The sequence below is a fragment of the Chiloscyllium plagiosum genome, unplaced genomic scaffold (genome assembly GCF_037043375.1).
Source record: "Chiloscyllium plagiosum isolate Xiang-an unplaced genomic scaffold, Cpla_swu_hap1 HiC_scaffold_23, whole genome shotgun sequence".
Lineage (NCBI taxonomy): Eukaryota > Metazoa > Chordata > Chondrichthyes > Orectolobiformes > Hemiscylliidae > Chiloscyllium > Chiloscyllium plagiosum.
The window spans coordinates 53,268,250-53,556,607 of record NW_028270161.1 but is presented as its reverse complement, the minus strand read 5'-3'; the positions used below and the strand labels follow the sequence as shown (position 1 = coordinate 53,556,607).

General features: G+C 42.1%; 1 protein-coding gene across 4 annotated transcripts; it reads left to right on the top strand.

The window, feature by feature from the left end:
* The first annotated feature begins 72,347 nt into the window (after positions 1–72,347).
* LOC122561588 (ATP-binding cassette sub-family C member 9-like) lies at positions 72,348–272,408 on the top strand. Of its 4 annotated transcripts, XM_087999685.1 has the most exons (41): positions 72,348–72,572; positions 97,227–97,368; positions 121,777–121,898; positions 122,994–123,160; positions 127,949–128,191; positions 137,272–137,457; positions 141,335–141,382; positions 143,415–143,579; positions 149,532–149,687; positions 151,987–152,121; positions 154,939–155,101; positions 156,465–156,505; positions 158,656–158,798; positions 166,854–166,962; positions 186,657–186,767; positions 189,745–189,817; positions 191,224–191,329; positions 193,909–193,947; positions 195,762–195,800; positions 200,226–200,324; positions 204,165–204,249; positions 205,269–205,349; positions 207,017–207,154; positions 209,124–209,249; positions 212,672–212,771; positions 216,495–216,727; positions 221,484–221,641; positions 225,656–225,725; positions 227,782–227,939; positions 229,876–229,968; positions 231,508–231,610; positions 236,655–236,768; positions 237,590–237,710; positions 241,328–241,458; positions 246,957–247,035; positions 247,400–247,508; positions 258,550–258,653; positions 261,871–262,004; positions 263,845–263,907; positions 265,089–265,268; positions 268,760–268,897. In XM_087999685.1, exons 1-40 carry the CDS (start codon positions 72,428–72,430, stop codon positions 265,224–265,226), a joined length of 4,770 nt encoding a protein of 1,589 aa, XP_087855811.1. In that variant the 5' UTR covers positions 72,348–72,427; the 3' UTR covers positions 265,227–265,268; positions 268,760–268,897. The 4 variants fall into 4 exon arrangements, with proteins under 4 accessions (XP_087855811.1, XP_043569362.1, XP_043569364.1 ...); XM_043713427.2 differs by lacking the exon at positions 265,089–265,268 and having other exon boundaries at positions 268,760–272,408; XM_043713429.2 differs by lacking the exons at positions 195,762–195,800; positions 265,089–265,268 and having other exon boundaries at positions 268,760–272,408.
* Positions 272,409–288,358: the final 15,950 nt, after the last annotated feature.

Sequence of the window (288,358 nt, the reverse complement as noted above, 5' to 3'; positions counted from 1 at the left end):
ACAGGTTTGTTTGGACGCACGCTAGCTTTGGAGCGCTGCTCCTTCATCAGGTGGTTGTTCAGTATAAGATTGTAAGACACAGAATTTATAGCAAAAAGTTTACAGTGTGATGCAACTGAAATTATATGTCAAAAAAGACCTAGATTGTTTGTTAAGGGTTTAATGACAATTGATTCATGGTAGTTTTTTTTTAAAACACGGAATCCATCAGGCGTGGTGGGATTGAAACACAGGTCGCTAGCTGAGTTTCTATTTTGTTTCTAATTGTTAAAGGCCATAATTTGCCTGGAAGTGCTAAAACTGATTTAATACTCACAGTGACCAGTCAGAAAATCCCGACAGTGCAGAAAGAGGTCATTGAGCCCATCGAGTGTACTGACGCTCTGAAGAGCATCTCATCCAGATTGGGGTGGCTGGGCTGTGCTTTGAGCAGGAGCCTAGAACTGAGGGAGGAACACAGTGAAACCGTCCAATTCTTTAAATGGTTGTGAAGAGGGGGATGAGGGAAATGGATGAAATCTCCAAAAAGTGTCAGGGTGTGAGGAATAGATGGACATTTGAGAAGGTCTGCAGAAAGAGAAGGGTAGGGCCAGCGTGCTTGTAGAATGTAGGTGAAGTATATCTAAACATCTCAACTCCTGAGCATATAATAGTGCTTTCTACACTGAATCCAGCAGTCTGTGGTTTTCCCCTATATCTGATTTCCTCTGCTATTTGCAATCGTATCTTTCGGTTCTCAATGGCAGGCTGCTTCCTCCGCTTGGTAGAGTGTCTTTTACTCTAGCTTCCTGCACAACATCCCGGGAGAAACCAGTGCAGCAGAAAGCAGCTTTTACGAGTTAGGGATCATAAAGTCATAGAGTCATAGATTTATACAGCATGGAAACAGAACTTTTGGTCCAACACGTCCATGCCAACCAGATATCCTAAATTAATCTGGTCTCATTTGCCAGCGTTTGGCCCATATCCCCCTAAACCTTTCCTATTCAAATACCCAGCCAGATGCCTTTTAAATGTTGTAATTGTACCAGCCTCCACCACCTCCTGTAGCAGATCATGGCATGAAAACGTTGCCCCTTACCTCCCTTTTAAATCATTTCCCTCTCACCCTAAACGTATGCCCTCTAGTTCCGGACTCCCACTACCCTATCCATGCCCCTCATGATTTTATAAAACTCTGTAAGGTCACCTCTCAGCCTCCAGTACTCCAGGGAAAACAACCCCAGCCTTGATTCCAGTTCTCCGACATCTACCTCCAACTCACACATTGAGGTATCTGTGAAAAAAGGGGTGGCACAGGTGGCTCAGTGGTTAGCACTGCTGCCTCACAGCGCTAGGGACCTGGGTGCGATTCCAACCTTGGGTGACAGTTTACGTGGGGTTTGTACATTCTCCCCACATCTGCACGGGTTTCCTCCGGGTGCTCTGGTTTCCTGCTACAATCCAAAGATGGGCAGGTTAGATAGATTGGCTGGCTAAATTGCCCATCGTGTTCAGGGATGTGTAGGTTAGGTGGATTAGCTATGGATAAATGTAGGGTTACGGGAATAGGGGAGAATGCCCTTTGGAGGGTCAGTGCAGAATAACCTCTATCTGCAATGGAGGGATTCAACAATTCAAAGTGAAGGCCAGCATTTGTAAAGACAGACAGAATGAGACAGAGTTAATGTTTCATCTGAAGGAAGGCTTTTAATCTAAAACATTTATTTTGTTCTTCTCGCCAGAGAGGCTTTTGAATCTCCTGAGGACTTCCAGGACTTCCGACTGATTTTTTACAGTATCAATGTGCATGTTTGAATTCTCTTCGTAAAGAGCCGGGAGAGGAGGTGGCAGCACATTGCTGAGGGTGTAGAGTGGAGGATCCTGAAGGAGAACGGTTTCTGGAGGTTTTGGATTTCTAGTAGCTACGGGTTGTCCTGGTCAGGTCCAAATTGTGCTGGTCTGAATGTAGTCCTGAATGTTTGAATTATCTGTTGAAATGGTGATTGAAGATTCACATTGTCACAGATACGACGAGGAACCCGAAAGGAAATGAGTATGAGGTGGCTGTGTTTAAAAGCCAGTGGCTGATACATTGATCACTGGATTTATGGTTCATGGCACTTCCTTCCCCTGGGGCATTGTGATCACTGCTAGAAGCAGCACTACAGGCACACATTGCCCTGATCCTGTCCCCATCTTCATTCTTTAAAGCATGTGGCTCTTTGGTGTAGAGGTATGATTCTCGCTTTGGGTCTTCTACTCCGTAGACCTGTGAGTGATCCTGGGTTTAAATCCTGGACGAGCCCACATTTCTTCACTTGACTTGTGCAAAAATGCCCGAATAAGTGGTTAGCACTGCTGCGTCACAGCACCAGGGTCCCAGGTTCGATTCCAGCCTCGGGCGACTGTCTGTGTGGAGTTTGCACATTCTCCCTGTGTCTGCGTTGGTTTCCTCCGGGCGCTCCGGTTTCCTCCCACTGTCCAAAGATGTGCAGGTCAGGTGAATTGGCCACGCTAAATTGCCCATAGTGTTAGGTACATTAGTTGGAAGGAAATGGATCTGGGTGAGTTACTCTTCGGAGGATCTGTGTGGACTTGTTGGGCCGAAGGGCCTGTTTCCATACTGTAGGGAATCTAACCTAATCTTCAACAGCGTGAACACATTCCATCTGAGTAAACACAGCTCACTGCTACTGCAACAAGGGATCAGGACCTCTGTACATAGCATTCTTCAAGCTGCTTCTGACAAACCCCTTTTGCCAATTAAGCTTTGAACACACAAAGATTATAAAGAACAATGTGTCAAGAGATTAAAATACTATAGAGCACGGGTTATGTGGGAGGGTTACTGATCTTGACAAATGTCTTATAAGTGTGTCTGTGCCACTGAACAGAGTAACTTGAAACATGTAATTGTGAGTGGCTCATTTTCCAGAATGTCTTATAAAGGGGCTGTTTTGTCACTGTCTCTATCCATTGACGGACTCTGGTACATCTCATACATTGAACAATAATGTTGTGTTAATCTTTTCCAACAACTGTATGGGCCAAAGGACAAGTGGCCAGCAGCCTCAGCAACTAGGCCCGACAGAACTTTGGCTAAAACGTTTCTGTGCAAGGCCTGATGGAATGCAAAGACACCAAGAGAACCAAGAGTCGGCCCAGACCTGTTTTGTATATTGAACAATGGGATAGTCATTATGATGTAAAACTCATTAAGCAGTACTCAGCCAGGATATACGGAGAGACAATATGTTTGTTTATCCCACAGTTGCAGCCAGATCCCGTGGCACTGTAGAGTAACCTTACCTTGATTAGATTAGATTACTTACAGTGTGGAAACAGGTCCTTCGGCCCAACAAGTCCACACCGACCCGCCGAAGCGTAACCCACCCATAGCCCGACATTTACCCCTTACCTAACACTACGGGCAATTTAGCACGGCCAATTCACCTGACCTGCACATCTTTTGGACAGTGGGAGGAAACTGGAGCACCCGGAGGAAACCCACGCAGACACGGGGAGAATGTGCAAACTCCACACAGTCAGTCGCCTTACCTTGTAAAGGGGATGGGCAAATCTAGGATGACCTGGGATAACCTCATTGGGTACTGTGACCTCTGCCCTGTGACTCCATTGGCTGAAGTCACAGAACATTCTGGAAGGACTCAGAAAGGAGGTTTAAAAAGGGACTCCTGGCAGCTATTCTCTCAGCGAAGACTCCGTGCAAGACCTACCTTTGTACTAAGAAGACTCTGAGGCAGAAACTGGGCTTTTGGGAGCACTCTTCCCTCTCCATTGCAGGTAAAAGCAGCTATGAGGTACTCTCTATATTATTGTATATGGTGCAGGTCAGGTCCATTCCGCAGGGACACCACGTACAAAGCTCTGGATAAAGCTGCGGGAAGAACGTATCCAACACTGATGTTATCCTGATAGCCACCAAGTGTCACTATGTTCTAAGGTTCTACCTGTCCCCAGTGTTGCAACGAATGGGACTGGCCTCAGCCCTGCAAAACGTTTCAAGTAGTTGGATCATTCCGTATTGAGAGAGAGAGAGAGAGAGAGAGTGAGTGAGAGAGAGAATAGCTTTATTTGTCATTTCTACCATATACAACTATTACAGTAAAAACGAGACAGCGTTCCTCCAGAATCGAGGGTGCTACACGGACAGTACAAAGCACCTTTGACCACTAGTCCATCAGGAAGTGGTCAGCACATAGCGTCCTCCAGACCCTGTGGGAAAAGGTGAAGGTGGATCCTGTTCCTTGAGCAGACTGTCAAAGTCATTTGGCAGAATGTTTCATCACCAGAACTTTACAACAGGCACCAAACTATCGCTTGGGCTGGTGGTAAGAAGGGCACTAACTATGAGATCCTTCATGTACGCCTGGTCGGTCTGTGCCACTGCACAGTGCCCTTGAAGCTGCTGCTGGGGTGGGTAGAAACTGTCACACATCTCCTTCTGAAATGTGCCTTTGCAAGGGAAGACTGGAGAGAGATGCAGTGGTTTTTGTTGAGGTTTGTCTCGAGTAGCTCTATGTTGCAGGACTCCGTGCTCTATGGTCTGTTCCCCGGGACGCACACCAAGACAAACATCAACTGTGCCTGGAGGATCATCAACTCAGTGAAGTACGCTCTTTGGTCTGCCTGAAACCCGTTGGTTTTCCAAAGCAAGGAGTTGACCCTGACCAAGTGTTGCAGACTGGCACATTTCAAGGTCGAGGGTTACGTGCTGATGCACGCACTATAGCTTGGGGCAGCTGCCGCCAAGGCCTCTTTGGTGTATGACTCTTCCATCTCAATTAAATGTTGTCGCAATCGCTGCAAATCCTGGTTCAAACGCTGCTCCTTATCACGTGTGTGCTGCAACTGAATTAAGAGACAAGACATTGCCATCACCATCCCCGGGTGGTTGGTAATTTTATGAATAATGCTTTCAAGGCCCATGAGAGATAGGCAATAATTAGACTGGACTGTTCGCCCAGTTAGTGATGCCCTCATCACACGAATGAATGAAAACATCATTTTTCAAGATAATAACTGACATGGAAATCACGCATTATCAATTGGAACATAATAAAATATCAGAACTCACTGACAGTGAGACTAAAGGAACTTCGACTTTTTTTTAAAAAGTGCAGGCGATAACAAGCATGTAGCTCTCTTCTTCAGATAAATGTTCCGTTTTGGTAAGAGAAACATGGAACTTCAACATAAACTAAAGACTTCAATTCTAAAAAATGTGCAGAAGCAGAACAAAGAGGTAAATGCCCCTCAGTCAATGAAGGTGACAGGGAGAGGTTGAGAGTAGTTAATAATACAAACAGTATCCTAATTTATTAATATGCGCATAGAGCACAAAAGCAGAGGTTATGTTGAATTTGCATAACCACATGGCAAAGGAAACAGAAAGGCAATGGTTTCATGGATCCTTTTGTGGCTTAATATTGAAATGTGAAAACATTTTTAACATAAAAGGGTTTTTATTCAAACTAGGTTTTAAAATGATCTAGTTTTGAAACTTAACATATGTTACAGGCCTATGAATATTAGTTTATTACTATTGAGCTTAAATTTATTATTAGGTAACAACACACAATGATCTTGTAAAAATAAACTGATGGTCCTAGAGAGCATTCAGACCTTACATACTGGGAAATTTGGCATGATGGTTCATCACTGGGAGATTAAACTATACACTGACAAGATGTGATAATTGTCCTTTGGTGTTACCTTGTCTTGGGAAAGATCTGTAGTATTGGCATGCCAAGAAAGAAAGTGAGAAAGTGAGGACTGCAAATGCTGGACATCAGAGTTGAGAGTGTGGTGCTGGAAAAGCACAGCAGGTCAGGCAACATCCGAGGTGCAGGAGAATCGACGTTTCAGGCATAAGCCCTTCATCAGGAATGAGGCTCATTCCTGATGAAGGGCTTATGCCCAAAATGTGGATTCTCCTGCTCCTTTTCCTGCTGTGCATTTCCAGCACCACACTCTCAATACTAAGAAAGACAAGTTATTATAAAAAGGGACAATCTTATAAACTAATTAGCATGTTAAGTATTAATCAGAAATCATCCTTAAGATGTCCATTACTTTTCAAGAAACTAATCAGGATTGGGGAATACAGTATGTAGCAACTCCACCAATCTTCATGTCATCGGCAAACTTACTAACCCACACTTCCACTTTCTCATCTAGGTTATTTATAAAAATCACAAAGAGATGAGGTCCCAGAACAGATCCCTGCCGATCACACTGGTCACCAATCTCCAAGCTGAATACTTTCTGTCTACTACCACCTTCTGTCTTCTATGGGCCAGCCAATTCTGTAAGCAGACAGGTTTCCCTGTATCCCATGCCTCATTACTTTCTGAATGAGTCTACCATGGGGAACCTTAAAAAAATGCATTGCTAAAATCCATGTACACTATATCCACTGCTCTACTTTCATCAATGCGTTGAATTCAATAAGGCTTGTGAAGCATGGCCTGCACCTCATAAAGCCATGCTGACTATTTCTAATCAAACTATTGTTTTCCAAGTCATCATAATTTCTGTCTCTCAGAATCCTCTCCAATAATTTGCCCACAACTGACTTAAACTGACTGGTCTAGAATTCCCACATTATCCCTATTTCCTTTCTTGAACAAGGGAATAACATTTGCCACCCTCTAATCATCTAACATTACTCCAGTGGACAGCGAGGAGCCAAAGACACAGCAATTTTTTCCCTTGCTTCCTGTCATAACCTTGGGTATATCCCATTTGGCCCAGGGGACTTATCTATCCTTATGTTTTTCAAAATTTTCAGCACATCTTCCTTCTTAAAATCAACATGTTTGAGTATATCAGCCTATTTCACACTGTCCTCACAAATGACAAGGTCCCCCTCACTAGTGAATATCGAAGCAAAGTATTCATTAAAGACCTCTCCTACCTCCTCCAACTGCAGGCACAAGTTCCTCCACTATGCCTGATCGGCCCTACCCTCACTCTGGTCATCCTTTTGTTCATCACATATGTGTAGAATGCCTTGGGATATTCCTTAATCCTACTCACTAAAGCTTTTTCATGCCCTCTTCTCACTCTCCTAAGTCCATTCTTCAGTTCCTTCCTGGCTACCTTGTAACCCTCTGGAGCCCTGCCTGATCCTTGCCTCCTCAACCTTAAGTAAACTTCCTTCTTCCTCTCGACTAGATGTTCCACATCTCTTGTCATCCAAGATTCCTTCACCTGACCATCCCTTCCTGGACTCAGTGGGACAAACCTTACCCAGCACTCACAGCAAGTGCTCCCTAAACAACCCCCATATTTCTGTCATGCGCTTCCCTGAGAATACTGTTCCCGGTTTATGCTCCAGAGTTCCTGCTTAATAGCACTGTAATTTCCCCCTCCCCCAATTAAATACTTTCCCATACTGTCTGCTCTTATCCTTGTCCATGAATATAGTAAAGGTTAGGGAGTTGTGATCACTACCACCGAGAAATCTGACACCTGACGGTGTTCATTGCCAAGCACCAAATCCCATATGGCCTCCCTTGTAGTTAGCTATTCATTCTCAGATCCATAGCTCCGGTTCCCACCCCCCATGCCAAACACTCCTGAAGAGCTCTAGCAAACCTTGTGCCCAGGATGTTGGTACCCTCCAGTTCAGGTGCAACCTATCCTTCCTGGACAAAAACTGCTCCAACCAATTGGTTTGAACTAAGTAAAGTCCAATCAATATTAAGAAAGTTAATGTCAACCATGTCAACAACTCTGTTACTTCCACACCTTTCCAAAATCTGCCTCCCAATCTGCTCCTCCATGTCTCTGTTGCTATAGGGGGGCTTATAGAAAACTCCCAATAAAGTGTCTACTCCTTTCCTTGCACCCACAATGACTCAGCAGACAAATCCTCCTTGATGACCTCCCTTTCTGCAGCTGTACCACTCCCCCACCTCTTTTATCTCCCCCCATTCCTTTTGAAACATCTAAACCCTGGAACATCCAACAACCCCTGTGATATCCAAGTCTATCTAATGGCTACAACACCATAGTTCCAAGTACTGATACACGCTCTGAGTTTGTCACCCTTATTCCTGATACTTTTTGCATTAAAATAGACACACATCACACTGACCGTACCTTTGCCCTGTCAACCGTCTATCCTTCCTCACAGACTCTGTGAACGATGTATCTGGCTGTTCATTAGCTATTCATTCTCAGATCCATAGCTCCGGTTCCCACACCCCATGCCAAACACTCCTGAAGAGCTCTAGCAAACTTCGTGCCCAGGATGTTGGTACCCTCCAGTTCAGGTGCAACCTATCCTTCTTGTAGAGGTCCCACCTTCCCCAGAAGGTATCCCAGGCATCCCACATAATTGAAGCTCTCCCACCTACACCAGCTCTGGCGCCACATGTTCATCTGCACTCGCTCTCTGTTCTTTGCCTCACTAACATGTGGTACCAGTTGCAATCCTGAGATTACTGCTCTGTTTGACCTGCCCTCTAGCTTCCAACCTAACTCCCTGTATTCACTTTTCAGCTCCTCTTCCCTTTTCCTAGCTATGTCATTGGAACCGATGTGTACGACCCCTGGCAGGGTCCGTCCTCCAATGGTATCCAAAGCGGTGTACTTATTATTGAGGGGGGCGACCACAGGGGATCCCGGCATTCTCTGCCTATTCCCTTTCCCTCTCCATGATTCAGCATCCATTTGTTCCGGTAATTCTCCTTTGAAATGTTTTGAGGCATTTTATTGCATTGAAGGTGTTATATAAATGCAAGTTGAACTTCTCTCCTGTCTTGTTCACCTACTTGGTACCACCCTGTTGAAGGCTACACAACAGAAAGATCAAAAGACACTTGGTATTTTCCAGTTTATTGCTCTTGCTGGCATATTAGATTACTTACAGTGTGGAAACAGGCCCTTCGGCCCAACAAGTCCACACTGACCCGCTGAAGCACAACCCACCTAGACTCATTCGCCTACAATTTATCCCTTCATCTATCACTACGGGCAATTTAGCATGGCCAATTCACCAAACCTGCACATTTTTGGACTGTGAGAGGAAACCGGAGCACCCGGAGGAAACCCACGCAGACATGGAGAGAATGTGCAAACTCCACACAGTCAGTCACCTGAGGTGGGAATTGAACCCGGGTCTCTGTCGCTGTGAGGCAGCAGTGCTAACCACTGTGTCACCCAATAATTTTTTTGTTTTTTAATTTTAGATATTCCATCGTTGTCATATTTGGTTTTGTTATTTTTATTGTGTTATTCAACAGACAATTTTGAACATTACTTGTAGGCGTGGTCAGCCATGGAGTCCTAGACTCTTGACTTTATCCTTTTAAGGAAGCTAGTCTCTGTCTAAAGGATTCAAACTCTAATTCAGCAGCTCAGAGTGAAATTCATGCTATCGGCCACAGGATGTCCCCACAGGATTAAATTGCTCTTAATCCTGAACCAGTTGTAGCAGCTACGCAGTGGTTCAGAGTTGTTGGGGCTTTTTTAATCAATCTATTCAGAGAACATCATTAAACACATCTGGTTTGGGGGTGGGGCTTGAACCTGGGCCTCCTATCACAGAGGCAGGGACAGTACTATTGCACCATGAGACCTTTTTGAGGTAGATCATTTTTGTGTTTTTAACAAGTTTCTCTTTCTATATCCAGAGTCGAAGAGTGTGGTGCTGGAAAAGCACAGCCGGTCAGGCAGCTTCCGAGGAGCAGGTGAATCAACGTTTCGGGCATCAGCCCTTCATCAGGTTTATGAAAGTAATCCTAATCTACTCAATTTCTCTTCATAGCTAGCACCCTCCCATACCAGTCAAAGTAATGATGTTTTATTACACACAACCGAGCGACATTCCCACCACCAAATCACCGTGACATTTTTTTGCTTGATTAAACGACAAACCATGACCAGTAAATGCCAGTCCAGTAAATTAAATATTTACAAGCAAAGCCCATTGTGGGCAGTGCCATCCATCAATGTGAGGGGTGGTAGGGCAAGAGGGAAGGGGCTAAATCAAATGGTCAGATAATGCAGCCCAACATTATTAACTGGTGTGTGCTGTTGTGGCCTTCATCGGTCAGCTGTTTTGATGAAGGTGTTAACCAGTTTAAACGTTATCACTGTGCTCTTAGTGGTGCAGTGGTATGGTCCCTACCCCTGCACTGAGAGGCCCGCATTCAAGTTCCAGAGATGTGGAGTAACATCTCTTAACAGATTGATTAGAAGAACAAGTTTAATTTTAAAAAACTTTAAACACTATCAAGGGCCTGCCTGTGGTGCTGTGGTAGTGTCCATGCCTCAAGACTGGGATGCCTGGGTTCAAGTTCACCTCCTCCAGAAGTGTGTAAGAACATCTCTGAACAGTTTGATTAGGAAAAATGTTAAAGGTTTTTAACCACAATCGAAACAGTCTAAAGCCTCCTTTGATTAGTGCAATCTTGTTAATAACACCCACCAGTAAATTATCTTTTGATAATTCACCGGGGCGGCACAATGGCTCAGTGGTTAGCACTGCTGCCTCACAGCACCAGGGACCCAGGTTTGATTCCAGCCTCGGGTGACTGCCTGTGTGGAGTTTGCAGATTCTCCTTGTGTCTGCGTGGGTTTCCTCCGGGTGCTCCGGTTTCCTCCCACAGTCCAAAGATGTGCAGGCTAGGTGAATTGGCCATGCTAAATTGCCCGTAGTGTTAGGTGCATTAGTCAGAGGGGAATGGGTCTGGGTGGGTTACTTTTTGGGGGGGTTGGTGTGGACTTGTTGGGCCGAAGTGCCTGTTTCCGCACTATAGGGAATCTAATCTAAAAAAAATTTATCCCCAACAAGTATGTGGGTAAGAAAGATTTTCTATTTTACTCACACAAGTTGTTACAATCTCCAAACTTAGTGGGGAGGTGTTGGTGTATTGGTCATGTCACTGGATTAGTAATCCAGAACTCCAGGCTACTATTCTAGGGAAAATAAAATACTGCAGATGCTGGAAATCTGAAACAAACACAGAGAATGCTGGAGAAACTCAGCAGGCCTGTGGCAAGAAAAACAGAATCAACAGTTTCAAATCTGGGATGAATGTGGATTACACTGGACTCAAAATGTTAACTCTGTTTCTCTCTCCACAATGTTGCCAGACCTGCTGAGTTTCTCTAGCCTTTTCTATATTGCAACTAATATTCTGGGGATATGGAATCAGATGATGATAGTGAAAGTTGAATTCCTTTAAAACAAACGTGTGTAATAAACTAACCTGGTGGCGATAATGTAAAATCCCATCTGGCTTCAACAAGGAAACGAAATCTGCTGTTTGTACTAGAGTTGACAGAGATAGATAATAATAAATGGATTCCCATGAAAATAAATTTTAATAGGTATACTGAAGGAATTGTAACACCTTAAAAAGGGAATTTGAAAATAAATTGCTTATGTGGGAAAGTGCATTGCTCCTTCAATAAGATAGCACAAATATAACAGGCTGAACTGCCTCCTAATGTGCAGCATGTTCAGATGAAGGGATTTCTTTTTGACAAAATCCATTCTCCCTCACTTTGCTATTGTCAATATTGAAGTTGCTGCCAGTCAGACACTTGCCTCTTTTTCCCTTTCGGAACAAGGCTGATGATAACAGATTGTGCATTTTATACACATGCCCCACTGGAGAGCTGCTAAGTGATCCAGTCATTATGGTCTGGATTTGTCATTTTCTTCAAATTCAATCTTTCCTGGTTTTCAGGGTCAACATGCGCAACTAATATGATGGCAAGCCAAGTTTTACATAATTCCACAGTTCTTTCAGAACCCCTGCCAATTTCACAATCTGACCAGGGAGAGATGAGACACTGATCATTCTGGTTCATATATGAGACTAGTCCATACATACGTCACATTCAACAGGAAGTGACTCCCTGCCATACAGCTACATCATGTTCCTATTATTGTTTAGGTTCAAATGGCAGATCAGGAACAGACGGAAATTTCCATTACCAAGAGCACATATGACCTTTCATTTAATAGTCAGCCCCTGCATTACACAAAGGAACGCATCAGTAATAAGTCAATGCGTGTATAACAACCTGCATTTACGTAACACCTTCAGCACAGTAAAACTTCACAGCAGAGCTATTAAACTAAAGAGGTCCACAAAAAGAGGTATTAGGATGGGTGACCAAAAGACTTGGACAAAAATGTAGTTTTTAAGGAGCTCTTCGAGAAGGAGAGAAGGCAAAGAGGTTTAGAAAACCAAAAAAAAGGGGACTGCGTGTAAAAAAGTTTCAAAATTCACGAGTTAGGATGGACTTCCTCATGAATGGAAGGAATTCTTTTTTAAAAAATCATATTTATAAAAGGACTTTATTTGTACTGTGCAGACAGAGACAATTCAGCTAAGCTTTCTTACTGAAAGAGGGATTCAACATATCATGTTTCCATTTTGCTTTCCCCTCTTTAAACATATATCCATTTCCCTTTTAAAGGCGTTACTATGGCAACTGGTGGAGTGCACTGGTTGATCTCCAGTCTCACAATTCCACAGGTCACAACATATTTAGATTTTTTATGTAGATAGTGATCTGGCCAATTACACACTTTATCTATATTAGCTTCAGAAACCAAAGATTTGTCAACCAGTTATGTTCAACAAACAAAATTTAGCAATTTGTTATGAAGCATGACTCATTCAACAAACATGCAAAGTTGATTAACGCACTGTTTAAAATATGAAAGTATAAATATTTACCCTTCTAAATAATCCAGCATACATCCACATGCATGCATAATCACAAATCAGGTAAAGGAAAAATAATGTAATATTCTCTGCAGGGATAAACTCTGAAAAAATACGCATTGGCCAAATATTTGTTTGTTCTCAAAGAACAAGAGAAGGTATGAAAGCTTTTGTATGAAAACGTTCAGTCTGGCGCATGTAGGCAAGTGTCATTAGACAAGTAGTTGTAACTGCAATCTTCTCAAGCAAGGTATTCAGATGATGTCGAGAGGAAACATTCCGTAAGACTTTAGGGAAGATTGGTTTTAATTCTTCAGTTCTCGCATGTCATCATTTAAAGGCTTCATCAGAAAAGTGGCAAAGATTGAGTAAGGTGTTTTATTTCTTCAAAGATTACAACCTAACTGACCTCCAAACAAAATCAGATAGACAAAAGCCTCTCACAGCCTTAAAGTCAGGAGCATGATTTCAAAAGTCAAAACAGATCCACAATCCTTCAACCTTGGCTTTTCCTTCGCTTAGTAAAGTGACTTCCAGTAAGTGATTTCATAGAAAGGTGCCCCAGAGTGACCCTGCAGTGACCTTTGTCAAAAAGGATTCATATTTTCTCAGGATTTCAAATGAGCCAATTTCCAAAATCTTATAGACATGTCTTCAACAAATAGTAATACATGCATCATAAAAATTGGTATTAAATGTCCATCCATGACCCTTTGAGGCAGTGCATTCAAGATCATAACAAAAAAAAACTAACATACTTGTGGATTAAATACCCACAAATATTTGGGACAAACAATTCTAGTGATTTTATTAAAAGCACTAGTCAGTGTGACTACCAATTCTGAGAAACCTTTAATTTCACTTTGAATGTATCAATTTAAGCAGTCTATGCCTTTGTTAAAAACAAAGCTAATAGAAGAAGTTCATTAGTGTTTCAAACTGATTACTGGTTGCAACAAACTGAAGTGAAAACATTAGCACAGAGATAGAGATGGAAAAGCCAGCCAGTACATTATGTTCAAATGTATTTCTCCAAGCCCTTTTTCATGAAACAAAAACAAACATTATTACATGCACTACCAGATGTGCACTCAGCAAACGAGAATTATCATTCATAAGCAAACTTGTGATCATTTTAGTCTGTCCCACTTTCGTTAGTCTCTACAAAGACTTTCATCTGTTATGTCTATATCATATAAATTCTCAGATGTAAAGACTGTGACTTTTTTGTGTTTCTTTTTAAGTTGTGGACTGAAAAGAGGATGAACTGTTTTCAAACCAGTATTTTAAAGGATTGCTGGATGTTTTGATGAACAAGTGACCGGATACTCAAGGCAAACACAGTATAAAGAGCTGTTTGAATTCAATTTTGAGTTGCAGATGAACTGGAACCGAGGGATTGGGCACAGGTACAGCTGGGTGGGTACAAGAAGTTGATTGGTCGAATGATTCATGATTAGCTGTCAAAGCCTTTTGTCTGCTAACAACCATGTGATTGATTCTCAGGTAACTGAACAACTTGGGACTGGGAATAAGATATAGAGTGAAGTGATTTGATCTCTACTAACTCAGGAGTGATTTCTCTGTTCTCCACTGTCAAAATCTATTTTAAAGCTGAAGAAAATCAGTTTATCTTTCCTTCAGCAGTTATAGTATGCTATGACTTTTAACTGATAAGTCAGAGACCTTTTATAAGTGATTTATATCCTTGTGTCTCTTAAAACAGTGAAAGCATCTGGAGAAAGCCATCTGACAAACAAGAACTTTGTTAAATAGTTCACAAATCCAACAAGTTGCCATATTTGCTTTCACATCGGTCGGTCTTTGCATCTCTGCTACTGTCAGTACGTGATCGACAATTCAGGCATCTTTCTCATCTTGATTTTTTATTGTATTATGTTTTCTCTTCTGCTGCTCTGTGAAGGCTGCCTCTTCTTTTTCCATTTGTTAATCCTCAGCTGCCAGCATGTCAATGAAGAACTTTCCTGACCTCCTTGCATTTCTTTCCATTATTTGAGACCTCCTGCGTCTGAGGGGCTATTGTTTTTTCCAACTTGTCTTTCAGGCTCTACTAGAGCACCCCTCAGCAATCGGTCTCACATATCTCTCACCCAGTTGGAGATGGGATTCATCAGGAAAATACACAGGACGTGTAAAAATCATCTTTGGAATCTTTCAGGATCTGCTCAGCAATCAATGGGGCCTGTGAGTTGCTGAAAATCTTTTCAGATCCATTCTAGCGTTACTGGTCCTAGCTTTGGACTAGCTTCAGTAAAGACAAGTGGAGTTTGCTTAAAGTCTACCATATAGAACTGAAAATTTTCCTTACATTGGTCCTTCAGCTTCATTTGACCTTTTGAAATGAGTATCGTTCCAGTATATAGTCTCAAATTCACCTTCGAGGGCTTCATCTTTGGGTCAGCATCTTAACCCCTTCAGACAGGACTATGATGCACCTGATGTTGCACAAATTATCAGTGTCTATGTGAGACAGCTTGTTCACTTCTGCAGTTGTTATTCAACAGTCACAAATCATGCAGCACCTTTCGACCTGATAAAGTCAACCCATTGTACAATGTAGAGTAACATGCCAGATTTATTAGGGTTGACACCTCAGCAGCAACTATCTTTATAGACTTGATTTGCTAAACACTTGTGTGTATGTGATTCAGCTTCTCGTAGTTAGAGAAGAAACTGAGAACTGCAGATGCTGGACAGTCAGAGTCAAAAAGCGTGGTGCTGGAAAAGCACAGCAGATCAGGCAGCTTCCAAAGAGCAGGAGAGTTGACACTTCAGACATTAGCCCTTCATCAGGAATGCTGCAGTCCCCACACTGGACACATTTTCTCTTCTTTTGTGTGATGTCCTTTGCAACATGGACATCCCTGACCTCTGGCATTGATCTTGCTGCTGGCTCTTTTGCAATTATTTCTCCTTTTCTTCCAACATACTGTTCCTAGTCATCCTGGAAAGTCTCTCAGTATGAAGCAAAGCATGACCTGCTCTCCTCTGGACGGCGACAGCAGCAGCAAATCTCCTCCAGTGATCGGAGAGGGTGACACTGGCAGCAGCGAACTCTTCAAGATGGTGGCGCCAACAAGGTGACATCTGCAGCTGAAGTGGGACTCATGGCCCGGTGGTGGCCTGTTTTGGCAGTGGAGCCAGGGTACTCTTGGTTACGGGCAAGTGTGTGTACAATGGTGCCAGGGAAGTGGGTCCAGCAGCGAAGAGATGGCGCCTAAAGTGGGGTGACCCCTACATTGGGTGAGTCTGACACAAACAACAATGGAGCAGTGGAGGTCTCCCTTGAGACTAGGCATGAACTGGGTCAGGAAGACTGATGTTCTGAAATTTTTGCTTCTTTGTTTTCTAATTTATTCCTATGACTTATAGTGCTGAACAAAGTATTTCTTTACTTTTCTAGATTTTTTTTGTTTCCTAAAAATTTGATCTAATTATCTGTACCCAGGTACTTTTGTACCTAAGATGGCGACCATAATGTGGCAACTGTAAAGTTTTCACTCATATAAGTACATTAATTCTATTAGTCTCTGAGAACTGTAGGGATTCTATGTGACAATAAAGCTAATTCAATTCATTAATTTGCTCTAGTTAATGGCTGACAATCTCTGAACTTCTTGGGAATAAGTTTATCTTCTCTCAGCAGCTGTGTTCTGAAGGCAGCATCTGTGTTGTCTAAGATAAGCTTATCTGGTGAGACCTTTTATGGTCAAAACTCACAGGATTCAGCGAGACATGTCAATGTAAGCTCACACTGAGAGAAAATGGGGACTGCAGATGCTGGAGATCAGAGTCGACAGTGTGGCGCTGGAAAAGCACAGCCGGTCAGGCAGCATCCGAGGAGCAGGAGAATCGTCTTGGGATGCCTGAAACGTTGATTCTCCTGCTCCTCGGATGCTGCCTAATCTCACACTGATCAATCATCTCCCTCCCTCAGATACCAGTGGGATCATGCCCAGTTAATCTGTTTCGTGATTTTGATTAAAGGATAAATATTAGCCACAATACTGAGAAGGGTTCCCTCCTCTCCTTAAAATTAATGCCATGAAATCTTTTGCTTCACTCAAGATGGCAAATGGACCTTGGTTTAATCATTACTTAGAGAAATATTATCTCCGATACAAGCAAATACAAACAGAAGGTGCTGGAGAAACTCATCAGGTCTAGCAGCATTCATAAAGACGTAGTAATGTGTTGAGTCAGGGGACCCTTCTTTAGAACGTTAGCAGTATCTCCAACAGTACAGCATTTCCTCAGTACACTGCATTAGAGCATCACCCTAGATTACAGTACTTCATAAAAACTGAAAGAACTGCAGATGCTGAAAATCAGAAACAAGAATAGAAGTTGCTGGAAAAGCTCAGCAGGTCTGGCAGTATCTCATAGAGTTTACAGAGATGTACAGCATGGAGACAGACCTTTCCATGCTGACCAGATACCCCAACCCAATCTAGTCCCACCTGCCATATCCCACCAGTTCTTTCAGTTTTTATGAAGTACTGTAATCTAGGGTGATGCTCTAATGCAGTGTACTGAGGGAATGCTGTACTGTTGGAGATACTGCTAACGTTCTAAAGAAGGGTCCCCTGACTCAACACATTACCACGTCTTTATGAATGCTTTGCATATAACCATAAATGTTGCAATTATACTAGCCTTCACCACTTCCTCTGGCAGCTCATTTCATCCCCTGCGTGAAAAAGTTGCCCCTTAGATCTCTTTTATTTCTTTCCCCTCTCACTCTAAACCTCTAGTTCTTGACTCCCCGACCCCAGGGAAAAGACTTTGTATACTTATCCTATCCATGCTACTCATGATTTTATAAACCTCCATCAGGTCACCCCTCAGCCTCAGATGGTCCAGGGAAAACAGCCCCAGCCTATTCAGCCTCTCACTATAACTCAAATCCTCCAAACCTGGCAACATTGTTATAAATCTTTTCTGAACCCTTTCGAGTTTTGGGAGGTCATATTGCAGCTGTACAGGACATTGGTTAGGCCACTATGGGAATATTGCATGCAATTCTGATCTCCTTCCTATCAGAAAGATGTTGTGAAACTTGAAAGGGTTCAGAGAAGATTTACAAGGATGTTGCCAGGGTTGGAAGATTTGAGCTACAGGGAGAGGCTGAACAGGCTGGGGTTGTTTTCCCTGAATGGTCAGAGGCTAGGGGTTCACCTTATAGAGGTTTATAAAATCATAAGGGGCATGGATAGGATAAATAGACAAGCTCTTTTCCCTGGGGTGGAGGAGTCCAGATCTAGAGGGCATGGGTTTAGGTGAGGGGGGAAAGATATAAAAGATTCCTAAAATGCAACTTTTTCACTCAGAGGGTGGTACTCAGAGGATGGTGCATGTGAGGAATGAACTGCGAGAGGAAGCGGTGGAGGCTAGTACAATTGCAACATTTAAAAGGCATCTGGATGGGTATATGAGTAGAGAGGGTTTGGTGGGATATGGGCCAGGTGCCTGCAGGTGGGACTAGGTTGGGTTGGGATATCTGGTCAGCATGGACAAGTTGGACCGAAGGATCTGTTTCTGTGCTGTACATCTCTATGACTCTATCTGTGGATAGAAATCAGTGTTAACATTTCAGGTCCAGTGACCCTTCTTCAGAACCTAGCTTGCATGAACAAATCACTGGAATGCAACTAAAAACATTCATTAATCCAGTTTTAATTAATTACATTTGCAAATTCTAAATAGTTGTTTTGTTGAGACAATGTTTCAAATATTGAATTTTAATGATTTTTACTGTTTACTTATAGTCAGTTTTCATTTACACTTAAGCTGGAATTTTGCCCTTGTGTTCATTTCCATCATGTTGTGTCGAAACTGAGTTAATCCGTTAGGGTCGCTCTGCAAAGAATAAGTAAATTCTACAACTCGATGTTGCAAATTAATTCCTGGCTAACTGTTGGCAAACCCAGCTTTAGAGTATCTATTAATAGAAATATTTAATTTAAGACAGCATTTAGTTTAATTCAAGACAGTAGTATTTATCATTAATTTAGCATGTGAGACTATTGAGTTATAGGCTTTAGTCATGGATGGATCCTAGTTATTTAACTTAACATGAGAATATGGTAGTTTCCACACACTCAAGTAAATGCAAAATACTGCGGACACTCAAAATCTGTAACAAACAGGTTATAAAATCTGTAACAAGCATGTTATGAAACAAACATGCCAAAATTGAAGAAATCAGGTTGGACCCAATGTGCTGGGTGGCATGGTGCTTCACAGTGCCAGGGACCTGGGTTTGATTTCTGCTTTGGGGGATTGTCTGTGTAGATTTGCACCATTCTCCCTGTGTCTGGGTGGGTTTTCACCCACAAACCAAAGATGTGCAGGCCAAGTGAATTGGTCATGCTAAATTGCCCATAGCATTAGGGTAAATACAGGGGAATTTGTCTAGGTGGGTTACTCTTTTGAGGGTCAGTGTGGACTTGTTGGGCCAAATGGTCTGTTGCCATACTGTAGGTAATCTAATCTAAAATGTTAACTATGTCTCTGCAGATGCTGGTCAACCTGTTGAGTTTCTGCAACATTCTCTGTCTTTCCTTTAGATGCCTAGAGTTGTTTCCCATTATGGTCTCGCAGTTTCATTTAGGTTAGGAGTCTTCTGTGTTTTGTCTTTAAAGTTGCTGCCTATTCTTCACTGCACAGAAGATACTCCATTTTTTGTCATCAAGCCCAAACATTTCAGAAATTTCAGCATTTACTTAGGTCTTATGGAGATTGCCCACTGGAGGAAAAAAAATTGCAGTCTTGGTAATAGAGTATATTTTCCATTGCATCATTGAACCAATTAACATCCTTGACATCTAGGGCAAAGGTCATTCTACTTACTGAGCAGGCCATCTTGGATTTCTCTTACATTCCAATGACAATGTCTATAAGGCAGCCAAGCGGTGCACACATTTACCAGACAGTACTGCTTGAATTTGGACAAACTCCAGGAGAGTGTACTTGGCACATCAATTTCGACAACAGGATCCGGGCCTCTCTCCTTCTAATATATTACTCAATTTGTCCTGACTCTTGCAGGATGTAAACATTACCTGAATGATGGCGAAAAAAAAGATGAGCTGCCAGAAAGCATCTTCATCATTCAAACAGCTCAAGAAACATAATCCTAACCGATGAGCAACTCAAACCCTGCTGGAGTCATTATTGTGAGGGGGCTTTTGAGAAAATCATGTCTAATGTTGTGCAACTTAAGAATGAGTGATCTATGGTACAGTGCCTGAGCTTGAATAGGGAGAGCTCAGGTGGTCACATATTCTGAATCTTAACAAAAATATAATTCTTGGGTCAATCGATATTGGGCAAATCCCTGCAGGGCAATGAGTGATTTAATTCAAACAAACGTCCCACAAAGCAGGTGGTATCACAGTCTATTTGGCACAAGTAGTTGACCATTGTCAAACAACAAGGTTCAAAAGACCATAACAAATATTAGGTTTACCCAAGGAAAATAAATTACCATGACGACAACCTGTATTCACGTAACACCTAAATGGCATAAAGTGTCCCCAGTTGTTTCACAGGAGTGGTATCAAATAAACAAAACCATGAGACATGAGGCAGATGATCAAAAACTTTGACATAGAGGTAGGTTGTATGGAATATCTTACAGAACATTAGAGAGGAAGATGTTTAGTCTAATGAGTACACTGTTCCTTACCCCAGATGTTGCAGATACTCATACTTTAATGATACAATAGAACATCCTCTTCATGGCCCGGTTTACTGTCAATATTTTTTGACTCTGATAACCAAACTCTTCTTTCCATAGACTCGAGTAGCTGCTAGGATTTCCTAAAATGTTGAGTTTGATGACACAAAAACACGTCTTCTGCAGAGCGAATTAATGGAAGCTGAAAGTATGGCTGTCAAATGTGTTAAGATTAAAATAAAAGCCTGTCAGGAAACCAGAATTGGAGGGTTCTGGCACTGGAGAAGTTGTCAGGAGTATTTGAAATGAAAATGTGTTGCTGGAAAAGCGCAGTCCTGAGGAAGGGCTCATGCCCGAAACATCGATTCTCCTGCTCCTTGGATGCTGCCTGACCCGCTGCACTTTTCCAGCAACACATTTTCAGCTCTGATCTCCAGCATCTGCAGTCCTCACTTTCTCCTAGGAGTATTTGAAACCAAGGATAAAAATTTTAAAAATTGAGGCACTGCTCAATTGACAGCTATCAAATGTCAATGAGAACAGGGGCAATAGACGAATGGAATTTGGTGTGAGATATTAATCATTACATTGTAAAATAAGTTTAATTGATCAGCGTTCTTAACAAGTGTTGCAATTGCTTGAATATTGTATGGCTGCCTGAAGATTATCAGTATAACATTTAATATGCATTCCCAGTTCATTATGCTTCAATTGACCTTTATTGATTACAGATGTCTAGATGCTGTGGGAGCAGAGCTGTCAATGGATTGATGGTCATAGGTCAGGCTGAAATTGCATCAGATTTTCCCATAAATGTTTTTCTGTCATTTTATTTTCTAAGTTCTATGTAGATATATATAAATACATATATGGAATATATATATTTAATTGAACTGTGATGTTTAGTCAGTGGTCTGGTTCCAGTTATGGGATAAGACTAGAAGAACAATTTGAGGTTGCACTGATAATCCATTGGGAAATCTAAACATACACAGCTGTAGCTCAGGACAGCTCCTTCTCCAGGACAGCATGACCAATACAACTTTCTCACGATGCGAGCCAATGATGTAAGTGACCTTAAACACACACGTACTCTTGGCTACAATTCAAATTTTAAATTGCAAGAGTTCTTACTTTGATGAGAATTGGACTGCCAGCGTTCATGAGAAACTAGCTGTTAGACTATACTCCTAAATTTTGCTGGAGTCTGGGTTAGACTGTTAGCCCAGCGAATATATTGTCAAGTACTTGTGTAATGAAAGAATCTGACAGAGAATGGGCCTCTCAAATTTCAAATCTAATGGTGATCTTGATTTTTCTGCACCTTCTTTGCAACTGTAACTTTGTATTCCTCCCTCTGTTCTATCACCCTAATGCACTTTGTATGGTATGATCTGCTTGCAAAACAATACTTTTCACTGTACTTAGGTACATGTGACAATAATAAATCAAAGACATTTGCACGTGTTGAGAAATCGTGATCACAAACTTCAACAGCATTGTCTCTTTGAAATATGTTCTCCTAATTCACATTTACTTTAAAATTTAAAAAGTGAAATTCTTCAGTGTTTGTTGAAATCCGTACAAAAAAATAAAAGTCACACAACACCAGGTTATAGTCCAACAGGTTTATTTGGAAGCACTAGCTTTCGGAGTGCTGCTCAACCGCCTGACAAAGGAGCAGCACTCCGAAAGCTAGTGCTTCCAAATAAACCTGTTGGACTATAACCTAGCGTTGTGTGATTTCCAACTATGTACACCCCAGTTCAACACCATCACCTCCAAATCATGACTACTACCCACACAGAAAATAATGGCCATCTGATATTCATTGAATTGAATTCAGGAAGACTGCAGTTGACATCAGACCTGGTTGCATGGCTGTCAAATGAAGGGATCAGAGAGAGAAAGAGAAGCAGAAATGGGGAGTCATAAGATGTAGAGGATCTGTACAAGTGACAACAGCATAATATGAGAACCAGACCATGTTTTAGACGATTGTGATCTGTATTGATGGCAGGAAGCTGGATGGGGAGAGGCCTGTGCAACTAGTCTACACTGAAACCATGAAAGAATGGGTCTAAAATAATAAAAGTAATCCAGAAGATGTCATGCTTTCCTTTATTGTTCAGAGCAATGAGTATAGGATTTGGGAGGTAACATTGTACAGGACATAGGTTAGGCCACTTTCAGAATATTGTGTGCAATTCTGGTCTCCCTGCTATTGGAAGGATTTTGTGAACTTTGAAAGGGTTCAGAAAGGATTTACAAGGATGTTGCCAAGGTTGGAGGGTTTGAGCAATTCCGAGATGCTGAGTAGGCTGAGGCTGTTTTCCCTGGAGCGTCGGAGGCTGTGGGGTGAACGTAGAGAGGTTTATAAAATCATGAGTGGTGTGGACAGGGTAAATAGATAAGGTCTTTTCCCTGGGTTGGGAGAGTCCAGATCTAGAGGGCATTGGTTTAGGTTGAGAGGGGAAAGATATAAAAGACACCTAAGGGGCAACTTTTTCACGCAGAGGATGGTACGTGTATGGAACGAGCTGCCTGAGGAAGTGGTGGAGGCTGGAACAATTACAACATTTAAAAGGCATCTGGATGGGTATATGAATAGGGAGGATTTAGAGAGATATGGGCCTAGATTAATTTAGGATATCAGGCTGGCATGGACAAGTTGGACTGAAGGATCTGTTTCTATGCTGCACATCTCTTTGACTCTATGTCAGGAAATTCTTCCCCGTCCCGGGAATAGTAAGCATAATAGCCAGAAAGTTGGGAAAATAGGGTGAGGATGATAAAATCAGTTTCTCAATATTGAGAAAAATGTTCCCAGTTTTACTTAGTTCATCAGATTTCACCAGTTTCCTCATTTCCCCTCCCCCCACCTTGTCTCAGTCAAATCCATCGAACTCAGCACTGCCTTCCTAACCTGCAATCTTCTTCCTGACTTCTCCGCCCCCACCCCAGTCTGACCTATCACCCTCACCTTGACCTTGACCTCTTTCCACCTATTGCATTTCCGACGCCCCTCCCCCAAGTCCCTCCTCCCTATCTTTTATCTTAGCTTGCTGGACAAACTTTCCTCATTCCAGAAGAAGGGCTTATGCCCGAAACGTCGATTCTCCTGTTCCCTGGATGCTGCCTGACCTGCTGCGCTTTTCCAGCAACACATTTTCACCTTAGATGGTACTTATCTTATAACCAGGTATTTGCATCTCATTAAACCCCAACTTGTCCTATTTACATCCCATTCTCAATTCTAATAAAGGAATCATGAGTTATTAGGATAATGCGGGAAGGTGGAGTTGAGGGTTATCGGATCCGCCATGATGCCATTGAATGGAGGAACAGACTCAAATGGATGGTCTACTTCTACTCCAATGTCTTATGGTATCTTCCCCAGCACCAACAAACTGGATGGCGTAAAACAAGAGTGGGCGCTGCTGTTTGCTGAGGTTTGTCCTGGGCCATCATGCAATCATTGCATGAAGTACTTATGTGCTATACGGCCACCACCTTCACCTTTATCCATACAACTTCATAAACTGGCAGACCACCAACCTCACCACCTCAGTGTGCCTACTCTTGGAACAACTCAGGAACCAAATCAGACTTTCACTTTGGAGCTTAGGGACATATATCACGTGGCATGCTTCTGCCAGGTTGCGTTGTGTTCAGGTATGCACACGTGTGCACACACACACACACACACAGACAGACACACACACACACACACACTGACTCATAGTGCCAGGGACCTGGGCTCGATGCCAGCCTCGGGTGACCATTTGCGTAAAGTTTGCACGTTCTCCCTGTGTCTGTGTGGGTTTCCCCAGGATGCTCCAGTTTCCTCCCACAGTCCGAAGATGTGTAGGTGGATTGGCCTTGCTAAATGGCCCGTAGTGAGCAAGGATGTGCAGGTTTGGGTGGATTAGTCATGGGAATGTGCAGAATTACAAGGATAAGGTGGTGAGGGTGCCAGGTCTGGATGGAATGCTTTTTGGAGGGTCGGTGCAGCTGTGCTGAATGGCCTCTTTCTGCACTGTAGGGATTCTATGATTATACTTAGAAAGCATCTTATATGAACCTATTTTCATTTTTGTACTTTCTTGGAGAGTGCCAGCCTCTGTCAACTTGACATTTCTTAGTGCACTCTCACTGACTTGCAGCTGCTGGCCTGTGTGGTTTGCTGTGTGTTTTAGCACAGCTTGTGACAACAGGGAGTACTGAACAGTCAGCCCAGCAGTCAGATAGCAGGTGGGCATGTTGCTGTGTTGTGTATGCTGCGTCAGCATCAGACCTGCAGCAAATACCAGCAGTTTACCCAGCAAGCACACTGCAGCAAGCAAACAGTGATGTGTGAAACTCAAAGTGGTGCAGCCCTTAGTGGGGATGAGGAGAGCTCTGCCAAAGTCAGTCAAGGGGCTTCTTGGATGATATTACAGTGGTTGGCTGCAGTCAGTCAGGCACATGATCCTAACAGAGACTGGGTGGCACTCCATGCCCTTTCAATTCTGCGCTTAGGCTAAAGGCCATCCTACAGCTCAAGTACAAGCAGTGGCTGGGGTCACTACTAGCTGAGAGTTTATCAGAGGGGCAGTCCTGGTGAAAATGGCCAACTCCAATTCTGGGGATGGGCCTCATTGATCTGGGTCACTGAGTGGTCGGGAGCTTGGTTAGGTGGTAGATGGAACCTCGTAATGAATGGGAGCAGATTGGGAGATCTGGAAGCCAGTCATGGTAAATCCGGGATGGAGAGAGTGGAACCAACATGGACTTGGGAATTTCCAAAGTCATGAACAAACTCATCAATAGAAAAGACTCCCACTCCCTCAAAGTTCAAGTTAAACGTGACCATCAATACCAAATTCTGGAGATCTGTGACAGATGTCCTGGGAGCCACCATTACTTTTTCAAATGAGATGTTTGGACAATATACACCGGAGTTTAGAAGAATGGGGCAGGGGGGAGTGATGTGGGGGGGAGGGAGATCTTTCAGAAACCTGATTATCCAACTCAGTTCTCACTTTCTCCCCATATCCTTTGATCCCTTTAACACTGAGATCTATATCTAACTCCTTGAAAACATTCAATGTTTTGGCCTCAAGCACTTTCTATGGCAGAGAATCCCACAGGCTCACCACTCTCTGGGAGACCAAATTTCTCCTCATCGCAGTCCCAAATGGCCTAGCCCATATCCTTAACTGGTTCTGGACTCTCAGTCATTGGAAACAGAGAGAGAATTGGATGTATAAGATGGAGAAGAATTTACACAGGTTAGGAATGAGTTAGTATTGACTTTCAGCAGGAGAGCAGTACAGCACAATGAAGTTTGATTGGTTACCCATTGACATCTTCCCATCCACACGTGACAGGTTCCCTTCTTTCTCCAGCCAGATGGTGTATTCCCCCTCGTGGTAAATATCGGGCCTGATATCCACCATCCCCTCCAGCCTCGGATATTTGGACCCAGTTGTAGACCAGTTTTTCCTACAGTGAAACAAAGGGAGGGATTGATTTCGATGGAAGTGGATGCAAGAGGCATGCTTGAGCAGGAGAGGTGCCTCAGTGAGTGAGTGAAAACTGCAGAGAGGAAGGAAGGATTACCAGTTTGGGAGGGTGAAGTGGGTGAGAGCCCTTGAATGTTCTGGTTGGGTTTTGAATATATGTCAGGGGACAGGTATTAAACCAGAAGATCCCAACAGCAGTGAGCACGTCCACCTCTCCAGCACTGTAATTCTCTGAGAAATGCACACAACAGCTCAGTTACAAATTTAGTAAGGTGGGAATTCTCATGAGAAAATCTATACCAACCCAAGAACAGATGCCATGAGATTCACTCACCACCATACTAAACTGCAAATAGGAACATTTTGCTCATCGTTGCAGAATTAGTATAGTTATAGATAGGAAGTAATATTAAACAGTGCACAATGGGTAAACAGACTGCCCCTTCTCAAAGACAGAGGGGTTAAATACCTGAGACTATAAGAATCTAATATAAAATTAGCATTGGCAGTCTTGGGCTGGCTCCTTGCTACCCAGATATTGGCACAAATTTCTATTACATTGTTCAAGCCAGTAATTTTGGCAATAGCAGTGGAAAATCAAATTAGAACATTCAGAGAAAATGGTTTGGATAAAATACAGAATTGGAGTAAATAATAGAATCTTTACATTTGTTTCTTGCTGTACTTAATATAGTGCTGAATGCTAATATTGAACAGCAAAGTTGAAATTCTCTATCTCTCTCCCAACTGATTTCATAAAGTATTACTACAGTATTTTCTTTCGAGCCATGACAAGGACAAAGGGGTTGAGGTTACAATGTGGCTGTTTTGCTGAAAACATTGAGGTTCGACTTTGATTTGCTCCTTCCCATTATCGGTCTTGCCCCTGACTCAGGGAGGCTGAAGGCGATTTCCCAAGACCTGATTTTCGGATTCCAATTTTTAAAGTAAACCCCACAGCAAAAGTCTTTCAAATGCAATCACCTGGCAGGATTCATCAGCAGGACATTTGAAAGTGCTTTGCTACTCCATTCACAAGAACTCAAGAAACTGGAAATGATAGGACAGAAGGGGAAATAGATTAATAATCACAGGTTTTGGTAAATCTAAAAAGTATATAAAAGAAATCAGTTCAAGTGCATTGCAGTTTCTCAGAGGTCAGTGTTCAATAGTTGTTTCCCTGGTGAGCTGGGCCCAGTACTTTTGCTTCTTGCAGGCAAAGTCTAGGCTTCCTTTCAGCCAACAGTTTGGAGACACTGATGGCGGGTGAAAGGCAGGTTGCCAATGTAATTTGGAATCCTGTTCTCTCTCTCTCTCTCTCTCTCTGCAGGGTTTAGGGGTGTAGTCAACTGAACTAGAATCCCAGGATTGTGTATGTAAGCAACTCAGCAACTACGTTCTTGGTCATGTGACAAGAACTGGAATTTCCGGTGCAGAAGTCCCATCTTGGTGGGTAATTGCAACATCATTAAGCTGACAGTTAGTTCTTCCACCCCCATTTGCTGTCTCCCTTGCAAGGTGATGGAGCGACTGGAAATGCATTAATGCTTTTTATAACATAATGGGTTTTCATGTTTCTCCTTTGTCCGGAGCTGGTTGGAAGCAGACAGCTCATCTCTCAGTCCTTCTTTCATCTTTAGCCAGAATGTCTTTACAATGCAGAGGATTCAGTAGCTTCTGGAAATACCATTTTTTTAAAAAAACATTCATGGGATGAGGTCTAAGCCAACATTTATTGCCATTGGGTAGTTAAGAATCAACCACATTGTTGCGGCTCTGGAATCCATGTAAACCAGACCAGGTGAAGACAGCAGATTAACTTCCCTAAAAGGCTTTAGTGAACCAGATGGGTTTTTCCCTACAATTGATTCATGGTCAAGATTAGACTCTTAATTCCAGATTATTTTTTCCTTGTATTCAAATTCCATCATCTGCAATGGCAGGATGTGAAGCCTTGTCCCCAGAACATTATCTGGGTTTCAAGGTTAATATTGCAGTGATAATAGCATTAGACCATTGCCTCACCTGCTAATTGTACTATTAGTGTAGGCAGTTTCATGAGTACAATTAAGTTTGTTCATTTTTAAAAGGAACAGAATGTAAACCTAATAATATAACAAGAATTCAGCTTCCTTTGGGAATCCTTTATTCATAACAGGATTTAATTCGGAAATATATTTCCACTTCAAAGTTTGTGCAAAGATTTGTAGCTCGGGTGCTCATTGTTGTGGTTCTGTTCGCCGAGCTGGAAGTTTTTGTTGCAAACATTTCGTCCCCTGGCTAGGCGACATCCTCAGTGCTTGGGAGCCTCCTGCGAAGTGCTTCTTTGATGTTTCCTCCGATGTTTATAGTGGTCTGTCCCTGCCGCTTCCGGTTGTCAGTTTCAGCTGTCCGCTGTAGTGGTTGGTATATTGGGTCCAGGTCGATGTGTTTGTTGATGGAGTTTGTGGATGAATGCCATGTCTCTAGGAATTCCCTGGCTGTTCTCTGTCTGGCTTGCCCTATGATAGTAGTGTTGTCCCAGTCAAATTCACACGCAGACAACAAGCAACATGAATTCGACTGGGACAACACTACTATCATAGGGCAAGCCAGACAGAGAACAGCCAGGGAATTCCTAGAGGCATGGCATTCATCCACAAACTCCATCAACAAACACATCGACCTGGACCCAATATACCAACCACTACAGCGGACAGCTGAAACTGACAACCGGAAGCGGCAGGGACAGACCACTATAAACACCGGAGGAAACATCAAAGAAGCGCTTCGCAGGAGGCTCCCAAGCACTGATGATGTCGCCTAGCTAGGGGACGAAACATTTGCAACAAAAACTTCCAGCTCGGCGAACAGAACCACAACATATTTCCACTTGATTATCATCAAAAAAATTTAACAACCAAAGGTTCCATTATAAAGACTTTGTGCAGTTAATGTACATGCAATGAAAGAGCAGGCAGCATCGATGGAGACAGAGAAATCAGCCAGCTGTTTTTTCATATCAAAGACATACCCTCACACCTTGCAGATTGCTATAATGCAGAATAAGTGGGAATCTTACAAGGATTAATAAAGGGAATTTTAAATGGAAGTGCAATGGTAAATGATGAAAAACTGAAAGGCTGGAATTAAATTAAGATTGAGAGGGTTCACAACAATTGAAGTATTGACAGTTGTACCATTAGTATGGATCTCATTGATCAATATGTACTGTTAAGTAACAAGGACTTAAGAGTATGCTACTGCTACATAGCAAGACTGCTAGAATCAGAATTTGTCTCTGCTTCTTTCAATTGCCTCAACACCAGGAGCAATATCATTAAAGTAGCAGAAAGGTGCTTACACTTTTAGCTGCAAACCACAGACATCAACCAAGAATCAAGATCTGAAACTTGCTGTTTTGGCAAGAATGCTCTGCTCAAGGATGGCAGGGCAATCCAGTCTTTAAAATGGTGACAATGCTCACTGGCTACAAGTAAGCCAGAACCCAATCGAAGTTCAGACTGTCACTGACAACTCACAGCGGACAGAGAGGTGGTGCTGGGTTCTCGCCTGGGCTCTGGGGGTGGGAGTTGGGGGGGGTTAGAACTGCTGGGGTTACCTGTGAACAGAGGCGTCCCAAACTATTGCTGAAAATCAATGGAGGCAGGAGGATGATGCTCCGCTAACCTAGATTACAGTGAGAGGTCTCCTGAATGCTATGAAGAGGATTTCCAATTTCTTTCACCAAACACACACTATCATCACACGCCTAGATTGGAGTTGTTTGCAGGCTACAACCTTTACTCAGCGTAAGTGGATTCAATGTCTCACGGTAAATGGTGTAATTAATATGCAATTTCCAATTGCCTGGGATTACTCATGATTGTCAGTCATGTGTGATCTTGCTTTGCCTGAAAATAGGTCCTTAACTGACTACGATCTGATGCTTCATCCTGGAATGTTTTCTGGCCTATTTTCTTCAAAGAAAATAATCAGCAGTGGTTTTACATTTGTTTCTACACTCAGGGTCAAGATGAGGAGACCAGCTTCAGCTGCAACAGGAAACAAACCACCCCATGCTTGGCATTGTCCTGAAGCACATGCTAACGCAGGACACAGCACTACCCTGGCTGCTATTTGTCTCCAGGCTGAATCAAACTGTCGACATGGTCTCCTTAGGTGGTCAGCACGGAAACAGACAGCACTCCACTCCACACCCTGTCCAAGAGATAGGGAAGCTGGGAGCTAACGTTCCTTCTCTTTGTGACAGTGTCTGGGTCAGGCACTGCAGTATGAGGGACCATTCCAAATTTGAACATCTGAAAGTCGTGTGCGCCTAACTGAGCTAAATGGATAGCGAAAGAACTGCAGATGCTGTAAATCAGAAACAAAACTAGAAATTGCTGGAAAAGCTTGACCCGAATCGTTCATTCTGATTTCTCTGCAAAAAGCTGCCAGACCTGCTCAATTTTTCCAGCTATTTCTGTTTGTGGGTCTAAAGGGAACCCTACTTTATGAATCATCAGGGTATATTTATTCTTGATGAAGGACTTTTGCCCAAAACGTCGATTTTCCTGCTCCGCGGCTGCTGCCTGACCTGCTGTGCTTTTCCAGCACCACTCTGATCTAAACTCTGTTTCCAGCATCTGCAGTCCTCACTTCTGCCTCGGGTATATTCATGAACAGCAATACTGGGGAGGATGAAATCAAATGACAAATTTAAATTCTGATTATTGTTTAAAGAGCTAACATAGAGAAACTTTGGAACTAGGAGCAGGAGTAGGCCATTCGGCCCTTTGAGGCCACTCTGCCGTTCAATCTGATCATGGCTGATCATCTCCTCAGGCCCTGTTCATGCTATCTCTGCAGGATTAGAAGAAGAGCGATGATTTGCTTCTCTCTAACATTTTGGCAAAGCAGTGCACATTTCAGTTATCCTTTACAATATGAGTTCTTTCACACAGCTGTGGAAAATCCGCTGTATGTAAAAGAAAAAAATATTGACGCTGATCCAAAAATTGTTCCAAGATGACATACGAATGCAAGGCACAGCAATTGTTTGAGTTGTGTTCAGGACTGGGTTCTTGCTCTCGTTTCATGGCTGTGTCTTCAGAACAACCGCTTAACAAGACACGTACTGCATCTTCAGCCTGACAGCAGAGCATTGCTGCTGAGGATGGGAATCACAGTGGGCCATGGGTAGTTCAGCTCGTACATCGTCACTCTCTGACTGTTACCACAAACTCTCAGCTGGGAAATCTTGTTGTGTTTGAGTTAATTGCCCTGAATGGGATTGGTCATGTGTCTTGCTGATGGAAAGTTCGCTTTGCTCTCGCGCCCTGTGTGAAGCAAGTGCCTTTTCACAGCGATCGATGTTTTACATCATTTTGCGAAGGTCACTGCTTGGAGACAGCTGTTCTTCCTTAATGACCAGCTTGTGACTGCTTCAGTCTGCACGTAACTCGGATATCAGAAGGAAGTCGGATACAGTGATGCTCTGTGGAAATGTTAAGGTTTTATGTCAGGGCTTTGAACCTCCCCTGGTGGGAGCAGTTGTGCGTTTCAGCATGAGTTTCACCTATTCATGTTCCCTTTGTACATCTCACAGTTTGCATTAACCGTGATGTCTCCAGTACTTTAAGAACCGCAGTTGCTAGCTGATTCTAGAGGCCCTCAATTTTAATTCCTCCTGCTCAGCAGAAACACAGGGAGGTCAACAGGTACCAATGCGAGATAATGCGTACCATTTTGCTCCAATAGAAACTCCTCCCATCACGATTTTAACTGATTTTAATGGAGGTTGGAATCCCATCAGCCAAAAGCCCGGAATCACACCTAACATGTCCAGTCAGCCTGTGCTTATAGATTGCAAAACATAATGTCCAATGTGAGATTTGATTCTGCAATTTGATAGCACATACTGAATAATCTCAAGTCCTAAGAATTGCATTAACATTAAGCTCACAAAGTAGTTCACATACACATGCCAGATGTCGCATGCATTCATATACATGTCTTTTGCAGGTAAAGGCAACACATGACAAAGGCTTTTCACCTTCTTTGAAATAAACAAAAATGGACAATGTTTTCCTGGTAAATTTCCCACGGTGCTAGCTCAACCAATCCAAAACAACTCCACGAAGGCCGGTATCCCATCATCAGGTGACCTTGCACATGGAGCTCAGGGCTAGTCCCTAGAGTGAGGAAATTCCCTGAGACTCCTATTGTTTGTTTCTGTCAGCCACGGCTCCCAGATTGCCTGGGTTAACAGCCCCAATCAGGGAGCACATACTCAATGAGATCCATCTGGCTGACCTTGTTTCAATCATTATAAAGTGAGAATCAATTTACCAACCAATCAACATCTTTACTAGTATTGTGTAAGCTGTTTTTCCCTTTGAAATTTGGCATTCTTGCATCTGTCCTGATGATTACATGATGGAACCTCTAACAGCATATCTGTTTTTCAACAATACACAAGGTTATTAAAACTTAACAGGATTGATAATCAGAAATTAGATTGCGTGACTGCTGATACTTATTAAAGGGACTTAAAATCATTTTAACAGATAGGATGTTTGTGCTTTCCTGATAATTGGATTGCGTGGGAATTCAAAATTTCTTCTTTTTTAATTTGTTTGCTTCATTCACTGCGACTAAACATGTTCGGGGCCATATTTGCTTGTTTTGTTATTCGAATCGACAAACATTCAAAGATGAGCAGTCTCAACAACATTACGGCAAATCTCAGAGGAATATTGAATCAGGAGGAACTGTGCTGCATCAGAATTCCCTCCATAACAGCTTTATGAGTGTTACACCAAATGGACTGGCTCAAGAAGGTAGTTCACCACCACCTTCTCAAGGGCAGATAGGGGTGGGCAATAAACACTGGCCCAGTCAGTGACACCCATATCCTGGAGTGAATTAAGGCAAACTGTTACAGATCTCCTCCAGCAGACTTACTGGCTATGGGATTGAGGTCACACTTTGCTACTGGATATGAAAATAAATTATACTTCAGCTTTTACATCATATGTTCCTTCCATGAGATAGGAGTCATTAACCCACATTCTTTAGTTTCCACTGCACAGATGCATTGAGGTTAAGATCCTGAAAAGGCTTTGTTAGTATCTGTTTCGTTATACTTCTGAATAAAATTGTCCTCCAATTTACATTGTTCACATCCTCAGCATGGGAGAATAGGTGTGAGTGTTACAAGTTGGTTCCGACAATAGTGAGCAGGAAGTGGATGGATAAATAAGTGGATCTTACCTAATCCTTTGTAGCATGGAAGCAACTGTTTGGAGGGGCAGGGTGGGGAGGTGGGCAGTGTCAAGATTACCTGAGTTTTATAGAATCCCTACAATATGGAAGCAGGCCATTCAGTCCATCTGCTCCACACTGACCTCTAAAGAAGATCCTGCCCAGACCCAACCACCTACTCTATCCCTGTTACCCTGGCTAATCCACCTAGCCTGTACATCTGTGGACACTACGGGCAATTCAGCCTGGCCAATCCATCTAACCAGCCCATCTTTGGACTATGGGAGGAAACTGGAGCACCCGGAGGAAACCCAAACAGACTCAGGGAGAATGTGCAAGCTCCATGCAGACAGTCACCCGAGGGTGGAATTGAACACGGGTCCCTGACCCTGTGAGGCAGCAGTGCTAACCACTGAATACTGTACCACCTGAATCATGCACATAATCCATTGAGTCCCCAGGCCAGAAAAATGCTCAACAAGCATGGAGTTGCATTCAGCACCTGCTGTAAGGAGCACTTCAGACACAACCTCGAGTTAAAATGTTGAAAGAAATGTGTATTATATTGCCAAGTATGGTATGGTAGAACAAGAACACGGCACAGTGGCACAGTGGTTAGCACTGCTGCCTCACAGCGCCAGAGACCCGGGTTCAATTCCCGCCTCAGGCGACTGACTGTGTGGAGTTTGCACGTTCTCCCCGTGTCTGCGTGGGTTTCCTCCGGGTGCTCCGGTTTCCTCCCACAGTCCAAAGATGTGCAGGTCAGGTGAATTGGTCATGCTAAATTGCCCATAGTGTTAAGTAAGGGGTAAATGTAGAGGGTATGGGTGGGTTGCGCTTCGGCGGGGCGGTGTGGACTTGTTGGGCCGAAGGGCCCGTTTCCACACTGTAAGTAATCTAATCTTAAAAAAAACAAAAGAAGAACAAAAGGGAAGTACAACCCAGGAACAGGCACTTCGACTCTCCAAGCCTGTGCTGATCATCATGCCCTAACTAACTCAAAAACAAACCTTCTGCCCTTATTCAGTCCATATCCCTCTATTCCTTCCCTAGTCACGTAACCACCCAGATGCCTCTTACATGTTGCCAATGTGCCAGCTTCCATCACCTCTTCTGGCAGTGTGTTCCAGGCTCCTACCACTCTCTACATGAAAAACTTCCCTCGCACATCTCCCTTAAACTTTCCCACTCTCATCTTGAATCAGTGTCCCCTTATAATTGAAACTTCAACCCTGGGAAAAAGCCTCTGACTATCCAACCTATCTGTGCCTCTCATAATTTTGTAGAACTCTGTCAGGTTTCCTCTCAGCCACCAGCTTTCCAGTGAAAACTGTCCTAGTCTTTTTAACCTTTCCTCATAGCCAATGCCCGGGAGATACAATACAGCCCATTCTTCCATATTGACCATCAGGCAACATCCTGGTAAACCTTTTCTGCACTCTCTCCAAAGCTGCCGCATCCTTCTGGTAGTGTGGTGACCAAAACTGCACACAATACTCCAAAAATGGTCTAACAAGGGGTTTATATCGCTGCAACACTGTTTGCCAACTCTTGTACTCTATGCTCCTGCCAGTGAAGGCAAGCATGCCATATATCTTCTTAACCATCTTGACCAACCGTGTTGTCACGTTTAGGGAACTGTGCACCTGCATTCCCAGATCCATCCGTATGTTAAGGCTCCTAAGGGTTCTGCCATTTACAGTATAATTCACACCTAAATGTGATCCTCCGAAATGCATCACCTTGCATTGGTCTGGCTTAAACTCCATCTGCCGTTTCTGATACATTCATCGCCAATCTATCTATATCCTGTTTGATACTTCTACAATCATCAGCATTATCAGCAACTCCACCAACCAGGAGTGATTCCATTTGTGACTTATTGAGATAAATTAATGGATGTCTCTTGCGTTGCTCAAATGAGTTAAGTCTTTTGACCAAGCAACATAGATTGGTGGACTATCCTTTGTGTTATCAGAGAACGTTTGTGGGCTACTCAAAGAAGCAAATGAAGAGTCTGTCAGTGACAAGTTGAGTGCTGGAGTTTGGCGTCATGGTGAGAAATGTTATCATTAATCATAACTATGTAGACAAAAAGCTACAGGTCTCTGATCTTTGAGGCAATCATCAAGTGTGTCAGAATTACACCAAAAGATATGGAAGGAATAGAAAATTAAATGTCTTTGAAAAGCCTTGATTATTGTGAGGCAGAACAGAAAATAACGAGGGAAAGAGGAACACAAAAGAGAGGAGTATATAAAACAAAAACCAAGAGTGCTGGAGAAACCCAGCAGGTCTGGCAGTATAAATACAGAGAAAATCAGACTTAATGTTTTGAGTACAGTGACCTTCATCAGAATTGAACAGAGCTGCAAGAAGGTGGCATTTGTGCTAATGATGGGGAGGAGAGGGTAGTGATTACGGTGCATGGACCCAGAGAGAGAGAGAGAGAGAGAGAGATGAAAGGTTAGGCAAATATATCACATGTAATTGGTTCTGCCCTAATTAAAACACTGAGCCCAAGGGAGGGGTTAAAGTGACAGAGTGGAATGTCATGGGTAATCTCAACACCCAAAAATGTCTTCTGAAATGTACAGGGTGCAGGTGAAGCCCTGAATATGTTTGCAGATCAATTATGGAATCTCAATCCGGCAGCCATTCCCGACCATGACTATAGTTATGATGTTATTTTTGAAGTAATACAATAGATTCAATATCTGAGTTGGGCTGGCAGGGGCATCTCTGAAGAAAATATTACATAAAGCACCAGGCAGAACTGGACATGGTGAAAGACCTTTAATAGCCTGTTTAAAGGAAATCACTGTATATTCAAGCACAATGTCCTCGGCTGGTGGGTTCACTCTCCGCAGGAGAAAGTGAGGACTGCAGATGCTGGAGATCAGAGTTGAGTGTGGTGCTGGAATGCAGGTCAGGCAGCATTTGAGGAGCAGGAGAATTGATGTTTTAAGCATAAACCCTTCATCAGGAATGGTTCACTTTCCGCAGTCAGTACTGAACACAATCAGCTTCGACCCAATGGCAGAAAACCAGAGAAGCGCATGAATACTGACCTTCAGACAGACACTGCATGTGGAGAGAAATCAAACTCCCAACCTTAGCAGAAGATTCAGAGACAGATTTGAAACCATTAGATTTTAACAAGAAAATGTGGAACAAGGCAAGAAAGAAGATATATTCAGCTTAATTGACTTGTATCACTTACATCAGCTCTGGGTTTGAACAGAGGTTTCAATGAGTAAGGCACATAGAAGTCAGCCACAAAATGACAGTAACTCTCATGATGCTGTAGGTACAGAAATTAGGCATAATCTCACAGATGAGAAGCACAGAGATTTGGAAACTCATTGTAGAATCTGAGGAAGAATTGGGAAGTGTAAACCCAGAAAGGCGAGAGAGATGATGTCCATGAAAGGCACACCTCCCAAGCAAACTTGGAATGATGCTGTGGAAAAAAATGGTCCATTCAAATAAACACTCTGGAATCTCAGGAGCTAAACCAGACAAACAGGGAAGCTCTACAACTGGACGGGAGGGGGGATCTTAGAAGAGAAAGTCAGTGCAGAACCTCTGACAGTAAGTGAAGAAAGCAAAAGAATATGTAAAGTGAAGCCAAATACCATTTGCTGTCATCAAAAATTTCTAGGTGCACATTTCTTCACTGCCTGAGTGCTTTAGTGTAGGTGACGATAGTCTCTGATTTAACTAGGAGAATATATTTTGAACAACAAATAGTTTGTTGTGTCACAAGGTTGTGTAAAGTACTCACGAAGTAGAAGGCAGGAAGCTGGAATTTATTGATAATAATGATAGTGAAAAAAGGCGTGGTCCCGTTAAGAGATAAAGTGTTTTTCAAAGTTTAGCAACATAAAACGAATGTGTCTGCAAGCAGCTGCAGATGCAGACAGTTCTAAAATGGAAACATGTATCAATTGACTATGTGATTAGATACCTTAGGCTTGTTTTGATGCTTTGGCCACTAGTTCGAATTTAGTCATTAATCACATTTTTAACTTGCGATTCCAAAATGTGTTGTTTTAAGAGAGGGCTGATACTTTAAACTAGACTCAAAATACTGAAAGCCAATTGAATTTAAATCTGATGGTGTTGACAAACTGAACACAATCATATTATAAGGATTTGATGTTTCATAGAAGGTATATAGCGAGGGGTTTTTGGAAATTTTGGAGAGAGCCAACTGCCACCTGAAGAGAGAAGAAATCTCCACGCTGTCGGAAAAAAACCCCATCTATTCATAAAGATATATCGCACATTTAGTGAATATTTCTGACCCCAGAATTCAACGGAGAAAGGCATTCAGAACAGAAGAATTACAGAGAAAATATCCCCGACAGCAGAATCAGCGGGGAGGACAAGGAGCCTTCTGGAAGATGTATTTTTGCTTAATTTTGAGAGCCTAACTTTTAACTTATTGTTTTCTTATTTCTTGGATTTGTATCAGTGAGACCTGTATTATTGAAACAGCATGCCAATAGAATTTAGTTCCGTTAGAGGCTCGGTAGTAGTTAGGGAGGAATTGTCCAGTTTGTTAATAATTTGGTTAATTTGTTCACAGTTGGAGTTAGATAAATTGCTACTTGTTAATTGTAGAGTGAGTGAAAGGATTACATTTCATTTAACCACTCCTTTACAACAGATTGGGGTGTGAGAGGTAGGTGACACACTTCTTTTATCAGATTACAAGGCCAGTGTACTTCTCTGGGTGTTTGGTTTTAATTATCAGAGGGCTGTCGACCTCCACTTTGTAACAATTGTATCTGCAATTATTTGCACATTACAAGGACATGGGATACATTATGACTCTTTTCATGTCCAGAGTTACTCTCCCCACCACACCTCATGACATTATCACAGTGGATGGTACTTATGACACTCAAAATCAACAATAATCCTTTCAGATCCAACAAAGCAAAACATAGCAGTTTAATAAAGGAAAGCGATCACAAATAGTGAGATACAATATGGAACTCTCCACTTAGATTTGAACACTCTCTTATTTTTCTCTGTTCAGTGTTCTTTGACAATCGTCTAATTATTTGCTTTGACATATAAACAAGGAGCATACTATCATTCAAGAATCAAATGAACTTTACTTACTCATGCAGGCCTTTGATGCCCCTGTGCATGGCAGGTTGTTCACATATTTAACAATATCTATAAAATTATTAGTCAATGTTATATTACTTTGTACTTTTCAAGGTTGTGGACTCAAGGTAACACAATTTAAAATAAATGAAACATTGTTTAAATCTTTAGAGGATTTTAGAATATATTTGTTATACTTAATAAAATCAGTCCCGGTTTTGAGTCATCCAGTTTACATTGATTGCATCCTGAGTCCTTGTTAAATAAGAATATGTGAATGTAGTCACACCTATAGTTTGTCTGTCACAATAGAGGAACAGGAAGTGAAAGGCTAAGTAACCAGGTCTCTCGCCTTTGTATTGTATCAACAGCCATGATATGATATAGCCTGAAAGTTTATACAAAGGAATCTGATTCTCATGTGTGATGATGAGCAGCAAGCAATGCTATGACATCTAAGAAAAAGGTTTGGTACTGTCACAATCAGGGTCAGGGCTCCACAGACTATAAACATTTTTAATTTGTGATTCCAAAATGTGTTGTTTTAAAAGAGAGCTGATACAGCCAAGCTTAGCTGCTGATGTAAGTTATGTGGTCGACTGGAGATAGAGAAAGAGCCACTCACAGAATGTCACACCTTGGGCCTTATAGGACAAGTGCAGGAAGTTGGGTGGAGCATGCCTTTAGCTGTAGTCATGTCAGCTCAGACTAGATGGGCAGAAGGGCCTTGTCTGCACTGCATGACTCTGACTCCATGAGCCTTCTCTCTCAGCTGCACCAAACAGCTCCTAGGATTTCAAAAGGCCCGCAGCTCCTCAGCGCTATCAGCGCTTTAGCAGCATCTCTGACATCCTCTCTCCCATTGACTGAAACTGACAGGTGAAATGTCTGTGAACTGGTTTTAATGTCTGATTGAAAACCTTGTAACAAGCCACACCATTGTTCCTCAGTAGGATCAGATGTAACCGCAACTGAAGCATTTTGTTCCATAAATATTCCCATCTCCGGCTAAGCAACCCTCCATGGTTGACAACTTTAACACATGGAGCACAGATTCAGAAAATTGATTATATCTGGGACTACGACACTTCCAGAGGCCAGCCCTGTTCCCTTCTAGCCTGGAGAAGCCAGATGATAGGACGTTTATTGAGAAATAAACTTCCATTTGGATTTCACACCCAAGCCTGAACCATGAGAAATTATCTCACTAATGAGAAGAAAATTCTAACATGGTTGACAGGATGGATATTCAGCAGGTATTTCCCCTGGCTGGGGAATCCGCAACACAGGCGTGCAATTTCAGGTTAAGGGGCCAATTATTTAAATATTCAAAATTTCAAATACAGAGATTCTCTTCACTGAGAGGTTTGTGCATCCTTGAAAATTTCTACTTCAGAACCGTGTGAAAGCTCCAGCAACATGGATGTTTAAAGATGTAAAGAGACAGGTTTTTTGATCTGGGGAATGAAGGGGTGGGGGGGATGGGAAGGGCAAGTGGAATTGAGATGAAAGGTCAGCCGTAGTCATATTGGATGATGGATAAGGCTGAGGGGGCCAGGTACACTTCACTTCCAGTCGGTATTTTCTGTTCAGAGATGTTATGTCACACCTCAGGAGCAGGCCTCCTGATCCTAGGTTGAGACTATGCCACAAGAACCCTCTAAAAAGGAGCTAATTAGTACAGCCTATTCAAAGTTCAATGCTGAAAATCCTTAGGCTGATGATCTCCATAATCTCTTTCCACCACTCTTGAACCATATGTTTAGGAACTCTCCAGGCTGACGAACAAACGTTGCCCATTCAAACTCATCTCTTCAACAAAAGCACTCTTCAGGGAACTTTCCAAGAATCCTACACTGTCTCCTAACCATGTCTGAGAAGCCCTAGGTTACATAGCCTTGTTCTAAGTGCCTACTTGTTAGGAAGGAGGCAGCTTGTTCATGGACCAGTCACTTCACAGCCAAACCTGTGGGAGATCGAGACCTGGGTGTGGAGATGTCCCTTTGCTCTGACTTTGGCTGTTTTTGTTTCAAACAGATACCAGGTGGATAGTTTCCTCATCAGTGGGGAGAGGTAGGTTCAGCTTTATGCGTATTCTCAGGGTATGATGGATCAGTGGTTAACACTGCTGCCTCATAGCACCAGGGACCTGGGTTCAATTCCCGCCTCAGACGACTGTCTGTGTGGAGTTTGCACATTCTTCCCGTGTCTGCGTGGGTTTCCTCCCACAGTCCTGAGATGTGCACGTCAGGTGAATTGGCCAGGCTAAATTGCCCATAGTGTTCAAGGATATGCAGGTTATGTGCATTAGTCAGGGGTAAATGTAGGGCAATAGGGTAGGGAAATGGGTCTGGGTGGGTTACTCTTCAGAGGATCGGTGTGGACCTGTTGGACCAAATGGCCTGTTGCCACACTGTAGGGATTCCATGATTCTGTTCTGATGGTGACGTAACATCAGCACCCAGACATCTTTGGCATTTAACCTCAGCAGCTTGGCAGACCCTTGAGACACATCAACTAAGGAATGTCTAAGCACATGAGTAGTTACTGGCTGTTAACGCAGGACATTGTTTCTCACATATACACCTGCTTTTCGTCTCATTAATTATGGATCTGAGTTGCTAGGCACATTTTTCAGGGGAATCATGCAGCGAGCAAGAAAGCAGTACCCGCCCCTGCTGGGATTGTCCTCCTTCGACACTACAAGACAGGAACTACCCTCAAACTGTGATGCTTGACCATGAAAATAGCTCAGAGGACAGACAAGCTCACTGCCTACTTCCAGGACAGGCATCTGCAGGTCCTTGTGGTCAGTCGGGTGGAGAGGAGGGCTCTCCATGTTTTTTGCTTTTCATTGAAGTACACCAGGCCAATGTAGCCAGCCATGAGTGTATGGTGCTGGAAAAGCACAGCAAGTCAGGCAGCATCCGAGGAGCAAGAGAATCGATGTTTCAGGCAGGAGTGGACCCAGCCAACCTGGGCAGAAGCAGGTTAGTGCCATGTTCCAAGTGAAAACACACAGCCAGCAATGCAGGAAGAAGGTCACTGATCTTCTGTGCTCTACAATGGTAAACGCCACTTCTGCTACCTCACACTTACAGGATCAATGCGCACTCTAACTCTGTCACTGCACACAACTCTCACCAAGGCTCATGGACTGCAAATCTCAGTATTGAATGCACCATGTCCACTCTGCATATGCATATTTAAGGATGCATGAAAAAGTTAGACTTTTGATCTCTCAGGGCATGAAGGGATACAGGGAAAGGAAGGGGGAGAGGAACAGAGACAAATAATCAGCCATGGTTATATTGAAGTAAGGGATCATACGGGGCTCACACCCAGGCGAAAGTGAGGACTGCAGATGCTGGAAATTAGAGTCAAGATTAGAGTGGTGCAGGTCAGGCAGCATCTGAGGAGCCGGAAAATCGACGTTTCGGGCAGGAGCCCTTCATCAGGAATTCATCACACCTACCCCATCCTTCCAAATCGGTAACCCTTCTGTCCTCTGTGCTTTCTACTCACTCACTCTCCCTCAAACCGAGGGGGCAGATATCCCAACAGTACCCTAACAGACCTACCTATAATCTCCAGGCTGTTTACACTTGACCCTCAGGACTGATTGTATCCAGTGCTCTGTAGTGTCATCAGATGAGTCCCTTGACTGACTGTAGACCTTTTTTCACTCCTCTAAGGACTGTTCCTTTTTGTATTTAACATATGTCCGTTTTTTAGAAGCACATGCTTCCATAAGCTGCTGACACAGCGCAGCTCTGAAATTGATGTAATTTGCTTGTGACATGTCCACCCCTATCTGTCTGACTGTTCAGTGCTCCTCACCATCACCAAAGTTGCCTGCCTCTCATTTCGTGCCAAAACACCAAGCTAATCCACAAAGGCCCTCAGCCTGAATCTGAGTGCTCCAGACATTGCATAATGTCACCCAGCTGAAGGGTGATTACCTCTACAGTCAGCATTAAAGTCAATAAATTCGAAGAGATTTTCATTAATTTTTGTTGTGGGATGTGGGCATCGCTGGCTGGGCCAGCATTTACTGCCTGTCCCTAGTTGCCCTTGAGAAGGTGAGGGTGAGCTGTGTTCTTGAACCCCTGCAGTCTGCATGCTGCGGGTTGACCCACAATGCCCTAGTGGAGGCAGTTCCAGGATTTTGACCCAGCGACAGTGAAAGCTGCCATTATCTTTTCCTGTGCCTATGTTGATGCAAGGTAATCCATCCGGTTTCATTTCTTTGTGACTTTGTGTTAATTAGCACAACTGAATGGCTCGCGAGAGGACAATTGAGAGTCAATCACATTGCTGTTGGTCTGGAGTCACATGTAGGCCAGACCAGGTACAGATGTCAGATTTCCTTCTCTGAAGGACACTAGAGAACCAGATGGGTTTTTCCAATAATTGACAATGGTTTCATGGTCATCAGTAGATTCTTATTTCCAGATTCTTTTATTGAATTCAAATTCTACCACCTGCCCTGGTGGGATTCGAACTTGGGTCCCCAGAAAATCAGCTGAATATCTGGATTAATAATCTATCAATAATACCATGAGGCAATCATCTAGAATCCAAGCTAATGTTCATAAGAAGCTTGCATATCTATGTCAGCGTAAATGAGTCTTACGTAGATGCATGGTTGTCCCGGTGAGAAATGCATGCAGGTCATGTGGGCTAATGACTTCCAAAATAGAGTGTTGAAGGCCTGAAGTCATGTCAGAGTTTGTCTGAGAGTGGACATGGTGTTGAAGTTAGGCTAGTGATTGGCTGATGCTCACTTGTGTGGACAGAGTGTTGAGCAGAATCGTGTCCATGACGATTGCAGGGAGGCTGGACAGAAAAACAGTTATATAATGGTCAAGATAAACTACAGCCTGCCTGTTGCCTGCCCTGTTTTTTTTCACCAGATTTATGCACCATCGTGTTTCGCGGTAGGGGAGAAATTATTTTTTCATTCACGGAATGTGGGTGCTGCTGGCTAAGCCAGCATTTATTGCCCATCCCTATTTGCCCAAAGGGGAGTTAAGAGTCAACCACATTGCTGTGGGTCTGAAGACCAGACCAGGTAAGCATGGCAGTTTCCCTTCCTATAGGGCATTAGTGAACCAGATGGGGTTTTACTGAAAATAGATATGGGATGTAAATAAGGCAAGCTGGGGTCAATTCAAATGCATGGAAGTAAGATAGACAACTTTTTGATTTGAATTGATTTATTATTGTCACATGTACCTAGATACTGTGCAAAGTTTTGTTTTGCATGCTGTACAGGAGATTACACCATACCAAAGTATATTAGGATAATAGAACAGAGCGAGGAATACAGGTCGTTCTGCTATAATGCACGGTTCGATAACACAAATTCACTGTAGCATGATTGATGAATTGGAGACACTGTTTCTAAAGCGTGAACTTTTAAAATGTATGGTGGTTGTAACACAATTACATCACCAACACTTTAAGTGCTGTTTCTAATGCATGATTTTTTCTATAATGTGGGGTTACACAAGAACACAACTATTGCATTATAGAAGAACTACCTGTATAATATTACAGCTGCAGAGAATGTGCACAAAGTCCAAAATTAACATTAAATTTGAAATTAGAGAGATCAACTCATAAGTCTAATAACAGCAGGGAAGAAGCTATTTTTTAACCTCTTGGTACATGTGTTTAAGCTTTTGTATCTCCTGCTCGATGGAAGAGGTGGGAAGAGACTATAACCGGGGTGGGAGGGGTCTTTGATTATATTGGCTGCCTTCCTGAGGCAGTATAGATGGAGTCAATGCCTTCCCGAGAAGTATAGGTGGAGTCAATGTTTGGAAAGTTGGCTTCCGTGACAGACTGGGCTATTTCCACAACTATCTGTACTTTCTTACAGTCCTGGGCAAAGCAGTTGCTGAACTAAGCCATGATACATCTGGATGTAATGCTTTCTATTGTGCGTCTATAACAGTTGGTAAGAGTCTTTAGGGGAAATGCCAAATTTCCTTAGCCTTCTGAGGAGGTAGAGACATTGTTGTGCTATTGACCGTCACATCACCTTTCAAGGGCAAGATTCTGAAGTCACCATTTAAGGCTTGAGAAGAAAATCACATGGGTCTTTCTGCATATTAAAAAGGTGGCTTTTTCATTTGTGTCCTGTTTTGGCACCACCCTCACCATTATTCACACCACACCAGGGAGAGGAAAAGTCTGCCCAAAGTATATAACATGTATAAGGAAGTGATTGGCTAGAAAACTATACTTTTTAAGTACTTTGAAGTGTCAGTGATTTTGTCTTCCAGCAAAGGCTGAAACCCATGTGAGAATTATACAGGTTCCCACATCTTCAGTGGGTTCAGTAATGCAGTTAACGGTCAGACATAGGTTCCGACATGGAGCTGTGTGAGAACACACTCCCTAAGTTACGCGCAATGAAATGGAAAATTGTTGACAATGAAAACACCCAGGAAACTAAGCTTTAGGACAATGAAAGTACTTCATTGCTTTATGTGTAAAATATCAAATACAAATAAAGCTGGATATGGTCAGAAAAGTGACCTCAAAAATTGATGTTGGAAATGGCGACTTAAACATTCTATTTTTAGCAATGCCGAAGACTGACAAGTGCAGAGCTGGCATTGACTGTTCTGGACAATTCAGACTGCAGTCTTAAAACAAATCACTTTTACAACTACCACGTGGCCCCAGTTAAAGGAGCTGATGGATTTCAGTTGCTGAAACTTTATTGCTGGAACAGCACAGCAGGTCAGGCAGCATCTAGGGAACAGAAGATTCGACGTTTCGGGCACATGCCATTCCTGAAGAAGGGCATGTGCCCGAAACGTCGAATCTTCTGTTCCCTAGATGCTGCCTGACCTGCTGTGCTGTTCCAGCAATAAAGTTTCAGCTTTGATCTCCAGGGTCTGCAGACCTCACTTTCTCCTCGATGGATTTCAGTTATCAAGCTCACATGCTTGACATAAAGTATAGCTTGAACTGTCTGGCTAAGATAAATAAAACTGAGCAGTACTGTAAGAAACATCTCCTTTAACAGATGTTGTTATAATGTATTACAAACCATTTAAAATGCAAAAGCAGACCATTCAACCCGACTTGTCTATGCTGTTGTTTATGCTTCCAACTATTTTCATCAAACCCACCAACATATTCTTCCATTATTTTACATATGAACAGAACAAGGGTAGGCCATTCAGCCCTTCAGCCCTGCTTGGCCATTGATGGCTGATCTGATCTTAATCTTAACTCAACATTCCTGCACACCTTTCCTCCCTCATATGCTCATCAAAATTTTTCTAGAATATTTATCTCAACCACCTCCTGTGGTAGCAACTTTCACATTCTATATTCACTCTGCCTAAAGGCCCCTTTTCCTGATTTCTCTTTTGGATTTAATACAGTAAAATTGATATTTTTACTGTATCAATTTTGGATTTATAGGTATTACTGTATTTATGACCCATAGTAGTATCAATTTTACTGGCAAGACATATTTAAGGCCCAGAAAGTGAATATTGTTCCCACTTGTGTTTCAAAGTCTCATCATTCAGGTGTGCTTATTGTAAATTCTAGGCCAGTGCTTTGTACAGTAAAGTTCAGACGAATCTTTACAATAAATTTCATCTTCTTGATGGCAATGAAATAACTCCCTGAAGGCTCGTACCATATCACCAACTCCCCCTTCATTTACATGGACATAAGACATGACACTAACCCAACTAGCTCAGAGCCAGCTCCTAGAGTGAGCAGAACCCCAGACATTCCTGTTTATCGTTTTTTTCCTTTTTTTCTTTTTTTTTTCTTTTCAGTGAAAGACACAAAGTGCACGAATCTTTATTCAAATTCCACCACCAGGAAGATAGGAAAACACCCGGGTGGCCAGTGACAAACACTGCCCTTCACATCAAAGGGCAGTGCTGTGTGATCAAAACAGTGAAGGGGGAGGGTAGGGACTAAATCAAAACAGAGTTGGAGGGAGAAACGATGCACTCCACTCCCTGCGGCGCCCACCTCTCCCTGAACAACTCCAGGGTGTTGGTCGACACCGCGTGCTCCTTCTCCAAGGACACCCGGGCTCTAACATAACCGCGGAAGAGGGGCAGGCAGTCGGCCCTAACGACCCCCTCCACGGCCCACTGCCTGGACCTGTTGATGGCCAGTTTGGCCGACATTCCTGTTTATATCTGTCAGCCAGGACTCCCTGATTGGATCAGATTAACAGCCCCATTCAGGGAACTCTTATTCTATGAGTTCCACCTGGCTGTCCTCATTCCAATCTCTGTCGGTAAACAGCAAAATGAAAGAGCTTCACTTCCTCGGGTTACTTCATACGTGCATCAAGGAAAATGGAGAAGTTTGGATATGCCTAGAAAGGCCTCAGAACAGCCTGTGAACAAGGCTTCCACCCCAACAGAGTGTTCAGAACAGGAGTTCAAAAAGATTAAGGACATACAGGTGGCACAATGGCTCAGTGGTCAGCACTACTACCTCACAGCACCACTACCTCACAGCACCAGGGACCCGGGTTCAATTCCAGTCTCGGGCAACTGTCTGTGTGGACTTTGCACATTCTCCCCGTGTCCGCGCGGGTTTCCGGTTTCCATCACAATCCAAAGATGTGTAGGTTGGGTGGATTGGCAAAAGTGCCCATAGTGTTCAGGGATGTGTAGGTTAGGTGCATTTGTTAGGGGTAAATGTAGAGCAATAGGGTAGGGGAATGAGTCTGAGTGGGTTACTCATCAGAGGGTTGGTGTGGACTTGTTGGGCTAAATGACCTGTTTCCACACTGTGGGGATTCTGTTCTATGAAAAGTATTGGCGTATGCTTGAATCTATCACTTACATTCAGAAGAACAAAAGAAATAGGAACAGGAGGAGACTCATCAAGCCCGCCTCACCATTCATAGCGACCATGGCTAATCATCTAGCTCTGCACCACTTTTCCAGCTCTATCTCCATTTTCCTGATGTCATTAGGTATGTAGCAGGATAGGAATCAGAAATCTCAGAAGGCTGAGGGGAGATTTGGGTAGACAGTTTCAAAATCATGAGGGGCTGCACAGAGGAGAAAGGAAGGAACTGCCATTCTTCATGAAAGGATTGAGAACCTTTGAACAGTTTGAAAGTGCTTTGCAAAATGTGAGGTGAGGCAAACTATTGTTACTCAGTGATTGATTCAGATCAGGAATACATTGCCTGAAATAACAGTAGAGGCAGGTTCAATTAAAACATTCAAGAGGGCATTGGATACTGATTTAAATAGAAACAACGCACAGGGTAGTTCGGCAGAGTCAAGATACTCAGAGAGTCAGTATCTGAGTCAAGATACTCAGAGAGTCAGTACATACGTAGTGGGCTGGATGGCCTCATTCTGCACTGAAAAATTCTGATTCTGCAAATATATCCCCAAATTACTGTTCTGAATATTTCACAAATGGTACTCCTAAACCCTCACCTCATTTACAAAGAAGCCTCACATTATGTCCTGACACAGTATGGCATGGAAGCTTTGCCAGGGCCTCTGAGTTCTGTATGTTTATCCAAATGAAAGTTGCATGGTGTTCACGACACATGGGGGAGTGGAATTCTGGCAGTAAGGCAGCATCATAGCCAGATTATTACCACACCCATTGAAAAAAGACATTCTTGAACATCACAGGCCAAGTACTTGAAGTTCAGAATTCCCTGTATGAATGTGAAAGCTCTGAAACATTGGCTTAAGGTGTAAGCTATGAAATGTGTTTCAGAAATGTCAAGTCCAGATAATACGTTTAATTTAGCATCAGATTAGAGTTGATTAGTTAGCATGACGAGAAGGCAATTAATGTGCACAAGGCAATAATCCGGATTGCTAGAGGCCATCATTTGTAGTGCACATTCTTCGGCAATGCATGACCAGCGATGAAGATGGATGGCATTCCTGAAGTATTGGATGTTTAATTAGAGCAATTGCCCCTGGAAGGGTCTCACATTTAAAGAATTTTGCTCTGCCCCTCAGAAAGGCAGAGAAAGGTAACCTACTTGCAGTGGGTACCCCGTGGCATTCATTTTGGCTCATTATTTTACACCTGAGTTTGGATCAAAGAGGGCAAGGTTTCAAGTTTGTGTCCTCAGCTCTACCTGCAAGGCAAGATGATGTCTTCAGCCATTCTTCATGTTCCCTTTTATGTTGCTGTTCCCAATGTCTCCAATGGCCTTTCAGAGGCTCCCAATCTCTTTATATAATCATTAATCTCACCAAATGTCCTCCTAAGCCCAATCCTTTATGAATTGCCATGCCCTGGTTGGTCATGCCAGTGCCTACTCATCTGCTCCAATGCTCTATGAGCTCCCACCCTTCGATTTGTAACTGCCCCATTCACTGTATTCATTCCTCAGTGACCCAGTCCAATGCAAACTGTTCCCACACTTGAGTTTTCCACTTTTTTCAGAACATCATTCACTGCCCTTTGATAAGCACCCATTTCACAATGCATTAACCCACAGCACTGACCATGACCCACTTCCAGGACTGACCTGTGAGGACAGACTTGACCAGACTGCCAGCAGCAGTGGTGGACTCTCCCTCTTTATGGGCATTTAAGCGGGCATTGGATAGGTATATGGAGGATAGTGGGTTAGTATAGGTTAGGTGGGCTTGGATCGGCGCAACATCGAGGGCCAAAGGGCCTGTACTGCGCTGTATTCTTCTATGTTCTTCTATGTTCTATGAGCACAGAGCAGCTCCTGGACTGATCAATCTGTAAGACCTGGACTGGTGACATTTGAGGGACCGACTGTGATCTAATTCCTGGACTGCCAAGATTCAGACCCCAGAGTAAGGTAGGAGAAAATATTTGATTAATTGTCACCCATGCCTTGGACTGGTATTGAACAAGCTCTTGCTTGACAGTCTGTAGACCCCTAACTCCACTAAGGATTAATCCCTTTGACCTTCACACATGGCTGTTCAGTTGGAGGGCATGCAAATCTGTTTACCAGATAAGCTGCAGGCTTGTGCTGTAGCTGTGACATTGATGTAGAATAGTGCTCTTGATGTAGCATGGTGCAACTTACGTTATACCCTTCAACACCCCACATTCACAAAAAAGACAAAAACATTCAGTTTGACTCAAGTATTGTGAGTGAAAAGGTATAGACAGGGAAAAACAAATTCTGTAATTCAAGTATCCAGACCACAAAGCTGTTCGTTTCTCGCAGTTCTTATGACTTTCTGTCATAATGGTGTCTATAGAATGGTGGCCAGGCTTTGATTCAACAGCTGATTGGGTGAACCTCAGCCTTTACTTGGATTAAAGCTTTATATTTTCAGAACCTTATCTTTTTCATTCATGGAAAGATGGTGAGATGTTTCTTCTTTATGGAGTTCAGGATGACTCTGAGTGCATTGCAACCACAAATCTGTAACAAGTTGCAGCTGGACCGAGCTGAAGGCTATTGTCGGCAAGTTTTCCTTCGCTAAAAGTGCTAATCTGTCTCATAAAATATGCACCTCAGTGCACCAACAAGTAACAGGATCTTGTGTGACAGTACGTCATACAATATCACTTGACCTTCAATTTGCAAAAACTCTCCTGGACCTTTTAGATATAAGACAGTCCAATTTGTGGAATCAAGGGTTATGGGGATAAGGCAGGAACAGGATACTGATTGAGGATGATCAGCCATGATCATAATGAATGGTGGTGCAGGCTCGAAGGGCAGAATGGCCTACTCCTGCACCTATTGTCTATAATTTCTTGTTTTCTAGTTTATAGTCCAGCGCAAAAAAAAGTGATCACATCTATTACTACTGATGAGGAATGTCCATTTCAGCCCACATTGTTAGCCTACAGAAAGACATAAGCATATTTTCAGAACTGGGACAGACCAGGTCAAAATTCATGCAAAACATTTTGCTTCTGTGTCCATTCTTGTCTGTAACAAGCCTTAACAGCAGCATAGAAGTTCAATACTTATTGTTGCGATTTTGAATTTTCAGAGAGAAATAAGAAAAACCAGCATTTCACCTCCTGGTTGGCACTATTACGGTCAGTGAAAATTAACACTAATTATGTAAAAAATACCATTAAATGAAAGTAGCTAAAATCCACATCACTCTGGACATAAATTTCAAATCCAAGCCTTGGCTTTGGGAGACTGAAGCCCTTACTTCAAAACTTTAATTGATCTTTTGAAGGGCATAAATAACAAACAATTTAACATCTGCAATTAATCACATTCATAGAATTGCTATAGCACTGAAATATTACTTCTGTGCTAGCTCTTTGAAAGTTCCATCTAGTTAGTTCCACTAAACTCCTCTTTCCCTGTAGCCCTGCAATGATGAGTTTATGTGTTTTGTGTAATACTACACTCAAATTGGGGAAGCACTGGTGGTATGTTAACTTACATACTTATCATCAACCTGAGCTACAAATCTTCTCAAAAATCACTAACTACATTCAAACCTTTGCATTGAACCTGAACAGGTTGCTGTAAGATAAAGTAGCACATTGTAAAAAGCCAAGTACTTCGAGCAATTTGTAGTGAACAGGTAGCTAGATTGTAGAATGACAGAGTGGTATATTAACAGAGCAAAATTCATTACCTATCATTACTTGAATTTTAGTGCAAGACTTGGACTCCCTGAAAGGGGATTCTAACTAAGTGTAAACTTTAGGTGAAATTGTCTCATAGGTCACCATCTATAGAATCAGGGCACACAGTTATACATCACTCTTTTTTTGAAGTCATGCATGCTTTAATTTTTAAAACAATATATTCATTGCAAGCGACACTGTCCACATTTACAATGGGGAACTATCTATATAAACCTATCACATTTAATTACAAGATGTTGCTAATGATACAAATGGATAGTTGTAGCTTGTAAAGAGTGCTTCCAATAATTAGTATTCATTCCTTTTCATGCTGTGCATGTCATTGGCTCGGCCAGCATTTGTTCTTCATCACTAATCGCCCTTCAAATGGTTAGTGAGCCATCTTGAATTGCTGCAGTTCTCATGGTGCAATCCTGTCAGGTTGGAAGCTCCAAGATTATTGTCCACCAACATTGGAATGCTGATGTAGACCCAGGTCAGGATGATGAGTGACTCAGAGGTGGAGGTCATATTTTCATGTATCTGCTGCCCTTGTCCTCTGTGGTGGTAAAAGTCCCAGGCCTTGAAGGTGCTGTTAACACAACTTTGACAAGTTGGTGCAGTGCATCTTGCATTCTATAAGTTTGTATAAAGGAATTTTCATTGAAAATACGTGCAGATGTGTGACAAAACATAGATATACATAAATTGATTAATTTTAATACAGTCAGACTTTGTTATCCACAAGGGATAGGTACACAGTCTGCTCTTGGATAACAGAAAACAGAATATTACTAACGACCTCTCTAATCTACCCAAAACTCCTTCAAAAACTTACTGAGACAGGCCACATGTGAAACAGCATGAGATAATGGGATGTGGATTCTCACACCCAGAGGTTGTGTGAATTGTGTGTGTTCCTGATCTTTTGCTAATCTTTCAAATCTTTTAGCCACGCTTCAAAGACTCTGGAAGTATTTGAGGTGTGGTTGGTGTCAGTGGACTGTGATAGATGTTTAATTTAAGCTATTGGAAGGATGCTATCAAAAGGTGCAGAAAAGATTTACAAGGATGTTACCAGGACTAGGCGGTTTGAGTTATAAGAAGGGGCTGGATAGGCTGGGAATTTTTCCCCTGGAGCATTGAAGGTTGAGAAGTGACCTTATAGAGATTTATAAAATCATGAGAGGCATAAAGGAGGTGAATAGTCAAACTCTTTTTCGTAGGGTTGAGGAGTCCAAAACTAGAGGGCATAAATTTAAGGTGAGAGGGGAAATATTTTAAAGGTACATAGAACACAGAACAGTACAGTACAGGAACAGGCCCACTGGCCCATGATGTTGTGCCAAACATGATGCCAAATTAAACAAATCTCTTCTGCCTACCTCTGGTCAATATACTTCCATTACTTGTATATTCATGTGCTTATCTAAAATTCCCCTAAATGCCCCATCATATCTGCCTCCACCACCACCCTTGGCAGCTTGGTCCAGACTCCTACTCTCTGTGAAAAAAAAACTACCCCTCACATCTCCTTCGAATTTGACTCTCTCACTTTAAATGCATTCCTCCTAGTATTAGACATTTCAACATTTTCACACAGAGGGTGGTGTTTATAGGGGACGAACTGCCAGAGGAAGTGATAGATGCAGGGACATTTAGAAGACGCACGGACAGGTAAATGAATACGTAAGGTTTAGAGGGATACAGGCAAATGAGACTAGCTTAGTTTGGGAAACCTGGTCAGCATGGACAAGTTATGCCCAAGTGTCTGTTCCATGCTGTGTGATGCCATGACTCTAAATTGATGAATACACATTTGAAATTTTTATCAACACGCATACAAAGTCATGGAAATTAGGTCATTGGAGCAATCAGACGAGTTGTGCAGCTTCATAGAGGGAGAAACAGAGTGTACAGACAGAGTCTTTCTGAGGTGTTGGGGTCTCACTGCCTGCTGGAAAACCGGCAAGAGACCCACACTGCTTTATCCAAAGACAGTCTGCTGAATCACATGCCAACTAGGCATTGGGCATATGGGTGGTCTTCTTCCAGAATCAAGTATCCAAGGGACAGAAGTCACACCCAACAAGAGCTGTTGCAGTCACCAGCAACATGTGGAGGTTGCGGTTCTGGAAGAACACCCCCAGAGACCAAGGATCATAAAGGACCCGAGACAGAGATTGTTGTTGCATGTCTTACAGTTGATATGCAACATAGCTTCAAGAAACCATGCTCATTGTATCAACACTGTATGGCAGTATGTGACTTGAAGATATAAAGGTCTCAGACTCCATCATACTAGGGCCACTTGCAGTATGACATACTGCGGGGAGCTGAGAGCAGGCTGTAACCAAATTGCTCAGTACTAGCTCAGACATGCCTGTTATTTTAATATATGTAGATATTAAGGGCTGTAATAAATGTCGATTGAATCTTTAAGTGCTACAATACCCATGTCTAGTTTATATTACAGGAGCTAACATATCTAATGCCTCAACAGGTACCCTGTTGAAAGTGAACAACCCATCACTGAATCTATGGCAGATCATGAGGACTTATCAGATTATGGTAGCAGCTCAATGCTAAATTGCAGCAACTACTTATAAAAGATATCTTACTTGCAGAGAATTGGAAACATTACTGAAGGTCAGCTAGACAATGTCCCTGGACTTCAAAGCATTTGGATGACTAGCAGCACAGGTTTATATGAATGCAGATGTACAAATTAAATAGCCAGGGAACTCTTTTCACCTTCAAGTCCTATCCAGTCAGAAGCCCTGCATTTCGTTTGCACAAAGAAGTAGCAATCTGATTGTAGGCTTAAAAGTAAACTGAGCAGCAAAAAGCTTAATCTAGAGCTCTCTTGTTAACTATTAATAGGTGATTTTTTTTAAGCTATTAGATTAGATTCCCTACAGTGTGGAAACAGCCTTCAGCCCAACCAGCCCACACCGACCCTCCGAAGAGTAACCCACCCAGACCCATTTCCCTCTGACATATGCACCTAACACTATGGGCAGTTTAGCATGGCCAATTCACCTAACCTGCACATCTTTGGACTATGGGAGGAAACCCACACAGACACGGGGTGAACGTGCAAACTCCACACAGACAGTCACCCAAGGCTGGAATCAAACCTGGGACCCTGGTGCTGTGACACAGCAGTGCTAACCACTGAGCCACCATGCCACCCCAATATTAATAGGTGCTTTTCTGGCATGAAGTTTTGTGAAACATCAGTCCTTATTTGGCATGAACACCATTTCAGGGGAGTGACCTACCACCACTTTCTTAAAGACACAGTCCCAAAGACAACATTAAAGGAGCCGCAACATTGGAAAGTGAAGTAATGGAAGAGCCAAAGAAGAAGAAATAAATGGATCAAACAACAAACCAAGTAAGAGAAAGGAAGAAACATAAACCACACACTACTTTAAGTAAAAAGATCTTCAGCAAGAAAGAGAAAGTAATCAGTTGAAGATGGATTAGGTAGCCGGAACTACCTGACAAAGGAACAGTGCTCCGAAAGCTTGTACTTCCAAATAAACCTGTTAGACTATAACCTGGTGTCATGTGATTTTTAACTGGGTAGCGAGTCACAAGATTACAGCTCTTTAAGGAACATATGCAGATTTCCCTCACAGATCAAATAATAAATACAGGCAATAAATGCTGGCCAGCCAGCTACATCACATCCCACAAAGGAATACATTTTAAAAATTATATATATTTCTGAGAGAATGATTTCATGTAATAAATACAGTTATTCTTACAGAGAATGATATTATAGATCCAGAGAAGATTAGGTGGATAGCCAACAGCTTTTCCCCCATGGTAGAGGAATCCAAAACTAGAGGATATAAGTTTAAGGTGATACAAAATGATCCAGAGGAGTAATTTTTTCAGGCGGAGGGTGATGAGTGTCTGGAAAAGGTTGCCAGAGGTGGTCGTGGTGGAAGCGAGTGCAAATTTGTTATTTAGGAAAAATTGGTTGAGTGGTATTATTACTGAACTGTTAACACAAGAGAGCCAGATAATGTTCTGGGGAACTGGGTTCGAATCCCACCATGGCAGATGGTAGAATTTGAATTTAATAAAAATCTGGAATTAACAGTCTCATGATGACCATGAATCCATTGTCAATTGTTGGAAAATCCCATCTGGTTCACGAATGTCATTGCTGGAAGGAAACTGCCATTTTTACCTGGTTTGGTCTAATGTGACTCCAGACCTACAGCAATGTGGTTGACTCTTAACTGCCCTCTGGGCAATTAGGGATGGGCAATAAATGCTGGCCTAGTCAGCAATGCCTACAACCCGTGAATAAATACAAAAAGCATGTCCTTGGATAGGATAGGTATGGAGGGATATAGACCAAACACAGGCAGATTAATATTGAAAACTGGGTGGCATGGACAAATTGGGTTGCAGGGCTAGTTTCTGTGCTGTAGAACTCTATAATTTTATGAGTCTATGACTCTAAGATCTGGAGAGTATTTGAAGAGCAGATTAAGGCATAAATTAATTTCAAGCTTAACAGACTTCCAACTCATACTTGTGATAACCTTTAACAAGGTTTTGTTGTCCTTGATTATTTTCAAAAGAGATTGGCAGAGGGGCCAAAATGGCTGACAGAAACTGCCTAATTGTAAGTTGGCTCGCTGAACTAGAATGCTTGTTTTCAGGTGTTTCATAACCATACCAGATAACATCGTCAGTGAGGCCCCCAACCCCTCCGCCCCCAACCCCTCTCCGGCCTATCACCCTCACCTTAACCTCCTTCCACCTATCGCATTCCTAACGCCCCTCCTCCAAGTCCCTCCTCCGTCCCTTTTATCTTGGCACACCCTCCTCATTCCTGAAGAAGCCAGAAACGTCGATTCTCCTGCTCCTTTGATGCTGCCTGACCTGCTGCGCTTTTCCAGCAACACATTTTTCAACATCGTCAGTGAGCCTCCAATGACACTAAGTCAACAATCAGAAGATGCCTTTAGGTTTTTTCTTAAAACAGTTGTACGATGAAAGAGCAGTAGCCACGTCTCCCAGTTCAGGCTTTTTATCTCTTGATTGGTTTAGTATCAGCAAGTAATCAAAAAAACTGGTGGGGACCCAGAGAAGCAGCTACAGTGAAAAGAGGTTTCATGCTTCTCGAGAGATCTTGCCTGAACTTTCCCTCTGAAATCTCTCCTGCCTGGAAGAACCTGTGTTTGAATTTACCTTTTGCCAAGGGGGTGTGTTTTTGGGATGTTGCGGGGATTGGTGCAGCTCCTTGTTGTGATAGAGCTACAAATACGTCAAGTTATTCTAAATTTGTTTTCTTTTGTTGTGTTTCATCCATAGTGCTTAAATAAATTATGATTTTTTTAAAGCTGAGTGCTTTTACCAGCTGCATTACTCCTGGAATATCCACTAAATATCTATCCTAAAATAAAGAATAAAGGTTCGGGTCTGGGCTACCTTTTGGAAGGGGTGGGGAGGGGGCAGGGGGGGCGGTCTGGCTTGGTCCAATAACATATCATACAAGCAGAAATGCCATTGGTTTACTGATGACTGTGTCATAGGATGCTGCTGCTGCCTTATTTCTATGACTTTGCATTAGTGTTCATAAAAATGTGTAACCATCAATTTAGAGGCATAGAGTCATACAGAATGGAAACAGACCCTTGGGTTCATGGTGTGCGTGCGTTCCCTAAATCAAAGTGGTAACCATACCTACACTGGTCAATGTCTTCAGGAAAGATCTTCTGGGTAAGGGTAATACTATTGAAGGCTTGCTTGAAGATGGACACCATCATTAAGCCATCACAACAGGCCAATGTCAATTGCATATCCATCAGCCCTTCCTGACGAAGGGCTTAGGCCCGAAACATCATTTTCTCTGCTCCTCAGATGCTGCCTGACCTGCTGTGCTTTTCTAGCACCACACTCTCGACTCTGATCGCAGTCCTTACTTTCTTTTATGCTTCAGGTGCAGCCAACGCTACTGCTGAGGTCAGCAAAATGAACCAAGCCAGCAAGATCATTCACACATGAGGTTTATCTTAGCTGAGGAGAAAGTGAGGTCTGCAGATGCTGGAGATCAGAGATGGAAATGTGTTGCTGGAAAAGCGCAGCAGGTCAGGCAGCATCCAGGGAACAGGAGAATCGACGTTTCGGGCATAAGCCCTTCTTCAGGAATGAGGAAAGTTTGTCCAGCAGGCTAAGATAAAAGGTAGGGAGGAGGGACTTGGGGGAGGGGCGTCGGAAATGTGATAGGTGGAAAGAGGTCAAGGTGAGGGTGATAGGTCAGACTGGGGTGGGGGCGGAGAGGTCGGGAAGAAGATCTCAGGTTAGGAAGGCGGTGCTGAATTTGATGGATTTGACTGAGACAGGGTGGGGGGAGGGGAAATGAGGAAACTGGTGAAATCCGAGTTCATCCCTTGTGGTTGGAGGGTTCCTAGCCGGAAGATGAGGCGTTCTTCCTCCAACCGTCGTTTTGTTGTGGTCTGACGATGGAGGAGTCCAAAGACCTGCATATCCTTGGTGGAGTGGGAGGGGGAATTGAAATGTTGAGCTACAGGGTGGTTGGGTTGGTTGGTCCGGGTGTCCCAGAGGTGTTCTCTGAAACGCTCCGCAAGTAGCCGGCCTGTCTCCCCAATATAGAGGAGGCCACATCGGGTGCAGAGGATGCAATAGATGATATGTGTGGAGGTGCAGGTGAATCTGTGGCGGATATGGAAGTTTCCTTTGGGGCCTTGGAGGGAGGTGAGGGGGGAGGTGTGGGCGCAAGTCTTGCACCTCCTGCGGTTGCAGGGGAAGGTGCCGGGAGTGGAGGTTGGGTTGGTGGGGGGTGTGGATCTGACGAGGGAGTCATGGAGGGAGTGGTCTTTATGGAATGCTGATAGGGGAGGGGAGGGAAATATATCCTTGGTGGTGGGGTCCGTTTGGAGGTAGCGGAAATGACGGCGGATGATGCGCTGTACATGGATATTGGTGGGGTGGTAGGTCGCTGTACATGGAGATTGGTGGGGTGGTAGGTCGCTGTACATGGAGATTGGTGGGGTGGTAGGTACGCTGTACATGGAGATTGGTGGGGTGGTAGGTTTATCTTAGCTGCCCAGAGGCTGTTTGATGTTCCTTTACAACTGCAAAGCGTGTCGCATCAGAGGACATTCCGCAGACACATACAGGAAGTTTGGTTTCAAAAGCCAAGCCAGACCCCGGGAGAAGATACAGGTAAACAGCAACATCCCCACCCTGTGAGAAAGGACAACCTTAAAAAGGTGCACACACAGAGGTATTTTGATATTTCAATACCCCACCGAAGGCAAAAAAGCTCCTTGCTGCCTCTCTGGCAGATCTATGGATTATTTTTATTCACTCAAGATGTGTACATGGGCAATGGGCTAGGCCACCTTTCATTGCCCATCCCTGGTTGCCCTTGAGGAGGGGTGGTGCACTCCTTTCTTGAGTCCCTGCAGTCCATGTGCTGTGGGTAGGTGTACAATACCATTAGGGAGGGACTGATGAACCCCGGAGCTAGAAGTCACTCTCAACGACAATCACTTAACTAAATACTGTAGATCCCATCAGAACCATGGAGAGGGCTGTGGCTGCTGTTGAAAGAACACCTCCAGATTCCCAGGATCAGAAGAGGAGCCAGGACTAAGGAAACTGACATGTGGTGTGGAGTTTCACATGTTCAGGGTAGTGGGAGGGCAGAGAGCAGTTGTGTTGGAAGCAAGGGGTGGGGGGGGGGGTTAGTTCCCAGAAGATATGCCCAAGGCTGAGGTCCAGTCCACAAATTAGGCACTGATTGCTTTTGACCAAAGAGCATTCCAAGGCGAGAAACTAACCCGAAGTTAGCAGTTATCAGGAATGCTGGATGGCAACAGGCCCACTTTCAGTGGCTCAACCCTAGTGGAGGTAGGCTGAAATCTTTTCCTGGTGATTAATTGACCAGTCAATGGCCTTGATTAGTGGTGGGGAGAGAAAGCCGGTCTTCCCACCGGGATCCCAATTTTGGCAGAGACAGGAAGGTATCAGGTTTTGGAATACAACAGCACTCCCACCTCTGCATCTCCAAGCTCACCAACTCTGGAAGTAAACATTGCTGCAGCATATTTAACATTGATGGCTTTTCATCAAAGCAGAAAGGGTCACCAGCCTAAAATGTTTGACACTGTTTTTCTCTCCACAGCTGCTGTCAAACCAGTTGAATATATGACTTGGAGATGCCAGTGTTGGACTGGGGTGGACAGGGGCAATAAAGGGACAGACACAAGCTGCAACAGACAAGTTACCCTTCATTGTCCAGTACTTTCAGGAGCTGAACGACTATGCCATGTTCTTCACAGCTTGCATCACATTATTGATGAGGATGAGCACCTCACCAAGACCTTCCTCATGCCTCCACTTCTCCCCTTTAAACAACCAGCAAACCTTAAAAAGATCATGATTTGTAGCCTTCAGGACAACAACACCAAACTGCCCAGCCTTCAGGGCAACAACACCATTCAACTCTGCCACAGCAGCCACTACAAGACATATCAGAATATCGACATGGGTAAGACCATTACACCTGGGGGCACCTCCCACCATGGACGTGGCGAGTACTCATGTGACTCAGCCAACGTGGTCCATCTCAAATGCTGCAGGCAAGGATGCCCTGAGGTATGGTACATTGGCAAGACCAAGCAGACGCTAAGAAAATGGATGAATGGACACCGTACAACAATCACCAGGCAGGTATGTTTCTTCCCAATAAGGAAACACGTCAGTGGTCCAGGACATTTGGCCTCAGATCTTCGGGTGACCATCCCCCAAGGCGGCTTTCAGGACAAGCAACAATGCAGAATGGCCAAGCAGAGGCTGTTTGCCAAGTTTGGCACCCATGGGAATAGGCACAACTGGGACCTTGGGTTCATATTATACCACAGGTGACCCCACTGCTCTATACACTCTCTCTTTCTCTCACAAAGACACACACACTCACCTGCATACTCACACATCCACACATACTCTCCCTCACTCACTCACAAGCTCTCTCTCATATGCACACACATACATCCCTCCACACTCACACTGACACACGTACTATCTCATACATATCCCATCATGCTCACATACACACTTAACCAAGCTTACACGCACACAGGCTATCACATGCACTTACACTCACATGTACACTCAATCTGTCGCTCCTGTATGCGCACACATATAAGCTTATGGGGTGCATTTGTTTTTGCAGAATTTCATTTATTTTGCTCAAATACTGCATGAATCCGTGTAAAACTATACAGAGGGTTTGTCAGTCTGACATAGCATTGGGACACAACAGAGTGCGGGACACCACTTGTCAGAATGGCAGTTGGTGACAAGTGGTATCCCCCAGGGTTCAGTGTTGGGGCCGCAGCTGTTCACTTTATATATTAATGATCTGGATGATGGGGGCATTCTGTCGAAGTTCACCGATGATACCAAATTAGGTGGACAAGTGAGTAGTACTGAGGAGGTGGGGAGACTGCAGAAAGATTTAGACAGTTTAGGAGAGTGGTCCAGGAAATGGCTGATGAAATTCAATGTGAGCATCTGCGAGGTCTTGCACTTTGGAAAAAAGAATACAAGCATGGACTATTTTCTAAATGGTGAGAAAATTCATAAAGCCAAAGTACAAAGGGATCTGGGAGTGCTAGTCCAGGATTCTCTAAAGGTTGACTTGCAGGTTGAGTCCATGATTAAGAAAGCAAATGTAATGTTGTTATTTATCTCAAAACGATTGGAATATAAAAGCAGCGATGTGCTACTGAGACTTTATAAAGCTCTAGTTCGGGCCCCATTTAGAATACTGTGTCCAATTTTGGGCCTAACACAGATTCACACAGATGATCCCTAGAATGGTAGGCCTAACATACAATGAATGGCTGAGGATCCTGGGATTGTATTTATTATAGTTTAGAAGGTTGGGGGGAGATCTAATAGAAACTTACAAGATAATGCATGGCTTAGAAAGGGTGGACGCTGGGAAGTTGTTTCCGTTAGGCAGGGAGACTAGGACCGGTGGACACAGCCTTAGAATTAGAGGAGGTCAATTTAGAACAGAAATGAGGAGACATTTCTTCAGCCAGAGAGTGGTGGGCCTGTGGGATTCATTGCCACAGAATGCGGTGGAGGCCGGGACGCTAAGTGGCTTCAAGGCAGAGATTGATAAATTCTTGATCTCGCAAAGAATGAAGGGCTATGGGGAGAATACGGGTAAGTAGAGCTGAAATGCCCATCAGCCATGATTAAATGGCGGAGTGGACTCAATGGGCCGAATGGCCTTACTTCCACTCCTATGTCTTATGGTCTTATGGACTTCACAACTATTGTTTAAACAGCTTTTAAATTGTAATTTAAAAGTTGTTCTGGGATTTACATATCAAAGAACAGAAACCAGCATATCCCATTATAAAAGATGACAGTTTTAACCGAAGATTGTTCACTGTATCACATCTCCATGACACTGGACTCCTTTGGCTATAAATTCTGTGAGCATGATCTTAACCTTCACATTCACCTGATGAAAGAGCGGCGCTCCGAAAGTTAGTGCTTCCAAATAAACCTGTTGGACCACAACCTGGTGTTGTGTGATTTTTAACTCTGCTGAATATATCCAGCATTTTCTGTTTTTGTTTCAAATTGCCAGCAGCCATCAGTCATTTATTTTTGTCCCTTCTGATATTTCTTTCAAAGGGCAAACCAATTAATCCCACCCTCCCCTCAATTTTCATTGCCATGCAATGTATTTTTGTTTTCTGATTTTAATATTTATCTAATTCCTTATTTACTATTGAATTTATGTCCGCTGCCATTTCTGGCAATGCATTCAAGACCAGAACAAGTGGTTGCTCATTGTCTGCTGGGTCCATGGTCAACTTTCCTAAATCTGTGTCTTTTGGTTAACAACACTCCAGCCAAAGCAAATAATTCCTCCTTATTTATTTTACCAATAGTTTCAACAATAATATGATCATTTTAATGGTGAAAATTCAGCAAGCTCCTTTTTGCAGATATAAACTGTTGTCATTGGGAAATGGTGAGGGAAGGATCATCACCTAAAGCCTTTTAGAAGATGAGAACTGAGGAACAAAATGGGAGCACTACATTGCTGGGTGCAGTCTGTAGACCGCTAATTATTGGGAAAGATGAAGAGGAACAAAATTTTCAAGAAAATTACAAAAGGCCACAACAATGCTAGAGTAGTTGCAATGGATGGCTTTAGAACTGGAATTAGAATTAGATTTTATTGTTACATGTACAGAACAACCTCGGTTATCCAAACATAAATTATCCGAATTTCGGATTTATGGGACCTTCCAAACAAGGTCCCATAAAAACGTCACATCAAAGAGGTGTTACCACCACTGGTGCGATGATCACGATCAAGAAATCTGAGTACATCAGCAAGGAGAGTGATGAGTTGATTGCAACAACATGTGGGATTTTAAATGGTCTAATGTTTATGGAGTGAGAAGTGTGGTTGGCAGGTTGGTTAGAAGAGTATTTCAGCAATCAAATAAGATTGCAAATGAATGGATGGGATTTCACCTGGTCTGAAATGGTGAGAGTGTTGTCAGAATTGCGATGAGAATTTTGAATGATCTGCTTCAATTTGAAAGCTTGCGAGTGAAATAAATGAGCATGAGTGAGGAGTTTGCATTGGGTGATGAAAAGGCTGTGTTTGGTATTTCAATTAGAGTCAAAGAGTCATAGAGATGTACAGCATGGAAACAGACCCTTCGGTCTATCCCGTCCATGCCGACCAGATATCCCAACCCAATCTAGTCCCACCTGCCAGCACCCGGCCCATATCCCTCCAAATCCTTCCTATTCATACACCCATCCAAATGCCTCTTAAATGTTGCAATTGCACCAGCCTCCACCAATTCCTCTGGCAGCTCATTCCTTACACATACCACCCTCTGTGTGAAAATGTTGTCCCTTAGGTCTCTTTTATATCTTTCCCCTCTCACCCTAAACCTATGCTCTCTAGTTCTGGACTCCCCGACCCCAGGGTAAAGACTTTGCCTATTTACCCTATCCATGCCCCTCATAATTTTGAAAACCTCTATAAGGTCACTTTAATTGCAGGAAATTATGACCAAGCCAAATTGCCAAAAATATCCATATTTACTAAGTTGCAACTAATGTTAAGATAGCAAGTGTTTAAAATTAAAAATTACTTCATGTTAGATATAATTATTTTGATTAAGAGTCAAAATGGGCATAATGTTGCATCTAAAGATATATTCATCCAAGATTGATAAAGTTGATGCCAAAATATACATTTAATAGATGCCTTATTTGAAGTGTACGCGAAGCAGTGGAACAAAGAAACACAAGCACTTCAAACAATAGTGACTAGATATTTTCTTCGAAAAGTAATAGCCTCAATGAACTTTATTTTTACAAGAGATTTTATTTGCAAATTATCTTGAATTTTTAAGCAATATTCAATGTTTGTAACACATTTTATCGATTGAATGAAATAAAAACTCTGTAAGCATGCTTTTTTATGTAATTATATTCAGTACGGCTTCCTTTGTTTATGATCAGATCGGTTATCCGAACAATCAGTTCTCCGAACAAAATATTCCCCACCCGTCTCGTTCGGATAATTGAAGTTGTTTTGTATTCAAGTACAGGGATACAGGAGTACAGTGAAAGGTTTACTGTAGGGGACGGGCACAACTGAAACGTGGAGCTTATTCAGGGAACAGCTACTGCGGGTCCTTGGTAAGTATATACCTATCAGGCAGGGAGGTAGTGGTTGAGTGAGGGAGCCATGGTTTACTCACAGCACCATCTTAGGTTCAAGGTACAAAATCTTAGGTTAAAAAGTAGACAGATAAGGAAAAATGTTCAACAATAAGGAGAAAAGTTCAAGGGTGGCACAGTGGCTCAGTGGTTAGTACTGCCTCCTCACAGTGCCAGAGACCCGAGTTTGATTCTAGCCTTGGACAATTGTCTGTGTGGAGTTTGCACGTTCTCCCTGTGTCTGTGTGGGTTTCCTCCGGGTGCTCCGGTTTCCTCCCACGATCCAAAGATGTGCAGGTGAATTGGCTATGTTAAATTGCTCATTGTGTTCAAGGATGTGTATGCTAGGTGCATTAGTTAGGGATAAATGTAAAGTAATAGGGTAGGGGATTTGGTCTGGGTGGGATACTCTTCAGAGGATCGGTGTGGACTTATTCGGCCAAATGGTCTGTTTCTACACTGTAGGGATTCTATTACAGTTCTTCTCAGTATAAAGTAGTAAATAAGAAATAAAGTTAAAACTTCAAAATTACAGCCCTTTTATCTATAGACCTGTAGTTGTTCCATGCTGGGAGGGTTACCATGAGGGTTTGATCTCTCTCTAACGCTGGGCTTGATCTCTTTCCTGTGCTGGGCTTAATCTCTCAATTCCTGCATCTCCATGCTGCTGTCTTGCTGCCGTCTTGCTGCCAACTGCCATCCCTGTCTCTCCCACACTGCGCTCGATCTCTCGGCCCCTGCATTTCCAGCACTGCTGTCTTGCTGCTGACCACCATCCGAGCCCCCAGCTGCTTCCACAAAGCCGCCAACCGCCAGATTTCTGCCCGGGCACACCAACTGCCACGTGGCCGGCGGCCAAAGTCCCCGCTCTGGGCACCCAGCCGTTGCCGTCACTGACACTGCCTCCACAACTGAGCTCCCTCCAGAAGGAGAAAAACAACTGAAAAAAACAAGAAAAAAGCAAGAAAAGAAGAAAGAGAAGTGGTCAGAGTGGACCAGCTCCAGCTCAGGAGCCCTGCTCTGCCACCATCTGCAACGTACTTTATCCTCATATTGCCTGGAATAATAGGAGTATTATGGACCAGACCAGACTCCCCTCAAAATATTTTAAGAAGGTAGCCTAGGCCCTAACCTTTCCTTATTTTAAAGGTAGATGTGAAGTGTATATTGCAGATATGATGTAACTGGTCAAACATTAGGCAAACACAATTTATTTAAATGCTATACAGTCTGTTCTTGAAGAGCGCGATAGTTATGTGCTTGTGCAACCCCACACTTATAGAAAATGTTGGAGACATTTTGGCAGTAACTGTTTTCTTAAACATTCATGCAGGAAGTACAGTTGTTTATACTTATACTTAACTGTACTTATAGAAAAATCATGCATTAGAAACAGCGCTTTAAGTGTTGTCAATGTCATTGCATAATAGCCGATATACTTTTCAAACGTTCACGCTTTCGAAACAGTGCCCTCGATTTGTCAATTGTATTGCAGCAAATTTGTGTTGACAAAACATGCATTATAGCAAAACGACCTATAGTTAAAATGCAAACAAAGGAAAGGGAAATTTTGAATAGCTTAACTATTGGCCAACTTAACCGAATGACAAATACAGTATTGATTACTAATTAACTGTTCCAATATCGTAATATCCTATAAACACACCCCTTGGCAACAAGGTAAATTCAGACACAGATTCTTTCATGCAGTTCTCCAATCCAGGAGAAAACAACATATAGAGACATTTCAGAGAATGTAGCAGCTCAGAATCATTTTACTGAAGCTCCATCTCTTCTGGGACCCAAACAGCTTCTGGCTACTATCGCTAAAAGAAAAACTGGAAAGCTTGATCTGTGAGAACTGGCCACTTCCTTTCCATTGTTAGGACTGATTTAAAATAACCTAAAGGCCTCCTCTGATTGTTGACTAAGGCTGTCTCCTGTAGCCACTTCGGCACCTCTGCCTTTACAACCTCTCCTCAAAAAAACCCAGGATAAGACATAGGAGTGGAAGTAAGGCCTTTCGGCCCATCGAGTCCACTCCACCATTTAATCATGGCTGATGGGGCATTTCAACTCCATTTACCTGCATTCTCCCCGTAGCCCTTAATTCTTTGTGACATCAAGAATTTATCAATCTCTGCCTTGAAGACATTTAGCGTCCCGGCCTCCGCTGCACTCCGCGGCAATGAATTCCACAGGCCCACCACTCTCCGGCTGAAGAAATGTCTCCGCATTCCTATTCTGAATTGACCCCCTCTAATTTTAAGGCTGTGCCCACGGGCCCTAGTCTCCTCGCCTAACGGAAACAATTTCTTAGCGTCCACCCTTTCCAAGCCATGTATTATCTTGTAAGTTTCTATTAGATCTCCCCTTAATCTTCTAAACTCCAACGAGTACAATCCCAGGATCCTCAGCCATTCCTCGTATGTTAGACCTACCATTCCAGGGATCATCTGTGTGAATCTCCGCTGGACATGCTCCAGTGCCAGTATGTCCTTCATGAGGTGTGGGGACCAAAACTGGACACAGTACTCCAAATGGGGCCTAACCAGAGCTTTATAAAGTCTCAGTAGCACATCGCTGCTTTTATATTCCAACCCTCTTGAGATAAATGACAACATTGCATTCGCTTTCTTAATCACGGACTCAACCTGCATGTTTACCTTTAGAGAATCCTCGACTAGCACTCCCAGACCCCTCTGTACTTTGGCTTTATGAATTTTCTCACTGTTTAGAAAGTAGTCCATGCTTGTATTCTTTTTTCCAAAGTGCAAGACCTCGCATTTGCTCACATTGAACTTCATCAGCCATTTCCTGGACCACTCTCCCAAACTGTCTAGATCCTTCTGCAGCCTCCCCACTTCCTCAGTACTACCTGCCTGTCCACCTATCTTCGTTTCATCGACAAACTTCGCTAGAATGCCCCTGCTCCCTTCATCCAGATCATTAATATATAATGTGAACAGTTGTGGCCCCAACACTGAACCCTGTGTGACACTGCTTGTCACCGGCTGCCATTCCGAAAAATAACCTTTTATCCTAACTCTCTGCCTTCTGTCAGACAGCCAATCTTCAATCCATGCCAGTAGCTCACCTTGAACACCATGGGCCCTTACCTTGCTCAGCAGCCTCCCGTGTGGCACCTTATCAAAGGCCTTTTGGAAGTCTAGATAGACCACATCCACTGGGTTTCCCTGGTCTAACCTACTTGTCACCTCTTCAAAGAATTCTAACAGGTTTGTCAGGCATGACCTCCCCTTACTAAATCTATGTTGACTTGTTCTAATCCGACCCTGCTCTTCCAAGAATTTAGAAATCTCATCCTTAACGTTGGATTCTAGAATTTTACCAACAATCGAGGTTAGGCTAATTCGCCTATAATTTTCCATCTTTTGTCTTGATCCTTTCTTGAACAATGGGGTTCCAACAGCGGTCTTCCAATCATCCAGGACTTTCCCTGACTCCAGTGACTTTTGAAAGATCTCAACCAACGCCTCCGCTATTTCCTCAGCTACCTCCCTCAGAACTCTAAGATGCAGCCCATCGGGGCCAGGAGATTTGTCAATTTTAAGACTTTTTAGCTTTTCTAGCACTATGTCTTTTGTAATGGCAACCATACTCAACTCAGCCCCCTGACTCCCTTTAATTGTTGGGATATTACTCATGTCTTCCACTGTGAAGACTGATGCAAAGTACTTATTAAGTTCTCCAGCTATTTCCTTATCTCCCTTCACTAGCCTTCCAGCATCAGTTTGAAGTGGCTCAATGTCTACTTTTGCCTGTCGTTTGTTTCTTATGTATTGAAAGAAACTTTTACTATCATTTCTAATATTACTGGCTAGCCTACCTTCATATTTGATCCTCTCCTTCCTTATTTCTCTCTTTGTTATCCTCTGTTTGTTTTTGTAGCCTTCCCAATCTTAAACTAACCTTTATAAAGTGACAGCATCATCACAGTAGTGAAAGGCAAAGAGGGGGAAGAGTTCCGAGACTGTGTTCAGGACAATTTTCTCCAGAAATATGAATAAATTCCAATCCAATGAAAAGGGAACGAGTCTTTGGAACTAAATGGGCCAAGTTGATCAAGAAGCATTTAGAGGACAGTGATCATTGTCTCATTAGGTTTATATTGGCTATGGAAAATGAAAATAAATTATTCAGATTGAGAATAAACAACTGTGGAGAAACCAGGAACTGGCTCAGATAAATTGGAATGAGATGCTGTCAGTCAAAACTATACTCGAACACTGAAGTAACTTTAAACAAAAGATAGATCAGGTACAGTCAAGATTTATTCCTGTAAGATAGGGCAAACAATCTAGAGATCCCTAAATGATAAAAGTGACTAGCATGAAGATAAATAAGAAAAAGTATGCTTATCATAAATGCCATATAGCTAAGTCAATCAACAACCGGGCTGAATATGGTAAGTTCAGAGGGCAATAGAAAAAGCAAAGAGATATAAGGAGAGATGATGAGAGGAAAGTGACAGCTAATATGAAAAGGAATTCAAACATCTTCTCTCAACTTCTAAAGAGTAAAAGAGTGGTAAAAGCAGGCATGGATCCAATTAGAGGCCTACAGGGATTTAGCATAAAAGCAGGGGCCAAAATTAATATTTGTTTCCGTCTTTACCAAGGAAGATAATGTTCTGTAAGTTATAATGAAAGAAGAGGGGATTTAAATGTATGGAGTGTTTAAAATAAATAAGGATGACATATTGATTGACTCTACATAAAGCTAATAAGAGACAGGATGGGACAGGACTAAGTTTAAAAATTTATTCATTTGTGGAATGTAGGCATCGCTGGCTGGGCCAGCATTTACTGCCTGTCCCGAGCTGCCCTGGAGAAAGTGGTGGTGAGCTGCCTTCTTATATGGCTACAGTCAACCTGTTGTGAGTTGACCCACAATGCCATAAAGGATGGAATTCCAGGATCTATACATTAGATTAGATTCCCTATAATATGGAAACAGGCCACTGCACCCAACAAGTCCACACTGACCCTCCAAAGAGTAATCCACCCAGATCATTTCCCTACCCTAGATTTACCCCTGACTTATACACTAACACTATGGGCAATTTAGCATGGCCAATTCACCTAATCTGCACATCTTTGGATTGTGGGAGGAAACTGGAGCACCCGGAGGAAACTCACACAGATATGAGGAGGACATGCAAACTCCACACAGACAGTTGCTTGAGGCAGGAATCAAACCCGGGTCCTTGGCACTGTGAAGTAGCAGTGCTAACCACTGAGCCCACCATACCACCCTCTATAAACCTCAATAGACTCACCCCTCAGACTCCGACGGTCCAGGGAATATAGCCCCAGCCTATTCAGCCTCTCCCTATAGCTCAAACCCTCTCCCTATAGCTCAACCCCCCAACCCTAGCAAAAACCACGCAAATCTTTTCTGAACCTTTCAAGTTTCACCACATCCTTCCTAGAGCAGGGAGGTCAGAAATGAATACAGTATTCCAAAACAGGCCTAACCAAACTCATGTAATATAGTCCAAAACTAAACCACACATTGAGTGGAAAAGCCTTTTCTTCTCTCACCACTGCTTCATTTGCTAATTCTTCTAAATCTTGTAATTCCAGCAACAGTGAAAGAAGAGTGATATTTTTCCCAGTCGGGATGCTGAATGGATTGGAGGAGAACTTGCAGATGAGGGTGTTTCCATATATTGGCTGCTATTGTCAGTTTGGAGGGCGCTTTCTAAAGATCTTTGGTGAATTTCTGCAGTGCAACTTGTAGATGGTACACACTGCTGCTACTGAGCTTTGCTGGTGGAGAGAGTTTGTGGATCTGGTGACAATCAAACGGGGGCCTGTTTTATCCTGGATGGTGTCAAACTTCTTGAGTGTTGTTGGTGTTGCATCCATCCAGGCAAGTGGGGAATATCCCATCATACTCCTGACTTGTGCTTTGTAGAGGATGGACAGGCTTAAGTGAATCAGGAGGTGAGTTACAGAATTCCTGCTCTGACCTGCTCTTATAGCCACTGTGTTTATGTGGCAAGCCCAGCTGAGTTTTTGGTCAATGGTAACGCCAAGGATGTTGATAGTGAGGGAATTCAGTGATGGTCATTGAATGTCAAGGTCCAGTGGTTAGATTGTATCCGAGAATATTGAGGGATTTGAAGGTAGAAATTGCAGAGGCGCTAGTCGTAAATAGAGTCTTCCTTGGATGTGGATGTAGTGGTAGAGAACTAGGAAACTGGAAATTAGTGAGAAAAATGTGAAACAATGAGTCTGGCAACTATGGGAGGGGACAGCCAGATTATCCTCAATGGAGGGGAAAGCTTTTAAAAATGATGATTTCAGACAATATTGTCACTCAGGCAAATGTGGGTTACTAAGGAGAGGCAGTTAAACTTAAACATATTGGTAATGTTTCTGGATGAGGTGCCAAAGAAGCTTGATGAGGGTAATATTGTTGATGTGGTGTACATGAAAGTGCAAAAGGGTGTCATACAACAGACCTGACAAGGAACAGAGAGTAATGTTTTATGGGTTTTATTTCAGAATGGAGGAAGGTTTATTCTGGAACTCCTCATTGAATGGAATCAGGATTCTTGATCTTTTTGATCCATATTAAATACCGTGGTTTTGATGGCACAATTTCACAATTTGTACACAGTGCAAAGCTTGGCAGTATTTGGAAGACTGTGAAGACAGTAGTGTGGAATTTCAAAAGGACAGATAGATTTGATGGAATAAGTGGACAAATGGAAAACACAAGCTAATGCAGAGAAGTGATTTATTTGTGATAGGAAGAATGTGGAGAAAAATAAAAAAACAAAGGGCACAATTCTAAAGGAGAGCAGGAACAGAGACATGGTTGTACATGTGCACTATTCAGTGAAGTAGTAAGACAGGTTGGGAGAATGTTTAACAAAGCTGACATGATGTCATGTGGTTTATCAGTAGGACTATGGAGCACAAAATGAAGGAAATTATGATAAACCTCTATCAGGTTCAGCCTCAAATGGAGAACAGTGTTCAGTCTTGGGCACTACACTTTCAGAAAGATGTGAAAGCATTAGAGCACTGAAGATATTCACGAGAACGATAAGGAGTCTGGACAGAGCAGCTGGGCAGAGATTGTTGTCATTGGTGGCGGGAATGAGAAATAGAGGGCACAGATTTGGAAGATTGGCAAATGAGCCAGTGGCTACAGAAGGAAAAGCTTTTGCACACAGCATGTGGTACAGGTTTAGAATGTATTAAGTGAGTTTGGTTAGGCCACTTTTGGAATACTGCATTCAATTCTGGTCTCCCTGCTCGAGGAACGATGTTGCAAAACTTGAAAGGTTCAGAAAAGATTTACAAGGTTGTTGCCAGGGTTGGAGGGTTCGAGCTATAGAGAGAGGCTGAGTGGGTTGGGGCTGTTTTCCCTGAAGCATTGGAGGCTGAGGGGTGACCTTATGGAGGTTTATAAAATCATGAGGGGAATGGGTAGGATGAATATCCAAGGTCTTTTCCCCAGGGTAGGGGAGTCCAAAACTAGAGGGCATTGGGTTAAAGTGGGGGAGGGGGGGGAGATTTAAAATGGACATAAGGGGCAACATCTTTGCACAGAGAGTGCTGTGTGTATGGAATAAGCTGCCAGAGGAAGTAGAATAGAATCCCAACAGTGTGGAAACTGGCCCTTTGGCCCAACAAGTCCACACTGACCCTCCAAAAAGTGATCCTCCCATTTCCCCTACCTTATATATACCCCTGACTAATGCATTGAACTTACACATCCCTGAACACTATGGGCAATTTAGCACAACCAGTTCACCCAACCTGCTCATTTTTGGATTGTGGGAGGAAAGCAGAGCATCCAGAGGAAACCCACACAGACACTGGGAGAATGTGCAGACTCCACACAGACAGCCGCCCGAGGCTGGAATCAAACCCGGGTCCCTAATGCTGTAGGGCAGCAGTGCTAACCACTGAGCCACCATACTGCCACAACTACAATAATTAAAAGGCATATGGATGGGTACATGAATAGGATATCTGGTCAGCATGAACAAGTTGCATAACTCTATGATTCCAAGAAATGGAGGCGGGTCGAATTGAGGTTTTCAAGAGGGAATCAGGTCAATATCAGAAAAGGAAGCATTTCCAGGGTACTGGGGGAAAAGGTGTGAAGGAATGGCACTTGCTGAACCACCCCTTCAGTGAGTCAGCACAGGCATGCAGGCTGAATGGCCTTGTAACAATCTTCTGATTCCAAGTTTAATTTAACGTAGTTGCTTGATTATTCAAAACTTTGAAAATGATTCCCCAGCTCCTTAGGGGATATTAAACTTCAATTCCTTAACTCGCACCTGAAATCTTGGGGATGAGAACCAAGAATATTATTCTGTTATCCTCTTGGACATTATTATGAACTAAATGAATTGTCATTACTGAGGTATCTTAACTCACCAGGGGAAAAGTAAAGTGCTGTTGAACCTCTTAATGAAATAGAATGACTTACAAATCCATGAATAATCAATCAGGACTGACATGTAAATATTGACTAAGGAATATTTTCTATGTTTCCAATTGACTCTGATATTTTGCACGGGACCAGTGTGTATTCAGTCCAGGAGGGGGCGGGACACACTGGCTGCTTTGCTCTGAACGTCATTTGCACTATGTATATAAATAGCAGGGCTGTGGTGCTGTGTAGTTTCTGCACTAAGGAGGAATGAATGGGTTGAAGATCGGGGCTGAGTGGAGCACGGCTTTCCCCCTTTTGCGTTACTGACGAGCTGCTGGGAGGAAGACATGGCCCTGTCCTTCTGTGGAAATGACACCGCTGAAGCTTACAACGTCGACAGGGGCGTCTTAAACAACGGCTGCTTCGTGGATGCTCTTAACCTAGTGCCTCATGTCTTCCTGCTCTTCATCACTTTCCCCATATTATTTATCGGTGAGTACACATGAACGTTGTTAACACAGCGCGATGAGCCGGGATGGCCACAGAACTGGAATCGACAAGCATCCACCCGCAGTACTGCAGGACCCTCTTGGTTTGACAGATCGGCGGCAATCTCCTGCCACTTTGTTTTGGGCTGCATTGTAACCTGGCCTTCTCTGTATAAAAACACAATGCCCCTATCTGAATAGGAACCCTGGAGAGCCTCTAACCGGAATTGGATATTTTTATTTCAAAAATATACTTTATTCATAAAAAAAAATCTGTGTATATACATAGTCACACACACAGTTCTGTTCTGTACAGTAGCATATTAAGGAAACAAACAAACATTGGAGTTTGACTCTATCCAAAAAAAACCCAAAGACCTCTCTTAACACATACAGTACTCTATTATGATTTGGACTGGGGTGTACAAAGTTAAAAATCACATAACACCAGGTTATAGTCCAACAGGTTTATTTGGAAGCACTAGCTTTCGGAGCGCTGCTCCTTCATCAGGTTGGACTATAACCTGGTGTTTTGTGATTTTTAACTGAGTACTTTATTTGTCCAGCTGGTTTACCAATATCCTCTAGGGCCACAGTTGCTTGACACCCATGCCCTTGCCAAGCCAGTAGCTAATACATGGATGACTGTTAATACACCTTCAAGTTGTTGAGTGAGTCAATTGCTTGTAGTGGCATCTATAATAAAAGAGGATGGCTCTTCTTCCTACATCAAGATGTGCAATAGGTACAATGTTGTCTATCTCAACCATAAGCTTTAAATTTAAAAAGGCTGTGTGGTCTATACATGCTCGCAGAGAATAGAAAACAGGTTCGATGGAATAAGTGTCTGTTTATACTTTTTGGACCTTTTAGCTGTGACTCAGTCAGTCACATTTGCACTTCTGAGCCGTCTTAAGAGATCAGAGTTTCAAATTCCACTTCAGAGAACTCGCTAACAAAAAATCTAAACAAATGGTCTAGTGTAGTGCTACATGGTTTCTGCTTTGAGAACAACAGCCCAATCTAACCTGTCAGTTGGGTGTAAAAAGATGCACAGAGCAAGGTTTTGCAGAAGAGTTGGAGGGAGGCAGGGATCCTGCTTGCTGTTCTGGCCAATATCTATCCCTGAGCCAACAGTAGTAGAAAAGCGTATTGAGCTGAAAATGTGTTGCTGGAAAAGCGCAGCAGGTCAGGCAGCATCCAAGGAACAGGAGAATCGACGTTTCGGGCATAAGCCCTTCTTCAGGAATGAGGAAAGTGTGTCCAGCAGGCTAAGATAAAAGGTAGGGAGGAGGGACTTGGGGGAGGGGCGTTGGAATTGCGATAGGTGGAGAGAGGTCAAGGTGAGGGTGATAGGCCGGAGTGGGGTGGGCGCGGAGAGGTCAGGAAGAAGATTGCAGGTTAGGAAGGCGGTGTTGAGTTCGAGGGATTTGACTGAGACAAGGTGGGGGGAGGGGAAATGAGGAAACTGGTGAAATCTGAGTTCATCCCTTGTGGTTGGAGGGTTCCCAGGCAGAAGATGAGGCGCTTTTCCTCCAACCGTTGTGTTGCCATGGAGGAGTCCAAGGACCTGCATGTCCTTGGTGGAGTGGGAGGGGGAATTAAAGTGTTGGGCTACGGGGTGGTTGGGTTGGTTGGTCCGGGTGTCCCAGAGGTGTTCTCTGAAAAGTTCCACAAGTAGGCAGCCTGTCTCCCCAATGTAGAGGAGGCCACATCTGGTGCAGCGGATGCAATAGATGATGTGTGTGGAGGTCCAGGTGAATTTGTGATGGATATTGAAGTGTCCCTTGGGGCCTTGGAGGGAAGTGAGGGGGGAGGTGTGGGTTCAAGTTTTGCATTTCTTGCGGTTGCAGGGGAAGGTGCCGGGAGTGGAGGTTGGGTTGGTGGGGGGTGTGGACCTGACGAGGGAGTCACGGAGGGAGTGGTCTTTTCAGAACGCTGATAGGGGAGGGGAGGGAAATATATCCCTGGGGTGGGGTCCGTTTGGAGGTGGCGGAAATGACGGTGGATGATCCGCTGTACATGGAGATTGGTGGGGTGGTAGGTGAGGACCAGTGGGGTCCTGGTGGCGGTTGGAGGGGCAGGGCTCAAGGACGGAGGAGCGGGAAGTGGAAGAGATGCGGTGGAGGGCATCGTCAATTACGTCTGGCGGGAAATTGCGGTCCTTGAAGAAGGAGGCCATCTGGGTTGTATGGTTTTGGAACTGGTCCTCCTGGGAGCAGATGCGGCAGAGACGAAGGAATTGGGAATATGGGATGGCGTTTTACAGGGGGCAGGGTGGGAGGAGGTGTAGTTTAAGTAGCTGTGGGAGTCGGTCGGTTTATAGTAAATGTCCGTGTCGATTCGGTCACCCAAGATAGAAATAGAAAGGTCTAGGAAGGGGAGGGCAGAGTCTGAGACGGTCCAGGTGAATTTGAGGTCGGGGTGGAAGATGTTGGTAAAGTGGATGAACTGTTCAACCGCCTCGTGGGAGCACGAGGCAGCGCCGATACAGTCATCGATGTAGCGGAGGAAAAGGTGGGGGGTGGTGCCAGTGTAGCTGCGGAAGATGGACTGTTCCACATATCCTACGAAGAGACAGGCATAGCTGGGGCCCATGTCTACTCCTTTGGTTTGGAGGAAGTGGGAGGATTGGAAAGAGAAGTTGTTCAGGGTGAGGACCAGTTCAGTCAGTCGAAGGAGGGTGTCGGTGGAAGGGTATTGGTTGGTACGGCGGGAAAGGAAGAAGCGGAGGGCTTTAGGTCCTTCGTGATGGGGGATGGAGGTGTACAGGGACTGGATGTCCATGGTGAAGATAAGGCGTTGGGGACCGGGAAAGCGAAAATCATGGAGGAGGTGGAGGGCGTGGGTGGTGTCCTGAACATAGGTGGGGAGTTCTTGGATATTGTCTGACCATTATCGCATTGTTGTTGGTGAGACCTTCCTGTACAGAAATGGTTACCCCTTTCCTACATTTCAGAAATAGCTCCTCATCATTGGGTGTAAAGTATTGAGGACATGAAAGAGGTTACATAAATGCAAGATGTTTTTTTTCCCAAAGCCCTCACAGTAAGTCTTAAACAATGCTTTTTAGCATGATCATGTTTAAGGAAGTGGTTATGTATGATATCATCACATACAATTTAATTTTTTTTAGGAAATGTTCCTTCAGTCTCTTTTTGTTTCACTGATTTACATGATAGAACTTTTCAAGTACAGCCACTGGATTATAATACATACAGAATTTTAAAGCATTTTGACTAAACCTTTAACTGCATCTGAAATAAATATGCATAACAAGGTGACCTGATAACTGGATCATAAAGTCATAGTGTAATACAGCACAGAAACAGATCCTTCAGTCCAACCAGTCCATGCTGAACATAATTCCAAACTGAACTAGTCCTACCTGCCTGCTCCTGGTCCATATCCCTCCAAACCTATCCTATTTGTATTCTTATCCAAATGTTCTTTTAAATGTTCTAATTGTACCAACGTCCACCACTTCCTCAGGAAGTTCATTCCACATGCAAACCACCCTCTATGTAAACAATTTGCCCCTCATGTCTTTTTTAAAATCTCTCTCCTCTCACCTTAAAAATGTAACCACTCGTCTTGAAATCTCCCATCCAAGGTGTCATTAACCCTATCTATACCCCTCATTATTTTAAAAACCTCTATAAGGTCGTATCTCAACCTCCTATGCTCCAGTGGAAAAAGTCCCAGCCTATCCAGCCTTTCTTTATAACTCAAACCTTCCATGCCCAGCAACATCTGTGTAAGATATGTCCAGCTGATCTCTTTTAATATTCCATTATGAGAAAAACAAACATTTTCTACTGTGTAAGTCACTTAAGCAACTAATAGAATGGTTTTGATAGTCAAAATTGTTCAACTCCTTTCCCCTGAACTTAGGCCATCTATAAAATTAATTATTCACTTGACTCTGGTTCACTAATAGGATTTCTCAAGAGTACATAGAATCCCAACAGTGGGAAAGCAAGAGATTTGGTCCATCGAACCAACATTAACCTTCTGAAGAGCATCCCTCCCAGACCCACCTCCCACCCTATCCCTGTAACCCAGCATTTCCCATGGCCAACCCATCTAGTCTACACATCCCTGGACACAATGGGAAATTTAGCATGGATAATCCACCCAACCTCCACATCTTTGGGGTGGCTTCTCTCAATGCAATATCTGTATTCGTGAAGCCTATTTTAATGTTCAGTATTATTCACTGATTTGAAACTTGCTATGGATTTAAAAGGAATTACACTACTGTCTATTTTCACAGCTTACTAGCAATGGTCTGCTTTGGATAGGTCAGACACTTTCTTTCAGGCTTCGAATAATGCTGACAGAATCTAACAGGGCATTTGGCCTTTGTCCTTCATGATGCCTAATCCACGGAATCTTATGAGATCAAGTTGTGAGACTTATTCTAAACAGAACTCTCACAGCACAACTGATTACAGATAGAAGATGGCTATGGTATGTTTCATAGCACTTAGATCTATTACTTCAGGGATTGTCAGGAATGTGCAGATAAAGGAAAGAGCATTTTTTTTTCTCTCAGACAAAACAGGCATTTGCTCTGTGATCAACTGCAGAGGCTATTTCAAATTTTAAAAGGCGCTCCCTGCTTCAAATAACAGCACAGAGGCCAGTATTGTCACCAAGTCATCCTTTATTTACATGTGCACAATACACTGGCTGTGGCCAGCCAGCTTGGAGTCAGTCCCTGATGTGAGGAGAATCTGAATCCCCTGTTTACACCTGTCAGCCATGGCTCCCTGATTGGCCCAGGCTAGCAAACCCAATCAAGGATCTCATAGTCAATAAAATCCACCTGGTTCCAATCACTACACTGCTACTATAGCAATTTCCCTGATAGGAATGTACCAGCATTGTATAGGTGCAAATTCCAGAAAAGATATCAGGTGTTAGATTTGTAGAGATCTACAGCATGGATACAGGCCCTTTAGCCCATCAAGCCTGTGCTAGTCAAAAACAAGCACTGGATGTAAGTTTGCTGACTGAGCTGGAAGGTCCGTTTCCCAACGTTTCGTCACTATACTAGGTAACATCATCAGTGAGCGTTTTGTGAAGCGTGGTGTTACATCCTGCTTTCTATTTGTGTTTAGGTTTCCTTGGGTTGGTGGTGTCATTTCCTGTGTTGGTGATGTAATTTCCTGTGTTGATGTAATTTCCTGTTCTTTTTTCTCAGATGATGGTAGATGGGGTCCAATTCTATGTGTTTGTTGATAGAATTCCAGTTGGTATGCCTTACTCTAGGAAATTTTGTGCGTGTCTCTGTTGGGCATGTCCTAGGATGGATGTGTTGTCCTAGTCAAAGTGGTGTCCTTCCTCATCTTTATGTGAGGAACAAGCACCTAGTGAATCAAACTCATTCTCTAGCACCTGTACGCTTTGGCATCATAACTACACATTTAAATACTTCTTAAATGTTCTGAAGGTTTCTGCCACTACCACCCTTAAAGGCAGTGAGTGCCAATGATGTAAGCCCAGCAATTTGCATTCAGTTAGCTTGCAACCATCCATATTGGGCAGGTATACTTTATGTCCTTGCCATGTCTGACTGAATGGAGAGCTGGTACAGCAAGAGTGAGCTCTTACCTAATCTCTTGCAGTAATGCCAGATAGTTTGGAAAAACCATGCCTGATATTCGTCTAATTTGGACATGGTTGCTCAATAAGAACAAATCACATTTATACAGTGCTTTTCACCTTTCAGGATTGTTGGAAGCACTCCATGGCCAACTAAGCACTTTTGGAGTGAAGTAATGTAGGAAATATGAGGTAGGGTGAAGATGGATGCAATGGTATGATAAAGCTATAGACAGTTTCATTTGAGGCTTTATAAGCTAAAATATGGACTGATCACTCATAACAGGGTAGGATAGCAAAGATTAAGGAGGAATAAATCTCTTAACTTAAACAATGCTTCAGAGATTGGAAATCTCAAAGTGGAAAAGATATGAAAACATATGATGTCTATGTCATTCAATCTGGTCTGTCGGTTAGTTTGGGTATCAATGTTCAGAGTATGGGAAAGTCTCTTCCATTCCCAATTGTTGACCTCCCAAAGGAAACCTGCACAAGCTATAGATAATACAAGTCAATGTGAATACTGTAGCAGTAGTCTGGAAACCTCTAAGATATCATTCAGCATGAAGCAGACCAAAAAAAGTATGTATATGTAATTATCAAGGTCACTATTTTCAAGCCAGGATTGTTAAACAGACCATGCAATAATCTACTTGCGAAAAAAAAGGTAACATTCCTCATTTCCTTCAGAAATATTGGCTGTTAAAGAGTAGTCTCCATCAGTTTAATGTATAGTCAGGGCCACAGTAATGCTTGATTTAACAACCTGCAAGGAATAATTCTAAATAAAGGCATTTTAACTCTCAATTTGTTTGTGCAGGCAAGGAGGAGGTGATGGGTGCAACGTAAACTTGATGGCCTAGGTTACTGTAGTTCCTCGACCTCAGTACATGCCACTGGTCAGCCGTCAACTGGTGGTCAGCCAGGAGCTACCAAGTGTGTACTCTCCTGCCCAGCAACAGAGCGCGGTTCATTCCAGGACAGATAATTGGTGGGTTGAAGATTTCTGGAGCAGCTTGTGGGAGATGAGTGGAAAGAGTCTCAAAACAGATGGCTGTAGGTATTCCTGTGAGACTTAGAGGGTATGACTTATATCATGGCCCTCTTTGTGACCCACACAATTCCCCCACTTCCAATGCTGACCTGCTTCAGAATGCCCAACAAATTATAAATGGTTAAGATCCAAGCAGAAATCTATTGCCATCCCACTGATATAACAAGAAAGCAGAATAAATAAATTTGAGGCTCCTGCTTGCTTCCAGTGGGAACGCCATCTATTTCGTAAATAGCTCCAATGGTGACCAGCAGAAGTTGAGCTGTGAGAAAATGAAATGCTTTATTTCAACGACCTCACCCCATCTTCTGACTTCTTTATCTCTGGGTGGGGTTAGGATTAAATTTTCCCCAAGGTTTAGCAGTTCTTGTGAAATTTGGGATGTGTATTAACAAAAAAAAGGGAGGTGAAACAGAGTAAATGTTAAGGTTGTCATGTCTGACTGAATGGAGAGTTGACACAACAAGAATGAGCTCTTACCTAGTCTCTTGCAGTAATGCCAGATAGTTGGACAACTACAATGGAAAAACGATGCCTGATATTCGTCTAATTTGGACATGGCTGCTCAATAAGCAGCCTCATCTTGGTGCCTTATCAGTAACAAGGTATGCTAAATAGTCACATAGCAATTCATGGAGTAACAGTTGTATTGCATCTTTCAGTTGTATTAATTCAGTTTTAATGTCATCTGTTCATTCTTGAGTTCCTTACATAGTGAACCTTAGCCTGTGTAACCATCACATGTTCAGGTAGTGGAGAAAACTTTGAATACTGGAGCTTTCTCATGGAGTCCATAAGTGTTGAACCCAGGATCGCTTCCACATCTGTGTCTTCACGAAGGAGTGTAGGCGAGGCCAATGACTGGGTGGAAGTGGAAGCTGTGAAATGAGCTTAGAGTCAGAAATTGAAATTGTTGAAGCCGACTCTTGGATACTGTTAATCAGCTACCTCCGTGCTCTGTGCAGCTCACCCAAAATCTTGATGCCTATTGTCTTTCCCACACCAAATCCTATTCGGCCATCATGTCTGTGTTTTCTAACCTCCAGTGTCTCACAGTGACTCAATATTAAAACTCTCATCCTTCTTTTCAAATTCCTCCTTGGCCTTGGCCCATCCCTATCTCTGTAATTAGTTTTTTTGAAACATTTGTTCATAAGATATGGATGTCACTGGCTGGACCATCATTTATTGCTCATCCCTGGCTACTCTGGGGATAATGAGTTGCCTTCTTGAGCGGCTGCCAACCTTAGGGTGTAGGGACACCCAAAGTGCTGTTAGGAAGCGATTTTGAGTCAGCAATAGTGAAGTGTTGGGATTAGGGCTGGGATATATTTCCAAGTCAGGACGCAGAGTGGCATGGATAGGAACTTGTGCAGGTTTCAGTGTTCCCAGTTATCTGTTGCCCTCGTCCTTCTAGATGGTAGAGATCAAGTATTCAGAAGATGTAGTTGCAGGGGCCTTAGTGAGTTATTGCAATGCATTTTGCAGATGATACATGCTGCCGTCACTGTATGCTGTTGTAATGTTGAAGGTGCTGGATGGGATATCAAGCAAGTGGACTGCAAAGTCCTGGATGGTATCATGAGTGTTATTGGAGCAGTACCCATCCAGGCAAGTGAGGAGTATTCCATCACACTCCTGATTTTTACCATGTGGATAGTGGACCGGCTTAAAAGTCAGAAAATGCATTGCTCCAGAGCGAATGCTACATGGAAGAGCCTCAGAGAATGGACTCTGGGTGGGGGGAACTGTAATGTCTGAGCTTGCCCACTCTTGAAGATTGTAACAGGAGAAAGTGAGGTCTGCAGATGCTGGAGAGTCAGAGTCAAAAGGTATGGCGCTGGAAAAGCGCAGCAGGTCAGGCAGCATCCGAGAGGCAGGAAAGTCGACGTTTCAGGCATAAGCTCTTCATCAGGAATGAAGATTGTGTCAGCAAATCGTGGGTGTGAAGAAAGCAAATCGAGGCAAAAACCTCCCTGAACCATCCTCAGCGACCTAAGTGACATGGCAAGGACAAGTGCTTGCGGCAATGATCAATGTACAGTACTTGTGGACACCGAATTCTTCACACTGAGGATACTCTCCATTGTTATAAGGTATGGCAAAAGTGATAACTGGGGTAGATTTAGATTAGATCTAACAATTCAAATCTGGGAACCCATGAGGTTACTGAGGTTACTCCACAAGAGCAGCAGAATTTTTTATTTGTTCAGAGGATGTGGACATCATTGGCAAAGCCTGTACTTATTGCCCCTCCGTAGTTGCTGTTGAGGAGCTGGAGTGAGCTGCTTTTCTGAGTCTCTGGAGCTCATGTGAGGTGGCAGCGTGGCTCAGTGGTTAGCGCTACGGTCTCACAGAAGCTGGGTTCGATTCCACGCTTGAGTGACTGTCTGTGTGAAGTTTGCACATTCTCCCTGTGTCTGCATGGGTTTCCTCCCAGTCCAAAGAGGTGCTGCTTAGGTGGATTGGCCATGCTAAATTGTCCCATAGTGTCCAGGGATGTGCAGGCTAGGTGGGTTAGCCATGGGAAATGCAGGATTATGGGGATTGGAGGGGGTAGTAGGTCTGGATGTGATGCCCTCCGGAGGGTCAATGTGAACTCAATGGGTCGAATAGCCCGAATACCTTCCACACTGTAAGGATTCAATGTGGTATAGTTATTCAAGCCCAGCTTGTAATCTTGTTGCTGAGGATATTCTTCTTTGCATTATCATTAAGCCACTTTGGTTCAATGTGGAGTACAGGATAGTATGCCATGAGCAGCATCGGGCATTCCTAAAAATGAGATACCAGCCTAGTAAATCAGAAAACATTGAGTTAGAAACATGCTAAGCAGTGGAAACACCACAGTACATATATGTTCTGAAGAAGGCTCACTGGACCCAAAATGCTAACTCTGCTTTAACACCACAGATGCTGCCAGACCTGCTGAATATCTCCAGCATTTTGTTCATTATAATACATATTTTGCCAAGTGATCCCACGACTCATGTTTCAGATTGAAGCTCTGTTGTCCTGCCCCATCCTGTCATGAATGAAGGCAGACTGTTAAAAAAACCAAGTAGAGGGGATATGTCATTGAGACCAGCACATCAGTGCTAAACATATGGCTGAACCATTTGCAACAATCTTTGATCAGGAGTGCAGTGTGGATGATCCATCTCTGTTCTCCTCTTGGAAGTCCCCAGCATCACAGATGCCAGTCTTCCTCCAATTCAATTCACTGCACATGTGATCAAGAAATGGCTAAAGGCACTGAATATTGCAATGGCTGTGGCCTTGACAGTATTCCAGCAGTTGTGCTGAAAGCTCTTACTCAAGTGTGAACCATGCTTCTAACCAAGCTGTTCCAGGACAGTCATATCACTGGCATCTACCTGACAATATGGAAAATTGCCCAGGTCTGGCCTATCCGCAAAGTGCAGAACAAATCCAATTTGGCTAATTACTACCCCTTTAGTCGATTCTCAATCATCAGCAAAGGGACAGAAAGGTTTCTCAACAGTGCCATCCGTTACATGGCAAAAACCTGCTATTTGGTTATCTACCAATATCACCTGGACCTGACCTCATTACAGCTTTAGTCCAATTATGGGAAAAGAGCTGAACTCCAGAGGTTGAATGAGAGTGACTACACTTGACATCAGGGCAACATTTGACTGAGTGGCATCAAGCAGCCTTTGATTATTAAATGAAAGGAACCTTAGTTGGATCATTTCTCATTCTGAGACTACACCAACTTTTCCATATATCTAACTATCTCTTGGGTATTAATAATAACTTCTGACTATTGCCATCATACAGACTATCCCTGTGTGCTCTGGGTGAAGTTCCTCTAGCCATCTTTCTCTCAACCTTGGCATAATTCTGCTTTTTTAAACCCCTCAGGAGATAGTCTTGTTGCACATGCAGTTCATTTCTAAGTATGAAATACTCCTGCAGTTTCTTAACATCATCACTTGTTAGGTCAATCAATCATCACATTAGTGAATACTTTACTGAGCAATGCCTCATCGAGTTTCTTCGCTAATTTCTTTGGTAGATACTGGCCTGTCATTTGTATTATTCACAGATAACTCAGGGGTGAAAAATTAAATCTTGAAACAGTGACAGCAATTGTAAGAACTCAACTTATGATATTTAATATCACAGTGAAGGTTATGTTATCTTTTTTCCTCCTTATTCAAAACCTTTTTGTGCTCTCTTAGCATTTCTACTGAGGTACTCATTCTGATCCTGACTGGTTTAACTGTGTTGTCTTAAGACAATTTCTTTCTATCAGACGAACCTTGTTCCCATTGACTATGACCAACTTCAAGTGAAGGATGCCTCATTATATCCCAGCCCAACACTAACTTCACCTGGAATATTGTTACTAGAAGAACTCATCAGTTTCACAGCAGTTTTACATAAGGAGATGACACTTAGGTACTGCTTGTACTCTTCTTCTGAGATAACAGATGCTCTAAAGCTGTATCAACAATTGAAGTTTATCGTGAACCTTTAACTTCTGTCCCTGCTGCAGGTGCAGGAATTATATCTTCAGCTCACTTAGTCTCATTTTCCATTTGCTGTTTTGATCACTGACTGACTGCTTCTCTTGACCTTCCTGATCGATAACATCAACTTCTGTTTTCACATTTATCATACATTCACTTCAGAAGTTCCAAACTCCTGAACTAGCTTTCAGGGACCACGAATTTGACGACTGAGACCTATTAAGCCCTGTTTTTCCGACTCTTGCATGCTAGCTGGATATGATTGATTTTCACACAGACAAACTGCTTGTGCAGGTATTTAAATAGTTGTTAATTAGCACAGTCATTGCATTCAAACTGTTAATGTGGCTGCTGAAGTCTAGAAGGAAGCGAACTCCCTTGCAAAGATCTCTTTCTGTATTGCCCATGGTTATAGCCTCATCACAGGCCTCCTTCCATCTCAGCTTTATATTGCATTTGATCTGAAGCTTGGCCTGGATTTTATTGTTCTTTAGGAGTAATGATACTATGGCTTTAAGAGGAGTATTTTCTCCTTTTGTTTTTGAAGAGCAGTTTCAAGACAAAAGTGGTGAGCACTCTATGCAGAGCCACTAGAGTAAACAGTTTGTGAGACCTTTTTTTAAAAAGTCAAAACAATAGATGCAGCCTGAATGGGTGGGTTCAAGCTCCTATAGAACCAGGATTTTTAGTTTTTAGTAGCAGCAGTTGTTGCTGGGGTTTTGAAGATGTGGAAGCTGTGTTTTCCTCCAGCAAAAAGCGGGGGGGCGGGGGGGTGCTTTTCCTGCTGTTGGAGTTGCATGCTCGACAATCTGTTTTTCTGAATATGCCTTTGTAAAAGAAGTGTTTATAGGATGTTACTGTATTGAATCAGTTAATTAGTAGTAGTGAGTGTATCTATTATTTGGTTAAACATTTTGATAGCGTTATAGCAAAGCCAATCTTTTCTTTATTTTTTCTTTGTTGCATTTTAACTACAAGGTAGGAATGAAGTCTGTTTTACTTTAAATCTGGTAGTTTGACCAGTCAATTTGCATCTGGATTTCAACACTTTACTCTTTGCTTTAAAATAAGAAAAGATTAAGATCTAGACTATCTTAATATATTTTGAGGAGGTTTGGTCTGGTCCATAACATAAGCCTCCTGGAAATACCTCTCGAGGGTTATGTTCTAGGTTAGTGACCTATCCTGTAAGAGTTTAATTTGAGAACATAACCTGTAGCACACTGCTTCCATTGACAAAATATGTGACTTTCAGTGCCATCTCATTCTTAGTCGTGCCATAATATCAAAATCTCACCAATGTCCTGATAGTCCAGAGTAATGGAGTCTCTAAGGCAACATTATCTAGGTACCACCTCAAAGCCATCTGGTCCCATTGTTACAACCAAGATAAGATTAGTGCACTGTTTGTCTTTGGCTCCACTACTCCACTGGCTACAACATCAATTTAAATGAAATCCTGATATACCAATCATAGAGTAGACTTAATAGGAAAAGATCGATCAACTAGTTTGTTTCAAATAATTATAAAATCAATAATTTATTATTAAACAAGTGGCTAAGCTTGCTGGAGTGCAAATTACTCAGCAGATTACAGAGCTAGATTGGATTACGGAAATAAGAGGGGTGTAGCTGTGGAGTGATTTGAACAATGAGAAACCTCAAGAAGACATCTACAAATCTGAAATTTTGGAATGAGAATGAATAGCCTTGTGGGGATTCAAGCTCAGACTATTAAACCTGTTTAGTTCCCAATGGAGGATCAAAAGAGGATGTAAAGCAGGTTTTGCTAAATGTGGAAATGTGCAGATAGTTTAGAATTGGGTGTGGTGGAAAATGATTGAGAAGCTGGAAGAGGTTGTGATATTCTTGAAGTTCCAATAGTAGGAAAGAATAATGCAGAACCTTCCTTCAGGAGATTGAATTAGTTAACAGTGCAATAAGGCAGATTGTACAATGTGTTTAGAAATTCTTTATGTATTGGGAACACTTTTTTTTTACTTGCTTTGCTCTTCTTTATTATTCTAAGTAAGAAATTTTAACAAGATTAACCAAATTGTACCTACCAGTAAAAGCGAAATACTGTGGATACTCAAAACTGGACTTGAAACTTTAAGTCTGCTTCACTCTCCATAGATTCTGCAAGACATGCTTAGCTTCTCCAGCATTTCTTGGTTTTATTTTAGCACCTGTTCATGACAATTAGCTTTGAGTATTTCTATGAATTTTACAGGTAGGGTATTTCAATCTGGGTACCAAAAATCGGCAGCATTTGAAACCAGAAAGTTTTCTAACCTACATGCATTAGTTAGAGTCATAGAGACATACAGCAAGGAAACGGACCATTTGGTCTAACTCATCTGAGTGGATATCCTAAATTAATTTAGTCCCATTTGCCAGCACTTGGCCCATATCTCTCTAAAACCTGTCTATTCATATACCCATCCAAATGCCTTTTATATGTTGGAATTGTACCAGTCTCCATTACTTCCTCAGACGGCTTATTCCATACACGCACCACCCTTTGCGTGAAAAAGTTGCCCCTTAGGTCCCTTTTAAATTTTTCCCCTCTCACCCTAAACCTAAGCTCTGTAGTTCTAGACTCCCCCGTCCCAGGGAAAAGACCATATCTATTTACCCGATCAATGCACTTCATGATTTTATGAACTTCTATAAGGTCACCCCTCAGCCCCCAAGGCTCCAAGGCAAACAACCCTAGTTATTAAGCCTCTCCCTATAGCTCAAATCCTCCAACCCTGGCAACATCCTTGTAAATCTTTTCTGAACCCTTTCACATTTCACAACATTCTTCCAAAAGGAGGGAGACCAGAATTGCAAATAATATTCCAACAGTGGCCTAACCAATGTCCTCTCAACTACTATACTCGATGCTCTGACCAATAAAGGAAAGCACACCAAACGCTTTCTTCACTATCCTACCTACCTGAGACTCCACTTTCAAGGAGCTATGAACCTGCACTCCAAGGTCTCTTTGTTCAGCAACACTCCCCAGGACCTTACCATTAAGTGTATAAGTCCTGCTCTGATTTGCCTTTCCAAAATGCAGCATCTCACATTTATGACACTCCTCGGCCCATTGGCCCATCTGATCCAGATCTCATCGTACTTTGAGGTAACCTTCTTGACTGTCCGGTACACCTAATTCTAATTGAGTAATAAAAAATCTTACCTGGACTCTGCAGCTGTGCCCTGCATTGGTACGGAGAGGCCCCCAATGAGTTTCACAAAATGCATCTCTTGACCCCCTTGCAACTTTACCTGGCTTGATCTGAACTGCCCATGGACTGATTCATCTGACCTGGAAACACCCAAATTCTGGCACAGTCAAAGGATGCTGGATTTGAGGTATTGTACCTGTAGTCATAATTTACTAAGAATTTGGTGAATATCCCGAAACACATTGTATTCTGAGTGTAATGGTCAGTTAAGAATTAACTTTTAGAATAAAATCATGTGGGAACTGAAATAACTCCACAGAGGCTGCTATCCTGTTACCAAGTCACCCTTTATTCACACACTTGACCCTGGCCCAGCTTCCTCAGAGCCAGCTCTTAAGAGTTAGCAGAATCTATGACGTTCCTGTTTACATCTGTCAGCCAGGAGTCCCTGCTTGGGCCTGTTAATCTGGTCCGATCATGGATCTCATATTCTGAGGTCCACTCGGCTGACCTCGTCACAATCACAACAGGAACAACAGATCCTGTGCAAGTATGAAGTTACCTAAAATAGTTTTTTTAAAAAATTGTGATTACTTTAGAAGAGATCATAATGTAAATCTTTGTTTCTTAATCTATCAAATTCCAGATATAAAACACTTAACAGCCATTAGTTCTGATGCAGTGTTGTCTCCTTTCGATAAAAGTAACTAAGGATGAAACATGTTGTATAGAACTGAAAGAGGATTGAGACTATTACCAGAAATCAAATATAAAAGACCATCTGGATGGATACATGAATAGGAAAGGTTTGGAGGGATATAGGCCAGGAGCAGGTGGGTGGGACTAATTTAGTTTGGGATTATGTTCGGCATGGATTGGTTGGACCAAAGAACTTGTTTCCGTGCTGTATGACTCTATGACTATGTACAAGGAAAATATCTAAACTGTCTAACTAAAACTGGGTAATCTTCTTTTCCGCAATGGTTTTCTGCAGAAGACGTATGCCACTTCTAATTGGAGTTCTTTTGCTTTCTCCTGAGTGTATTAATAATTATCCTTCGGTCTTGATCTAAGAGATTATGGAGATCGCAAAAAAAATTATACTCACAAGCAGCCTTCACAAATCCATAAAATGAATCATTTACTGTCAGAAAGTACTTAAAAATACTCCACTATTGCACCATTTCACAATTGCATCATAAAAAAACTGATTTGTTATCTTGCGATGGAGTGTGAGGAGTTGTTATTAATATTTATGTAAAGGATGGGGCTGTCTAATAAATGAATACTGCTATATTTGATGTTGATAAAGGTTATTTTTCCACAGAACAGAAAATACATTAAATATATCAGAAGCAGTATTTTTTTATGATGTTGGAATGATCAGTGACTATAATATTAACTAGTGTTGCTTTGATGTTGTTTTTCCAATGACTGTAAATGATGCTCCCATAGTGGTTGTTTACCCAGCTTTCGTATTTTGTCAACTGCTGGACTGGACTTGTGACAAGTGGTAAGACAACCACCAAGTTGGCCTGACTCTTCCCTGTTTCAGGCAGATTTGCCTATGACCGTATTAGTCAGAGTGACCATTCCACAATCCCAGCTTCACAAGGAAGATGAACTCCAGCAGTTTGCACGGCCCTGCTAGTATGCTAAATGAATAAATTAGCCACAGATTTAGTGGCTCAAAACCAGACATCCATGAAGCATTGAAGGCACCGGGAACAGAATTATGTTCTATCACAATCTGAAACTTCACAATCAACATCATGATCCTTCACTCTATCTACTATTGCCTCAGGGCAGGGGATTACCAGAGCTCAGTAAAAAGTCAAGGGCACACCACAAGCAGCAATAGTTCAAAATAGGATGCTAACTTGATAAAGCTACCTTTTTCTGAGGGGCATGAGTCTTTGAACCCTGCTTCCTGCAAAGGAAGGGGTGGCACAGTGGCTTAGTGGGTTGCAATGCTGCATCACAGCACCAGGGACCAGGTTTGATTCCAACCTCAGGTGATTGTCTGTGTGGAGTTTGCACATTCTGTCAGTGTCTGCGTGGGCTTCCTCCCACACTCTGAAGATGTGCAGGTTAGGTGGATTGGACATGCTGAATTGTCCATAGTGTCCAAAGATATGCAGACTAGATGGACTAGCCAGGAGAAATGCAGGGTTACAGGGATAAGGTATGTCTGAGTGGGATGTCCTTCAAAGGGAAACAGCTAGCTTCCACACTGTTGCTATTCTATGATCTTCTACAAGCTATGAAAATGGAAGCAATGTCCTTGAATACATTTAAGGCAGAAGTAGATGGATTCTTAACTAGCAAGGATGTAAGCCTATGGTCGACAGGAATATGGATTTGAGGTTACAATCAGATCATTGATCATTTCACTGAATGACAGAGTGGGCCTGGGGTTTTGAAAGGCACCTAACCCTGCTGTTAATTCCTGTGTTCATTTTCCCATAGTGAATAATGATAGAATCCAACCAAGTGGTAGAGGTGAGAATTAAGCATTTGCAAATGCCTTCAGGCACAAGTGCCAGATTGATGATCCACATAGGCCTCTACTTGAGATTCCTGACATCATAGATACTAATCTTCATTGAACTTCATCCACTGCCTGTGATTTTAAGAATGACTAAATGCACTGGGCACTGCAAGGGCTTTGAGCCTTACTCTGTTTTGGCTATAATGCTGAAGACTGAACTGCTCCAGAAGTAACTATCGATCTAACATAGCTGTCCCAGTACTACTACGCCTCTGGGATTCTGCATGATTACTAAGTTTATGATTGACACCAAAGTTGATGGTGTAGTGGGCAGTTTAAGAAGGTTATCTAAGAATACAATGTGATCTTGATCAACTGGGCCAGTGGGCCAAGGAATGGCAGATGGAGTTTAATTCAGATAAATGTGAGGTATTTCATTTTGGCAAGATAATCCAGGGAAGGATACAGAGTTAATGGTTGGGCCCTGGGGGATTGTGGTCGCACAGGGAGACCTAAGGAAGCAAATGCATAATTCCTTAAAAGTGGTGTCACAGGTGGACAGGATGGAGAAAAAGACATTTGGCATGCTTACCTTCATTGGTCAGAGCATTGAGTACAGGAGTCGGGTCGTCATTTTATATCTGTACAAGACATTGATATTGCCACATTTGGAGCATTGCATTACAATTCTGGTCACCCTGCTACAGGAAGGATGTTATTAAACTGGAAAGAGTGCAAAAAAGATTTACAAGGATGTTACCAAGACTGTCAAGTTTGAGTTATTAGGAGAAGCTGAATAGGCTGAGACATTTTGACCTGGAGTTTAGGAGATTGAGGGCTGACCTTATTGAGGTTTATAAAATCAAGAGGGACGTGGATAAGGTCTTTTTCTATGGGCAGAGGTGCCCAAAACTGGAGGGCATAGATTTAAAGTGAAAGGGGAAAAATTCAAAAGGAACCTGAGGGGCAACCTTTTCACATAGAAGGTAGTGCATGTATGGCCAGAGGAAGTGGTAGCTGCAGGTGCAAAGACATTTGAACAGGTACATGGATCGGAAAGGTTTGGAGGGATATGGGTCTAATGCAGACAAATGGGACTAACTTAGTTTGGGAAACTTGGTTGACGTGGATAAGTTAAGCTGTTGGGCCTGTTTCCGTGCTGTTTGGCTCTTTGACTCTTTGTGGAAGTTGAAAATTGCCCATGCGTGTTCTGTTCACAACAGGCCAGACAAATCCAATCTTGCCAACTACTGCCCCATCAGCCTATTCTCTATTATTAGCCAAATGCAGTGGTCTTGCTCATCAATATCCCGTTCAGCGATGTTCAACTTGGTTTCTTCCAGACCTCAGTAAAACAGTGGCCTTAAAAATCATTAACATTCCAAAAATGGGATGCAAATGACTCGCTTGACCTTAGGAAGTATTTGGACAATGTTCAGGCTTGGTCTGATTAGCTGGCATTTAAGGGCAAAATAATTACCATTTCAGAACAAGGAGAGACTAACCACCTCCTCTTGACACTAATGGGATCACTGGCAAACCTTTAACCATCATCATCCTGGTGGTTACAATTGACAAAAAACCTAAATGGGCCAGCCATATGAATATTACATCTATAAGAAGAAGTTGAAGACTGGAATTCTATGGCATGCCCAAATCTTTCAGCACTGATAAGACACAATTCAAGAGTGTGGTGGAATTTTCTCAATTCTTCTGGATGGGTACTATGCCAACAACCCTCAAAAGTTCAGCACCATCCAAGACAAGGCAGACTCCATGATTACGAGGAGAAAGTGAGGTCTGCAGATGCTGGAGATCAAAGTTGAAACTTTATTGCTGGAACAGCACAGCAGGTCAGGCAGCATCCAGGGAACAGGAGATTCGACGTTTCGGGCACAGGCCCTTCTCATTCCTGAAGAAGGGCCTGTGCCCGAAACGTCGAATCTCCTGTTCCCTGGATGCTGCCTGACCTGCTGTGCTGTTCCAGCAATAAAGTTTCAGACTCCATGATTACACCTACACCCACTTCAACTTCATGACATTTACCACTGGTTTACAGTGATAGCAGTGTGTACTGCCTACAGGATCTGTATAATAACAGAGAAGCCAAGGCTTCTCCACAGATCCTCCCAACCCTGGGACCTCTTAGATCAAGGGTCATAGGTGCATGGGATATCACAAACTGCAAGTCACACTGGATGGGAGAAATATAGAGAGGAAGTGTGAACTGAATTAGCATCTTTGAAAGTGATGAATTGCCACGAATGAATCATGTCTCACATTGATGAGTAAAAGGAAGGGGAAGTAGTGGGGGCCTTGACCATCTCTTTACAATACAATCTGGCTATAGATTAGGGCACTGGAAGACTGCTCTTGTTGAACCACTGCTGGAAACATTGCATCTGTTCACTAGGTGGGACAGCGATCGATTTGCACACAAGTAGCTTGATAGGATACTGCGAACTGTGGGGGAGGGAGATAAAGGTCAGCCAAGCAGAGAGGATAGGAATACATCCAACAGCAACGTGGGACATATCCAGAAGGAGGGAGGGGGAGGAGGTAGCCAGCAGAGTAGAACTTAGAACATAGAACAATACAGCACAGAACAGGCCCTTCGGCCCTCGATGTTGCGCCGACATGTGAACTAATCTAAGCCCATCCCCTACACTATCCTATCATCCATGTGTTTATCCAAGGATTGTTTAAATGTCCCTAATGTAGCTGAGTTAACGACATTGGCAGGCAGGGCATTCCATGCCCTTACCACTCTCTGAGTAAGGAACCTGCCTCGGACATCTGTCTTAAAGCTATCACCCCTCAATTTGTAGCTATGCTCCCTCGTACAAATTGATGTCATCATCCTAGGAAAAAGACTTTCACTATCAACCCTATCTAATCCTCTGATCATCTTGGATGTCTCTATCAAATCCCCTCTTAGCCTTCTTCTCTCCAATGAGAACAGACCCAAGTCTCTCAGCCTTTCCTCATTAGACCTTCCCTCCAGACCAAGCAACATCCTGGTAAATCTCCTCTACACCTTTTCCAATGCTTCCACATCCTTCCTGTAATGGGCAACCAGAACTGTACACAATACAGTTGGGGCAGGGGGTCTAGAGTCTGAAGCCTCTGTCGGGGTTGTGTAACAACATATGATGGCTGCCATCTTTACCAGGCTCCTTTTAGTAAAGCAGAGATGTGACAGTTGTGGATTATCAGATCAGCCAAGATCTCATTGAATTGCAGAGTAGATTTGATGGGTTCAATTGCATGTTTCTGCTCCTGCTACTGTGTCTCATGGCTTAATGGTCTTATTAATTAGACATAATGTGGAGTTGCCAGTGTTAGACTGGGGTGGACAAACTTAGAAGTCACATGACACCAGGTTATCATCCGTCAGGTTTATTTGAAATCACAAGCTTTTGGAGTGTAGCCCCCTCATCAGGCAAAGTGAGAGAGAAGCTCACAGATACAGAATTTATGGACAGACAGATCAAGGGCAGAGAGATGAAAAGATCATGCAAAAGGTCTAAGTGGAGTGTCAGATAATAAGTCTCTCCAGGTGATCAAGGGCATTAGACAGTGTGACACATTTGATCACCAGGAGAGACTTATTATCTGACAATCCACTTAGACCTTTCGCATGATCTTTTCATCTCTCAGCCCTTGATCTGTCCGCCCATGAATTCTGTATCTGTGAGCTTCTCTCTCACTTCACCTGATGAAGGGGCTACACTCCAAAAGCTTTTGATTTCAAATAAACCTGATGGATGATTAAACTGGTGTCATGTGACTTCTGAGTTTTAAGTAGACAGTTTAGATTGTGGATCTTATTGTGATTCAACTCATTTAGCCTTCCTAAAGAGTTCTGCTCAGCTGGGTAAGAACTCAATTTGAAATTCAGTAATACAGCACTCTTAATGCTGCCATCTGGGGAGCTTGTTGAGCAGAGGTCTTCTGGCTCAATAATTAAAGACTGCTTTACGCTATTTCTGCAGGTTTTGAGAATCATCCATTTATCAAGTGGAGAGTTTCCTCAGAAATTGTCTCCCAGAGGGTGTAAACTCACTGAAGAAGAGGTTATTTGTACAATTGGTAGACAAATAGAAAACTAAATGTAACAATAATTAATTATTAATTTGTTAATTTTACTTATTAATTAAAACAGTATTAATACTAAGTAGTCAGTAAAATGTGCGCCTTGTATGTAAATCAATAAATGAAACTGATCTGTCTGAGGGAAACTAAACGTTCTTTAAATTGCCATTTCTGTGTTGGGGCAAAGTAATTCAGTAAGGTAATAGATATTGATTCCTTTCTCTGTGAAATAAAGTAATAATGATCATGTATCCTAAGCTATCAGGGCTCTATGTAAATGGATTGTGAGACTTCCATGATGCAGCCAACTTGCATCACATGGACTATAGCCATGATGGACGACATAGAATCAAGAATCCCTACAGCGCAGAAAGAGGCTGTTCGGCCCATCGGGTCTGCACCAACCCTCCGAAGATCATCTCTCCCAAACTCAATCCCCTACACCTATAACCCCTCATTTCCAATGACTAATTCACATAGCCTGCAGAAGACAGGCAATTTAACATGGCCAATACACCTAACCTGTATATCTTTGGACAGTGGGAGGAAACTGGAGCTCCTGACAGAAACCCACACAGACACAGAACTTGCAAACTCCACACAGACTGTCATCCAAGGCTTGAAACGAATCTGGATCCCTAGCACAATGAGACAGTTGTGCTAACCACTGAGCCACTGTGCCACCCATTTTATATGTACTTAATTTTCTACTGTATGTCACTGAGGTATATGTTTGGGCATGTGCACTAGCATGCTTTTGCTGAGTTTGGGTTCTTGGAGATCTGAGTTGGAGGTGGGGTGTGTGGGAGTTGATAATTAGCTTTTTTGTAAAATAAACAAAAACTACAATACCCATAATTCCAAAGAGGCAGTTGCTCAGAGTTCCTAGGGAGAGAACTTTCCAGAGTCATGCTGGTAAGACATTCAGGAGGAAAGCATATATTAAGTTCCAAAAATGATGAGAAGCCTTTTAATTGAGTAACATGTGCCAAGTGGCATTTCTGAGAAGAGAAAGTTTAAAGTAATGAAATGATCTCAGAGCAAGAAGTTATTATTAGTCTCAGACCAAAGTGTGGGGACTCTGTCAGTGGAAAAGAATAAAGTTAAGATTTTGAGGTTTAAGTGTCAGGGATAATTTTGCACTGGAAGGAAACTAAGTCCCAAATGTAATAATAATTAGAAAAAACTTATCTACACTTCCTGCAGATGAGTTAAAATTTTAATCACTTCAAACTATCCAAGTGTAAGATCAAGCAGACAAATCTCTCTCTTAAAATGAACGGGTGCAGTACTGGATGTTCTTAGAATTGCAGCAATGTTTGTAAACAGTACCATGTTTGGGTTATTTCTGCTGTCCGTTTAAAATAATTGAGCCTGTGTATTAAGGAAATAGTGATTTTTCCTCTTATTTATTTTCATTTGAAATGTATAAATCAGGAGCAGGAGTAGATCGCTCTGTCCTTTGAGTCTGCTTCACCATTCAGTTGTGATCATGACTGATCCTCTATCTCAATGCCATATTCTTGCTTACTTCCTATACCCCTTGATGCCTTTAAAATCTAAAAAAATCAACCTGTATGTTGAATATTCAAAGGTTTAGCCTCCACTGCCTTCTGTGATAGAGACTTCAACAGGATCATTACCCTTCGAGTGAAGAAATGGTTCCTTATCTCTGTCCTAACTGTTCTATCAGAGTCTGCTTCTCTTGGTTTTACACTCCCCAGCCAGGGGAAACATCTTCCCTGCATTGTGTCTGTTAGTATTTTATACATTTCAATCAGCTCCCTACTCGTCCCTAAACTCAAGTGAATAGAAGCCCAGTTGAATTAATCTCTCCTCCTAGTACAGTCCTCCCATCTCTGGTATCAGCCTAGTGAAGCTCTGCTGCTCTCCCTCTATGGTATATCCTTTCTTAGGTAGAGAGACCAAAATTGCATGCAATACTCAAGTTGTCATCTCATCAAGGCCTGTATAACTGAAGAAAAAAATCCCAACTTCTGAACTCAAATCCTCTGACAATGAAGACCAATATCCCATTTGTCTTTCTAATTGCTGCACCTGCCTGTCTACTTTCACTGACTGGTGTACATGGACACCCAGATCCCTCAGGAAATATGCATCTCCCAATATGTCACCATTTAAATAATACCACACCTTTCCGTTTTAACATTAAAGTGTACAACTTTACATTTAGCACACATTTAAATGCATCTGCCATGTGTTTGCCCACTCACTCAATTTGTCTAAATCAGCTTGAAGCTTCTTTACATTCAACAGTCGCACCCAGTTTTGTCTTGTCTGAAAACTAGGAAATGTTGCATTTGGTTCCCTCATCCAGGTCATTTATATATAACATGAATGGCTGGTGCCCAACTGCGTGTCACTAAGAAAAAAAATCATTTATTCCATTCTCTGCTGCCTGTCTGTCAATCAATAGACTACTGCTGCACCTATTTTCTATGTTTCTCAAGCCATACCATAAATTCATTTCTTGAGCTTTCACTTTGCCCACTAACCTCTTACGAAGGACCTTTCCAAAACCTTTCTGAAAATCCAAATACATCATGTCCACTGGTTCTCCCTTGTCTATTCAATGACAAGTTGCATCCTAAAAATACTGCAGGAGATTTGTTGGGTATGATTTGCCTTTCATTAACCCAAACTGGGGTTTTGTCAAATCCCATTAATTATTCCCAAATAGTTTTTAAACACATAATTTATAATGGACTCTAGCATTTGCCCTACTACCAATGTTGGGATAATTGGTCTGAAACTCTGTTTTCTCTACCTTCCTTTTTAAATTGTGGAGTTATTTGCCCCAGGAGAAAGTGAGGACTGCAGATGCTGGAGATCAGAGCTGAAAATGTGTTGCTGGAAGAAGTCCTGAAGAAGGGCTCATGCCCGAAACGTCGATTCTCCTGCTCCTTGGATGCTGCCTGACCTGCTGCGCTTTTCCAGCAACACATTTTCAGCTTACATTTGCCCCATCCAACCTGTAGGAACTACTCTGTAGAATTTTGGAAGATGAGCACCAAAACGTTCGTTATTTCCAAAGCCATTTTCTTTACTCATGAGGAATGTAGATTATTAGACCCTGGTGATTTGTCAGTCTTTAACCCCATAATTTCCACAGTATCATTTCTACTTCAATTCTGTCCTCCCATTTCTGTTTTCATTTCTGTTGTTAATAAACTTTTGTTTTGTCTTATTGTTAAAACAAAGATTGCAACATTGTGAACTTATATTTCAGTAAAAGATCACTTCAGTAAACATTTTTTTCAGAAATGATGATATATCCGGCCACACTTCTGTTGGAAATCTGATTTGACCAATACTAACATCAACTGAACATTTCCCCATAACCATTGGGGTCTCTAGATTATAACACTAGATAATACTCTATAATCATGGACCAAAGCAAAAGCATGTTTAAGCCAATATATGTCGTGTGCAGTTTAGAGTTGATGGCAATAATTTTGATTCTGGGCACGAGAGTAAAGTGAGTGATATTGGATACCACCCATGAGTACATTCTCTCAATTTTTTTTATGTTGAAATCGATGTGATTCAAAATGAGAGATTAACAATGAGAGGCTGATCTGATATAGCTTGCTTTGTACAATCACCCAAAATCAAAATTGCTTTTTAAAGCATATTTCAATATGTTTTCTTCAGATTTGTGTTTTGTTTTCATCTATTTTCTAAAACCAAATTGCATTTTCAATTTCAGGTTGGGGAAGCCAAAGTTCAAAGGTTCAGATCCACCATAACACATGGTTGCACTTCCCTGGGCACAGTTTTCGATGGATTCTCACATTCATTCTCCTCTTTGTCCTTGTCTGTGAAATTGCAGAGGGAATGGTTTCAGATCGGTATGGTTTCAATTTATTACACATTTAAGATCTAAACGGAATGTTGTAAGTATGACAATCAGATTAAAATACATGGAGCCACTGTTTTGATGACATTAATGCCTTAGAATCAGTGCAAAGAAATGCTAAACTCTTTGCTCACATGAGAGAGAGAGTTGGCGTGGGAGTAAAAATGATAGGATGTCAGTTGAAAGTGTCTGTATCGATTCACCTCTATAGATTGACTCTGTCTTGAGAAAAATTAATGAAGTAGATAAATGTATGTAGGTCACCAGAGGTAAATCGTAACTGACAAATTTTATTTTTCAGTGAGCATGATTGACATACTCAATGGAATGTACAGCATGGTAGAACAGGAGATGAAGGGAAAATAGAATCCAGAGGACATGAGAACAGGTTGTTTGACCCTGATCTTCCACAAGGGTCATTTGACAAGAAGCAGAACATGTGCAGGCTTAGGTTCACCATGGAAACTGTGAACAATAACCTTGTTTCTATGCCAACCTACAGAGACAGTCACCCATTTGCAATTCAGAAACAGCAATAGAAAATGTTTGTCCTCCTCTTTGAATATTTCAATGACCGCCTCGCCCCCCCCTACCTCCTACGTGTGATCTTTGCAGCTATGTGTCACTGTAGGTAACCTCTCATCTTTTCAGCAACTTTTCATTGCTTTTTATGATGGACAGCCACTCATTTAGCCATCTCCCCCATGTTCCATCTCCAATTACTGTCCTCTCTCTTTCATTGTATCCTGAAAACACTTCTCATAGACTGTGTCCTTGTCCCCTCCCCCTGTTTCAAACCATCATCTTTCTTTCTCCTTCCTGTTGATGACCGCTGCCTATAATGGCACTGTCACATGTCTCAGGATAAGCATTAAGGTTGAGTTTAGCTTCGAAACCTAAGCTGCATTTACATTGGAACTGTAGCAATTTTATGAAGTGATACTGATTTTCCCACTAACAGTTTTCTCACTAACAGTAAAGATGTCTTGTGGCACAATGGGTAATGTCCCTGTCTCTAACCCAGAAGGTCTGAGTTTAAGGCTAACCCAGGACTTGATGGCCAAGAAAGGTATGTTCATAATGTGATAAAACAAAGTGATTATAAACTTATTCCAAGAATGGCAGTCAGTAGTGAGGAGAGATTCCTGTCAACCACATGATGGGAAGAAATGATAAGGTCTCACAGTGGTTCAGTGGTTAGCACTGCTGTCTCACGTCGCCAGGGACCTGGGTTCAATTCCATCCTCTGGTGACTGTCTGAGTGGAGTGCGCACACTCTCCCCGTGTCTGTGTGGGTTTCCTGACTGCTCTGGTTTCCTCCCACAGTCCAAAGATGTGCAGGTTAGGTGAATTGGCTATGCTAAATTGCTCATAGTGTCCAGGGTTATGTGGGATGGGTGAATTAGCCATGGAAAATGCAGGGTTACAGAGATGGTGTTGGGTCTGGGTGGGATGATCTTTGAGGGTTGATGTGTACTCGATGAGCCAAATGGCCTCTTTCTACACTGTAGAGATTCTATAAGTAAAGTAGAGCTGTAGGCTACAACTTGCATGTTGGCTCCATTAACTCAGATTCCCGAAGTGTGATGTAACACTACACCATCCCACATTTAGTGTAAACATTGGAACAGGAGGAGGCCATTCAGTCCATTCAAGCCTGCCTTGCCATTCAATATGTTCACCCCATCCCCATAGCCCTGCATATAGTTGATGATCAGACATCTATCAATCTTTACCTTAAACATAGGCAAAGACTAAGCTTCCACAGTGTGGTAGAGAATTCTAAAAGTTCACAACGCTCAGAGTAAAAGGAATTCTTCTCACCTTGGATTGAACTGGCATCCCAATTATTTTTAAACTGTAACTCCTGGGTCGAGACTCCCCAAAAAGCAGATTTGTCTTGCTTGTCCATCCCTTCAAGTATTTTGCAAATTTCAATGAGATCACCTCATTTCTTTTCATAGGGCAGTCTCACCATCCTGGGAACAAACCTGATGGACCTTTGCTGCACTCCCGTACGGTAATAATAACTTTCCTGAGATGAGAAATCCAAACCTGCACACACTGCTCCAGATGTGGTGTAACTATCGAATCAAGATTTCACTACCCCTGTACTCAAATCCCCTTGCAGTAAGGGTGAAAATTCTGTTAACCTTCCAAGTAACTTGCTGCACCTGCATGATAACCTCCAGTGCTTTTTGACAAAATCCTATCATATATCTCTGCTTTCCAACCTCTTAGCATTTCAGAAATACCTTCCATACCTGCTTCCCCTAATGAAGAGGATAACATCACATTTTTCCACATTAGGTTCTTAGGCAAACATAGCATAAACAGCCAAGTCTCTGGTATTGAGACTGGCTCTAATGCAACCAGGGGTTCATTGGCTTCCAAGAGATCAATTGTGTTAGGGGATTCTGTAGTCTGAGGTACAGACAGACGTTTCTGTGGCCAGCAGAGAAAAAGCAGAATGGTGTGTTGTTTCCCTGGTGCCAGAATCAAGGATGTCTCAGAGAGGGTGACGGGAGAGAGGGGCCAGCAGGAGGTCATTGTCCACATTGGAACCAACGATATGGGAAGGGAAAAGGTTGAGATTCTGAAGGGCGATTACAGAGAGTTAGGCAGAAATTTAAAAAGGAGGTCCTCAAGGATAGTAATGTCTGGATTACTCCCAGTGCTATGAGCTAGTGAGGGCAGGAATAGGAGGACAGAGCATGAATGCATGGCTGAGGAGCTGGTGTATGGGAGAAGGATTCACATTTTTGGATCATTGGAATCTCTTGGGGTAGAAGTGACCTGTACAAGAAGGACGGATTGCACCTAAGTTGGAAGGGGACTAATATACTGGCAGGAAAATTTGCTAGAACTGCTTGGGAGGATTTAAACTAGTAAGGTGGGGGGGGGGGGGGGGGGGGAGGAGAGGTAGGTGGGACCCAGGGAGATAGTGAGGGAAGAGATCAATCTGAGACGGGTACAGCTGAGAACAGAAGTGAGTCAAACAGTCAGGGACAAGGTAGGACTAATAAATTAAACTGCATTTATTTCAATGCAAGGGGCCTAACAGGGAAGGCAGATGAACTCAGGGCATGGTTAAGAACATGGGACTGGGATATCATAGCAATTACAGAAACATGACTCAGGGATGGGCAGGACTGGCAGCTTAATGTTCCAGGATACAAATGCTACAGGAAGGATAGAAAGGGAAGCAAGAGAGGAGAGGGAGTGGCATTTTTGATAAGGGATAGCATTACAGCTGTGCTGAGGGAGGATATTCCCGGAAATACATCCAAGGAAGTTATTTGGATGGAACTGAGAAATAAGAAAGGGATGTTCACCTGATTGGGATTGTATTATAGACCCCCTAATAGTCAGAGAGAAATTGAGAAACAAACTTGTAAGGAGATCTCAGCTATCTGTAAGAATAATGGGATGTTATGGTAGGGGATTTTAACTTTCCAAACATAGACTGGGACTGCCATAGTGTTAAAGGTTTAGATGGAGAGGAATTTCTTAAGTGCGTACAAGACAATTTTCTGATTCAGTAGAGAAGGTGCAAAACTTGACCTACTCTTGGGAAATAAGGCAGGGCAGGTGACTGAGGTGTCAGTGGAGAAGCACTTTGGGGCCAGCGACCATAATTCTGTTAGTTTTAAAATAGTGATGGAAAAGGATAGACCAGATCTAAAAGTTGAAGTTCTAAATTGGAGGAAGTCCAATTTTGACAGTATTAGACAAGAACTTTCAAAAGCTGGTTGGAGGCAGATGTTCGCAAGTAAAGGGACGCCTGGAAGGTGGGAAGCCTTCAGAAATGAGATAACAAGAATCCAGAGAAAGTATATTCCTGTCAGGGTGAAAGGAAAGGCTCGTAGGTATAGGGAATGCTGGATGACTAAAGAAATTGAGGGTTTGGTTAAGAAAAAGAAGGAAGCATGTGTCAGGTATAGACAGGATAGATCGAGTGAATTCTAAGAAGAGTATAAAGGCAGTAAGAGTATACTTAAGAGGGAAATCAGGAGGGCAAAAAGGGGACATGAGATAGCTTTGGCAAATAGAATTAAGGAAAATCCAAAGGGTTTTTACAAATATATTAAGGACAAAAGGGTAACTAGGGAGAGAATAGGGCCTCTCAAAGATCAGCAAGGCTGACTTTGTGTGGAGCCACAGAAAATGGGGGAGATACTAAATGAATATTTTGCATCAGTATTTACTGTGGAAAAGGATATGGAAGATATAGATTGTAGGGAAATAGATGGTGACATCTTGCAAAATGTCCAGATTACAGAGGAGGAAGTGCTGGATGTCTTGAAACGGGTAAAGGTGGATAAATTCCCAAGACCTGATCAGGTGTACCCTAGACTTCTGTGAGAAGCTAGAGAAGTGATTGCTGGGCCTCTTGCTGAGATATTTATATCATTGATAGTCACAGGTGAAGTGCCGGCAGACTGGATGTTGGCCAATGTGGTGCCACTGTTTAAGAAAGGTGGAAAGGACAAGCCAGGGAACTATAGACTGGTGAGCCTGACCTCGGTGGTGGGCAAGTTGTTGGAGGGAATCCTGAGGGACAGGATGTACATGTATTTGGAAAGGCAAGGACTGATCAGGGATAGTCAACATAGCTTTGTGCGTGGGAAATCATGTCTCACAAACTTGATTGAGTTTTTTGAAGAATTAACAAAGAGGATTGATGAGGCCAGAGCAGTAGATGTGATCTATATGGACTTCAGTGAGGTGTTTGACAAAAGGTTCCCCATGGGAGACTGATTAGCAAGGTTAAATCTCATGGAATACAGGGAGAACTAGCCATTTGGATACAGAACTGGCTCAAAGGTAGAAGACAGAGGGTGATGGTGGAGGGTTGTTTTTCAGACCAGTGGAGTGCCACAAGGATCGGTGCTGTGTCCTCTACTTTTTGTCATTTACATAAATGATTTGGATGTGAGCATAAGAGGTACAGTTAGTAAGTTTGCAGATGACACCAAAATTGGAGGTGCACTGGACTGGTAAGAGGGTTACCTCAGATTACAACAGGATCTGGACCAGATGGGCCAGTAGGTTGAGAAGTGGCAGATGGAGTTTAATTCAGATGAATGTGAGGTGTTGCATTTTGGGAAAGCAAATCTTAACATGACTTATACACTTAATGGTAAGGTCCTAGAGAGTGTTGCTGAACAAAGAGACCTTGGAGTGCAGGTTCATAGCGCCTTGAAAGTGGAGTCGCAGGCAGATAGGATAGTGAAGAAGGCGTTTGGTATGCTTTCCTTTATTGGTCAGAGTATTGAATACAGGAGTTGGGAGGTCATGTTGCAGCTGTGCAGGACATTGGTTAGGCAACTGTTGGAATATTGCGTGCAATTCTGGTCTCCTTCCTATCGGAAAGATTTTGTGAAACTTGAAAGGGTTCAGAAAAGATTTACAAGGATGTTGCCAGGGTTGGAGGATTTGAGCTACAGGGAGAGGCTGAACAGGCTGTGGCTGTTTTCCCTGGAGCATTGGAGGCTGAGGGGTGACCTTATAGAGGTTTACAAAACACAATTTTTTAAAAAAAATGCATCATTGAATACTAAAATAAAATAAAGAACTGCGGATGCTTGAGATCTGAAACTAACAAACACGGAAAATGCTGGAGAAACTCAGCGGGTCTGCAGAGAAACAGTGTTAACAATTTGGGTCCAGTGACAAAAATCGAGTGTTCTGAGGAAAGGCCACTGGATTCGAAACATTGCCATTGTTTCCATATCAGACCTGCTGAGATTCTGCAGCTATTTCTGTTTTTGTCTGTTTACATTTTACTAAGTTATTGATGGGATTTAGAGACATCGATCAATAACTGGAGCTTGCATTGATCATTGAGGCTAATTGGAGTAGTCCAAATAATGTCTCACCATGCATGTGCATAATTAACTGCACAACATATAACCAATTGTAAGGCAGTGTTCAATACATTTGGAATCCTGATATAGTTCATTGCATTCCAATATTTAATGTTAAGTGAATAATGGACATAATGCTTGGGCCTGCAGTCTTAAAATTCATAACTGTAAAGTGCAGGCATTAGTTAAAATAAACAAAAAAAGACAAAGTTTGCAAGAGGTTTTTATTCATTGCGAGAGCTTTACTTCCTTGATTACTGAATGGTGGGAAATGTTTGTTAAGCAACTCCACACTGTACCGCCCTCCCCCATATGACTTCTGTTCTGGTTTAAATATACCTTGCACAGAACTCAGAGGTCTGTGCAGGAATAACTAATGTTAGAGAGAACATTAGTGAAAATCCTTTGTCTGTGTTGTGTCTGTAAGAGATGTTCCATGAAAACTGATGCATCGGGCTAAATAGCCCTGCCTTATGTCAATGACTAGTTAGGTCAGAGTCATAGAGGGTTACAACGTGGAAACAGGACCTTTGGCCCAACGTGTCCATGCCGCCTAATTTTCACAACTAATGAATCCAACTTTGTATCCAGTTTGCCAGCTCTCCCTGGATTCCATGAGATTTAACCTTACCCAACAATCCACCATGCAGTACCTTGTCAAAGGCCTTGCTAAAGTCCATGTAGACAATGAGTTGCCCTCATCTATTTTCTTGGTCACCTCTACAAAAAAGGTGGCATGGTGGCTCAGTGGTTAGCACTGTTACCTCACAGCAACAGGGACCCGGGTTCGATCCCAGCTTCGGGCAACTGTATGTGTGGAGTCTGCACAGTGTGCGGGTTTTCTCCGGGTGCTCCAGTTTTCTCTCACAATCCAAGGATGTGCAGGTTAGGTGAAATGGCCATGCTAAATTGCCCATAGTGTTCAGGGATGTGTAGGTTAGTTGCATTAGTTAGGGGTAAGTATCGGATAATAGGGTAGGAGAATGGGTCAAGGTTCAAAGTTTTAGTGTGGACTTGTTGGCCGAAGGGCCTGTTTCCTATTCTATCCAAAAATGAAATCAAACCATGTGAGACATAATTTCCCATCCACAAAGCTGTGCTGACTATCCCAAATGAATCCTTGCCTCTCCAAACGTCTGTAGATCCTGTCTCTCAGAATCCACTCTAACAACTAACCCACCACGGATGTCAGGCACACAAGTCTGTAGTTCCCAGGCATTTCCCTGCATCCTTTCTTATATAGCAGAATACTAGCCACTCTCCAATCTTTGGACACTTCTCCCATGGTTCTCAATGATACATAATGATTTCCATTGGATATTGCATCTTCAGGGCAAAGTATTTCTGACCATAAAACTTCTGTCTTAGGGAATCGAGAGCATCTCTGTGAACAGAATATTAGTATTTCTTGAACAGTTACTTGGCAGGTGTACACTGCTGGCAATACATTCAAATCTTATTTAATGAGTCATGGTTCTGGGATAAATTGTGATGTCAGTTTTATGTGGCACTGTAGCAGTAGCCAAGGGCAATTGGAAAATTGTTTTAAAAAGCACTTGAATTTCACCATCAATTCAGAACACAAATCCAAGCATGCTTGCAAGACATTTTAAAATCACTTTAAAGTTACAGCAGTGACAAATGATAACATAATCAGTCAGATATCAAGCAGTTGCACATTAAGCATAACTTATTCCTTTGGAAATGAAATATCTCTGTACTATGTTTTCTTTTGTGGGTGCACAGAAAACATGCTGCACTGTGCTATGGTGCTTTTCTCACTAAACACTTCAAACAGTTACAACATTTGGTTATCAACATCCTTCATGAATTTGTCAAGGTGAGGGATACTAGAAAGAAAGGGCTTACATTCAGAACATAGTATTTTTAGCGAGGTCTAGATGCGCTGTGTGTTTTAGCTCATTTGTTTTCAACAAAAGTTAATGAGTATGAATGAATAAATGACCATTGTAAAGTCCATTTTTATTTTTTTGAACTGTGGACTAAATGTGGGAAAATAACTACTGCTTTTAACCAAGGAAACTGTATAAGAAGATGTTTGTCGTTTTTAAAGCAAATGATAGGAGCTTATTATCAGTATATATACAGTGTTGGAGCAATAAGGGAGAATACCTGACAGATTAGTATTGCCAGTGTGTATTCAGGGCAATTCTTCCCACAGACGTTCGATTGACTTTTCAACTGGTACCAATTGTTGTGGGCTCAGGAGAGCTCAGTGAAGTAGCCTGATTGGTTCCTGGGCAGGTGATTATAGCCGTGTATATGGACAATGCATTCAGCAAAGAAAAAGCATCTCCCTTCTTCTCTCTTCGGTGTGTGGTGAAATAGAAAAAAATCCCAGGTGGCCACCTCTTCTCCTGACCTTTTCTGGTGAACTCCTGTCTCTGCAAATCCCATACAAAAAGAAAAGAGGGGAAATCTTCAACAAGTGAGTGGAAAGCTAAGGATCAGTGCACCATAACCTCATGTCGTCAGCAAAGAGTCTGAAGTAATTGGTCCAGTTCTGTACTTCTCTGATTTTTTTGTTCTTTCTCCACATACAATAATTGTATCTCTACGTGTATGAGAATGTAAAATGGGACATCGTTTCAGTTCTGGGGAAAAGGCACGAATTTGTCACTGGGTAACAGAACCAGAGGAGGTATGGCAAGTTGACTATCCTCCTCCTACACCATAACAATTCTGTGAATCTGTATTATGTTAGCAATTCATGTTTCTTTTTTGGCATTTGATTGAAAACAGTTTAAATGCAAAAAGTAGTTACTTACCTGTTAATGAGAAAAAAAGCTCATTGTGCATTGCTTTTAACTTACATTAGATGATAATGTAGAATTGGGCAATTTACTGGTTTCAGCAAATATTCATATCTGGGAATAATGGAGCTTGATTTATAGTGCATTGCCCCAAGGAGTTGTGGCACCAGATAATTTCAATAATAACTTGACATCACCCTTAATCTCCAAGCTGCAATTTTGAGGTTGTTTCTTTGTTCTGAATTTGTCACCAGAGGAAATGGTTTCCATTTATGTTTTCAGATAAAACATTTAATCATCTTAAACACTACAAGTCGATCAATATTAATTTTTCTACACTTGAGGGAAAACAAGTCTGGTATAAGTAATCTGACCACATAAGTCAGAGAACACCTCTGGGACACCCAGACCAACCAACCCAACCACCCTGTAGCTCAACATTTCAATTCCCCCTCCCACTCCACCAAGGATATGCAGGTCTTTGGACTCCTCCATCGTCAGACCACAGCGAAACGACAGTTGGAGGAAGTACGCCTCATCTTCCGGCTAGGAACCCTCCAACCACAAGGGATGAACTCGGATTTCACCAGTTTCCTCATTTCCCCTCCCCCCAGCCTGTCTCAGTCAAATCCATCAAATTCAGCACCGCCTCCCTAACCTGCAATCTTCTTCCCGACCTCTCCGCCCCCACCCCAATCTGTCCTATCACCCTCACCTTGACCTTTTTCCACCTATCACATTTCCGACGCCCCTCCCCCAAGTCCCTCCTCCCTATCTTTTATCTTAGCCTGCTGGACAAACTTTCCTCATTCCTGAAGAAGGGCTAATGCCCGAAACGTCGATTCTCCTGTTCCCTAGATGCTGCCTGACCTGCTGTGCTTCTCCAGCAACACATTTCCATCTCTGACCACATAAGTTATCTTGTTATGCATGGCATTAGTGAGACTGAATTAGAATTAGGTTTTGTTGTTACGTGCACTCAAACATAGAGATACAGGAGTACAATGAAAAAGTTTGCAATGTCCAGTGCCATCTTAGTTCCAAAGGTACCTAGATACAAAATCTTGGGTACAAAGTGGAGTAATAAATATAGTTAAAAGTACATGTTGCAGTCCTTCGTAGGTACTTAGCCACTCCCCACAAGGGTTCAATCTCCTCTGTGCTGGTCCTGATCTCCCCACGCTTGACACCGCCACAGATGCCGGGAGATATCAGGCTGCCTGCCCTCGTCACAGATGCCAAGGGACCTTCATGGTCGCCAGTTTGGGCTCAATCTCCCCTGTGCTGTGCTCGCGCTCTCGCTCCCCTCCCACCCCCCAGCTATCTCACTGTCCCCTGCCCTGCCTGGATCTCTCCACAGAAGGTAAGTAGATTAGAGTAAGGAAGAAAATGTTGTGAAGGAAGAAAAAAAGTTAAGTAAAAGCGGAAGGAGCAGATGAGCTCTGGGCAGGAGCACTGCTACTCTGCCGCCATCTTAGAAATGTTCTATATACAGTACTGGTCACCATATTTAAAGAAGGACATTAACACATTGATTCTAGGATTCTCTTGGAAGCAGTTCAAAGAAGATTTATTTGAATAATATCTGGAATAAGCAGATACTCGGACTTTAGAAGGTTGAGGGAGGTTCGGATTGAAACTTACAGAATACTGAATGGCCTGGACAGAGTGGATGTTGGGACCATGTTTCTATTGGCAGAAGGGAAAATGACCTGGGGGCACAGCCTTAGAGTAAAGGGAAGACCCTTAAGAATGGAGATAAGGAGAAATGTCTTTAACCAGAGAGTGGGGAATCTGTGGAATTCATTGCCATTGAAGGCTGTGGAGGCCGGGTCATTGAGTATATTTAAGACAGAGATAGGTAAGTTCTTGATTGCCAAGGGGATCAAAGTTTATGGGGAGAAAGTGGGAAAATGAGGTTGAGAAGTCTATCAGTCATGATTGAATGGCAGAGCAGGCGCAATGGGCCGAATGGCCTAATTTCTGCTCCTATGGTCTTAAGGCCTTATTTCCTTATGTGAAAAGGATGGACAGGCTATGCCTATAACCTCCAGAGTTTGGAAGAATCAGCGGTGACTTCATTGAAACATAAGATCATGAAGAGTCTTGACCAGGTGAACGTTGATGGGATGTTTCTCCTTGTGGGAGAATCTGGAAGTGGGGGCACAGTTTGAAAACTTAGGGCACCCCTTTAAGAGAGGGATGAGGAAACATGTTTCTTTCTCTCAGAGGGTTGTGAGCCTTTAGAATTCCCTTCCTCAAAAGGCAGTGAATGCAGAGTCTTTAAATATTTTAAGGCAGAGTCCTGTAGATTCTTGATGACTGAGAGCATGGAAGATTGTCAGGGATATGCAGGAACGTAGAGTTAAGGTTAAAAACAAATCAGCCATGGAGGGCCAAGTGGCCTTCAGTTGTCATATTTTCATAACCATTATTACACTGGTATCCTTTTGTTCAACGTTTAGCAGAAAATCTAGGTTAGGAACTATCATAGAACACTGTTCTATACTAGAAAGTGTGAAATTGCCAAAAGGAAACCTCATTATTGAAATAAATTATGACAAGATCTCAATCCCTTCATTTTTGTAGATCAAACAGTCAGTGTATGTAGGTGATGCGATCTGTCTTAGTATAGGATGTTCAGTTCTGCTGCACCTTCTCTCTCGTCCCAGTGACCATATCGTGTTAATCAGTTGAAGATATCTAATTGCAAAAGGCCTACATATAATACTTGTAAAATGGATGGATTAAAATCTTAAGAATACAATCTTATTATAGAATGGGTTTGCAATACTTACCTTTCATCATTTAAGCTTAACCAAATACTGGCCCACTTCATTACGCAAATGTTCCTGAAAGAGAGTCACTAAACACTTTGTAGGTTTTGTATTAAACCAGGGTGAACTACAGTATCATTGTCAAAAGGTGAGACCTGTTGCCAAAGCTTTTCGTTGTGCTCCCAATCAGGGTGAGTGTGAGAATGCTGAATGTCAAACGCTGGCTACAATTCATACAAAGGCAGGAAGATCCCTGAGTCATAGATTTGAAGTAAAGATTTATATGTCACTTTAATTGGTTCCTGCGCATCTAGTAAATGTGTTTGTTGTAATTTTCTGCAGTAACAAAGGCTGCAAAAATTAGGTTTTCATAGAGCCAATGCTTCAAAGGCTGCAGAAGCTGAAAATGTCATCTGAACCTTTTCTGATTAGATCCTTCAGTCCAACTAGTCCAGGCCGACCATAATCCCCAAACTAAGGTAGTCCCACCTGCCTGTTCCTGGCCCATATCCTTCCAAACCTTTCCAATTAATGCCTTACCCAAATGTCTTTCAAATGTTGTCACCATACCCGCATACACCACTTCCTCAGCAAGTTCATTCCACTTACTAACCACCCTCTGTGTAAAAATGTTATCTCTCATTCTTTTTAAAATCTCTCTCCTCTCACCTTAAAAATGTGATCCGTACTCTTGAAATCCCCCATCACAGGGAAAAGACACCTACCATTAACTCCATCTATACCCCTCATAAACTTCTGTAAGGTTGCCTGTCAACCTCCTTAACTCCAGCAGGGACATGATGTGTGCCCTAGAAACCTTGAAGGAGAAAGTTTCCTTTCAGCAATAGGGATATTTGATAAAGTCTCTCTCAAGACGAATGACAAGACTTGGATATGGAGCCTGGGCGGATAGAGGGGAAAGCAGTGTGTAGAGGAAAGAGGAGTGGGGCTGTTGAGTATTCTGATTAGAAAATGAGATTGAACTACAGGGTGCTTCTACCACCAGCTCAATCAGGAACAGTATCTAAGGTTGTTGTATATGTTAATGGTTCTGCACGAGGTAATGTTAATCTGCATTAAACTCCTACTGACCAAGAGTCTTTGCGTGAGAAGAAGCAATCCAGCATGAGGTTCTGATGAAGATGGATGTGTCATCTCTAACTCCTGTTCCTTGTGCCTAACTAGTCAACCTTCTTGCTATCAAGCAATAAACAACAACTTGCTGCGTAAGAGAAGAGCTTCTTCTTGTGAAGACTCACTAGTAGTCTATACTCAATCTCTGCTAATAGATGGGCCCTTAGATTCAGCATTGACAATTAAATTGTATTTTCTTTACAATGCCTCACCAGTTAAAATTTAACTTTTTAAACTTATTTTAAGAGTAGGAAGGAGGATTAATGAAAGCACTCTTCCCCAGTGGTGATCAGTGATGGGATTGTTACATAAATGTCTCAAGGCAACAGCAGAGAAAAGTCCATTTAACCAAGGAGAATGAACTTTCACAAGACAAGTACGTTTATTACTTTAAGAACATTACTATTTTCAGAAAGCTGAAATAGTCAGTCAGCAGCTGAAAACACAAAAACAACTGAGCAGTCAGCAGCCCTGGTGGGAGCAGCAGCAAGGCAAGAGCAGTACCTTCAACAGAAAGCCTCTATGTTAGAGCTGGTAAGGGCTCTGTGGGCTAGGGAGAGCATAGAAAGAAGTTTTACTGTGAGGCCAGAGAGCCCACACAAGGGTTTGTTGGTTCTGGAATGAAGCTCTGTGAATAAAGTTACAAATCTTTAAAAGCAAGCAAGAACAGTGCAGAGGATCAAGCTGGGAATGACAGTAATGTAAAAGAGTACTTACCTTTAAAAACCTGGTGCTGCCACCATTGTGAACAGTAGTCCTTCTAAATCTGACTGATCGGTTCCATGTGGGGTGATACAAAATTGATATTTTGCTTCTCTCTCCAGTGTCAAACATGACGTGTATCTCTCTTTGCCAGTCAATGACAGTTCATGTTGGCATCCTATGCTTCTTAATTCCTTCTTGTTTATTTTGACTTACCTCTTCTACATCACATCCGGTTCACTCTTCTTCTCCAATTCCCATCTCCTCCTTCATAGAATCCTTACAGCATGGAAGCAGGCCATTCGGCCCCTTGAGTCACAGCAACCCTACAAAGAGCATCCCATTCAGACCCACCTCCCTACCCTATCCCGGTAACGGTGCATTTCCCATGGCGAATCCACCTAACCCACACATCCCCGGACAATTTAGCATGGCCAATCCATCTAACCTACACATCTTTGGAGTTTGGGAGGAAATCCACACAGGCACTGGGAGAACGTGCAAACTCCACACAGACCATCACCTGAGGGTTGAATTGAACCAGGCTCCCAGGTGCTGTGAGGCAGCAGTGCTGACCTCTGAGCTACCAAGCTGTCCTTACTCTAACCTAATTCTTCAATTCTTCCCTTACTTCACTTTGGCATTAAATTCCAGTTCCGCTGGCTTGCTTTTTCACAATGAGTACCCTTCCCTTTATATTTTCCCATTCTAATGACTACTGGTGCTCTGATTGACATGAAACCCTCCTACTGTTGTGAAGTAGAGTCATACTGGACTCAAAATCTTAGCTCTGTTTCTCTCTCTCTCGACAGATGCTGACAGACCTGCTGAGTTTCTCCAGCATTCTATATATTTGTTTCAGATTTCCAGCATCTAGTATGTTTTGATTCTATTTATATGAAACACTCCTATATCCCTTCAGGGAGAGAATTCATGATGTTGAGGAGATAGCACAAGGCCAGGAATTCCAATCATGTACACAGTCTCCTAGAGAAGCAGTATCAGATTGGGCTGAAGTGAGACTTATACTATTATACTGTTTGCATTCTCAATCCCAGACAGGTTCCAGACTGATAATGTAATGACTAAGGGAACACAATCTGAAATTGAGACACTTCCCATCTAATACAGAGATGAGGATGAAATATTTCTCTTTGAGTCACAGGAGTCCATGGAACACTCTTCCCTAGTGAGCAGTTATTTAAAAATCCACTTGTGGGACATGGGTGCCACTGGCTGACCAACATTTATTGCCTGTCCCCAGTTGCCCTTCAGAAGGTGATGGTGAGCTGCCTTCTTGAACCACTGCAGTCCATATGATGTAGGCAGACCCACAATGCTCTTGGAGAGGGAATTCAAGGATTTTAACCCAGCGACAGTGAAGAAACGGTGATATACTTCGAAGTCAGGATGTGAATGGCTTGGAAGGGAAGTTGCAGGTGGTAATGTTCCCATGTATCTGCTGCCATTGTCCTCCTGGATGGAAGTGGTTGTTGGTTTGGAAGGCCCTGACTAAGGAGCTTTGCGAATTTCTGCCGTGCATCTTGTAAATTGTATACACTGCTGCTACTGGTGGAGGGAGTGAATGTTTGTGGATATGGTGCCAATCAGGCAGACTGCTTTGTTCTGGATGGTATTAAGCTTCTTGAATGTTGTTGGATCTGCACCCATGCAGGCAAATGGGGAATATTCCATCACACTCCTGACTTGTGCATCGTACATTGATTTAATAGTTTTAAGTCAGATGTAGATAGTTTTTTGACTACAAGGGACTAACATAATTGAGTAAAAGTAGAGTTAAAGCTACAATCATATCCGCCATGACCTTATTGATTGACATAGCATGTTCCTAATTTGTTTGTTCACATATACAGAACAGGGCTCTGGGAGTGGACCTGTTGAACACAAATCCACTTGATTCTCAGAATTTCAAAAGTGCTGTAACACCTGAGTCACAACAATTGCTTAAACAACCCCTCTAATTGCCTTACATGTCCTTCCCAGGTGTTACTATATATTAGAACATTGTCTAAGTAAAACTACACAGCTAAACACTTCAGTTATGACCAAATTCATAGGTCTTTGGAAGAGAGATGAAGCTTTTTTTTTTAACCCAAATGGCATGGCTTGACATTGTTATGACCCACTTGATGAGACTAAAGTGGATTGCTCTTCAGTCCTTGATGCTAATGGCACTGGCTTCAATAGATAAGATCAGAAGACCATAAGAAATAGGAACTGGTGAAGGTCATTTGGCATTGCATAGAAAGAGTTGCTGGGGGGCTGAGAGGGACAGCATTCAGCCATTAGCCATACTAGTCTGAAAATGCCTAATTTCGTCTGATCTCGGACACTCAGCAGATTCGGGCCGGATTAGTACTTGGACGGGAATACCAGGTACAGTAGGCTCAGGACCCCCTTGTGGCTCAGTGTAGTGTCCCAGTCCTAGACTGAGAGGCCCAGGTTGACGTCCTACCTGCTTCAAAGGTACGTAAGAATATCTCTGGACAGGTTGATGAGAAAAATAGATGAAAACAAGTTCGGCCCATCTTGTCCATGTCGACCCAAAGACACCAGATGCCCTTTCGAATCCCACACCTCTGCACTTGGCCTGTAGACCTGCAGCTTACAGCGTTATGCAGCATATAGCAGTACATTCACTTCCTTCCTTCAAGCCATGAATATATGTCATAAACAGTTACCCTCCCAGCACTGAACTCTGTTGAACCCCACTGGTCACAGGTCACCAACCTGTAAAAGAACATTTTATCCTTGCTCACTGTTTCCTGCCTATTGGACATTTCTCTATCCACGCCAATATTCTATCTCCAATATTATGGGCTCTTATCTTCTGACTTAATGTTTTGTGATGTACCTTGTTGAATACCTTCTGGAAGTCCAAGTACAACACACTTACTAGGTCCCCTCTATCTAGTCTGATTGAGATATCCTTGAAAAACTCTCATAAAAATGATTTCCCTTTCATGAAGCCATGTTAACTTGGCTTGATCAGGATATGATTTTCCAAATGTTCTTCTCCAATAATTGAGTCCAATACTTTTCCAGCAATGGATGTCAGACTAATCATTATCCTCTTTTTGCCTCCCTCCCTTATTGAACAAGCCTGTCATATTGGCAGTTTTCCAATCTTCTGTAACTTCTCCAGAATCTAACAATTTTTGGAAAATTGCAATCAATGCACGCACTATTTCTACAGCTGCCTCTTTTAGGACCCTCCAATTCAAGCACTCAGGGCCAGGGAATTTGTCTAATATTACTTCTCTAGTGATGGTGTTGATTCTTAATTCCTCCCCGTATTCTTTAATATTAATGGAATGTTTGAAGTTTCTTTCACTGCAAAGACTGATGCAAAGTAGTGTGACTCCTCTGCCATTTCCTTGTTCCCCAAAACCATTTTCTCAGATACAATTTCCATGTTCACTTTGACCTCTCTCTTCCTTTTTATGTATTTAAAGACTCCCTTATTGTCAGTTTTTGTATTTCTCACTAGTTTGCCCTCTTAGTTTACTTTCTCTCTGTCTTCATTATCTTTTTAGGTCTCATTTGCTAGATTCTGAATTTATCCCAATCTTTGGGCTATCAATGACTTTTGCCTCCTTTATATATGTTTTTCTTTCAATTTAATATTGCCTTAACTTCCTTGGTTAGCTGTGGTTGATTTATCCCACTTTTAGAATCTTTCCTCATTACTAGGATGCATTTTTACTAAGAGTCATGAATTGCCTCCTTGTGGGCGGCACAGTGGTTAGCACTACTGCCTCACAGTGCTAGAGACCCGGGCTTGATTCCTGCCTCAGGCAACTGTCTGTGTGGAGTTTGCACATTCTCGCCATGTCTGCGTGGGTTTCTTCTGGGTGCTCCAGTTTCCTCCCACAGTCCAAAAATGTGCATGTTAGGTGAATTGGCCATGCTAAATTACCTGTAGTGTTAGGTGAAGGGGTAATTGTAGGGGAATGGGTCTGGGTGCGTTGTTCTTCGGAGGGTCGGTGTGGACTTGTTGGGCCGAAAGGCCTGTTTCCACACTGTAATTAATCTAAATGTTTGCCACTGCTTGATCACCATCATTCCTGCTAATCCATCCATCCTGTTCATTTTAGTTAACTCTATCCTCGTTTTATTGTAATTCCCTTCATTTAAGTTAGACACCACTGTTCCTGATCCAAGTTTCTCATTCTCAAACAGCACTTTAAATTCATCATGTTATGATTACTACTTCCTTTTGGGATCTTTTACTCTGAGGTCATTTATTAAATCTGGCTCATTACCCATTGCCAGATCCAAGATAGCCTGCTCTCTGGTTGGCTGTCTGGTATATTGCCGTAGAAAACTATTCTGATTGCGCTGTGAATTTATTGTCATAGTTACTCTTGCAATTCAATTAACCCCAATGAAATGAAAGATCAATCTTAGAAAGAACATAAGCATTGCCAACTCTATTAATACACACTTATAACTGAGGAATTGAATATGAATCTGTTTTTTGTGACTTCATTTACTTGTTTGTAGTCTCTATAGAATCTGGTTGATCTGTCTGATTTAGGAATTAAGCTCACTCCTGGTGAAATCCAGCTGCTTTGGCATGGTTTTGTGTTCAATTAATAAGGATGTTGTTTTATTTGTACTGACTCTCCTCTGTCTACATTTTGCATAACTAATGTTGTACATCTAGGTGTATCACTTCCTTATAGATTTCCTTTTAGATCCTATGTAACCTTACTATTCCTGACCAATATCCATCCTCTAAAAATGAGGACACAGTGTCTAACTGTCTTGGTATTTCTGTGTTGGCTGGTTGAGTTGTGGAAGAACTCCTTACTTCTCCTTTTACCTCATTGTTACTAAATTAAAAACCACACAACGCCAGGTTTATTTGGAAGTACAAGATTTCAGAGCTCTGCTCCTTCGTCAGGTAGCTAGTGGGACAGGATCATAGGACACAGAATTTATAGTAAAAGATCAAAGATTCATGTGGTTAATGTCACACTACAGGTGACCCTACTACACTATGCACTCTCAGGCACACATACATACAGACTCATACACGTGATCACACTCACACAGATTCTCTCTCATACACATACTCTCTCTCAGACAGACACACACACTCAAATGCACACCCTCTCACAGGCATGTACTCCATCACATTCACACATACATTCTATCAAGCATGCACACATACACACACTCGCTCTCTCTCTTTCTTCCTCATGTATGCGTACACACATGCGCGTGCGCACACTCACACATATACGTCTATGGGGTGAATTTGCATTTGCAGATTTGTATTTGCAAATACATTCTATTTTGTTCAAAAAGCACACAATCTGTAGGCAGTCAGTCCATGTGAAATTTTATAAATTCCTACCGTAGAAATAGAACCAGTCTGACTCAAGTTTGGGATACAGACAGGCTCTAACCTCATACTTTAAATGCAGTGTCTGAGCTGAGATGTCACTTTTTAATATAAAACTTTAAGTTATCTCGGAAATGTGACTTGAAAGAAATTCTGCGATTTATACATTAATGAATCGAAACCTACATCCCCATTCTAAATGATTAAAGACTTAACAGCAATCTAGGTTTGTTCAATACATCACATCAGTTATATGACAATTTGAAGTTTTACTATAAATTCTGTGTCCTATGATCGTGCCTCACTAGCTACCTGATGAAAGATTAGCGCTCCAAAAGCTTTTACTTTCAAATAAACCAGGTGGACTATAATCTACTGTTGTGATTCTTAACTTTGTCCGTACCAGTCCAACACCTGGACCTCCACATCATGTCTCACTGGTATTCTTACCACCACTCACACTTGCTCCTTACTATGTTCTTCTTTGTGTGTCCAAAGATGTGCGAGGTAGGTGGATTGACCATTCTAAATTACCCAGAATGTCCAGGGATGTAGGTCAGATGGATTAGCCATGGGAAATGCAGGGTTACATGGATAGTGTCGGGAGATGGGTCCCAGGTAGGATGCTCTTGGTAGGGTCAATGGAATGAATGGCCTGCTTTCACACTGTAAGGATTGTTTGATTCTATAGTTCTATGATCTTTTCAACATGTTGATTTGACATAACCGATTCTTCTTCCTATGTTTGGGAGTAGTAAACAGATAAAAGTCACTTTACTCCTAATTACTTTGTATGGATTTCTTAAATTCACTTTCAGAGGTTCACCTCAAAAAGGCATTAATATCAATACTGCTTCAAACATTCTAGATGTAGCATATTGGCTAACCATTTTTTTTTTATTTTCACCTGTGGAACTTTTAGGTTTTCCTGTGCTACCCTACATGCTCCTGTGAGTCTTTCTAGAACCACGGGCACATAATGCAACACTGAGGATTAGATTTTTTTTGTCTGATGAATTTTTCCTTAATCAATTTTAATAAAACTCTAATCTCATGGCAATGGATCAACTCAAATGGGTTAAATTCAGTAGACGCATTTGGGGAAATCTATGGTTGCAAATAGTAAGAAATCACTCCTTGTATCTCACCCTGGTCGTTATTCAAGACATTATGCCATGGTTTTGAGTGTTTGATGGGACCTCTCCAAAGTTCCCCATGTTTGCGAATGATATGCAGTTGACTTAAATTGTTTGACACCCAAACTGCTGCTGATGTCCTGGACAGATTTAAACATGATTACCTTGATCAAGTTGTATTCCAATTTGTAGACCATAACAAGAAAAAAATCGGAGTTAACTTTGCCAATACTTCCTTAACTGTAATTGCCATCAAAGGAATAAATCGGGTTGTCTATGAGTGTCTGCTTATGTCTTTGTTTAGGATGCTACACAATCTGTTACCACTTGACTAAATTTGAGTAGCCCTTGTATCCCTAACTATAGTTATGGATTTAGAGGCATCATGTGAAGATAAAAGAGTGATCTTCCTTTAAGACATAAACCCTTTCTATCTCGCATTTCCATAATCACCTCTCCTGCACTCACAGCAATGTGTATCTCCAAGCTCTTAATGTAGTCAAAGCTACAGTTCGAACCGTGGCATTCTCCATTGAGTTCCCTTTCAAACTCTCTATTATAAATCCCAGTAAGTTCAATGGGTTTCCCTTGCAACTTCCAGTATTTGGAACAAAGATGTCCCATTTCATTTCAATGGAAACAATTACGCCTTTGACTTTCACTTCAGCTCTTAGGACCTACCTTGCAGATTTGACAAGGAAACCTTGGGGTACTCTCAACTTATCTTCCTGTCAATCTCTCACTTTCTATCCCCTTCAAATTGGAAACCAATCAACAGGCTGTCTCTGGCTAATGATCCTGAATATGCACCCATAGTGCTGATAAGTTCAGCAGTTCTTCCCCACTGCTTAAACAAAGCAACATTGAATTACAGAATCATACAATACAGGAGAGGCTCCATGGCCCATTAAGTCTCCACAAAAATAAACTATTACCTGCATTAATCCCACATTTCCACACTTCAAGTGCTCACCCAAGTACTTTTTTAAAGGTTGTGAGGTTTCCCACCTCAACTCCCCTCCCAGAGAGTGCATTCCAACTCCCACCACCCTCTGAGTGAAAACATTTTTCCTCGCATCCCTTCTATGATGTGGAGCTGCCGGTGTTGGACTGGGGTGGATAACGTCAGACGTTACACAACACCAGGTTATTGTCCAAAGGTTTATTTGGCACGGTGGTTAGCACTGCTGCCTCACAGCGCCGGAGACCCGGGTTCAATTCCCGCCTCAGGCGACTGACTTTGTGGAGTTTGCACGTTCTCCCCGTATCTGTGTGGGTTTCCTCCGGGTGCTCCGGTTTCCTCCCACAGTCCAAAGATGTGCAGGTCAGGTGAATTGGCCATGCTAAATTGCCCGTAGTGTTAGGTTAGGGGTATGGGTGGGTTGCGCTTCGGTGGGGCGGTATGGACTTATTGGGCCGAAAGGCCTGTTTCCACACTGTAAGTAATCTAATCTAATCTACAAGCTTTTGGAGCACTGCTCCTTCAGTGGTCACTTCACCTGACAAAGGGGCTATGCTCCAAAAGCCTCTGATTTCAAATAAACCTGTTCGACCGTAAACTGGTGTCGTGTGACTTCTGAATACATTCCTTCTAAGCCACTTTAAAATTATGTACCCGCTTATTATTAACCCTCCAACTCAGGGGAACAGCTCCTTATCTACACTGTCCATGCATAAACTTATACTTACACACTTCTATCAGGTTCTCCCCTCAACATTCTCTGTTCCAACTAAAATAGTTCAAACTTATTGAGCCTCTTCATCACTGAAGTGCTCCATCCAGATGAATCTCCTCTGAACCCCCTTCAGTGCAATCACATCCCTCCTATCATGTTGTGATCAGAACTACACACAGTTCTCCAGTTGCAGTCTAACACACAATTCATTTTAAAGTTGCAACATCTGCTTCCACAGTTTTCTTGGTTTAAGGCAGAATCCTTTTCCCATTTTTGGTCCTCAATCCAAAAGTAAACAAAAATACAATGATACAGTCTTTACAGTGTCATCAGCTGAAGGAGCTCAAGCTCCTGATTTCAGTAGCCGGTGTTACTGCAGTGCCTCAGTGACGTTCAGAGCTTTGTTGGCAAGTCTCTGGTTATGGACAACATTCAGCTTAAGAGAATGCAGGAAAAGAGGGAATGGGTTACCACCTGGTGGTCAAAAAGGTACAGGAATCCTGAGTGCATATTCTCAAACCGCCATACAGTTTTGTATTTTAGTGAGAGTCAGGGGTATACTGAGGGAGAGCTGCAGCACTTGAAAGAATGTCTTAGATATGAGAAGTTAAATCAAAGCTTTGTCTCTCTCCTTTAAGGATGTTGTAATAATTCTATGATCAGAATAAGTGGATTTTCATGGAATCAGAACAACACCAGAACCATTTAAAAATGGTAATGGGACTTGATTTCTGAGATTCATAACCTCAATCCTAGAATACTCAGGGATATGGCTATGTGTAGTAAACCCACATTGCTGACCTTCATTGTAGGGACATCTCCGAGACCAGTTCATCCCATAGTGCTTTGCTCAGGTATCTGGCTGTGGTACTAGGGAGACCATGTTGGTCACTTTGGTAAACTCTCAGCTGAAGAGAGGGGTATAGAAACCTGGTTTAAGCTCAAAGTTCCTGCTACTTCCCACACAGTGGCATGGAAACCTTGAACTCCTTCCCCTCAAGTGTTATGGTTGGCAGGATTACTTAAAAATTTCAGGACCGTGAGTGATGTTTTTTCTGGATAAGGATATCAGGTAAATGTAGTGCAGGTATGGATGAGCCATGCTTTGTGGAACAGGCTCAAGGGTTAAGTGGCCTTTGCCAACTCCAAAGAAATGCATACAGATGTCAAGATATGTAATTAATGCCAATCACAGCTCCTCCACTGCTTCCATCTCCCCTCCTCCCCCCCACCCCTCCATTTTTCTCTGTTTGTCTGAATCTCAGACCAATGTACCTTTGTCTTTATTGGTCATGGAATATGGGAAACGCAGGCTAGACTGGAACTTATTGTCCATCCTTACTTGCCCTGATGTAGGTAGTGGTGAGCTGAAGCTTTGAGCTCATGCAGTCTCTGGGTATTCCCACAGGACTGGTAGGGAGAGTGTTCAAGGATTTTGAACCAGCAACAGTGAAGGAATGGCAATATCATTCCAAGTGAGGATTGTTTATGGATTGGAGATCAGTTTGCAAGGGATGATGTTCACAAGCATCTGCTGCATTTCCTTTCAGTTAGAAGAAATTGTGGATTTAGATGACATTGTCAAAGAAGTCTTGGCGAGTTGCTGCACACAATCTTGTAGGTAGTACAGCTTGCTGCCACTATGCGCCAGTGCTGGAGAGATTGCCCAGTTAACTCATGGTGAGGTGGTAGTTATCAATGTGGTATTGTGCCTAGTGATATTATCAATGGTCTGTTAATCTAGAGACCCAGGTAACGTTCTGGGAACTTGTGTTTGAATCCTGCCATGGCAGATGGTGGAATTTGAATTCAATAAACATCTGGAATGAAGAGTTTAATGATAACCATGAACTAATTTTTGCTTGTGGGAAAAACCCATCTGGTTCATGAATGTCCTTTAGGGAAGGAAACCACAATCCTTACCTGGTCTGGCCTACATCTGATTCCAGGCCCACATTGACTCGTAACTGCCCTTTGGGCAATGAGAGATGGGCAATAGTTGCCAACCTAGCCAGTGATGCCCACAGCCCATAAATGAATTTTAAAAAAGTTGGTGGATGAGGTACTTTCTCCTGGATGGTGTCAAGCTTCCAGAGTGTTTGAGATTTTGGAGAAGGTTTGTAGGTTAGATTGTGTGTGCTTTTTGAAGGCAAGAGTAAATGTGTACAACTCGTTGATGTCAAGTAAGTGAGTCAAGAGGTCATTTGATTTGCTGCATCAGGAATGCATCATGATTCAGGCAAGTTTCAACATCTAGACTTGGAGTTCTCATTCTAGCAGGGCTGTCTCGAGTGGAGATCAAACCTATTACCCTATCCTTCAGGGGTGAGAAAACTATGATGAATTAATGTTCACTCCAAGTATCTAGGTAGGATCCTCTAAAACTGCCATCACTCTTGACAGGATACACAAAACTTAACTTGTTGTGTGGTTGGGTCATCTGGCCTCTGTGATCTTGAACATCTCTTAACTATGGCTAATCTCACTCACTGGATCTGCAGTCAGAGCTCCTCTGAGTGTTGTCCTCACTTTACTGCGTCTCAACCTTAAAAGCATTTTACACTGGGAAAAATTGGTTCTCCTGGCAGGAGGGTCAGTCATTGGAGGCCATGGATTTAACATTGACTAAAGATCCTGTGGGGAAATGTTGAGAATTTTTAAAGCTGCATTGCGTTTGTATGACCTGCCAATAAGTCGGTGGAACTTGCTGACAAGTTGGTGGAAGCAGACCCTAAAATAGCTTTTCATAAAAAAAAGTTGAAGAAAAAAGAATTGAAAAACAAAAGGGTAAGAGTAGAAGAGTGAAATTAGTTAGACTGATCTTTTGAAGAGCTGATATAAATTTCATGGTCTTCCTCTGGAGTTTATAATTCTGTGATTTGCGTATTATGTAATTGTTGGATGTGTAATTTTATGCTGATTCACAGAAGATAACAGTCCTTTGTTTCCTGTTACAGAAAAATGGACACTCGCCACCTGCATCTATTTATGCCTGCTACCATGGGATTCATAGCTGCGATTACATCTATTGTGTACTATCATAATATTGAAACTTCCAACTTTCCAAAGTTATTATTAGGTGAGAGTGCATTTCGAATTTCAGGTGAACCAAACCAATCCATGATTTGCGATTCCCCTTCATATGTCATCACTAAATTCAGCATTCTCTTCTTGGGAAAAGTAAGAGTAACCTGACTACTGATGATGAATAGACTCACCAGGCCTGAGTGGGAATTTCTCACAATATGGTCAGGATTTAGTTAGGCAGAGACTTTTAGCTGGAGGTTTCCTGATTGCCATTGTAAAGTCTACTGTCTCCACGTGTACCCATCCATAGATGAAGGGACTACGGTTAAAGATAGGGAATCCCCACAGCCTTTCTAGCCCATTAGGTACCAACACCAAAATCTTGAGAAATAAAGCAACTTGGATCCGCAGGGTTGGGGAAAGTTAAAGTTAACATTGTATTGGCCCCTTACAGCACAAGTTCAAAGGGTAATCTCTGTAATGTAATCTGTGGGGGAGACGGTGGGAGGGTATGGGTACTCCCTTTGGTTAATATTTTTTTAAGAACATGAGACTGTTGTGTCCCAGTTAGGATGGGTGCCTGTCATTTAGGGAGTTAAAACCCTTTCTCTGGTGCCTGGGTTCCACTCTGGTGTAAGGGATTCACAGTTGGTGAGGGGGAATCCCTAGGCTTCAGTATTTGTTAAAACGCCAGTGGACATGGATGGTTTAGGAGACAGGAAGCACATTAGCAATCCTTGGTAGACCCGATGACTCCAAAAATTCAAAACAAAAACTCTTTCGCAGTGGTACAGTGAAGCTTAAAGCAAAGATTAAATTTCATGACTACATCTGTTCCCAAAGATATTTCGATGTATTAGGGTTAGGTTATGAACCCTAATTTCCTTCGCTTCACTGTTGTTGACCATGTCTCTGCAAATTTTGCAATTTTCCCCTCTAAACCTTGTAGCCTCCGCAACCCTCTCTCTCTTTTTAAGATAATTTTTTAAAAATTTGCTTCTTCGACCTAGCTGTCTTATGTACATCCTTGTGTAGCTCACTGTCAAGATGTGTTTACTCTGTGAAGCGCCTTTATTGATTTTACAATGTTTAATTAACTGTAAAAATCTAAGATCTTCTTATTGATTGAATATATTTGTTTTTACAGCTCTTTTTATATACTGGGTTCTGGCTTTTATCACAAAAACTATTAAGCTGGTGAAGTACTGTGATCACGGAGTGGACATGACCCAGCTACGATTTTGTATCACACTTATGTTGGTCTTTCTTTACGGCTCACTCATGGCTATTGAAGTAAATGTGATCATATTCCGGGTAAGTAGTGCCAATTCTGTCATGGAAACAAGTAGGATGCTCAAAGTTAATGTTCACAAAAATAAGGAGGTGGTCTTGGTCCTTGCAAATCTGGTAAATCTTGCTGCCCATCATAAACCATGTTCAAATCTGCACAGTTCACACTGATTACATTCAAGCAAAAATGACAGTGACGCGCTGGGTAAAAAGGGTGCGTGCCATGATGGCAAGGGGCTTAAGATGGCAAATGGACAGCTGATCAAGCTGATGTCAGGATTCTTGAATATTTTTGCATTTACGCACCCACTCACCATGACCCTTAATTTCTTTACTGCTCAAAAATCTATCTGGATGGTATCCAGCTCCTTGAATGTTTTGAATTCCATCCATACAAGCAAGTGGGGAGTATTCCATTACACTGCCTTGTGGATGGTGGACAGGGAGTGAAGAGGTGAATTACACGCTGCAAGATTTCTTGCCTCTAACCTACTTTTGTAGCAACTATATTTCTATGGCTGGTCAATGGTAACAACAGGATGTTGATTAGTGTGGGATTCAGTGATGGTGATGACACTGAATGTCAAGGGGTGACGGTTTGTTATGGACCAGGCCAGACCCCTTCAAACCATTTCAGGAAAGTATCCTGGACCCTAGCTTTGCTGGTTGTTTTAAGAAGGTGTAAGGTGGATATTCCAGGAGTGATGCAGCTGTCAAACCACTTAGTTTTAAACTAAATAATTTATTTGCAATACTACCAAATGAAAGACAAACAGAAGAGAACAGAATATAAAATAACAATATATCCAAAAACCCAACAGATTACACCAACTTAATGATGCTGTTCCAAATACTTGCAACAATCCCCATAAACACCCCTTGGCACAAAAGGTAAAATCAAACACAGGGTCTTACAGGAGAGAGAGAGAGCGAGACAGATGGCAGCATGGAACACCCCCCCCCCCCCCCCACCTCCCCCCCCTCTCTCTCTCTCTCTCCATGTTGCTGTTTCTTAGATCAACAGCCTCAAAACTGACTGTCTGCTTTCAGTGAACAGCCAAACTGCTAAAAACCAAATCAAACCAGCAGAAAGCTGAGCTGGGAGAATTGTCCACTCCCCTTTCGTTGGACAAGTGGTCTTCTTAAAACTGGAAAGCTTTTTTTTTCCTGAGGCAGTATCTGTTAGCTATAATCAAACTGGCCCTAAAACCCTTCAAACCCAGACCTTTTGGAATCACAGCTTTTACAACCTTTCTGAAAAAAAAGCCAAGAACAGAATAACCTTGTTAAAAGAGCAGCACGTCATAGGTTAGATTCTCTCTTGCTGGAATTGGAAAACGTTCCATCACATCCCTCATTTGAGTCTTGTACAGGATGGTGAGAATTGGGAAATTCATGAGACACTTGCAGGGGAATACCAAAGTTCGAAGCTGCTTGAGAAACTGTAACATTTAAATGGCTACTAGATCATTTTTCAGGTGCATAGTCCCAGACCCAGGAAAAATAATTGGCTTTCTTGGTCAGGTTTCTTTACCTTGAGGGTGGGGTCAGATGGGTCAGGTTCCCTGGGAGAATCAGAATTAGAATCCCTACAGTGTGGAAACAGGCCCTTCGGCCCAACAAGTCCACACTGACACTCCAAACAGTAATCCACCTAGATCCATTCTCCTACCCAATATTTAGTCCTCACTAATGCCCCTAACCTACACATTCCTAAACACTATGGGGCAATTTAGCTTGGCCAATTCACCTATTCTGTGCAACTTTGGATTATGGGAGGAAATCAGAGCAGCTGGAGGAAACCCAGGCAGACATGGGGAGAATGTGCAATCTCCACAGAGACAGTCACCTGAGGTTGGAATTGAACCCTGGGTCCCTTGCGCTGTGAGGCTGCATTGCTAACCACTCAGTTATCATGCCATCCCAAAGGGAGGTGGACTGGGTGACCCAGGAATGAGAGTAGTTGCTGTCAGGTATAGAGGTGGGTCATGTGGAAGACTTGCCTCAGTGGCCAGCACCTTGCCAAAGTTATTTGCAAAATTACCAACACAAGAAAAATCCTTCAAGTCCTTGCCCCTAATACCCCACACACTCCCTGAGCCCCATCCTTACCAACCTACTCCACCACGTACCTCCTACCCATAATCCCTTGTACTCTCCATGGCACTTCATACCTCATACACCAACCTATGCCTTTCCCTCATTACCATTATTTCTTATGATCCCTAAGCCAGTCTATTCCTCTTTACTCACCCCCATGTCCCCTCATACCTCCAACACCAACTTATGTATTTCATCCATCACATTTTGTCCTGACCAGTCCATACCAACTCACTTTGTTCCACCATTAGCAGACCTCCAGAGCTATGCTGAGATAAAAAAAAGTCATATGTTTTTGATGTCACAATTTCAAACAGACTTCTTCACTGATTTAAGAAAATAAGCGTATTGAAATTCCTTCAACTAATTTCAAAAGAAAGCAGCCATTTCATTTAAGTTTTTAACTTGTGATGAAAACAGGTATTTCAGAGCCACAAGAGATGGGGGAGATATTAAACAAGTATTTTGATCAGTGTTTACTGTGGAGAAGGACATGGAAGATACAGAATGTGGAAAAATAGATGGTGACATCTTGAAAAATGTCCATATTACAGAGGAGAAAGTGCTGGATGTTTTGAAATGCATAAAGATGGATAAATCCCCAGGACCCGACCGGGTGTACCATAGAACTCTGTGGGAAGCTAGGGAAGTGGTTGCTGGGCCCCTTGCTGAGATATTTGTATCATCAATAGTCACAGGTGAGGTGCCGGAAGACTGGAGGTTGACTAATGTGGTGCCACTGTTTAAGAAAGGTTGGTAAGAACAAGCCAAGCAATAATAGACCAGTGAGCCTGATGTCGGTGGTGGGCAAGTTGTTGGAGGGAATCCTGAGGGACAGGATTTACATGTGTTTGGAAAGGCAAGGACTGATTAGGGATAACATGGCTTTGTGCACGGGAAATTGTACCTAACGAACTTGATTGAGTTTTTTTGAAGAAGTAACAAAGAGGATTGATGAGGGCAGAGTGGTGGACATGATCTATATGGACTTCAGTAAGGCATTCGACAAGGTTCCCCATGAGAGACTGATTTCACAGAATACAGGGAGAACTAACCATTTGGGTACAGAACTGGCTCGAAGGTAGAAGACAGAGGGTAGTGGTGGAGGGTTGTTTTTCGGACTGGAGGCCTGTGACTAGTGGAGTGCCACAAGGATCAGTGCTGGCTCCACTACTTTTTGTCATTTATATAAATGATTTGGATATGAACATAGAAGGTATGGTTAGTAAGTTTGCAAATGACACTAAAATTGGAGGTATAGTGAACAGCGAAGAAGGTAAACTCAGATTACAACAGGATCTTGATCAGATGGGCCAATGGGCTGAGGAGTGGCAGATGGAGTTTAATTCAATAAATGAGAGGTGCTGCATTTTGGGAAAGCAAGTCAGGGCAGGACTTTTACACTTAATGGTAAAGTCCTCAGGAATGTAGCTGAACAAAGAGACCTTGGAATGCAGGTTCATAGCTCCTTGAAAGTGGAGTCGCAGGTAGATAGGATAGTGAAGAAGGCATTTGGTATGCTTTCATTTATTGGTCAGAGTATTGAGTACAGGAATTGGGAGGTCATGTTGCAGCTGTACTGGACATTGGTTAGGCCACTTTTGGAATATTGCATGCAATTCTGGTCTCCTTCCTATTGGAAAGATGTTGTGAAACTTGAAAGGGTTCAGAAAAGATTTGCAAAGGTGTTGCCAGGGTTGGAGGATTTGAGCTACAGGGAGAGGCTGAACAGGCTGGGGTTGTTTTCCCTGGATCGTCAGAGGTTGAGGGGTGACCTCATAGAATTTTATAAAATCATGAGGGGCATGGATAGGATAAATAGACAAAGTCTTTTCCCTGGGGTCGGGGAGTCCAGAACTAGAGGGCATAGGTTTAGGGTGAGAGGGGAAAGATATAAAAGGGACCTAAGGGGCAACATTTTCACCAGAGGGTAGTGTGTGTATGGAATGAGCTGCCAGAGGATGTGATAGAGGCTGGTACGACTGCAATATTTAAAAGGCATCTGGATGGGTATATGAACAGGAAGGGTTTAGGGGATATGGGCCAAGTGCTGGCAAATAAGACTAGATTGGGTAAGGGTATCTGATTGGCATGGACGAGTTGGACCGAAGGGTCTATTTCCATGATGTACATCTCTATGACTCTATGACTGTAAATGTAAAGCAAATTGGAACTGTCAGTCAAACTGTTCCATGAACAGCTACCCTGCTATGATAAGGTTAGATTGTAAAGTAAGTCACACAGCTCAAATCCTAGAATCTCAAGCTTACACAGATGGATAAAGTAGCAAGAACTGATTTGTTTTTGAACTCCACATTGTTTAACAATTTAAAGCCCAGCAGAGCTAAATCCCCTGACAGCTTTGATAGTTCCAAAGAAATTTGACAGATCTAGTGACATCTAGTTACTATTTTTCACAATCCCAATGTGTAGCCAATTTCTCCCAAAGTTGTCACAGGCTGTATCCAAAGGGGTACAGATGTATTTCAATTGAAACTTTACTAAAACATAAGGGAACAAGGAAAAAGGATATCCGAATAGGTTTAGATGTAGAGGGGTGGGATGCTTGTTGTGTGGAGCATAAACTACAGGTGAGACCTGTTGGGCCAAATGGCCTGTCTCTATGCTGAATAACTCTATATTCCATAGAATTGTTTCATTCTAAAACCAACAAGACACTCGTTTAAACAGCTTCCTTTTCACTCTTGCCAGAAATATGTGTTCTTTGCAAACCCCAAAAAAGTTAAACCGCCTGAAGATTTGCAAGACCTGGGTGTGAGATTCCTGCAGCCATTTGTCAATTTGCTATCAAAAGCAACGTACTGGTGGATGAACACACTCATCATTTCAGCCCACAAGAGGCCAATAGACCTAAAAACCATCGGCAAGCTCCCCATAGCCACAAGGGCTCTCACTAACTACATGCGTCTGAAAGATGCTTATGAAGATCAGAAGGTAAGAGACCCAACTGAACCCAACTGATGGATGTCTCATCCTTCTGGCTGTGACACCAAGAGATAGCTTCCATTATTCTGTCTGAACTGGTGATTATAAACTGCCACACTGATTTCTCCATGTATTTAGAACTATTTTGGTTTATTTAGCCTGTGGAAATCTTGTGGCTTTAAATCACTTTGGAAGTCCTTGGCATGAATACTCTTTAATACTTCAGAATTATAGATGTGAAATATGAGAAACACTTTCTTCCCAAAACCTTTTGCTTGGCAAAGTGTAATATTTTGGCCTCAGGAATTTAACTTGCGTGACAGACAGGATATTGAAGTGATATTATGGAAGATCATTAAAAATCATTGTCTTCAGTCAACATGTTGGATAAGGAAGTGGAAGGTTGGGTTAGCAAGTTTGCCGATGGCACGAAGGTTGGTGGAGGGCTGTTGTAGATTGCAATGGGACATTGACAGGCTGCAGAGCTGGGCTGAGAAGTGGCAGATGGAGTTCAACCTGGAAAAGTATGAAGTCATTCACTTTGGAAGGTCAAATTTGAATGCAGATTTCAGGGTTAAAGGCAGGATTCCTGGCAGTGTGGAGGAACAGAGGGATCTTGGGGTCCTTGTCCCCAGGTCCCTCAAAGTTGCCATCCAAGTTAATAAGGTGGATAAGAAGGCATATGGTGTTTTGGGTTTCATTAGCAGGGGGGATTGAGTTTAAGAGCCACTAGGTTATGCTGCAGCTCTGTAAAGCTGTGGTTAGACCACACTTGGAAAATTGTGTTCAGTTCTGGTCGCCTCATTATAGGAAAGATGTGGATGCTTTAGAGAGGAGGCAGAGGAGGTTTGCCAGGGTGCTGTCTGGACTGGAGGGCATGTCTTGTGAAAAAAGATTGAGGGAGCTAAGGCTTTTCTCATTGGAGTGAAGAAGAATGAGAGGTGACTTGATAGAGGTTTACAAGATGATGAGAGGCATAGATAGAGTGGATAGCCAGAGACTTTTTTCACAGGGTGGAAATGTCTATTATGAGTGAGCATAATTTTAAAGTGATTCGAGAAAGGTTTAGGGGAGATGTCAGAGGTAGGTTCTTTACTCAGAGTGGTGGGTGCGTGGAATGCACTCCCAGCAGTGGTAGCAGAGTCAGAGACATTAGAGGACATTTAAGTGGCTCTTGGAAAAGGACATGGAAGATAGCACAATGAAGAGTATGGAGGTTAGTCTGATCTCAGAGAAGGATAAAAAGCTGGCACAACATTGAGGGCCAAAGGGCCTTTACTGTGCGGTACTGGTTTATGTTCTATGTTGGTTGTTAGGACAGTAAGTATTGAAGTGATTTCTGTTATCATGACACTTGTGTCTTGGGGTTCTATCCTACACATTGGAGAGCTGGTAATCCTTGTCCCTTCTGGTAGTTTGAGAACTGCAAGTGTTTCCTTTACATATACATGACATGCTGCCTGACTCTGGCAAACTCTTATTTACACCATTATTACCTAATCCTGTTCTCTGAGTATGTCTCTACTGAGTACAGATTATTCCATCCTTTCTTTTTCTTCATAGCCTGTTGCACATGATCACTGATGGTCCCATGACATGATGAAAAGCATCATTGTCATATCCATTCTTATTATACTACACATACCAAAAACACAGAATACCTTCACTCTTATTGTGGTTACTGACACTCTGCTGCACAGGTATCTGACATACAAGATCCTAGACAATCAGTGATCCCACAATATGAAGCACTATACCCCAGATCTTAGGACATCAACAATCCTACACTGCAGGCTATCAGCAATAGATATATTGACGTCTGGGATATCAATATGTACACAGTAAAGAGCTTATAAACGTTTGAATTGGGAGTAGTATTCAACCACTCAACTCCTCGTACCTGCTGTCCCATTCAATAAGATCATGGATGATCTGATTATAACCTCAAATCCACATTCTAGTCTAACCATGATAACCTTTTACCCCTTTGCTTAACAAGAATATATTTGCTGGAAAAGCTCAGCAGGTCTGGCAGCACCTGTGCAGAGATATCAAAGTTAATGTTCAGGGCCGGTGACACGTCCTCAGATAGTCGCTGGACCCGAAACATTAATTCAGATTTTTCTTCACAGATGTTGCCAGACCCGCTGAGCTTTTACAGCAACTTCTGTTTTTGTTTCTGATCTACAGCATCTTCAGTTCTTTTGGTTTTTATTAAGAATATATTTGCCTTTGTCTTCAATATTCAAACAAGCATATGTCAGGTATAGACAGAATAGATCGAGTGAATCCTTAGAGTACAAAGAAAGTAGGAGTATACTTAAGAGGGAAATCAGGAGGGCAAAACGGGGACATGAGATAGCTTTGGCAAATAGAATTAAGGAGAATCCAAAGGGTTTTTACAAATACATTAAGGACAAAAGGGTAACTAAGGAGAGAATAGGGCCCCTCAAAGATCAACAAGGCGGCCTTTGTGTGGAACCACAGAAAATGGGGGAGATACTAAATGAATATTTTGCATCAGTATTTACTGTGGAAAAGGATATGGAAGATATAGACTGTAGGGAAATAGATGGTGACATCTTGAAAAATGTCCAGATTACAGAGGAGGTAGTGCTGGATGTTTTGAAACGGTTAAAAGTGGATAAATCCCCAGGACCTGATCAGGTGTACCCGAGAACTCTGTGGGAAGGTAGAGATGTGATTGCTGGGCCTCTTGCTGAGATATTTGTATCATCGTTAGTCACAGGTGAGGTGCCAGAAGACTGGAGATTGGCAAACGTGGTGCCACTGTTTAAGAAAGATGCTAAAGACAAGCCAGTGAACTATAGACTGGTGAGCCTGACGTCGGTGGTGGGCACGTTGTTGGAGGGAATCCTGAGGGACAGGATGTACATGTATTTGGAAAGGCAAGGACTGATTAGGGACAGTCAACATTCCTTTGCGCTTGGGAAACCATGTCTCACAAACTAGATTGAGTTTTTGAAGAATTAACAAAGAGGATTGATGAGGGCAGATGTGATCTATATGGACTTCAGTAAGGTGTTCGACATGGTTCCCCATGGGAGACTGGTTAGCAAGGTTAGATCTCATGGAATACAGGGAGAACTAGCCATTTGGATACAGAACTGGCTCAAAGGTAGAAGACAGAGGGTGGTAGTGGAGGGTTGTTTTTCAGACTGGAGGCCTGTGACCAGTGCAGTGCCACAAGGATCGGTGCTGGGCCCTCTACTTTTTGTCATTTACACAAATGATTTGGGTGCGAGCATAAGAGGTACAGTTAGTAAGTTTGCAGATGATACCAAATTGGAGGTGTAGTGGACAGCGAAGAGTGTTACCTCAGATTACAACAGGATCTGGACCAGATGGGCCAATGGGCTGAGAAGTGGCAGATGGAGTTTAATTCAGATAAATGTGAGATGCTGCATTTTGGGAAAGCAAATCTTAGCAGGACTTATACACTTAATGGTAAGGTTCTAGGGAGTGTTGCTGAACAAAGAGACCTTGGAGTGCAGGTTCATAGCTCCTTGAAAGTGGAGTTGCAGGTAGATAGGATAGTGAAGAAGGCATTTGGTATGCTTTCCTTTATTGGTCAGAGTATTGAGTACAGGAGTTGGGAGGTCACGTTGCGGCTGTACAGGACATTGGTTAGGTCACTGTTGGAATATTATGTGCAATTCTTGTCTCCTTCCTATCGGAAAGATGTTTTGAAACTTGAAAGGGTTCAGAAAAGATTTACAAAGATGTTGCCAGGGTTGGAGGATCTGAGCTACAGGGAGAGGCTGAATAGACTGGGGCTGTTTTCCCTGGAACGTCGGAGGCTGAGGGGTGATCTTATAAAGGTTTACAAAATTATGAGGGGCATGGATAGGATAAATAGACAAAGTCTTTTCCCTGGGGTCGGAGTCCAGAACTAGAGGGCATAGGTTTAGGGTGAGAGGGGAAAGATATAAAAGAGACCTAAGGGGCAACATTTTCTCGCAGAGGGTGATAAGTGTATGGAATGAGCTGTCAGAGGATGTGGTGGAGGCTGGTACAATTGCAACATTTAAGAGGCATTTGGATGGGTATATGAATAGAAAGTGAGGTCTGCAGATGCTGGAGATCAGAGCTGAAAATGTGTTGCTGGAAAAGCGCAGCAGGTCAGGCAGCATCCAAGGAACAGGAGAATCGACGTTTCGGGCATAAGCCCTTCTTCAGGAATGAGGAAAGTTTGTCCAGCAGGCTAAGATAAAAGGTAGGGAGGAGGGACTTGGGGGAGGGGCGTCGGAAATGCGATAGGTGGAAAGAGGTCAAGGTGAGGGTGATAGGTCAGACTGGGGTGGGGGCGGAGAGGTCAGGAAGAAGATTGCAGGTTAGGAAGGCGGTGCTGAGTTTGATGGATTTGACTGAGACAAGGTGGGGAGAGGGGAAATGAGGAAACTGGTGAAATCCGAGTTCATCCCTTGTGGTTGGAGGGTTCCTAGGCGGAAGATGAGGCGCTCTTCCTCCAACCGTCGTGTTGTTGTGGTCAGGCGATGGAGGAGTCCAAAGACCTGCATATCCTTGGTGGAGTGGGAGGGGGAGTTGAAGTGTTGAGCCACAGGGTGGTTGGGTTGGTTGGTCCGGGTGTCCCAGAGGTGTTCTCTGAAATGCTCCGTATATGAATAGGAAGGGTTTGGAGGGATATGGGCCGGGTGCTGGCAGGTGGGACTAGATTGGGTTGGGATATCTGGTCGGCGTGGACGGGTTGGACCGAATGGTCTGTTTCCATGCTGTACATCTCTACGACTCTATTCAAGGACTCTATTTCCACTATTTCCCTCCCCGACAACTCATCATTAACCTGCCAGCCTTTTCTTGGAAAGAATTCCAAAAACTGATGACCCTCCAGAAGTTTGTTTTTGCCCAATTTCTACTTTAAATAACGAGACCTAGTTCTAGATTCTGCCATAAGAAGGGTGCCATCTCCACATCTACTCTGCCAAAGACCCCTCAGGATTTTGTATGACTAATCAAGTCATCTTTCTTTCTTCTAAGCTCTATTGGATACAGGCCTGGCTTATCCAACCTCTTATAATAACTAAGCCCTGTCATTCCAAGTATTAATCTGTTAAACCTTCTCCAAAATGCCTTCATTTACATTCTTCCTTAAATTAGGTGACCAATACTACGTACAGATGTGGTCTCACTAGTGCCCTGCATAAATATGAGGTGTAGCATTTTGGAAAGGCAAATCAGGGCAGGACTTATACACTTCATGGTAGGGCCCTGTGGAGAGTTGCTGAACACCTTGGGGTGCAGGTGCGTAGTTCATTGAAAGTGGAGTCGCAGATAGACAGGGTAGTGAAGAAGGTATTTGTAACACATTGAGTCGGGGAGATGGGACATCATCTTATGGCTGTAAAGGACATTGGTGAAGCCACTTCTAGAATTCTGCATCCAATTCTGCTCTTCCTGCTATAGGAAGGATATTGTTACACTTGAAAGTGTTCATAAAAGATTTACAAGATTATTGCCAGGATTGGAGAGTTTGAGCTATAGGGAGAGGCTGAAAAGCCTGGAGCATTTTTTCCCTGGAGTGTCAGAAACTGAGAGGTGACCTTATAGAGGTTACTTTAAATCATGAGGGGTATGGATAGGGTGAATAGCCAAGATCTCTTTTTTCCCCGGGTAAGAGTCCTAGGGAGAGCATAGGTTTAAGGTGAGAGGGGAAAAATTAAAAAGGACTTAAGAGATAACATTTTCACACAGAGGGTGGTGTGTGTATGGAATGACCTGCTAGAAGAAGTGGCGGAAGCTGGTACAATTATAACATTTAAAAGGCATCTGCATGATTATATAATTAGGAAGAATTTAGAGGGATTTGGGTGAAATCTGGCAAATGGGACTAGGTCAGTTTAGAATATCTGGTGGTGCTAACGAATTGGAACAAAGGGTCTGTTTCTGTGCTGTGTAACTCTGACTTTATGAATTATAAACTCTCCACGCTTGTATTCAATTCCCCACATGAGAAATGATAACATTCAATTACTTTCTTAATTATTTGCTGTACCTTTGCCCTAACCTTTTATGATTTATGCACGAGGTCACCCAGATCTGTATGCAACTCAGAATAATGCAATCTCTCTCCATTTAGATAATATGGTTTTCTTTTGTTCTTCTGCCAAAATGAACAATATCACATTTTTTTCCACATCATTTTCCGTATCTTTGCCCACTCACTTAATCTATGCATCTTTTTGTAACCTCCTTGCTTTCTTCACAACTTACTTCTGTGTTTTCAGTAAATTTGGCCAGAATATCTTCCATCTCTTCCTCCATGTTACTTTTGTAAAATGTTAGCAGTTGATGTTCCAGCATCTTATAAAATGCCCATTTAATCTTCTATCCAAGCCTATATGCTACCTCGTCCACCATGAACTTTCATTTTCCATCACAACCTTTCACATGGAACTTTATCAAATGCCTTCTAGAAATCTAAGTGCAGTACATCCAGTGGTTTCAGTTTGTCCACAACATGTGCTACCACCTCAAAGAATTTCAATAGATTAATCAAATATGATTTCTCTTTCACCAAACAATATTGACTCTGACTGATTACCTTGAACCTGTCCAAGTGACCTGTTCTAACTTTGTTAATTATAGATTCTACAATTTCCCCGATGACAGATTTAAAACTAACTGGCCTCTAGCTTCCTACTTTCTGTCGTCTTTCATTTTCAATAAAGCAGTTGCAAATATTATCTTCTAATCTAATGACACTTTCACAAATTAAGGGACTTTTTAAAAATTAAAATCATATGTCAACTATCTGACAACTTTTAAGACCTGGGCACTTGCCAGCCCATAGCTCTAATAATTTATTCAGTACTACTTCTCTGGTGATTGTGATTTTCCTGAGTTCCTCTTTCCCTTCCACTTCCTGATCTATTGATACTTCTGGGATGTTACTCATCTCTTCTATGGAGAAGACTGATGCAATATATCTGTTCATTATTAATTGCCCATTCATATTTTATCATGTTAACTTTTCTTTTCTTTTAATATTTATAGCAGCTCTTACTATCAATTTTAATATTTCTGGTTAGCTTTCTCTCTTACTCCAATTTCATCTTTTTTTGTCATTCTTGACTGTTTTTAATTTTTTTTACCTGTGTTTGCATGATTATTTGCTTTTCCTCCAAGTCTGACACACTTCTTATAATTTGTCATTAATCATGGATGATGTGTATTTTCTTAGTCATTGGAATGTATCCGTGTATTTTAAAATATCCTCTTAAAGGTCTGCCACTGCATCTCTATTGAACTAGCATTTAACCAAATTTACTTCAGCCAGCTCTGCTTTCATGTCCTCATAAAAAAAATCTTAAGCCCACTTCTCACTCATTCAAACTGAATATAATGTTCAATCAAATTATGCTCATTGCTACTTGCCTTCAGCATTATTTGATCCTACCTCATTGTAAAATACTAGGTCTAGTATAGTCTGCTCTCCATCCAGCACTTAAACATGCTGTTCTAAAAAACTATCCAGAAAACATTCTATGAACTCCTCATCTAGGCTACCTTCACATATCTGACCTTTCCATTTCATAGATAGGTTAATATCTTCCATGATTATCATCATGTCTTTCTGACAAGCTTTCATCATTTTTATCTTTGTGCTCCACCCCACAGTAGGGGCCATGTACACCACTCTTTCTACTCAAGCTGATCCCACATCTCAGTTATCTGAACTTACATCTTTCCTTTCTATTGTGCTAATATCACCATTAACTAACAGAGCCACCCTTCCATCTTTCCCCCAGTTTCCTAAATGCCCTGCATCTTCATTTCTCAATCCATGTCATTCTACAAAGATCACATCCATTCTAGATTCCGAAGGGTTTCAAATATTTTATACAGATTGAGAATAGCACTCAGGGTCAGACATTTAGAATAGGAATGTCATATTTTGAAAACCATTTCTATATCGATCTGGAACAGCCCAGCAACAGCAGTGAAGTTCAAAGCCTAATATTTCTTTAGAAACAGTTAGACATTAAAATGGGAGCATTCGAGGATCTTGTTGGTAGGACAAAGAGGAAGACTGGACTTTTGTCAACATTTGGTTGATTTCTGAACTAGTGAATAAACTGACATTGCTACGTGCTAATCGGTTTTGCAGAATGCACTGCACCACGGATATTTTAACCTACTTTCTATTCTTGCTCCAACTTCAGGTGTAGAACTTACTGATCCTCAGGACAATTTCACTAGTAAACAAAATGATTGGAAATTATCCTCACCTCTATCCAAGGCCCTAAAGGAGCCTTCCACATCCATCAAAGTTTTACCTGCACATCCACTAATATCATTTATTGTATCCATTGCTCCCGGCGCGGTCTCCTCTACATTGTGGGGACTGGATGCCTCCTAGCAGAGCGCTTTACAGAACATCTCCGGGACACCCGCACCAATCAACCACACCGGCCCATGGTTCAACACCTCAACTCCCCCTCCCACTCTGCCGAGGACATGGAGGTCCTGGGCCTCCTTCACTGCCGCTCCCTCACTACCAGACACCTGGAGGAAGAACGCCTCATCTTCCGCCTCGGAACACTTCAACCCCAGGGCATCAATATGGACTTCAACAGTTTCTTCATTTCCCCTTCCCCCACCTCACCCTAGTTCCAAACTTCCAGCTCAGCACTGTCCCCATGACTTGTCCAGACTTGTCCTACCTGCCTATCTCCTTTTCCACCTATCCACTCCACCCTCTCCTCCCGAACCTATCACCTTCATCCCCTCCCCCACTCACCTATTGTACTCTGTGATACTTTCTCCCCACCCCCACCCTCCTCTAGCTTATCTCTCCACGCTTCAGGCTCTCTGCCTTTATTCCTGATGAAGGGCTTTTGCCCGAAACGTCGATTTCGCTGCTCCTTGGATGCTGCCTGAACTGCTGTGCTCTTCCAGCACCACTAATCCAGAATTAATATCTTGTGTCATACTTTCAAATTGTTAACAGTCTCCCTGCCCCTGCCCTGCTTGTAAACTGTTTGTTTCTTCCGTTATGCACAGTTACTTGGTTTGAATTAACCTCTTGTTTTTATTTTTCACTGCAGAAAAATGCACATTTCCCAGGCGAGCAGCCTCCGTCGATATGGCATTCCATGTACAGGGCGTACGGTCGACCAATCTTTCTTAGCAGCACTTTCCGCTACTTGGCCGACCTTCTAGGTTTTGCTGGCCCCCTCTGTATCTTTAAAATTGTCGACCACCTGAGCAAGACCAGCAAATCGAGTAGCCCTGTGAGTTTGTGATTTCGTACATTGCTTAGTTTCTGCGCTCAGCTCTTACTGATGTATTTTTGTGTTTAGCAGGTTAAGTAGTAATGGCAAGAAATGTAACTCTTCTGATTTTCAAGTACTTGTTGCATTCTTTAATAGCAGTTCTCAATGTCAAGCCAAAGACAACATCAAACCACCTAAGCAATCAATCTCATTGAAGAATTCTCACAGCTAGCCAAGCAGGAAATGAATATTGCAACTTTTTTAGATGGGATGGTGGCTCAGTGGTTAGCGTTGCTGCCTCAACCACCAGGGACCCGGTTCGATTCCAGCCTCGGGCAACTATCTAATGTGGAGTTTGCACTTTCTCCCTGTGTCTGTGTGGCTTACCTCTGGGTGCTCTAGTTTCCTCCCACAGTCTTAGATTAGGTGTACTAGTGATGCTAAATTGCCCAGTGTCCAGGGATATGTGGCTCAGGAGGATTAGCCTTGGGAAATGCAGGGTAGGGGGTAGGTGTGGGTGGGATGTTCTTCAGAGGGTCAGTGTGATCTTGATGGGCCAAAAGGCCTGCTCCCACACTGTAGGGATTCTGTGAAATGATCAAGTTAGATTAACATTTTACAGAGAGTAAAGATTGACATAAACTGTGGGTTCAAGGTGGAAGATGAACTGTCACAAATAATTTTGTTTTCAGAGATAATCTAGTTTTACCATACGCTTTAGAATAAGGACAATAACAATGTACACAAATGTAAAACAATTTTTCTTGATCAGATCAATTGATTGATGATAGTTATTCTTCTGATCGGATTAAAGCCCCTGTTACACCCACAGTAAAAAATTGCTTAGTTATTTTAATGCATTTTCTAATGGTGATCTGAGAGACAAAAAGGGAGGTTTGCTCCAGATCTGGTGATTTTTACAGAAATCTGCCTGTGCAGTGAGTGGTGGAGTAGCGGGGAGGTGCAGGGAGGAATGTCAGCCAAAAGTTTTGACTGTCTGGCAGATAGTTAGTAGAAGCTGACCACAACTTTAGCCTAATGTGGAAATCTAGAAGTTGATGCTTTGGTTAATTGAGTGCAGTGAGGGCAGGTGGCAGATTCACTCATTCAGATGGAACTCAGTCTCTAACTTGCAGTTAAACCATGCCAGCCCTTAAGGTCTTAGATATTGGGAGTAAGGAGATATAAAGAGTCGGGCAATGCTGTGCTGTGCCACTTTGCTACATTTATGTTGACTCATTTGTCGCAGAACCTGAAGCCCTTTAGGAGGACAGAGAACATTCAGTCTACTCCTAATTTCCTGTGTGAGCATTTCCAGGGCTGCATCAGGGAATTAGAGACCCTGAAGGAAATCATGACAATCACTGGTTCAGCAATTCAGTCTGTGCTATGAACTGCTTGAAAGTGCGCCTCTCCCTTAAGCTATTGCAGTCAGCCTTTTTGTAGTGGCTGCCACTTCCCTATGAATTCTTCTGCATTCGGCTAATCAGTGAGCTGCCTATTAAGGGCATGATTAACTCAGGAAGGCTCGCTAACTTGTTTTAACTGAGGCTAACCCTGAAAGTTGATCCTGGCTCAGACATGTCCTTAAAGCAAGACACTCTCCAGAATGTGGGACTAAAATCTTCAGAGTTCCACATTTTCAGGGCAAGACGTTAACTGCAAAAAACATCACGTGATTATTAAAGATTATATACTACTAAGAAGTATGTGTATCACAACCATTTTTAAAAGACTGTGTTTGGTGATAGGAAATGCACACTATGCAATTGCAGTAAGTCCACATAAGACCATAAGACATAGGAGTGGAAGTAAGGCCATTCGGCCCATTCAATCATGGCTGGTGGGCATTTCAACTCCACTTACCCTCACACTCCCCGTAGCCCTTAATTCCTTGCAAGATGAAGAATTTAGCAATCTCTGCCTTGAAGATATTTAACATCCCGGCCTCCACTGCACTCCATGGCAATGAATTCCACAGGCCCACCACTCTCTGGCTGAAGAAATGCCTCCTCATTTCTGTTCTAGATTGACCCCCTCAAATTCTAAGTCTGTGTCCATGGGTCCTAGTCTCCCTGAAACAAATTCCCAGCATCCACCCTTTCTAAGTCATGCATTCTCTTTATATCTCCTTATTGCCAATATCTAAGACCTTAAGGTGTAGCAAGGTTTAACTGCAAGTTAGAGACTGAGTTCTATTCAAGCCTACAAATAAATAAGTGAATCTGCCACCTGCCCTCACTGCACTCAAGGTCTGCTTCTACAATGGCTTAATCAAGCATTTTTCCTTCAATTTGTAGCCCCTCTGCTGTCATATATCAAACATTTGTTCAGAATGTGTTACATTAGAAAAGTACACCTGATAGAAGTATTGACTAAACTCTCTGATATTTTGTTCATGTCAACCTAAGAATTAGCCCTGCAATATGGCACACTGGGAATCAGTCACCTTTAATGCACTCCCAAATGCTGGTGATTCTAAACAACGCATTTAAAATGAAGTATTAACGCTTTAGATTAGATTACTTAGTGTGGAAACAGGCCCTTCGGCCCAACAAGTCCACACCAACTCACCCCCCTACACCTAACATTACAGGCAATTTAGCATAGCCAATTCACCTAACCTGCATATTTTTGGACTGTGGGAGGAAACCAGAGCACACCCACACAACCACAGAGAATGTGCAAACTCCACACAGACAGTCGCCTGAGGTGGGAATTGAACCCTGGCCTCTGGCACTGTGAGGCAGCAGTGCTAACCACTGTGGCACCGTGCCGCCCATCCATTCTGCAATGTTAAAAGTTAAAGGTATACAAACTTGATTAGGCTGTGGCAACCTCTCAGGCACAAAATAATGTGTGCACAGTAACTATTCCTGACACCTGGCTAATTGGCGTCAGCAGTAACAGTGTTTGTAAAACAGTCGTTTGGTATTACAGATCCTGATTAGAGTCGTAGAGTTGTACAGCATAAAAACAGACTCTTCATTCAATTTATCTGCACCAACCTCATAGCTTAAACTGACCTAGTCCCATTTGCCAACATTTGGCTCATATTCCTCTAAACCTTTCCTATTCATGTACTCAACCAGATGACTTTTAAATGTTGTAATTTTAACAGCCTCCACCTCTTTCTCTGGCAGCTAATTCAAATGCACACCATCCTCTGGGTGAAAAAAATGCCATTTAGATCCCTTTTAAATCTTTCCCTCCTCACCTTAAACCTGTGTCCTCTAATTTTAGACTCCCCTACCCAGGGAAAATGTTGGCTATTCACCCTATTCGTGCCTCTCATGATTTTATACACTTCTAAAAGGTGTATAAAATCACCTACAGTGGCTCAGCCTCCGAAACTTGGGGAAAACAGCCCCCACCTATTCAGCCTTTCTCTTTCCCTCAAACCCTCCAGCTTATATCTTTGTAAATCTTTTCTGAACCATTTCAAATTTCACAATATCTTTCCTATAGGAGGGAGACCAGAATTAGATACAATATTCCAAAAGTGTCCCCACCAATGTCCTGGACAACCATTGCTGGAAAATACTTTTTTTTTTGTCAAAATATTTTTGTCTTTCTCATCTGGACAATTTGTAGGAATGCCAATTTAAAGGAAAGCCAGCATTTATAACACATGAGAGGAGAGTGCTGATTGGTTGATTGACATGTGAACTCTAATAGAGATATTGCCATTGGACGATGCACTAATTAATGATGACTGACAGTTAGCTGAAAACTGCCTGGCTGATTACTCAACTTGTATCGAAATGGAAGTTCTTTTGACTGTTGCATTTAAAACTTGAATTTGCGTGAAAAGCTTTGGTAAAATGGGTCAATCTGTAAAAAAATTAAAACTTTCCTCGTGAAGGCTGTTTATTAAATGTACAACTTTCCTCAGGTTAACGAAACCATTACCATGGTGGGCAACACAAATCAGACGGATAAAGTAAGTAAATTAGTCGTCTATTACAGCAACTAACAATTTGAAAGATGTGGATGGAACCTGATGAATGACTCGGTTTCAACCGATTAGTAACTATAAGCCCAGCAAATTAGACACAGCTATTCTATGAAGATGTACATGCATAGTAGTTTAGTGTTTATTTCAGTGCAGTAATAATCTGGAAGGTCCTGGATGAATAATCCCAAGAAAAGTAATTGAAATATTACTACAACAGTTTGCAAATTTGAATTTAGTTTTTCTTTTAAAAGATTAACAAATGAAGCTGATATATGTAAATAAAGATTCTGAAGCAATTGGATTGTTGTGAAATTCTATTGGTAATATCCTGCAGAGAAGGAAACCTGCTATTCCTATATGGTCTGGCCTATATGGGTCCAGTTCTACATCAATGTAATTGACTGTGCTGAGTAACCTGACCTAGCCAACTGCTCCTTCAAGCTATGGCCATTGGTTTAGGCCTATCATCACCTTCTCAAAACAATTGAGGATGAATAGTAAGTTCTAGTTTTTCCAGGGACATCATATTCCAAGAATTAAACTTAAGCAGAAATATAAATGGACACCTGTACAGACATCATATTCCAAGAATGAACCTTAAGCAGAAATATAAATGGACACCTGTACAGTCCAATGTCATCAATGTCAGGTCTTTATTAAGTGTTGTGCTCTTGCAGTCTATTACATGTTAACAAACAGTTGCAGTTGAATGAAGCTAAGTCAATTGACAACCTGGCATTCAAATGTTGAACTCTTCATTTCGCTGTAACCAGAGCAGTAAATTAGCCTGCCATCATCCTCAAATTTCAACCATAGTTCAATCTGCCTTTCTCCCTGGCCAGACCCTTTCATTCCCATGTTGTGATCCGGCCACTGGTTTCATTGCCTCGTGTCCATTGGTGACTTACACTTGCAGGGAATCAATCTCTGCCGCAGAGAATAGCTCTCATATGGAAGATGCAGAATGAGCTGAACAGGGTCCCAGTGAAGCTCACTGGAGTCAGGCAGTAATCATGATTTGTGTCCATCAATAACTAAGTAGTTATATCAATGAGAAACAAGAAGATTCCATCCTATTCACACTCCCATACCTGCTCCAGCTCATCCCACTGAAAAATAATTGGAGATAAAATGATAACACTGACACTATTCAAATGATTGCGACTGGCGTGTGCATAGACAAGAGAATGAAGAGAATCTGAGTAAGAGCAGTGAGATCACACTTACTAATGATGCACACAAAAGTATGTCAGTAAAGGTGACTCTGTAAAGATCTTAGACTCGAGCCAGGTCTGTGACAAAGAATAGACACCTAACAACTTGCGAGGTCTTTCAACAGAACAATGGGAATTTTGCTCCCAGCTTTGTCCATTGCTTGATCACTCCTGTTCAGTTCCTTTATCTGTAGATCATAGATCGATGGGTATAATCAGAAAGGATGCCTTTGTCTTGCATTGAAAGCCTTAGCTTAGAAAAGGTGTGCACAGGAAAAATACAGCTCTCTGTCTGACTCCAGTGATGTAATGATGTTCTTAACTGGCAAGTGTTTAAAATACTGTCTAATTGCACCTCTAAAAGCAAGGCTTAAACAGCTGTCTCGATGTGAAGCACTGCAGTAAAATGGATTGTTATCCTTACTTGCATGTTATTACCGCATGGAAAAAGGAACTGATCCAACTGACAGCTCAATTGTTTTGTTTTAAGACCTAACTTTCAGACATTACAGAATAGCAGCGACTATAGATGAAGTGTGGAAAATGAGTTTGGGGTGAGACCAATCAAAGGCACTTTTCATCATTCATCCAGCAGTATGTAATGAAACAAGCTTTGGAAAATGTATATGACAAATACAGTTAATGTTTCCTGTTTGAAATGTTATTCTTTCTAAAATAAATCAGATGAACTTCTCTTGTGGCAGAGAGAATCCTTTTAATGCTTTGCACATGTCTGACAGACGTCAGGCTGCAAGGTAATCACGCTTTTCTCTTACTGTCAACTGAAATCTTTCCTTTTTTAGGTAATATTTATGGGCGTTTATTTCGTGTCATCAAAGGAATTTTTGGAGAATGTTCATGTTCTGGCAGTGTTGCTGTTCCTCGCCCTCATATTACAGAGAACGTTTTTACAAGCATCCTACTATGTGGCCATAGAAACGGGCATCAATTTGCGTGGAGCCTTACTGGTGTGTATGATATCAAGTCGCGCTACATTATACCCCGTTAACTGCTGCAGACTCGAACAATGTTTTACTTTTGTCAAAAGACGGTTCACTTCAGCAAATACTGCAACCTGTCTTAGAGAACCCTGTGGGACCTGTTCCAAATAATGTTGTAGCAAAATCTTAAAAGGGTTGACTAAATGTTTTAACAGTGGGTATTCACTTGTCTTTTCACAGAATTGTTACAGTGCAGGAGGAGGCCATTTGGCCCATCATGGCTGCACCAAATGTGCATCATGGCTTTGTGTCATTCTCCTGCCTTTCCCCTATACCCTTAGGCATTGAATGACTGTCAAATACACACAATGCCCTCTTGTACGCCTCAACTGATTTTGCTTCCAGGCAGTGTATTCCAGACCAACCTCTGTGTTTTGTGTCACTTCACACCTGCTACGTTTGCAAGTCACTTTAAATCTGTGCCCTCTCCTTTTCAGTCCTTTTATAAGTAAATAGTGAGCTGTACTGAGGGATTTGCTTTTACGTAGTGCCTTTCATGAGCTTAAGACTTTCCAATGTGCTTAACAACCAATCAAATACTTGTCAAATGTACTCACTTATTTGTCATGATTTTGAGACGCCGATGTTGGACTGAGGTGGACAAAGTTAAAAATCACACAACACCAGGTTATAGTCCAACAGGTTTATTTGGAAGCAATAACTTTCGGAGCGCTGCTCCTTCATCAGGTGATTGTGGAGAATAAGTTTGTAAGACACAGAATTTATAGCAAAAGTTTACAATGTGATGTTACTGAAATTATATATTGAAAAAGACCTGGATTGTTTAAGTCTCCCATCTTTTCAAATGACCATGTTGGTTTCAGTTCTTTCATAGTAAATCGCAGAACTTTTTTAAAGTTACGTTCTCAAATGAACGTTAATAATAGGTGCCATGTCGGCCCAGATAATGTATTGAAGGTGTTAGCTTTTAAAATGACCATCTTGGTTTCAGTTTTTTTATATATAAGTCTTATATATAAGAAGCTGTCAGCTTCTACACTGTGAGCACCAACAATCAGCCCTGTGATAATGAAAACTAATTCACGTTTCGGTGTGGTTTGAGGATAATTATTGGTCAGGACAGCAGGATAACCTCCTCTGTGTTCTTTGAAATAGCTCCATGGTGTATTTTACATCTCGTGGAGAGGACAAACAGTTTAATATCTAATGGAGACAACTCATACAAGTGCAGCCTTAGCACCAGCTATGCTGAGGAGCATGAGACTGGGGTTGAATGCACACCTTTTTGGTTCAAAGTACATATAAAGAGTTGTCACTGTTACAAAGTGGGAAACCCAGCCGAGGCTCACAAACAGATACGATCAGATATTCTGTTCTAACAGAGCCTGACCCTGCCCTGGCTTATAAATGGCTTGACGATTAGATCAATCTTAGCTGGCAATGTAATTGCTGTCTTAAAATAGAGGATGGAAATAAATGCTGATGACCTAGGCAGCAATACTCATTGTATAGATCTCTTTTAACAGCAGTGCCACATCAATGTGACGACCAGCTCTTTTAATCACTGGGTTCCTGAATGCAGGAAACTCTTCCTCCAGTGGGGGTGCAAGATGTGTCAAGTGTTAGATTTTTGGAACAAATAACAAGGATTCCCAGTCCTGATGGTTAACTAGTAGCTCTTGCTGGAGCATGTGTTTATGTGAATGTAGCAGTTTGTAAGATTCAATTCTGAATGTTCAGCAGAGACTTGCAAATGGACGGCAGAGACTCTCAAATCAAAGACTCTCAAAGTTACCTTAAACCCAGCTGTGTCCGGATATTTTTATAAGCTGCCATCACCTGACTTTCCTTCCTTACCAGTATCGCATGTCTAAATATATGGCTGGGAAATTCCTTTGAGCTGCTCCCAGGTCACCACCAACACTTCATCGGAATGTAGGAGGAACCCCAGGCTCATTCTTCATGAAGGGCTTATGCCCGAAATGTCGATTCTCCTGCTCCTCAGATGCTGCCTGATCTGCTGTGCTTTTCCAGCACCACACTCACCACTCTGATCTCCAGCATCTGCCATCCTCACTTTCTCCCTGTAGAAATAAGCAGACCTTTGGCCGAGCTTCTGATAAAGAAATAGCTACAGATCTCAAGTAACTCCCAACTTTGTTATCTTGGGCACGGTCCACATAATTCATCCCCAGAACTGATAGCTGTGCCTCTAACTGTCTCAGCCCTAAACTTTGAGATTTTTATCCTAAAATGATACACTTCACTTTCTTCCTTTTTAGATGGCCTTTACAATCCACTAAACCAATGCTTTAGTCACCTCACCTAATACCTATTTGGAATCAAATATTTCAAGTTGTTGTTGTTTTATAGGCCCACTTAAAGAATGACCACTTTGTTGAGGTTGAGAAAGGTCTCTGGTTCTGATGGATCTACAGAACAGCATCAGACATTCTTCTGTGTGTTTGTAATAACAAGCTATTCCCCCTGTTTGTAACTCTTAATTTCAACCCATTTGGAGGTGAGGGCTAATGAAGATGGTACTGGGAGGTGTGGAGGTGGGCTACAGAGGATTTTCCTGAAGAAGGGCTTATGCCCGAAACGTCGATTCTCCTGCTTCTTTGATGCTGCCTGACTTGCTGCGCTTTTCCAGCAACACATTTTTCAGCTACAGAGGCCACTGAGCTGGTGAAGTCTTCAGTAGTTGAAAACCACCTTAGTTAGTCCTTGCTGAATAACGCTTACAATATAATCAATGATCTAATGCTTTGTTCAGTGGGTACATCCTCAATGTGGGGGTGAGTACTCTGCTACATTGGGGTACTTCAGTGTGATGATTTCATTAAACATGTATACTGACCTTCATCTCACAAAGCTCCACTTCACAATATGTGTTGACTCTCATGCTCCTTCTCTATTTTCTGCTTCGTTTCCAATATTTAAGTCTCAAACCCTGTCAATAATGTGAAACTTTTAAGTCTACTTCTCTGACCTTTTATCGAATATATTCTTTATTACAAGGCATTGATATTTGTGAAACATTTCCTGACAAATTGAAAAGGTCCGCAGTGTATTTCTTTGACTGGATTTTACATAAATCCACAATAAGTCCCATCCTTACAACCTTCCTTCTAAGAAACACTTTTCTTTTAGGTAAGGTTTTCATTCATTTTTTTTGTGGTTGACCATAGAATTCCTACAAATCTATGCACCAGTAGGCCTTAGGCATTTCCTGAAGAAGGGCCTGTGCCCGAAACGTCGAATCTCCTGTTCCCTGGATGCTGCCTGACCTGCTGTGCTGTTCCAGCAATAAAGTTTCAACTTTGATCTCCAGCATCTGCAGACCTCACTTTCTCCTTAGGCATTTCCTTCATCCTGCCTTTAGAGCTTATGTGTTTAGGCCCTAATTTACTAGAGCTTTCCTCTTCTCCATCCTTTCTCCTTCCTTCAAGAATTAATTTGCATTTATATTGCATGTTTCATTAATAAAGTCCTTGTCAACCAATCAAGTCCTTTTGGTTAATATTTATTGTTGTAAGCTGAAAATGTGTTGCTGGAAAAGCGCAGCAGGTCAGGCAGCATCCAGGGAACAGGAGAATCGACGTTTCGGGCATAAGCCCTTCTTCAGGGCTTATGCCCGAAACGTCGATTCTCCTGTTCCCTGGATGCTACCTGACCTGCTGCGCTTTTCCAACAACACATTTTCAGCTCTGATCTCCAGCATCTGCAGACCTCATTTTCTCCTCATTTATTGTTGTAAATAAAGTAGCCAGATTTAAGGCTGCAATAAATAGATATTTAATTAGTAAGGGCATCAAAAATTATTTGGGAAAAGGCAGGAGAAGGGAATTAAGGATTATGTCCATTGAATGTTGGAGCAGACTCAGTGGACTGACTGGCCTCGTTCTGTTGCTATGCCTAGTCTTATTGCACATAGAAAGATATCACATTGCGAGAACAACCAAAGCAGTAAATTTAATAATGTTAACTAAGAGGTATATTTAGGCCAGGAGCTCATTAAAATTGACCTCATTTGACCAGGATTTTAGTCTTTTTTTTATTACCTCCTTAATTGGCTTAGCAATCAAATACTGAGTGTTTATAATACTGCAAAAGGCCTTGAGACATTTTCCATTATAGAAGATGTGGTATAAGTGTTCTGTTATTGTTATTCCTAATAGGGGACTAATTGCCAAACATCATAGTTGCCATTTTGCAGCAATCTTGTACTTACCAACAAGCAAATGGTATTCTGCATGATTTAGAGGACCCAAAATGTATTAGCCTCCAATTCTGTTATATTTCAGCATAGTGTTAGCATTGTGCTACTTGTCAGCAAAAAAAAATAGGAATTTTAATGAATGAATGTTTTACGCTATGCCTGGGCTTCCTTGTCTTCAATATTCACTATACCATTCACTGCAACTCTCTATGCTCATTAATATTTCTGCACCCATCATGAAATTTTGCATTTTGCACTAATTCTGGAAAATCTATATATGCGTATGCAGTAAAGTGGTTTCTGGCAACTTGATATTTACAAATCCTCCCGATTCTGACCTGCACTTTTTGCTCTGCTCCTTTGAATGCATCCACTGGGCCTCAAGTAAAATGGCTGGTAAAACTGAAGGCGTTACTACATTTCATATGATCCTCGTGTATGAAGAATTAAATGACTTAATAGAACACTGCCTACGTTTTGCATTTTCCTTGGACACAACTTGCTGGTGTAATTTGTTTATCTCGGTTTTGATGTTATGGAATATGAGTGTTCCTGATAGTGACTGTTGGTGCATGTAATATCAGATATGATTGCCATGGAAACTGATGTTTGTTTCGGTGTGACTTGCCGACTACACTGTTTGAGGGAATTCAAGGCCCTCAAATTTAAATGGATTGTTGTCAGGTTCAGAATGCCCACTTTTAACATAGAACATAGAAAATTTATAACACAGAATACATTGAGTCTATCTATGAACCTGACATAGATAGATATCACATTGCGAGAACAACCAAAGCAGTAAATTTGTTTCGTCCTCTGAATTTATTTTCAAAAAATTTATTCTTTCACAAAATATGGGCATCATTGGAAAGATCACAGAATCCATACAGTGTTTAGATTACTTACTTACAGTGTGGAAGCAGGCCAATCGACTCATCAAGGCTGTACTCACCATCCCACCCAGACCCACCCTATCCCTGTAACCCAGCACCTCCCATGGATAATCCACCTAATCTGAACATTCCTGGACTCTATGGGCAATTTAACTTGGCCAATCCACCTAACCTACACATCTTTGGACTGTGGGAGGAAACCAGAGCACCCAGAGGAAACCCACGCAGACGCAGGGAGTGTGTGCAAACTCCACACAGACAGTCATCCGAGGGTGGAATGGAAATTGGGTCCCTGGTGCTGTGAGGCAGCAGTGCTAACTGCTGAGCCAGCGTGCTGCTGCTTGTCATGATGTGTTCCCTTGACGGAGTGGCTTGGTAAGGCAATTTCAGAGATCACTCTGTTGTGGATGTGGACCAAATGAGGGTGACAGATTTCCTTGCTTAGTGAACATAATGGGTTTCTGTGACAATGGACATTACTTTCATGTTCTTTATTACCAAGACTAGATTTATATTACCAATTTTTTAATTGGATTCAAATTCCACCAGCCGATGTGGTGGGATTTGAACCCTTGGCACGAGAGCATTTACCTGGCTTTCGGAATTACTGATCTAGTAGCAGTACCGTTGCACTAGTGTCATCCTACCGTTGGGGCTTAAGCTCTTGTAGTCTGTTTATGAAGCTGGTGTCTAATGCAGTAGGCCCCAGGATTTTCACAAAATTTTTTTAAACACTAAGCATTGCTGCTTTGTTTAAGCAGGATTGATCAGCTCCCTTCCCTCTATATGAAATCTGTCTGTTCTCCTTGAAAATAATATCTGTTTATGCTCAATTTTCTCTAGGCGATGATCTACAACAAGATTCTCCGTCTCTCCACCTCCAATATGTCAATGGGAGAGGTGACCTTGGGCCAAATCAATAACCTTGTTGCCATCGAAACAAACCAGTTGATGTGGTTCCTATTCCTCTGTCCTAATCTGTGGGCCATGCCAGTTCAGGTAAAGTACTCACATCAGATGTTTCTAACAGCCTTGAAATGTCAAGCAGGTAACCTATGGTGGAACTGGAAAGGGCACTTTTGCATGTCAGAGTCCGAAGGTTGCTTTTCTAAACAAACATAACAAGCTTGTATACTGAGCCAGTTAGCTTGCTTAAGAGTATGTCTTGGACTTAATTGTTCTCAATGTTGGCACAGACCTGTTGCAGACTTTATTGTTTTTGGAAACCCATTGGGTACCTTGAGCAGTCAAGTAAATCTATATTAATACAGTTCCTGTAATACTTTTTGCATTGGCACCTGACTTATGTCCCTGCCTCAGGCTTTACGTGATACAAGAGGATTAATCTCACAGAACAATATTGCATCTTTATTTGGACTAATATGGCACAGAAGCCTTTGGAGGTTATGGTGCCAAGGATCTGTAACTGCACATTTTACACGCAGTCCCTAAAACTGAAGGAAAGCAAAGACTGAAAAATGTCCTTTTGGACAGCCAGCAGATCCTTTCAACAGGCCCCAGACATGCTCATGTCAAATTACCTGAACGATGGTCCTGCTTAATCATTTCAGAATCTCCAGAGTTAGTCAACCAGTTCTCCCTTAGCCATCCCTATATCTTCACTGTTTGAACCTGACAGAATATAGCTGGAAAAGAAACCCCAGAAATTGCTGGAGAAATTCAACAGATCTTGCACAGAGAAACAGAGTTAACATTTCGAGTACAGTGACCCTTCTTCAGAATGTACCAAAGGCTGAAAAGAAGGATTTGAAACATTAACTCTGCCTCCTGTCCACAGAGATTGCCAGACCTGCTGAGTTTCTTCAGCAATTTCTGTTTTACCGTTTCACATCTGCAGTTCTTCATTTTATATTTTATTTTAGAATATAACTAGACGTGTGGTGCCCTAGGAGTTCAAAACACTACCTGGTAACAGGCATTATGCACGGTATTTCTACTTCACATACCTCACCATAATGACACAATGAAACATCATAGACCTTGGCACACAGGACATAGAGCAGGAGTCTCTGGGAGTCATTTTCACCATAACCATTTGGTGCTTAATGACCCGAGTATATTGGCCACCTTTTAAAGAACCCAAACAATATACAAACGGAGTACAGTCAGATCCTAACTACCTACTAACCTCATGTGCTTGTTTGGAAAGCAGTCCCTGTTAAGCTGTATTTCAAATTGTGCAGATTAATCCTGAATATCAATGCTTAAAGAGCAACATCTAATCCTGCGCAGTTATCTGGAGATTGTAAGAGGTCATTTGTACAGGAAAATTGAGTTGTTTCTGTAACCAGTCATTCCATAACTAAATGTACACACTATGCTTTCCTTTCTAATTGGCTGAATACCGTGGTTTTGAAAAGGACAATATATTATCCATTATGCCTTGCAGAGAGGGACAAATAACAAAAGCTGGAGCTGAACAGCAGCCTATGGCCTTTTACACCATAGCTAATAACTGCAGTTCATTCCTATTAGATAGATATAGGAATCAAGATAGCAGTCAGAGACAATGGCGCAAATCTTCCGATCTAGGTAAGAATCCTTATTTCCATTCTGATCAGATAATAAGTTACCTGTTTACTATCTTACAATATTTCAGGACTAAAGTGCAAAATCTGTCTTAACTCACTGTTTGCAGCAAACAACACATGGGGAGTAATAGAGAAGGCTTAGGATGGTGGGTGGGTGAAGGGGATAGGGTGGAGGCATCGAAGAGGTGTGGTCGGTTGTCAGGGGTTTGGCGGTGTCTGTTGAGTGGGGAGGGCGGATGTTAGCAGGGATGGGTCAATTGTCAGATGAAGGGAGTTAAAGGTTGGTGGGAAAGTCATGACTGGTCAGGAGGTAGGTGGGAGATGGAATTCAGTGTGAATAACTGGCAGATCAGTATTATTGTTACCCAGAAGTTAGGACAGGTTTTAATTGTTTAACTTTTTCTGAATAGCTGCACAGGTAGGTCAGTTGGTACACTCTGAAGTCTCCAACTCATATGGAGATATTTGTGGAGGGTACTAGGTGCCAGGTAATTGCCCATCAGAAATTTAAACCTCTCAGACAATTTCTTCATAGTGAGTGCATTGGGATTCCAACACACAACTTTCAAGGTACTTTTCAGTCCCTGAGCACCTGGAAGCCAGAGGATTTGGTTCAGTAACTAATCAGGTGAGCTGTTCCGAGATAGGGAGGTGGCCACTGCTCTTAAACTGAGTGTCCTAAGCCTCAATGTTTCAATCAATATTGTTCCTTTGATCTCTCTCCATCTGTTTGTTCTTATTTACAGATTATCATGGGTGTAATCTTGTTATATTACATGCTGGGTATCAGTGCGCTGATTGGTGCTTCTGTCATAGCCCTGCTTGCTCCTTTGCAGTATTTCATAGCAACTAAGTTCACTGATGCACAGAAAAGCACTCTGGTAAGTACTGACTGTTTAAAATGGGAAATCAATCCCCAATTGCAACAGATTCTGGTTCATATCCAGCCTTGGGCTGACAAGTGGTAAGTAACATTCACGCCACGTAATTGCCAGGCAATGACTGTCTCCAATAAAAGACAATCTAACAACCGCCTCTTCATATTCAATAGTGTTATCATCACTGAATCCCCACTAACAAACATCTTTGTGGTTACCATTGACCAGTAACTCAACTGGGCTTGCCACATAAACACGGTGGCTACAAGAGCAGGTCAGGGCTAGGAATATTGTGGCAAGTAATTCACCTCCTGACTCCACAAAGCCAGCCTACCATTTACAAGGCACAAGTCACAAGTGTGATGAAATACTCACCACTTTCCTGAATGCATGCAGCTCCAGTGACACTCAATAAGCTTTTCAGTATCCGGGACAAAGCAGCCTGCTTGATTAGCATCACATCCACAAGCATCCACTTCCTCCATCACCAGCGCTCAGGAGCAACAATGTGTAGTATCTACAAGATGCACTACAGAAATTCACCAAAGATCCTAAGACAGCCTTCCAAACCTATGACCACTTCCATCTAGGACAAGATACATTCGAACACCACCACCTACAAGTTCTCCTCCAAGCCACTCACTCACCATTCTGACTTGGAAGTATATCACCATTCCTTCACTGTCACTGGAATTCTCCCGAAGGGCATCGTGGGACAACTCACAGCAGGTAGACTGTGGCAGTTCAAGAAGGCAGCTCACAAGGAGCAACCAGAGATGGACAATAAATGCTGGTCAGCCACTGGTGCCCATGTGCCATAAGTGACTAAAAGAAAAACTTCATGCCACATACACTTTACTAGTGAATCAAAGTCATTTTGTGGGTTTTGATTTACCAGTTGATTTGTGCTTAAGCTGTGGTGGCTGGCGATGCAGAGTGATAACAATAGTGTGAGTTCAATGCCCACACCGGCTGAGGTTACCATGAGGGACTTTCTTTCGCAACCTCTCCCCTCATCTGAGGCATGGTGACCCTCAGCTTAAAATGCAACCAGTTTTCTCTCTCTCTGATGAGAGAGCAAAGCTACAGTCCTCTGGGACTATGGTGACTTTACCTTTACCTTGAATCACTTTGTGATTCAAGACCTCAGTATTCAACATTCAACATTCTAAGCTTAGGAAGGACAATGCTCAATAAACCCCAAATCAATAGTTCTTAAATCAGTTGATCTTTTCCATGGTTGACCCCACAAAATCTCCATCCATTAAAATGCAAATGTACAGACATGAAACAAATGTGGCAACACTTCATTAATAACAGAACATAATACTACTGGTGACAAGCTCTGCATTCGCTGGGTCAGGAGTTGTGTATGTGCATGTGTTAATTCAGTCCTTCCTCCAGCATTGAGTTTTGACGGTACACCATATCCCCAGCCTAAGTGAAACCTGGTCTCAGAGGCCAGTGTGTAGCTGAATGACCTGTCACGCTGACATTTCCTACCCTGCTACATTCACAGCGCCTGGTCTTTCACAATCATCTCCGCTGCCTTACTGCAGTCATACCTGCTGCATATGTAACTGCTGTCTTGCCCCTACACTGACATCTCCTACCTGGTTGTCAGTTATGAGGCTCACTTAACTATTTCTGTCATAATGATATACACCTTTAGGGGAGTGGATCTTCCTTGCATCTATCACTGCATACCCTGACAGAATGTGATTAGATTAGATTAGATTACTTTACAGTGTGGAAACAGGCCCTTCGGCCCAACAAGTCCACACCGACCCGCCGAAGCGAAACCCACCCATACCCCTACATTTACCCCTTACCTAACACTACGGGCAATTTAGTATGGCCAATTCACCTAACCTGCACATCTTTGGACTGTGGGAGGAAACCGGAGCACCCGGAGGAAACCCACGCAGACACGGGGAGAACGTGCAAACTCCACACAGTCAGTCACCTGAGTCGGGAATTGAACCCGGGTCTCTGGCGCTGCGAGGCAGCAGTGCTAACCACTGTGCCACCGTGCCACCCTAATGAATCTGTGTCATGACTTGTAGGGCAGCAGTGATAGGAATGAAGTGCATTGAGCTCCCAGTATGTCCACTTGTATGTAGTCTTATCTTCAAGTAAAGAACCCCACAATATTGTCTCACCAGTCCTTATCATAGATTCCCTACAGTGCTGAAAGAGGCCATTCAACCCAGTGAGTCAGCACTGACCTGCCGAAGAATATCCTGCCCAGGCGCCTACCCTATCCCTGTAACCCCACATTTACTATAGCTAGCCCACCTAGCCTGCACAAACCTGGACACTACGGGACAATTTTTTTTAGCATGGGCAGTCCACCTAACCTGCACATCTTTGGACTGTAGGAGGAAACACACACAGACAGTTGACCTAGGTTGGAATCGAACCCATGTCCCTGGCACTGTGAGGCAGCAGTGCTAACCACTGAGCCATCGTGCCACCTTTAGTGGTGTTATGTATGTTTAGACCCAAAGGGAGAATATAACAACTGGCAGGAGCCAGACCTGGAGCTCTCCAAAGCCATTCCAGCTGCTACAGAAAACAATGAGGATTCCCCTGATGGAGGAATACAAGTTGGTTTTGTGACTCTGTTCGGAAAGTTGGAAAGCACAGTGTATTTATTGCCTATTAGGATAAACAGAGTATTCTCATCGACAAATAACTGTTACTGCTATTCCATTATTTCACTGAGTGGTGAGTATGGCTTTTGGTAGTTATGAGAAACTGCTCCAGCTCAGAATTGATCAATTTTTAAGTGTGATATTTCTATTCCTGTTTTCTAAGGACTACTCCACAGAAAGACTGAAGAATACCAATGAGATCTTAAAAGGGATTAAACTTTTGAAACTTTATGCCTGGGAACATATTTTCTGTAACAACGTGGAAAAGACTAGAATGCAGGAGTTAACCAGTCTCAAGAGTTTTGCACTTTACACATCCTTATCCAGTACGTATTCACCTTAGTTAAACTGTTGACTTAGTGATAATTAAAATGCTCTCTGTAATTTTCATAGGTGTGGAATTTCCTTGTTCATGCTTTACCTGACTCTGAACCTAAAGTGGTTTTTTGGGATCTGCAATGTAGACCATTATTGACTCCAGCAACATCATTTTCGATGTTAATGTCGTTACTTTAAAGCAAATTCTTCTTGTTACCTGCTGGGAAGAACACAGCAATTCAGTCAGCATCCTGAATTGCTGTGCTCTTCCAGCACCACTGATCCAGAATCTGGTTTCCAGCATCTGCAGTCATTGTTTTTACCTCTTCTTGTTACCTGTCTTGCGTGGAGGGTGGAGGGTCTTGATTAGATTAGATTAGATTACATTAGATTAGATTACATTACAGTGTGGAAACAGGCCCTTCGGCCCAACAAGTCCACACCGACCCGCCAAAGCGAAACCCACCCATAACCCTACATTTACCCCTTACCTAACACTACGGGCAATTTAGCATGGCCAATTCACCTGACCCTGCACATCTTTGGACTGTGGGAGGAAACCGGAGCACCCGGAGGAAACCCACGCAGACACGGGGAGAACGTGCAAACTCCACACAGTCAGTCGCCTGAGGCGGGAATTGAACCCGGGTCTCAGGCGCTGTGAGGCAGCAGTGCTAACCACTGTGCCACCGTGCCGCCCACAATTTCCTTGTTCATGCTTTACCTGACTCTGAACCTAATTTGTACCTGATTTGTACCTGACAAATTGGCCCCTTTGCAATGGCCTTCTATTCCAAGCCACATGGCAGTTTGAAGGAAATCTGTGCACCAATTGGCTGTAACTAAATAAAATTGTGATGTAGTCCTGTCATTGTGTCTAAGTTCAAATAGGTGATCGATATGCCTCTCAGTGATAGTACTCTGTTGCACCTGATGGACATTCAAGTCTCACATCAGAAAGAGTGCTATTTCTGAGGGAGGGGCCATATTTGGGATGGGACTTTGACTGAAAAGACTTGCCTGACGCCCCGTTGGGTGGGTGTAAATATTCTGTGATACCTACTTCAAAGAGATACAGGGTAGGTCTCCCGGGTTCCCTGATTAACAATGATCCCTCAACCGATGACTGAAATGAATTATTTTACCATTTGCTGCATTGAGATCACTGGGATCTGCCTGTACGTTTGCACTGTAAAAGTGCAAAAGACCATATTTGTACAAACAGATAATCCAGCCAGCCACGTTTGCGTGGGAAACCTGGTTCCAGACGCTCCTCTTCCAATATTTTGCTCCACATTGTGAGAGTTATAGTGATGATTTCAATTGTTGATTGGCGTAATTTACTCTGCCTTGTTCTCTTCGTTTTTCTAGTATTTATGAATGCAGCAATACCGATTGCAGCAGTGTTGGCGGTAAGAACATATTTCATCAAAACATTGCAGCTGCTCACTTACACAACCAGATTCAGCCTTGTCATGAGAGCTCCGACACATTACCTTCTGAACACAAATATTTATATTCTAGATGGCCTGCTATAATAATTTAGATTCAAGGTGCCTAACTTGCAGACTGATTATTGTTGGAGCATAAAGGTGAATCCTGATAGAAAATTTGACCCTTTGCAGTTAACTATGTTTCCATGCTGATCAGTTTTGGCAAAATGTTTTAATCACGCCACTGAGGCTACAAAGGAGCTAGTTATTACGAGTGTGAGGATGAAACTCAGCAAAGTGAGCAGAATGAGCCAAATTTGGCTCCAGGCCAGGTTAATAAGCTGCCTCTGTCTGCTGGGCTAAGGCCCCATTCAGAATGAGCCCCGTGCCTAGCTCACCTTCATTGAGTGAGCTGCAGTCAGAGTTCAAGCGTCTTACTAGAATCTGCCCAATTCAAGCCAGTTCCAACACTGAACTGACCTGCATTTGGGGCTGGGATTGTGGAGGACTGAGGCAACGTTGAGTTGAGGCATGGTCTGGGAAAGGCAGCATGTGATATTGAGCAATTTTGTGGAGCTATAGTGTTGTCACACTCACCTTGATTTCACCAGTTTGGCTAGTCATCTAACTCCACAAAAGTGGAGCATGGGGTAGATAGACACCCACGACTAGGCACTGCAAAACTGACTTATTTGCTCAGAAAACAGACTCAACAATAATGAATTCTAATTGATCACCAGTAACTCTCGCTGTGACCTAACAAGCAGAGAAGCAGGTAACCGGGTTATAATTTATAAATGACAAAGACTCACAGGTGGAGGTATTTTACTTTGTATCAACCTATTATTTATAATGACTAGTCAGACTTAATTTGTAGGCAAGCTGCAGTATTATAGCATAGAGGATAAATCAACTTGGATGGGTGTGCAATGTGGGTGAGTGTGAATTGCAAAGGCAAAGTATTGAGTGCAGTTTAAAACAAAGTCATTCTCTGCATAAAATGATTACCCTAATCTGAATTTACACTTCAGTGCTTTTTTTCTCCCTATAAATAGTCAAGTCAGCTTTAATAAATATATATATATATATAAGTAATTGCCAGTAATTGCTCATCAAGTCAATCTTTCTCGTAGATATGTTTGTCAAAACCCATGGGTCTTCATGATGTAGGAATTTCTAGATGAATAAAGACCAAGCTCCATCTACCAATCTGGTAATCAGAGCATAAAATGATAATAGAATTGTTGACTTATGCTAATCAATCTTTGTCAATGGAAGGAGTCTTGACTTTGTGTGGTCATGTAAAATAGCTGACAACAAATTAGTAGCCCCTTTGAAATCTCTCCAGATCTTTTGTTTCTGTTGCTGTCATCCAGTTTACACATTAAGTACAAAGCCAATTCAAATTGGTCTAAAACAGACCCAAATATGGCATGCAGAAAGAGTGAAGAGCTTTGGGAATGATGCATCTTTTCTGTCCCAAGCATGCTGCACTTACCCACATTCCATGGACTAATTTACTGAGATATTGTATCCCATAATGTCATTTTATAAGTACTGGATTTTACTTCATTTATTGGACTCCAGACTACTAGAAGTCCCCATCTTCCTTTTAGCCTTTGACTGTCACCTCTCACATCTTGGGGAAGGAAAGTATAAGACTTGTTAAATGTCATCTTCAAGCATCCCAAGTTAGCTGGTTATGGATGAATCCTGGTAAACCAGTGTGTTGCATTGCACTGCCAATGTGGACCAGCCAAGAGACCTCAAAGACAATGAGATATGTTGTTTGCTAGAAGTGAAACTGTCAGCATTGTTGCTGCTTTCAGTAATTACTTGAGCCGCAACAATCTCAAGAAATCTTTCTGTAATCACCAGGATGAAGTTTGAGAGCTTTGTAATTATGAGGCACTTCTAAAACCATCTGTCAAAGGGCATATTAGGGAAGGAAGCAAGAAAAGTCTCCAAGCATAAGTGCCGTTCAGGTCATTAAAGGGACCGCAGGCAGTCACAAGTGTTTCTTTCTTGCTTGGAACATGCAATCGTTGTTTATTGATTTAAAAATGAAGTGCTGTAGAAATGTCACATTTGATAAGATGAGTAATCAAACTTTTTCTGCTGTCCGACAGACTTTTTTGGCATACACCCACATCAATTCGGAGAAACTGTCTTCTGCTGTGGCCTTTACTTCATTGTCTCTATTCAACATCTTGGTGACCCCACTTTTTCTGCTCTCCACTGTAATCAGATTCACAGTTAAAGCCCTGGTCAGGTAAAGCAATCATTTACACCTTTCAGCACAGTCAGCTCCTGCTTGCTTTCAGTTTGCAATATACAGCAAATCTCATCCACTGATGATACTCCGTGTAATATTGAAGGGCTGACTGGAAGTTCATTGTCCTTTGAGAACTGTTCAGATAATATAAAAATAGTGCTTCCATTTGTAGTGGAATTGTGCTTAAGTAGTTCAAAATGCAAACTGCATTACTGTTTTTAATGCAACATGGAAAAAAAAATCCAAGTCAACTTGCCTTAATATTTACTTTGTAGTCATTAGTAGGTCCTGCCTTCAGCTTCTTAGGACCAAAGCTCTGGAAATGCTTCTAATAAAACATTTATCGTCAACGCCTCTCTCTTCCCCTTTTAGGCCAATCTTAAGACTCACATTTTGGCTGGCCTGTCCAAATATTTTGTTCCGGGGCTCATGTTAAATTTTGTTTGTGAAGTGAGTTAACTGTAGGTGCTTTACTACATTATAAACACAAGTTGAGTTTTGCAGTCTCTATTCAAGAGGCTTCAGTTATTTCATTTTGTCATGATTTGCTTTCCTACTTCAGTGAATAGTAGAGTTTTCAGCACTCAGGAAAAATCCTGTTAGACATTCTACCTATACAGCACAACACCTCTGAAGATTGAAGAACCTAAGGAACCTATTCAACTGACAAATAGGACCTGAAACAGATTGCTCATTGCAAGTTATTTAAGAAGGCCTCTGGCTTATGAAGGCATTTGTGTCCATTTTATTTCCTTTTGAGAGACTTTAAAGAATTGTAAAAGATGTTTCTTGTTTCTGATGAAGAATGGGCAAGTGGAGACTAAGGATTCTAGTCAGGGAAAAGAAAGATATGTCAATCATTTTTGACTTTTCTTACAATTTTCTGGAAAACCTTTTCCGTGAAAGTTAATGTGTTGACATATTCGACCAGAAGACCATATGATTTAGGAGCAATCAGCCCACCAAGTTGATTATCTTTTCCATGTCCTCTCTAACTGCGACTTTCAGTATCCTGTAAGTATCAATCTGATTCCCCCCCTCATCCTTCTAAAGAATAAGGGGGGAATCCTGTGTGGAATGCTCTGTCCCAGAGGGCAGTGGAGGCCCAGTCTATGGATTCATTTAAGAAAGAGTTGGATAGAGCTCTCAAGGATTGTGGAATCAAGGATTATGGAGATAAAGCAGGAACAGGATACTGATTAAGGATGATCAGACATGATACTATTGAATGGTGGTGCAGGCTCGAAGGGCAGAATGGCCTACTCCTGCACCTATTGTCTATTGTCTATTGTCATTGCGTATAGACTCAGACTCAGACTCCTCAATGCTCTTCACAAGACAAGCCCTTCATCCCTGGGATCATTCTTGTAAACCTCTTCTGTACTCCCTGCAATGCCAACTCATCCTTCCTTGGATATGAGTCCAAACCTGCTCATGATATTCCAAGTGCAGTCATGTCCAAAGACTTGTCAAGCCTCAGCACTACATCTCCACTCTTGTTTTCTAGCCCTCTTGAAATGAGTGCCAACATTGTATTTGCCTTCCTAATTCCTAACTGAACCTCATGTTAACCTTAAGACAATCCTAAATTACGACTCCCAAGTCCCTTTGCACCTCAGATGTCCGAAGCCTTTTCCCATTTAGAAAATAGTTTATATCTCTTCTTCCTACCCAAGTGCATAACCTCAAAATTTCCCACATTGTTACAACTGCCACTTCATTGCCCACTCTCCCAGCCTCTCTGTATCCTCAGCACTACCTGTCCCTCCATCTATCTTTGTGGCATCTGCAAACTTAACAGCACTGCTGTCAGTTCCTTCATCCAGCTTGTTAATGTATGACGTGAATATTTGTAGTCCCAACTCTTGCAGAACTCCACTCGTCACCAGCCGCCATTCTGAAAAAGGCCCCTTTATCTCTAATCTTTGCCTCCTGCCAGTCAATCAATCCTCTATCCATGTCCCCTAACACCATGGGTTTCACCATATCGAACTTGGGCTTTGTAAATTCAGCTAAATGTTTTTTACATTCCGTCCAAAGTATTTTTAAAAATATGATTTCTTACTTCATACCATGTTTTAGTTTATTCTTTGCTTCAAAGTAGGATAGCTGCAATTGTAGATCTTGATTCTGTGCGTCTGTAGGAGTTGTGATATATGTTAGTGAATGTGGGTGAGCGATTTTCCCCTGCCAGTATACAACTGACTCATTGACTAGGATGTACTCCATACCGTAAATGGAACTCAGCTCAGTTATTGCCATTTCATGTCAAGTTGTATACTTTATAGATCTGATTCTGAAGAGAAGACTGCGAACTGGTGCTTAAAACCATGACATTCAGCATGTGTTCAAAAATTGTTACACTTCTTCACCAGGCAGATGATTATTCTTAATCCTTTTTAAGAAGCTCCTTACTTTGATAATTAAACAAACATCTCAATGGCTTGTATTTGTTTGAGCAATCAGAGGTTTCTCAATATTTTCATGTTTAAAAGTAATTGGAACGGAAAATGTTTATATACATAGCTAAGTTGTAGCATTGAATGCACCTGCACATGTCAAGTTTTAGTTGAAATATGCTTTGAAGTAGGCAAGAGACTGATTTTTGAATTTAAATAAAATGGGGATTTAGTAGACAAAGTGAAAAATCTAACAGTTTAGGGTAGTCATAGCGATGTTGGACCCTTAGGTCCAACTCATCCATGCCGACCAGATATCCTAAATTAATCTAGTCCTATTTGCCAGCATTTGGCCCATATCCTTCTAACCCCTTCCTATTTATATACCCATCCAGATGCCTTCTAAATGTTGTAATTGTACCAGCTTCCACCACTTCCTCAGGCAGCTCATTCCATACATGTACCACCCTCTGGGTGATACTCCACTAATGGGTGGCACGGTGGTTAGCACTGCTGCCTCAGTGCCAGAGACCCAAGTTCAATTCCCGCCTCAGGCGGCTGACTGTGTGGAGTTTGCACATTCTCCCCGTGTCTGCGTGGGTTTCCTCTGGGTGCTCCGGGTTCCTCCCACAGACCAAAAATGTGCAGGTTAGGTGAATTGCCCGTAGTGTTAGGTGTAGGGGTAAATGTAGGGGTCTGGGTGGGTTTCTCTTTGGAGGGTCAGTGTGGATTTGTTGTGGGCGGCATGGTGGCACAGTGGTTAGCACTGCTGCCTCACAGCGCCAGAGACCCGGGTTCAGTTCCCGCCTCAGGCAACTTTCTGTGTGGAGTTTGCACATTCTCCCCGTGTCTGCGTGGGTTTCCTCCGGGTGCTCCGGGTTCCTCCCACAATCCAAAATGTGCAGGTTAGGTGAATTAGCCATGCTAAATTGCCCGTAGTGTTAGGTGTAGGGGTAAATGTAGGGGAATGGGTTGCGCTTCGGCAGGCCGGTGTGGATTTCTTGGTCCGAAGGGCCTGTTTCCACACTGTAAGTAATCTAATCTGTAAGTAATCTGCATAAAGACGTTGCTCTTTAGGTCCCTCTTAGATCTTTCCCCTCTCACCTTAAACCAATGTCTTCTAATTTTGGACTCCCCTACCTTTGGAAAAAGACCCTTGGATATTCACCTTGTGCCCCTCATGATTTTATAAACCTCTACAAAATCTCTGACGCTCCAGAGAAAACAACTCCAACCTACACAGCCTCTCCCTATAAGCTCAAATCCTCCAACCCTAGCAACATCCTTGTAAATTTTTTCTGAATCCTTTCAGGTTTTGTTTAGCAGCGAGACCAGAATTAAATGCAGTATTCTAAAAGTGACCTAACCAATGTCTGTACAGCTGCAACATGACATTCCAATTCTGATACTTAATGCACTCAATGATGGGTTAGAGGAATGGATTATTCAATTTTCTGAAGTGAGGTGACAATACATGAGTGAAGAGAGAAACACTTTGATGCTTGTAGACAGCCTAAGAGTAAAACAGCAAGTGGTATAATTTGAGGCTGCTTCAATGTAGATGTTCTACTTGATTAAAGACATAGCAAAGTGGGACTTGTCCACAGGCATCCAAATTAAATGATAGCCTGAATGATAGAGACCAGTGACAGCAGGATGAGCAAACACAGAGCTTTAAGCTGAAAGACTGCTAAAAGCATTTTATACAGATTGTTATCTATGCTGGAGAACAAAAATTGAATTTATCATGCAGTATTTTAAACACTGATTTTTTTTCAATAATTGTTGACATTTCTTGGATTTTCTCCAGACAGTAAATTTAGTTAGCTAAATTTTTGCACCTTTTAATTAAAAAAATAATTTTATGTATTTTCTATTGTAACTATCCATTGAGTTGCCATGATTAAAATATACAACCATGCACAATAGTATTTTTTCATGTATTCTGAGAGTTTTGTGTGAACAGGGGACTATTTACAGGACAACTTCAGTAGTTCTGTCCATCATTGTTTCCCAGTTTGTTCATTAAGTTGTTCTTGGGGAAAAAAACTGCTTAAATGCAACATCATTAGGAATGATAGTAACCTTTTGAAATCCAGTAAAAAAATTATTAAATATATTGCCTTTCAATGACCTCAGGATATGGTCTCCTTACTTAAGAAAAGGATTGAGAGAATTGACTTGCGAGGAGACATTGAGTAGATTGGGACTCCACTCACTGAAATATAGAAGAATGAGAGGGAATCTTTTAGAAACATATATATAATTATGAAGGGAGGAGATAAGATAGAAGCAGGGAGGTTGTTTCCACTGGTGGAAGGAGCTAGTACCGAGAGGGCATAGCCGCAAAATAAGGAGGAGCAGATTTAGGACTGAATTGAGGACGAACTTCTTCACCCAATGGGTTGCGAATCTTTGGAATTCCCTGCCCAGTGAAGCAGTTGTGGCTACTCGGTTGAATGTTTTTAAGGCAAAGATAGAGAGATTTGTGAACAGTAAAGGATTTCAGGGTTATGTTGAGCGGGTGGTAAGTGGAGCTGAGTCCACAAAAAGATTAGCCATGATCTTCTTGGATGGTGGAGCAGGCTGGATGGACTATATGACCCACTCCTGCTCCGATTTCTCATGTTCTTGTGATATCGCAAGCTGTGCTTTGAGGTGCAGGCACTATTATAACATAGGGAATGCTGCAGAAATTTACATACAGCAAGCTCCCAGACAGAAGAATGAAATTACCAGCTTTGGTGATGTTAGTTGAGAGATAAATTAACCTGGACACCATGAAACCTCACCAAGCCTCCTTCAAAATAGTGTCACGGGATATTTTAGGTCTTCCTGAGAGTGGTTTGGTTTAATACTGCATCTGAAAGGCACCACCTCTGATAGTGCAGATCTCCCTCAGTGCAGCAGTGGAGTGTCAGCTCAGAGTTTGAGCAAGTCTTTTGAGTGGGACCTGAGGCTACATCCACCTGACATTGATATGAGAATGATACTTCCACACAGTTAGCACAGTGTCAGACTGTTGTCTCAAACAGACGGAGCTGCTCTGTGACTGTCAGGCAAATAAACGCAGTGTTTATTTTTATTAATTCAAAGCATTGGGCATTATACGGGCATTACTGGCTAGGCCAGCATTTATTTCTCAGCTCTAATTGCCAGAAATCAATTCAGAGACAACTCCAATGCTCTGATCTATACTGAGTTACTTGTTCATACTTGGAGAAATGACAAGTGTTGAATAAATGGCTTAGATGTCATCAGGATAAATCCACCAGCCAGAGTTCTCGTTCTTAAGATCTGTGAAGTCAGGTATTTGGGTATTAGGTGAGGAAAGGATCAGACTCCACTGAAAATAGAAAGCTTGAACTCTCCCATTTCCCCATAAGTTATATGATGCTTCAACATGCTGCAAAGACCAACACAAGATGGCACATGTAGTCCCCTAGGAGCCTGCCAGTGTACTGTGGTGAGTACAGTGCTGGTCAGAACTTGGGTCCTCACTCTTCAAAGATGAAGATGAATATGGAAGAAGACTAATAATCTAGAGAGGGAATTCGGCCCAACCACAGAGATGAAGCCCACCTTTTTGCAGTATCTTGTTCTTCCTTGTAGTCTGCATGATTTCCCCTATTCACTCAACCACATTATTGGTTGGTTTTATTTTGGCAGCACAGTGGCTCAGGGGTGGCACAATGGTTCAGTGGTTAACACTGCTGCCTCACAGTCCTAGGGTCCTGGGTTCAATCCCTGCCTCGGGCAACTGTCTGGTGGAGCTTGCACATTCTTCCTGTGTCTGTATGGGTTTCCTCCCACAATCACAAAGATGTGCAGTTCAGGTAAATTGGTTATGTTAAATTGCCCATAGTGTTGGGTGCATTAGTCAGGGGTAAATATAGGGTAGGGAGTGGGTCTGGGTGGGTTACTCTTCAGAGGATTGGTGTGGATTCATTGGGCCAAAGGGCCTGTTTCCATACAATAGGGAATCTAATCTAATTATGCTCTTTTCCCAGACATCATAAATTCTAAAATACTCATCGAAAACATCTAGGTGCCTGCGATGTTTCTGGCTGGGAAAACATACCCATTCTGGTTTTATGTAGTAATCAAAGTGAAGAGCAATCTTTTCTGACTGAAAGTTAGAATTGTATGAATGCCAAAGAATTTGAAGCCTTGTGCCTTCTACGTATTTAGCTTAATGAGTAGCAATAAAAACTTTTAAAAGTTGAGTGCTGTCTGATTGCAGTCCTTAGAGCCCAGTGTCAGTTGCCTAGGCAGCTCATGTAAACATAGAACATAGAATAGTACAGCACAGTACAGGCCCTTCGGCCCTCGATGTAGTGCCAACCTTTTAAAATGTAAGAACATACTGGTACTGAAAGAAAAGATAAGATTGCGATACCCAGTGAAAACTTGACCTTTTCTTTCAATAAAACAACTAAATTTAATCAGCTTCTCACTGTATCCACCAATCCCTCCTTACTTTCAAAATGCCTCTAGAAACTATTTATAACACCCTTTAACATCCTTAACTATAAACTTACTCACAGTTCTGAACTACAGATTGTGTTAACCCTTAGGCAATGGAGCTGAAGTGCCTGTGGGCAGCACGGGAGAAAGACCTTATAAGTCTGGTGGAGATTAGGTTTTGTAAAAAAGGCAGAAATTATTAATGTTAGAGACTCTAAGAAAGCAAAGATAAAATGAAGACAGATGAAAGACCACTTTCAGTAGATATATTTGAGGTATATTTTTTCTGAAGTAAGTTCTAGGACTTTATCTATGAACTGAAAATGACCCATACCTGTGATGACTCTTTGAGGATGCTACCCACACAATTCCAACCCATTGTACCATAGTCTTTTAATTTTCTCACTACTTTTTCACCTTACAGCAATTGTAGAATTTGCCTTGTACCATTGCATCTTTTGGTGACAATCCGAAATTATGTTCTATCTATATAGCGAGTCAGCTAGATGAGAAAGCACTGTGTTTGCAGTTTTTATTAGCAAGTTTCTGAGTTTGGAATGTTGCGATTGGGTGCTTACTTGCAATAAAGTTGCAGCACCTCATCCTGTTTGAGGATTGAGACTGGACTTTCTGGTTTTGTGCTGTACAGGGGGTGCTGTTGATTTGCAAGCATACATTCAGATCAGAGAATCTCCTCCAGACCCAGGAGTCTTGATTGATTGGTCATGGGGGCTATCCTTGAACGACGTGGTCGAGAGTTGGTGCAGACTTTGAGCATCATGAGCCTCATGTTTGTGCAAAGCCACCTGCTTGTGTACAACATGCAAGTGGAGTAGGTTTATCTGCCAAGATTAGAGTGGTGCTGGAAAAACACGGCAAGTCAGGCAGCATCCAAGGAAGAGGAAAACCGACATTTCGGGCAAAAGCCTTTTATGAGGTTTCGGATGAAGAGTTCCTGCCCGAAACGTTGATTCTCCTGCTCCTCGAATGCTGCCTGACCTGCTGTGCTTTTCCAGCACTACTCTAATCTTGACTCTAATCTCCAGCATCTGCAGTACCCACTTTCGCCAAGGTTTACCTGTGCCTGCTTTGTTCATTTTAAATTGAGGTTAGAATCTGTGGGAATAATGCACTGGATTTCAGAAGTGATGCTGAAGCATTTTTCTTTTGTCGAATCTTCCAACAGCCAACAGAAGTTGAAAGAATTCCTGATGAGCGATGAGATTTCAGATGATGGCTTTCGGGGTGGTGAGACCTCATTGAATGTAGAGACATGCAAAAAACATTCTGGAGTGGTAAGTAATAAAACCCTCTGCAAAAGAGTAGAGATTTTCTTTTCCCAGATGCAAAAGTCAATATCCAGAAATGCAAAACTGATGTGATCAATCTTGGCTAAACTTTAACAGAAAAATTGCAAATTGAGAACCGAATAGATTTGAGGTTCCATTGCAATAATCTCTCATCATATAAACCAATACAAAGAGGCATTTAAAGTTATGGGCATGACACTAAAATCAGATTAAACAGTTATTAGCTGCAGTGTTGTGCCTTCCATAGAGAAAAATAACTTTCACAAAGAGAAATGAAGTTTTGATTATTAGCTGAAAAATGTACTTGACCCATTTTCACATTTTAAAATTTTATGTGTAACAAATGAGTAAAACCATTATTGACTAAACAGTATTTTCTTTGTGTACTTATATTTTAAACTACGGAGAGGAGCACTGCTGTTTTATTACTTGTAACATGTTACACTCCCCATGGAATTCTAGTCCTCATAATGGGCAGCCCACAAATGCTTCCGTACTCCGATGGGTTCATGTATTCCCGTTTCAGCAGGCAGTAACTTCTTGGGTCAGTCTCCAACTGCATTCTTCATTCTTCAGAAAGCTCCTTAAATCTGTCAGCAGTAGTAAAGGCTGTTGTGATGATTCCCCTATCCTCCCTCCAAATTTTCCAACTGTCCCAGGACAAATCCTGAAATTTTGAGAAACCTCAAAGATGCATATTTTCAAGTGCAGACCATTTCCTTTCTGAATCCACTATGGTAGCCTGAAGAACCAAATAGACTTTTCTGTCAGTCCAGAGACCCCTCTCTGTTTGAGACATTCATTTGGAGGAAAACGTGTAACCTAATCTCAAAAATTAGTTTATCCACTTCCCTATGGTATTGAGAAACACATTGACTTTGCTTAAAATCCAAGGAGAACTGCCAATTAAGTATCGTGACTCCAACTGACATTCATATTTAGAAGAACCACTTGAACTTGGTACTGACAAATCCCATTTTCAATGGAATGAGTGCCCAATCCTGCAGTTTGTAATTTGTATTTGTTATAGCAGACATAATTGCTCTTAAAAGGCAAATGTGGCCTGTGGAGCTATGGACTATAAATTTCCTGCCCATTCTTTTTTTTTGAAAAGCAGCATATCTATGACCTTGAGTTGAAAAATATTGATTGCAATTTGAGTCAATACTTCTGAACATAACCTTACTGGCAAATATTAGAGTATGATCATGATGGTGAGGGGGTTGTATATTCCCAGTTTGATTGACAGTGCCAAGAAGTTATTAAAGCTTTTGCTGCCTTTGATGTTGTTCTATGAATATAACTTCTTGATAAGGGATTAAGTACTTGAAGATATTTAAATATATTGAACAGGGTTATTTTTAAGGATTGTTTATTTCATATATGGTTGAATTCTGTCATAGAAACATAAAAAATGGAGCAGGGTTGGCATCATCAAGCCCACTCTGCCATTTAACATATTCAGATGGTTCCTAATCTCAACACTTTACTCTTTCTCCTCTCCTGACTCCCCTTAAGTTCTTTAGCCTCAAGACATTTTTTTTCTCAAACATATGCTGTCATGTGGCCAGCAAGCCTTCTGTGGTAGAGAATTCCACAATTTCACCACACTGAGTGGAGAAGTTTCTCATCTCAATCTGAATTGGCCAACACAGTTTCTGAGACCATGGCACCTTGTTCTGCATTCTCCCCCAGCTAGGGGGGAAACATCATCCTGCACCCACTCTGTTCTGTCCCTGTTAGAACTTTATATATTTCAGTGAGACTCTCTTGCATTCTTTGGAACTCCAATGAACACAGGCACAATCAACCTAATGTACCCTCATACGACCAATCTGCCATCCTAAAAATCAGCTTAGTGAACCTTTGCTACAGTCTCTCCATAGTAATTATATTTTCTCTTGAGTAAGGAGACCAAGACTGCACACAATACTCCACGTGTGACCTCACCAAGGTCCTGTAAAGCTGCAGTAAGATATCCCTGCTCCAGTACTCCAACCCTTTTGCAATGAAGGCCAACAATCCATGAGCCTTCCTAACTGCTCACTGCATTGTACATCTGCTTTTAGTTACCAGTGTATGGAGATAACCGGATGTCTTTGCACATCAACATTTCCCAATATCTCACTATATAAATACTACCCTGCAATTCTGTTTTTTCGACTAAAGTGGACAATTTACACTTATCCACATTAGACTGCATTTGCCATGCATTTGCCCATTCACTCAACTTGTCTAAATCATTTGAAACCTCTTCATATCCTCCTCATCACTCACTATTGCACTGGATGTGGAGGAGAGGATCAAAAAAACGATTCTGGGTAGGAGTGAAAGGAACAGGATGGTCATTATGGGAGACTTTAACTTCCCCAACATTGACTGGAAATGCTCTAACTCTAGTACATCAGATGGATCAGTTTTTGTCCAATGTGTGCAGGAGGGTTTCCTGACACAGTATGTCGAAGGGCTGACAAGAGGGGAGGCCACACTGGATCTGGTGCTTGGTAATGAATCAGGCCAGGCATTTGATTCAGTGGTAGGTGAGCACTTTGGAGACAGTGACCATAATTCAGTTATGTTTAGTTGAGCGATGGAAAGGGATAGGTATATGCCACAGGGCAAGAGTTATTGATGGGGCAAGGGCAAGTATAATGCAATTAGGCAAGACTTAAGATGCATAGAATGGGGTAGCAAAATGCAGGGGATGGGGACAATCGAAATGTGAAGCTGGTTTAAGGAACAGATATTGCGTGTCCTTAATAGACATCTCTCTGTTAGACAGGGAGGAAGTGATAAGGCAAGGGGACCATGGTTTACTACAGAAATTCTCTTGTTAAGGGGAAGAAGGAGGCTTATGTGACGATGAGACAAGATGGTTCAGATGAGGCGATGGAGAGTTACAGACTAGCTAGGAAGGATTTAAAGAGAGAGTTAAGAAGAGCAAAGAGAGGACATGAGCAGTCTTTAGCAGGTAGAATACAGGAGAACCCTAAAGCTTTCTATAGGTACTTGAAGAATAAAAGGATGACCAGGGTAGGAATAGGGCCAGTTGAAGGCAGAAGTGGGAAGTTGTGTGTGTACCCTTTGGAGATCGGAGAGGTGCCAAACAAATATTCTCATCGGTTTTCACTCAGGAAGAGGAGAATATTGTAGAGAAGAAGAATGAGATATGAGATATTCAACTATAAAGATTGAGGTTAATAAGGAAGAGGTGTTATCAATTCTAGAAGGAGTGAAAGTAGACAAGTCCCCTGGGCTGGATGGGATTTATCCAAGGATTCTCTAGGAAGCTAGGGAGGAGGTGTTGGAGCCTTTGGCTTTGATCTTTGAGTCATCATTGTCTACAGGTTTAATACCAGAGGACTGAAGGATTGCAAATGTTGTGCCCTTGTTCAAGAAGGGCAGTAGAGATGACCCAGCTAATTATAGTCCAGTTAGCCTTACGTCTGTTGTCAGAAAAGTTTTGGAAAGAATTATAAGAGATAGGATTTATAATCATCTAGCAAGCAACTATTCGATTTCAGATGGTTTCGTCAAGGGCAGGTCAGGTCTCACAAATCTCATTGAGTTTTTTGATGAGGGTGGCCAAGCATGTGGATGAGGGTAGGGCAGTTGACGTAGTATACATGGACTTCAGTAAAGCCTTTGATAAGGTTCCACATGGCAAGCTGTTGGAGCAAATGCAGAGGCATGGGATTGAGGATGATTTAGCAGTTTGGATTAGAAACTGGCTTTCTGAAAGAAGGCAACGAGTGGTGGTTGATGGAAAATGTTCAGCCTGGAGTCCAGTTACTAGTGGTGCGCCATAAGGATGTATTTTGGGACCACTGCTTGGGGTTTGTCATTTTTATAAATGACTTTGATGTAGGCATTGGTGGATGGGTTAGTAAGTTTGCAAATGACACTAAAGTCTGTGGAGTAGTGGACAGTGTGGAAGAATGTTGCAGGTTGCAGGGGGACTTGGATAAACTGCAGAATTGAGCTGAGAGGTGGAAAATGGAGTTCAATGCAGATAAATGTGAGGTGGTTCACTTTGGGAAGAATAACAGGAAGGCAGAGTACTGGGTCAATGGAAAGATTCTTGCTAGTGTGGATGTGCAGAGGGATCTTGGAGTCCATGTACATAGATCGCTGAAAGTTGCCACCCAGGTTGTTAAGAAGGCATACGATGTGTCAAGTTTTATTGGTAGAGGGATTGAGTTCCGGAGCCGTAATGTCATGCTGCAACTATACAAAATGCTAGTGCAGGCACACTTGGAATATTGCATACGGTTCTGGTGGCCCCAGTACAGGAAGGATGTGGAAGCATTGGAAAAGGTGCAGAGGAGATTTACCAGGATGTTGCCTGGTCTGGAGGGAAGGTTTTATGAGTAAAGGCTGAGAGACTTGAGTCTGTTCTCTTTGGAAAGAAGAAGGCTAAGAGGGGATTTGATAGAGACATAGAAGATGATCAGAATATTAGGTAGGTAGACAGTGAAAGTCTTTTTCCTAGGATGATGTCAGCTTGTACGAGGGGGCATAGTTACAAATTGAGGGATGATAGATTTAAGCCAGATGTCAGAGGCAGGTTCTTCACTCAGAGAGTGGTAAGGCCTTTGATAAGGTGCCACATGGGAGGCTGCTGAGCAAGGTGAGGGCCCACGGTGTTCGAGGTGAGCTACTGGTATGGATAGAGGATTGGCTGTCTGACAGAAGGCAGAGAGTTGGGATAAAGGTTCTTTTTCGGAATGGCAGCCGGTGACAAGCGGTGTCCCGCAGGGTTCAGTGTTGGGGCCGCAGCTGTTCACATTATATATTAATGATCTGGATGAAGGGACTGGGGGCATTCTAGCGAAGTTTGCTGATGATACAAAGTTAGGTGGACAGGCAGGTAGTACTGAGTGGGGAGGCTGCAGAAGGATCTAGACAGTTTGGAGGAGTGGTCCAGGAAATGGTTGATGGAATTCAATGTGAGCAAATGCGAGGTCTTGCACTTTGAGAAAAAGAATAGAAACATGGATTACTTTCTAAATGGTGAGAAAATTCGTAAAGCCAAAGTACAGAGGGATCTGGGAGTGCTAGTTGAGGATTCTCTAAAGGTAAACATGCAGGTTGAGTCCGTGATTAAGAAAGCGAATGCAATGTTGTCAATTATCTCAAGGGGGTTGGAATATAAAAGCAGCGATGTGCTACTGAGACTTTATAAAGCTCTGGTTAGGCCCCATTTGGAGTACTGTGTCCAGTTTTGGTCCCCACACCTCAGGAAGGACATACTGGCACTGGAGCATGTCCAGCGGAGATTCACACGGATGATCCCTGGAATGGTAGGTCTAACATACGAGGAACGGCTGAGGATCCTGGGATTGTATTCATTGGAGTTTAGATTAAGGGGAGATATAATAGAAACTTACAAGATAATACATGGCTTGGAGAGGGTGGATGCTAGGAAATTGTTTCCGTTAGGTGAGAAGACTAGGACCCGTGGACACAGCCTTAGAATTTGAGGGGGTCAATTCAGAACAGAAATGCGGAGACATTTCTTCAGCCAGAGAGTGGTGGGCATGTGGAATTGATTGCCACAGAGTGCAGTGGAGGCTGGGACGCTAAATGTCTTCAAGGCAGAAATTGATAAATTCTTGGTCACAAGGAATTAAGGGCTACGGGGAGAATGCAGGTAAGTGGAGTTGAAATGCCCATCAGCCATGATTGAATGGCGGAGTGGACTCGATGGGCCGAATGGCCTTACTTCCGCTCCTATGTCTTATGGTCTTATGGTCTTGTGGAATGCCCTACCTGCCAATGTAGTTAATTCAGCCACATTAGGGAGATTTAAACAGTCCTTGGATAAGCATATGGATGATGTTGGGATAGTGTAGGGGGATGGGCTTAGATTAATTCACAGGTCGGCGCAACATCGAGGGCCAAAGGGCCTGTTCTGCACTGTATTGTTCTATATTCTATCTTCTAATTTTGTGTTGTCAGGAAGCGTGGAGATACTACATTTGATTCCCTCATCAAAATCATTGACATTTTATGAATAGCTGAGACTAAATCCCTGTGATAGTTGGCTTGCCACTACTTCTCTATCTCCTGTCTGTGAGCTAATTCCCAATCTGGGCTAGTAAATTATCATCAGTCCTATATGCTTTGAATTTTCATACTGATATTTTGTATGGAACTTTATTAAAAGCTTTCTGAAAACCCAAAAGCACCATTTCCACTGATTTTCTCTCACATATTCTACTAGCTATGTTCTCAGAACACTCCAGATTGTCAAACACTATTTTCCTCTCATAAATCCATGCTGACCTTTTGTAATCCTGTTGGTATTTTCTAAGTGTCCTGTAATTATATCCTTTTCAGCAGACTCCCACATTTTCTCCAGTACTGATGTTAGGCTAATCAGTCTGTAACTCCTTTCCCTCCTCACCACCCTCGTTTTATAAGTGGTAGAGTTGGGGGTTGCTTGTAGAGACTTAAGAGCTTTATCTTATTTTATTTCAGCATTTGCTCATGAGATTTATCTTGGTGAATATTGGGTGAGTTGGCATGAAGTATAAGGGTAAATGATGGTGAATGTCATATGGGTGATTATGGGTTGGTATAAATTTTAACCAGGTTGTCATGAGTTTGAGGTCAACTCATAAAGTCATAGTGTCCTATAGTACAGAGACAGACCCATTGGCCCAAACTGGTCCCCCATTTTCCTGCACTTGAGCCATTTCCTTCTAAACCTTTCCTATCCATATATTTATCCAAATGCCTTTAAATGTTGTTAATGTACCCGCCTCTACCATTTCCACTAGCAGCTCATTCCACATGCATACCTCTGTGCAAAAGCTGTTGCCCCTCAGGTTCCCATTTATTCTTTCCCCTCTAACCTTAAACTGATACCCTCTCGTCCTCAATTCCCCAACCCTGGGAAAAAGACTGAGTGCATTCACCCTATCCAAACCTCTCATGATCTTATACACTTCTATACCCCCCTTCAGTCTCCTGCGCTCTAAAGAAAAAAGTCCTAGCTTGATCAACCTCTCCCTATAACTCAGACAGTTGAGTCCTGGGAACATCCTTGTTAGCACTACATTCTGAGTACAATGCGGCAATAATGTGATTCTGATAAGCAGTCCATGTTCAAATGCAACAAGACCTGGGCCAACCAGTGGCAAATAACATTTGTGCCTAACGAATGCCAGGTAATGACCATCACAAACAAGAGACAATCTAACCACCATCCCTTGACATTCAATGGCGTTACCATCACTGAAATCCCTACCATCAACATTTTTGGGGTTATCATTGACCGGAAACTCACTGGACTCAGCACATAAACACCATGGCTACAAGAGCAGGTCAGAGGCTAGGAATACTCCGGCAACTAACTCCTATCCTGAGGTGCAAAAGCCTGTCCATCATCTACAAGGCACAAGTCAGCAGTGTGATGGAATATTCCCCACTTGTCTGGATGAGTGCAGCTCTAGCAACACTCAAGAAGCTTGACACCCTCCGGGACAAAGCAGCCAGCTTCATTGACACTACAATCACAAGCTTCCACTCCCTCCACCACCAACACTCAGTAGCAGTAGTGTGCACTATCTACAACATGCACTGCCGAAATTCATCAAAGATCCTTAGACCTCATCTTCTGACGACCATTTCCATCGAGAAGGACAAGGGCAACAGATATATGGAAATACCACCCCCTACAAATTCCTCTCCAAGCCACTCAGTATCTGACTTGGAAATACATTGCCGTCTCTTCACTGTCGCTGGTTCCAAATCCTTGCATTGTGGGTCAACCCACAGCAGGTGGACTGCAGCGGTTCAAGAAGAAAGCTCACCACCACCTTCTCAAGGGCAACTAGGGACAGACAATAAATGCAGCTCAACCAACAAAACCCAACAAATATTATGGGGATGTGTGGATAGGCATATGTTGGCACAAAGGGTATAAGGCGTCAGCGGGGTAGGGGGTTGGTGGTGGAGGTGCATGGATGGGCCGTAGGGAGTTGGTGAAGGGGGTGTGAATTGCGAGGGCTAGAGAGTCTAGTATTGAGAAAAAAAGAGTTTCACAGAAGCTAGATGGGCCTTTTAACTTGTTGCCACTGATTATCAGCAATCTCTATATTCTCCTCCCGACTGTCTCTGGCACGATTAACAGACCTGACACTCGAGCCTACCATTCCGACCAGAATGAAGGTTTGGAAATCTAGGGACAACATTTTTTTTGTTTGAGTCGGGTACAGTAAGCTGGAAAATTTCCCACCTCGGGAGCGACAATCTGGGCCGGCATCTAATCATTGCAAACTCTGTGTCTCTGGACGCAAATACTTTGCATCTTTTTCTCAGTTATGTAGTCTGAGCTTTCCTTTCAAGAGTTTGATTGTTAAAGGTCAGCAGACCACAGAGCATGCATGCTCTCTCCGAATACCCAAAAGTGAACTTCCAATCTCAAAACTTAATATTCTTTTAAAACACATAATTGCAACAGTTTTTCAGTTAACCATAAATCCCTTCCCACTGATTTAGTTATGAGACAATCCTCTTATTCTTGGAGAAAGTGAGGACTGCAGATGCAGGAGTTCAGAGTCAAGAGTGTCGTGCTGGAAAAGAACAGCGGGTCAGGCAGCATCTGAGGAGCAGGAAAATTGATAGTTCAGTCATAAGACCTTCATCATGAAGGGCTTATGCCCAAAACATCGATCCTCCTGCTCCTTGGAAGCTACCTGACCTGCTGTACTCAATCCTTTTATTCTTGTTGAACCCTGCTACTACAGGGTTAAGTGGCTTAACAGTCCATGAAATGTTGGCCTAATGCTGAAAAATGACAAACCAGCGAGCTATAAATTCAGTTTTCACTAAACTTTGAAACAGTGAGGTCATCCAAATGTTATTTGTGGGACGTCAAAAATCTGGCACTTTGTTTGACGACCATCGTGGTTACATAGCAACCGACTGATATATGATTTTATTAAAAGCCTAATTACCAAAAAGTTATTAGGGAAAAAAAAATTGAATCCCTTGAATTTGGAAGCAACTTTTTAAGTATAGGTAGGGAATGGCTAGCTGGGAGGAGTCTCAGGGTACAGCTAAAAGTAGGTACTTTCGTGAGTGCAGTGTAATTCATTGTGTCCCACAGGGGCCTGTACTGGGGCCTCAGATTTTCACCATATTTATAAATGACTCGAATGAAAGATTGGACTTGTATTCAAGTCTGCAGTTGTTATGTTAAATACCACAATATCTCATGGAGGTGGAAACAGAGAAGAGATGCTGATGGATTAACTGAGTGGATAAAACCAGCAGACGGAGTTGAATGGGGCAAGTCCTCCTACTCTTCTTCTTACAAGGGTGAATCATGTTTCACTACATTCCATTCAATTAGAAAGGTAACAAGGAGCTAAGGGCTTTGCTTGCACATTGTGTGAAGTGTTCATCAGACACCGAAGGTCAGACTGTTGTGAGTCTGGAATTCCATTGTAAATGACCCGGGTGAGAGTACTTACCAGAAGTGGAAGGGGGTGGGGGGTAGTCAAAAGGCAAAAAAGGATATCAGTTGCAAAGGACATGGTCTGAGTTGGCTTTATTTGCATCTGAGACAGAGACCATGTAAGCTGAAACAGTCATTTTCAGGACTGTAACTAGTGAAATGCCTCAAGAATTAGTGCTTGACTTTGGGGTGGCACAATGGCTCAGTGGTTAACACTGCTACCTCACGATGCCAGGGTCCAAGGTTCAATTTCAGCCTCAGGTGACTTTCTGTGCGGTGTTTACATGTTCTCCCCCTGTCTGCTTGGCTAGGTGGATTAGCTATGGGAAATGTAGGCCAAGGTGTGGGTCTGGGTGGGATGCTCTCCAAAGGGTTGATGTAGACTCAATGGGCCAAATGACCTGCTTCCCCACTGTAGGGATTCTGGTCGAGCTATTTGCAATCTACATCGATGACTTGGATGAGGGAATTAATGAATGCAAGTTTACTGTTTTTACAAATTTATTTTGAAATAGAAGCTGTGATTACAACGTAATTAGGAGAACAGAAAATAGAGATGAAATGGGAAATAGACAGTCTAATGTTGGGATGCATGAGATTGTTGTTTTCTTGGAAAAATGACAAACCAGAGAATAAATGTTAATGTTTAGAGGGGTTTTGGGTCTGTGTACACAAATCACTGAAAATGAGCAATACACAGCTACAACAAGCAAATAGGAAAGTGAGTGGCCTTTAAGCCTTTCTTGCATGGAGCTTGGAATGTCAGAGTATGGAAATCTTGTGGAAATCATATGGAACTTTGACAGATTGTACTTTGATCTCTGAGCACAGTTGCAGTTTCATTATCTCATGGAAGGTGCACTTGCTTTACAGGGGATCCTACAAGGGCTTACAAAGTTGATTCCAGGAATGAGGTAGTTGTTCTGCAAGGAGCTTGAGTAGCATACACCTTTTATTCTCTGGAGTTTGGAAGAACGAAAGGTGCTCTTATTGAAGTATTTAAAGTTCTAGGAGGTCTTCATGGTATAGATGCTGAAATATCATTTCCCCCAACCAGGAGAGTCTGGAACATGTGAGCATATGATTCAGGAGCAGAGGTCAGCCATTCAACTCCTTGAGGCTGCTCTGCTGTTCATAAGATCATGGCAGGTCCGATTGTAACTTCCAATCCACATTTCCACCTAACGCTGATAAACTGTTCACCCTTGCTTAACAGGAACGTCTCTATCTCTGTGTTAAAAATGTTCAAGAGCTCTGCTTCCACCACCTTTTAGTTGCAAAGACTCCCGACTCTTTGAGAGAAACAAAACAGCCTGTTAGGAACGGGTGACTCCTGATTTTTAAACAGTGATTCCTAGTTCTGGGTTGTCCCAGCAGTGAAAATATCCTCTCTTCATCCACACTGTCAAGAATCCTTCAGGATTTTATATGTTTCAATCAAATCTCCACCTAATCTTTTAAACTGCAACAGACACAAGCCTAGCCTTTCAAGTGTATCTTGAACTGAATCCTGTAGCTGTCAGATTACACAAAAGCAAAATCATTTGAATGCTGAAAATCTAAAATAGAAAAGGTTGGAAATATTCTGCGTTACCTTTGCCTACACCTTCACTGTTGTCCCAATCCTGACTGTCAATGCTATCCCATTCACCATGGTCACTTCTGCATCATTATCACTGCCTCTAAGGCACGCTGGCTCAGTGGTTAGCAGTGCTGCCTCACAGCACTAGGAACGTGGGTTTGATTCCACCCTCTGGCAACTGTCTGTGTGGAGTTTGCACATTTCTCCCCATGTCTGCGTGGGTTTCCTCCAGATGCTCCAGTTTCCTCCCACAGTCCAAAGATGTGCAGGTTTGGTGGATTAGCCATAGGAAATGCAGAGTTATGGGGGTGGGTCTGGGTAGGATGCTCTTTGGAGGGTTGGTGTGGACTTGATGGGCTGAATGGACTGCTTCTGCCCTATAGGTACTTCTGTGCCACTCACCACTGCACCTGCCACCCCTTCCCAATGTCGCTGCTATCCTATGGATGGAATAGCACTAAGTGGTGTCTCAGAAGCAGGAGAGGTGGTGAGGCATCCCCAGTGAGTGAGTGGGAAGTGCAGAGGGCAGGAAGGATTTGTACAGTCACAGTGGACAAGTGAACATGATGCATGCAATAATGAGGGTTGTAATCGTGAGATGCAGTCCCATTCAGTGACACAGGTCGAGGGAGTGCTGGCCCCGTGAGTGTGAGGTAGCAGAAAGAAGATGGTGACATTTCCTTTCACAGATCATTGAGTTTCTTCCTGCAGGACTGAGGGTCTGGATTCACTCAGGACATAGGACTGACCTGAGCTGCAACCTGCTGAGGTTGGCTTGTCTGGTGGCATGGCCTCCTGTAGGCGTAAGCCGGAAGAAGCACTTCCCTCATCTCATTCAACAAAGTGCTTCAACTTATAATGGAAAAGGTCTGCCCATGTTCTCCAAATAAGGACTCAAGTCAATGAGGAGTAAGAGAAGGAGACATTCTTTTCACTCAAAAGGCTGTAAAGCGCTGGAATTCTGTACCCCCAGAGGACAGTAAATGCTTGGTCATTGAGCAGGCTCAAGTCAGAGATTGGGAGAAATTTGGACTTGCATGGAACCAAAGAATATGAAAATTGGGTGGAAAGTGCAGTGAGTGAGGATTCTTCGAGAGTACAAGAGAGATTTACCAAAATGCTTCCAGCAATGAAGGATTTTAACCACAAGCTTCATTTGGGGAAACTGGGATTATTCCCCTTGGTGTAGAGAAAATTGTGGGGAACTCTGATGGAGCTGGATGAGATTTCAACAGAATCAGAGAAAGAAATGCTATTCCTAAGAGCTGATGAAATAAGGACAAGGGGACATAAACTTACGGTTTTGGGCATGAGATGCTAGAGTCGTAGAATCATAGAGATGCACAGTATGGAAATAGATCCTTCAGTCCAACTCATCCATGCTGACCAGATATTCTAAATTACTCCAGTCCCATTTGAAACATAGAACATACAATACAGAACAGTATAGCACAGTACAGGGCCTTCGGACCTCGATGTTGTGCCAATCTTTTATTCTACTCTAAGATCAAACTAACCTACATACCGTTCATTTTATTATCATCAATGTGCCTATCCAAGAGTCACTTAAAATGTCCCTAATGTATCTGACACTACTACCACTGCTGGCAGTGCACTCCACACACCCACACTCTCTGTGTGAAGAACCCACCTCTGACATATCCCCTAAAACCTCCTCCAATCACCTTAAAATTATGCCCCCTTGAGAGCCATTTCTGCCCTGGGAAAATATCTCTGACCTGATTATTCACTCTATCCATGCCTCACATCATCTTGTACACCTTTATCAAATCGCCTCTCATCCTTCTTTACTCCAATGAGAAAAGCTCTTGCTCCCTCAACCTTTCTTCATAAGACATGCCCTCCCGTCCAGGCAGCATCCTAGTAAATCTCCTCTGCACCCTCTCTAAAGCTTCCACATCCTTCCTATAATAAGGCGACCAGAACTGAACACAATATTCCAAGTGTGGTCTCACCAGGGCTTTATAGAACTGCAGCATAACCCCTGCTAATGAAAGCCAACACACCATATGCCTTCTTAACAACCCTATCTATTTGGGTGATAACTTTGAGGGATCTATGGACACGGACCCCAAGATCTCTCTGCTCCTCCAGATTGCCAAGAATCCTACCTTTAACCTTGAAATCTGCATTCAAATTCGACCTTCCAAAGTGAATGACTTCACACTTTTCCAGGTTGAACTCCATCTGCTACTTCTCAGCTCAGCTCTACATCCTGTCAATGTTCCATTGCAAACAGCCCTCCACATGATCCACAAGTCCACCAAACTTTGTGTCATCAGCAAACTTACTAACCCACCCTTCCACTACCTTATCCTAGTCATTTATAAAAATCACAAAGAGCAGAGGTCTCAGAACAGATCCCTGCGGAATACCACTAGTCACGGAGTTCCAGGCTGAATACTTTCCATCTACTACAGGTAGAGGATCCTTTATCTGAAGTTCCAAAATCCGAAAGGTTATCTTGTGAACCTTTTTTCTCATTAACAAGGTTGTTTGGCATGCAAGGTTAATCTAAATTGCCACCCACTCAATGCATGTCACTCAGGTATGATGTGGAGGGGCGTGGCCCAGCACTGGCAGGCCTGGATTCAATCTCAAGGGCTATTTTAGTTAGTAAGTCTGCTCCTCCAATATGATTTTGAAAAAAATCATCATCAAACTGTCACTTATTCTGAAATTTGAAAAATTGCAAATTCTGAAAAACAGCTGATGCAGATGATTTTGGATAAAGGATCGTCTACCTGTACCAACCTCTATCTTTTATGGGCCAGCCAGTTCTGTATCCAGACAACCAGATTTCCCTGTATCCTATGCCTCCTTACTTTCTGAATAAGCCTACTATGGGGAACCTTATGAAACACCTTGCTAAAATCCATATACACTACATCCACTGCTTTACCTTTGTCAATGTATTTTGTCGTATCCTCAAAGAATTCAATAAGGTTTTGTGAGGCATAACCTGCCCCTCACAAAGCCATACTGACTATCTCGTATCAAACTATGCCTTTCCAAATGACCATAAATCCTGTCTCTCAGAATCCTCTCCAATAATTTCCCCACCACAGACATAAGACTGACTGGTCTGTAATTTCCAGGATTATCCCTATTCCCCTTCTTGAACAAGGGAATAACATTTTCCACCCTCCAATCATCCAGTACTACTCTAGTGGAGAGTGAGGATGCACTCACTTCCTGTAGAAATTTTGGATATATTCCATCTTGCCCAGGGGACTTGTGTACCCTCATGAATTTCAAAAATTCCAGCACATCCTCCTTCTTAATGTCAACCTGTCTGAGATATCAGTTTGTTTCATGCTGTCCTCACAAACGACAAGGTCCCTCTCACTAATTAATACTGAAGCAAAGTATTTGTTAAGGACCTCCCCTAACTCCTCCGACTCCAGGCACAAGTTCCTTCCAATATCCCTGATCGGCCCTACCCTCACTCTGGCCATCTTCTTGTTCCTGATATGAGTGTAGAATGCCTTGGGGGTTTTTATTAAGCCTACTCGCTAAAGCTTTTTCATGCTCCCTTCCAGCTCTCCTAAGTCCATTCTTCAGTTCCTTCCTGGCTACCTTGTAACCCTCTGGAGCCCTGCCTGATCCTTGCCTCCTCAACCTTAAGTAAACTTCTTTCTTCCTCTTGACTAAATGTTCCACATCTCTAGTCATCCAAGATTCCTTCACCTGACCATCCCTTCCTGGACTTAGTGGGACAAACCTATCCAACAAGTTCCATAAACAACCTACACATTTCTGTTGTGCATTTCCCTGAGAATATCTGTTCTCAATTTATGCTCTAAAGTTCCTGCCTATTAGCATTGTAATTCCCCCTCTCCCAATTAAATACTTTCCCGTACTGTCTGCTCCTATCCCTCTCCATGTCTATAGTAACGGTCATGGAGTTGTGATCACTATCACCAAAATGCTTTCCCACTGAGAAATCTGACACTGCTCTTGGTTCGTTGCCAAGTACCAAATCCAATATGGCCTCCCCTCCAGTCAGCCTATCTACACATTGAGTCAGGAGTCCTTCTTGGACACACCTGACAAAATCTGCTTCATCCACTATTTGCACTAAAAAGGTTCCAATCAATATTAGGGAAGATGAAGTCACCCATGACAACAACCCCACTACTTCTGCACCTTTCCAAAATCTGCCTCCGAATCTGTTCCTCCACGTCTCTGTTGCTATTGACCGGTCAATAGAAAACTCCCAAAAAAGTGACTGTTCCTTTCCTGTCTCTGACTTCCACCCATACTGAAACAGTAGACAATCCCTATTCGATTACCTCCCTTTCTGCAGCTGTGATACTATACCTGATTAGCAATGCCACTTCGCCACCTCTTTTACCTCCCTCCCTATTCCTTTTGAAACGTCTAAAACCCGGAATATCCAATAACCATTCCTTCCCCTGTGTTTTCCAAGTCTGCATCATGGCCACAACATCATAGCTCAGTACTGATCCATGCTCTCAGTTCATCACCTTTATACCTGACATGCGACTGGTGAAATAACTTCTCAGAGGCCGGTATTCCATCAGGGATCACCCTTCATTTACAAATGTGTAGCCTTTGACAATAGCATTGCCACTCACTGAGGCAAGCATTCAGGGAGTCAGTATCCCTGACATTTATGCTTTCTTGTCAGCCAGGGTTCCCTGATTGGACCAGATTAACAGCACTGTGAAGTCCAGCTGGCTGACCTCATCCCTAACCCTAACCTTAACCGTGACCCCCTGCCTGATAGAGGGGACACAATGATTTCAAAAGTAAATTAGATAAATATTTAAAGAAATTAATATTATGCTCCAAAGGGCAGATAGAGGAGAATGGGACTGATTGAATCACTCCACAGATGACCTCAATGGGCTGAATGTCATCGTCCTGCACAATAATTATCATATTATTTATCAAATGGCAGAGTAAGCTACTCCTGCTCCGAGTTCTTCTGCGCCAACCCAGAAAATGGGAGGCTAAATGATTGAAGTCACTTGAGTTGAAAGGTATCTCATCAGGGTCTGAGGGGAAATGAAGATGCTGTTGTGAGGAATTTGGCATGGACCTTGAGAGGGTCTGAGTGAATGAGGCTGTGAAGAGTCAGGATGAAAGGGGTGAACAAGGTGGGATGTTCAATAGGAAAAGCAGGTGGCAAAACCTTAAAGGGATAGATGGAAATGAAATATAAATTATAGCTGCCTTGGCAGTGTTTTCGCCATTGGGTTTCGCAGGAGGGTTGAGGAATTTCCATCCTTGAACCAAGTTTCCATCAAGGCGATGGTTCCATTGTAGTCCTTCACCATCAAGTTATGAATGTCAGGATCTTGTTTACAAGGATATTCTGGAGGGCGTTTGCAGTCAGGAACGTTGATTATTAATTGGCTACCAGCATCCATGTGTCCAATTGAGATCAGTCAAGGAGGTTCGCAAAATCTGTTTGCATGGGAGAGAATGATGAGAGACTGGGAAGGGAATTTGAGTGGATAAAGTGTGGAGCTGGTAAAAGCACAGCAGGTCAAGCAGCATCAGCGGAGCAGCAGAATCGACTTTTCAGATCGGGACCCTTCATCAGTCCTGATCTGAAACATTGACTTTCCTGTGGAAATCCTGAGGGACAGGAAGGATGTACATGTAATTGTAAAGGCAAGGACTGATTAGGGATAGTCAACATGGCTTTGTGCATAGGAAATCCTTTCTCACTAATTTGATTGGGATTTTTGAAGTAACAAAGAGGATTGATGAGGGCAGAGTGGTGGACGTGATCTATACGGATTTCAGTAGGGCATTCGACATGGTTCCTCATGGAAGACTGGTTCGCAAGGTTAGATCTCATGGAATACAGGGAGACCTAGCCATTTGGATACAGAACTGGCTCGAAGGTAGAAGACAGATAGTGGTGATGGAGGGTTGTTTTTCAGACTGGAGGCCTGTGACACGTAGAGCGTTACAAGGATTGGTGCTGGGTCCTGCTGCATTTTGGGAAAGCAAATGTGAGCTGCTGCATTTTGGGAAAGCAAATCCTAGCAGGATTTATACACTTAATGGTAAGGTCCTGGGGAGTGTTGCTGAACAAAGAGACCTTGGAATGCAGGTTCATTGTTCATTGAAAGTGGAGATGCAGATAGATAGGATAGTGAAGAAGATGTTTAGTATGCTTTCTTTTATTGGTCAGAGCATTGAGTATAGGAATTGGAAGGTCATGTTATGGTTGTACAGGACATTGGTTAAGCCACTGTTGGAATATTGTGTGCAATTCTGGTCTCCTTCCTATTGGAAGGATGTTGTGAAAACTTGAAAGGATTCAGACAAGATTTACAAGCATGTTGCCAGGGTTGGAGAGTTTGAGCTATAGGGAGAGGCTGAATAGGCTGGGGGTGTTTTCCCTGGAGGTTGGAGGCTTAGGGTGACTTATAGAGGTTTATAAAATCATAATGGCTGTGGATAGGGTAAATAGACAAAGTCTGTTCCCTGGAGTGGGGGAATCCAGAACTAGAGGGCGCAGGTTTAGGGTGAGAGGGGAAAGGTATAAAAGGGACCGAAGGGGCAACATTTTCACACAGAGGCTGTTACGTGTATGGAATGAGCTGCCAGAGGAAGTGGTGGAGGCTGGTACAATTACAACATTTAAAAGGCATCTGGAGGGGTATATGAATAGGAAGGGTTTAGAGGGATATGGGCCAAGTGCTGGCAAATGTTTCTAGATTAATTTAGGATATCTGGTTGGCATGGATGAGTTGGACTGACAGGTCTGTTTCCGTGCTGTATACCTCTATGCCTCTACGATGCAGCTTGACCTGCTGTGCTTTTCCCAGCTCGACACCTTTTCTCGACTCTGACTTTCTAGCATCTGCTGTCCTCACTATCTCCAAGGGAATTTGAGTTGTTATTTAGAATCATAGAGTCAGCACAGAAACAGACCTTTTCATCCAACTCATCCATGCCAACGATAATCCAAAACTAAACTAATCCTACCTGCCCACACTTGGTCCATATCCTTTCAAACATTTCTTTTTCATGTGCTTATCCAAATGTCTTTTGAACATTGCAACTCTACCCACATCCACCTCTTCCTCAGGAAATTCATTCCACATGCGGCACGGTGGCACAGTGGTTAGCACTGCTGCCTCACAGCGCCAGAGACCCGGGTTCAATTCCCGCCTCAGGCGACCGACTGTGTGGAGTTTGCACATTCTCCCCGTGTCTGCGTGGGTTTCCTCCGGGTGCTCCGGTTTCCTCCCACGCTCCAAAAATGTGCAGGTCAGGTGAATTGGCCATGCTAAATTGCCTGTAGTGTTAGGTGCAGGGGTAAATGTAGGGGAATGGGTCTGGGTGGGTTCGCTTCGGCGGGTCGGTGTGGACTTGTTGGGCCGAAGGGCCTGTTTCCACACTGTAATCTAATCTAATGCTAATCACTCTCTGTGTTAAAAGAAAATCACCCCATATGCCTTTTTTTAAAAAATCTATCTACTCCCAGCTTAAAACGTGCCCTCTAGTCTTGAAATCCCCCACCCTAGGGAAAAGACACCTGCTATTCACCTTGTCTATAGGCTTCATGATTTCATAACCCTCTATAAGGTCACCCGTCAACCTTCTACTCTTCGGTGAATGAAGTCTCAGCTTATCAAGCCTCTCATTATAACTCAAATCCTCCATTCCTGGCAACATCCTGGCAAATATCGTCTGAGCCAACTCCAGTTTATTAATATGAATGGGTGCCTTTAGCAAAGGTGGCGCAGATAGTGGTGGTGGTTTTATATAGGAGGGAGTGAAGCCTACTGACCCAGGAACATTGGAAGATGCAGGAATGGTGGAGGATGGCGATAGGGCTGCAGTGAAGTTTCAAGGGTTAATATCTGAGAGGACAGAAATAAAAGCAGGCACAACTAGGTAGCAGGAAGTGGGAGGAACTGATTAATCTAGTCACATTTGCCAGCACTTGGCCCATTTCCCTCTAAAACCTTCCTATTCATAAACCCATCCAGATGCCCCTTAAATGTTATAATTGTACCAGCCTTCACAGCTTCCTCTGGCAGCTCATTCCAAACACGCATCATCCTATGCAACAAAATGTTGCCTGTTAGGTCCCTTTTAAAGTTCCAAGGTGGGTAAAATGAAGAGATAGAAAAAAAAAGTTAGATATAGTGTGCTCAGGGTTGAACTAGCAGCTAAAATATTCAGACAAATGGATACAAGGTCAATCAGGTTTCATAGGCAAGGCAAAGCTTGGGTAAACCTGTCCTGGTTGTAAATAGAGAACAGGACGGAGTCAGCATAATAAAATCAAAATGCCACAGATACTGGAAATCTCAAACACATACAGAGAATGCTGGAGAAACTCAGCTGCTCTGTCAGTATCTGTTGAGAGAGCAACAGACTTTACTGTTCTTCAGTTCTGAACAAGTCATACTGGACTCAAAACTCTATCACGGTTTCTCTCTCCACATGCTGCCAGACCTGCTGAGTTCCTCCAGCAATCCTCTCTGTTTTAGAGACAAAAAGAGCCCAGTATTACAGTCAAAGCTGCAACGGTGGGATGAAGTCTAATCAAATGTACGCAAGGAGCTTTACATTGATGTAATTATCTATGTTTTATTCATAATGTAGCACACAAAGGCCTTCAACAGGAGACAGCCCCTGAAGGACCAGCTGGAAGGTTTTGAGCAGCCACTGAGGAGGTACATTCGGTCCAGGGAGATAGAAGATGTGTCAGTCAAGGTCAGTGACTTGTAATTGTTTCCTATTGTACAGCTGTGGTTCTCATGCGACTAATCCCTGTCTCTCTGTGCGCATGGGAACGAAAGGGAAAGAGCAGTGCTTTACACGTGACTTAGGACACATAAAATGAGATAGAACTGGCCTTTTCCCACAGCCAGCACGGAAGTCAAATTGTGTAAGAGTATTCATTTCCTGCCTTTAATCACTTCAATAAAATTATAATTCAAACAAAGTAAAATATTCCATTGGACATTAACTGGCTCTTATTTTAAAAGGCCTATTCTATACCAAGATTAATGCATTTGTCCCCAGATTTAATTGTCTGATGAGAAAGCTCTTATTTTTCATTTATTGTTCCTGCTGCTTGCACTATCCACCCTTATTCTGGATGGCCAATTTGTGCTGGGCAAGATATTTGCCATCACTGTAGGCACCAAAGAGGGCACTTAAACTGAATGAAGGATGACACCTGATTTCATTCACACAAAGAAACATATGCCAACAAAATAACAAGCGCACACAATTCCACCCTCCCTTCCCCCCTCCAAAATTACTCAGATATATCTTCGAAAGAAACTGTTCTGCTTCTCGTAATGCCAGGCAGCAGGATAAATTGTAAGACTTAAGTAACATCCTCACTGAGCTCTCTTAACACAGCACAAGCCCAGAACTAACTTCAGATTCCTCAATCTTGTCTGTTTGTAATTTTCCAATATGTCATTTCATTCCCGTAATCAGCCTTGGTGACACCAGGCCCTGAAAACTTCATCATTGATCTTTAAGTAGCACTAAACAAGCATTTAATTACTGTGTTTAATATGGTGTATTCAATACAAATAAGGAAGATGGACCAGTGCAGAGAATGTTCTTTTGTAAAAAAAAAAAGATAACCGATGCAAAAATAGAATTTGCGAAATATCAACACTTGATAGCAAACTCAAACATCTTTCTTATATAAATAAGTAGTTAAAAGACGAGTCTGAAAACAAGGGGTGGGGCTAATCACAGATTATAAAGGGAGAGTTTTTTTGGAGATGAGAAGGGGGTGGCTGACTCAACAAATGAAGTACTTTGCATTTTAGAATTAGAATTAGGTTTATTGTAACGTGTATCACAGGGGTACAGTGAAAACTTTACAATGTCATCCCTCACAGCACCATCTTAGGTACAAAGTATCCAGCTACACGTCTTAGGTACAAAATAATGAAATGAAAGAAAAGTTGCATTACCTTCCAGTGATTCATAGTATAAGTTAGAAAATAAGAAAGAAAGTTAAAAGGATAAATATTACAGTCAAATTAACAGATTACAGTTAAGCATTACATTGCAGTTGATCAGCACAGGGGGCTTCCACACGTGGTCTGACTGGGTTCAGAAGCCGCTGACCACCCGCACATTTCCTGAGTCCAACAAACATTCCCATTCCACTCCATGCCTCCTTCCCAGTCCGTCCACTCACCACATTTGACACCACAAGAAGAGAGGGTGCTAGCAACCTAACAGCGAAGATGAGATTGGATATTACAGTTGGTTCTGATATAATGTGATAGTTCTGGTCTTGTGCGATCTCATGTTCTAAAATAATTGTGCAATAGCTACACCATTTAAACTAATGAGGCTGGAACCACATTTTAGCTAATACAGGTAAGGAGAATTCATGTCATACAAATAACGGTCTAAATTCTTCAACTACATTAAAGCAAATTCACATTGAAGAAACACGCATTACCAACTGTGTATATAAAATGGGTAATTGGATAGGGCAAACAGGTAAAAGGAAAATGCTAAAAGATTTACTGTCTTCAAAATAGAAAAGTCAGATGGAGCACAGCTCAGGTTACTGAGGCACATAAGAGTGGAAACTGCAGGGACTCTAGTCACAATCTTCCACTCTGACTTGAATATATGAGGGATAGTGTCAGTGGATCCATAGAATCCCTACAGTGTGGAAACAGGCCATTAGGCCCAACAAGTCCACACCAACCCTCCGAAAACTATCCCACCCAAACACATTTCTCATTACTCTACATTTACTCCTGACTCATGCACCTAGCCTACACATCCCTGGGCAGCATGGGCAATTTCCCCTAACCTACAAATCTTTGGACTGTGGGAGGAAACCCACACAGATACAGGGAGAATGTGTAAACTCCACAAAGACAGATGCCCAAGCCTGCTATCGAACCCAGGCCCCTAGCACTGTGAGGCAGCAGTGCTAACCACTGAGCCACCGTGCTGATGCGGGATTGTAAATAATATAGCAGGATCCAAAATATGGGGAGAAAGGACAAACCTGTTATCTACAGAACAGGTGGCTTCACATGAAGGTGGGGAGACTTTCCAAGATGACAATCTGGATGAAAATAATTGCCATTTTGAAAGTAGAGTGTCAGCACAGATTTATAAAGGGAAATGCATGTTTAACTAATTGGATCGAGTCTTGAAGAAGGTAGTATGATTGTTGGGTGTATACAGCATTTCAAAAGATGTTTGACAAAGTATTACACAATAGACGTACTAGCAAAATTAAAGACCATAGAATTAATAGGACATTGGCAGCACAGTTGCAAAATTGGTTACGTGACAGAAAATAGTGAACAGTTGTTTTTCAGACTAAAGATGGGCTGAAGGGTCTTTATTCAGGACACTATCATTTCTGATTTGTATTACAGTCATGCTTTAGACTTGGTAAACGGAGCATAATTTCAAAATATGCAGATCATATTATGTCAGAAATGCAATACAAAATGACGAATAGTAACAGGAGACCGTGATTGGATTGGTGGAATGAGTAGACAAATCCAAATGAAATTTAACACTAAGCATAAAATCATATATTCAGTTTGAAGGATGGGGAAAGGCAAAGTGATTTCATTTATTTCCTAACCATTTGGAAATAAAATGCTCAGAAATAACTTGCTGATTCCAATTTGAATGAAATGCTTTCTCACTTCAGAATTTTATTTTTACATGGCAGGTTACTGATGGGTCCTTTTCTTGGGGTAGTGGCATGGCAACTCTTTCCAACATCAGCATCAGAATTCCAACAGGTAAAATATACTGACTTCTGTTGTTGAGAGGAATCTTGTTCTGTGATTTGTGCATCGAGCTATCTTTTACTAAAGCTTTATGTTTAACGCAGAGTGCTCTTAGTCAAAATAGGCAGATGTTTAATTAAAATATTATCATCAGTGGTAATGGAATGATGATGAGTATTAATGTCAGTGTCTGATTTTCAAGCATAAAGTGTGTACGTCATTTAGCTCATCATTATAAAGTACTTGTTAATAACCTGCCACTTAGTGGATTTATACCCCAGCATTATTTTGTTACAAGCTGATGAGTTTTTGCTGTTTCTTGCGCCCTCTGCTCTCCTCATCTAACTTTTGGTGAGTTCCCAATTCACCTTGTATATGGGCTAATCGAAGGCAATATTATCTGCTGTTCTCTCCTTCTTTGAGATGTTCCTTATGTCTCCTTCTTGAGCCAAGCTCATAAGCTCTTGTTTCTCCTTAATGCCAAATGTTGTTTGATAACTGTGCTGAGAAGCACCAAGACATGTTTTACCATGCCAGCTGTTACTGTATTGACGTAGAACATTTGACCTTTCCAGATTTGATGAACAAGAAATTAGCAGATCATCCTGAAAGATACAAGATATCCCCAACTCAAGAAGTACCTAAGTTTGCTGTTTAATGTCTACAAGTTAGCACTGGCAGAACTCAGATCTAAATTGATGCAAAACTTAATTTGATAAGAAAACCACATTTTCCAAAATACTAGAGAATGGAGTTCTTATGCTTTGTTGTCTGTTCTCTATTTTATGCACCTCTCATTTTACTTAAGAATAAGTGAAATGATAATGTTTGAGTCAGGATGGTGGGTCAGTGGTTAGCACTGCTGCTTCACAGTGCTAGGGACCCAGGTTCAATCCCTGTCTGTGTGGAGTTTGCACATTCTCCCCATGGGTTTGTGTGCTCTGGTTTACTCCCACAGTCCAAAGATTTGCAGGTCAGGTGAATTGGCCATTCTAAATTGCCTATAATGTTAGGTGCATTAGTGAGAGGGAAATGGATCTGGGTGGGCTACTCTTTGGAGGAGCGGTGTGGACCTTTTGGGCTGAAGGGCCTGTTTCCACACTGTAGGGAATCTAATCTAATCATCTCCTTAATTTTGTATAAATAAACTTGCAGTTGAGAATATGACCATGAAGAAGAAAGGGAATATGAATAGATTAATAACATCAAGACCGTGTTATGAACTTTGAGCAAAACTTAGTCCTTATTTACACAATCTCTTCGATTGACTTGTTTTCAATCTTATTAAAAAGCAAGCTATTTTAAGGTTTCTGCAACACTGCTCATTTTGCCTAAAGCAAAGTTCTGAAAAAGATTTTGTTGATTGATTATTCAATACAGGATTGATGAAAGATTCCTTGATTATAATTTCTTTCCAGATCAGCTGACAATGATTGTCGGTCAAGTGGGATGTGGAAAGTCTTCACTTCTCCTTGCTACTCTCGGAGAAATGTTGAAAGTTTCTGGGAAAGTTTACTGGAGCAAGTAAGTAAAATAACTGCTGGCAACAATGAAGAAGATCACCTCATTTTATCTCCTTGTTACACAATGTGGACAGATGGCCCTCACTGTGTGGTATACTCTCCATTTCGCTGATCCTTGCCTCCTCAGAATCCCCGTTTTCATTCGTAGCATAATAATTTTAAATTTGTTCTTGGGATGTGGGATTCCTCCTTGAATTGTTTCAAGGTGCTGATGCTGTAGGTGCACCCACAGTGCTTTTAGGAAGGCAGTGCCAGAATTTTGATCCTGCAGCAGTGAAGGAATATCAATATATATCCAAGTCAGGATGGGGTGTAGCTTGGAGGGAGATTTGAAAGTGGTGCTATTCCTGGCACTCTTGTCTATCCGAGGTGATAGAGGTTATTGGTTTGAAAGATGTTGTTAAAGGAGCTTTGATGAGTATTTTGTAGATATTTCACAACACTACCACCGTCTGATGGTGGTGTGGAGCTAGTGAACATTTAAGGCTAAGAATGGGGTGCCTCTCAAGTGCATTCCTTTTTTCCCTAGCTGTCAAGTTTCAATGGAAGTGGAGAGTATTCCATAATACATTTGACTTGTAGATGGTGGGCACATCAATTCTTTCATAGGATATGGGCATTACGGGCAAGACCAGCGTTTGTTGCACATTTCTTGTTCCCCTTGAGAAGGTGACAGTGAGCTGATTTCTTGATTTGCTGCAGCCCACCTCATGCAGGTCCTCCCATAGTAGCAATATGAAGGGAATAGCAGAATGTTGAACCAGTGACAACAAAGGAACAGTGATGTACTTTCAAGTCAGGAAGGTGTATACCTTGGAAAAGAATTACAAGTGGCAATGTTCCACACATTTGATGCCCCTAGCCTTCTATGTGGCAAAAATTTGGAAGGCTTTGGTGAATTATGGCAGTGCATCTCGTTGGCACTGCTGGCACTGTGCACTGGTGGTGGAGGAAGCAAATATGTAGTGTAATGATAGGTTTCTGATCAAGTGGACTGCTTTGTCCTGGATGGTGTCAACCTTTCCGAATATCAGTAGAGCTGCACTCACCCAGGCATGAGGGGAAGTATTCCATCACACTTCTTTCTTTTCCATTGCAGACAGTGGACAGGTTTTGGGGAGACAGAATGTCATTTACTCACCTCAAAAGTCCCAGTCTCTGACTGACTTTGGTAGCACTATTTATATGGCTGATGCAGTCAGTCTTTGGTCAACAATAACCCCTAATGCAGGTATTCAGTGATGGTAATATCATTGGAGATAAAGGGGCAATGGTTAGTTTCTTTCTGGTTGGGGATGGTCATTGCTTGGCATGAATGTTACTTACCACTTGTCAGCCTGGAAGTTATCCAGGTCTTGCTGCATACAGGCATCAGCTGCTTCCATATATTCTGTCAATGCACCTGAGGTCTGTACAACTATTAGTGACCATCCCCACATCCCACCTTATAATAAAGGGAAGGTCATTGATGAAGAGCCAAGTATGATTGGGAATAGGATACGACTCTGAGGAGCATCTTCAGTGATTTCCTTGGTTGAGATGATGGACCTCCAACAAATATGACCATCATCCACCATCTTATGTATGTGGACTAGGAGACAGTGAGGACTGCATGTTCAACCAGCAGATTGCTTTCTCCTTGATTCCCATTCGCTTCAATGTTAGTAAGACGTTTTGATGCGAACTTACTTGTCAGCAGTTGTGCTCTAAACCACCTAAATTCCAAGTTTGGGAATCCTGTCTCCTAATCTTCCGCCTTTCTACCTTACGTGTCTCCTCCATTTGCTCTGTGTGCCTTTTTGGCTCGCTTATCTGTAAAGTACATTGCAATATTATTTCTTTGTTAAAGATGTGGTCAAAATGTAAAAGGTCTATCTTTGACCAATGGTAACACAAGCTCAATAAAACACATCACTATAGACTTGAAGTGAATAGCATGTGCAGGTGACAGATCAAAGATGTGCAAGTTAGGTGGTTTGGCCAGGCTAAATTACCCATAGTGTTCAGGGATGTGCAGATTGGGTTTAGCCATGGGAAATGCAGGGTTGTGAGGATAGGGTGGGGGTGAGAGTCTGGGTGGGTTGCTTTTCAGAGGGTTGTGCAGACCCGATGGGCTTAATGTCCTCTACCTGCACTGTAGGGATTCTGTAATACTAGGACTTGCAAGTAGGGGTAACTGTGCACTCCTATTGAATGAGTTCTTATGGAGTTAGGGGGATTGGTGAATGACTATGTAGAGTTAACAATGAAAAAGTGGTGTGGAAGTGCTGGATATTGTAGTGCGTGTTGCCATTATTGAATGCTGTATGGTGTGCTATCAGAATCTGGATGTTTGCTTATTTCTGTTTTAGTTCTGTCAATTGAATACAACAGCTGAGGGAGAGAAAGTGTATCTTAAACTCTGTAAATGTAATTGAAGCACAGGAAACTGCTGCAGAATTTATGACCTAAATCCATAAATGATCAATCTTTTAATGTTAAGTACCATAAGTAGTGGGGACTGTTCACATGGTCATTGTATTTTCCAATGCTGCCTAATCTTGACTATGGTTATACTTTTGTTTTTGGTATAAACTACAGAGAGCCTGCATATGAAATGAACCACGATGCCACATCAAGGTATTTTGAGCTCCATTTAATTTTTATACTAACTTGCCCCAACAAAAATGTTTTTAAGTGTTCTGAATACCAGTTGGTCCAGATTGTTTGAACTATCTTATTTTGACAGATGTTGTTTTCCTCTTAACATTATGTCTGAGCACTGTTTCTGTATTTGGAATTAATTGTTCCCGCCAGGTTTCTTCTGTCCCCTTCTTTTAAGACATAGTTCGACAAGTGCCTGCCCCTTTCCTGGTACTTACTGCTCATCCTTCATGCATGAGCCTTTGCTGCATATACTTTGACACTCTCACCCAGTACAAATCTAATAATCTCAGCCTTCAAAGCTCCAAATGTACCTCAGTATCTGTAGCCTTTTGGAGGAGAGTGTTCTGAATTTGCACTGCCATTTGTGTGAAAATGTGCTTTCCAATTTCTCTCCCAAATTGCAAGATTCCCTTGATATTGAGGCTGTCCCCACAGGGACCACAGGGCCAGAGAGAGACTATTTACCCCCTCCCACGTATCTGTGCTTCCATTTGATTAAATCATTTCTGGCTTGTACTTTAACTGCAAGCTTCCATTTTCTGCCCTATACTTGCTTAACACTAAGACATTGTTGATATTTTCAGTTGAGTGTAAGAAGGCATTTAGCATGCCTGCCTTCATTGTTCAGGCCTTTGAGTATAAGAGTTAGGATGTCATGTTGAGGTTGTACAGGATGTTGATAAGGCCTCTTCTTGAGTACTGGGACCAGTTCTGGTCACCCTGTTATAGGAAGGATATCGTTAAACTCGAGATGGTTCAGAAAAGATTTACCAGTATCTTACCAGGAATGGAGAGTTTGAGTTATAGAGGAAAGGCTGGATAGACTAGGACTTTATTTTTTGCTAGCATGTAGGAGGTTGAGGGGTGACCTTAGAGATGTTTGTAAAATCACGAGGGGTATAGATTAGATGAATAGCGGGTGTCTTTTCCCTAGGGTGGGGAATTTCAAGACCAGGGGGCATACTTTTAAATTGAGAGGAGGAAGATTTGAAAAAGACATGAGGGGCAACTTTTTTTACACCGAGAGCAGTTCATGTGTGCATTGAACCTCCAGAAGAAGTTATGGTTGCAGATACAGTTACAAGACATTCAAATAAGTACAGGAATAAGAAATGTTTTGAGGGAGAAGGGGCAATCGCAGAGAAGTGGGACCAATTTAGTTTGGGAACATGGTCAACATGGACTGGTGGGACCAAAGGGTGTGTTTCCATGTTGTATAACTCTATGACTATGCCTGACTGATTTCAGACAGCCTTTTGGAGGAGAGTCTTCAGCTTCCCATTGCAGGTTAGGCAATAAAAAACTTCCTGATATCACCCTGGAATAACCTGGCTATTTTTAATTCTACTACAGCGAATGTTTTAAAATTTTTAAGTATTTTTTATTATTTTACTGTTATATCCCTTTGTTCTGGTCTACACCTGCCAGAGGAAAGGGTGTCTGTTTGTTCACACAATCAGTCTTTTCAACCATTCCAGGCTTTGATTTTGTGACGTTCTATTAAGCAGCTCAAGGGGTTGGGAAGGGAGACCTGGTACTTTCCTTGATAGTCATCTCCTAAGACTAAGAAACGTTCCAGGTCACTACCAGGGGTTTTTTTTTTGCAGTGATGCATTATGTCTCGTTCCATTTTCACTTGCGCCCTTTAAGAAGCAGTGTATCCATGTGAGTGATAAAAAAAAACAAAAGCAAAAAAGCTTCAGACTGCACTTTTTTTTTAAAAAGTAAGTCAGTTACTGCTTCAATCAAGTTTTCTTTTGCTAACTTGGATTTACCATGAATTTCAGTGCACATGAGGTTGACCCTGTGTTCGAGGTGACTGGGAGGTACTCTATCTTACTCTTTGCCAGTTCACTAATTGTGTCATGTGTTGTTTTTCTAGTGACACTTCATCCTGATAACCATCACACCAGTGGTAATGCTTTTTACACTTGTAACTAATCATTGCATTTTCTGCCATTTTCCTTTCTTCCTCCTTTTTTCATACCATTTGTTTCTCGGCAATTTGGCTACTATGGCCCTGATTCTGTCAAAGCCATTCCTGATCTTCAGCAAAAGGCCACTTCTGTCGTCACGAGTGTGTATTGGCATGTGGAGTTTGTTCATTGTAATCACATTCAGCCTAACCTGAAATTAATGCATGGCAGGCACAGTAGTTAATGTCCATCTTTGACAGTTTCAGCAATCCTTCAGGATGTAGAAAGGATGCTAGGCCAGAAGGGGGTGGTCCAGGTAAGAATGACAGACTTCAGCAAGTTTATGATTCTGTCAAATCTGAGCTAGCGAGCTGGAATACAATGTTGGTGGGTGTTGAACCGAGTGTAGATGATTCCACCACCCCCACCCTCCCTCATTCTCATTCCACAAAGAATTATGTAAAATCTGATCCATAATGCTGGTGTTCCTCAGTAAAATGTAGCCAAAGGAAATCATATTCCCATCAACAAACAGCCTGTCCGTCAGACAATGGACAATCAAGTTGGATGTCTGATGACAGATCTACAGCAGCCGCTTAAAGGGAGTGCCAGGAAAAGGGAAACCACACAACAGCTCAGAGTGTCCTTTGCAGAACAAGCAGTGGTATGTTCACACCATTAGATGCCTTCTAAGGATTGAAGTCAACCAGTGACTGCCATGGAAATGAATAGTCATACCCCACTCAACTTGGCCCGAGGGCTATTTAATTTAGATTGACATTGGCCACATTCCCCTTTATCTCTGTCCATGTTGTTGGGTGGGATTTGGGTAGAGACTGCAATGACACTGGGTAATCCTGCCTCTGGCATCAAACTCAAATTTGTATGTGTGTGGGATCCTCACATACTTCAGGTAAGATCTCTAGCCGTCAAGTGCCAAACATGTTTCCTCTTAAAACATTACTGGCAAGGACAACATTTACTGCCCATTCCAAAATTCCCTCTGGAAGGTGGTGGTGAGCCACCTCCTTGATCATTCACGGTCAATCTGGTCCACTGTGCTGTTAGGGAGGGAATTCTGTATTTTAACCCAGTGACGGTGAAGGAACATTACTATAGTTCCACGTTATGATGGTGCATGGCTTGGACTGCAACTTTGCAGGTGGTGGAGTTCCCATGTGTTTTGGTGCAATTTTCCTTTTATCTGGGCTTGGGGCTAGCACCAGTACAACTGGCTTCATTGTACCGGTCTGTCACTGCTCACCACCTGTACATGGAGCTGGGTCTCTCTTACCGGGACTTAGCTGGAGTGGAGTCTGATCTTTGTATCTACTGTTTTGCAGGCAGGAATGCTACCTCCAAGTGATAAGCTCCACTTTTATTAGCCTGTCATTTCAGTTTCTAAAGCCATTGAGTCCCCCAGGATTGTATTTGGGGATTGAAAACAAAGAGGTTTGTGCTAAAACTGTCCATGGTTAGAGACAAAAAAACTGCAGATGCTGTAATCTAAAGTACGCTTCCAGGAGCTTCCAGTCTCCTGCCTGTCAAACCACACCTCAAGATCTGTCTGAACAGCCTATAGCCTGGAGGACTCAACATTGAGTTCTCCAATTTCAAGCAACCTCCCTTCCTATCCCCCAACTCCCTTCACAGCCCCTCTCCCTCCCTTCCACCAACCAGATTAATTCCTCCCATTTACCAACCAGGTCATACCCTCTACCTGTCTTCACCTATTCCCACTTGGCCACCCTGCCCCCGCCAACCCTTTTATCTGCAACTCCCCCTACACCCACCCCAATCCTGAAGAAGGGTTACACCCGAAACGTCGACTTCCCTACCTCCTGGCTTGCTGTGTTCTTCCAGCCTCCTGTCTGTCGACACTAAAACTGTCCATAGCAAACAGTTAAAATAATGAGAAATAATTGTACTTTGGCTTTCTGCTGCAAGATTAAGGCTAGTGAATTAAACTTCAGGACAGGATTACTCATGCCTAATATCGTAGTAACTTCTCATTCAGCAATTGGACTGCCATTTACAGAAAGGGAGGCACATACATTGAATTGGACCTCTGCAGAGATAATGTTGAAAGAGATGATGGAAGAATGAATGGAAGGAAAGAAACAAAGGACTTTTTCTGGTACATTTAAAACATAGAAACACAGGCAAGGAGAGAGAAAAGACATAAGGTGCATCTAGTTTAGTTTCAAACATCCATGTAGTTGCTTGAGAGAATCCTAAAATCAGAATAATGAATTTCAAATGGCCTACCAGGACACCCGTATCATGCAAAGAATTTACTTGTCTGCACAAAAACAGGCCATTTGACCCATTCGGTCGATGCTTGTACTCCAAGAACCCCCTCCCTTATTATCTAACCTTCCCAGTAGATCTTCTGTCTTCCTTGCTGTCACACGTGCTCATCTAGTTTCCATTCGAATACATTTATGCTTTTTGCCTCAACCTCTTCCTACAGAAGCAAGTTCCACTTTCTAACTGCTCTCTGGGCAAAGAAGTTTCATCTGACTTTGGTGTTGGATTTATTAATGATTGTCTTAGATTTATGAGCACTGGTTTTGGATGCCGTACAAGTGGCATGTCCTAGTCTATGCCAAACTACTAAGCCTCTTCAGAAGCCCTCAATTAGATTGCTACTTATCCTTCCTTTAAAGAGAAAAGTGCTCCAACCAGTTCAGTCTTACATCATAGTTCTAACTTGTCAAATCTAGTATCCAGGCAATTGGTCTTGAGTATTTGCACGGTGCTCAACAATGACAGAAGGCTTCAGGGCTTCAGTGGGAGTTCTATAACTTCACTGAAGGATAATGTCATTCTGATCTGGTCAGTCCAGCGATCAGCTGTGGACCGGGGTGACATCACATGACTGGTAGATCATCATGTCCTCATAGTGCAGACAGCTCCCGCTTCTTGAGCAGCTATCTGGGATTCCTTCATCCTGCGAAAGTCCCAGGTGTACCAACTCTTTAGACCAACATCCCATGGCTGCTGGGGCATGAGTATTGCACTCTGGAGAGGTGGATCCTAATATTCAGCCAACAAACACAGAAAAACTATAGCCAAAGCCACTCGCTAACATGCACTGGGCAGGCCATTGACATTGTGAAGATGTGCTACCATTGGCTTGACCAGTCAGTGCATGTTGCCCTCCTATAGCAGCCAGCCAGGGTTTATTGTGGTCTTGGATTGTAGTTGTCTGTTGCATGCTGCACAACATGACAGTACAAAGGGATCTGGGATGGGAGGAGGTGGAAGACCAGAAACACCACTTCCTTGCAGTCGAAACTGCATCCAGAGCTAGGAGGGAAACTCTGCCAAGGTCATCTTGAGCCTCGGGGCTCTTGAGTGCCTGGCATGGCAGCAAGATCATGATTAAAGCAGCACCATTTCCCTTGCGCACCTCTTCAGCAAACAACTCTGCAATTCACCTTCTATCAGAGAGAGAAAAGTCATTCAGCACGTACTAAGGTCATCCAGAAACATTGAGAACGTGGTCTATGCTGCCGACAGTCTCCCACATGAAATAAGAACATTCAAATCTGATCAGAGGCCAAAGCAATTAAAGGAAGGGTTAGTGAAACAGGCTGGGAAAATATCACCCACTTGATCCTAAAATACATCTAGTGGTATGGCACCATGGGTTCTTATCCACTTTATCAAAGCGTCCCCCTGCAGCTGAGGATATGGTGGAGACAGTCTTCTCCGTTTCCCGTGGACGCATGCCCATGTTGGTGCTGAGGTTTCCGCTGCTCCATCGCAGCGGTGGATGGCATGGTGATCCCTGCTCTTTTCAAACGACGACCATCTTCCAACTTCAGACCCCTCCTAAGTGGCGTGACACTGAACTTTCCTCTCAGCCAGTTAAGCCTTTTGCATTTGTAAATCACGTTGTGTCATCAATGATGAGAGATAGGGGCCGAGAAATGAGCTGGACCTTGCGTTCCCCACTCCTGATTAAAAGTAATGTACCTCCGTCTGTCTAGGGCATGAGATCTGAAGCGAGAACTACGAAATAGATTGATTTGGAAAAGGGAAGACAGATCAAATTAGAACAAGGAACTTAAAAGGGAGGAAATAACAACCAAAAAAAAAGAACTGGGGGACAAAAGAACACTATATAAATGCAATGATTGGCCTTGTTTTTGTCTGTCACGCAGTGATTCCAAACGTTGCAAAATGTAAACAATGAGAGTAATAATCTGTCATGGACTGTTTTGATTCAGGGCCACTCTATCCTAGTTGCTTTGTGCGTTTTGAAAAATGTAATGAAGTTGCTGTTTCTATTGGAATGATGTAACTGTTTGCTTCAATTTTGAGCAGAAACCGAAACTCTGTTGCTTATTCTGCTCAGAAGCCTTGGCTCCTAAATACAACAGTGGAAGAAAACATCACGTTTGGGAGTCCCTTTATAAAGCAAAGGTAATTACAGCTACTTTCACTTAGGGCGAGGCGAAAAGAACAGCCTGGAAAATGCTGCAATGATGCATCCCATGGCAAGTTGATATGTATTGGAATTTTACCTTCACTGTCACTTGCACAACGTTTGCACCTCAGTTTCCAGGTCATGATGAGTAATAAATGCTGCATCCCGGATCTCGTGAACACAGTGTCCGATGGTCTTTCTCCTTGAAGAGTCAAAGAAAAAGCAACAAACTGAATGATAGCCCATAGCCACACACCATACTACCTAATTATCCGGTATTCAATTATCCGAATTTTGGATTATCCGTCAAGATTGCAAGGTCCCAATACTTGATTAAACTGTGTTATCCAAACATTCGATTATCCAACAAAATACTCCCCATCCGTGTCGTTCAGATAATAATGGTCTCCTGTTCCTTGGATGCTGCCCGACCTGCTGCGCTTTTCCAGCAACACATTTTTCAGCTCTGATCTCCAGCATCTGCAGTCCTCACTTTCTCCTAGTTCCTCTGTATAAGTCTGGTCTAAATAAGATTCAACCCAGGATTGGTGTAACTTCGACTTTTCTGTTCTATCCCTCTAGCAATAAATTGGAGTGCTCAGTTGGCTTTTTTTTTATAGACTTGCCGAGTTGTGGCACAGTTTTTAGTGAGTAGTCTATTTGTACTCTGAGATTGTTCACTACCCAACTTGACTTGTACTTTCCATGTAACAAGTCCCCTTCCTATTCTTCCCGTTCAAATGGATCACCCTATATCTCAACATCAGGGGAGGACGAGGGCTTGGAGGTAGAAAGGCAGTTTACTCAGGTAGGTTCCCAGAAACCTATTGCCTTCCCCACTCTGCCTGAAGTAAGTCATAGAGTTATACAGCTCGGAGCCAGATCCTTTGGTCCAACCAGTCCATGTCAACCATAATCTCAAACTAAAGTCCCACCTGTTGGCCCATATCCCTCCAAACAGTACTTATTCATGCATGTGTCCAAATGTCTTTTAAAAGTTGCAACTATACCCATATCCACCATTTCCTCTGGAAGTTCATTCTCACACATGAACCACTCTCTGTTTAAACAACATTGCCCCTCATGTCCTTTTTTAAAATATTCTCCTCTCACCTTAAAAATGTGCCTCCTAGTCTTGAAATCCCCTAGGGAAATGACACCTGCTATTCACTCTATCTATACCCCTCATGATTTTATAAATCTCTATATGGCCACCCCTCAATCTCCTACCGAGTCAAAACGTGTGGTGCTGGAAAGGCACAGCCAGTCAGGCTGCATCCAAGGAGTGGGACAGTCGACATTCCAAGCATAAGTTCTTCATCAGGAAGACTCCATTCCTGATGAAGAGCTTATGCTTGAAATGTTGACTCTCCCGCTCCTCGGATGCAGCCTGGCCAGCTGTGCTTTTCCAGCACCACACGTTTTGACTCTGACTTCAAACCTTCCATTCCTGGTAACATCCTGGTAAATCTTTTCTGAACGCCCCTCCAGCTTAATACTATCCTTCCTGTAGCAGGGCAACCTGAACTGTACATAGTACTCCAGAAGAGGCCTCACTGATATCCTGTTCACACCTCAACATTACATCTCAACTTCTGAGTAAGCAGGCCTCAAGGTCCACCTTTCCTGCGATAGGATTTGGGTTAAGCGCAGCTGAGGCCCTCAAACAGTTAAGTAATGACCACTTAGGGCTTATTCCCATTTTAATGGGCTGTAATGATCTCCCCTCCAGGTTAAGGGAATAGTGTCAGCCTAGCTGAGTGGTAAGCCAATGTGGCAGGTGGTCACTTAGAATCTCTATTGTGTGGAAACAGGGCCATTTGGCCCAACAAGTCCACACTGACCCTCCAAAAAGTAACCCAGCCAGATCCATTCCCCTATCCTATACTCTACATTTACCCCTGACTAATGCACCTAACCTGCACACCCCTGAACTATGGGTACTTTAGCATGGCCAATCCACCTAACCTGCACATGTTTCCACTGTGGGAGAAAACTGGAGTACTCAGAGGAAACCCACGCAGACACTTGGGAGAATGGGGGCAGTCCCTCAGTCTGTGCCAGTTTGTGCACAATCAAGGGACTAGACACAGGACAGGGGAATGTTCCCCTTGCTCTTGCTTCAGACATCCCACCCACCATCGACCCCCTAAAGCTGAAGCCACCCCGTCCATACCAAAATGCTGGGACCTTAGTCCTCAGGATGTTTGGTTTCCACCCGTCAGCTCCAGCCTTAGTCATGATAATGCTGAGTGTGAGAGCTTTTGATGCTGATGGGCTCATCATGTGAAAACCATTTCAGGAATGTATACGCTCAATCAAATCACCCCTCACTTGAAAACAAGACCAGCAGTCAAACCTGTCCTCATAAGAGAACCCTCTTATTCGGGTATCAATCCCATAACCTCCAGGTATCAATCCCATAACCTCCAGGTATCAATCCCATAACCTCCAGATATCAATCACGTAATCTCCAGGTATCAATCCCATAACCTCCAGATATCAATCCCATAACCTCCAGGTATCAATCCCGTAATCTCCAGGTATCAATCCCATAACTTCCAGGTATCAATCCTGTAATCTCCAGGTATCAATCCCTTAACCTCCAGGTATCAATCCTGTAATCTCCAGGTATCAATCCTGTAATCTCCAGGTATCAATCCCATAACCTCCAGGTATCAATCCCGTAATCTCCAGGTATCAATCCCTTAACCTCCAGGTATCAATCCTGTAATCTCCAGTGCATTCCTCCTTAAATGAGAAGATCAACACTGTTTGCAGAGTGTTTGAGATGTGGTCTCAACAATGTCCTGTATAATTGAAGCTTAACATCCTCACTTTTACATTCAATTTCTCTCTTAATGAGGAATTGCATTTCATTAGACACATTGATTAAGAGTTGTATCTACGTCTTAACTTCTGACTCATGCTCTAAAACATTTAAATTCCCCTGCACTTCGGAATTCTGAAGTCGTTCTTGATGTAATTAATACTCTGCTTTTTCATTCTTCCTAATAAAGTGAAGTACCTCATTTTTTCCCACATTATACTCCATCTGTTAGACTTTATTTAATCATTTATTCTATCTACAACTGCTCGCAATCTTCTGATGTCCTCTTTACAGTGTACTTGCTGATTCATCTTTGTGTAATTTGCAAATTTAAACATCATGCCTTTTCTCCTTTCATCTACATTCTTGGTGTAAATTGTAAAAAAAACTTGAGTTCCCAGCACAGACTGTTGCGGGTCTCCATTTGACACATTGTGTCAACGAGACTAAGACCCTTTTATGCTTACCCAGCCAGCCAGTCTACCATTTTCTATGTAAATGATCAATTATAAGTTGTTAACATTGGTTCTTCTCCTTAAACAGAATCAAACATTTATGTATCTTTCTGTGTTAACATTCTGTCTTTATGTTCTGCTGTTACCCGTTGCAATGCTCATGTTTGCAATTGGATTGGCCCCAAAGTTTATGCCCTACACTCATTCAAAAATCGTGAGTACTATTAGAGAATCAGATTTTAAAATAAACATGAGTGGCAATTGTTTTACACAGAGGGTGGCTCATATGTGGAATTAAATTTCTGAGGAAGCGGTGGATGTGAACACAATACAACATTAAAAGACATTTGGATAAGTATATGAATAGGAAAGGTTTGGAGGGATATGGGCCAGGAGCAGGCAGATGCGACAAATTTAGTTTGGGATTCTGTTCCGCATGGACTTTTTGGACTGAAGGGTCAATTTCTGTGCCATATGACTCTACGATTCTATGATTAATTTAGATGGAAGCATTCTGTGGCACTCACTGTTTTCATTTCTCACCCACTCAGGTACAAAGCTGTCATTGATGCCTGCTCCCTTCAGCCTGACATTGACCTGTTACCATTTGGAGACCAAACTGAGATTGGAGAGAGGGTAAACACTGGGAAATGTCTTATCTTTTACAAATCATTCTATCCACAAGATTAAATCATGTCTTGAATGGAGCAAAGCAAAAGTGAATGCTCCTACGTTCTTAATTTATATCAAGACTCTATTGGTGCGGCACCCATTTTGAGCAGTAGTATCCACTGATAGATATGAAGCTGCTCGTTCTGTACTACCACCAAAATTAAATCTAACCCACATGGAGTTAAGTTTGCCTTCACATGAATTACAATGCTTGGCTTTTGTGAGTAGCTCAGAAATTAATTTTAGAAAATTATCAACTGTGGAATTGGATGCAGCGGTTGAAGAAGTCAGACGAAAAGCATTTGTTTTCAGTACACAATCCTGCTGAATGTATCAGACTGTGAATGTAAAATTCTAATGAAGAGCAGAGGATCAAAATGAGTAGGAACAACTTAGATTACCAGGTAATCCTATTCCCTCTATGTGGAAATGGGATGGATTTATCAAACACAATTGTTGGATTGTTGTGTTTTAGAGTTCCATTCTTTTTGCAATTACAATGCTAAAAGATTAGCCAGCAATGGCAACGTTGTGTACACATGAGTAAGAACTATGGTTGTTGATAACTAGTTGGATCACAGACACTGTGGTTGTGTGGTACCTCGTGTTTTGTCCACTATATCCTCGTGTAAGCTTATTATGTGTTCATATCACCATCAGACCATTGACACATAACCTCTAGCTTTTACACATCAGAGATTTTGCTGGGTAATGAACATATGACCCCTTACCTGAGTATAACCTTAGGGCTCATGATTCCATTTCTGTTTCAGAATTGCCCTCTCATTACCAGTATATTAGCTCAGTGTTTTTAGTTGTCCATTTGGTATAATTCACCAAGCCTCCTTATTGGATCATGGCAGTGCTATTTCAATAATTCTATAAGTATGGAGAGAAAATGTAAAATAATGTAAAATAATATTTTTAAACATTCTGCATCAAAATATAGTTATGTTAATAATGTGATCCTTTTGCTGGCACAGGGAATTAACCTGAGTGGAGGCCAGAAGCAGAGAATCAGTGTGGCTCGAGCCCTGTATCAAAACACAAGTACAGTATTCCTGGTAATAAATCATGCTTTTTTTTATTGGGGATTCCCTGCTTTGAGTCTCTTTTAGCTATTTTGTTGATCAAATTATACAAAATCTTTGGTGTTATCCTCTTTTCACAATTTCCCAGTTGGCTGTCTGATTGTGTTATTTCGAATGGGTGTTGTACTGGAATCCTTTAAAGAAATTTAATCCTTTCATAGATTGAGAGCTTCCTGCTCCTCCTTAGATAATGGGACCTTTACCCCATCATTTGGGTCATTTTTCCCGATTTAACTTTCTCAACAGTAGTGGGAATAAAAATATATATGCAATTGTCTGTCCAGCAGATGCTGTGAGGCATTTAGTGTTATATTTCTGACTCAGCAAAAGAATCAACATGTGGTAGTCAATTAATCTTTGGAAAGTCTTCTGGGCAAGCTGTTGCTAACCAATGGATCATTGCCCTGAATGTTTGACAGCCTTTGATTTTGGAAATGCCAGAGAACCTAACAATTAGTTAACATTTACTTTGTGGCAGTCCTTCTGCATCACATTAGGGAAACAAGCAGAATATAATAATTGGCCCCAGCAGCTTTGGAAAATGCCATTTGTTTATTGATTAGAAAAGCTGTGCCAAAATTGCAAAGTTTTGATGCTTTGTTTAGCTTGGACAGTACACAATAGCATGTTTGAAAACTACACAAGGCTGGCCTTAAACTAACCAAGGAATTGGACTTGTGCAATAGTTGGAGGTTTACATAAGTGATACTAAAGTTAAAAAGATTAAATTGTGAACAATTGGTGCATATATATGATTTAATTTCTCTTGTGGCTAGATGGTTAAGGACTGATCTAATTGAGGTTTATAAATGATAAGAGGTTCTTATCAATTTGATACCTAAAAGATATTATTTCTGATGGGGAATTCCAAACTAAAGAGGCATAATTTGAAGAATAGGATTAATTAGCCAATTTGAGAGAAAAATTAGAATGGACATTTTTACCCAAAGGCTAGTGGAACTCTCAAAATCTCTCACCCCAATCCCCAAAGCAAAAGCCATTGGCTCTTGGGTAGCTTGAGCCTTTCAGATTTTTCTGAGATTAGGGTATCAAGCAATATGGATCAATGTTTCAAATGTTTGAAATTGAGTTGAGGCATAGATTGGTATAAATGGTGGAACAGACTAAAGAGCTAACTAACCATCTCCTATTCCTATGTTTGTGCTTCCCAGAAAGGGCAATAGTGTATTATGTCCTATAGGGCAGTTCTTATCTCTGATAGAATTATTGTTAACTCTCTCCCATATGCTCCTGAAGCCCTCAAGAAATACAGATTATAGTGAGAAATCTAGGATCAAAACCAATAGGGTTGGGAAAATAGATAATGGTGATGGATTAAAGAGCTGTCTGACTGGCAGTCAAGCATTGTTCTAATTGGTGGTTGGCGTAAGAAAACTACCACCATGAAGAAAGGCATGTTGGGTATCTTGTGGCAAGGGTGTGGGGGGTGGAGTAGTTAGAAGTCATGTGATCTAAACAGCTTTATCAACCTGAGATATAAGGCAATAAATGGCTTCCTACTTTATAATCTCACCAAGCGTTTTGTTAATTTCACCAAGTACAGGAAACATATTCTCTGTTTAAAGTATTTGTCTGTTTCTATGAAAGCACAACATTTCTCCTGTTTCTCTCCCCATCAGGATGATCCATTCTCTGCGTTGGATATTCACTTGAGTGATCACCTCATGCAGGAAGGAATCCTCAAATTTCTCCGTGAAGACAAGCGAACTATAGCTCTAGTAACACATAAGCTGCAGTATCTGACCCATGCTGACTGGGTAAGTGAGATGAATGAGCAACTCAGCTCTGAGCATTTTGCAACTGATGCTTCAGAGTACATCTTGAGTTTGTGCAAGGGCAAAAATGGTGCAAAAAGTGATAACAAATAGACAGCCCATTTTACTTCGAGTCATAGAATAGTTGGTCAGAACCTTGGACATTGCAGTCCCAAACCATTTCCCTACAGCCCTGCAATTGTTTTCTCTCTCCTTACCCTGAGCTAATTTCCTTTTGAAATTTGAATCTGTCTCTACCATGCACTCAGGCAGTGCATGCCAGATCCTAACTTTCTGCAAACTATCTTAAATCTGTGTTGTCATGCTCTTGATCCTTCTGCTAACCCGATGTTCTTTCTTAATCCCATCCAATTTTTCAGCATTGGGTTCATATCTCTTGAACCCTTCTTCTTAATAATCCCATCCAGGTGCCTTTTAAATATTGTAACTATTGCAGCCTCCACTACTTTGTCTGCAGATCATTCCATACACGCACCACCTTCTATGTGAAAAAAGTTGCCCCTTGGGTCTCTTTTAAATCCCCTCTCACCTTAAAAGTATTCCCTCTAGTTTTGGACTCCCCTACCCTGTTCACGCTAAATGTCTTTTAAATGTTGTAACTGTACCCACATCCACTTCCTCAGCAAGTTCATTCACACACAAACTTCGCTCAGTGTAAAAACAAAATTACCCCTCGTATCTTCTTTAAATCTTTCTCCTCTCACCTTAAACTTATGCCCCAGCCTAGGGAAAAGATACTTGCCATACATCTTATCTGTACCCCTCAACATTTTATAAACCTCGATAAGGTCACCTTTCAACCTCCTATGCTCCAGTGAAAAATGTCCCAGCCTATCCAGCCTCTCCTTATAAATCAAAACTCCATTTCTGGCAACATTCTGTTTCGTCTGAACCCTATCCCGCTTAATAATATTCTTGCTAAAACCGTGACCCTAATTCTAGATTTTGGTGATGATTCCAATAGTGTTTTACTTACATTGAGAATTAATTTTATCTTCAAACAAGCATGTTGTAAAAACAAGGTGAACATAGATGTACGACTAAATAACAGCTCTTTAGTATTAAGTTCCCTGTTTTGTACAAGAAATAGTTAAATGAAGCTTGAAGTCAGATCACATGTCACGTTACAGAAGCTGAGTCAAAATCAATTGAAAGATCATAAGAAATAGGAATAGGAGAAGGCCATTCAGCCTCCCTCATGGCTGCAGTCCTATTTAAGAAGATCATGGCTGATCTGTTTGCGGTCTTAGCTCCATTTTCCTGCCCATGCCCCATAATGTTTGAATCCTCTGTCAATCAAAAAGCTGGTTAGCTCAGTCTTAAATGTGTTCAATGACTCAGAGTCCACTGCCTTCTGGGATTAAACAAGCAAAAACTAACAGCTGTCCTAATTTCCATGTTAAAAGGCAAACCACTTATTTTTTGATGTTTGCCCATAGTTCTCGGTTCTCCCCACAAGGGGAAATGTTCTTCCAGCATCTCCCTTGTCGAGCCCTTTCAGAATCTTGTACATTTCAACTTAATCAGCCCTTATTCACCTCAACTGCAATGAACATAGGCCATCCTGCTCATAAGTCAGGAATCAGCTGAGTGAACTTTCTCTGAACATGCATCTAGCTTCAAAATGATTTTGTTAGTTAAGCACAGACTATGTGCAGCTTTACTTCAGTGTTACATGTGATTTATAAATAAATCTAATGATTTGTTTTGGTCTGTCCATGATAATTTTGGGTACTTACTGACTTAGAACAGGCAGGAGCCCTTGAAGCTCTCAGTACAATACACCATATGAAGGAATATTATATCATATTGTTATCACTCAATGGAATCATGAAATCATAGAATGATATAAAACACATAGAAAGGTGATTTGAGCCATTGTAACAGTGTCTGGGATGGTTAAAGGGTAAGTAAGAATTTTCTGTGGCTCAGTTGTTTCTCTATTTTTCAGATAATTGCTATGAAAGATGGCACCATCATAAGGGAAGGCACATTGAAGGACTTTCAGAACCATGATGTAGAGCTCTACGAGCAATGGAAGACACTCATGAATCGACAGGATCAGGAATTTGAAAAAGTAACATGCAAATCCATGAAGCTCGGTTCTGATTTCACAAATATCAGCTGTTCTCACCAACCTATAAGGCAACTTGCAAGTTTGCTGCAAGATTTTCTCTCTGTTCATTTTAACACAGAGAAAGATACAGGCTACAAGCCTATAATTTCCCAATGTATGCTACTTTCCGATCGCCTCTTCACAGTCAAAAAGGGAGGGATACGCTGATGGTGCGCCAAGGTGCTAATGCTATTGAAATGGTGGACAGTGCTAAATAGTCACTTATTGCTGTAGCTAATTGAGCTCATACGTTAAATCCCTGTGCTCTATGTGGAATAATTTTACAAAATCTGGTTCAGTCCCCTCATAGAGTCATAGAATCATTCGTAGTAAAGAGCAAGGCCTTTAGCTCATGCAAGCTGCCACAGAATAAGCCAGTCAGTCCCATACCCCTATCTGTTTACTTCTTCAAGTGCTCATACAATTTCCATTTGAAATTACTTCCATCGCCCTCACAGACAGTGAAGTCCAGACCCTTGAAAGATCAAAGTTCTTTCTTATTTCCCTCCCCTACCAACCCACCCTATAACTCTTGCCCCTAAACCCTTCAATCAGTGACCCTCAGTCCTTGTCCTATCAGCTAATGTGAACTGTTTTTCCTTCTACCATAATGAATGCTTTGACCAAACCATTGCTCAATCGCCTACTCACCAAAGAGAGCAATCCCAGATGTTCCAAACTAAAACCCCTCCCATCCTGGCAAATCTCTTTCCACTCCCTCATATTCTTTCCTAAAACATAGTGACTAGAATTGAGCCGGATACTCCAGTTAGGACCGAGCCAAAGCTTTGGGAGTGTTCAACAAAACTCCACTGCTCTTTACTCGAGGCCAGGATTTTGGTTTTTGTTTGTCATCAATACTGAGCCAATAGGATGTTCCTGCAATGTGTTTGTTTCCATTTGTTTGTGTTAATGTTACTATCATTTCCCAGTGAGCACCCAAAGGGATATCTTTGTGCTGTATGTGGTAGAATAGTGGCTACACCATTAACACTAGTTTAGGAAGTCAGAATTGATAGCGTTTATAGAGTTGCTTGAATTTTCATATTTTGGATTGAGGGATGTCTTTGGGTCAGTGTTGAAGGAGAAGGGCATTTGGCAAACAATGAAGTTGTGAAGTACACAAGGTAATATCAAATTGTGCAAACTGTCCGATTGGCTGCAATGGATTCAATAAGGACATGAAGATGGAAGGGCGTAGACTTGAACAGCTCTCTTCTCCCTTTGTCCTCATTTGAGAAACAAAGTGGTGTAATTTGGCTCTGAAGCAGTGATCATAACATGGGGTCAGAGAGTTGGTGTCATGTTCTCTCAATGAATGGTAACAGGAAAGAGAGTAACTGTCTCAGAATGGAGGTTATGACACCCCTGCTGAAGTATAAAACTCCACCCAATTTTGGCAGGATAGGTGAGCTCTGGGTGACAATGTAAAATGAGAGTCACCAGGTCAGCTATCTGTTGTACAGATCTCTCAACTTCAAGTTTCCTAGAAGGAGTCAGATGTGAGCCTAGGGTCTAAAGGGATTCAAAGGGTATGGGGAAAATAGGAGACTGAGTTGGATGACCAACCATGATCATAATGAATTGGCTGGCTGGAAGATAGGAGTTGGCTGGCTGGAAGAAGACAGAGGGTAGTAGTTGATGGCAAAGGTTCATCTTGGAGTGCCGTCACTAGTGGTGTTCCGCAAGGATCTGTTTTGGGACCATTGCTGTTCGTCATTTTTATAAATGACCTGGAGGAGGGGTTAGAAGGTTGGGTGAGCAAGTTTGCGGATGATACGAAAGTCGGAGGAGTTGTAGACAGTGAGGAAGGATATGGCAGGTTACAGCGGGATATAGATAAGAACTGGGCAGAAAGGTGGCAAATGGAGTTCAATGTAGCTAAGTGTGAGGTGATTCACTTTGGTAAGAGTAATAAAAAGATGGGGTACTGGGCTAATGGTCGGATACTTGGTAGTGTGGATGAGCAGAGGGATCTTGGTGTCCATGTACACAGATCTTTGAAAGTTGCCACCCAGGTAAATAGTGCGGTGAAGAAGGCATATGGCGTACTGGCTTTTATTGGTAGAGGAATTGAGTTCCGGAATACTGAGGTCATGTTGCAGTTGTATAAGACTCTGGTGCGGCCGCATCTGGAGTATTGTGTGCAGTTTTGGTCGCCATATTATAGGAAGGATGTGGAGGCACTGGAACGGGTGCAGAGGAGGTTTACCAGGATGTTGCCTGGTATGGTAGGAGGATCGTATGAGGAAAGGCTGAGGCACTTGGGGTTGTTTTCATTGGAGAAAAGAAGGTTTAGGGGTGACTTGATAGAGGTGTACAAGATGATTAGGGGTTTAGATAGGGTCGACAGTGAGAATCTTTTTCCACGTATGGAGTCAGCTATTACAAGGGGGCATAGCTTTAAATTAAAGGGGGGTAGGTATAGGACAGATGTTAGGGGTAGGTTCTTTACTCAGCGAGTCGTGAGTTCATGGAATGCCCTGCCAGTAGCAGTGGTGGACTCTCCCTCATTATGGGCATTTAAGCGGGCATTGGATAGGCATATGGAGGATAGTGGGCTAGTGTAGGTTAGGTGGGCTTGGATCGGCGCAACATCGAGGGCCGAAGGGCCTGTACTGCGCTGTATTCTTCTATGTTCTATGTTCTATGAATCGTGGCGCAGGCTCAAAGGGCTGAATGATTTACTCCTGCTCCTATTTTCAATGTTTGAGTTTCCGTGATAACAAAAATCTGAAGAGGTTTACAGCAGATGTCCACTTGGACAACACCACCCTACCCCACCCACCCTCCGCCTTTATCATGAACAGTCCAGGTTAGAATTTTCAAGTAATTCTAATGCTTTGGAACAGAATGGAACGTAGGTGGATCAATCAAAGAATCCCTGCAATGTAGTAGCAGGCCATTCGGTCCATCAAGTCCACACTGGACCTCCTCCCCCAGAAGAGCATCCCACCTAATCCCCCCAATTCTGCTTTTCTCACAACTAACCCACCCATCCCTGGACACTATGGGGCAATTTAGCAAGGCCAATCCAACTAACCTGCACATCTTTGAACTGTGGGAGGAAACAAGAACGCCCAGAGGAAACCCACACAGACATGGGGAGAATGTGCAAACTCCACACAGACAGTCGCTCAAGGGTGGAACTGAACCTGGGTTCCTGGCACTATGAAGTAGCAGTGCTAACCATTGATCCGCTGTGTTGCTCAGTTGCAGAATAGTTAATCTGAGCGAGCAACAGAAAGATGCCTGTAAAATATTTGTGTTCTTTAATTGTGGCAGTGTGATAAACATAGTGTGAAACCTATCTCCTTAAAACAATTACTTAAGTAATTCAGCTGTACTCAATCAAAATGTTTCTGACCTTTTTCTCTCCCCAGGAGACTGAAGGTGAAAGTCAAACAATTCTAGAAAGAAAAACCTTACGAAGGGCAATGTATTCACGGGAAGCCAAAGCTCAGTTGGATGATGAGGATGAAGGTGGGCATATCTCTCTCATTGTTCATTACATCAAGGTGCCACTTGCTTTCACCTGGGTGGGTTGGAAACAGAGCAAGAGGGTGACATGGGCTCCAGTGCCAGTCAACCAAGAACATCATGACCCCTAACGTTTTGATTTTCACTAAAGAGGTACAAACTGTCCAAGGGAAGCTGAGAACACAAGGACAATCCTGATCTAGGATGCAATGGCCACTGGTCATACAAGGTCTTCAGTGTATGTACAACAGGGACAGAAATCATAGACAGTATGTGCGTCCGGTCTGAAATCTTTTCCCTTGACCTGAGCTCAGTGACCCCTCACCATTAATTTGAGCACAGTGACTGCTCACCCTTAATCTGAGCTCAGTGACCCCTCCCCCAACCTGAGCTCAGTGACCCCTCTTTGACCAGAGTTTAGTGACTCCTCGCCTGAACCTGAGCACAGTGACCCCTCCCCTTAATCTGAGCTCAGTGACCCCTCCCCCGAACTGAGCACAGTGACTGCTCACCCTTAATCTGAGCTCAGTGACCCCTCCCTCAACCTGAGCTCAGTGACCCCTCTTTGACCAGAGTTTAGTGACGCCTCGCCTGAACCTGAGCACAGTGGCCCCTCCCCTTAATCTGAGCTCAGTGACCCCTCCCCCGAACTGAGCACAGTGACTGCTCACCCTTAATCTGAGCTCAGTGACCCCACCCTCAACCCGAGCTCAGTTACTCCTCTTTGACCAGAGTTTAGGGACGACTCCCCCTGAACCTGAGCACAGTGACCCTTCCCCTGAACTGAGCATAATGATTCCTCACCCTTAATCTGAGCTCAGTGACCCCTCACCCCTAACCTGAGCTCAGTGAGCCCTTCCCCTTAATCTGAGCTCAATGACCCATTCCCCAACCTGAGCCCAGTGATCCCTCCCCCGACCTGAGCACATGACCCCTCCCCCAACCTGAGCACAGTGACCCCTCATCCAAACTGAGCACAGTGACTGCTCGCCCATAATCTGAGCCAAATGACCCCCCTCTCCCAAACTGAGCATTGTGACCCCTCCCCCAAACTGAGGTCAGTGACTCCTCACCCTTAACCTGAGATCAGTGACCCCTCCCCCAATCTGAGCTCAGTGACCCCTCCCCCAACCTGAGCTCAGTGACTCTTCACCCTTAATCTGAGCTCAGTGACCCCTCCCCCAACCTGAGCTCAGTGACCCTCACCCTTAACCTGAGATCAGTGACTCTTCACCCTTAACCTGAGCTCAGTGATCCGTCCCCCAACCTGAGCCTAGCAACCCCAGAATAGTGAGCTCCCTACAGCCTCGGGCCCCTGTTAATTAGGACCTGATCTACCCTGCCAATCCTGGGCCCTGACTGGCAGACACATGTGACCATTTTTCCAATGTCAGCTAACGTGGTCTCAAAATAGAATCAATCCCCTGTATGAATCCAATAGATTTGACACCTTTGAATGAAAATTTTGCCTAGGCTGTCAAATAGATCCAACATGTCCTCTTGCCCACATGTTGGGTGGATGTCCTGATCACACTATGAGCAGATCATTTACCAACTATCAGAATTCAAGTTGAACCCAGTTCCTCTGAAATTCTGTTCCATCATTGCTTGCAGCCATTTTCCAATTGATGCTCAGCCTTTGTCTCTCCCCACTGTCCTAGCACTTTTTTGGGGAACACCTGTACCTGCAAGATCCTGTACTTCGTCACCACACACCCAGTCTGATCTCTCTGTTCTTGGTTTTCTATACTATTATAATCTTGATGAACAGCTTCCAACATTTATTTTTCACTTAACCTACTTTTCTCATCATCCTGTTCAGAGATATTATTACACACCTCTGGGAGCAGATGGGACTTGAACCTGGTCCTCCTGGTCCAAGGACAGAGACAGAATACTGCCCAACAAAAGGCCCCCCTATCAACAGGCTTCAATGCCTCACCTTTCAATTATGTATTTTGCAGCCTTCAGGAATCAACATTGAGTCCAGCAATTTCAGACAATGATCTCTGCACCCTTTTTTATTTATTTGGAGAGCAGTTATTGTTTATTTTCTGCATTCTTTTTTTTTGTAATTAGATTAGATTGCTTACAGTGTGGAAACAGGCCCTTCAGCCCAACAAGTCCACACTGACCCTCCGAAGAGCAACCCACCCAGACCCATTCCCCTACATTTACCCCTTCACCTAACATTACAGGCGATTTAGCATGGTCAATTCACCTGACCTGCACATTTTTTGAACGGTGGGAGGAAACTGGAGGAAACCCACACAGACACGGAGAGAATGTGCAATCTCCACACAGGCAGTTGCCTGAGGCAGGAATTGAACCTGCCTGTGAGGCAGCAGTGCTAACCACTGTGCCATCGTGCCACCCAACATCTCTAACATCTCCTCTGGATTCATCTTTTGTTTCTTGTCCCATCTCCATCTCCTTTTGCTTTCCACAATTGTCAACTTGTCTTTTAATCTCTCCATACTTCCATGCAGTCACAGATCTTATGCACTCCATGCTGCCTCTTCCCAGCATATGCACTTCCCTAAAACTTGTAACATCTCTAATGCGTTCTAATTCTGACAAGAATTGTTTCCCTTTCCACAGATGTTGACTGACCTACTGAGTATTTTAAGTATTTTATGTTTTAATTTCAAAGTTCTGTATTACTTTACCTTTGTTTAAGTGACCAGTTAGCTCCTAATTGCTAGGTTTCTAATAAAATGAGTAGCAACACATAAAATTAATTTTTGAAGAGATTATCATCTTCAATTGTAAATATGTTGATCAGCGTGTGGGTGGCACGGTGCACAGTGGTTAGCACTGCTGCCTCACAGCGCCAGAGACCTGGGTTCAATTCCTGCCTCAGGCGACTGACTGTGTGGAGTTTGCACATTCTCCCCGTGTCTGCGTGGGTGTGCTACAGTTTCCTCCCACAGTCCAAAATGTGCAGGTTAGGTGAATTGGCCATGCTAAATTGCCCGTAGTGTTAGTGAAGAGGTAAATGTAGGGGAATGGGTCTGGGTGGGTTGTGCTTCAGCGGGTCGGTGTGGACTTGTTGGGCCGAAGGGCCTGTTTCCACGCTGTAAGTAATCTAAAAAAAACTTTATGAAATGCTCCTGTTCTTTCAACACCGTCAGAAAGCTTATTTTAACATTGTCAAATAATCCTTTTTGTTTTGCAATGGTTAGCATTTCCATCTGGTAGGAGGTGGTCTTTCATTGCTGTATAATTATAACTCCAAAATGCCTACCTGATAATACAGAACATAAACAGTGCTAAAAAGAGAGAGTCATTGAGACTGCAACACAGGAAGCCAACTTTGGAAAGGAACCAACAAATTGGGCAGTATGAGTAAAGCATTGTAATTGTCAGGATTAGGGCTATGAGAAAATGAGGACTGTAGATGCTGGAGGTCAGAGTCAAAAAATGTGGTGCTGGAAAAGCACAGCGGTCAGGCAGCATCTGAGGAGCAGGAGAGTCGACATTTCGAGCATAAGCTCTTCATCAGGAATTTATGGTGAACATGAAGTCACTGTTAACTGATTAAATTGACTCTGATTGTTCAGGCCATTGCCGTAGGGAAATCTTCACCTTCAAATCTCTTTTCAGCAATGTTTAATGTCAAACTTATAAAGTGGGATGTTGGTGCTTGTATTCATGAAGACAAAATTGATTATAATTTTCGATACAGCAATTGATTTTCTTCTTTGTTTGTGTCCCTGAGCTCAGAAGAGGATGAGGAAGAAGATGATGAGGATAACATGTCAACAGTTATGAGGCTTCGAACAAAAATGCCGTGGCGAGCTTTCTGGAGATATTTGACCTCAGGAGGATTCCTTCTGCTGTTTTTGCTGATTATCTCCAAGTTGCTAAAACATTCTGTCATGGTGGCTATTGACTATTGGCTCGCACACTGGACAAGCTTAAAACAAACAAGTGAAACAAGTGCAATGACTGACATGGTAGGAACGTGAATAATGAGAACAATCAAAGGGTTGGATCAATTGAAAGTACCTAAAATGAGTGTGAATTTTTTTTATTAGATAAGGATATTAAGGGGCATGGAACGAAGGCAAGTAAGTGTATTTGAGATACAGATTGGCTATGGTGAACTGAATGGCAGTTTAGGCATAAGGGCGGCACGGTGACCCAGTGGTTAGCACTGCTGCCTCACAGCGCCAGAGACCTGGGTTCAATTCCCACCTCAGGCGACTGACTGTGTGGAGTTTGCACATTCTCCCCGTGTCTGTGTGGGTTTCCTCCAGGTGCTCCAGTTTCCTCCCACAGTCCAAAGATGTGCAGGTCCGGTGAATTGGCCATGCTAAATTGCCCGTAGTGTTAGGTGTAGGGGTGTGGGTGGGTTGCGCTTCGGCGGGTCGGTGTGGACTTGTTGGGCCGAAGGGTCTGTTTCCACACTCTAGGTAATCTAATCTAAAAAAAAACTCCTGATCTTGTGCCTCTGATAATGAAATACTCTGGAATGACTCAGTGGGTGTCGTAGAATCCCTACAGTGTGGAAACAGGCCCTTCAGCCCAACAAGTCTACACCAACCATCCGAAGAGTATCACATCCAAACCCATTCCCAATTACTCTACATTTACCCCTGACGAATGCACCTAACCTACACATCCCTGATCACTATGGGCAATTTAACATGGCCACTTCACCTAACCAACACATCTTTAGTTTCCATTGCATGTGGAATTAGAAGAGTGTATGCAGAAAGGACTGCCATGAACTCAAGTCGGCATTTGCCCAAAATAGAAATTGTCATATCACCTACTTTTATTTTTAGACCAGGATAGCTTTTTCACTAAACTCAGCATAATGCTGGTGAAATGGATTAGCTACCTGTCACAAAGAGCGTCCAAAATGAAAACCTAATTTTGAGTGATGGGAAACACCAATAAGGCACCCCGCAACAATATCAAAATCTGCCACAGTAGTCATAGTCATAGTGACAGAGTTGTACAGCACGGAAACAGACCATTCGGTCCAACCAGTCCATGCCGAACATAATCCCAAGCTAAATATGTCCCACCTGCCTGCTCCTGGCCCATGTCCCTCCTAACCTTCCCCATTCATGTACTTATCCAAATGTCTTTTAAACATTGTGACTGTGCCCACATCCACCTATTCCTCAGTTCAAAGCATTTAGCTCAGGAATGAGTAGATGGACACTTCTGATGTACCACATGCTCCAGAACCCTTCAGGAAAGAATGAGGAGATGGGTGAGCTGTAGGCATTCAGGGAGTAATTTTTCAATTTACTGTTAATATTATACATGAATATTGTCCTTTTTCTCTCCTCAAACTGGGACTGTAACATCTTGGTAAGGTTAAAATATATTATTTGGTCAGAAAAACGTGAATTTTACAGAGAGTTTAAGGAAAGAGACTCTAGTGGTGAAGTAACAGTCGTTGCCTGTGGGTCAGGAGCTCCAGGATCAAGTCCCACTTCAGGACCTGAGGGCTACAGAAGGTGCATTCATAAAACAACCAAACAAGTTCAGTATCAAACTGCAAATCCTCCACCATCTCCTCATTCCATACACGCACTACCATCTGGATGAAAAAGTTGCCCTAAAGTCCCTTTTAAATCTTTCCCCTCTCACTTTAAATCTACGCCGTCTTGTTTTGGACTCCCCTACCCTGGGGATAAGACCTTGGTTATTTACCCTATCCATGCCCCTCATGATTTTATAAACCTCTATAAGGTTACCCCTTCAGCCTCCCACATTCCAGGGAAAATAGCCCCAGCCTGTTCAGCCTCTCCCTATAGCTCAAATCCTCCTTGTAAATCTTTTCTGAACCCTTTCAAGCTTCACAACATCTTTCCTATAGCGGGGAGACCAGAATTGAAGGCAGTATTCCAAAAGTGGTCTAACGTGAGAGCCATAACATGACCTCCCAGCTCCTATACAGGTCGTTCTGCATACTGTGCATTTCGTTAATGTGATTGACAAATTGGGTACACTTTCTAAAAAGAGTGAACTGTTAAAATGTGTGTGGGCGATTGCATCAACAACACATCAAACACTGTTTCTCAAGTGCGATTTTCCTATAATGTGGGTTTGTACAAGAACACAACCAGTTATAGAATTGCTGTCTGTACTCAATGCGTTGACCAATAAAGGTAAGCATACCAAATGCCTTCTTCACTACCTTGTCTACCTGCAGTTCCATTATCAAGGAACTATGTGTTCACCAGAGGGTGTATAATACTTCAGTGATAATTCTTACTTGCTGTAACCAAGGTAGTAATGTGTACTTTATCTTAAGGAGAAAGTGAGGTCTGCAGATGCTGGAGATCAAAGTTGAAACTTTATTGCTGGAACAGCACAGCAGGTCAGGCAGCATCCAGGGAACAGGAGATTCGACGTTTCGGGCACAGGCCCTTCTTCAGGAATGAGCTCATTCCTGAAGAAGGGCCTGTGCCCGAAACGTCGAGTCTCCTGTTCCCTGGATGCTGCCTGACCTGCTGTGCTGTTCCAGCAATAAAGTTTCAACGTACTTTATCTTAAATTGAGACTCCTGTGACACAAGCAGGTATCTCAGATGTAAGGTAACTAGCGCTAAGTAACATGTACTAATCCCATTTACCTTTCATCAAGACTGAGCCTACCTCCTGCTGATGAGATCATGTGGACATTGTTCTCAACCTAGGAGAAAGTGAGGACTGCAGTTCAGAATTGAAAGTGTGGTGCTGGAAAAGCGCAGCAGGTCAGGCAGCATCTGAGGAGCAGGAGAGTCGACATTTCGGACATAAGCTCTTTGGACTTATGCCCAAAACGTCAATTCTCCTGCTCCTCGGATGCTGCCTGACCTGCTGTGCTTTTCCAGCACCACACTCTCGACACTGTTCTCTACCTGGTATCTGCAGCTTCGACTGATTTAGCAGAAAGGATTGGTGGCACAGAATCTACCAAAGGCACCACAGATGGGTCTACAGAAACCAAAGCAGCAGGAGGTTCCACTCGCATCTCAGACAATATCGCCTCCACACAACAGGGAGGATTGACTGAAAAGCCAGCTAGTGCCTTAATCTTCTAAGTTTTTCTGAATGAAGTCGAGAAGGATTTCCCTTCTATGCTAATACTTGGCTTTAATTATTCTCAGTAATGTCCTCTCTGTGCACATCCACATTTGCAACCGAAATATTGCGTCACATTGAGGGTCGAATTTCATCTCGGAAAGGTTGTGGCCTATAGACAATATTATACAGGTTACTGTTTGTGTCGCTCTGACATTTAGTTTCACTGCTGAACTGAATACTGGACAGGCGCATAGCAGTTGGCCAATGCGATACTCTCTGGCCTGGGCCACCTTTGCAAGAAGAAGTTCCAGTCTCGCGCTTTAACCTCAGAAGATTGTGCAAACAGCACACATCACATTGGGGGAACTTCCTGACACTCCAGGGCTACATATTTGCTTGAGAAAGGTAAAATAAATGGACGGGAAGATTGTGAGCCTTATACCCATCAGTTCCCTCAAAGTGCATCCCATGTGTTTGGCATCACTTGGCTACATCAAACCACCCTGGGAGTTAGCACAGCAGTAATGTGGAAGATACGTAGGTTAACTGAGGCTAATGTTTTTCAGTGGGCTGCCATCCCTTGGAACTTGTTTGGCAATCTGATGACCTTCAGATCAGAGTTGAATTTCCCAGAGGTTTTTTTTCTCGATTTAGCCTCAGATTTCCTGTTTGGCTTTTTGCCTCTCCCGAGGGATTGTGGGAGTGGGAATAGTGGGGCCTGATGATGAATGTGGGGGAACATCAATGTTCAAGTGGGCAGGACCAATGGAGCATTAGGGCTTTTCCAGGCACTTTCAATAAGCCAGGAATAATTAGACCGTTTTTTGCTGTCCTTTTAACCTCAAAAAGGCAGCAATGTTCAGATGATTTGCAGATGTTTGTGTTACTATGTGTGGGTATACATGTGGAGGAAGTTCCGAAACCAGGGGGCCATCAGAATAAGCTAGTCACGAATAAATGAAGTAGGGAGTTAAGAACACGCTATCAATTTTGTATGGTGAAAGATTGCCATCTATAACAAATTATAGTTTCTATTTTAACAGAAATATTAATCAATGCAATAGTTCAAGGAAAAGTTTGAAAAGAGAGAGCTTAGTGATGTTACATATAATCCAATCTTTTAAAATCACCTTTGGTAGATTAAGGATTTTATTGTGATGTTATCATAGAATCATAGAATCCCTACAGTGTAGAAACAGACCATTTGGCCCAACAAGTCCACACTGACCCTCTGAAGAGTAACCCACCCAGATTCATTTCCCTACCCTATTATTCCATATTTACCCCTGACTCATGCACTTAACCTACACATCCCTGGGCAATTTAGCATGGCCAATTCCCCTAACCTCCGTATCTTTGAACTGTGGATAGGAAGCTGGAACACCCGGAGGAAACCCACGCAGACATGGGGAGAATGTACAAACTCCATACAGACAGTTGCCCAAGACTGAAATTGAACCCGGGTCCCTGTCGCTGTGAGGCAGCAGTGCTAACCACTGAGCCACCATGCCGTCCCATGATGTTATGATTTGTCACCTCAGAAGTTAATTCTTCCATTGATTTATTCAGGTTGTCACATCCATTAGTCAGATTAAGTTATTGAATGGAACAAAAAAATTCTACATTTTATCTCTTTACCGTCCATGTCAATTCACAAACTCTTTCTATCTGTGTTCCTTAGAGTGACCAAAATTACTACAAAATGTGGTACAGCATCTTGTGCAGTGTTGGGATTGTACTGTGCCTCATCACATCCCTAACTGTGGAGTGGATGGGCTTAACAGCTGCTAAAAATCTTCATCATAATCTTCTCAACAAGATCATCCTAGCACCTGTGAGGTAAGCTGATAATCAGTTTTAAACTGTATCAACAAAATTTCACTCGTGGAGCTTTGACAACAATTGGTGACATTATTATGACACCTTTAACAGATGAATCCATCACCAAGGCAAATCCAAGCCAAACTTTAAGAGATTGATGCTGACTTCCAAGAATCTGTCAACTTTACAGACTCTCAGCTTCATGCAATATTTGAAAGTACATATTACATCAAAACTAGATCTCTTCAGTGGAAAACTTTTCTCTGTCCACTTTGCTTCTAAACCTGGACTTTGTTGATTTATCCACCACCCACAGTCAACCCCTAAAACCTATCAGTCAGAGTCTCTGTTCATTTACTACTTAATTAACAGAAAAAACTCAGTTAAAGGTCCTCTCAATTTCTGGCATAGGCTTTGACAGTTGTATCAAGTTTGATATCCTTAAAGCACTGGAAACACAGTGACAAGCATTGAACTCCCCATGTCATTGTTGAAAGTCTTGGGGCTGGAATTTACCAGAAATTAATGAGTTTTCCAGGGGGTGGTGTCTCCCTAGAAGGCCAAACAGGTTTGCTCGCACTATATTTCCAAATTTATCTCATTTTTATGCACCGCGCCCCCTATATGCCTCACTTGTTGTGTTATCCTACTCACCGTCAGTGTAAGTATTAGTTACTCCCACTGATACCCAGGATATCAATGCTACTATTAAAGTGCCTTGTGCAAAGTGGGAGAAAACCACAAACCAGGCACAAGGGTTACATGACTGACAATTCATTGCACGTACTGGTCATGCTAAATTGCCCAGAGTGTTCAGGAATGTATAGGTTAGGTGAATTAGCCATGGGAAATGCATGAATACAGGGATAGGGTAGGGGGATGTGTCTGGGTGGAATGCTTTTTGGAGGGTCAGCGTGGATTTATTGGGCTGAATGGCCTGTTTGCATCCTGTGGGGATTCTATGATCTGTCACTATTTAATAGCTAAACACACAGCTTGCCTATCCTTAGCCTCAGCCTGTTCATACCCCTGCCTAAATGAGGGCTTCTCTTTCCCCAATACCCAGTGTAGCCCAGTGTGACAGTCACATATATTTAATGCCTTCAAAAGCAGTGTGATCAGCCTGACCCACCCACTCCAGATGTGGTCACAGTAATTTTCCACTTGCAGTGCGCAATTATGAGCTCCATTCCGTCTAATTCTGTCTGCTTCCTCCAAGGTCTGTATGCAACGGCAACTTCTGAAAGTAGAAGTCAATGCTGGGGACTGTGTTGGAACACTGAGCGACATGCAAAGAGCCTCGGAGCAGACGTGCACTTTAAAAGGACATCTTGTCTGCGAGTCTGTTGTATGTTGTGTTGGCAGACTGAATCTGAGGCTCTGTCTTGTATCCATGGGATCTCTTTGCTCCCCTGAGCCTCCGTGCTTCTTTATTCATGGCACTCCCTGCCAAGCGCATCAGTACAGAGCCTCCACAGCTTCCCACACACTAATGTGACTTGTGTCTTCAGTTTTCAATCTCAGCCCCAGACTACTAGTTGAATTATGCCAACGCTGTGCTGCCATTGAGTCCACAACACGGATGACTGTGGATAACCCCCTACTCTCAGATAGATAGTATCTCATATCCTCCAATCACTATTTCCTCATCATCATATGTCTTGATATTTGCCTCCCTTTACAATTAGTGTCACCCCTGTATCCCAGCATGCTGCCTCCAATCCCCATAGCTGACTCTGCCAGTTCTCTACCACGTTGGTGGCTCCTGATAATGCTTTTTTACTTGCATTGAGTTGACCATCAAGACTGACTATGGCACAACCCCTGACCAACTTTGACTTACAGCCCTGACTGATGGCTGACCAGACCCATGACTGAGCCACGCGCAAGTCCCAGATTGAATTACTGCCAATCCCCACTTTGTTGCCTGCAGGACTGACTTTGGCCTGCTCCCTGGACTGTAGGGATACAGACCCCCTGACCACGACTGCACCAGGTGGCTGACTGACCTTCTCCAAACCCCTGGACTAAAATCAGAAAGGGCATTTGACTGTGCCAGTATCCCCCAACTGAAGGTTGTCTCCCTTGATTTGACTGAGGACTAGCCCTCTTAGTCTTGGAGTCATGGCCATTTGGTTGAAGTCTGTAGTGCTGAGAGGTGATGCTGATGTTATCACAGCAAGGTAGTGTATGGCAATATGTCACTCCAATTAACTGGTGACTGCTGACAACCATGACATGCCGACTGGCTTTGAATATGCACTAAACAACAAGACAAGACCAAAGGACTGTGAATGTTTAAGGTCTGGCAAAAGGGCCATAAAGCCAAGGCAATGCTGGGAAGCTGTAAGCATCTCAATAAGTGAGTAAATGTTAAGGTAGCAATTGAGCAACTCTGAGATGCAGCCTGATCATATCCGAGATGATGCCGCAGCAGCTACATTCCAGTGAAAGGTGCTACGTACACCAAAATATTATTTTTATTATTCATCAGTTTGTTTTTATGGGGAGAATATTTGCCATCTGCTGTTAGAACAAAAGGCTGAACAACTGCCCCAAATTGGCCCCAATCAGATTATTGTTATTGTGCAATTTTCTTAAATCTGCTTTTTGTGTTTACTCCAGTGCCATGTTGTCTATATTGTGATTTTATTGAACTAGTTGCAAGTTAGACACTGCCAGTCAATGTTCTCATGGTACAGATCACATGACCACACCAAGGTAGGAGACTCACCAATACAGCATCGCATTTTATCCCACCCATTCCCCTTTCAAACATTCACAGCTCATTATTTCCATCAGTCTCGACACAAGCATTACACATCCAGTCTTTAAATCGGATCAATCTCTTAATAGTACAGATGGACTTTGTCATCGGCTTTCATTTGGGTGATGTTTCTCCCCAAGGAGTGTCATTGCTATGTCATTTGTTGTAGTCACATGACCTGTTGTTGTTTCATGATGGTTGATCTTCAGTAGTCTGTGCAGATGGTGAGCTCAAATTCTCCTGACTGGCTGCCTGTGGTTAAGAAATGGCTTTTCCGGTTATTTGCATGTGCCTGCTTTTGCAGGGGTATATCTATCCATTCGCTTCTACTGTGTACGATAGAAATGATAACTGCTCCATGTAGGTCATTAGTTGCTTTTGTTGATTCTTGTTGAAAGCTTGTACCCTCTGTAGCTCTCCAACGCTTAATCGATACAAGTTGGATAGTGTAAAATTGGTGAAAGTGGATGAGCAACAAAGTTTTCATCTCACCTTTTGTCTTCAATGCAAACAAAAGTGATAGGAAAGTTAAAGCATAGCTATCAACTATCTTACATTATCGTACAAAGTCAAGGTAACCTCCTTGTGGTGGAAACTAGCAGTAGATCACCTGCCTGGGGAGAACCCACCCAACTCTCCTTTCCATCTACCTCCGCACCACCAGTTGCCCACCCAAGGTAAAAATAGTTCCCTGGTTTTAAGCTTTTTTGAATGTTCTTTCACGCAGCATGAGTGTCACTGGCTAGACAGTATTTGTCTCTAATTCTCTGAGAAGATGATGTTGGTGAACAGCTGTCTTGAACTATTGTAATCCAAAGGGAGTAGGTACACCCAGAGTACTGCAGAGTTGACCCACTGACACCAAAAGAATAGTGATCCTGTTTTAAATCAGGTTGCTGTGAGACTTGAAGGGGAACTTACAGATGGTAGTGCTCCTGTGTATCTGCTGCCCTTGTCCTTCAAGATGGTAGAGGTTGTGGGTCTGGCACTAAAATATTATTTTCTGTGGCTTAGTATGTCAATCCATTCTAATGACATGAGTGTGACTGACCACAGTAAGAATGGTTTCATTACACTTATTCGGATGCTTCTGGAACTGACATCATAGACCTAACTTTTGGAGTAGTTTGAGGGTTAATCCACTGGATGTTTCGTTTTGTAACTGTTGTTGCTGTGATTCAGGCTTCTATGTATTTTGAACTGTAAGCTAGTCAATTCATTGATGCTACTGAGCTTCACATTGTATACTGTTCTTTATTTTTTAGGTTCTTTGACTCAACACCTTTAGGTCAAATTCTCAACCGTTTCTCTGCTGACACAAATATAATAGATCAGGTATGAATGTTAAATATCCCTTCTGCTGGTGAGTATTGTGATGATTTATATCAAACGGCTTGTAGGTAGATGGTTATAGATGAATTTATAAGGTGGTCTAATTAAGTATTGTATCGTGTTAAGGATTTGATAAGGTAGATAGAGAGAAACTATTTCCTCTGATGGGAGAGAACAAGGGGCAAAGCAAAGATATTGTAAATAGTTGTGAAACAGATCAGACATGATTTTACTGAATGGTGGCAATGGTTGGAGGAACTGAGTGGTCAAATCCAGTTCCTATCAAACTACAATGGTATTTGGGAAGTCCCTATGGCCTTAGTAAAATGAACATACAGTTGAATAATGGGCAGTTCAACAAATTCCTTTTAGGAATCAGGCAAGTTGAAATCAGCTAAAATCTTCAATAATTATATGAGCATCAGTTACATCAAGATTATTTTGTATCTTGAATGTCACCTGTCTATTGATAGTATTCAAATCATCTAAACATACAGGGTAAATTCATATAATTAGGCCAAAATACTCAAGAGCTCCGTGTAAGTGAAAATATGGAGCTTGGACCTTCCCATCTATTTTTGTGCCATTCACAAACTTGCTGATAGTACATTCACTTCCATTATCCAAATCATGAATCAGTATTTTATACAATTGTAACCCCAACACTGATCCTGATGTCACTCCACTTATTACAGGTTGCCATTATGAAAATGCCCCCTTTTATCTCAACCATGTCTCCTATTAGTTCTTGATCCATTCTAATATGCTACAAACAACACCAAAGATTCTTCTCGCATTAAGTAGCCTCGTGCAGTGTTATTGAATGCTTTTTTGGAAATCCAAATATATTGCATCTTCTGGTTCCCGTTTATCTGCCCTGCTCGTCAAGAAAGTGTAATGCATTTGTCAGATGAAGTTCCTCTTTCATAAAGCCAGGCCGACTCCGTTTCATTGTATTATGTACTTTTAAATGCTCTGCTGTTCCATCTTTCATAACATTTTCCTAATGAGAAATGTTAAGTCTATAGCTAGTCTATAGCTACCTCGAGAAAAATGCTGATTTTGGGAGAGTCAAGAGAGTTTTGTGGCATCCTCTTGTTTAGCCGGAATGTTGGCCATGGGAAGGATAATCACATAGTGGTGCAACAGGCTGACTCAACAATAGATTGTCTGTACATTCTTCCAATGCACCTGACTGCAGGCAGTAAGAGTGAAGAGTTTCCTGATCAGCCACGCTGCAGAAGGTAGGGGCAAACCCACTGCAATGCTTCCCCCCCCACCCCCCCAAACATAGACCAATCCAGTTTAAATCCAAGCCCAATCTTCAATACAGCTGAAAAGACAAACTTATCAAAAGTAGATGATACAGTTTGAAATACAGCATTAGAAATGTTCAAACTCAGAGACGATTTCAACAACTGGCCTGCAATAGAACAGATATGTAGGTTAAATAAATTGTCTGCTGGTGAGCATTGTGGCAAACTGAATAGACTAGTGGAGATGCTAGGTCATAAAGGATTAAGGTGTCATCTCATTGACATCTTTGGGATGATTAAGGCTTTGATCAGGTAGAGAATGATATCTACTCATCGTTACATTGTGGGAAATGTGGCAGACCATTTGGGGACAGCCTCTCAGTCAAGTGGCTGTTGGCTGAAGTCCATTTCCAGGATTTGAACTCAGACTGATAGTCCACTGCAAAACCGAGAGAGTGATGCAGTGGTGGAAATGCTGTCCATTGGATAAGATAATGATGACAATTATCTAATCTCGGGTGGACTTAAAATATCCCACAGACACGATGATGAGAAAGAGGATGGGAGTTATTTTATGTGTTATGATCAATATTTATCCCTCAATCATCATTTAAAAAGAACAGAGTACTTCGTCTTATCACATTACTATTTTGTGCAAGCTACCCATGTGTAAATTGGATGCTGCCTTTGGTATATTGCAAAATGATTACACTACAAAAGTACTTCCGTGCTCATACAGTGCTTTGAGACTTCGGGCATGAATGAAACCGTATAAATGCAAATATTTCTTTCTTTTTTTCTAGCATATCCCACCGACACTGGAGTCCTTAACTAGATCAACCTTCCTCTGCCTGTCAGCATTAGGTGTGCTCTTGTATGTCACACCAATCTTCTTTACAGCTTTGCTGCCCTTTGTTGTTGCCTTTTACTTCATACAGAAGTACTTCCGGGTCGCCTCAAAGTAAGTAACGTCCACAGTTGGAACTCCTTATTGTTAAAGATTTATGCAATAGAATATGTGTTCTGGATCAGTTAAGGTTTTAGATGCCATGTTTGGACCCCCCCGCCCACCATTTATCTCCCCACCCTGGAGGCTTCCTGCCTCTATTCCTGATGAAGGGCTTTTGCCCGAAACATCAATTTTCCTGCTCCTCGGATGCTGCCTGACCTGCTGTGCTTTTCCAGCACCACTCTGATCTAAACTCTGGTTTCCAGCATCTGCAGTCCTCACTTTTGCCATGTTTGTAAGCAACTTCACTCTCATGTGTGTCCACTACAATCTAAATGGGAAAAAGCAGCCATTGAAAGAGTTTTTTTGAAGAAATGCAGAGTGGTTGGCAAGGTTTTAATTGTTTTGGTTTTGGTTTTAATTGTTAATTTTTCCTTTTGTATTAATGGTAATGCAACTATGTTTAATTTCATCTATCCATAAAGTATCACAGTTAAACTGTGACAGAGGCAATGTGAAATTAGCAAGAATTGAAGCTACAATTTTCAAAAATAAAAATAAATTGCCTTGTTTTTCCAGCAGTTCAAATAATCTTGATTTTATAATTTGAGGTCGGGAACTTGAGTTAACCTCACCTGAGATGAAATGCAGCTAGTGCTGGCATTGGATGTGTCTCTTTTCATAGCCATTCAGCCCATTGAGTCTGCACTGACTCTCTGAAGACCATCCCACCCCCCACCCCACCATCCCTGCATTTCTCATGGCCAATCCACCTAATCAGCACATCTTTGGACCATGGGAGAAAACCTGTGCAGACACTGGGAGTATGTGCAAACTTCACACAGTCATCTGAGGCTAGAATCAAACCTGGATCCTTAGTGCTATGAAGCAGTAGTGCTAACCACTGAAACACCTTGATCCCTCGGATCCCTCATCCAAAGCCAAGTTCCCAACCTCAAATTATAAAATCAAGATTATTCGAATTGCTGGAAGAACAAGGCTATTTATTTTTACTTTTGAAAATTGCAGCTTCAGTTCTTGCCAAATTCACACTGCCAAACTGTGACACTTTACGGATAGATGAAATTAAATATAGCTCCATTACCATTAATACAAAAGGAAAATTTAACAATTAAACCCAAAAACTAAACCATGCCAACCACTCTGCATTTCTTCAAAAGACTCTTTCAATGGCTGCTTTGCCCATTTTGATTGTAGTGGACGCATGAGAGTGAAATTGCTTACAATCATGGCATCTAAAACCTTAACTGATCCAGAACACACATTCTAGCCTTGCCATGCTATTTGATCTTTCGCCATGACCTAACTCCTCCAAGGCCTGAACCCTTACTTTGCCCTTGAGGCCACAGTGTGACATCACTTCCTATAGCACCAGTGGACTGCCCCCTGTCTGGTGCAGGGTACCAATTATTAAAAAAGTTAGTAAAGTAAAAAGCGTAACAGACTGTCATATTTTGCCTGATGGCCTTGAGCCCACAATTTACTGACACCGAGGCAAGTGTGTGACTAACCGATCACTGACAAGATCAAAATGATGTGGAGGTGCCGGTGTTGGACTGGGGTGTACAAAGTTAAAAATCACACTGGTTTAACTGGTTTACTTGGAAGCACTAGATTTCGGAGCGCCACTCCTTCATCAGGGGTTGTGCAAAGATCAAAATGTGACTTGACATGTAATGCCCTTTGTTAATTTTGGGATATATTGTTGCTGAAAACTGTTCTGGACCTATTCAAAAAGTTCACCATTTTTCCAAATGTATTGTTCGATTTATCCCAATTTTGATGAAAGTTGAAATCCTCTCTGAAAGCCACTCTGCCTTTTGCAGATGTTAGTTTAATCTTCTCAATACAAAATGACTTACCAAGATGTACAACTGTAGATGGAAAGTCTTGTTGTGCCTTAACCTTTTCTCTCCAATTTGTGAAGGGATCTTCAGGAACTCGATGACAGTACACAATTGCCTCTATTGTGCCACTTCTCTGAAACGGCAGAAGGACTTACAACAATCCGTGCATTCCGGTAAGGCAGTAATTCGGAGTTTTGGGTAATTGTCCTGTGTCACAAACTTTCTGCACTGAATGCCACATCTGTTGCAACCAATAAACACCTTGAGTGACATCCACTTCAGACATATTAGTACTCACCTTAGCAATGAACATGGGTGCTGGCTTTTGTGAATCCTCTCCCTTGTGCCTGCCTAGTAATCTCAGCAGTGGATGTCCTCCTCAGCATTGAACAAATGCAGCATCAGCAAGGTAAGTAACTCACCTCCTGAGTTAAAGTCACATGTCACTCCCCACTTGCCTGGATTGGTGTAACCCCAATAACACTCAAGCTTGACAACATTCAGAATGAAGCAATCCACTTGATTGACACTCTATCTAATACACACAACATTTGAATTCCTGAACCACTGGTACACCATTGCAGCAATATATACCATTTACAGGAACTCAGCAAAGCTCATTTGAGTCCTTCTACAACATGCAACCTCTACTACTTAGAAGCACAAGGGAAGCAGATACCGTCACCTCCAAGTTGCCCTCCCAGCCACACACACCATCCTGACTTGAAGTTATATTACCATTCCGCCACTGTCACTGGGTCAGAGTCCTGAAGTTCCCTACCTAATAGATGGTGGGAGTACCTACATCACATGCCGTGGTTCAAGAAGGTAGCCCACCACTAATTTACCATAGAATCATAGAATCCCTACAGTGCGGAAGCAGGCCATTCAGCCCAATAAGTCTACACTGACCCTCCAAAAGGTAACCCATCCAGAGCCACTGTGTGTGGTTTGGAGGGGAATGTGCAGCTGGTGACATATCCATTAATCTACTGCCCTTGTCCTTCTGGATAGGGATCACAGGTTTGTAAGGCACTGCCAAAAGAATTTGAGTGAGTTGCTGTACTGCTTCTTGAGGGCAAGTGGAGATGGCCAAAAAACATTGGCCCAGCCTGCGATGCCTACATCCTATGAACAACTAATTCAAAAAGGGCTAAATTTGGCCAATTAACAGACAACTTGAGGACTACAGCTGGAAGGGCTTCCACCCTTCACTGATGCCATCCCTGCCAACTGGAGTATCAGAGGAAAGTTGGGGGTCAGCAGGGAGGCAGACCACCTGCTTTATTTTAAGAGATGCCCCCAGACCTAATTATATATGCTAGGGTGGGGGGGCTGGGGGTTTGGAATAGAATCCATCCAACCCATAAGTCTGACTGCATCCATGGAGAGAAACAAAGGTGATGTTTTAGGTAGAAGCAGAAACATGTCAGTGTTGCCAACCACAGGGTGTGTGCCAAATAGATGATGACGCAGAGAAATTGGCTTTTATTAGTCTTTCTGTGAAAAGCAAGGGTAATTTTAAACCATGCAGGGCCCCATGTTTGGACATGGGTGAGATGAAAATGGGAGAAATGTACAACATATGTGGAAAAGCAAACTCGAGCAAGTGGAACAATGGCTGCAAACCTGTGGATGTAGTTGATATATGGAGCTTAGAGAAATAGCAGTCACAGAATGATTAGAAAGTAAGGACTCTGTTTCTATCGCAGACATGAGACCAGGTTTAAGCAGCGTATGCTGGAGCTCACAGATGCCAACAACATCGCCTACTTGTTCCTGTCAGCAGCTAACAGATGGTTGGAGGTCAGAACGGTATGACGGGAGAGATTTATACTCTTAAAATGTTTGCAATCGCAAGTAAACTAACAAATGGTGTGAGAAGCTTTAAGAATTGAAAGCCAATGTTGCAGAGTTTAAAAATAGCACAGGCTTCCTTTTATGTCTCAAGTCGATGAACATTTGCGCAGCAACCATCCATATTGTTCTCAGTTAGAAATCGTCAAGCCAGGTTTTTTTGATACAAATATCAAGTGTAACTTTACTTCAGGATGACTTGTTTTCTTGAAAGATGTTAGGACCTAGGATAATGTTTTCTCTTCATGTTGTCTGGTTCAAACATAAATTTATCAAGAGATGATGTAAAATATATGTTCTGCACCACTGAAATTTCAGATCCCAATAATATCAATCGTGACTCAATGTTACCACAAGGGAGAATTTCAAACAAAATCTTTGCTGCTCTGTCAAGTATAGCTATTCTTTTGATAATAATGAGCAGCTACAATATGTGCTTTTATTTAATCATCCTATTGAAGTATCGAGGCTTCAGATCTAGGCAGCTTAAGGAATTCTTTCTTCATGTATTAATTGTTGCAATATAGAAGGACTACATATTTGTACTGCTCTGGACTGAGCTGCCAGAGGAAGTGGTGGAGGCTGGTACAATTGTAACATTTAAAAGACATCTGGATGGGTATACGATTAGGAAAGGTTTAGTGAGGTATGGGCCAAATGCTGGCAAATGGGACTTGATTAGGTTAGGAGATCTGGTCGGCATGGATAATTTGGACCGAAGGGTCTAACGCTGGCAAATTTGGTAGAACAAGACTTGAGTTTTGGTGAAGCTTATTTCTTGCATTCATCAAGTCAATTCCAAGGATTAACAAAGTTAAAGGAAAGAACATTTATACTGTATGAGAAGAGAGTGGCTGATAGGTTAGGAAGTCAACTCTGACTTCAGAATGCACCAGTTAATGATGACTGACAGTTAACTGTCATGCTTTGTTTGAATTTTAAACCAGGTGGGTTGACTCTGGTTATTCTCTGAAAAATGGATCACAAAATGCCTATCACCTATAGCCTTTCCTTTCCAACATTTTCCTTGTTTGACAATGCATTGTATTGGCATTAGTTTAATGATGGCTACATCATGTGACCATAGAAGGCAATTAATCTGCAATTAGGGTCATATAGGTTTTAGAGTCCTGCAGTACAGAGACAGGCCCTTTGGCCCAAACTGGTCCATGTTGACAAAATGTCCATCACCACTAACCCCATTTCCCTGCATTTGGTCCAATATCCTTCTAAACCTTTCCTATCCACATATTTGTCCAAATGTCTTTTAAATGTTGTTAATGTATCCTCCTTAACCACTTCTGCTGGCAGCTCATTCCATATGTATACCATCCTCTGTGTAAAAAATGTTGGCCCTTAGGTTCCCTTCTATTCTTCCCCTTCTAACCTTAAACTGATACCTTCTAGTCCCAACCCTGGGAGAAAGACTGAGTGCATTCACATTCCCCATGCCTCTCATGATCTTATACACTTATGTAAGATCCCCGCTCAGTCTCCTAAGCTCTAAAGGAAAATGTCCTAGCTTGTCTGATCTCATTGGAGGAATACTTATTAAAGCAGTGAAATGGTATTGACAGAACTATTACTTAAGTAATGATGTGTCCTAAACATCAAATGTTACAAAGCAACACCATTCAAATAGTGGAAAATGAGGCATTAGACTGATTCCTGGAAGAGGTTGAGGAAACTGATCTATATTCTCTCGAGTTTAAAAGACTGAGAGGTGATCTCATTGAGATATACAAAATTCTTAAAAGAGTTGGACTTGCAAAAGATGTTTTCCCTGATTGGAGGTCAAGAACTAGGAGACACAGTCTCAGAATAAGGGGAACGTGATTTAGGTCTAAGATAAGGAAATGTTTCTTTACTCAGGTTAGTGAATCTTTGGAATTCTCTACCCCAGAGGACTGTGGAAGCTCAATCATTGAACAACTTCAAAATGGGGATTGATAGATTTTCTGATACGAAAGGTATCAAGGGATGGGGATAGGCTGGGAAAATGGATTTGAATTCGATCATCAGCCATGACCTAGAATGATAGGGCAGGCTGAAAGGCTGGATGGCCTCCTGTTGCTCCTGTCTTTCTATGTCTATGATTGGTCTTTGGGAAGTAGATATTTTAGACAGCAGTGGTATCCTGGGAAAAGTCTAATTATTGCTGAGGTAGTTGGTTCTCATTGGATATGAGCGACATGGTAGGGAGCTAGGCTCACTTAAAGAGATCGCATTCTCATGCACCTACTCCAATCATATTGAGTGCCGCCTGAGGATGACCTGTGATCTCCATGGGAACAAATCTTAGGAGCAATCACAAAGTTTGTAAATCTCTGTATGATAGTTGAGTCCATTTGATACCCAGCAAGTTGAAGCCAGTCCAGAGACCTAGATGGATATTGGCTTTCAAGGCTTCCTTGCTTAAGTTATGCTTGATTATGTAAGGTTGCTCTGTCATTTCTTCTTTCACAGGAGGCTTCAGTGTAACTGGAAGTCTCACTTGAGTTGTCCCAGAATCACAGAGATCTATAGATCAATTGTGCACAGATGCACATGTATTAACTACCTCTAAATCCAGCATCAGAGACAGAAAGCTTTTGTATGAATAAGTGAGGGGTTTGCCATTTTTCACAGGTAGAACATATCTCCAAGTCAACAAGTTATGGATTACTGTCTCACTCTGGAACCTTGCTCACAGATCGTAGGTTGAACAAGTGCTGAACTGCCAAAGGTGTCAGACCATGGCAACAACTTCCCTCTCCTGTTGGATCTGAAAGCCCCTAGCACTATTTGTAGAAGACCAAGAGACCTCCCCTGGTGTCCAGTGAATATCTACGCTTTTACCAACCTCACAGAAACCAGTTCATCTGATTGTTACTGAAAAATGCCAGAGATCACAGTAGGACAGACAGTATCCATGGAGAGAAAGCAAGCTAACGTTTTAAGTCTAGATGACTCTACATCAGAGCTGAAATGAAATGTGGAGGGGGCAGCATTTATGCCATAGTTGTGCGGGGGGGGGGGGGGGGGGTGTCAGGTGGGTTTGGAGTGCTGGGGGAGAGAGGATGTTGATAGTTCAGATTAAGTGATCATAATGTGAGAACAGCCGAACGATGGTGTGTCTAACTACCAGACTGGAAAGAAGACAGACTCATTGGGATGGAAGGGGGGCAATCCATTCTCCCCCAATACTCCAACACCACCTCCACCTACAACTATTGCATAAAAGCTGCCCCCTCCACACTTCATTTCAGCTCTAATGAAGAGTCATGTAGACTCGAAACGTTACTTGCTGTCTCTATGTAGCTGCTGCCTGACCCTTTGTGATCTCCAGCACTTTTTGTTTTCAGTTCAGATTCCAGCATCTGCAGTAATGTGCTCCCTCATCTGATTGCTAGTTTACTACTATTTCTAGAACTGGCTGTGTGCAAATTGGCTGGCCCATTGCTTACTTTGCAACAGTGACTACACTTACAATAAATGTATCATGTTGATTATAATGTGCTCGAGGTCCTGGTGAGCACAGGAAAGTTTCTATAAAAATGTAAATCCTTGTGTTTCTTGTGGGAAAACAGCCACCTTCCTTCAAGAGAAGATTTAGTGAGAACTAACATTGATGGTTGTGTTGCTGATCAGGAACACAAGATGTATCATGCCTCTGCACTGGAACAAGCGTGCATTCCATGCTCACTCTGCCCTGATCTACATCATGTGTCCACCTCAAACAGATTATTTCCTCTACAATAGGTATGCATATCACAGACTTTCAGCATTGTTGCTACCCATCATTCCTGCACTGGCTTTTCACATGAGCATTGAACCAATCTCCAGTTTTTTGCCCATACCCTTGCACATCATTTCTATCCAAATAACCATCCAATGCCCCTCTTGAATGCCTCAATTGAACCTGCCTCCACCACATTTCCAGGATGTACATTCATGTGCTAACTACTTGTTGTGTGGAAATGTCTTCTTTCATGTAACAACCTGTTAAACAGCCCGCACCCTGGTTTTGCAAATCACTTTAAATCTATACCTTCCCATTCTTGTTCCATTTGCGCGCAGGGACGGTTTATCCCTATCTAATCTATCCAGCCTGCTCACAATTTTGAAAACCTCTATCAAATCTCCTCTTAGCCTTCTTCTGTCCAAGGAAGACAGCCCCACCTTCTTTAATCTATCCTCATTACTGAGGTTTCTCATTCTTGGAGCCATTCTTGTCAATTGTATCTACACTTTCTCCATTGCATTCACATCCTTCTTAAAATGTGGCATGCAGAAGTGGCACACATAATATTGAGATCTAACACATGTCTTATACAAGTTGAACATCAGCTCCTTGCCTTAGTGATCTTAGTGATCTTTCCCCTTATTAATAAAATGGAGGATACCCTATGCCAGTGGATCTCAAACATCTCAGTATAAAGACATATTTCAATGAGAGAAGCAATTCTATGGCACAGCCACTCTTGTTCAGCAGAATTGATTGCTCATAAACATCACATTTTCTTGCCAAATAAAAGCAACTTACTGCGGATGCTGGAATCTGAAACCAAAAGAGAATGCTGGACCTGCTGAGATTTTCCAGCATTTTCTCTTTACATTTTCTTGCCATGTTGGTTACAGTTTTACTCGTGATTTGCAACATAGTGAATAAAACAAGCCAAATAAGGACCAAATACATTCATGTTTCAAAACCACCAGACACATACCCATTTTCAAAATGTATTTTTTTATAACTATTCGTGGACCTAAATCTGTTACAAATAATGTATTCCATTCAGGAGTCTGAGTTTTGCAAATAGTACTTCATATTTGTAACAATGTTTTTCAAAGATATATTTTTAGTGAATAATTCATCTGACATATAATTGAAATGAAATGGATCAGAGCAAAATGTACAGTCAAGTAAATTATCATTTACCAGGTTAGTGGGAAGCCTGTGGTAATTGTAGAGAGCTTCTCGCATTACAGTAAACTGACACTTTCTTCCTATTGATTTGCATAGGACTATCTTGGTGCTTACATTGTCCTCACTGCTGCTCTAGCTTCCATAACATATTCCCATTACTATGGTCTTTCATCTGGTTTAGTGGGATTTGGCCTTACCTATGCATTAACGGTAAGTAGTCCCATTTGCCTTTGTCAGCTATAAACACCCTCCAAATCCTGATACTCCATCTCCTTGGTTGCATTAGGATCATGTCTGATGTTACAATCTCCCCCTAATTGGGTCAGAATGCAGATTCAAACTGATCATTTCCAAGATATTTTAATTAGATTTGTATTCAATGCAAAATTAATTGTTGGATCTGTCAGTTATATGGCATTCTTTGGCTTGTTGTTTTATGGCAGGTTTTATCATTTAATCTGCTTTTCAAGGATGTGGTTGACTCTAAACTGCCCCCTGGGTAATTAGAGATGGGTAATAAATGCTGGCCCAGCTAGCGACACCTGTTAATGAATAAACCCGACTCGAAGTCAAATTACACGGAGAGATTAGAGAAACTATGGTTGAAATCCTCAAATCTTATATAGCTAAGGAGTGATTTGATCAATTTTTTCAATGTATTAAGGATAATAGCTAATGGATGGAAGGTTGGCTTTCATGATTCTTGTTCATTCCCAATTATTGAAGTTTCATCTTAGCTGGCCATGCCTTCAGTCTGGAATTCCCTCCCCACACTTCTCAGTCTGTCTACCTCACTTTCGTCCTTAATGTCTCTCCTTAACCCATTCCCTTTAGAATAAGCTTCTGGTAATATAACCTAATGTCTCCTGAAGTGACTCTGTGTCATACTTTATAATGCATTTATGAACTATCTTTAGATATTTTATTACATTAAAGGTACTACATAAATACAAGTTACTATTGTTCACTGTGAAGCACTTTGGGTTGTCCTCAAAGACACTGTTTAAATGATTTTTTTTTCCCTTGTATAGGTTTGTAATTACCTTAACTGGGTAGTGAGAAATCTCGCTGATTTGGAAGTGCAGATGGGAGCTGTGAAGAAAGTCAACAGTTTCCTGAATATTGAGAGTGAAAATTATGAAGGAACTATTGGTATGATTTACAGATAAAATCTATCCTTTGGAACATAAACCTAGAAGTAAAAAGAAATAGCAGAAAGAAGTGTTCCAGTTCCGGTATACTGCAGTACTTCATTTAGCGATACATAAAAATGGACTTCATAAAATTGATATATGTTGATATTCTCTAATTTATAAACATTAAGCACATCAGGTAAAATTTTATAATAGTTATACTGCTGAAACTAATTCTTTTGGCACTCTAATTTGCTTGTTAACTTGCTAATTTGGCAATTCTTTATTTGTGAGCATAGTTGATGGGTAGCCAGGGCTGCATTAGCCAGAGGACGTCACAATTCTATCCTCACCTATTTCTCACTTGCTTGCACTTTCCAGCAGTCCCTGGATACTAACCAGCAGTAGGAACTCAGTAATGTTTTTTAGCCTCCCTTAACCCTACATCTGTTCCAGTTGACTACTGTACACAGGTCAGGAATCTGATATGATGCTTCCTAGTCAATGTGGCTTAATTGCCCCACTGACAGATAAATTTATCATAGAGTCATAGAGATGTACAGCATGGAAACAGACCCTTCAGTCCAACCCGTCCATGCCGACCAGATATCCCAACCCAATCTAGTCCCACCTGCCAGCACCTGGCCCATATCCCTCCAAACACTTCCTATTCATATACCCATCCAAATGCCTCTTAAATGTTGAAATTATACCAGCCTCCACCACTTCCTCTGACAGCTCATTCCATACACGCACCACCCTCTGCGTGAAAAAGTTGCCCCTTAGGTTTCTTTTATATCTTTCCCCTCTCACCCTAAACCTATGCCCTCTAGTTCTGGACTCCCCGACACCAGGGAAAAGACTTTGCCTATTTACCTTATCCATTCCCCTCATAATTTTGTAAACCTGTATAAGTTCACCCCTCAGCCTCCTATGCTCCAGGGAAAACAGCCCCAGCCTGTTCAGCCTCTCCCTGTAGCTCAAATCCTCCAATCCTGGCAACATCCTCTTAAGCTTCACAACATCTTTCTGATAGGAAGGAGACCAGAATTGCACACAATATTCCAACAGTGGCCGAACCAATGTCCTGTACAGCCTCAACATGACCTCCCAACTCCTGTACTCGATACTCTGACCAATAAAGAAAAGCAATACTTCACTATCCTATCTATCTGCGACTCCACTTTCATGGAGCTATGAAGCTGCACTCCAAGGTCTCTTTGTTCAGCAACACTCCCTAGGACCTTACCATTAAGTGTAAAAGTCCTGCTAAGATTTGCTTTCCCAAAATGCAGCACCTTGCATTTATCTGAATTAAACTCCATCTGCCACTTCCCAGCCCATTGGTCCATCTGGTCCAGATTCTGTTGTAATCTGAGGTAACCCTCTTTGCTGTCCACTACACCTCCAATTTTGGTGTCATCTGCAAAAGTAGAGGTGTGTAGTTATTCTATTTCACACAAAATCTATTCTTGTTTGGAGCTCCCCTACGTAAGGGGGAGATTCCACAATTCCATGCCCAGAGAGGAACCCCTTTCCCAGGAAAACTGTACAGTAATAGTTCTGAGAAAGAATCTTCTTGGATTTGAAATGTTAACTCTGTTTTTCTCTCCACAGATGCCACCAACCCTGCTGAGTTTCTCCAGCACATTTCCGTTTTTATTTCAGATTTCCAGCATCTCAGTATTTACTTTTACTATATTATTACAACACAGTCCATTGTATATTTAGAAATGCAACCAATGTTATAGATACTGAAAACAACAAATGCTGGCAATCACAGTGGATCAGACGGAATCCATGGAGAGAGAGCAAGCTAATGTTTTGAGCCTAGATGATTCTTCGTTAGTATATATTATAGTTATACAGAGTTCTGGTCATACCCTCTCTGAGTATTGCATGGTTCAGTTCAGTTCTGACCAACCTCAGAAACAATATGTATGCCTTGGAGCAGAGATTCATAACAAATGATACTGGGGTCAAAAAGACTAAGTTCTGAGTTCGATTGGTAAACTAGGCTTGAATTCAGTTGTGTATAGTAGATTAATGATGCAGTTGTGCTGTTTAAATTTTCCTGAGATATACTATGGTACCAAAGAATGGTAACGTTGTAAATATTACATTGTTGTTCACAACCATTGAGGCAGACAAAGATGGCAGTCCCAGGCCAGACTGGCAAAGCTTTTAAGACAGTTTTACTGGAGAATATCAACAGCAATTGGGACAAGTTAACACCATGACTACTCACTCAGTATCCCATTGGGCAGCACTTCAGCAGCAATGTGGAGATGAAAGAAGTAATGAATCATCCAACAATCTAACATAGCTCTCACTCCTGCACACTTATCAGTGAAAATGACATCCATTCAGTAAAGCCATTCAGAACTTTTAAACCTTCTCATGTGTTTAATCTCTTTAAAAAAACGGATGTTACAGGCAGACCATAGCGAAATGCAGCAAGACCCAGACAATATCTAGGCTTGTGCTGAAAAGTAGTAAGTAATATTCACCCCACACAAATGTGAGGCAATGACCATTTCTAATGAGAGAATTTACCATTATCTCTTGACTTCAATGGCATTATCGTCACTGAGCGCCTGCACTTTTGGCACCCCATGTGGTTGCAGAAGGTGGTGGGATATGGATGTTAGCATTCACAAGAAACCACACTGTGCTAACCATATAAATACAATGGCTACAAGAGCAGGTCAGAGACTAGGAATCTTGCAATGTGTATCTCACCTCCTGACTCCCCAAAACCTGTCCATCATCCACACAGCACAAGTCAGGAGTGTGACTGGAATACTCCCCACTGGCCTGGATGAGTGCAGCTCCAACAATACTCAAGAAGCTTGACACCATCCAGCAGCCCGCTTGATTGGCTTCACATCCACTCCCTCCACCACTGACGGTCAGTAGCAACAGTGTGTGCCTTCTACAAGAAATTCACCAAGGCTGCTTATACTGCACCTTCTAAATCCACTTCCATCTAGAAGGACAAAAGCAGCAGATACATGGAAGCATTGCCACCTGCAAGTTCACCTCCAAGCCACAGACCATTCAGACTGTGAAACAGCTTGGTTTCTTCAGTGTCACTGAGTCAAAATCCTGGAACTCCCTCTTGAACAGCATTGAAGGGTCTACCAACAGCAGTTCAGGAAGACAGTTCACCACCACCACCTTCTCAAAGGGTGGACAAGTGAGGATGGACAATAAATGCTGACCTACCAGCAACCCTGCATCCCACGCATAAATTATTTTAAAAACAGGTATTGTTCTGGGTTCGTTTTTGAACCTTACCTCTCTCAATTTGCTAGAATTCCTCCAGATCTAAAAACAAGAAAGAGTCCACACTGGGAGGGTGAACAATCATAGATTATACAACTCAGTCTGCAGGTGCCGGTTATCACCTGCAATTTCCCTTACGGCAAGTTCTAGAACCTAGTGTGTGTCACTTGCCTGAACAGTGGGAGAGAAAGTCAGGAGGCAAGTTGGTCTGAACTGCTTATGTGTGAGTTGATTTAGAATAATTAGCAGTGGATGGAAACAAAGTTCTGAGAACTTGTAAAAAGCCTGAACTAAGATCACCTGTTTGAAGTTTTATATATAAGTTCTACATCTTCACTTTTCATCCAGACCCTTCCCAAGTTCCAGAAGACTGGCCACAGCAAGGAGAGATAAAGATTCAGGATCTCTGTGTTCGATATGACCCAGCTCTCAAACCTGTTCTTAAGCATGTCAAAGCCTACATCACACCAGGTCAAAAGGTAATTACAAGAGTCTTTCAAACCTTGTTGTTTAATGGTCCTTGTAAGAAGTTGGAGAACTGTTGCAACCTCATCGTAGACAATGGGGCAAGTGCAGCACTGCACAGGGAAATGGAAATGAGAGAGAACCACAGACATCAACCAGGCAAATACCAACAGCCAGGATTAAAGACATTTCAAATTCAAAGCTCGGGTTTGGCTTATATCTCACTGTTGATTTGTGTAATATGCTGCGTTGGAGCAACAGATGAACAGTACTGGTAGCTGTTTATTTTGACAGCTTTGAGAGGTATAGATAAAACGCCACTTTTCCCATTAGCAAAGGTGTCAACAATTAAGGGGCATGAACATAAGGTAAGAGGTAGAATGCTAAAAAGAGGATTGAGGAGCAATCTTTTCACCCAGAGAAATCTTAAACCCACTGACTGAAAGGGTGGATGAATCACCAAACTCTCGTTAACATTGAAGCAGTGTTTAGATACTCATCGGTGTTGTCATCACCTCCAGAGCTATGGACCATGACTGAAAAATGGGGATAATATAGTCAGATCTTTGTTGATTGGCATGGATGTGAAGGCCCAATGGCGTCTTGTGCTGTAAACATCTATAACACTATGAAAAGGCATTCAGCCATAATCCCACAGATGGCAGTGTCACACCATTGGCTCTTCAGTCAAGGACATGGACCAAATGTCTGAAGCTGTGGTTCATCTAATACTGAGCAGACTGACTATTTCATCATCAGTAGGATAGACAATAGACAATAGACAATAGGTGCAGGAGTAGGCATTCAGCTCTTCAAGCTTGCACCGCCATTCAATATGATCATGGCTGATCATTCCTGATCAGTATCCGCTTCCTGCCTTATCTCCATAACCCTTGATTCCACTATCTTTAAGAGCTCTATCCAACTCTTTCTTAAATGAATCCAGAGAGTGGGCCTCCACTGCCCTCTGGGGCAGAGCATTCCACACAGCCACCACTCTCTGGGTGAAGAAGTTTCTCCTCATCTCTGTCCTAAATGGTCTACCCCGTATTTTTAAGCTGTGTCCTCTGGTTTGGAGCTCACCCATCAGCGGAAACATGTTTCCTGCTGCCAGAGTGTCCAATCCTTTCATAATCTTATATGTCTCAATCAGATCCCCTCTCAGTCTTCGAAACTCAAGGGTATACAAGCCCAGTCGCTTCAGTCTTTCAGTGTAAGGTAATCCCACCATTCCAGGATCTAACATGTCTCACCACAGTCTAACATGAGAAGCTGAGTAATTGGCCCTATCCACTCTGAATTTTAGAGGAAGAGAGGTGATCCATAAGATTCTGGAAGGGCTAAATAGGATAGATTTTGGATTAGTGGTGCTGGAAGAGCACAGCAGTTCAGGCAGCGTCCGAGGAGCAGTAAAATCGACGCTTCTGGCAAAAGCCCTTTCTTCGGGCAAAAGCCCTTCATCAGGAATCAGTTCCTGATGAAGGGCTTTTGCCCGAAGAAAGGGCTTTTGCCAGAAGCGTCGATTTTACTGCTCCTCGGACGCTGCCTGAACTGCTGTGCTCTTCCAGCACCACTAATCCAAAATCTGGTTTCCAGCATCAGCAATCATTGTTTTTTACCTATATAGGATAGAAACTGTCAGGGTCTTTCTCTGCCTGGATAGGCTACAAATGGCCACAGTTTTTGGATAAGGGGACAATGATTTTGGATTGAACAAAGCAGAAATTTCTTCACTCAAAGGATAAATCTTTGGAATTCAACAGGTCCAACAAAAGCCTAGAGGGTTGCAGATGCAACATCAATATATCTATTTAATACCGACATGGAGAATTTTTTTAGATTAGATTACTTACTTACTGGAAACAGGCTCTTCGGCCCAACAAGTCCACACCTACCCTCTGAAAAGAAGCCCACCCAGACCCACTCCCCTACATTTACCCCTTCGCCTAACACTACAGGCAATTCACCTAACCTGCACATTTTTGGACTGTGGGAGGAAACCAGAGCACCCGGAAGAAACCCACATAGACACGGGGAGAACGTGCAAACTCCACGCAAACGGTTTCCTGAGGTGGGAATTGAACCCGGGTCTCTGGCACTGTGAGGCAGCAGTGCTAACCACTGTGCCACCGTGTTTGGTCTTAAAAGAAATTAACGCATACAGAGAGTAGATGAGAAAGTGGAGTTGAGTCTAATGATCAGCTTTGAATTCTGTCCTTTGTCATTCACACCCCACCCTGACACTGACCCTATTTGTAAGTGCACTTTAATATTTGTGCATTGTCCCTTAGTGCCACGTGCTGGTTATCATTAGCCACCTCGCATCCCTGCAGTCATGCCTTGTTGTTCCCCCTTCTAAACTTCATCTCACATGAATCCTTCACTTACTCTCACTGTCAGCTATTCCGTTTAAAGCACACTCTACAACCTCACTTAGACAATTTTCCAGTGTACTGGTTCCTACATGGCACAGCTCCCTTTTTCACTGTAGTGGTGCCAGTGCCTTATTCATCAATGCCTATCATAGAATCCCAACAATGCAGAAAGAGGTCATTTGGCCCATCAAGTCCACACCAACCTTCCAAAGAGTATCCAACCCTCTCTATCCTGTAACCCCACATTTATCGTAGCTAATCCACCCAGCCTGCATGAACCAGGACACTATGGGCAATTTGCCTTTGCCAAACAACCACCTAACCTGTAGTACATCTTTGGACTGTGGGAGGAAACCCGCACAGACACGGGAGAAAGTGTAAAGTCCACACACAAAGTCACCCGAAGCTGGAATTGAACCCGGTTACCTGGTGATGTAAGGCACCGTGCTGCCCAAACTATCTTGCATTTATCTTTCAACCATATGTTCGACTCCTTGATCTTATTTACTCTGGGCCAAATCTCCCAGCTGAGGAAGGATTCTTTTATAACATTTATGTACATTAATTTGTATCAAAAGAGCCATGTCTCTTGGGGGATTTGGGTTCAAACTTCTCTAAAACCACGTTATAAAGTATCAAATGGTTGAGGTTTTGCTCAGTGCAACCAGTGTTTATGGTAACATGGAGAGCCAAAGAAAAATAGATTTCCAAATACCTCTGCACTTATTCAGACACTGCACAAAGGCACATACTTGGTTTTCAGCCAACATTGGTATTGTGGAAAGTGTACAAGGGTTTAATGATATATTTAAAAGACATAAAAATTAGAAGCATTGAAATACAGCTCTGAAGTTCCCATGTTCTTGGTAAAGATCCCACCCAGTGTATTGTTACTTTTCCAACAGTTAATCTTTGCAAAGTATGCCAATTATTTTCACTGCACGCACCCACCTCCCCACCCCCACCCCCACCCCCATTCCCGAATACCAGGATTTGATTGTGAAAGGACAAACAACATCAAAGCAATCGTGACAGAAAAATTAGATGCTAGTCCAGATAACTGATGGACCAAAAATCCTGGAACTCCATCCCCAACAGCACTGTTGGTGTATCCACACCAAATGGTCTGGTTCAAGAAGGCAGCTCCCCACCAGCGTCTCAATGGCAAATTATATTGATTGCAATGAGGTCAGCCAGGTGGACCTCATAGAATAGGAGTTCCCTGATTGGGGCTGTTAATCTGGTCCAAACAGAGAGCCCTGGCTGATGGATAATAACAAGAGGGTCAGAGATTCTGCTCACTCAGAGCTGGCTCTGAGGGAGCCTGGTCAGTGCCAAGGACTCTCCACCTATAAATAAAAGGTGACTTGGTAACCAGCCTGTGTAGAGTTATTTCACAAATAGGGATGGGATGGTCAATAAATGCTGGCCCAGCCAGCAACACCAGCATTCCATGAATGAATAATAACATAATAATGTGGCTTTTAATGATATCTTGCATACTAATCTAAAGGGACTAATGGTTGGCTGTATCTTGGTGGATGCAGCCAATCCAACTGAAGAAAACCCATCTTTATATAGTATCTATTCATGATCGTCAGGACATGCGAGTGTGAGCCAATGAAATATTCTTAAAGTGACATTCATTGTCTTGGCAGCCAAGAAAGATAATAGCAGATTAATCGATTTGGTGATGATCATTGAGGGATAAATAATTTTAAAATTCAAGATAAAAAAGGCATAAGAAAACTCAATCTGACCCCCATCCAAAAAGCTGCACCTCTGTAAGTAACGTATTCCCTCTGTAATGCACTTAAGTGACAACCTGGATTATGTATATTTTCACAACATACACCGTACTTTCTCAGAATGTTTTGAAATAAAATCTTTTCCCAGCTTGTCTAATTTGCAACCAAACAAGGTTCTCTGTGTTTAACCTCTTTCACATAAAACCAAGGTTGACACTCCAATGCAGGTAAAAACAAGGACTGCAAATGCTGGAAACCAGAGTCTAGATTAGAGTGGTGCTGGAAAAGCACAGCAGGTCAGACAGCATCCGAGGAGCAGGAAAATCGACGTTTCGGGCAAAAGCCCTTCATCAGGAATGGACAATGCAGTACTAATGGTGTGCTGTATTGTTGGAGATGCTGTCTCTCAGAGGAGGTGGTAAACTGAGGCCCCATCTGCCTTTTCAGGTGAATGTAAAACATTCCAACATTTCAATTATAAAACAGGGTTCTGGTTACCCTGGGAATTCTGGCCACATTTGTGCTTCAGTCAACATCATTAAAAACCGAGTACTCAGTCCTTGGTGTGGTCGGATGGTTATGATTAAATGATTTCTCTTTCTGACTGGCTGACTCTGGTTTCAGTTCCCAATTGGTGAATGAAAGGGCTCCATCAATCTGTAAACTGTACCAATCTCTCAACTGGCAAAACATAAAATACTCAGTCCAAGGTTTGCGTGGAAATTAGTCACAATGTTTCCTATGCTAAAATAATGATGACACTTCAAGAATATTTCATGGGCTGTAAAGTGCTTAGCGATATCGAGGGACAGTGAAAAATGATAAACACAAGTGTCTCTTTTGGTAATGACCTCTCAAAATCTCAGACAGAGTAGACAAGAATCTATCTCACAATGCAGAATAGAAACAAGTGATTTCCATCAATGGAATTCACTGAGCATTCAACATCATTAAATGTAAAATTCCTTTCTTCACTCAATTCACAATTTTGCCATTTGTCACTTTTTTTGTCACACATTTTAATTTTTTTTACCCTGATTCCCAATCTTCGCGCAATTTTTTGTTTTGTTTCACTACAAATTGATTTTAATAACAGCGGCTGAAGGATATCGGTCAGGATGTAAGAAAATAATTGTCTACATTCCCCATTGCTTTCCTTTATCCTTTCTCCTGAACCTTGAACACAGGAATGATATTTGATATCTCACTTCCAAATTATCACACAATTAATATATCTATTAGCTCCAGTGAACATATCTGTTTTGTCCCTGCTGCGTTAGATTATACAAGCTTATTTTCTGATTGATAAAATTTACACGGTTAACACAAATGAAAAAAAAACACAGTCAAGGTTTCCGTGTACATGTGTGCATTGTGTTTGTTTTCCAGGTTGGGATATGTGGGCGTACTGGCAGTGGAAAGTCTTCCCTATCCCTGGCTTTCTTCAGGATGGTGGATATATTTGAAGGTTAGTCCAGCCATTGATCATGCAGTCTCTCAGTGCTGTCATGAGGTAAAATTTGTGGTAAACCTCTTATTACTGCAAGAAAGCACAACATTCTCTCAGTCACTGATTTACAGCTTAAGTGGGAGTCACCTAGTAGTTGTAATTTATGATTAAATGGTTTCTCTTTCTGACTGGCTGACCCTGGTTTCAGTTCCCAACTGAAGGGTGAAAGGGCTCCATCAATCTGTAAACTGTATCAGTCTCTGAACTGGCAAAACATAAGCAAATAGCTCAAGTAGCATTGAACTCGAGAATGACTTAGACTCTGTGAACAAAACATAATCCATTGTGGGTTTTAACTTTGTGCTTTATATTTATATAATAGGTAAAATCATCATTGATGGGATAGACATCAGCAAGCTCCCTCTTCACACTCTACGCTCCAGACTTTCCATTATTTTGCAAGACCCTGTTCTTTTTAGTGGATCCATTCGGTAAGCAAGCTCTTAACTGCAATGCTGGCTCCATGGACATAAGTGTTCTGTGCTTAGTCTTGGAAAGCAGCCCAGGATATGCCATAAATAGGAATGGTGCAGCTGTTCAGCTGCTATATGTCAAACTGAACATTGCCGTTAACATTAAGCACAGAATCTCATTGCAATGGAAATGTTGAATGTCTGGGAGTTAAGAAGAAAGTTTGATGTAAGAACTGAGAGCACTTCTGCAATTCCTTGGCCCTTTCCAAGTATCTCACAAGGAAAGCATCCCTCACCTACTCAAAGTAATCTTGCCTGTCAAAGCCTTTCTACCATGGGTCTTAAAATCTCTGTCACCCAGACCATGTTCTCCTAATTAAGTACTTGTCTAAACTTGGATGGAGATTTGCCAGTGAAACTGAAAGTCATCTTCCTGCTGTCAGGACAAAACAAGAGAGCAAAAAAAAACTATTCATGACTGATAAGAATGCTGTTCTTTTAAAAATCGAACAGGTATCAATGACTCTCTGATCGGAAAAACACAATTCATGCAACAATTGACTGAGTTTTTGGATTAGAACATAGAACATTACAGCGCAGTACAGGCCCTTCACCCTGGATGTTGTGCTGACCTGAACCAACCTGAAGCCCATCTAACCTACACTATTCCATTTCCGTCCAATGACCAATGCTAGCCATCACCATCTGAGGAAAAAGGCTCTCACTATCCATCCTATATAATCCTCTGATTATCTTATAGTCTCAATTAAGTCACCTCTCAACCTTCTTCTGTCTAACAAAAATAGCCTCAATCCTTCAGCCTTTCCTCATAAGACCTTCCCATCATAATAGGCAACATCCTGGTAAATCTCCTCTGCAACCTTTCCAATGCTTCCACATCCTTCCTATAATGCAGTGACCAGAACTGTACACAATACTCCAAGTGCAGCCACAATAGAGATTAACAGACTATGCATCTATTTTCTGTAATTCTCAGTAGAATTTCTATACCATTATCCCATTGTAAAGGATACACCTTGAAATTGATAAAGTGTGTCATTTAATCTCTTTTTTATGAAATGTGATTATGTCTGCAGGAACTGTGTTTGGTTGGAAATCCTATCAGATCGTTTGGCATAGTAGTAAGAGACAGTGAGGAATTTACAGGAGCAAGGGGGTATGATAGATGGCAGTTAGAGGAAGGGAGAACAACCGCAGATACTGTCAGGTAAATGGGTTACCTCCAGGAAAGGTAGGAGAGGGAGGCAGGTAATGCAGGGGTCTCCTGTGGCTATCCCACCTCAAACAAGTTTGCTGTTTTGGGAGACATAGGGTGTGATGGACTCTCAAGGGAATGTAGCACAAACAGCCAAGTTGCTGGTACCGAGACAGACTCTAATGTAACAAGGTTCCAGGCGATCGATTGTGTTAGGGAACTCTCTAGTCAGAGGCACAGACAGAGCGTTTCTGAGGCCAACAGCAAGAAATCAGAATGATGCGTTGCCTCCCTGGTGCCAGGATCAAGGATATCTTGGAAAGAGTGCGGAATATTCTCAAAGGGGAGAGGGGCCAGCAGGAGGTTGTTCTGCACTTTGGAACTAACGACATAGGAAGAGAAAAGGACAAGATTCGGAAGGGAGAGCATAGAAAGTTAGGCAGGAATTTAAAAAGTAGGTCCTCAAGGGTAGTGCTATCTGAATGCATGCTGTACAACTCTCTGTCTCTATGACTGTAAGTGCAGAATGCTTGAAGGAACCTATTTTTACAAAATTTACAACATTAGGATTTTTATCACTTCATATTTGAATCTAATTGATAAGCGATTGATTGCTGTAATTAATCAAGAACTTAATAACAATTTATATTGTATGATTATTGAGAAAGTGAATGAGATAGACTTTGTTAGAATCACAGAGATGTACAGCACAGAAACAGACCCTTCAGTCCAAATTGGCTATGTTGGCCAGGTATTCTAAATCAATCTAGTCCCATTTGCCAACACTTGGCCCATATCCCTCTAAACTCTTTCTTTTCATATACCCATCAGTTTCCTTTTAAATGTTGTAATCGTACCAGCCTCTATCACTCTCTGGCAGTTCATTCCCTACACATACCACCGTCTGTGTGAAAAGGTTCCTCCTTAGGTCCCTTTTAAATCTTTCCCCTCTCATTTTAAACCTATGCCCTCTAGTTTTGGACTCTGCTACCCTGGGGAAAAGACCTTGGCTATTCACCTATCATGCCCCTCATGATTTTATAAACTTCTCTAAGGTAACAGCTCAGCCTCTGATGCTCCAGATAACAGTAGCCCCGGCCTATTCAGCTTCTCCGTACAGCTCAACCCTCCAACCCTGGCAAAACATCCTTGAAAAACTTTTCTAAACTCTCTCAAGTTTCATAAATTTTTTCCTGTATCATAGAGACCAGAATTGAATGCAGTATTCCAAAAGTGTCCACAATGTGGCCTCCCAATATGCACTCACCAATAAAGGAAAGCATACCAAGTGCCTTCTTCTACCCTGTTTACCTGCGACTCCATTTTCAAGGAACTATGAACCTGCACCCTTTCTGTCCAGCAACACTCCCCAGGACCTTACCATTTAGTGTCTAAGTCCTGCCCTGGCTTACTAAAATGCAGCACCTCACATTTATCTAATCTAAACTCCATGTGCCACTCCTCGGCCCATTTGCCCATCTGATCGATGTCCCATTATATTCTGAGGTAGTCTTCTTCGCTGTCCACTACACCACCAATTTTTTTTGTTATCTAGTGATTGCAGTGGGCCTGTGTTTGCAATACTAACCAGTTCATCTCTCATTCCTGAAGAAGGGCTTATGCCCGAAATCTCGATTCTCCTGCTCCTTGGATGCTGCCTGACCTGCTGCGCTTTTCCAGCAACACATTTTTCAGCTCTGATCTCCAGCATCTGCAGTCCTCACTTTCTCCTAGAATGCAATCAGCCTAAGTTTCCTTAAACATTTTGTTTGAACAGCTTTGGATGTGTGACATGCATCCTTATTATCTCCATTTACCTCTTCCCTTCACAGTATCCAAGGGCCCAAACACACCTTCCGGTTGAAGCAGCGCTTTATCTGCACCTCCCACAACCTAGTCTACTGCATTTGCTGCTCACGCTGTGGTCTCCTCTATACTGGTGAAATGAAGCATAAACTGGGTGACCACTTCACGGAACATTGACAGTCCACCCATAAAAAAGACCCTGAGCTTCCAGTTGCCTGCCACGTTAATGCACCACCCTGTTCTCTGGCCAACATCTCTGTCTCAGGCTTGCTGCAGTGTTCCAGTGAAGCTCAGTGCAAACTGGAAGAACCGCACTTTACCATTTGGGGACCCTCCAATCCTCCAGACTCAATATCAAATTCAATAATTTTAGGGCCTGAACTCTCCCGTGTCCCAGCCCCCAGCCCCCAACCCCACACACCAGGCCTTGTAATTACATAATCTGCAATTACACCCTACCTATTGTTAACCACTAACAGTGTCCATTAACAGCTATTCACTTTCCTAGCCAGAATGTTATCCACTCCTTTGTCTGTTCAGATGTTCTCTCTCTTTAGGTTCTATCTCCACCTGTCTTTTACTCCTTACCCCCTCCCCACACCCTATCCTCTACATATAAACCTTCATGTTCCTATCTACCATCAATGCGAGCAAGGATCACCAGACCTGAAATGTTAACTCTGATGGGGTGGTGGGGTGGCACTGTGGCTCAGTGGTTAGCACTGCTGCCTCACAGCACTAGGGACCTGGGTTCAATTCCAACCCTGGGTGACTGTGTGGAGTTTGCACAATTCTCCCTGTGTCTGTGTGGGTTTCCTCCTACAGTCCAAAGATGTGCAGGTCAGGTAGACTGGCTGTACTAAATTGCCTATAATGTTTAGGGATGTGTAGGTTAGTTATATTATTTAGGAGTAAATGTGGGATGGGGTTTGGGTGGGTTGCTCTTCAGAGGGTCGGTGTGTACTCGTTGGGCCAAAGGGCCTGTTTCCACACTGTAGGATTCTAATTCTAATATCTTTTCACAGATGCTGCCACCGCTGCTGAGCTTTTCCAGCAACTTTGTTTTTGTTATGTCCCTGTTATGTGTGTAAAGTAATCTTTCTATTCCCTTACAATTAAATCACGGTGGCCAAGACACAGAGGAAATTCGACACGAACTAGTATGGGGAAACTAATTAACTTAGCAAAAACAAAAGCCTCTTTAACCAGAGGATAGACATGCAAGTCCTGAAGTCACACCATGGCATAATGCTGTACACCTTAATGTGCTTCCCTGAAAGAAGTCTGCCATTATAGTAATGTTGTTAACCCATCTCTAATGATGTTAGCTAAAATAATGGAGAGTATCATCGGAAAAATGTGGCAAATATCCACAGTTTCATCACACAAAATAATTTTGTTACCAGAGGCTATAATGTTGACAATGGATCGTGCAAAGTGGCTGAAAAAGAAATCAAGACTCTCATTTACAAAGAACCTTTCATGATCAGGAGATGTTCAAAACACTTCATAGCTTATGAAATTCTTTGAAATGTGGTCTCTGTTACAAATTTTAAAATGTGGCAGCCAATTTTCCACTGCAAAGTCCCACACAAAGCAATGTTACAATGACCAGGTCATCTGTTTTTGTGATGTTGTTTAACTATATACAGTAATATAAAACCAAATTGTAATATTAAAGTCTATTACTTTGAATAAGCACTGATTACATCTGAGTACTCTAATCTAATTATTTTGTGCACTCTAACCGATCCTTTACCAAAATATTAAATTTGATTTGTGCAATGCACAAGTAGGTCAAGTTAATAATCTTCTGTGATACTCAAAAAAACAGTGTTATGCTAAGAAAACATAAAAATATGATGTTGCATTTACAGAACAGAGCAGGCCACTCAACACAATAGGCTTATGCTCCACCTGAACCTCTTCCACCTCTCTTCACCCAACCCCTTTAAAGGTTTCTCTGTTCTGCTTCTGTTCCTTTTGCTGTCATGTATTTGTTTAGTTTTCCTTGAGATGCATACACGTTATTTATCTTAACCGTTCCCTGTTGTAGTGGGTTCCACAGACAAATCATTCTGAGAACTGAATTTCATAAGCACGTAAGAACTAGGAGCAGGAGGCGGCCATCCGGCCCTCCGAGCCTCCTCTGCCATTCAGTAAGATCATGGCTGATCTGTTTGTGGCCTCAGCTCCACTTACCCGCCCTCTTAGTGTAACCCTTAATTCCTTTACTGATCAAAAAATCATCTATCTTAGCTTTAACAACATTTACTGGGGAAGCCTCAACTACTTCACAGGACAGTGAATTCCATAGATTCACAACCCTCTGGGTGAAGAAGGTCCTTCTCAATTCAGTGCGAAAACTCTCCCCCTAATTTTGAGGCTATGCCCTTTTGTCCGAGTTTTACCCACCAGTGGAAGCATCCTCTCTACTTCCATTTTATCTATTCTCTGCATAATTTTATATACTTCTTTAAGATTTCCCCCCTGCCCCAAACTTCTAAATTTCAATGAATATAATCCCAGTCTACTCTACTATAATCCTCATAAACCAACCTCCTCAACTCCAGAATCAACCTATTGAACCTACTGTGCACCTTTTCTAGTACTAGTACATGCTTTCTCAAGTAAGGAGACCAAAACCGCACACAGTACTCCAGGTGTGGCCTCACCAGCACCAGCAACATAAACTTTTAAACTCAATCCCTTTGGCAATGAAGAACAAAATTGCCTTCATAATTACCTGCGTACTACAGACCGACTTTCTGTGATTCATGCACAAGGACACCTAATTCCCTCTGCACAGCAGCGTGCTGCAATTTCTTACCATTCGAGTAATAGTCTTTTTTACTGTCATTCCTACTGAAATGGATGACTTCACATTTATTAACATTGTACTCTATCTGATAGATCTTTGCCCACTCACTTAAATGGTCTATGTCCATTTGCAAAGTTTCACAGTCCTCCATACACTTTGCTCTACCACTCATCTTAGTGTCATCTGTCAACTTTGACACACTACACGTGGTCCCCTCCTCCAAATCATCTATGTAAATTGTGAATAATTGCAGTCCCAGCACTGATCCTCGAGGCACACCACTAGTCATTGATTGCCAACCAGTACAGCACGCATTTATCCCCACTCTTTGCATCTGTTTATTAATCAATCTTCTTTCCATGCTAATACATTGCCCATAACCCCATGCATCTTTATCTTGTGCAGCAGCCTTTTGTGCGGCACCTTGGCAAATGCCTTTTGGAAATCTAGATACGCCACATTTACTGGGTCCCTGTTGTCCACTGTGTTTGTAATGTCTTCACAGAATTCTAAAAGATTAGTTAAGCATGACCTGCCCTTCATGAACCCATGCAGCGTCTGCTCAATGGGACAGTTTCTATCTATATGCCTTGCTTTTCTTCCATGATAATAGACTTAAGCATTTTCTCCACTACAGATGTTAAGCTAATAGGTCTATAATTCCCCTTCTTTGATCTATCTCCCTTTTTTAACAGTGGTGTCACATGTGCTATTTTCCAATCTGCTGGAACTATCCCAGAGTCCAGCGAATTTTGGAAAATTACCACAAGTGCATTTGCTATTTCTCCTACCTTCTGTTTAGTACCCTGGGATGCATTCCATCAGGCCCAGGAGACTTGTCTACCCTTAGCTCCATTACCTTGCCTAACACTACCTTTTTTGTGATAATGATTGTTTCCACGTCCTCATCTGCCTTCGTCTCTTTATCAGTTACTGGCATGTTATTCATGTCCTCCACTGTGAAGACTGATACAAAATACCAATCAATGCCTTGGCCATTTCATCATATCCCATGACTAAATCCCTCTTCTCACCCTTTAAAGGACCAATGTTTACTTTAGCCACTCTTTTATTTTGTTTTGTATATTTATAGAAGCTTTTGCTATCTGTCTTTATATTCTGAGCTAGTTTATTTCTCATAATCTAGCTTACTTTTCTTTATAGCTGCTTTGTGGCTTTCTGTTGACCTTTAAAGCTTTCCAAATCTTCAAGTTTCCTGCTGATCTTGGCCACTTTGTATGCCTTCTCTTTCAGTTTGATAGCCTCCCTTATTTCCTTAGACACCCATGGCAGATTACCCCTTTTCCTACAATCCTTTCTTTTCACTGGTATATTCTTTTGCTGAGCACTTTGAAAAATTGCTTTGAAAGTCCTCCACTGTTCCTCATAAAGTCCCATCATAAAGTTTTTGTTTCCAGTCTACTTTAGCCAACTTCTCCCTCATCCTATTGTAGTCTCCCTTGTTTAAGCACAGGACCCTGATATTGGATTTTATCTTTGCACTTTCCATCTGTATTCTAAATTCAACCATACTGTGATCACTTCTTCCAAGAGGATCCCTACCTATGATGTCATTAATTATTCCTGTCTCATTACACAGGACCAGATCGAGGATAGCTTGCTCCCTTGTTGATGCCATTGCATACTGTTCAAGAAAAGTATTATGGATACATTCAATGAACTCCTCCTCATGGCTACTCTGACTGAGCTGGTTCGACCAATTGCCATTTTTTTAAAGATTTCTTACAGTGTGGAAACAGGCCCTTCGGCCCAACAAGTCCACACCGACCCTCACCCACCCAGACCCATTCCCCTGCACCTAACACAACAGGCAATTTAGCATGGCCAACTCACCTGACCTGCATATTTTGTTTTGGACTGTGGGAGGAAACCAGAGCAAACCCACGCAGACATGGGGAGAATGTGTAAACTCACACAGTCAGTCACCTGAGTTGGGAATTGAACCCGGGTCTCTAGCGCTATGAGGCAGCAATGCTAACCACTGTGCCACCGTGCCGCCTATGTAGATAAAAATCCTCCATATTAGAATTATTAATAACTGTCTAGTAGTCAAGGCCGATATCTTTAGATTCTCAGACATAGGTGGAGACCCCTTCTCTACGTTTATATTGCTATTGGAGCCATTCAACGTGCATTTGTCTCCATCCCAGTTGGTCACCCAGTTTTTCCAAAGCAATTGTAGTACTCATAGCAAACAACTGCATTGAAATTCAGCCAAAAGTTTCTCAACTGCTCTGTTTCAATGGGCATTTCTTATCATTATGGAGTATCACTTAACTGATGTAGAAGAGACATGAATTACTAATTTTTCCAGAAAGTTGCATTCTCTCACCAGTTCCGTTTTACATTCTGGGATTCCTTTCTCTCAGAGAGGAGTATTTTAAAATTATGAATAGGTTTGACAGGATAGACATAGGGAGAATGTTTCCACTAGAAGGGAAGGCCAGTACTAGGGACCATAATAAAAGATAGTCACAAATAAGTCAGAGGAAAACTGCATAATCCAGAAAGTATGTGGAATGTGCTGCCACAAAATATTAATGGAGATGACTATCAAGGGGACATTTAAGTGGAAATTAGATGAACACATGAGGGAGAAAGGAATAGATGTTGAAAAGATTCCATGCGAAAAGGGTGCTGGGTGGCTCTTGTGGGATAGGAATTCACCTGCTGGAAGGAATGATTTGATTCTGTAACCATTATCACTACAGAATGGCAAGGCATAAGTGACATGGCATAGTGGCTCAGTGGTTAGCACTCCTGCCTCACAGTACCAGGGTCCCAGGTTCAATTCCAGCCTCGAGCAACTGTCTGTGTCTGTGTGGGTTTCCTCTGGGTGGTCTGGTTTCCTCCCACAGTCCAAAGATATGCACGTTAGGTGAATTGGTCATGCTAAATTGCCCATAGCAACAGGTGTATTAGACAGAGGATGGTGGATTACTCTTCAGAGGGTCAGTGTAGACTGGTTGGGCTGAAGGGCCTGTTTCCACACTGTAGGGAATTTAATCTAAACTCACTCCAGCCTATTTCTAATATGCTCTCTTTATGTGTGACAACTTTGAGATTGTGGAATGTGAAATTGGCCTTTTGAACTACATAATTTTGGCCTCATAATTTTGTATACCTCTATAAGGTCACCTCTCAGCCTCCGATGCTCCAGGGAAAACAGCCCCAGTCTGTTCAGCCTCTCTCTGTAGCTCAAATCCTCCAACCCTGGCAACATCCTTGTAAATCTTTTCTGAACCCTTTCACGTTTCACAACATCTTTCCGATAGGAAGGAGACCAGAATTGCAACAATATTCCAACAGTGGCCTAACCAGTGTCCTGTACTGCTGCAACATGACCTCTCAACTCCTGTATAACTCAGTACTCTGACCGATAAAGGTAAGCATACCAAACGCCTTCTTTCACTATCCTAACTACCTGCAACTCCACTTTCAAGAAGCTATGAACCTGCACTCCAAGGTCTCTTTGTTCAGCAACACTCCCTAGGACCTTACCGTGAAGTGTATAAGTCCTGCTAAGATTTGCTTTCCCAAAATGCAGCACCTCGCATTTATCTGAATTAAACTCCATCTGCCACTTCTCAGCCCATTGGGCCATCTGGTCCAGACCCTGTTGTAATCTGAGGTAATCCTCTTCACTATCCACTACACCTCCAATTTTGGTGTCATCTGCAAACTTACTACCTGTACCTCTTATGCTCGCATCCAAATCATTTAGTAAATGACATAAAGTAGAGGACCCAGCACCGATCCTTGTGGCACTCCACTGGTCACAGGCCTCCAGTCTGAAAAACAACTCTCCACCACCACCTTCTGCCTTCTACCTTTGAACCAGTTCTGTGTCCAAATGGCTAGTTCTCTCTTTATTCCATGAAATCTAACCTTGCTAATCAGTCTCCCATGGGGAACCTTGTCGAAAGCCTTACTGGAGTCCATATAGATCACATCTACTAGCTCTGCCCTCATCAATCCTCTTTGTTATTTCGTCAAAAAACTCAATCAAGTTTGTGAGACATGATTTCCCACGCACAAAACCATGTCCTTGCCTTTCCAAATACATGTACATCCTGTCGCTCAGGATTCCCTCCAACAACTTGCCCACCACCGACCTCAGGCTCACTGGTCTCTAGTTCCTTGGCTTGTCCTTACCACCCTTCTTAAATAGTGGCACCACGTTAGCCAACCTCCAGTCTTCTGGCACCTCACCTGTGACTATCGATGATACAAATATCTCAGCAAGAGGCCCAGCAATCACTTCTCTAGCTTCCCACAGAGTTCTCGGGTACACCTGATCAGGTCTTGGGGATTTATTCACCCTTACCCGTTTCAAAACATCCAGCACTTCCTCCTCTGTAATGTCGACATTTTGCAAGATGTCACCATCTATTTCCCTACAGTCTATATCTTCCATATCCTTTTCCACAGTAAATACTGATGCAAAATATTCATTTAGTATCTCCCCCATTTTCTGCGGTTCCACACAAAGGCCGCCTTGCTGATCTTTGAGAGGCCCTATTCTCTCCCTAGTTACCCTTTTGTCCTTAATGTATTTGTAAAAACCCTTTGGATTCTCATTAATTCTATTTGCCAAAGCTATCTCATGTCCCTGTTTTGCCCTCCTGATTTCCCTCTTAAGTATACTCCTACTTCCTTTATACTCTTCTAAGGATTCACTCGATCTATCCTGTCTATACCTTACATATGCTTCCTTCTTTTTCTTATCACTTTCAAAGTAATAAAACATTTCAAAATCTTTTCAGGTTTTCCTTGTTCAAATAATGTTGTAATAAAGGTAGGGTAAATAAAAGCAGACCCAGACCCAGAAATGAAGAAATGTGCATCAAAACTGGGAATGTGGATAATCAAAGGAACACTGGACTATATACATGTGGATTCTCCACATGTGGTAAACATCAGGGAGCTGGAAAAAAGTAATTCAAGCTTGACTTTCTCACTCAAAAGGTCGAAGGACTGTCTGTACAGAAGTTGTTCTCTCGTAGATTTTGAGATCTCACCTACATTTTGAATTGCAAAGAAGACAAAAATTGCATTAAATCTCATTTTGTTGGTTTTTGGTACCTGCTTTCAAAATGGAGCATGAAGATGGAGATCCTCTACTTAGCATGTACACAGAAAAAACAAATTAAGTTAGTATATAATTATAGTGATATTTTACAATTTTCTTTCAGCTTTAACTTGGATCCAGAGTGCAAGTGCACTGATGACAGACTCTGGGAGGCATTAGAGATAGCTCAACTAAAGAACATGGTCAAATCGCTGCCGGGAGGGTTAAGTACGTCTGCACAACTGCATAAAACTCTTCATAAGACGCTGGAATTAAAAATATCAAGGATGAGGTTTGATGTTTTAATGCTGATTCTCATAAGTACAGACCCCTGGCATTTGTTCAGTTTATTTTATCCAGAACCTCATAAGTCAGCTGTCCTATTGCTCATGACAAATGTTAGTTACCCTCTCTTGCAATTAAACAGCAAAATATGATCCCAAAAATATTTTGGATCTTGTTTCTTGTTTTGTTTTTCCATGATTTTTGTACCACACAAACTCTTCTGTTTGGCACTGCCCAGGCCATAGATCTCTCCTTAACTGATGGTGGAAGCTAAGGAATATCAGATCAGCAATGATCCCATTGAATTAGAGAACAAAGAACAAAAAGATCAAAAGGGAAGTACAGCACAGGAACAGGCACTTTGACTCTCCAAGCCTGTGCCGATCATCTTGCCCTAACTAAACTCAAAAACAAACCTTCTGCCCTTATTCAGTCCATATCCCTCTATTCCTTCCCTATTCACGTAACCATCCACATGTCTCTTACATGTCACCAATGTGCCAGCTTCCACCACCTCTTCTGGCTCCTACCACGTTCTCTGTGAAAAACTTCCCTTGCACATCTCTCATGAACTTACCCCCTTTCACCTTGAACCTGTGCCCCCTTGTCATTGAAATTTCAACCCTGGGAAAAAGCCTCTGACTCTCCATCCTATCTATGCCTCTAATGATTTTGCAGACCTCTATCAGGTCTCATCTCGGCTGCCATGGTGACCAAGACTGCATACAATACTCCTATTGAGGCCTAACAAGGGTTTTAAATTGCTGCAACACTGTTTGCCAACTCTTGTACTCCATGCTCCTGCTGGTAAAGGTAAGCATGCCATATACCTTCTTAATCACCTTGGCCACTCGTGTTGCTTAATTTAGGGATCTGTGGACCTCCACACGCAGATCTATCTGTATGTTAATGTCCCTAAGGGTTCTGCCATTTACAGTATAATTCACACCTAAATGTGATCCTCTGAAATGCATCACCTTGCATTTGGCTGGGTTAAACTCCATCTGCCATTTCTGTGTGCACGTCACCAATCTATCTATATCCTCTTGTATTCTTCCACAATTGTTGGTACTATCAGCAACTCCACCAATCTTCGAGCAAGAGTAGACTTGATGGGCTGATTGGCCTAATTCTGCTCCTATACCTTATGCTCTTGTCATACTTCATTTAGACCTTTTGATATCACAAGGTAAAACAAGGTAAAAGTTTAATATTCAGTAATATTAACAAGTAATAGCGATGATATCTCGTGAGACTTGAACTAGGGTATTTTAGAATTCTTTCCTGGGTTGCGGGGGATTGTTGGCTCAGACAGCGTTTATTGCCAATCCCTAGCTGTCCTGGAGAAGGTGGTGGTGAGCTGCTGCCTTGAACCGCTGCACTCCATGTTGTGTAGGTAGTTCCACAATGTTGTTAGAAGTGAGTGCCATAATTTTGACCCAGCACCACTCAAGGGACAGTGCTACAGCTCCAAGACTGAATGGCGTTCAGCTTGGAGAGGAACTTGATCTCTTTCTTTCATTTACTCTCATGCACTTTACAGACAAAACCTAAAATGAATAACATAAATTGTAATAGAAATCCATTTCATACATGTGTAAGACAGCAACAGCATCAAGAATTTGCATTTATGTAGCACCTTTAGTGCAATAAAAATATCTCAACGGTACTTTATTGAGCACTGCCAGGTGTAATCGGTACCCAACCAAAGGAGGCAGTGTGAGGACAGTTAATGTGGTGAACATCTTAAAGGTAGCAAGACATGGAGAGGCAAAGAGATTTACGCAAGGAAATCTAGACCTTTAGGGTTGTGTGCATTGTGCTAATAAAACTCCAAATGGAAAATAAAATAATCTGGACAGTGAGTTTTCAATAAATATATGCCTATAGCACAAAACTGCCCCTAATTTTCCTAACTGATGGCTATAGCCAGGTCGGACTGACCAGTGCTGGGAAGTGTCAGTGACAAGGCCAACAGTATCTGTGACCATCTCCCCGGAGAGACTCCGTCTCCTTCGGCACTGGGTTTCAATCATCTCCATATTGCTCCATCATCATGTTCGATCCTGTGTTGAAGGTTTGGCTTCCATTATTCCACTTCACAGCTGTGCTGAAAATATGATTGTAAGGACCTGCAGGAGATTTTCTTCATGGATGGGTAGTCACCCGGATTGTGATTGGCAATAATGTCTGCTCTTTTTCAGGCCCCACTTCTTTGCAACCTTATGGGGTTTCAAACATTGAACCTTTAAAATTCCCATGGTGTGGTGAAAATTGGAAAAATGCCACCATTCTGAAGTAGAGGGCTTTTATCTGAGTATGGGTCATGTTGTGAGTTTTACCGTACGTAATGCAGTGTTAAACTTGACCTGAGTTTTGCTTCATTCTGATGTTGAGCAACTGGCCTGGATTATATTCCACTTCTGAACATTAAAATCAACATCTTGTCCTTGCATACAAAAAAAGGAACCTAGCCGACGGCCTGAACTTGAGTACAAAGTCTAGGTGAAAACTTTAGCGCGGTACCAAGGGAGTGCTGCACGGCTGAGATTTTATCTTTCAGATTACAGGTCATTCTTCTATAATGTGACAGTTGTGTCCTTCTGCAATCTCGCACTATAGAAGGTCACACTGTGGAAAAATGCTGTTCAAAATCGTGCTATAGAAGATCACTTTACCTGTTCAGTAGAAAGTTTACTTTATCCAAACAACGTCCACAATTCATCAATCGCGTTATAGCCAACTTGCACTGATGAAATGCGCATTACAGCAGAACAACCTGTACCTGTTAATTTAAGTCCCATTTTGTTTGGTGAATATAGAATATCCTGTAGGTATAGCAATGGCATTATCCCAGAGACCTAGCTAACATTTATCCAATTGTGCATTGCTTGTCTGATGCATCTGTCCACACGCCAGTGCTCACATTTGAACAGTAATTCATTCTGGACATGTTTTGAAGCCATAAAGTCATATGTATGAATGCAAGTTCTTTCCTACCACAAGGCACCTTACGAATCATAGTAAATTACTGACACAGTTCATCATTTTGAAACTAATGGCCAGTAAAAGGCCAACCGTGGAACACTGTGTTGCACAGCCTGAGCAACTTGACCTATAGTTTTAACATGTAAATCCAGTCCCTTTGTTACTTTTGCAGATGCCATGGTAACTGAAGGTGGAGAGAACTTCAGTGTTGGGCAGAGACAGCTCTTCAGTTTAGCCAGAGCATTTGTCCGGAAGAGCAGCATTCTGATCATGGATGAGGCTACAGCATCCATCGACATGGCCACAGTAAGTTAGAACAGACCAGCAGTTCACCATCACACAATACCAAACATAACTTCATCAATAGTTACAAGGCTACAAATTATTTTCTTTCTTGTACATGCATAAATATTTCAAAGAAAACAAAAATGTAAGAGGGTGCAATTGTTTAAAGTACCCTGCTCTTCTTAGATTTATCCTGACTTTTAAACATCCACTACGTGGAGCATTCCTTTCAAACAAAGAGGGACAACATCTCTTAACTAATGTAAGAACTGTCCCATACCAAGAAATCATGCTATGGTTGAGGAGTTTACATAATGCAAACAAGTCCACAAAGCTGGGAATTAAACACTTGGAGGTATATAATTTGTCAAAAGGGTGCCATTAATACTCATATAGATTGGGGAAATTCAAAATCACTACAAAAATAAATTAATGAAATGGATTTGGGACAGTCTCCCAGAACATTATATTGTGGATCCAACTAGGAATGAGGATATTTTGGATCTGGTAATGTATAATGACACAGGTCTAATAAATGATCTCAAAGTCAAAGATCCTCTGTGGAACAGTGACCATAATATGCTAGAATTCAGATTGAGACTGAGAAATTTGCCTTGGAAATGACTGTGCTGAACTTAAATAAAGGTTTTCACAAAGTAATGATGGCAGAGTTGGCAGGAATAGAATGGGGAAGATTTTAACAGAAAAGATGGGTAATGAACAATGGCAAGCATTTAAGAAATTAGTTCATTACCCACAACAGGATAGATATTTCAATGAGGAAGAAAAGTTCTAGGGAGAGGATAAACCAACCAAGGAAGTTAAGAATTATATGGTCTGAAAGAACAATCATATAATGTGGCAAAGATTAGTGGTAGACCAGAGGATCAAAAGAGTTTTAAAAAATAACAAAAGTTGACCAAAAGAAAAGAGGGAGAAAATAGACTGAGGGTAAACTAGCAGGTAACATAAAAAAGCATTGTGAGCACTTCTTTAAATATATGAAAAGGAAGAGAGAGGCTGCAGTGAGGATGGACCCCTTAAGGAACGAGATTGGGAAAGAAGTAAATAAATATTTTGCATCAGTCTTCACAGTCTAAGACACAAATAGCATTCCAAGATGCTAAATAATCAAAGGGCAAAAGTGGCAGGGAATGAAGTGGAAATAAAAACATTAACTATCACAGGAGAAAAAAATGCTAGGAAAAGTAACAGGGCTAAAGGCTGACATGTTTCCTGGATCTAATAGTTGTATCCTAAAATATTAAAGGAAGCAGCCATAGAGATAGAGGTTGCACTGATAGTAATCTTTCAGGCATCCTTAGATCCTATGTCTTAGGGTCTTAAAGTAGTTTACTAGGATCCACTGCCTAGACTGGGGGTTTTGTGGTGCAGTGCTTACCTCTTGTTAGAAATTCTCAATTCAAGTCCCATGCCAGGATTTGTTGGCTTGTGCTCAGCTAAACTTGTTGATTATCAACCTATAAATCCTTCAATCTGCCTGATAGTAGGTGGTAAGAGTGTCAGAATCTCCCGGTCACCTATCCTGACAAAGGCAGTGGCAATTCACTGTACTGCTTTACCCACAACCATGGACCAAGTCCATAATCTGGAAAGGAGGACAGGAAAAAACAGGTGTACAGACTGGGTCAACATGGATTTTATTTCTGACACTGGAATCCAGGGCACTCCCTGAAATTGCAATCCCTGAAAGAGTCTAACCATGAACAGGATCCTATTTGAGTGGTCCCATGAAGCCAGAAAATTTGTGTTCCATAAAACAAGATCTGCGCAATATCATAGTGAAGCCATTTTTGCAGGCACATTTCTAAACTAATTCTTTGTAACTTATGTTTTCCAGGAGAGCATTTTGCAGAAAGTAGTAATGACAGCCTTTGCTAATTGCACTGTGGTGACAATTGCAGTAAGTACAAGCAATAAATTTTATATTTTTGTACTGTTATATTTATATTCAAACTTCATGTGTTTTCCTCATTTTTGAAGGATTGACTGTTGTCAATCTTTGAATATTTTTGAATGTGTGAAGTTTACAGTTTTCTTCTTCAGCGTTGTTTTACATTTGTATGTCTCTATAGTTTTTTTAATTGTCTTATTTAAAGGCAATCTCTAGGCAAATGAGGGCATTATCTTCCATCAATGATCCAGGGTTATCACAGCATTTTTATTTTAAAAATCTCTAAGAATGGGATATAAATTGGGGAATATCTGCCTCATATTATATCACTGTAATTTTTACTGAAATTCCATAAATAAAAATTAGATCAAAAGGGAACTTTTCGTGGGAAGCATCTATTCTCAATGACATCAGACTTAGCAAGAGAGAGATGTCATCTCAACTCAGCAAGGCAAAAAATATAACTTTCATCTTCAACTTTGTCCACAGGGAGAGTATATCATGATTTCATGTCCTTTGAAAACTGATTAATTAACAATGTGAACTTCAAGCACAGGAAGTTTTGCAACAGGATCACAGCAAATGAAAACTATCCTTAACTTCATCAGATAGAATAAGTCAGAGAAAGCACTGTACTGTCAGCATGGTATATTTTGTTGGTGTGTAGGGGTGGGTTGGGTGACAAGTCACCAGCCTATCTTTCCTCTGCCCTATTGGCATTAAAGGAAACAAGAATCAGGAGAGATTTTGCCATTTTGCACTATCATGGTATAAAGGTTTAGCCGAGTGAGAGAAAAAAAGCGCAAAATGTTGAATAACATAATTAAATAAACTATTTGAATAAACATGGCAGTCAATATCATAAGATCAGTGGAATAGAGGCAGACTTTTAAAACCCAGAATTGGAAAACTACATACTCTGTGTGGTAGCCAGTACTAAGTAGCATTTTGGATTAATTCAGTCTACTAGTCAGTCCATAGCTGTGAAGGAATACTCCCCTAAGTCGGATGGTGTCCTGTGATTTTTCATAACTGTAGTTTAACTTTGTTTATTGCTGCTTTAAGTTTCTGACATATTTTGACAATCTTGCTTTCATTGCTTTATTCACATGATTATTCCTCTCTCTCGTTCTCTCCTTCACTATCACTATCATTCAATTGTTGTTTTTCTCTGCTGTTTCTCCTTGCAGCATCGTGAGACTTCCATTCTGGATACAGACCTAGTGTTAGTCTTTTGCGAGGGTATTTTAGTGGAGTGTGATGCTTCCTCAAAGTTGCTCTCCCAGGAGGAGAGCAGTTTTGCCTCTCTGGTGACATTCAACAAGTAGAGGAGTCCAGTGTACACTATTGGCACAGAGTCCAGCTCTTGGGTTGGTAGGCTTGATGGATACTGGCATTAGCTGTGCACACCAGCAATTTTGAGCTTCTTTGTTTTTCCACTGGAACCTTCACACAAACACGCAAGCTTTCTGTGTCTCGAGTGCCAAAGTTGACATGGTGATGTTGCATAGCTTTTGTACTTTGAGATCTGCACAGCTTTTCTCATTCAAGACATTGGTTAACATCTTATTTAAGAAACAAAAATGTGCTTTGACTTTCATTTGTTAATCACATCCTAACCTGATCATAACAAAATGAGCTGTTAACTGCTAAACTTGAGTCCTCAAATATATTTTTTGGATATTTGCTGTCACTATGTTCACATCTGGTATTTGACTGTTGCAATACTGTTATGTATAATAATCAGCTTTGATTTTTATTAGAAGGCCATGTTGAAAGGTAAATAGTAGCACTTGAAGCACATCACAGGCACAAACTGGTAATTAGAATTCCTTTGGCTCCTCAGTAAATTTGCTCTCAACTTCATTGATCGATAGGTCTTCAATTTATTATGTTCCTTCTGCATTTGCTGATTACAAAATGTGATTTCTGTAAGCAAACACTATTTAAACTAATTAAACTGCTTTCACATTAATTTGATGCATTGACATGGCAGAGCCCACATTCACAAGGGTTTTATCCCTTGAAACAGACAGAGGAGCCTTTTCCTCTGGGTGCTAAGTGTATTAAGAAAATAGATTTCAAAATCGAAAGTGAACATTAAGTGGAAGTAGACTTGAACTAACTTGTGTCTTGTTGTCAGCTTACAAAGGAGAGTCAAAGGCTGTCAAACTTCTGACAGAGTTCAGTTTTAAATAATATTATGCAGCTTCATCTGAAGGAAGTGGCAATTGAGTTCTGGACTTCCAGTTAGAATGAAGATTCACTATTTCAAGTGGACCTTACAGTTACAAAAGTAATTTTATTGTTGGGTCAGGTAGCCCTGACCGAGTCCAGCTCTTGCTAGCATCTCTGGTTTAATGTGATTTCTTTTAAACTAGACACAGTTTCCAACAGCCAGCTCTGACATGACCCAACACTCACTAATATCCCATTAACTTGAATGAACTTACTGCTGGAAATCAGCCTGTTTCAGTTGGAGAAGATAGACCTATTTGACTAATGATACTGAGAGTGCCAGATTTTCAAATGTGTTTGAATAAAATACATTTGAAATTCATACACAAATGAGTGAACTTACAACTGGTCAGTTAAAGCCATCTAATTAAGTCATACTCTACTATCTGGTGCATACAATGGACTTTAGAAATGCTTCCTTGGCCAATTCCAATCAAGATCAGTCCACAGCTCCTGACTGATCAAGTATTAACCAGATAATGTAGCTACATGCCAGTTTAGTTGCATGGGAAATGTAAAAATGACAGTGTTACAGTCACATAATCGGAAAGGTGGCCCAGTGGTTTTGGTACAGGAGTCATGACTGGGCTGATTGGCAAGCTGCAACTGAGTTCAGTGAGCAGGGGCTGAGAAAAAGAAGCAAACCACAAATGCTGCTGGAATGTAATTCAAACCCCACTGCTTCACTAAGGGAAGGGAAAAGGACCTGTCTGATCTACCCATGTGATTTCAACGCTTGACTCTTAATCCCTCAGAAATGCCTAACAAATGCTGCCTTGCTAGAATTGGACAAAACTGGCTAAAGTAACATTTGGGCACTCACCCTTCTGACTGGCAGACATTAAACATGGCAGAAGTAAATGATACCAAAGTGGGAGCAGGCTTGATGGGCTGACTGACCTCCTCCTGTTCCTCAGTTCCTAACTGGAACATACAAAAATTAAATCCACAGGATCAGTTTTGCCAGTCAATACTATTTGAGGTAGATGTGGCCCTTGAACGTTTATGTTGAGAAACCACAAGGTGACTCCCATAAATACTAAATTTCTGAAAATGGAGAGGTGTGTGAAATGCAATGTCCTCACAAATAAACCCTGCCTAATAAGGTAAATAAGTAAGTTAAGCTTTATCACTTAGCATTTTGTAATTTCTACTACTTTTGTGTATATGGGCCAAAGTATTCCTGCACTAACGAGGTGTGAAACTAACATTAAATACAGACTAAGTGTACAAAGGGGGACAATTTTCTTAATGCTGCCACTGGCTCCCAGTCTCTCTGTGCAGGAGTACTTACCCTCAAATTGTGAACCACTTCCCTTAAGTATCGGTTACACAGTTGGTATAGAGCCATGGATTTCCAATTTATATGTTCCTGCTGAGTAAGAATCCTTGCCAGAAGAGCATATTGAGAAAGTTGTCCCTCACAGAGGTAAATTTTCTCTGTGAATTTGACACATTTCAGGACACGGTGTTCTCTATTTATAAGTGCTAATGTGGGCATGCTGCATTTTTAAGCTTAACATTTTTATGATAAGATTTATAAATCTGTGATTGATGTAAGACATAGAAACTTGAACTTTGTTGTCACTTTTAACTCACAGCTACTGTTGGTTGGATGATCTTGTTTTAAGTGTTTCAGTGCATTTAATCCCCAGGTAAGTCAGGTACAGATCACCAATAATCTACTTGGAAGACAGAACAGGTTTGACAGACAGAGTGACCCACTCCTATTCCTACATGCTCCTTTTTTAGAATTGAGTAAGGGTGGTGATCCACAATACTCATGTAAGTAATCGTCCAGATTTTGTGATAGCAGTGATAGGGAAACTATTGGCTTTCACTCGATATTATATCTCTGAAATTGACAGCAATTTCTGAAGTGTGCAGTTGCGCAGTAAAATGGGGGAAATCCAAAAGTTTCTGTCCAAAGGTTTCACATTTCACTTTTATGTTTTGCCATAGGATGCACTGCTGAAGTACCTGCAAACCGCAATGTTTTGAAATCACTGTATTGGTGAAAACATGATCTTTTTACACAATTAGTATCACTGTCAAAACCCTTGGAAAAAGTTGCACCTTGTTAAATGAGATGTAATTGAGTTTTAAACAGAATATCAACTTCATAATTACTGATGAATAGTTTCACTGAATGTTTTACGCATTAATTTTATATATACAAAATGTCAAATTTCTTTATGATACAAAAATTCAAAGACTTTTATAATGTATTCTATGATAGTGTCATATTTATTTATCACACTCTTTAAAATTTAATTAAAATTGAAATATTCAGCATATTGCCTACTTATTTTTACTGATTGTCAGAAGACTTCAAAATGATTGGCTGCTTATCATTTTTATGACATCACTGCTGCTGGATGCCTGTCAATCCCATTTACATGGAGCCAGATTCAAAGCTATGTCTGGAAAGTGGAAATCCATGTCATGGAGATCACTAAATAGTTTAAGAGCAAATGTTATTTGAGGTATATGGTGATTAAGAGCATGCTGTCTCTTTATCACTAGCCATAGTTATGGACCATGACGATTGCATTTTGACCAGTTCAGTGAACCTAGGCTAAATCCTAAATTGCTGTTTGTCTTTTTCTTCATCTTCCTGCAGCATCGTGTACACACCATACTAACTGCCGACCTGGTTATCGTAATGAAACGGGGAAACATTCTTGAATATGATAAACCTGAAAGTCTCCTGGCCCATGAAGGTGGCATCTTTGCATCTTTTGTTAAGGCTGATATGTAAATCTTCCGGAGATCTCACTTTGCAAATTGATGTTTTTTTCTCTCACAGTTTTGTATTTTTTATATAAAGTTTACAAGTCTTCCTTAAAACAGAACATGTTTTTTATGCACTGTCTCTAAGAAAAGCAAAGTTGCCATTGTCTTGTTATAGCTCATCTCCTGCGAAATGTCACACCTCCTGTTATAAACAGCCTTTTAATTCTAGAGCCTACACATCCATTAACCTTTAAACAAGTGCAAGCTTCTGCAAGCCACAATGCAAAATTGAGGGTAGTATCACCATTCATGAACAAATGGATTTATGCAAACTTTTTAGAACTACATATTGAAATGCAGTAACAATTAGGAAATATTTCAGCAGTACTAGAATGGCTTTCATAGTGACAGCTGAGGTTAATTTGACTTTTAACTTGTGCCTGATTACTTATTTTGGATGACACTGTTTCAAATACTCATTTCATCAGTTAACAATATAACGTTACTGAAACTTTGAAAAGACTGTAAATTGCAGATGCATGTTAGAAGGGAGAATTGTCTGTGTTTACATAGGTTTAGAAATCAAAAGTTGGACATTATCTTCAGATTGGGATCATCGAAATTGGCTGAATCCTAGTCAGATAAATACCATCCACAATAATAACACCTGGTAGCCGCACATTATCCTTGTTTTAAGAAATATAAAAGTCACAATCAGAAATAGGAACGGAGGAGGAGTTGCAGATGCAAAGTCTTCATTATTCACTCCCCAATATTTGGAAAAAAAAATCACAGAAAAATCATCAAACATTACTAGACCAAGCACACATGCATGTGTACAGAACAGTGAAGATGAAGGAATCATCTGAAGTATCACCTGGGATGCCTAATAATTCTGCACTTGAAATAGCTTTAATGTAGTGCTGAACATATGCAATATCTGGACACTACACATCGGAAATAAAAACAAAAAATGTTGGGTATGCTCCGTGAGTTAGGCAGCTTCTGTTGAGAGCGAAACAGAGTTAATCAGAGTTTCAGATCTGCACCCTTACATCAGAACACTATGACAATATATATTTTTCATCAACAATGTCATTTTGAGGTCCAATGATTCTGACCTTTAGTCCCGCCACTTACATCATGCTGCCTCACTGCACATCATACTTCTTTGTTTCACCCCTTACCGTGCCCCAACTGAGTAGACCTCTTGCTTCACATCACCTCTAGGTCCTTGCTATCTCCAGTATTCTATGGCAAGTGCTCTGCCCAGGACCGTAAGAAACTACAGAGAGTTGTAATCACAGCCCAGTCCATCACACAAGCAAACCTTCCATCCATGGACTCCATATACACCTCTCACTGCATCAGAAAAGCCACCTACATCATCAAAGATCCCTCCCATCCCGATTATAATCTCTTCCAATCTCTTCCATCAGGCAGAAGATACAAAAGCTTTAACACACGTACTCTCATGTTTAAGAACTGCTTCTTCTCCACTGTTTTTAGACTTCTGAATGGACCTCTCAAATTTCAAATCTACTTGTTGATCTTACTTTGTGTGCACCTTCTTTGCAGCTGTAACCTTGTATTCCTCACCCTCTTCAAACAACCTATGATCTTTGTATGGTATGATCTGCCTGTGTTGCACGCAAAACAAAACATTTCACTGTACCTAGAAACATGTGACAATAATAAATCAAATCAAATCTCACACATTTCAGTGCAGTAATACTATATGTGCCCTAATAATTCAATAACTTTTACTGAACCCACGTTCCAAAATTATGAAAGATCAGGTGCAGAGACAACATTGGAAGATTAGTTAGGTTTCTTTATCCCCAGGCTGTATTTCTAAAAGTGTTTTCTAATATTTATAAGCTAATCTGTACGAAAGAATCAATTTTTTTGTTGAAGTTACATAGTAACTGGTATTGAAGTATGAACCCTAAACTAAAGTTGTAAGTCACACAGGACAATAGACCCATAGAGACGTACAATACGGAAACACACTCTTTGGCCCAACATGTCCATGCCGACCAGATATCCTAAATTAATCTAGTCCCATTTGCCAGCACTGCCCATATCCCCATTAGCGTTAAAATAAGACATGTAGACAAGAAGTTGTAAAGCCAACAGTAATGGGAATATATGTAACTTCTCATGTGCATTTAAACTTGCTGCATGCAACATATTTAAGTAATAATTTAATGTGTTCCATAACAATATTCCAACCAATGATGCCAATGGATTTTAATAACTCAGTATCTTGACTCTATTTTTTGGTTATTCATTTGTTTGCCATTTGTGCAATGCCAAAAGCTTTCCAACATCTAAAAAGTGCTATTTAGACTTGTTGACAGCTGGATCTGGTGCTATATGGATGCAAACACTTTCTTCCTTGTATTACAGACAATCTTTTTCTGTACCTTCTAGTACACAAATGGAAAATAATTTTTTTATGATTTATTAAAATGTAATTCATAGAGATTATAAATCATAGAATCTCTACAGTGATGGGGCAGGCCATTCGGACCATCCAGTACACACCGACCCTTTAAACAGCACCCACACTATCTCTGTAACCCTGCATTTCCCATGGTTAATCCTCCTCATTCCTGGATAATTTAGCATGACCAATCCAACATCTTTGGATGGTGGGAAGAAATTGGAGCAAACCCAAGCACACACGGGAAGAATGTGCAAACTCCACACAAAAGAAAAGTTGTCTGAGGCTAGAATTCAACCCAGGTCCCTGATGCTGTGAGTTTGCAATGCCAACCACTGAGCCACCATGCCATTAGTACAAGTATAGAAAACTGATTTATATAAAATATATAACCATGAGTACAATGCATTTTTACCAGCAATTAAGAAATGACACAGGATCTTTATTCCCTGTAAGATCACATAATTCTTTTTTAAAAGATTTTAATTATCCTGTCGAGCAGAAATTCTTAGCAGAAATCCTTAGACCCATCATATGAAGTTAAATTGGTAATAAAACTGTTACATAAAATTGACTAACTTGTCTTCTCTTTACACTTCAGTTATGCTAAAATGATGACAAACTTGCATTTCATGTCTGAGTTTTTTTCATTTTGAAAATTGATAAATAGTTAAAGTAAAATCCAATCTCTGTATGCTAAAAGGAGTTTTTGAAATCCAGGGTAATCCATATTTGGTAAAAAAAAAAGACATTGTACAGCTTAGCAGAAATTTTCTTGGAAAGATCTGTATCAATTTTTTCTTGGTTGAAATAGAGTGACAGGATGAATATGTTGAGTCAGTCATAATGACAATATCTTCATTCATTATGAATAAAACTGCATGATGTACACTAGACTTAACCAACCAATACACAATGCCAGAATGAAGTAGCATTGACCACTTTAACAATGAGCAACACTAAACACTTTTGCAATATTTGTAAATAGGTATCTAAGATTCTATATTCGTTTTGAATGCAGAACACCAAATTGTATGCCATGGCCACTTGTATGTTTTCTATTCAATAAAATGCAAACTTTGCTTAATTTTGCTGCATGGTCTGTTCAATTTAAATGACTGATAGCTGATAAATGGTACATTTAGACAAAGAGTTGTAATTTTTCAAATTATTGCACACATAGGTTGAGAATAATAAGTGTAACAGGCATCCAAAAGGGTTGTAACCAAAAGAGAAAATGCTGGAAAATCTTTGACAAAGGGTCAGTTAGATTCGAAACGTAAGCTCTTTTCTCTCCTTACAGATGCTGCAAGATCTGCTGAGATTTTCCAGATTCCAGCATCCGCAGTAATTTGCTTTTATCCAGAAAAGTTGTGTTGGACTGCAAGAAAAAGCCCCTTAAATGAGTATGCCTAAGTTGGTCTGTTAGTATAGTGCACTAATGTACTGAAGTGACGAGCTTAGGATCTCACTAAAATCTGCATTCAATTATTAAAACTCAATCTAGGGGGAGGTGCTAACAACCTGCTAGCATTTTTTAAAACAAGTAATATGAGAACTAAAACCTTGTGAAACAGAAGTACTAAACACCACCAAGTTCATGCTATTCTGGATTTTTGAGCCTGAATTTAACTGGGTCAGAAACAAATGGGAGGTCCATTAAAAAAGCCTGGGTATTCTGAGAAAATTGGCAGTTACAAATTCTGACATGATTTCTCCCTCCACCACTGTTACTGATTCTGTCCATAAACGATTGCATTTCATGTCTGAGTTATTTTCATAAAGTGCCCCATTTCCAGTGAGCCATTCAATTGATCTGAAGTAAAGCTGTAATTGGTAATCTTTTAACATGCATTAGGTAGTGCTTGCAGAAATCTGAAACCTCTCAACAAAGTTCAAAGGGCCACAACAATGTAGCTGCAGGTCTCAGTCTAAGAATGTAGAAATGGACCTTGCTTCTATGCAGGAATGGTTAGAGTGTTGTCGCATCCTACAATCAAGCTGTAACAACAAGAGTGATTACAGAGCACAGTGGTTAGCACTGTTATCTCACAGGTCCCAGGTTCGATTCCAGCCTTGGGCAACTGACTGTGTGGAGTTTGCACATTCTCCTTGTGTCTGCGTGGGTTACCTCCAGGTGCTCTGGTTTCCTCCCACAATCCAAAGATGTGCAGGTCAGGTGAATTGGCCATGCTAAATTGCCCGTAGTGTTAGGTGCATTAGTCAGAGGGGGGTGGGTTACTCTTCGGAGGGTCGATGTGGACTTGTTGGGCCGAAGGGCCTGATTCCACACTGTAGGGGATCTAATTTAAAAAATAATAAATTATTGCCTGTTGCAGTTAAGATTACCACTGTCCTCAGGTTCTTTGACAGTGGTCTCCTCAACTGATACCTGGATCGGGCAGGGAAGGGTATTACGAGGAAAAGTTTGGCAGATTGGGTATGAATCCAATGGAGTTCAGAAGAATAATAAGTGATCTTATTGTAACATACAAGGTTCTGATGGGCACTGACAGGGTAGATGCTGAAAGGATATTTTCACTTCTGCAAGCAACCGGAACTGTTTTAAAAATAAGAATTTTCTCATTTAAGAAGGAGGTTAGGGTTTTTTTTTTTGTTTTCAGGGTTGCAAGCCTTTCAGAATTCTTTACCACAAAGTGCAGTGGAGGTTAGGTTCTTGAATATTTTTAAGACAGAAGTAGGTGGATTCTCGAGTCAAAGTGTATCAGGGTAGACAGGAAAGCTGATTTGAAGTCACAACCTGACCAGCCGTGGAATGGTAAAGCAGGTTTGAGGGGCTGAAGTGGCCTGCTCCTGTTCCTAATTTGCATGTTCACACATGCCTTCCAGGTTCCAGAACTGAGCATTATTAATATTAGTGAACCTGCAGTTCATGCTGGCATTAAGTAAATGATTAATACTCTGCTGAAGCAAAAATATGTCACTTTGTGCATAACCAGTGCAGTAATATCAGACTTGGGGGTTCACACAATTTACAGAACTCTCCACAAATCCAAAGGCTCATTGACTGCATTTATGTTCCTCAACATGGACCTCTTCACACAACACCACTGTATACATGAATCACAAATCTACTGATATACAATTAACACCAGAATCAATAAAGTGTGGCACTGGAAAAAGCACAACAGGTCATGCAGCATCTGAGAAGCATCGGGCATAACCCTTCGTCAGGACTTGGGTTGGGATATATGGATGGGTTGGACCGAAGGGTCTGTTTCCATGCTGTACATCTCTATGACTCTATGACTAACATCAACAGTGCAGCTTTGAAGTCTGTACGTACCTTCCTGACTCATTTGTATTGTGGCCCTCCTCCAACACTTCATTCGTTTCCCTGCAAAGGGAGTGAGGTGATTGACTAGGACAACTGTTATCTAAGTCTGCGCCACCCCCTCCCCCCCTCCCCTCCCCAACCCTGCACATTTTGCTCATGGCTTCTCTCAGAGATACATGCTTGGCAGATCTACAGGCTAATTGGAACTCAGAAGCAATTCTCACGCCCACGCAAAACTGGTGACTTCCTGTAATATAACTCCCAAAGACTTTCAGAGTTGTGGTTGGTTATACAAGCTTCGTTGCATTTTTACCACTATATATGGACAAAATTATCAGGCTATCTGCAGCCTAAAAACCAGGCAGTAATTTAATTGACATGTTCAGAACCTCATGAATAACACTCCCCATGGGTGATAAGTACAAAAGCAAGCAGAAGTAAAAATTTGTCCAATTTGAACAAAGTCTTGCTTCACAAGAATGCAGCAATTATCATGAAATTTATTTCATTGGGCAGTAAATATTTTCGGAACACCTCCCACCCAATTGTTTCCTTGACACTTCAGTGGAGTTACCACAGGTAACACAGGTGTGGTAACTCTGCGGAAATTTCCAGGCAAATGCAGTTGTGGTTCCTGATTTATCTTTACCCCAATGTTATGGCAGACCTGTTTGCTGATTGCAAAAGAGATTTCTTAAACACAAATTTTGAAAAAAAAATCTTTTCTAAAATGTTCATTTAGAGGTTAACATTTTTAAAACTTGAACTGATGAACCCCTGACTCAGGAGTTTAAGGGTGGTATTGAGATCATCTCACTGGACTAGTCATCCAGTATTCCCCAGGCTAATGTTCCGAGTGCATGGCTTCAAGCCTCATTTTAGAATATAAATTCAATGCCTCTGAAAATGAAAGGCTAGTCATCGGCGATGCTATCTTGAGACCACTGGATGGTCCTAAAACCCCATCTAGTTTCATGCCATCCTTAAAGGATGGAAATCTGTCATCCTTTCTTGGTCTGACCTCCATGTAACTCCAAATCCACAGCAAGCTGGTCGATTCTTAGTTGTCCAGTAAGTCTTTTGCTTCTAGAGCAACTATGAATGGAAGACACCTGTAGATCTTAATCAGTGAAGTCCCTATCCCATGAGAGTACAGGTATCCCCTGCTGTCCGAAAGTAGAATGTTCCTTTTGTAAGCTGAAATGGCGTAAAGCAAAGAAGCATTAATTTATTTGAGAAAAATATTGTCTTTTTTCTGAAAAGCGAAGATCCTCTTCGGATTTCTTTCATTTAGCGAAAACAGGTACTCATGTAGGTCTTTCGTAAAAGCAAAGTGCCCTAAAGCAAACTTTCGAAAAGCAGGGGATAACTGTATCAGAGCAGAGTAAATAAATCTGCATTCACATTCTTTGTTCAGTCTTTAACCCTCAGTACAGTCCTGCTTTCAGTGTTATCTTTTAGATGAGACATTACTCAAGGCCAAATGTCTACTCAGGTAATGTAAAACCATCTGGTAAAGAACAAGGAGTTCTCCGGGTTGTCCCGCCCAGCATTTATCATTCATCCACGTGCCAAAAATTATTCATTACCAACCGCCCCATTTAGGACAAATTGAAAGGCCTTTTCGACACGACCAATGATTGCGTTGCTTTCACACACTCCGCGCACTGTTTTTGTAAAAGAACTTAAATCATTGAGGAAATAACATTGGAACGTGGCAACATTCTCGCTGAACTGTACTGGTGACCACTACAAGCGCCAATTTCCTCGCCTTTCCTGGAATCAGAGAGGAGCGAACCCGCAGCCCCTACAGGCTGACAGGCAACAGACTGACGCAGAACTTCAGGGAAATTGTACAACCCTTGGCTGCAGTCCATGGCCTGGAGCCGCTTATCTTCTACCCAAAGTCGTCTCCGATTTATTCTCGGCGCTCCCCGTGACACAAAACAGGCCTTTGCGTGCAAGCTAAAAGAGAACCCTCTCTCGTCCAATCCCTGTTTACACTGTGCGTTCTGGCGTGACTATCTTTTTTGACCAGATTGATGTTGTCAAAAATAGGGAAGATCGTCAGGGGAGGTTCGAGAAATAGGGGGGGAGCTGGTGAAAGAAAGAAAGGCTTAATTGTGGGGGGAGTGGAGTGTTGTTGAGACCAGTTTGGACAGGCTACTTGGCTTAGGGATATTAATTCATGGCTATGATTTTGTTTTTACAAAAGTTTGAGTCAAATCTGTCTTGGGTGTTGGATTACCTTTAAATGGTGATACAAATGAAGAGGGAAACTGACACGATTGCAAATTTGGCGCTATTTAACTATCGCTTGTTTTGTGTCACTCCATATCAATGTCAGTCTTGCAGCGTCCAACAGAATAGATATGGCTGGGGTCCCTTCAATATTGCATTATGGTCCAGAAACACCTCTATTTTAAAATTCTTGCCCTCATCCACAAATCCCTCCAGAGTCCCAGCTTATAAAAGCATAAGAACTAGGAGCAGGAGTTGGCCATCTGGCCCTTCGAGCCTGCTCTGCCATTCAATAGGATCATGGCTGATCTTTTCATGGCCTAAGCTCCACTTACCCGTAGTCCACCTTCCTTGTAATGTCATCACAGAATTCCAAAAGAGTAGTTAAGCATGACCTGCTCTTCATGAACCCATACTGTGTCTGCCTAATGGGACAATTTCTATCGAGATGCCTTGTTATTTCTTCCTTGATAATAGACTCAAGCATCTTCCCCATGACAGATGTTAAGCTAACAGGTCTATAATTCCCCATCTTTTGTCTACCTCCTCTTTTTAAACAGTGGTGTCACATTTGCTGTCTTCCAATCTGCTGGAACTGCCCCAGGGTCCAGCGAATTTTGGAAAATTACCACAAGTGCACTTACTATTTCTCCCACCTTCTGTTTTAGCACCCTGGGATGCATTCCATCGGGGCCAGGAGACCTATCTATCCTTAGCTCCATTAGCTTGCCCAATGCTACCTCTTCCATAATAATGATTGTTTCTAGGTTCTCATCTGCCTTTATCTCTTTGTCAATCACTGGCATGTTATCCGTGTCCTCCAGTGTGAAGACTGACACAAAATACCTGTTCAATGTTTTGGCCATTTCCTCATACCCCAATACTAGATGCCCCTTCTCATCCTCGAAAGAACCATTGTTTACTTGACCCATTCTTCTTCATTTTCTATATTTACAGAAACTTTTGCTTTGTGTCTTTACATTCTGTGCTAATCTTTTCTCATGTTCTATCTTGCTTTTGTTTATAGCTATTTTTTGGCTTTCTATTGACCTTTAAAGCTTTCCCAATCTTCTAGTTTCCCCCTGGTTTTGGCCACTTTGAATGCCTTCTCTTTCAGTTATATAGCCTCCCTTATTTCCTCTTTTGGCAGATTACCTCTTTTCTTACGGTTCTTCCTTTTCACTGGAATATACTTTTACTGAGCACTTTAAAAAATTGCTTTGAAAGTCCTCCACGGCTCTTCAAGCGTCCCATCATAAAGTCTTTGTTTCCAGTCTACTTTAGCCAAGTCCTCCCTCATCCTATTGTAGTCTCCCTTCTTTAATCTTCTTTTATCTTCACACTCGCCATCTGTATTCTAAATTCAACCACACTGTGATCGCTTCTTCCAAGAGAATCCCTAACAATGACATCATTAATTACTCCTGTCTCATTACACAGAACCAGATCTAGGATAGCTTCCTCCCTTGTCGGTTCCATTACATACTGTTCAGGAAAACTGTCGCGGATACACCCAACGCTCAAGGCTACCCTGACCGAGCTGGTTCGACCAATTGACATGTAGATTAAAATTACCCATAATAATTGCCATACCATTTTTACAGCCATTAATTATTTCTTTATTTATTGCCTGCCCCAATGTGATGTTATTATTTGGTGGCCTATAGACTACACCTATGCGTGACTTTTTCTTCTTAGAATTTCTAATTTCCACCCACACGGATTCAACCTAATATCTTGGAATATCACGTTATATATTAATGATCTGGATGAAGGGACTGGGGGCATTCTAGTGAAGTTTGCCGATGATACAAAGTTAGGTGGACAGGCAGGTAGGACTGAGGAAGTGGGGAGGCTGCAGAAGGATCTCGACAGTTTGGGAGAGTGGTCCAGGAAATGGCAGGTGGAATTCAAAGTGAGCAAATGCGAGGTCTTGCACTTTGGTAAAAAGAATACAAGCATGGACTACTTTCTAAACGGTGAGAAAATTCGTAAAGCCAAAGTACAAAGGGATCTGGGAGTGCTAGTCGAGGATTCTCTAAAGGTAAACATGCAGGTTGAGTCTGTGATTAAGAAAGCGAATGCAATGTTGTCATTTATCTCAAGAGGGTTGGAATATAAAAGCAGCGATGTGCTACTGAGACTTTATAAAGCTCTAGTTAGGCCCCATTTGGAGTACTGTGTTCAGTTTTGGTCCCCACACCTCAGGAAGGACATACAGGCACTGGAGCGTGTCGAGCGGAGATTCACATGGATGATCCCTGGAATGGTAGGTCTAACATACGAGGAACGGCTGAGGATCCTGGGATTGTATTCATTGGAGTTTAGAAGATTAAGGGGAGATCTAATAGAAACTTACAAGATAATACATGGCTTGGAAAGGGTGAACGCTAGGAAATTGTTTCCGTTAGGCGAGGAGACTAGGACCCGTAGACACAGCCTTAGAATTAGAGGGGGTCAATTCAGAACAGAAATGCGGAGACATTTCTTCAGCCAGAGTGCAGTGGAGGCCGTGACGCTAAATGTCTTCAAGGCAGAGATTGATAAATTCTTGATCTCACAAGGAATTAAGGGCTATGGGGAGAATGCGGGTAAGTGGAGCTGAAATGCCCATCAGCCATGATTGAATGGCGGAGTGGACTTGATGGGCCAAATGGCCTTACTTCCACTCCTATGTCTTATGGTTCTGATGGTCTTATATTCCTTGATATCTGGCACCTTCAGCAAGTTTTTGGTCACCTGCAGTAATAACTGTCTGTGTCAAATTCTATTCAGTGTCAAATTCTGTTGGGCACTTCAGTAAAATGTCTTAGAGCATTGTATGTTAGAAGCAATAAATTAACGTTTGTGTTGTAATTGATTCTACAGCAGGAGTAAGCAATAGGGCTGTCCACTGGCAGTCCAGTGTGTGAACATAGGATGGTTGGCAACTGATGTGGTGACCAACAGAACCGCAGTGATGGGCTAGTCATGCCCAGTGTTTGCTGCATGTTTTGTTATTTGGATTTGCCGCTATTTCTCATATTATCCAGCCTTTCACGCAGAAGATTATAGTTTAGGTATTGAGAGTCCAAAAAATGTGCAACTCAAGATTCAAATGTCTACCTTGCATCTCAGCTCATAAAGGAGCATGAATCCGGCAAGTAAACTGTGTGATTATGGCCTATGGTTAGTTCGTAATTCTATCTATCCAGTTCAGATCTCCAACCATTCTGTTTCTTTAAATGTTGTTTAAAAGCTACTGCTTTCACCAAATTATTGGTCACCAGTCTTGCTGTTTCTGTCTTTGAGTTGGCATTATTCTTTGGTTATTTGAATACACTTCTGCAAAGCACTGTGGGATGTTTGACATTTTTAAAGGCAATTTGCGAAAGCAGGTTATAATAAGGTTTTATCGGCTGTTATATTGGCATGCATGCAGAGATTATAAAGAACTGTTTAGTAAGTGCTTAGCTGGTAGTTATGAGAGGAAATATTTTGTTGTGAAGAAAAATCACTCAACTACTTCAATATGATGAATGAATAGCCAGTCGAAGGCTAATTTTGCTTCTCTGGTTATTTGAGGTTTGCCATACCTGTGATTATACTATAAGGCAGGGTGAGGAGACAGGTCCAAGGTCCACCTCCTAGAGTAGGACGGAGTCCCACACTGTTGGTGTTATTCTGAACCACAAGCTCAGAATAACTGTTATTAACTGTTTGAGCCATCCTTTGGCTGTCTAGCATAATACTTGCTTTGCAGATGTGCAGAATGTACACTGATCCTCTGTGCTGATGAGTGCACTGGGAGTGTGGGAAGGGAACTTGGGAATCCTAAACAGAGCATCCTTTCTTCCATTCCATATCGAAGCATCTACAAATTAGTCAACTAACCAAATGTTCATCCCAAAAACAATTCATAGAGTGAATTTTAATCCAAATCAACAATTCATGCATCTTCATTCAGTGGCTACTGCCTTTAAGAGTTGCAACTGAGTGTCCCCTGCTGATGACAAGATTCTGCCCATCATAAAATTCAAGGTAGCATATTGTGTGTGTACATAGGATTGTCTTCCTGTGAGCACAATACGGGTACACACAAAGTTTAGCATGCTTCAGACTGGTGTAAACTTATCCTGAGGTACTGACATGGGGTCTGGAGTCCTGAAATTGCTTGTCCCTTCAACACTGAAGACAGCTGGAATATCAAGATCATTTTCTACAGTCAGTCTCCAATGATTGATGAGACCAGTTTGAGAGGAGAATGAGAGACCACAGGTTGAACAGCAGATTCCAGATAAACTAAGTCAGGATCTTGATTCTGTTAGTGAGACTTCCTCAGCTGGTACTTCAATTCTGTATCAGCAATGCAATGGACTTCACATTTGGTGGTGCTTTCACTAGCCTTTTGGTCACATGCTCTTATCTTAAATAATTCACTCCCACTCATTGATGCTGGCAAAAGCTTAGAATCCCACAGAAGCCCCTTCTCACAGTGTGACAAAGTGATCACAAACTAGAGATTTGTTTTTTTGATAATTTTTTTAATTTCAAAAGCTGGAAAAGAGCTCCAGAGTGAGAATATTTCAAACAATCTGTAAAGCTCTGTTCATGTAAGCATCTTTGATGGACTAATAAAAGTAATCGGAAATTTAGGCTAGAAAAAAATGAAGCCAAAAATAAATAAATTATGCTGTGCATTATATGTGGAATTTCTATTGTGCTTGCGATGTGGGGAGGTAAACTCTTTATTTCTCTCTGACATTTACCCACACATGCCATCTATTTGAGTGAGTTTCACTTCAGAAATCAAAATGGAGAAAGACAATGAATGATATAGATGAAACAAGAAAAAAGAGAAATTAATAGGTTAAAGCATGGAAACATGTCAATTGAAAAGTAGAATAGCATCCAATTGAGACTGTGCAGCTGAAACACATCTTAATGGATTAAAGATAGAAAACATAACTCATGCATCGAATAAATAAAGGCCAGGAGTTCGTAACTCCCACTTTGTAAGATAAATATTAATTGCTTTACAGTAGTTATTACCTAAAGTTTATTTCATTATTTAACCCGCTGGATATTGGGTTGTAAAAATATTTAAGATAATGGAATGTGCAATAATTCAAACGATAATACAACAATCCAATAATTGATATATTTTTGGTATCAAAATGAAGAAAATGATGTTTAGTACAGTATTCTTATTTATAAGCATAACTGTTAAATATGATTTAATACAGGACTAACTGAATGTGATAGTGGCATCTGCTGGCTAAACATTATTGCTACATAGCCTTTCTTTTAACAGGCTATCCAAATTGGGTCTCTTTTACATTTCACAGGGAACATAGAAAATAGGAGCCAGACTAGGTCATTTGGCCCAACACAGCTGTACAACTATATCACAGCTGATTTTCTACCATAACACCATTTTCCCGTCTTTAATTTCAATTTGAAATTTAAATTTTCATTTGAAATGTCAACTAGCTTGGGTATAAAGTCAGTTTTTAAACTAGATTGCAAGTTTACGGTTTCCTATGTTAATCAGACATAGATTTATCCTATTGAACTTATTTGGGCTGGAGATTTAGAAGAACACAAAGCATTATACTGCAAATACAGGAAATCTGAAATACAAGTAGAAACCCTGGAATTAGTCTGCAGGTGAGGCAGCATGCATGGAAACAGAAACAGAGTTAACAGGTCGAAGGAGTAACACAAGCTGTTAATAAACTATACGTAAATAGACTTTACTTGGATATCCAGAAGCCATTTGATTAGGTGCCCAAACAACATTATCATGGAAAATAAAAGCTTATGGTGTTTGGTTAACATGTTGGCATGGAAAGAAGATTAGCTGGCTGACAGCAAACTGAGATTCTGCATAATGAGGTATTTGCCTGATTTACAGGATGCAACCAAACAATCCAGCAAAGATGTGAGCTGGGGCCTCAACATTTATATCAATGACTTAGATGAGTGGAGCAAAGGCATGGTATCATATGACAATAAGGTAGACCAGCAAGTAGATTGTGAAGATGACATAAGAATGTTGTGGATGAACATACTGGATTGACTGAGTAGGCAAAATTCTAGCAAGTGGAGTATGATGTGGGAAAATGTGAAATTGTTCACCTTGCAGTAAGGTAGATATTTCAAGGAGTTACATCACATTGCAGCACCCAATAACTACAAAAAGCAGAAGAAAAATATCTATACAACATTTTCAAGAAACTCAGATACCCAATAAACACAATCTGCCAATTCCTCAGGAACAAACCCAAACAAGCAGACACAATGCGACCAAAAACTATAGCCACATTACCTCACATCAAAGACATATCACAAATTGGCATCATCATAGCCCACAAACCTACCAACACTCTTAAACAGCAACTAATGAACCTCAAGGATCCATTAGATACTACTAACAAAACTAACGTCACTTACAAGATACCATCCAAGAACTGTAAAAAATACTACATTGGTCAAACAACCAGGAAACTTGCCACCAGGCGACACAAACACCAACTAGCCATCAAAAGACACAACCCACTACCACTAGTTTCCATACATACAGGCAAAGAAGAACATCACTTTGACTGGGACAATACACACATGCCAGGACAGGTGAAACAAAGACACGCACGAGAATTCTTCGAGGCATGGCATTCTAACCAGAACTCTATCAATAAACACATCCACTTAAATCCTATCTACCTTCCCTTAAAAAAACAGAAATGACCATCTCCCACCTTAAGAAACCAAGGCCCATGAATAGAGAGGTGGGACATATCGCCAGTGCTTCACCGGAGACTCTCACTGATGATGTTACCTAGTATGGTGATGAAACATTTGAAAACAAATCTTCCAGCTCAGTGAGCTAACTTACAGACTTATCCTGGTCTTGTTTCCACTGGAATTTAGAAGAGTGGGGACTGACTTGACAAGGCAAAGGCGGAAAAAATGTTTCCACTTGTTGATTTATCCAAAGCTAGGGGTCACCCGTCCATGACAGGGACAAGGAGATTTTTTTTCTCTCGGAGAGTTGTGCAACAATGGAACTCTCTGCCTCAGATGGCAGTGGAAGCATGGTCATTGAATATTTTTAAGAGCAAGGTGGACAGATTCTCAATAGACAAGGGAATCAAGGGTTACTTGATGTAGATAGGAAGGTGGTGGAGCAGTTTGAAGGGCCAAACAGTTTACTTCTGCTCCTACTTTGGATGGTGGTATGATTCTTCTTCAGATCCACACAATGTTAGAAATGAACAAATATTAAGCATGAACAGAATGATATAAAAGAGAGAAGGGAAAGAATAAGGACAGAAGGGCTACAAAAGTGCAGCTGTCCACGGAGTTAAAATGATAAAAGTGATGATTCTGTCATGGAAAAGGGGCTGGTAACGAAATTATCCAGTTTGCCTGTTTGTACAGTAAAAGATTAAAATATACTATGCTCAGTTCACATCATGTCCCCATCACCAATTATTAATTATATAGCAATGGTGTATTTGATTATGTTGAGCTCCTTAATTCCAGGCACTAACCTTGAATTCCTAAATATAACACACCACACAAGCCTGGAACTACATTATTATTCCTGCGATAGAGTCAAAATCCTGGAACACCCTTCCCAATAACACTGTGGGTCTGCCAACAGCACAAGGACTGCAGCAGTTCAGGAAGACAGCTCAACACCACATTCTCAAGGGGAAAGTTAGATTAGATTCCCAAAAGTGTGGAAGTAGGCCATTGAGCCCAACAAGTCCACACCAACCCTCCAAAGAGTAACCCACCCAGACCAGTTCCCTCTATTTACCTCTGACTAATGCACCTAACACTATGGGAAATTTAGCATGGCCAATTCACCTGACCTGCACATCTTTGGATTGTGGCAGGAAACCCATGCAGACACAGGGAGAATGTGCAAACTCCACACAGACAGTAGCCCGAGGCTGGAATTGAACCCAGTTCCCTGGTGCTGTGAGGCAGCAGTGCTAACCATTGTGCTGCCCCCAAAAATAGGGATAGCAAGTGCCTACCCATATTCTGTGAAAAAATATATATAAAAGCAGATTGAAACTGCTTCTCTGGTTAATCTGTGTATCTTTGCAATGTGTCTCACTGTTACTAAAAAGTTTTAAGTGTGTAACGATTCGGGCCTAGTTCAGTTCTTAACCATCTGCCCATCTGAAATAGAATCACAGTGCCTAAAACCTCATTGACCTTTAACATAAAATTCAATGGTATGTATTGTACATATTGTTATGGCTAAGATGGAAGGAGTGCACTATCTTCGAGCACCACTACTCCATAAATCACAGCATAAATTTAGTTGTTTTACCCAGTTCCTGATATGGTCAGTCATATGCTTTCTCCACGACTTAGGATAAAAGGATCCATCAAACATGTTTCTTTAATAAACTCAATAAATCAATTGATTAATTGCGAAACAAAGTTGATTGGAGATACAAAGGTGGTTCACATAAACACACACCAGGTAAAGGAAAAACCATGGATTTCTCTCTGCAGAGATTTACTTAAAAACACGTTTTTGGACAATGATGGGTAAGTCTTGAAGAAAAGTAGAATAGGTATGGAATATTCAGATGGCTGTCAATCCAGCATTCTGGCACTATAGAGTCATAGTACAGCACGGAAACAGACCCTCCGGTCCAACTCGACGACAGATAAATAGACATGCCTCTGGGGTCTTGGCAGATGCAACATGCTCAGGAAACATGATATCTAGAAGTCTTCCAAATAGTTTTCTGAAGGATAATCAGCTTTCACACAGGACTCACAAGAAGGGTTTTAAAAAAAACAATGAGCTGAGCAACCCTTTCCCCAAATGAACCAAATAATCTCTGGCTACATGCAATACATTATTAAAACAGAGACTAGCTCTCTTGTAATTAGAAAAGCCAGGCAGGTGACTTCCAGTAAGCAAGTCTAGCAACTTGATGAAACAATATGGTTTTCAATTAATGCCTTCTTAAAATCAATTTCTCAATTATCCTTCAAGATTCAAGGTCTCAAAAATTACAAAGATTTCATAACAATATTTTTATAGATGATAGTTCAGAAGCAATAATTTCACAATGAAATTAAGCATATTTTCAATTTGAGGTTACTTATATGATTGTATGTTTCATTTGAATGGTAAAATGTGATTGTGCTTCTTACATTTCTGCAGTACTCAACAGCAATAAAAGTGAGTACTTTTATAGCATTTATTCTTACACTGTATCAGTGACTACACTTTAAGAAATGTGGCATATCCTATGGACATTAAAGACACTTTTTTAAAAATGTATTCATTTGCAGAATGTGGCAATCAATGACTGGCTAGCATTTATTGCCTGTCCCTAGTTGCCCTTGAGAAGGTGGAGGTGAGCTGCCTTCTTGAACTACTGCAGTCCAACTGCTGTGGCTTGACCCACAATGCCATTAAGGAGAGAATTCCATGATATTGACCCAGCAACAGTGAAGGAATGGAGATATATTTCCAAGTCAGGATGGTGAGTGGCTTGGAGAGGAACTTGAAGGTGATGGCATTCCCATGTGTCTGCTGCCCTTGTCCTTCCTGATGGAAATGGTCATGGCTTTGGAAGGTACTGCCTGAGGCTCTTTGCAGAATTTCTGCAGTGCATCTTGTAGATAATACACACTGATGAGTATCAGTGGTGGAGAGAGTGGATACTTGTGAATGTAGTGTCAATCAAGTGGGTTGCTTTGTCCTGGATGGTGTAAAGCTTCTTGGGTGTTGTTGGAGCAACACCCATCCAGGCAGGTGGGGAATATTCCACCACACTCCTGACTTGTGCCTTGTAGATATGGACATGGTCTGGGAAGTCAGGAGGTTAGTTACTCGCTGGGGTATTCCCAGCCTCTGACCTGCGCTTGTAGCCACTGTGTTTATATGGTGAGTCCAGTCGTGTTTCTGGTCAATGATAACCTGTGGGGCATTAATAATGGGGGATTCAGTGACGGTAACACCATTGAATGTCAAGGGATGGTGATTAGATTGTCACTTATTGGAGATGGTTATTGTCTGACATTTGTGTGATGCGAATGATAATTGCCAATTGTAAGCCCAAGTCTGGATATTATCCAGATCGTATTGCATTTGAACATGGACTGCTTCAGTATCTGAGAAGTCACAAATGGTGCTGAATGTTATGCAATCATCAGCCGACGTCCCCACTTCTGACCTTATGATGGAAGGAAGATCATTGATGAAGCAGCTGAAGATAGTTGTGCTTCAGACACTGCCCTGAGGAACTCCTGCAGAGATGTCCTGGAGCTGAGATGGCTGACCTCCAACAACCACAACCAGCTTCCCATGTGCCAGGTATGACTCCAACTAGTTGTGAGTTTCCCTGATGCCCAGTGATTCCAGTTTTGCTCCTTGAAGCACTCGATTGATTGCAGCCTTAATGTCAAAGGCTGTCACTCTCACCTCACCTCTGCAATTCAGCTCTGTTGTCTATGTTTGAACTAAGGCTAGAATGGGGTAAGGAGCTGAGTGGCCCTGGCTGAACCCAAACTGGGCATCACTGAGCAGGTTATTGCTGAGCAGGGCTGCTTTATAGCACTGATGATGACACCTTCCCATCACTTTACTGATGATCGAGTGTAGACTGATAGGGCAGTAATTGGGCGGGTTGGATTTGTCCTGCATTTTATGTACAGAACATGCCTGGGCAATTTTCCACATTGTCGGGTGGATGCCAGTGTACTGGAACTGTACTGGAACAGTTTATATTGGGGAGCAGCAAGTTCTAGAGCACAAGACTTCAGTACTATTGTCGAGATGTTGTCAGGGCCCGTAGTCTTTGCAGTATCCAGTGTCCCCAATCATTTCTTGATATCACGTGGAGTGAATCAAATTGCTGACAAGTGGTATCTTTAATGCTGGGGACCACTGCAGGAGGCCAAAATGGATTATCCACTGAAGACTCTTGTGAAAGCTTCAGCCTTATCTTTTGACCTGATGTGCTGGGCTCTTCCATCATTGAGGATTGGGATAATTGTGAAGCCTTCTGCTTCAGCAAATTGTTAATCTTCCACTACCACTCATGGCTGGATGTGGCAGGACTGCAGAGCTTAGATCTGATCCGTTGGTTGTGGAATTGCTTAGCTCTATCATTTGCTACTTATACTGTTTGATATGCAAATAGTCCTGTTTCGTGGCTTTAACAAATTGACACCTCATCTTCGGGTATGCCTGGTGCTGCTTCTGGCATGACCTCCTACAGTCTCCATTGAACCAGAGTTGATCCCGTAGTTTGATGGTAATGGTTGAGTGGGGGATATACCAGGCAATAATGTTGCAGATTATGCTGGAGTATAGTTCTCCTGCTGTAAATGGCCCACAACACTGCATGGATGCCCAGTTTTGAACTGCTAGCTCTGTTTGAAGTCTATTCCATTTAGTATGTTGATGGTGCCACACAACATGGAGGTGATGCTCAATGAGAAGGCGATAAGAAGATCTGTGCAGTGGT

Bases quoted from the DNA above. Each gene is read 5' to 3' on its own strand.
- LOC122561588 (XM_043713427.2), top strand. From the start codon at position 72,428: ATGGCCCTGTCCTTCTGTGGAAATGACACCGCTGAAGCTTACAACGTC. The intron at 166,963-186,656 runs GTAAGTAATAAA...TTCATAATGTAG, and splicing joins GCAAAAAACATTCTGGAGTG to CACACAAAGGCCTTCAACAG. The intron at 195,801-200,225 runs GTACTCTATCTT...AATTTTGAGCAG, and splicing joins GTGTTCGAGGTGACTGGGAG to AAACCGAAACTCTGTTGCTT.